The sequence below is a fragment of the Hyperolius riggenbachi genome, chromosome 1, assembly GCF_040937935.1.
Source record: "Hyperolius riggenbachi isolate aHypRig1 chromosome 1, aHypRig1.pri, whole genome shotgun sequence".
Taxonomy (NCBI): Eukaryota; Metazoa; Chordata; class Amphibia; order Anura; family Hyperoliidae; genus Hyperolius; species Hyperolius riggenbachi.
This window is the reverse complement of record NC_090646.1, coordinates 282,628,918-282,917,275: the sequence shown is the minus strand read 5'-3', so window position 1 is coordinate 282,917,275 and position 288,358 is coordinate 282,628,918. Positions and strand designations below refer to the sequence as shown.

Here is a 288,358-nt window from a genome sequence, read left to right as displayed (position 1 = left end):
CACCTCTATTGCGTACATTGCCAGTTTGTGCCAGGTGTCTAGCTTCGATACCCAATAGTTGAAGGGTGCAGATGGATTGTTCAACACAGCTATGCCATCTGACATGTAGTCCTTGACCATCTTCTCCAGGCGATCGGTGTTGGAGGTGGATCTGCACGCTTGCTGTTCTGTGTGCTGCTGCATGGGTGTCAGAAAATTTTCCCACTCCAAGGACACTGCCGATACCATTCCCTTTTGGGCACTAGCTGCGGCTTGTGTTGTTTGCTGCCCTCCTGGTCGTCCTGAGTTTGCGGAAGTCAGTCTGTCGGCGTACAACTGGCTAGAGGAGGGGGAGGATGTCAATCTCCTCTCTAAAGTCTCCACAAGGGCCTGCTGGTATTCTTCCATTTTGACCTGTCTGACTCTTTCAATGCAGTCCTAGGCCGAAGAGGTCATAGCCTAGGGTCACAAAAACCTGTTTATTTGGGCAATTTCAATGGTAGTGATGCTGACGTACATAAATCTCAGCCATGGCCGTTGGCAACGTCTGAATTTCACGAAATGTCTCATGCAGGTAGAAGACATATTGTTGGACTTGGATTCCAAAGATGGGGTCCCTACATCTCTGCAAACCAGAGTTACAGGGGTCCAAAATTGGTAAAATCCCCCATAGGCTTTCATTGCCTCCCTATTTCACTTTCCAAAATCTCACATCTTTTCAAAGGGCAATTGCTCAGCAGTGGCAAATTTTCTAGCATTGTAGGGACCCTTAGGGGGAACATGACTGGTGAGTTTCGGGCCCCTTGGCCGAAGAGGTCATAGCCTAGGGTCACAAAAACCTGTTTATTTGGGCTATTTCAATGGTAGTGATGCTGACGTACATAAATCTCAGCCATGGCCGTTAGCAACGTCTGAATTTCACGAAATGTCTCATGCAGGTAGAAGACATATTGTTAGACTTGGATTCCAAAGATGGGGTCCCTACATCTCTGCAAACCAGAGTTACAGGGGTCCAAAATTGGTAAAATCCCCCATAGGCTTTCATTGCCTCCCTATTTCACTTTCCAAAATCTCACATCTTTTCAAAGGGCAATGGCTCAGCAGTACCAAATTTTCTAGCATTGTAGGGAATCTTAGGGGGATCATGAATGGTGAGTTTTGCCACTGCTGAGCCATTGCCCTTTGAAATGGTGTGAGATTTTGGAACGGTAAATAGTAGGCCCAATGAAAGCCTATGGGGGATTTTACCAATTTTGGAGCCCTGTAACTCTGGCTTGCAGAGATGTAGAGACCCCATCTTTGGAATCCAAGTCTAACAATATGTCTTCTACCTGCATGAGCCATTTCGTGAAATTCAGACGTTGCTAACGGCCATTGCTGCGATTTATGTACGTCAGACTCGCCACCATTGAAATTGCCCAAATAAACAGGTTTTTGTGACCCTAGGCTATGACCTCTTCGGCCTAGGGGCCCGAAACTCACCAGTCATGTTCCCCCTAAGGGTCCCTACAATGCTAGAAAATTTGCCACTGCTGAGCAATTGCCCTTTGAAAAGATTTGAGATTTTGGAAAGTGAAATAGGGAGGCAATGAAAGCCTATGGGGGATTTTACAAATTTTGGACCCCTGTAACTCTGGTTTGCAGAGATGTAGGGACCCCATCTTTGGAATCCAAGTCTAACAATATGTCTTCTACCTGCATGAGACATTTCGTGAAATTCAGACGTTGCTAACGGCCATGGCTGAGATTTATGTACGTCAGCATCACTACCATTGAAATAGCCCAAATAAACAGGTTTTTGTGACCCTAGGCTATGACCTCTTCGGCCTAGGGGCCCGAAACTCACCAGTCATGTTCCCCCTAAGGGTCCCTACAATGCTAGAAAATTTGCCACTGCTGAGCAATTGCCCTTTGAAAAGATGTGAGATTTTGGAAAGTGAAATAGGGAGGCAATGAAAGCCTATGGGGGATTTTACCAATTTTGGACCCCTGTAACTCTGGTTTGCAGAGATGTAGGGACCCCATTTTTGGAATCCAAGTCTAACAATATGTCTTCTACCTGCATGAGACATTTCGTGAAATTCAGACGTTGCTAACGGCCATGGCTGAGGTTTATGTACGTCAGCATCACTACCATTGAAATTGCCCAAATAAACAGGTTTTTGTGACCCTAGGCTATGACCTCTTCGGCCTAGGACTGCATTGAACGCGACCCACGCATTGTGCGCATTCTGGACAACACCAATTACTGGGTTTATACCCTTCTGGATCCACGGTACAAACACAATGTTCCAAAACTGCTTGAAGAAAGAGTCAGACAGGTCAAAATGGAAGAATACCAGCAGGCCCTTGTGGAGACTTTAGAGAGGAGATTGACATCCTCCCCCTCCTCTAGCCAGTTGTACGCCGACAGACTGACTTCCGCAAACCCAGGACGACCAGGAGGGCAGCAAACAACACAAGCCGCAGCTAGTGCCCAAAAGGGAATGGTATCGGCAGTGTCCTTGGAGTGGGAAAATTTTCTGACACCCATGCAGCAGCACACAGAACAGCAAGCGTGCAGATCCACCTCCAACACCGATCGCCTGGAGAAGATGGTCAAGGACTACATGTCAGATGGCATAGCTGTGTTGAACAATCCATCTGCACCCTTCAACTATTGGGTATCGAAGCTAGACACCTGGCACAAACTGGCAATGTACGCAATAGAGGTGCTGGCTTGCCCGGCAGCCAGCGTTATGTCGGAACGCTGTTTCAGTGCTGCCGGAGGCATTGTCACAGATCGGCGTATCCGCCTCTCCACAGAAAATGCAGACCGTCTGACTCAAATTAAAATGAATCAATCCTGGATTGGAAACGACTACGCAACACTCCCGGACCCCAACCAAGTAACATGAACAATGAACATCTGTGATGGGTTAGCGTTTCCGGTCCCTGTTTATTGAACCTCTCATCTGTATTACATTTATGACTGCATGGCGACAAAATGCAAATTGCTATCCGCACGCTTCTTGTCCTCATGCAAGGCCTGGGTTGTTGTGTCTCAAAGCGTGGCCTTCTCCTCCTGCGTCGCCCTCCTCCTGTTCCATCACGTGTGCTGCTGCTGGGTTAGCGTTACCGGTCCCTTTTCCTGGAACCTCTCATCTGTATTACATTTATGACTGCATGCCGACAAAATGCAAATTGCTATCCGCACGCTTCTTGTCCTCATGCAAGGCCTGGGTTGTTGTGTCTCAAAGCGTGGCCTTCTCCTCCTGCGCCGCCCTCCTCCTGTTCCATCACGTGTGCTGCTGCTGGGTTAGCGTTACCGGTCCCTTTTCCTGGAACCTCTCATCTGTATTACATTTATGACTGCATGCCGACAAAATGCAAATTGCTATCCGCACGCTTCTTGTCCTCATGCAAGGCCTGGGTTGTTGTGTCTCAAAGCGTGGCCTTCTCCTCCTGCGTCGCCCTCCTCCTGTTCCATCACGTGTGCTGCTGCTGGGTTAGCGTTACCAGTCCCTTTTCCTGGAACCTCTCATCTGTATTACATTTATGACTGCATGCCGACAAAATGCAAATTGCTATCCGCACGCTTCTTGTCCTCATGCAAGGCCTGGGTTGTTGTGTCTCAAAGCGTGGCCTTCTCCTCCTGCGCCGCCCTCCTCCTGTTCCATCACGTGTGCTGCTGCTGGGTTAGCGTTACCGGTCCCTTTTCCTGGAACCTCTCATCTATATTACATTTATGACTGCATGCCGACAAAATGCAAATTGCTATCCGCACGCTTCTTGTCCTCATGCAAGGCCTGGGTTGTTGTGTCTCAAAGCGTGGCCTTCTCCTCCTGCGCCGCCCTCCTCCTGTTCCATCACGTGTGCTGCTGCTGGGTTAGCGTTACCGGTCCCTTTTCCTGGAACCTCTCATCTGTATTACATTTATGACTGCATGCCGACAAAATGCAAATTGCTATCTGCACGCTTCTTGTCCTCATGCAAGGCCTGGGTTGTTGTGTCTCAAAGCGTGGCCTTCTCCTCCTGCGCCGCCCTCCTCCTGTTCCATCACGTGTGCTGCTGCTGGGTTAGTGTTACCGGTCCCTTTTCCTGGAACCTCTTATCTGTATTACATTTATGACTGCATGCCGACAAAAAGCATGTTACCTGTGCAAAGAAAACAGATATTTCCCGCATTTAAAAGACAGTTTTCCCTTTGAAACTTTAAAATCGATTTTCTCAAAAACTATAAGCTCTTTTTGCTACATTTTTTTCCTCTTGTACCCACTCCCAAGGTGCACATACCCTGTAAATTTAGGGTATGTAGCATGTAAGGAGGCTTTACAAAGCACGAAAGTTCGGGTCCCCATTAACTTCCATTATGTTCGGAGTTCGGCTCGAACACCCGAACATCGCGGCCATGTTCGGCCCGAACCCGAACATCTAGATGTTCGCCCAACACTACACGTGACCCGTTCGGCCAATCACAGCACTAGCCGAACGTTCGGGTAACGTTCGGCTATGCGCTCTTATTACGGCCATATGGCCGAACAGTTTGGCCGAACACCATAAGGTGTTCGGCCGAATTCGAACATCACCCGAACAGGGTGATGTTCTGCAGAACCCGAACACTAATTACATTACATTAAATACATTTGTTTCATTGAAAATTGCATGTCAAAACAATAGAGAAATACAAAGAATAGTGAAGCTACAGTGAGGAGGGCTACATCATTTCCATTTAAGTACCTGAAGCCATAGAACATAATAAAGACACCTGAAATGAGAGGGATATGGAGGCTGTCCTATTTATTTCCATTTAAACCATGCAGATTGCCTGGCATCCTGCTGACCCTCTGCCTCTAATACTTTTAGCCATAGACACTGAACAAGCATGAAAATTAGGTGTTTGACTGAAGTTTGACTGTATTTGTCACATGCTTGTTTAAGGCAGATGATCCAGACACTACTGATGCATTAAAGATACACAAGGTGCCAGGCAACTGGGGTTGTTTAAATTAAATATGGCAGCCTTTTCACTTTATGTGTCCTTTGAAGAGACTAAATAGAGTCTTCTTATTGGGCACTGGGTTTGATTTACTAAGTTAAGTTTAGAAAACCCTGGGAAACAAAATTGAGTCAACAAACCTGCACAGAATTTACAAACATGTCTGCTACTACATCACAAAACTTTCCAATCCTCATCTACCTGGGTCATATCAGAATATAGTATTGAATGCTTTAAAGTTAGTGATACTGGGTTTGTGCAGTTGCAGTCACAAGCATGTACTTGCAGCAAATACTTATTTTTAATAAATCCAATACAGTCTGCATTTGTATATGACTGCACACTACTTATTTATTGACCTTCTTCAACATTTTCTGTGAACTGATCCAAGTCATGGTTGCAAACTTGTGCCACTCTAATTATTATTATTATTATTATTATTTATTGTATTTATAAAGTGCCAACATATTACGCAGCGCTGGACAATAAATATATACAACGATACAAGGATGACATACATAGGGTTATACACATAGAACAAAGTTATACATACAAATTGTACAAAATACATGATCATGCAATATGGGCTGGTTAGGTATGCCCAGTAATACAAGTACAGGCTGTCATAGGACAGGAGCACATGATCCTGTAGATTACACTAGGGAGTGGAGGACCCTGCCAGAGGCTTACAATCTAAAGGGAGGGGTGGAAACACTAGGGGGGGGGGGCTGTTAAATATTCCTTAGAGAGTTACTGTGTGGTAGGAGGTGGGTAGGCCATCATAAAGAGGTGGGTTTTGAGGGCTTACTTGAATGTGTTGAAAGAGGGAGCAAGTCTGATGGGTGGTGGAAGGGCATTCCAGAGGGTGGGGGCAGCTCTTGAGAAATCCTGCAGGCGGGCATGGGAGTGTGAAATGCGTGGGGTGGTGAGGCGAAGTTCGTTGGAAGATCGGAGGGGGCGACCTGGTGTATACTTATGAACAAGCTCAGACATGTAGGTAGGGCAGTGTAGGTAGGGCAGGTTTTGTGCACAGATTTATACGCCAGGCATAGAATCTTGAAACTTATCCTGAAACGGATAGGGAGCCAGTGCAGGGATTCACAAAGGGGAGATGTGGATGCAGAGCGGTGCGAAGAATGGATGAGTCTTGCAGCCGCGTTCATCACTGATTGAAGGGGGGCAGTGCATTTCAGGGGGAGGCCAGAAAGGAGGGAGTTACAGTAATCAAGGCGGGAGATGATGAGGGCATGGATGAGCAGTTTGGTCGTGTCCGGGGATAAGAAGGGGCGGATCTTGGAGATATTCCGGAGGTGGAAATTGCAGGCTCTGGTGATGTTTTGGATGTGTGGGATGAAGGAGAGGTCAGAGTCCAAGGTGACGCCCAGGCAGTGGGCCTGGGAGGTAGGGAGAATGGTTGTGTTGTCGATTGTGAGGTGGAAATCTGGGATGGGTGCAGCAGCATGGGGTGGGAAGATCAGGAGCTCAGTTTTGTCTAGGTTAAGCTTTAGGAACCTAGCTGACATCCAGGAGGAAATTGCTGAGAGACACAAGGAGACCTTGTGTATGGTGGTGGATGAGAGATCGGGGGTATGGAGGTAAATCTGAGTGTCATCTGCATAAAGGTGGTAATTGAAGCCCAGGGAGGAGATAAGCTTGCCAATTGAGGAAGTGTATATGGAGAAAAGAAGGGGGCCTAGAACAGAGCCCTGGGGGACCCCAACTGAGAGGGGGGCAGGGGTTGAGGAGGAGCTATTGAAGGAAGCGGTGAAGGAGCGATTGGATAGGTAGGAGGAGATCCAGGCCAAGGCAAGACCATGGTGATTGGAGGAGGAGGGAGTGGTCAACAGTGTCAAATGCTGCAGAGAGGTCAAGGAGGAGCAGGATGGAATAACTGCCTTTGGCCCTGGCAAGGGTAAGGTCGTTGACCACCTTGGCGAGGGCTGTTTCTGTTGAGTGTGCAGGTCGTAATCCAGACTGTAGGGGGTCAAGTAGGGTATTAGTGTTGATGTACATAGCAAGGAAATGAACAGCGCTACTTAAAAACAGGCAAGTGCCTACCTGCAAAAGAGTGCAAGCCCCACTTGTGGAGTCGAATACACACCGAGCATACACATGACCTGTCTACCACTGGAGGAGGATGTTAGTTTCCTGTAACAGCTTGCATGCATGATGCAACCTATTAAGTACTCGTCCCTCCCACTGTGAAGAAGTCGATCCTCCATGGGAGGGGCCTAACACTAACTAAATCCTAACCTATGTATATGCATAGCCTGGGTGCGGCTAATCAAATAAAATCGAAAATTGAAAATTGCGCAAAAGGTGGATCAGCGCAACACCAGGCCGCCTCCGAATGGGAGGGACGAGTACTTAATAGGTTGCATCATGCATGCAAGCTGTTACAGGAAACTAACATCCTCCTCCAGTGGTAGACAGGTCATGTGTATGCTCGGTGTGTATTCGACTCCACAAGTGGGGCTTGCACTCTTTTGCAGGTAGGCACTTGCCTGTTTTTAAGTAGCGCTGTTCATTTCCTTGCTATGTACTAATTTATTTCGTTTTTGGTCAGCTGCTCCCACTTAACAGCCATGCTTTTGGTGTATATGCAGAGCTTCTGTTTGGGTTCAAGGTGCGTTTGTAGTTTCTGGGGGGGCTCAGCGCACCTCTGATTGGAGGCCATTCGGAGGCGGCCTGGTGTTGCGCTGATCCACCTTTTGCGCAATTAGTGTTGATGTATTGGGTAATGCGCTGGTGGACTAGGCGTTCGAGGAGTTTAGAAGCATAGGGAAGGAGGGAGATTGGGCGGTAGTTTGAGGGTAGGGATGGGTCGAGTGAGGGTTTTTTCAGCAGGGGAAGTACAGTGGCCTGTTTGAATGCTTTGGGGAAGATGCCTGTGGAAAGGGAGATATTGAACAAGGAGGTGAGGACTGGGGCCAGGTCAGGGAAGTGGGGACGAAGAGTAATCGCGGGTACCGGATCACAGGGAGAGGATGTTGGGGGGGGGGGGGGGGGAGAGCCACTAGCAGCAGGCTGACTTCATCAATGGTGGCAGGAGCAAAAGAGGCGAGGGGTGGATGAGACAGGGGAGCAGCTGGGAGGGAAGGCAAGGGGACAACCTGAGAGGCATTGGGAAGGGAGGGATGGAGGAGGGAAATTTCATTGCGTATTGTTGCAATTTTAGTGGTGAAGTGGTTGGCAAAGTCATTGGCTGAGAGGGAGGAGTTGGGAGGGGGAGGAGTGGGGTTGAGGAGGGAATTGAAGGTAGCAAAAAGCTGTCGAGGGTTGGAAGCTTGGGTTCCAATCAGTGCAGCAAAGTACCTTTGTTTAGCCTCAGAGAGGGCAGTGTGGAAGAGTAACAGTTTGGCCTTGTAATCTAGGAAGTCAGAATTGAGATATGATTTCCTCCATTTCCGTTCGGCTGCTCGAGTTTCTTTCCTGAGGTTACGTGTGTGGGTGTTGTGCCAGGGTTGGGAGTTGGGGGGCTTGATAGGATGGAAGATTGAGGGGGCAGCTTGATCTAAAGCAGCTGAGAGGGCAAGGTTATAATGTCCAGCCGCTTCATTGGGGCATGTTAGGGTAAGTAGGTGGGAGGAGAGGGAGAGAAGGGGACTTGCTAGGACATTTGGGCTGAGATTACGTAGGTCTCTCTGCCATCGACCAGGCTGAGGGGTGGGGAGAGAAGTTGTTGGTGGGGAGATGGTGAAGGTGAGGAGGTGATGGTCAGAGATAGGGAAAGGTGCGATGTCCAGGTTGCTGAGGGAGGTGGACTTTGAGAATATGAGGTCAAGAGTATGACCAGCGCGGTGGGTGGTGGAATTTGTGTGCTGAGAGAGACCAAGGGATTTGGTGAGGGAGAGTAGCTGCTTAGCAGCAGTGGAGATAGGCTCATCGATAGGTAAGTTGAAATCCCTGAGTATGATGGTGGGGAGGTCAGATGACAGGATGTGGGGGAGCCAGGAGGCCAGGTTGTCCAGGAAGAGTGAAGTTGGAGCAGATGGGGGGTGATATAGGACCGCAATGATGGCTGGGAGAGGTTGGTACAGGCGGATTACATGGGCCTCAAAGGATGAGAAGTGCAGGGAAGGGGGCGGTGATAGGACCCGGAAGGTGCGGAGAGAAGCAGACCCTATCCTCCTCTAGACCTGTTGTCAGGTCTGGGGGTGTGACTGAGATGCAGTCCCCCATAGGAGAGAGCAGCGGCTGCGGTACAGTCAGAGGGGGTGAGCCATGTCTCTGTGAGGGCGAGGAAGGTGAGGGATTTGGAGACCAAGAGCTCATGGATGGATGTGAGCTTGTTGCGGACAGATCTGGCATTCCATAGACCACAAAACAGAGGGAGAGAGTGCCTGGGGGTTGTATGGATGGGAATGAGATTATTATGGTGTGATCTGCGGATGCAAGAGGAGTGTGGAGGGGCTGGAAGGGGGGTGGCTGGGAGTTTGGGGACCAGTGGGGGTCTAGGGATGGGTGGGTTGAGGATGGAGGGAGAAAGTACTGGGACCAGCTGGAGAAGCAGGTGGAGGAATAGCATGTGGTAGTGGTGGAGGGGTGGCAGAGGGTTGGTAGCAATATGGTGGGTGAAGTGTGGGTGAGCCAGAGAAAAGACAGGGGGGAAAGGGTACATTACGTTGTGTGGTGAGGAGGCTGGCAGTGGTTTGGACAGAGGTAGATGTGTAGAGAAAGGTGGAAGATGCATGGAGTAGGAGAGAGGAAGCAAGGTGTGTAAGGTTTGGATAGTGATCAGGAATACAGGTGAGGCTAAAAGATTGAGGAAGTTACATTGGTGTAAAGCTGATTTCTGCTGAATTGCTGTTGAATTCTGGTAAATTCTGGTTAATTTCCACCCTTTGAAAACGACCCTTAGAAGACGACCCGAAGTCGGCCGCCCCGACTACCAGACCTCCTGATATACACACAGCATCAGAGCAAATGAGTAATCAGGATGGTCTGGCAGACGATTTGCAATTAAGCAGGGGGGAGGGTCACTAGAGTCTCCTGCAAATCAAACAAGCTTGTAGGTGTTACAACTTTGTTTGAAATTACAGACAGGCCAGCAGTGTGAAACAAAAGCCAGAATTTCAATAGCAAGTAGTAAATTACAATGTAAATATGTTACTTAGGCGCTACTAATATGAAAAACAGAGCAGGACAGCAGAAATGAGCCACATGTAATATATTAGAGATGAAACATACACAGCAGATGGATGCAGTAGGAATCGGTTTCAAATTGAGTGCAGGTCAGATTAGAGATGAAACATACACAGCAGATGGATGCAGTAGGAATCGGTTTCAAATTGAGTGCAGGTCAGATTAGAGATGAAACATACACAGCAGATGGATGCAGTAGGGGGACAGTAAAGTTTGCTAGGTTCTCCTGAGTTCTGCACATTTCTCAGGCTTGGTTAATCAGACCTTCTGTACTTCGACCATTCATAAATAGGAGTTTAATGAATAAAGATACTATTTGCATTTTGATTCTATTAAACCATACATGAGTGCAACAGAGTACTGAGTTGGGAGCTGGACAATGTTCAGCCAATAAGCATAGGGCCATTTATAACCATAGGCAAACTAGACAGTTGCCTTGGCCACCACCTGCTGGAAGGTGCACCAGTGAACCGTGCCAAGCTCTGTATTTTTTATAGAATTCTATTATGTAACTGCTGCTTACATAATAAAAGGATGGAGTGAAAGTGTAATCTACATACTGGACTTTAAGTTAGAATTATGCAGTGTCCTAGAAGCAAGTGGGATTGACTATTGGGCGCCGTCATTAGGTCACTAACCTGACCAGAAACTGAACTGTATTGGCCATTTGTGAATGATGCCAACAGGATGCTGTATGTTTTTATGGGATTAGTAATGTTTACACTTGTACGTATGCTGACATTGTTACCATCTACTGTAAGCTGAACAGCAATCCAGGACCGGAATCACCTCACTTGCTAGGCTGAAATGTTGTGGATTGTGGGTTAGCCTCAGATAGCTTTGAAACATGTTCTGATAATAATTTTGTACATAGCTATAGATCTTAGATGTAGCAGCAATACAGTATACAGACACAACAAAACTCACAAAGAGAGATTTGATGGATTGTGAAGGTGAGAAATTATAGAAATCAATGGAACCAAAGATTCCCTGAATTTATAAAGCTATCACGTGTAAATATTAGCACTCATTATTGTGTCCAGATAGCTGCAATTACACTAATAGGTCTGGAGGCACATTGCCAGTGACAGTAGGATAGTGAGTAAAATGAACGGACTTCCAGGTGTATTTACTACAGTGAATAAGTGGATATGGCAGAAAGCCAATAGACGAACATGGCCCTCAACTCTGATCAATGAACTACTGTTATTTTTCTTTACAGCTATAGCAAAGGTTTAATGAAAAATCAATAGCACTCTGTATTTCAAAGCTGCAGTCAGACAGTTGTCCCAGCAGTTTCTTTCCTCATTAGCAATTAACTGAGGTGCAGTTCAGCTGCAAAGGAAACACTAAAGAAAAGTGGTGGTAAAGATTTGTGGCCATTCAATTTACAGTTACAGGAGCTTTTATAACATAGCAGACATTTCCCAGATATCCACTGTAATTAAACTGGAAATATTAAAATGACCTTTTCAATAAAGCCTCATTCTGTGCCCTTTAAGGCACATTATTTTACCATAAGAGACCTAGTCAGCTTTCATTTGCAGTCAAGCCAGGAGTGCTGATCTTCAAGTCTTCTCTGGCATATCTACTGTACCTTCCAGATTATTAAAGTTGTTTGAATTTCCCTCAGTCCGGCTAGAAAACAAGTTGCATGAATTAGTTCCAATGTTGTGGTTTATCTGGAAGCCCAATTCCTTTGATGTCAATAGGAATACAATGTAGGTTTGTGTTCTGGTATCTAGAAAGCTTGCAGCAACCAGATTCAACAAAAAGCTACAGAAAGACCAGACGTGTACAGAACATTGTTCAATAAAAAGGAAGATGGGAAGGGGAGGGGTAGTTTATGCAGCTTCAAGGCCAACATAGGAGAGACAACGACCCCTCAATTTTCAACTTAGTGGTATACTGATATCCTGCTTCCATAATTAAGGAGTCAGTGTGGCTCTTTTTGTATGTTGGCAGCACATACTTTGCTTTATTCTCCAACACCAGAAACCAGAAAGTGTACCTGAGGCGGTGCAAGGGGGGCAGATGGGACAAAGAGACATGTTCCCTGGTCTATGACATGCCTCTGTGTCCCCTATGTGCCAGGCTGCCACCCACCAAAATTGACGACATGCAGCTTGTCGGCAATTTCGAAGGGGAAGGGGTGTCCCTTGCAGGAGAGGCATTACTGCAAAACACCCACTCTGGGCATTAGGAACGGTCCCTTCCCTCCTCTCACTGGCCGTTCGCCGCCTATCCCCTGCCCGTCCCCTGCCTTTCTGAGCTATGTGCTTCTTGGATAAGAGCACAGAGCTCTGAATGCCGCATTGTAACCCCTGTAAGCGAAAGTAAGCTATTACTGGCTTCAGGGGCTTGGGGAGTGGTGGGGATGGACGCTACCTGCTCTGGCTTGCCTCCCGGGTCAGGTAGTATGAAAAAAGCCAGCTCAGGTTCTCTTTAAAGACCTATTCGTCAAATGAAAAGGCTTTTCTGTTATAGGACGAGGCTTACCTGATATTACGTGAGTAAAAAAGTACAATCTTTGAGTAGAGGCAAAAGCGCATTGGAAGTGTGCTTTGACTAAAAACTAGCCTATGTTATTTGTAAAAAAAAAAAAAAAATTGGATATATTTTAAAACACACAATTTTTATAGTGTAAGAATAAATGTTTGCTCACAGAGACTCACCAATCCTGTGTCTGCATAAGTCAGAATATTCACACAATATCTACAGTATTTAAAAACTTTTTTTTGGTGTTAGTATAAATATTTCACATCTAGAAAGAAAACTTCTCACCATGAATGAACTGAGTTTCTCTCAGGCTGTTAACCACCCCACCCACAAGAAAGGACACACTCTGTATCTTATATTCCATTCAGGACTTTTAATATCACACATGGAAATCAACCCAGTGGTATAGTCCAACCACAACACTGTTCACTTCTCTCTGGCAGCAGCAATAAAACACAGAGGGAAAAAAACATAAAATACCGTTCTTTGAAAGATGTTTCATCAAAGCATATTCGGAATGGCCTCAATTTCGACTGACTCCTGAAGTATAGCCATGATGTGTCATCTACCTGGCTGTAACATTGCTCCGGTACGCATGAAACGGTCTACACCAGGGCTTTTCAACCTTTCCACTAATTGTACCACTTTTATTGCTTGAAAACTTTCAAGTACCACCAGGGTGCCTGCACAGTAGATTGGATGCAATCGGGCTTTGAGCCTGAATGGAGGGCAGATACTGTGCATGCGCACACCGATGAGGAGAACTTTGGGGCTCCCAGCACTGGATCCCGTCTACTGAAGAGGAAGGGGGAAACCGCTTTAGGATACAAAGGCTTCCCCTTCCCTGAGGTAAGTACCCCCCGGGGCACTTTAAGAAAAAAGGCATTTGGGAGGGGAAAAGTAGGAGGCATTGGTGGGGAAAAAAACTACAATTAGATTGCTAGCCTACATATTGTCAGTATTGGCAATCTAAAGCTTAGAGAATCACGCGCTTAATTATAGGTAGCCTGGCCCCACCACCTGAAAGCTAGGCAGTGACTCACCACAAAGTTCGGCTCCCCCCTTGCTCACTCCTTGCTGTGCTGCCCTGCGGAATAGTTCACACCTCAGAACATAAATAAGCCAGCCGCAGTGAAGAGACAGCCAGGCAAGCGGTGCACAGTGACGGTGTGTATACTTCAAATGAGCAGTGATGTCACTTTCTATATCTGCGCCATCACTGTGCACCGTTGGCCTGGCTGTCTCCTCCACACTAATCTGAGGTCTGAAGTATGCTGCAGAGAAGCACAGCAAGGAGCGAAGGAGGGAGAGCCAAACTTTATGGAGGCAGGACCAGGATAAGTGGCAGGTGGACATAAAAGTGGCAGGCAAATCTGGTGTGCACCACCTAGCCAACAGCAAAGTACCACCGGTGGCAAGCGTACCACAGGTGCAAAGCCCTGGTCTAGAGAAATTAGCCTGTCTAATTAGGCCTTATCAACAAGTAAACAGCAAGTGTAAATTAGGGCTGTCAGGTGTGCCACTCTATGCCATAGTTTGGGCTAATATGTAAACACAGGAGGTTAACTCTTTTGTGTTCCTAGGACACCAGAAAGTAAACACTGCAGGGTTTTTGTAAGATTTCTGGAAGTTGTAACAAAGAAATGTTTTTCTTTAAAGTTATGATGCTGTTGCTTATCTCCTTAGAGCAGAGAGGAAGCTCTCAGTTTAGGTCCGCTTCAAAAGCTGACAGAACCAACAGGTTTTGGACTAGTCCATCTCCTCACAATGGAGTCTCAGGGTTTCCCTTTGTTTTCAAAAGCATTTGCTGAACGGCCATTGTTAAGTCTGACTGCCAAAAGAGTGTGTGAGTAGGGACGCTGGCTGGTCCTATTTTGGCAGTTAGACTTAGCAACTGCCATTTAGGAAATTATTTTAAAAAACCAAGAAAACCCTTTGTATCCCCAATGAGGAACTGGACTAGTCCAATACATGTTGGTCCAGAAAGATTTTAACTGCTTACTTATTCACTATAGTGGTCCTTTAAAATGGTAATTTGATAACAACCATGAAGGTCAGGATGTACTGCTGCATTGCTGAGCTTATTTCAGTAATGTGTCTCAGACTCTCATGTGCTGTGCTGTGTTCTGACAAACTGCTGTATGCATTTCTGTGCCAACACACTGCTGTCTCATTTCAATTAATACTGCAACGCAGAGCAAAACACGTGCCATACATTTCTGTAAAGAGAAGTAAATGGTTGGCACTCCAAAAATTGGTACAGACAGATCTGTAATTCATCCTGTTATGAAGATAATCCAAAATTCCAAAGCAACAAAGTACCTCTTTATCAAGAAAAAAACAGTGCAAGTTCATCTGAAAAACAACTCCGCCCGCAACAATAAATCACCACAATAATAAATAAATACATTTGAAGTAGCCCAAGAAAAAGAGGGTCACCATCGTGGAGGAACACCAGTACCAAGCACTAAGGTAGAGAATGTGTGGACAAGTTTCAAAGGTGGCTAAAAGTGCTAGCCTGGAAAGAGAACCACTATGAAAGTTGAAGCCAATAAATGGGAGCAAGATAAGACAAAAAGCCAACATAGGCTTTTTCCTCCACTCCCTCTCTACAGTTATCCATATAATAATTCCTTTTTTTTGTATAGCGCTTCTCTCCTGTTGGACTCAAAGCGCTTGCGAGGCAGCCACTACAGCACACTCAGTAGGCAGTAGCAGTGTTAGAGTGTCTTGCCCAAAGAACTCCATACGGAATAAGTTCTGGCTTATTGAATAGCAAGAGCCAAGATTTGAGCCCAGGTCTCCTACATCAGAGGCAGAGCCCTTAACCATTGCACTATCCAGCCACCATATCTGACACCTGTCACTGTTAGAGATAGCCAGTTTTAAATTGTGCAAATCGTGATGCAAATCTAGCCCCCAAAACACAAAATGAGGTGTTCAACATTGAGGATCTCAAGGCTTGTGTTTGCGAAATAAATAAAATCGGAAAGGAAGAAGGAAACAATTGGAAAAGGATAGTCGAAAAATGGAAGTTGAAAAATGACAATTGGAAAATAATGGCAGTCGAAAAACAGTTGAAATTTGGCTGTTGGAAAATGACAGTTGAGAAATGGCAGTTTAAAAATGACAGTTGAAAAACAACAGTTAGAATTTGGCAGTTGTAAAATGACAGTTAGAAAATGGCAGTTGGAAAATGACAGTTGAAAAATGACAGGTGGAAAATGGCAGTTGGAAAATGAAAGTTGGTAAATGGCAGTTAAAATTTGACAGTTGGAAAATGGCTGTTAAAAAAACAACAGTTGAAAAATGACAGTTGGAAAATGGCAGTTACAATTTGACAGTTGGAAAATGGCAGTTGAAAAAAGCAGTTGAAAAATGACAGTTGGAAAGTGGCAGTTGAAAAATGACAGTTGAAAAATGGCAGTTAATAATTTGACAGTTGGAAAATTGCAGTTAAAATTTGACAGTTGAAAAATGGCAGTTAGAAAATGGCAGTTGGAAAATGACAGTTAAATTTGACAGTTGAAAAATGACAGTTGGAAAATGGCAGTTGAAAAATGACAGTTGGAAAATGGCAGTTAATAATTTGACAGTTGAAAATGGCAGTTAAAATTTGACAGTTAAAAAATGGCAGTTAGAAAATGGCAGTTGAAAAATGACAGTTGGAAACTAGCAGTTGAAAAATGGCAGTTGAAAAATGACAGTTGGAAAATGGCAGTTAATAATTTGACAGTTGAAAAATGGCAGTTAAAATTTGACAGTTAAAAAATGGCAGTTAGACAATGGCAGTTGAAAAATGACAGTTGGAAACTGGCAGTTGAAAAATGGCAGTTGAAAAATGACAGTTGGAAAATGGCAGTTAAAATTTGACAGTTGAAAAATGACAGTTAGAAAATGGCAGTTGGAAAATGACAGTTGGAAAATGGCAGTTGAAAAATGACAGTTGGAAAATGGCAGTTGAAAAACGACAGTTGGAAAATGGCAGTTAAAATTTGACAGTTGGAAAATGACAGTTGGAAAATGACGTTCAACTTTTAACTGCCATTTTCCAACTGTCATTTTTCAACTACCATTTTCCAACTGCCATTTTCCAAATGTCAAATTTTATCTGCCATTTTCCAACTGTCATTTTCCAACTGCCATTTTCCAACTGCCATTTTCTAACTGTCAAATTTTAACTGCCATTTTCCAACGATCATTTTCCAACTGCCATTTTTCAACTGTCTTATTTAAACTGTCATTTTCCAACTGTTAAACCACTTGAGGACCGCGGGCTTTACCCCCCTTAAGGACCAGACCCTTTTTTTCTATTCAGACCACTGCAGCTTTCACGGTTTATTGCTCGCTCATACAACCTACCACCTAAATGAATTTTGGCTCCTTTTCTTGTCACTAATAAAGCTTTCTTTTGGTGCTATTTGATTGCTGCTGCGATTTTTACTTTTTATTATATTCATCAAAAAAGACATGAATTTTGTCAAAAAAATTATTTTTTAACTTTCTGTGCTGACATTTTTCAAATAAAGTAAAATTTCTGTATACATGCAGCACGAAAAATGTGGACAAACATGTTTTTAATTAAAAAAAAACATTCAGCCTATATTGATTGGTTTGGGTAAAAGTTATAGCGTTTACAAACTATGGTGCAAAAAGTGAATTTTCCTATTTTGAAGCATCTATGACTTTTCTGACCACCTGTCATGTTTCATGAGGGGCTAGAATTCCAGGATAGTATAAAATGCCCCCCAAATGACCCCATTTTGGAAAGAAGACATCCCAAAGTATTCACTGAGAGGCATGGTGAGTTTATAGAAGATTTTATTTTTTGTCACAAGTTAGCGGAAAATGACACTTTGTGACAAAAAAGAAAAAAAAAAGTTTCCATTTCTGCTAACTTGCGATAAAAAAAAATGAAATCTGCCACGGACTCACTATGCTCCTCTCTGAATACCTTGAAGTGTCTACTTTCCAAAATGGGGTAATTTGTGGGGTGTTTACTGTCCTGGCATTTTGGGGGGTGCCTAATTGTAAGCACCCCTGTAAAGCCTAAAGGTGCTCATTGGACTTTGGGCCCCTTAGCAAAAAAGTGCCACACATGTGGTACCGCCGTACTCAGGAGAAGTAGTATAATGTGTTTTGGGGTGTATTTGTACACATACCCATGCTGGGTGGGAGAAATATCTCTGTAAATGACAATTGTTTAATTTTTTTTTACACACAATTGTCCATTTACAGAGATATTTCTCCCACTCAGCATGGGTATGTGTAAAAATACACCCCAAAACACATTATACTACTTCTCCTGAGTACGGCGATACCACATGTGTGACACTTTTTTGCACCCTTACTGCGCTAAGGGGCCCAAAGTCCAATGAGTACCTTTAGGATTTCACAGGTCATTTTTGTTTCAAGACTACTCCTCACGGTTTAGGGCCCCTAAAATGCCAGGGCAGTATAGGAACCCCACTAATGACCTCATTTTAGAAAGAAGACACCCCAAGGTATTCCGTAAGGAGTATGGTGAGTTCATAGAAGATTTTATTTTTTGTCACAAGTTAGCGGAAATTGATTTTAATTGTTTTTTTTCACAAAGTGTAATTTTCTGCTAACTTGTGACAAAAAATAAAATCTTCTATGAACTCACCATACTGCTAACGGAATACCTTTGGGTGTCTTCTTTCTAAATTGGGTCATTTGTGGGGTTCCTATACTGCCCTGGCATTTTAGGGGCCCTAAACCGTGAGGAGAAGTGTTGAAACCAAATGTCGCAAAATGACCTGTGAAATCCTAAAGGTACTCATTGGACTTTGGGCCCCTTAGCGCACTTAGGGTGTAAAAAAGTGCCACACATGTGGTACCGTTGTACTCAGGAGAAGTAGTATAATGTGTTTTGTGGTGTATTTTTACACATACCCATGCTGGGTGGGAGAAATATCTCTGTAAATGACAATTGTTTGATTTTTTTTTTACACACAATTGTCCATTTACAGAGAGATTTCTCCCACCCAGCATGGGTATGTGTAAAAATACACCCAAAAAAACACATTACACTACTTCTCCTGAGTACGGCGATACCACATGTGTGACACTTTTTTGCAGCCTAGGTGCGCTAAGGGGCCAAACGTCCTATTCACAGGTCATTTTGAGGCATTTGTTTTCTAGACTACTCCTCACGGTTTAGGGCCCCTAAAATGCCAGGGCAGTATAGGAACCCCACAAGTGACCCTATTTTAGAAAGAAGACACCCCAAGGTATTCCGTTAGGTGTATGGCAAGTTCATAGAAGATTTTATTTTTTTGTCACAAGTTAGTGAAAAATGACACTTTGTGAAAAAAAAACAATAAAAATCAATTTCCACTAACTTTTGACAAAAAATAAAATCTTCTATGAACTCGTCATACACCTAACAGAATACCTTGGAGTGTCTTTTTTCTAAAATGGGGTCACTTGTGGGGTTCCTATACCGCCCTGACATTTTACGGGCCCAAAACCGAGAGTAGTCTGGAAACCAAATGTCTCAAAATGACTGTTCAGGGGTATAAGCATCTGCAAATTTTGATGACAGGTGGTCTATGAGGGGGCGAAATTTGTGGAACCGGTCATAAGCAGGGTGGCCTTTTAGATGACAGGTTGTATTGTGCCTGATCTGATGGATAGGAGTGCTAGGGGGGTGACAGGAGGTGAATGATGGGTGTCTCAGGGGGTGGTTAGAGGGGAAAATAGATGCAATCAATGCACTGGGGAGGTGATCGGAAGGGGGTCTAAGGGGGATCTGAGGGTTTGGCCGAGTGATCAGGAGCCCACACGGGGCAAATTAAGGCCTGATCTGATGGGTAGGTGTGCTAGGGGGTGACAGGAGGTGATTGATGGGTGTCTCAAGGTGTGATTAAAGGGGGGAATAGATGCAAGCATAGCACTCGCGAGGTGATCAAGGCTGGGGTCTGAGGGCGTTCTGAGGGTGTGGGCGGGTGATTGAGTGCCCTAGGGGCAGATAGGGGGTCTAATTTGATGGGTAGCAGTGACAGGGGGTGATTGATGGGTAATTAGTGGGTGTTTAGGGTAGAGAACAGATGTAAGCAATGCACTTGGGAGGTGATCTGACGTCGGATCTGCGGGCGATCTATTGGTGTGTGTGTGTGGGGGGGGGGGGGGTGATCAGATTGCCCGCAAGGGGCAGGTTAGGGGCTGATTGATGGGTGGCAGTGACAGGGGGTGATTGATGGGTGGCAGTGACAGGGGGTGATTGATGGGTGATCAGTGGGTTATTACAGGGAAGAACAGATGTAAATAATGCACTGGTGAATTGATAAAGGGGGGTCTGAGGGCAATCTGAGCATGTAGGCGGGTGATTGGGTGCCCGCAAGGGGCAGATTAGGGTCTGATCTGATGGGTAAGAGTGACAGGTAGTGATAGGGGGTGATTGATGGGTGATTGATGGGTAATTAGTGGGTGTTTAGGGTAGAGAACAGATGTAAACAATGCACTTGGGAGGTGATCTGACGTCGGATCTGCGGGCGATCTATTGGTGGGGGGGGGGGGTGATCAGATTGCCCGCAAGGGGCAGGTTAGGGGCTGATTGATGGGTGGCAGTAACAGGGGGTGATTGATGGGTGATTGACAGGTGATCAGTGGGTTATTACAGGGGGGATAGAGGCAAACAGTACACAGGGGGGGGGGGGGGGTCTGGGGAGAATCTAAGGGGTGGGGGGTGATCAGGAGGGAGCAGGGGGCAGTATAGGGAATAAAAAAAATTGTGTCGACAGATAGTGACAGGGAGTGATTGATGGGTGATTAGGGGGGTGATTGGGTGCAAACAGGGGTCTGGGGAGTGGGCAGAGGGGGGGTCTAGGGGGGTGCTGTGGGCGATCAGGGGGCAGGGGGGGGAAATCAGTGTGCTTGGGTGCAGACTAGGGTGGCTGCAGCCTGCCCTGGTGGTCCCTCAGACACTGGGACCACCAGGGCAGGAGGCAGCCTGTATAATAGGCTTTGTATACAGTACAAAGCCTATTATACGATTGATCGGCGGAATTCTGTATTCCTACGCCCGCCGGCGCTGCTAAGTGGCCGGCGAGCTGGAGGCTAAATCCCCGGCCATCGATCCCCGGCGGAGGATCACGTCACGGATGACGCGATCGCTCCGCCCATGCCCGTACAAGGACCGCTGCCTCTGTACATGCGGCGGTCCTTGCGGGATCCACTTTCCGGCCGCCCCTGTGCAGTGGGAGCGGTCGGTAAGTGGTTAAAGGACCACTACAGTGAAAAAAGTGAGCAGTTGAAGGAGAAATTAAGTTAGAGGCATATTGAGACTGCCATATTTATTTCCTTTTAAGCAATTCCAGTTACCTGGCTATCATGCAGATCCTCTGCCTCTAATACTTTTAGCCAAAGCTCCTGAACAAGCACATGCAGATCAGGTGTTTCTGACATTATTGTCAGATCTGACAAGGTTAGCTGCATGCTTGTTTCTGGTGTGATTCAGACACTTCTGCAGAGACATGGATCATCAGGGCTGCCAGTCAACTCATATAGTTTAAAAGAAATTAATATAGCAGCCACCGTATTCTTCTCACTTAAAAGGAGTTCTTTTGCATCCTAAGAATCAAACAAGCTGACACTTACCTGGGGCTTCTATCGGCACCCTGCAGCAGTAATGTCCCACGCCGTCCTCTTCCGATGCTCCGTTCCCCGCCGCCACTCCCAGTGTAATCACACGAGTTATTACACTGCGGCTGTGCAGTAAGTTCCCGATGACGCGAGCAGGAGCTAACACGATTCGTCTGTTTAGACGTATATTAAACCGGGACCGGCGGCGGGAAACGGAGCATCGTAGGAGGACGGCACGGGACATTACAGCGGCAGGGGGCCAATAGAAGCCCCAGATAAGTGTCAGCTTGATTGATTGATTTTTAGAATCCTACAGAACCTCTTTAAAGAAGACCTAAACTCAAGCACTGCAGTCAAGGAAAACAAATACTACTGCGCATGCGCAAACACCGACAAGGAGAACTTTGGGGCTCCCAGAGCTGGATCCCTTATATTGTGGAGGAAGGGGTAAACCTCTTTAGGATACAAAGGCCTCCCCTTCCCTGAGGAAAGTACCTCCCGGGACACTTTTTTCTTACAGGTACACTTTAAGAAAAGAAGAGGGCATATGGGAGAGGAAAAGTAGGAGGCATTGGTGGGGAAAACGACTACAATTAGATTGCAAGCCTACATATTGTCAGTATTGGCAATCTGTAGGTAGATTGCCAATATAGGTAGCCTTGCAAGTTCCTCTCTTTCCTCTCCCCCGCATACATATGAACTGCCCGCCGGGAGACTTGGGCGCAGGATACAGCTGGTATACGGCTATTGCTGGAAGCCGAATTGCAGTGTTTGAAAAGCAACTTCAACACTGTCTTCTGATGGCGCCGAAGTTACTGACTGTGCGCCACTACAGCCATAATTCCTACCTGCACTGTTATTACAGTGCTCGCTCCCCCCCCCCCCCGCATAATTATAGGTAGCCTAGTCCCACCATCAGAGAGCTGAGAGCTAGGCAGTGACTCACCACAAAGTTTGGCTCCCCCCTTGCTCACTCCTTGCTGTGCTGCCCTGTGGAATAGTTCACACCTCAGATCATTGGTAAGCCAGCTGCAGAGAAGTGACAGGCAAATGGTGCATGGTGACGGCGCGTATACTTCAAATACAGGAAGTGAGCAGTGATGTCCCTTTCCGTATCTGCGCCATCACTGTGCACTATTTGCCTGGCTGTCTCTTCCCCGCTAATCTGAGGTCTGAAGTATGCAGCAGAGCAGCACAGCAAGGAGCGAGGGAGGAGGAGCCAAACTTTGTGGAGGCGGGACAGGACCAGGACAAGTGGCATGCGGGCAATAAAGTGGCAGGCAAACCTGGTGTGTACCACCTGGCCAACAGCAAAGTACCACTGGTGGTACGTGTACCACAGGTTGAAAAGCCTTGGTCTACACCACTTCACCATACATGGTGGTTTAATAGCTCATCAAAGGAACTAAAGAAAGAAGAGTGCAGAGCCGCAGACTAGAAAGACAATGACCCAAATCTCAGACCTTAAGATAAACACACCCTAGACTGTTGTAACCCATCCTGTCAAAATACTAGTATAAACCCCTCAAAGGACCTATGTGAGAAATGTGCCTGCTACTTTTCTGACAAAGTGTCCTCTATACCAGCGCTTTTCAACCTGTGGTACGCGTACCACCAGTCGTACTTTGCTGTTGGCCAGGTGGTACATTCCAAGTTTGTCTGCTACTTAATTGCCCACCTGCCACTTGTCCTGGTCCCTTCCTGCCTCCACAAAGTTTGGCTACCCCTCACTCGCTCCTCTGCCTCCCCAACAATGCCTCCTGCTATTCCCCTACCATATGCCCCCCCCCCCTTTCTTAAAGTGTACCTGTAAGAAAAAAGTGCCCCGGGAGAGGGAAGCCTCTTGATCCTAAAGAGGCTTCCCCCTTCCTCCTCAGTAGAGGGGATCCAGCGCTGGAACCCCTCGAAGATCTCCTTGTTGGTGTGAGTGTATGTGCGGTAGCGGCTCTCCGCTCGGGCTCCTCAGGAAACAGCCGAGCCTGATCTGGTCAGATCTATTGTGCTGACACACTGATGGTACTTCAAATTTTTCAGGTGATAAAAGTGGTACAATGAGTGAAAACATTGAAAAGCCCTGCTCTATACAGTCCCTCATTCCGTCTGCAGCACCTGAAACTTAAAACAAAGGTATTAGGGAAGAAGAGAACTCCAACATCCTCCGTCACCTAAACTCATGCTGAAATGCCCTGACCTGTCTGGACCAGCATTTCACAAAATAGTTAGTTGTACTCTGCAAGCAGGGAGGTTTCCTACCTCTCTAAAAGAAGGAATGATCAAGCCCCTTCTCAAAAAACCGTACATGGATCCAGATGCAACGAGTCGGTACAGACCTGTCTGCAACTTCCCCTTTTAGGGAGAGTTATTGAAAAAGCTGCCCATCTACAACTTGAAGTCAGGCTCTCAATAATCAACATCTTGGATATGCTATAATCTGGCTTCAAGAAACACCATAGCTGTGAAGTTCTGCAAAGATCTGCTCATGGCAAGGGACAGAGACAAGAAAAATACGAACCTTATTTCTTTCTAAAATCTCAATGGGTTTCAGATGTTTATTACCATAGCTGGATTAAAGTCAGGTATTTTCCAATCGGATGCTTACTGCCACCAGTTTGGAGGGAAAATGTCTTTGCTCTTCCCTGGCTCTCACTGGGTGACTATGGTTCCAAAGAGGACAGGGCATTTTGGGGAATGCAGCCCTACATGCCAAACATACACCATAACATCAACACTGCTTTGGCTTGATCACATTGGCCCAAAAGGCCCTTGTATAGTTGTATGGTTAAAATTTTAAAAAGCCAAAAACCAAGCCAACATACTGGATGTATATACTGTACAGTACAGACCAAAAGTTTGGACACACCTTCTCATTTAAAGAGTTTTCTTTATTTTCATGACTATGAACATTGTGGATTCACACTGAAGGCATCCACACTATGAATTGACGCATGTGGAAGTATAGTACATAACCAAAAAGTGTGAAACAGCTGAAAATATGTCATATTCTAGGTTCTTCAAAGTACCCACCTTTTGCTTTGATTACTGCTTTGCACACTCTTGGCATTCTCTCGATGAGCTTCAAGAGGTAGTCACCTGAAATGGTCTTCCAACAGTCTTGAAGGAGTTCCCAGAGATGCTTAGCACTTGTTGGCCCTTTTGCCTTCACTCTGCGGTCCTGCTCACTGCAAACCATCTCGATTGGGTTCAGGTCTGGTGACTGTGGAGACCAGGTCATCTGGCGCAGCACCCCATCACTCTCCTTCCAGGTCAAATAACCCTTACACAGCCTGGAGGTGTGTTTGGGGTCATTGTCCTGTTGAAAAATAAATGATGGTCCAACTAAACGCAAACCGGATTGAATAGCATGCCGCTGCAAGATGCGGTGGTAGCCATGCTGGTTCAGTATGCCTTCAATTTTGAATAAATTCCAAACAGTGTCACCAGCAAAGCACCCCCACACCATCACACCTCCTCCTCCATGCTTCACGGTGGGAACCAGGCATGTAGAGACCATCGGTTCACCTTTTCTGCGTCGCACAAAGACACTGTGGTTGGAACCAAAAATCTCACATTTGGCTGATCAGACCAAAGCACAGATTTCCACTGGTCTAATGTCCATTCCTTGTGTTCTTTAGCCCAAACAAGTCTCTTCTGCTTGTTGCCTGTCCTTAGCAGTGGTTTCCTAGCAGGTATTCTACCATGGAGACCTGATTCACACAGTCTCCTCTTAACAGTTCTTCTAGAGATGTGTCTGCTGCTAGAACTCTGTGTGGCATTCACCTTGTCAAGCTGCTATTAACCTGAGATTTCTGAGGCTGGTGACTCGGATGAACTTATCCTCTGCAGCAGAGGTGACTCTTGGTCTTCCTTTCCTGGGGGGTCCGCATGTAAGCCAGTTTCATTGTAGCGTTTGATGGTTTTTGAGACTGCACTTGGGGACACTTTCAAAGTTTTCCCAATTTTTCAGACTGACTGACCTTCATTTCTTAAAGTAATGATGGCCACTCGTTTTTCTCTACTTAGCTTATTTTTTCTTGCCATAATACAAATTCTAACACTCAATTAGAACACTAATTCTACTCAGTAGGACTATCAGCTGTGTATCCACCTGACATCTCCACAACGCAACTGATGGTCCCAACCCCATTTATAAGGCAAGCAATCCCACTTATTAAAGCTGACAGGGCACACCTGTGAAGTGAAAACCATTTCAGGTGACTACCTCTTGAAGCTCATCAAGAGAATGCCAAGAGTGTGCAAAGCAGTAATCAAAGCAAAAGGTGGCTACTTTGAAGAACCTAGAATATGACATATTTTCAGTTGTTTCACACTTTTTGGTTATGTACTATACTTCCACATGTGTTAATTCATAGTTTAGATGCCTTCAGTGTGAATCTACAATGGTCATAGTCATGAAAATAAATAAAACTCTTTGAATGAGAAGGTGTGTCCAAACTTTTGGTCTGTACTGTATACTGTATATATATAACCATACATAGCCATACAATAGTTTTCCAACATGAGTTTTAAAAATGCACTTCAGATCAGGCAATGATCCTTAACATAAATAAGAGGTAAAAACTGATTTTTAAAGAGGCTTCAGACTTACTTACCTAGGTTTTCCTCCTATTCCTTGTAGGCCATGGGCTTTCTCCCAGGCCGATCCATTGTCCCACAGTAAGCTCCAGTAAATTCTTCAGTCAACCTCAGTTATGCTCCACTGCACATGCGCGATCTTTGCCACTTGTGCCCCCCAATTGTGCTCCTGTGGTTTGGAGCATTCTGCACATGGGCATTTACTCAGACTGTATCTTCGGGGGGGGGTGAGCAAATAGGTCTGTGCATGTGCAGTAGAGCACAACTAAGAGGAACAGAATATTTTACCGGAGCTGACTGCAGAACAATGATGCGGCCCAGGAGGATGGCGATGGGAGCCCACACACTAAAGAGGGTTGGAGGAAGCTCCAGGTAAGTATAAATGCATCTCTTTATTTTATCTAAGGTACACTTTAAAGACACAAGCATTTTCTTAATCTTCTTGTGTTCCTCACTATTGAGTACACCATTAATCCTGACCTAATCCCCAACTCCATTTGCAAAAATGCAGCCCCAGCTTGCAGTGATTCCCCCACCATTGTTTCCTGTTGCCTTTAGACACTCACAATTGTACCTTAAAATTCCTTCTGTTACAGCCAAATATTTTCCTATTTCAAAGGGAAGTAACCATGATGTGTCTTGCGCTATCAAGTTTATTTGGCCAACCATTACTTCTGCAGTCTTCATCGCTGCATGTGTCTTTTTGCTCCATATAAAAAGCTTGAACAGCACATCCTGAAACCCTAGTCTGCCTTGATGACTTTGCATGGGACAGACCATGCTAATGTAGTATTATTATTTATATAGCCCTGACATCTTCTGCAGCACTGCACAGAGTATATTGTCTTGTCACTTAACTGTTCCTCAGAAGGGCTCACAATCTAATCCCTACCAGATATGTATGTATAATGTAGTGCATGTATCATAGTCTAGGGCCATTTTTTTTTATCGGGAAGCCAATTAACTTCTCTGTATGTTTTTGGGAGGTTGGAGGAAACCTGAGTGCCCGGAGAAAACATGCAGACACAGTGGAGAACATACAAACTCCTTGCAGTTAGTGCCCTGGCTGGGATTTGAACTGGGGACCCAGCACTGCAAGGCAAGAGCACTTACCACTACACCACTGTGATGTTTATAACTACCTTGTGTCGTGCCATGGTGCATGACCTGGGATGTGAAACTGTCTTCCACAGCTTCACCTTGGGCTCAAAGTCTGGGTGTTACTCACTCCTACAAAGCTGATTTTGTTTCATTAAATGATTGTGTTTCAATCATTTATCATGGATTACTCACCTAGCGCAGCCATAGACACTCATTTCAGTGTGGCACACATTTTACCTGTTTGTAAAGTAACATTCCACTCTTGCTAAAAAATTACTATACACATGCATCAGTGTTGCACAAATGTTTTCCACTGACATATTTATAATTATTCATTTTATTTTTCAGCTGGCTACGAATTTCCAAAACAAACAGCAAGCCAAAGTTGTATTACTTTTCTAATTGGAATCTGTACAATTAGCCTAGGTAGTCCCCCCCCCCCCCCCTTCATGTCCTGATAGTTGCACAAATCAGAAACTATTTTGCTTGTTTTCTACTCCTGTCCAAACTGAGTAACTGGTAGGAAGCTCTAACACGCCCACACTGATTGTAACAAGTGCTGTTACAATCAATGTGGAGTAGATCATCATTTGAATTAATTTCTGCAAGGTAAGCAGTTTGAAATAATTTACCTGCACTGATCTATGTAGAAGCAGTTTGAAATAATGTGTGGCAATTTGTTTTGTACAGCTGTGCTGAAGAAATTGCTTTTCTCTCAACAAACATGAAATGATGTCACTTTAAATATACTCTTGACCAAATTTTCCTACGCTAAAGGTAATCTAAGGTCTGATGTGATTATCCACTACAAAGCTAAAAGGGTTTCATGGCAATTAAATATTAAGGCCCTGTAAGGCCTGACAGGTTATGTCCCCAATCAGTCTCTATGCCCCAATCTATTGCCACGGCTCTGAGCCCGGCCCCACGTTATTTGTTTTTGTCTCCTGACTACGGTTACCCCCAGGTCTTCACATGCAAGGCATACAGACTGAAGTAGAGAGGGCAATAACCCTCCAGAACCCCACTGAGGCAAGTAACACAGTTCAATAGTTCACAAGTATCACACAGGACTAATGCCTTGATTCAGGAGGATGAGGCCCTCAGTGTTGATTGCCAGTAATGACAGATGTATCCAGAACAGGCAGGGAATGATCCAGGCAATACGTGAGAGAGTTCATGCAAGGTCCACATGCAAGGTTATTCAAGCAACAAGCATGGGTTAGTCCAGGTTTAATTACAGTTTCAAGCAATGGTTGGTCCAGGTAGCATGCAAGAGTATCCAGTTAACAAGCGGAGGTCGGTCCTGGCGGCAGGCAAGAGTATCTAGTTAACAAGCAGAGGTCGGTCCAGGCAGCAGGCAAGAGTATCCAGTAACAGGCAGAGGTCAGTCCAGGCAGCAAGCAAGAGTTTCCAGTAACAGGCAGAGGTCAGTCCAGACAGCAAGCAAGAGTATCCAGGAATCAAAGAAAGAGTTAATAACAGCAGACAAGAACGGTCAAATACAAGCCAAGGTCGAGATCCAGTAATTCAACAATGTGAGTGCGCACCCAGCAACTAGCCACAGCTATGCTTATCACGGGCAATGACTGGGAGCACTCTGCAGGCTTAAATTCAACTTTCATCCTATCAGTGGCCAGCCACAATCAGCACATCCAATCACACACCGATAACCTACCTCCAACTATCAGGATGTGCGGCCTGCGTTCCAGCAGCAGCGTCATCAGTGGGGAACAAGCGCCGAGACCCGGAAGCGACAGATTCCACCTGGGTCTCGGCGGAAACATTCTCAATGACAGGCAGGTTTCTTATAGGCCCCTTTCACACTTGCGCGTTTCATTGCGTTGCTTCACCCTATTTTGCCGCAGGGTAACGCTAAAGCTAAAGTCTATAGGACATGTTATACCTGCCGCAATGGGCCTGGAATCATCGCATCTGAACAAAAGCAACAGCTTGTTGCCAGGAAACATTCGCGCTGATGTATGTGAATGGGGAGGCAGATATTTTAAAAAATGTTGTGTTGTGTCGTGCATGTGCGGAAGCGTATTTTTGCAATAAACTTCTGTGCAATTCTTATTTTGGCCGCAGAAAGTGAGCGCTAGAGAGCCTCAATCATAATATGGCTTGCAGCCGGAAGTGGGAGAATCGTGCATTGCTGCTCTAATAAAGCCTATTTTTAACGTTGCGGTGTGATGCAATCATTCAATCGCACCTATAATTGCTGGTGTGAAACTGGCCTAAAGCATTATTGTAGTTTTGCATAACATGAAAATGGATTACAAATCCTTTTATCTTTTATATTCTAACTACTTACCCACAGGGGAGATTTTCTCCCACTACCTGTATTTGGGATTTCATGGACCTCAGTTGTTATAGTAGTTGGGCCATCATCTGACCATAATCGTTTCAAGGACCACTATTGTGAAAAATTGTAAAAAAAAATCTGTATACATACATAGATGTACATTTGTCACAGAGTAAAATGCACTATAAAATAAAATGGTTCCTATGTCACTGCCACTTACAGTAGGTAGCGAAAATCTGTCTGCTCTGACAGTTTTTGGACTAGTCAGTCTCCTCATGGGGATTCTGATTGTTTTCTTTATTTTCATAATCACTTGCTGAGTTGAACAGTCTGTATGCCAAAATAACATGCAAACAAGTAGACAGTCTTCCTAACTTCTTTGTATAGGATTTGTACCAGTAGGGTGCTTTTGTAAAGAATAAAATACTGACAATCCCTCATAAGGAAATGTACTAGTTATAAAACCCATCCAATCTGCTGTCAGATTTGTACAACCTACTGTAAGTGACAGTGACATAGGAAAAAGTAAATCATCGTGCATATAACTTTAGGACAAATGTGCATTGTATATCTTTGTGTACTGCACATGTATTGAACATTTTACAGTTTTGTTGCTAAAGGGATCTTGTAACTTTGGAGCTTTACACCTTCTTTGTCCACTAGGAAAATATCATAACAGAAGTAGGATAATTGTGGAGTTGAAAAGAAAGCTTAGTCCCTTTCCATGCTGTGGTAAAATCTCCAGACATCCAATAGTTCTTCACTGACCAGTGGTGAGCAATGGGGGACCACAAGTTTTATGGAGAGAAATGGAGTCCAGTTCTGGATCTATAACAGCTTTAGCGGAAGGTGTCTACAGCCACCACAGAAAAAGAAGAATTTCATTTGTAGATAACACCTGGTGAAGTAGTTGTGAAGTAATTTGCCCATTATCATCCATTCTGGTGCAGGACATAAAATTGTGTCTTTGGAAGCTTCCGGTCCATAAGTGGTATGAGGGGTTATCTCTAATCTCTGAAGTCAATAGACCTTCCTGTAGTAAATTTGAATGATTATTTCTATGAATTAATTTCTTTAATGGATTTGGCTCTGTTTGTAAGAATTGATGTGGTTTCTTAATGATCTTGTGACAGTCAGCAAGTTTTTCCTCTGCTGTGTGTTGTGATAGATTTGCACAAAGTGACACTTTCAAGAATAAGTGAAGAAAAATTGGCTAAATTCATTTTTCTTTTCTATGGTAAACATGTTACTGGGACCGTGTCTGGCCTGCAGATGGTTTGAGACACTTTGTATCCTGTCCATTGTGACTTCTGAAAGCAAAGTTTTAAACAGCCTGTGGAAGTATGCTTTAATTTCCTGCTGAGATACAGATTTTGGGAATCCCTCAAATTAACATTGTTTTTCCTTTGCCCTATCTTTCTGGTCACCAGTTTACTTCTGAGCCACTGTTTTTGAGCATCATGTGCTGCTTTCAAACATCCTTGTAAATCAGAGTTTACTATAATGAGACTCTACTGTATAAGTGCATATACTGGGCGGAGGAAGGTGCCCCAAAAGTAATAAATAGTTACAAACAGTATAAAAAAGGTAAGGATTGCTTACCTCAATAACGTACTATGACCAGTTTGATACTAAAAAATGTTTTTTTCCCACTCTGATTATAACGTGCTTGTGGCATACCTACCCATGCATGACAGCTTAAAATAATATGATAACTGTTGTTTTGTGATCCGATTACCACAGTGTGGGATGGTTTATATAGGACTGACACAAGCCCCACCCTTTTCCCCTCATTAGACAGCCTAGCATACTGAGCACCCGCCTTCTATCCCTTACTTATTCGTAAAACATAATATGTATGTCACTACTATTAAAGCATATCAGACTTGAAATATGTTATTTTTGTGTTAAGTTTTTCTCCTTCATAACTTATGACTTATGTTTAACTTAACAGTTGGGCAATGTTATCATGTATTTTTAGCAAATCAATTTTACACATGCATTTGTCTAATTATTTTTCTGTGTATGCAGATGACACGTTGTCATACTGTTGGAATATATTCTTCTGCAGTGTGAAAGCTGCAATGTTACGCATGATTAAACCCTTGTTTACTTCAGTACATGTAACCTGTGCAAGTCGGAAGAATGCTTTTTGTCAATTGATTATGAATCAAGCAACATGATTTTCAGCTACTTGTGATTTGTGTCTTTTTTGTTTTGTTTTATTTTTCTTCCTTCCTTAAAAAACGAAACTGACACAGATCAATACCTTTGATGGAAGGTAATAATCAGGCCTATTAAGTGACAAAGGTTTACTCTGTAACAGCTGTGCTGGCGGGAGAGAAGAGCTTGTCTGACTAATGAATCGTGAAACAATCAGGCAGTAGCCATTTGTGTTTAGATCTGTAAATATGGTGTGGTTCAAGTGCCAGACCATCGCCGGCACTCCAGCTGGGGGCACAGATGGTCCACATTCAAAGCAGCACAAGTGTAAGAAGGTTTTTTTATTATGATTTTATTTCTATTTCCCACATTGCACCTCTTCGAGAAACTAGCCTGCAGTGAAAACTTTCTCTGGGAGCCCAGAAAAAATGATGAAAACACCCACTCACATGCATATTACTACATGATAACCACACATTTTTATTTGTTTGTTTTACATTTAGAAATCTGATAATGGCTCATCGAGTAGTCAGAGTCTTCAAGCTAAGCTTACATTAAAGATGACTGTAGGATATTCGGCTGACGTTAGACTGCTGATCTTTCATTTATAGACTTGAAGTATGCCTGTCATTACAGAAATCTGAAAACTGCTATTGCAGAGCATGCTATAATAAAATGCTAGTTTCCTAGGTGTAACTCGGAACTCCCAGCTGCAGTTCCTTTCTAAATCATTCAATAGGAAAGAGGTCAGAACTGAATTTCTGAGCCTTAGGGTAATGAAAAATGCAAATTCTCCATACAGGAGAACTTGGGCACAGGTGGGGTGGCGGGATACTCTACTGGAGAAAAAAGACACAAGCAAACACAAGAGCCCAAATAGCGTAGTAAGTTTTTGACAAGGGTGAGTTGATGACAAGAAGTAAGTGGCTACTCAAAAATATGGTTGCAGAGGAGCAACCCACCTGGAAGCAGTTGGAGACCATAAACCTGACTCCACTTGGGGTGTCCAGATAGACCTGGATACAGTTGCTATCCTTGTGAAAAATTACTGTCTCTTGGAATGGTGTTGGCCAATCAAGACCGGGGGATAAACCCCCTCCAAACCTCAATGGGTATATGCAATATAAAGGGGTAAAGAGGCACCCATATGTATATAAAATTGGGTTAAAACACACTAAAATCATAAAGATGAGGCGTCTTACCTCAATAACGACAAACTCATAAGAGAAGAAATTATTTTCCTGTGATAAGCCACCTGATCTTTCTGATTTCAGTGGTTTTTAACCCAATTTTAAATACATCTGGGCGCCTTTTTACCCCTTTATATTCCAGACAGGAGACCAGTGGACAAATGGACATGTGGACGGATTCAGTGTTATGAATAGGACCCACTCACACATGTAAGTTTGAAATGTATCCATTGTCTCCGTTCTGAAAAGCGAATCACTAAGTCCCAACTTACACCATTTTTTTACAGGCACTGGGCAGAAGATGGGCATGTCATAATAGCATTTCTATTTTGACTTGTCCGATGCAATTGAGAAGTCTGAAGGGGTGTCCCATTCCATGGATGGAGACTGTGTATGCTCTGTCACTGTCCATGGTACTGCACAAGTTTATGTGTGAACCTACACTTTACCAGCGTATCTGTTTTGTGTGAGCCACGCAGAACATAGTGTAGGTAGGGAATCATTTCAGACAAGTGACTGGCATTCTTCAGGGGGAAGTCAGCTTTGATCATTTCCATATTTGTCATGACATGTACAAACATTTTTAAATAATGTCTCTAAATTAAATATATGCAATATTGGTGGACAGTGCAGTATTTTCATAGCAACTATAGTTCTATTGTTTGAATATTTCTATTCTTCTTGAATATTAAACATAAACACCATTTGTAATTACTGCATACTTTGTTGTAATATGGGTGGAAGAATGGTGATTTGTGTGCTTAGAGTTAATCAATGTATATAAAAAAAAAACTTGTTCACTTAAACAAACAACAACATTACCCAAAAAAACAACTCAACAACTGTGTGGAATATTTTCCTGGGATTTGAAGTAAGAGCAGATTGTATTCACAGATGATGACCATCTTTTCATACAGCGCGGATGAGTAGGGAAATCATTCTAATACACTAGAGTCTGAATATTAATAAGGTAGATGTCTGAATTTAATTCACTGTGTTGCACTCCATGTCCTCTCTGTCACCTTTTGCACTCTCCTATGTACTGTTCCTTACCTGAATAGCTAAACAAAAATCTTTCACCACAACGAATGATCTAATCTTTCATGTGAAATCACATTTGAAGCACAACTGCAACTGAAATTAAAGTGAAACAATATGTGGCTGTCAGGATCTCTACTGTAGCATGTTCTGTCGCTTGCAGTGGAGCTGCAACTGGGCAGTTCTGACTTGTCTGCTTGCATTAGGTTGCGCATTCGCAGTAAATCTTATTGTCATTTGCAATCACTCTGCAGTTCAGAGCAGTTCAGGATGCTGTCAGGATTCATCCTATGGTTTGCTGCAGTGGAACTGCAGCCAGATAGCCCTGGATTTCCTGCATGCATGTTATTGCATAGTACTGCATGCATTTGTTATGATAGTCTTTCAGCTAGCAAATGGTAATCAAGCCAGCTCAGGATTGAATGATTACCATTTAGCTGTGTGGGAATTTGCATACCTGCATCCATTGGCTGATGCCAGCATAAAAGTCTGCCTCCCATTTCAGACCCCGCCCAACATAGCGTTCAGCTCTCTGAGTTGTTGGGTCTATGCTGTGAAAGTTATTATTGTAAATGTATAATACCTTGCTCAGTATTGTCATGTCTGCTGGACGTTTGCTGACCTGCGGGGGTCAGTAAAGTCCGGATCCTGATAGTTAGATTCTGCCATTACCACGTTGGTGACTGGTAGTATTCCTTCTAGCCTTGTTCTTGAGGATGAACTATAGCAGCGGTTGCCATTAGTTCGCTAGTACCTGTTAGTCTTGTCTATCTTAGTGTGAATGTTGCCGTTGCTGAAACAGCGATTAGATTGGCTGAGCATTCCATCTCTCTGACTGTTGTCTGTCTTATTAATTGTAATTACTTGTGCTTTAGCTAGTGAGTTATTTGAGAGCTACATTTCATATATTGTGCATCAGCATGATGTATATGTACATATATATGTACTCTAGTCAGTCAGTTTTGTAATATTGTATATTGTATTGTGTACTGACCTTTGCCTGCCTCTCGACTACGAATCTGCCTAATCCTTCCAATACGACTGACATCTGAATTAACGCGTATGACCCAAGCCTGTTACTGGCTACGTCTGTTGTGTATTGTATCACATAGCATCTAGTGCTATCTGCCTAATCCTTCCAATACGACTGACATCTGAATTAACGTGTATGACCCAAGTCTGTTACTGGCTACGTCTGTTGTGTATTGTATCACATAGCATCTAGTGCTATCTGCCTAATCCTTCCAATACGACTGACATCTGAATTAACGTGTATGACCCAAGCCTGTTACTGGCTACGTCTGTTGTGTATTGTATCGCATAGCAGCGGCCCAGAGCTGCAGTTGCTCTGGACAATCTTGCTCCCTTGTTCATTACTCCTGTGTCCATCTGTGGAGCCTCTTCCATTATCCAGCTACTTAGTCTTGTTGCCCTGGGTGGTCAAAGTATGGCCCCCCAGCATTACAGTGGCCTATTTGATCAGCAAACATTCCTAAAACTTACACCTACTAAAACAGTTATGACAGTTACAAGGAAGGCTCATCCAAAGATTCCAATAAGAATGCCTGAGAACTATTTTGCGAGAAATAAAACTGTGCCCATGTGTGTGCAAGGAAGGGGCCCTGGCAGAGATGTTACACTTTCCTGTATCAATGTCACTCAAAAATTTACATTATGTTAGACCTAGTTTCTGCAACACTTCAGGAAAACTTGGTGATTCGCAATTTCTCTCCAGTTGGGACCTAGTCAGACTACAGTGTAATCCTCACTGATAAGGAATTACAGCCACAAAACTGTTTCCTGAAAGAGAACACCTTCTGAGTGCGGGGTAGAGATACAAAAGGTCAATAATTCATATATTTGGGCATAGAACTAAATTAGACTGTATGAAAGATGGTGTTATTCATATGAGATAATGCAAATATATTTTTTAGCTTTTAAAAAGAAAATAAAACTGTGGATTCTATAAAAGTAATTTTCAGGAGTAGGAGGATAGATAAAATTGTTTATCAAATCAGTCATTTTTCACCTGAGGTTTCAATGAATGAATTACCAGCTCCCAAATGTGTATTCTATAAAGTTCTGATTCACTCCTTCCGAATTCTGCTTGGAAATTTTCCTGGCTAACTCCAGTCTCATTAGGGCAGCATTCTAATAAATGGCTATAAATGGCTACTGATATGTAAAGCACGCATACACTTTATCATTGTCATCAACAAATAGGAGGGCACCACAATGAAGAAGGAGACAGAACTGGAGAGGGGCAATATTGGGTGATGGAGCAGTATGGAGGAAAAGGAAATATTAGAGAGAAATATACAGTACTGGTAAAGGAACTCATTACTGGATAAGGGGCAGTACTGGGCAGGAAAGCAGTATAGGGGGGCAGGAATGGTGGGGAAGACAATGCTGGGGTTGGGACAAATTATGCTGAAAGGGAGGCAGTACTGTGTGAGGGAGGCAGTACTGGGAAGGAATGTTTTTTTATCATATATGTACACACATCCATATACATGCATGCATTAATCAACTGTGAACACACCTACACAGAGCACCAGCACATACATAGTGAACAGCTAGGCTCCAGTCTAGTCTAGTCCAGTCTCCAGACTGAAAATCAGCTCTCCTCTCACAGGTTGCTGGTTTCAAGCAGATTCCTCCTCTTCTCACATGTGCCAGGAGCTGTCCAAGTCTCAGTGATATTAGCAGCTGTGTTTCTTGTAATGTGACAAGTTGCATTAGGAAGGCAAAGTTTCTTCTAGAAGTCCTCTCCTCTGCTGGCCTACTCTTGCAGGTCTTCACAGTGTAGGCATTGAGGGAATGGATATGCAGCCTTTCAACCAAATTCAGATGGACATGCCTTTTTTTTAACCTATGCGATTGATTCACAAAACTTTTCATGAGTTATTATGCCTCATGTTTTTACATAGCTTATATACATTAAGCCTTTTAAGCACCCAACAAGTAAAAAAGTACTAATAATACAAATTGAACTACTGCTTGACATGCTAAGTGTTTGGTGTTGTTAATCTGAGAAAAACTCTTTACTTCTGATCTGAGTATATCTGACATGCTTATGTCTATATGACATTAATAAATGTCAATTAAAAAATACTGATGAAAACAAGTACTAAAAATAAGGTGAGATAATCAATATCGCTGTTATGCACAATTTCTTTTAAATTATTATTTTGGGTTGGGAAGTGTTGAAAAGTTATAAGGAGAGAATTCATATGTTTGGTGAAATATTCTTTTTTTTATATAGCATCGTTGTCTTCTGTGTTTTTTTGCAGTGTAAAATATAGACAATAGATGGTGCGATAAATACACACACACACACACTCTGCATACACGGTATCAGTCAGGGCCCGTTTCCACTGGAGCGGTTTTCGCTCCGTATCAGCAGAGTTTCCCTGCAGGCAAATCGCGCAGGGGAAACTCTGCCCACAGTTTTCATGCGGGAGGCAGCGCTTCTGGGATTCGCCTGCGTTCCCGCAGACCCGGAAGTGCCGCCGCGCATCTCGCAGCTGTGCGCGATGACTAGTGAAAACCGGCCCTAACAGAAGTGCAAAACTGCATGCATAGTTAATAACAATAACATTTCTATAGCGCTTTTCCCCCATAGGACTCAAAGCACTAAGGGTGTTATAAATCACCTTTTTGCTTCGACACCAGCAACTTCTTAGAGTTGCACCTCACAGACTGTGAGATAACTTGACTCTCAACACAGCAAGCATTATTAGAGATAGACCGTTCTCAGTCGTCTTCAAGTACAAGTTGTTTATTCAGGAAACAGATATACAGATACAGTTCGTCACATCTTAGCCAAGCAGATTCTCATATTGCGTTGCAGCTTCTTGATTACCTTCCTAGTGAGGGTAATCAGGTGATCTCCTGTCTATACTATGTTACATCCTCTAGACTACCTATGTACAGCATACATCATATCAGAACAGAAATGGATTATATAAAGGTTTAAGCCAGCAGGGACAGGTAGCAAGACAGAAAGTGCTACTCCATACTCCGGCTGTGGGTTTTATATGAACCAGAAAGAGTTAAATGTGACCTCATCTGAGCCATCTATGATTGGTTCAGATCCCTTGTGATGTCAGGACACACACCTACTCGATTAATATTCCATGACCACTTTCACTTACATACAGGAATGTTCTGTTTTATAAATATGGCCTATGTTGATTGTTCCCATAGTCCATTTGTCTGGGGCAGTGTAGGCCTAAGACCTTGGACTAGGAACATCTTCTCAGTATCTGCTTGTATCATCTGCTTCAAGCAAACACTGAGATGCTTCTGCCTGCATCTTTGAAAACTCTATTTAAAGGTATACTCTGCGAACAAGCCTTTTACCTAAAACTCAGTCCAGATAACTGAGGCCTACTTAAATTATAACATTAGGCTCTCTCAGATTCAGAAACTTTAAGTAGGATAAAGTATTAACACAACAAAAATGATATTTCTGCAAATGCCAAACTGAACAGGTGAGTTTAAAACACGTCCAGAGATGGAGTTGTCCTGATCTGCTGAGGTAAGGAGTTCCATAATGTAGGAGCGGCATGACAGAAGGCTCTGGGACCAAAAGTTTCCAGGTGGACTCTGGGTATGACTAAATTAATAGAACCTTTGGATCTGAGATTGCAGGGATTGCTACACAGCTGCACCATTTATTTCATGTATCCAGAGCCCAGTTAATGCATGTATAAAAAGATTCAGCAATACAGGGGTGTGATGATTAAAAATAACAGATTTTTTTAGACATGAGAAACAGTAGGGGGATGGCCCATTCCTTGAAAGCTTATAGTCTACAGTAGAGATGTGTGGAAACTCTAGATAAGGTCACAAGATAGCTAGTGGATGAAGTAGCATGCTTTTAGTCATCTGGTGCACATGCTGATATGTGTCTGAAGGGAGATTATGGCATACCCTATGCTTATCTGAAGAGGTACGTTTTAAGGGTGCTCGTGAAGTTTTAAAGGCTTTGAGTATAGTAGACAAAAGGTTGAGAAGGTTCTCAAAAATTGAGAGGTCCTGTATGTGGGAATGGGGCATATTCACTAAATTTCTGTGCGCAAGGTGCGTACAACAATTTTTACTGGTACTTACGCCAGGTAGGTTGCATGCATTTCACAATGAATGCAGCCTCCTTTGTAAAGTGGGCATTGCTAGGGTACTGAGCGTTATGCTACATGCACAACATGTGTTACACTAGCAACGTGCACATTACCTAGGTAACGCAGGTTGTTCTAACTGTGTAACTGGAATAAGTACCAATAAAATAATCACGTGCTACCTCTGCATGGGAATTTTAAAGCAATTTAGTGAATATCCCCCAAAAAGAGGAGTTGACCAATGTAGAGTATAGGTTTGTTTAATGTGTAGAGTAAAGGATGGGGCTGGGATAGTATCTGGAAATGAGTGGCGAAAGTAGGAGTTGAGATTATTGGGATGTTATCTATATTTATTATGACTGCAGGCAGGGGGGGGGGGGGGGGGGGATAGAGTAGGTGTAAAAGATAACTTCCATTTTATTCACACCAGTGACTCAAGAAAAAAATAATTCAGAGATTTAGAGCAGAGAGATTTTAAATTTGAGTGTCATCATCATACAAGTGATAAAAGTGATAATGAAAACAGAATGAGAATACTAAATGTCCCAAACCATGAGTGTAGCTATAGAAAACATGGGGCCATATCCTACTCTTAGTGACAATTAGCTTACAGCGTGCAATCTTTGTATCATCTCATCATCGCATAAGGAGTCAAATACAGTACGTCCAAAAAAAAGGGACAGAACTGAGTGAGTATATGTTGTTCAATACAAGAATGCGTCCGTCTGGTACTCAAGACACTAACAGTAATATATTCAAATACGGTATGTCTAAAAAATATTACAAGACAGAACTGAGTGTATGTTCAACAATATCAATACACAAACTATCTCTATAATCACAAAGCAGAGGGCATTATGGGACCAATGAATTTGTGTCATGGAATCATGGTTTTCAGCTTACCTCCCAACGTTTTGGGATGAAAAAAGGGACACTTTATTACATGTGGCTACCACACCCCTAATCACACCCCCATCACACTGCTAGTCATGCATACTGCAAACACTTCATCAGCAAAAGACCCCGTTTTATCATTCAGACTACACTAGTCCTTTCTATTACCATTTGTTTTCCTTCATTTTAACAATTGAAAATAAGAACTGTATCAGTTTAAATGTAGAAAAATACATATATTTACACAGATCTGTACATCAGTCAAGAAAGAGGGACGAATGAGGAAGAAAGAGGGACAGAGGGATTTTGTTCTCAAAGAGGGACTGTCCCTCCGAAAAGGGACAGTTGGCAGCTATGTTGTCAGCTTGCTATGTTCCGAGTCCGAACGGCCACATTTGAGACGAAGGATAAGGGCTACCCAAATTTGAAATCCAACACTAGTAGTCATTCCCCAGGGGGAACTTATGCTGGGCTCAGGGGTACTTGAACTAGACTAATTCAATTTATTATAATACATTTTGGGGTGAAAATATATTTCTAAACACCGAAATACACATTTTTAGTTAATGCAGATACTAAGAAAATGTCTAGAAAATGATCATTAACACTTATGGAATATTGCAAACAAATATACAGTAGGTACGGTATATGTCAAGGAGTGCTTGAGAGCATGTTATTCACAACAGGGGGTATTTAGCACACACCATCTTTCATAAAGAAGGAACACTGTAATAATGATGGGAAACAAAGCTGTTATGTACACAAAGTCTGTAAAAAGTGCTAATGGCACATTTGTATCTACTTCTGACAGTTTGAAAAAGAAAAAGAGAATCCTCTATGCACACACAAACTTGATAATCACCACAGAGGTTGCATTGTTTTAGCATACCAGCAGTGTGCTAAGATTGCATTAGACGGTTCCTGCTAACAGCCACAGATCACATTGAACGTTGTTGGAAAGTATAGCAATCAATTATCATCATCTTTAAGGTGTACATTTCTTGCTAGGAGGGAGGTTAACCTCTTTCATGAACTGAAAATGCTCTGAGAAGGAGCAGGAATCAACAAGACTTTTCACACTGAATTAGGCTCTCTAGAGCTTTCAGTGTCCATGACGTTTTTACCTTTTCTCATGAAGTAATAAAAATTTTATTTTTTGCATCTTTTGAAGAAGCGTTCATCTTGAAAACAGTCGAGGGAACACAGCTGGTCTTTGAAAGTAGATATGTCTGGTGAAATGTCCCGCTATCATCCTGACAACGTACTTTTTTATCAAAGCATTCTAATACAGCATCTGACAATCAGCGTACTTAGCAGGGGACATCATAGCCGGCCAACAGTGAGAGAAGGACCCTAGCAGGCTGTCACTGCCCTCTTGTTGGAAGATCACAGTGATTTAATATTCTCACACTGGGATTTCCAAGGCTTCGTGAGGTTTCATGTTCATACAGTTTGTGCATTATACATAGACGTTGGGACCCCTTTCCTGTGGATAAGTTGGTGTGATGCATTCTTTTGACCAAACCACAAGAGCGACGCTGGGAGACATTCTGCATGACAATAATTGAAGGGGCATGCTGATAATGGCTACAGGGTGATTTTTACATTGGACTTGTGCCTAGAAGCAAATTGTTAACTGTCTGAACAACAAAAATTAACATAAAATCTTGGGGAAAAAACACATTGCAGATAGTTATTTATTTTAATATTAAATGGATGCAAATGGTTTTAAATATATTGTCCTATGTGCCTCCTTAGCTCATTCCATTACTTTACAGCAACAGAAACTTTGAATACATGGATATATTTCATCCGTTTTCTGATCTCAGAAAGAACTAACATAATTTTGCTTGTAAATTGTTTGCTTGCTGTAAGGCAAAATGTTTACTCAAGTGATGAATTAGTAAAGCGCTCTTCTGGGCTTTGCAGCAAACATTAATAAATAAAGTGGATTACTTAAGGGTTATTGTTTTTGGTATGCTTTCTTTTCATATGTGGTTTTGATGTGGCAGCCTGGCAGGCAGATTTCTGTAGTGCAGTATGGAGCTTCCTTCATATGGAGGCACTTTCATCTTGTTTGTTTCTCTACTGAAGAATGTGCTCAATGATTTTTAACATAACAAACTGTTTTGTTAATGTGAATATTTTATAAACAGTAAATACCATGCATTCCAACTATTTCTTTTTCAAATTTCTCCTTTGTGAAAGGAGAATTCAGCTCAGTGAGATGACCAGTAAAAAGCCATTGCAATTCACTGATTGAGACAGCATGTAGCACTTCATCTGGTAGTGAGGAGAGTGCTTACCCCCAGATGATTCGCTGTATATTAGATCTGGTGCATAATCACTAATCTGATAAGAGAATATTGCTCTTGACCTTTAAAGGACACCTGAACTTAGAGGGATATGAAGGCTGCCAAATGTACTTCCTCTTAAACAATGCACATTGCCTGGCTTTCCTGCTGATCCTCTGCCTCAAATACTTTTAGCCATAGACCCTACACAAGCATGCAGATCAGGTGCTTTGACTGAAGTCTGAGTGGATTAACTGCTTGCTTGTTTCAGGTGTGTGATTCAGACACTACTACAGCCAAATAGATCAACAGGGCTGACAGGCAACTGGCATTGTTTAAAGGAAAATAAATATGGAAATCTCCATATCCCGATAACGACCCCAAGTCTAGTAAGTGAACAGCGGCACCCAATGCCTCGGCCTTCGATCACCCTGGCAGATCACTTTGGGTAAGCAATGGACAAGAGCATTGATCTCTGCACTTTCCTTGCCTGCTGCATGATGTCACAACCACCCACCGCATAGCAACAGAACACATTCCTAGCCTGCAGGCCTCCTTTAGAGAGGCCTTGTACTTTTTCTGGGAACCTGTGAACATCAGTTCATCAGTACGTCACAAAAGGAATGAAGGCATTACAATGGATAAGGCAGGTCATGAGTGGATGGCTGAATTCTAGGAACATTGTAAGAATAATGGATTGGTAAGTTCCTGCTATTGCTGGACTAAATGGTTACAAAAAATGCCATTAGCAATGTAACTGGATGATAATCTTGTAGAACAGGTAATTTGGACATGATAGGCACCAGATAACTTGGGCACCACCCTAGGCACCAACACCGTTATATTTGAATTGCTGGTATGGACAGTAACTTAGGCACAGGTTTTCAGCTATACAGTACACTCTAGTGGAAGTGGATAGCAGTGAGGGTAGCTTCAGCTTCACAGTTAGCAGCGCTGTGACTCTAGTAAATGGCTGGGGAGTTTGGCTACTGTATGGCTGAACACTGGGCAGCGGCGGTTCCACGGTTGCGTAATTATTCAGCCCCCTTTGGTCTGAGTGCAATCAGTTGCCCATAGACATTGCCTGATGAGTGCTAATGACTAAATAGAGTGCACCTGTGTGTAATCTAATCTCAGTACAAGTACAGCTGCTCTGTGATGGCCTCAGAGGTTGTCTAAGAGAATATTGGGAGCAACAACACCATGAAGTCCAAAGAACACAACAGACAGGTCAGGGATAAGGTTATTGAGAAATTTAAAGCAGGCTTAGGCTACAAAAAGATTTCCAAAGCCTTGAACGTCCCATGGAGCACTGTCCAAGCGATCATTCAGAAATGGAAGGAGTATGGCACAACTGTAAACCTACTAAGACAAGGCCGTCCACCTAAACTTACAGGCCGAACAAGGAGAGTGCTGATCAGAAATGCAGTCGAGAGGCCCATGGTGACTCTGGACAAGCTGCAGAGATCTACAGCTCAGATGGGGGAATCTGTCCAGAGGACAACTATTAGTTGTGCACTGCACAATGTTGGCCTTTATGGAAGAGTGGCAAGAAGAAAGCCATTGTTAACAGAAAAGCAGAAGAAGTCCCGTTTGCAGTTTGCCAAAAGCCATGTGGGGGACACAGCAAACATGTGGAAGAAGGTGATCTGGTGAGATGAGACCAAAATTGAACTTTTTGGCCAAAATGCAAAACGCTATGTGTGGTGGAAAACTAACACTGCTCATCACTCAGAACACACCATCCCCACTATCAAATATGGTGGTGGCAGCATCATGCTCTGGGTGTGCTTTTCTTCACCAGGGACAAGGAAGCTGGTCAGAGTTGATGGGAAGATGGATGGAGCCAAATACAGGGCAATCTTGGAAGAAAACCTCTTGGAGTCTGCAAAAGACTTGAGACTGGGGTGGAGATTCACCTTCCAGCAGGACAACGACCCTCAGCATAAAGCTAGGGAAAAAATAGAATGGTTTAAAACAAAATATATGCATGTGTTAGAATGGCACAGTCAAAGTCCAGAGAATAAATCCAATCGAGAATCTGTGGTAAGATCTGAAAACTGATGCTCGCAAACGCTGTCCATCTAATCGTACTGAGCTGGAGCTGTTTTGCAAAGAAGAATGGGCAAGGATTTCATCCTCTAGATGTGCAGAGCTGGTAGAGACATACCCTAAAAGACTGGCAGCTGTAATTGCAGCAAAAGGTGGTTCTACAAAGTATTGACTCAGGGGGCTGAATAATTATGCACACCCCACTTTGCAGTTATTGATTTGTAAAAAATGTTTGGAATCATGTATGAGTTTCGTTACACTTCTCATGTGTACACCACTTTGTACTGGACTTTCACGTGGAATTCCAATAAAATGTATTCATGTTTGTGACAGTAATGTGACAAAATGTGGAAAACTTCAAGGGGGCCGAATACAATTGCAAACCACTGTATGCAGACATACAAACTTTAACTTTGCACCCCTTTTCCTGCACATAAAAGACCACAAATAAAACTATATTATTACTTTTATAGTATAAGCAACAACACCAGAATCACGAGGAAGGTAACTCCCTATATAAATAGCAACTCCACCATGTGGGTGATGAATAAATTCATCCCCAATTATATAATTCCAAGGTACAAAATTTAAACATGAGTATGTGCCATTTATTTTTTAAATTTCCTAGTATGCTCTGTTCAACACATTTATCTTCCTGTAAATAAGCCCATTCTTACCTATCCCTTAGAGCAGGGGTGTCCAAACTTTATAATCCAAGGGCCATATCACTGTTCTTGAGAGTTTTAGGGGGCCGGACTAGTGAAGTTAAACACAATTTTTGCTGATTGCCATTAGGTACGCTATGCCTGTAACATTTTGTCAAATAAAACATTTCCATGGGAAATAACCCACATACCGTGTGCAGTTAGCACAGTGGCAGCTGCTAATCAGTAGCTGTTACTGCTGTTAGCCCCTGCATGCAGTACCTCAGCTACAGCCTGCGGGCCATATGGAATTAACAACTGTAGGGAGTTTTGGGGGCCACCAGAAATGGGTCGGTGGGCTGCATTTGGCCCCCGGGCCAGACTTTGGACATGCCTGCCTTAAAATAATGCTCCTTTTAAAAGACATGAGAGATAATAGGGCCAGTGATCCCTTTTAGTCTCTTACTTAGAGTAAAAAGGTTTTTAGGGTGGCACACCTTACCTGAAGGGTAGGTGCATAACCTTGGGTGCTAAGCCACGTCACCCAAAGTGGTCAATAGGAAAGCTCAGAAGTAGGTTAGCACACCTTACTTTAAATGCAATGTCCACTTTACAAGTTTTATTTGTGTAGACAAATGCATTAAATGATCATTGCATTTTAACTAAGGTGTGCTAACCTACTTCTAGGCTTTCTTAATTAGTGCTGTTTCACAACAAAATGTTTTTTCAGTGTTTTACTATGTGATTCAAAAAGTGTTTCGCCTATGTTATCCTACGACAATTATCAGACTAGAATGTTTTGTTTTTGCTTTGCATTTTGGCAGCAACTGTGATTGTGTTAAAAGTGAAGAAATGCTGCCATATTCATTTTTTTTAAGCAATACCAGTTGTCTTGCTAGCCTGCTGATCCTCTGCCTCTAATACCTTTAGCCATAGACTCTTAACAAGTATGCAGCAGATCAGGTGTTTCTGACATGTTTATCAAATCTGACAAGATTAGCTACATGCTTCTTTTTGGTGAGATTTAGACACTACTGCAGCCAAGGTGACTTGCCGACACCTTTGCAACATGTCACAGTGGTGATGTAAGTTCCTTCAGGTTCCAGGGGGTGGAGCATGTTCGTCAACCTGTCAGGGGAGGGGGGGATGGGCAACAGTTAAGGCATCTAATTACATTTATGTCTGCTAAAGAAGGTTTCTCCTCTGTATGTCAGTGTATATAAGCTGTGTTTTTCATTTTTTGTCAGGAACCAGCTCACTGTTTTCAGTAGCTCTGCACCTGCGCAGTGTACTGCGGACAACGTGGTCGACCTCGAGGTCTTCCTTTGCACCGTGCAGGGAGCCAGGGATGGCAGCGGAGAGTGGAGCAGTCAGCGTGGGACAGTCGGCTGCAAGGGGCTGGAGAAAGCCCCAGGTGAGTAACGCTGATTTTTTTTAATTTTTTTCCCTGATGATTCCTTTAAACAATAAAATCCTATGGGATGTTTCACACCAAATAGAGTTGTTTTTTAAAATTGCAAGAGTACTGAAACTTTTCAGCTATTGCTATTGTGTTGTCTAAAAATAGAAAAGCAAAATCGCTGTGAAAATAAATGTTAAAATACTTATTGATTGCAATTTTTGGTGTCTAACAGCACTTACTCTGAGGCTGGATTCACACTTAGATGCGTTGCGTTGACCAGCGTTGCAGCATTTTTTTGGGGGGGATGGGATGCAACTTAACTCAATGTAATGCAATGCATCTAATGCTGCATACACACTTGAGATAAAAGTCTCTGGAAAAGGCAAGATCACAGACCAATTTTACCCCATTCCATGTAGTATGAGAGCCATACTCTACATAGTCTATTCTATGGAGCTGCACTCCCCATCAGATAAAATCTTTGCAAGATGCTGCACACAAAGATGCCCGTACACATTCAAAAAATCATTATCTGCAAAAGATCTCTTCCTGCAATAGATCCATTCCTGCAAAATGCATTCATAGTCTATGAGATCTGCAGATCCTCATACACACCTTGTTTAACAGACTTCATCTGCATATCTGGCAATCATCTGCAGATCTGAAAATCCATCCTGGTGGATCTGATCTGCAGATGATCTGCAGATGATTGCCTGCTAAACAAGGTGTGTATGAGGATCTGCAGATCTCATAGACTATGAATGCATTTTGAAGGAATGGATCTATTGCAGGAAGAGATCTTTTGCAGATAATGATCTTTTGAATGTGTACGGGCATCTTTGTGTGCAGCATCTTGCAAAGATTTTATCTGATGGGGAGTGCAGCTCCATAGAATAGACTGTGTAGAGTATGGCTCTCATACTACATGGAATGGGGTATAATTGGTCTGTGATCTTGCCTTTTCCAGAGACTTTTATCTCAAGTGTGTATGCAGCATTAGTGTGAATCCAGCGTTAAATTAACATAGACCTTATTTGTGTCAATCATGCACATTGGAAGTTCTTGTGGGCCATATAAAATGATGAGATAGGCTGCATTCAGCTCATGGGACTTCAGTTTGACACCAGTGCTGTAAACTTTAACCACTTAAGCCTATCTGGACGAGTATTCTCATCCAGATAGTCACCGCTAAAGGCAAACTGGATGAGTATTCTCATCCAGTTTTCAAGCGGCAGTGCACGCGCATGCACGGGGCTACGGCCTAGCGCATTCTGACAGTTTTCCGTTTCACAGATTATGGAAGGGAAGCAAGGCATCTCTGAAACAATCACAGTACCTGTAATGAATGAACATGACCCTGATCAGGGGCCATGTCCATTCATAAGAATGAACGTGAATGGAAGTGAAGAAAAAAACAAAACATTTCCTAGTAAATCAGGGAGTGTTTCTATCGCCACTGATTTTTTAATAAAAAAATAAATATAATTAAATCACTTAGAAAAGTCTCCCCCACTCCAATTACCAAGAAAACAAATTGAAAAAAAAAAGTAGAAAAAAGTCATAAATAGTTGCCTTAGGGACTTAGCTTTTTTCTTTTTAATATGTGTGTCATGAGAGTATATTACTGTTATTTTAGTACATAAGTGCTTACAATTGATGGGACACAACTCCCCCTACAATAAAAAAAAATCAATAAATAAATGAAAAATTACACCTTTATTTCCACATAATATATTGACACCATACATTGTACTAGGTACATAATTTAAATGTTGTGATAGCTGGGACTATTGGGCAAATAAAATGGGTTGGTTTTATTTATAGTAGCATTGCTTATTTTAAAACTGTAGGGGATGGAATTGGAGAAATAGTGGCTTTTTTTGTGTATTTGCCTATAAAATGCATAGAAAATAAAGTAATTACTTAAAACAAGTATCGCTCACAAAAAGCTTAATTTGTGTCGGAAAAAAGATCATTTAAGTGTAATGAGTAGTGATAAAGTTATTTGCGAATGAATGGGAGGAGCGCTGACAGGGGAACATTGCTTCCTTGGAAGCAAAAAGTGGATTTGGGGAGCACTGGAGCAATGTAATTCAAGTGGCTTTATTAAAGACTCGGTATCAAAAAGGAGAGAACATACATATATAACATACGCAGGGCCGGATTTGTACCTTTTACCGCCCAAGGCCTACTGTCACCAGCCGCCCCCCCCCCCCCCTCCCTCCTTTACAACATCTCCACAGCCCCAAACTTACACTTTCTGCCAAGCAAAAAGTCTTAGTCTTAACCTGGCACAAAATACAAAAAATACTTAACAGATTCTCTCGGTGCCCACTGTTCCTGCCCTGGGACCCTCTGAACATATTCAGACCCCTCACTGCTGCCTGCTGCCTGGGACCCTCATCTACAACACTCCCATCTGTGTGCAATCATACTGGATCTGCACAATAATGGTCTGCACATGCCCAGTAGCTCAAAGCCTTTAGTGCATGTCTGTTTCCTCTGTGTACAAGTGACTTTGTGCTAATTAGAATATGAGTGCCATACTCGTGCGTGCCCAGTATAGTTGCACTTGTACATGGGAGTGCAGCCATGAAAAAAAAATAGGGTCCTGTGCAGCAAATTGGGGCTGAATATGTTCATGACCCCCAGTATAGGTAGCCAGATTCTGTCCACCCCCCTAGTATAGGTAAACAGATGTCCCCACCCCTCTTTTAGTATAGGTGGTCACATGTTGAACCCCCCCCCCCCCTCGCCCTCCATTACTATAGGCAGACAGATGCTGTGTGTCTCCCCCCCTGCCCTTTAGTAAAGGTGGTCCGATGTTGTCCCCCTTTGCCCCCTCACTGTAGGTATCCAGATGTGGTCCCCCCTTTTGTATAGGTAGTCAGAACCTGCCCCCCCCTTTACAGTAATATAGGTAGTCTGAGGCTTCCCCCCCTCAGAATAGGTAGCCAGATGCCATGCCCCCCCCTCCCTTTAGTATAGGTAGGCAGATTCTGCCCCCCTTGCATCCCAGTATAGGTAGGTGAAGGAGATCCATGTAGGTTCGAAACATGTCAGTTGGAGTACCTCTTTTTTATGTGCATGGGATACGTCCTGAATAAATTTATGGATTGTTGAGACATTGTGCGGATCTCCTTCACCTATCATTGAGTCCGGGCTGGGCAGCCCTAGTTCCAGCACTGTCTCTGTTCTGTGAGTCGAGCGGTATACTTTTTCTTGGTTCTCCAGTATAGGTAGCCAGTAGCCATGTCCCCCCTTTAGTATAGGTAGTCAGATTCTGTCCCCCTTTGCCCCCCAGTATAGGTAGCCAGTAGCCATGTCCCCCCCTTTAGTATAGGTAGTCAGATTCTGTCCCCCCTTGCCCCCCAGTATAGATAGCCAGGTCCCCCCCTTTAATATAGGTAGTCAGATTCTGTCCCCCCTTGCCCCCCAGCATAGGTAGCCAGTAGCCATGTGTCCCCCCCCTTTAGTATAGGTAGTCAGATTCTGTCCCCCCTTGCCCCCCCCCCAGTATAGTTAGTCAGACGATGCTGCAACTCCCCCCCCCCCCCCAGTATAGTTAGTCAGACGATGCTGCAACTCTCCCCCCCCCCCCCCAGTATAGTTAGTCAGACGATGCTGCAACTCTCCCCCCCCAGTATAGTTAGTCAGACTATGCTGCAACTCTCCTCCCCCCCACCCCCCTCCCCAGTATAGTTAGTCAGAGGATGCTGCAACTCTTCCCTTCCCTCCCCCCCCCCTCCCGAGATTGGCCACCAGATGCGCTATGCCCTGCCAACTCTCATGTCATGTGTCTCACCGGTAACTTGCCAGCGAGTCACATGTGAGAGACGCCAGCAGGAGAGGGAGAGATGCAAGGAGGCGGCTGACAGAGGAAACTTCGGTGGCAGCGCTGGAAGTCTGGAGAGGTATGTTTATGTTACACTGCTGCTTCCGCTCTCTCTCGGGGTTTGGGGAGGGAGAAAACATCCGCATAGGCTCCTGCGGGGGAGTTGGCAGGGGATAGCAGCTGAGCTGAGTGACCCTGCTGCCACTTCAAGCCGCGATTTTAAAGGGGCGGGCGGCTGCTGACTTGCGGAGCGGTTCTAACTGCTGGTGACAAGTGCAGTCAGCCTGTCACCACCTGCCGCCCTTTGGAATCTCGTGGATTCTGGCGCCCTAGGCACGGGCTTTGGGTGCCTTTCCCCAAATCCGGCCCTGAACATACACCATAAAAACCCCCCATATAAAAACTGACAGAAGCACCTGTTTAAATGGCCATATTAGTCCTAATTGGAGTGCACTCCTTTTGTTAAGAACCAATTTGTGTACACATTTATCTTCAGGCCCATATATAAGGTAAGCTTCAGTTGTAACAACCAAGATTCCAGAATGCAGTAATCACCCTTGTCGCCCCGTTTGCAAAGTATAGCAGGCCTCTATGCCATATGCATATACGCATCCATTACAGACCCACTTGGGTCTAACCTCAATCTTAATGCTGGCTTAATCTAGTATAACTCACGTAACCTCAGGTGAACCTTCTGCTGGAGTACTGGCGCTGGCGATTGTATGATGTCCGCTCGGATTATCTGTTGTGGGATAAGGTTTGTCAAGTTCCGTATCTGTATATGGCCGGCTTAGAGGAGAGGAAGGATGCGGAGGCACGGGGGACGCTGCAAGGTAGCTTCCTGGATCGGCGTCACACAGCACGTGACGCGTTTCGTCACTCTGGACTTCCTCAGACGTACTGCGCATGTGCGGAGATTTCTTTTATAGCCACGCTGGGATGCATAAAAGTACGCTTATACGCATGTCTCTACTGGAGCGACATCTTGTGGGCAAACTTGGAACTGCAGTTCAGGGAACAATAAAAGTTCAATACAAACTATAAGAATGATTTTATATTCAAATCCTTATTCAGGCCGTTTGGATATAGGCTTCCACATTGGTAGATCCACATGGATTCTTTCCTAAGCAATTGTTTGTCGAAATCACCTCTTCTAGGACTTATATTTAATTTATAGATACCTTTTACTTTAAAACCTGAAACATCAGAATTGTGTACCGTTCTAAAGTGCATTGCCAAGGGATTCAGTTTTTTCTTATCAATTGTGGTGCTTCTAATATTAGACAGGTGTTCACCAATTCTTGCATTCAGTGGTCTGTATGTCTTTCCGATATAGCTTAAGTTGCAAGGGCAGCTTATTTTATAGATTACTTTTGAGGTTGTGCAGGAAATAAAATCATTTATATAGAAAGACTTCGTGCCATCATAGTTAGAAAAGGTATTTCCTGTTTCAACGTGTCTACATATAGTACAGTCACCACATTTGTGCATACCATTTCTTGCCACTTTTTTCTTTACCGCTACACTCCAGCCATATTCGCTTTTCACCAACAGATCGTTAAGGTTTACACCTCTTTTTGCCGCAATATGCGGGTAATCTCCCACAATTTTAGATATAATTGGGTCACGTTGAAGTAAGTGCCAATGACTTTGGAGAATCCCCCTTATTTAATTATAGTGAGCCCCATAGGTAGTCACCACACGACAAATTGGGTCCTGTTGATTGGCTGGAGTGCTGGTTTTCTTAGTGGCTTCCCTCTTAGAGATTAGTTCTTTCCTATCCTTGGTCAGTGCCTTTTGATATGTGGTGTCGATAATTTTATTGGGGTACCCTCTTGCCCTCAGTCTGCTCTTTAAATCACCTGCCTCTTTTTTGAAGTCCTCTAATCTGTTGCAGTTCCTTCTTAATCGAAGGAACTGTCCTGTGGGCACCGCCCATTTCTGTGAGGGGAGGTGAAAGCTACTGGCGAATAAAAGGGTATTCCCTGCTGATGGTTTTCTAAATGAGCGTGTAATCAAGGTGTTGTTATTCTTACTGATCATTAAGTCCAGAAAGGAGATTGACGTGGGACTGCTTGTATAGGTAAGATATATATTTTTGTCATTTCTATTTAAGTCGTCTACAAACAATCTAAGTTCTAGATCTGATCCCTTCCATATCATGAACACATCGTCCACATATCTAATCCAGAGGGCGACGTGCTCGCCGTACCCACGCATGCCCCTCACCACCTCCTGCTCCCAGTATCCTAGGTGGAGGCAGGCGTAGGCCGGCGAGCACACCGCCCCCATGGTTACTCCTCTTTTTTGTCTATAGGTTGATCCGTTAAATTCAAGTAATTGTTATTCAGTATCAATCTCATTGAGTCCAGAACAAAGTCGGCATGTCCTTCATAGTCTTCATAATGTTTGAATAGATAATGTCTAAGGGCTTCTAGGCCCTTGTCGTTGGGGATGGACGTGAACAATGATTCAACGTCTAGTCTAACTAGGGTCCATGTTTCTTCCACATGCATACCCTCAATGCCACTCAGCACGTCCCCGGTGTCCATAACAAAGGAAGGTAAATTTTGCACTATTTCCTTAATTTTAAGGTCCACATATTTTGAAAGTTTTTCTAGAGGGCCATTGTTCCCTGATATAATTGGCCTCCCGGGAGGGGAGGTCAAATTTTTATGTGTTTTGGGCAGAAAGTAGAAAGTAGGGACTGTATATTCAGAAACGGTGAGATATTTAAGTTCCCTCTCTGTAAGGACTCCCTCCAGATATCCCGATTGCAGTTTAAGATTTATTTTATCCACTAACTCTTGAAATGGGTTTGATCTTGTCCTTTCATACGTTGTATTATCATTTAATAATCTTCTAGCCTCTTTTTCATAGTTTAATCTAGTCATCACGACTACATTGCCTCCCTTGTCACTTCTTTTTATAACGATCTCTTTATTTGTCTGTAGTTCTTTTAGGGCAGAGCGTTCATCTCTGGACATATTGTCCCTGTTTTTATGTTTCCAATCGATCATTTTTAGGTCTTCTCCGACCAGATCCATGAACATAGATGTATATCTGTTGGAGCTAAAGGGGGGCATGTAGCTTGATTTTGGGCATAGATTAGTATGTATCATTTTTGGCTGAGACTGATCAATTTGTTCAAACAAAGTCTCCAAATCATAATCGTCTACATCCACTGGGGATTTAGGGGTATTGGTTAACGGGGACATGCCGGGGGCATCCGGGGCATACATGCATCTCAGTAATACTCTGCGAAGGAATAATTGTATATCTTTGAAGGTTTCGAACTCACTGCCCCCCCTGCTCCGGGCAGAATCCTAGGCCCTTTTTGAGGACTTGTATCTGTGTTTCGGACAGTGGACTGTCTGTTAGATTAATTACGTCAAGTGAAGTTGTCTGGGTATCAGTAGTTGTCGTTAGCTCTTCTGGGCACGTCTCTGTCTCGTCTCTACTCCTGTACCTATTCCCTCTTCCTCGCTTTCCTCTACGTCTGTGTCTTTGCCTAAAAAACGGGGATCATTCTTTTTGTCGTTATTTTTTCTATTCCTGTTACGTCTATTTCTTTGTTTTCTAAGTATTCCTTTCCTTTTGTTAGTATTTCTATCTGTGCCTGAAGTATCACCTCCTGATTCCTCTGAGTTGCTGCCCCAACCGACACGTCTACCAGTCCCTCTTTTAGAGCCATATTTTTGTCTTCCCAGATTAAATATGTCTCCTCTTTTGTAATCTTCCAAATCTCTTGTGAATTTTTTATCTTTAATTTCCTTTATTTTTTTTTTATTTTTTTTCCTGTTCTTTACTTACATCTACCTTTAATTTCTCGTTTAGTTCATCGAAAGCATCTTGCTCTTCATATTCATTTAATTTTTGCGTACTAATTTCTAGTTCCTTTTCAACATCTTTAAATTGAATTTTCTCTTCTTTAACGAAGATTTTCATTATTTTTAAACCATGGGCTTTACATTCCTTCTCCCATTCCGGGAGCATTCTGAGTGTCTGGAGATGTTCGGCTGGGGCTACCCTTTCTCTAATCCCTCTAGGGATTATATTTTTCTCTATATATCTATCCATGCTTAGTATTTCATACTTCTTCTTTATATATTTAATTGAAATCCGCTGATGTTGCCTAAAAAGTCTGACCAGGAATAGTTTGTCCTCTGAAGCTACATCCTCCTCCACCCCTTCGAAGTCATCCTGCAAATCTTGCTCTGAGTCAAAAATAGGGACATATGCCATATTGAAAATTCAAAAAAGTGGGATATCACCGTAGAGAATGTTACAATTTTACAAAGGAGAAAACGGGATATCTGAAAACATGTATAAGGTGCCCGTCTCACCCATAGACAATCTTAGAAGCAAAAAGTGGATTTGAGGAGCACTGGAGCAATGTAATTCAAGTGGCTTGCTTCCTTCCTGAGGTGAAAACACCTGCGGGTTGAAGTGGTAATGCTTGATAACACTCCTCCTATGCCTGATACTGAATTGGTTAGTTTCGGCAAGGTCAGTAAAACATATTCTAAAGTACCAGAAGTTATTATTTTTTAATTCACTTTCCTTTTTCATTTGTATAATTTTTTAATGGAAGATCTGATGACATCTGCGACATTATAAGAATTATCTATATAAGTACAAGAGATAGTTTTAAATACTGTGCAATATTCTCCTTTAACAGATGTCACATAGTCAGCTGCCAGCTGATACAACATTAATTCTTTTTTTTTTTTAACTAACTTCTAAAGAATTAAAGTGTTGCATCACATACAGAAGGAATATTATCAGTTATATGATTTAGTCAGTGAGATACCGCTTAAGGGCAGCTAACCAAACTACTTAGAATGACAATTTAAAAAAGTTAGTAAACCTTTCACATTTTTGTAAATATTTTATCATACCTTTTCATCAGACAACACTGAAGATATTACACTTTGATACCATGTACTGTAAAGTAGACAGTGTGCAGCTTGTACGAGGGCTGGTTCACACTACCAATGCATTTTAAGCTCTAGTAATTTGAAAAGCTTATTGATGATTTTTCTAAAATAACATTGCTTTATTTATTTATTTAAGTATTTGTTTAGCTCCGACATATTACGCAGTGCTGCACAGAGTATATTGTCTTACTATTGTCACTAATTGTCCCTCAGAAGGGCTCACAATCTAGTCCCTAGCATAGTCATATGTCTATATGTGTATTGTGTAGTGCATGTATCATAGTCTAGGGCCAGTTTTAGGGGGGAGCTAATTAACAGCCGCCTGCACAATCCTCTGACATTGATGCCCTGGGCCTGAACCCGCCCCCACCATCAGTGAGGGAGGCGGATGTACTGAAACACCTGCTAAGGCTAAATGCTAGGAAAGCCTCCGGTCCGGATGGTGTGTCACCAGCCTGCCTGAAAACTTGCGATCATCAGCTTGCTCCCACCCTCTCTTCCATCTTCACGAGGTCTCTCCAAGGAGGCAAAGTACCCGCATGCTTCAAGAGGTCCACCATTATCCCCGTCCCCAAAAAGCAGGGCATCCTCAACCTCAACAACTTCAGGCCCGTGGCACTTACATCCGTGATCATGAAAGCTTTTGAAAGCATGGTGCTCCCCCTCCTTAAAGTGAACCTAAAGGCTAAAAAAAAAATGAGATGAACTCACCTGGGGCTTCCCTCAGCCCCCAGCAGACGATCGGTGCCCTCGCAGCTCCGCTCCGATGCCTCTGCACCCGCCGGCGACGACTTCCGGTTTCGCCGTCGCCGGCCGACAGGCATGGGAACGCGAGTGAATGTTCGCGTTCCCAGCCTGTATATCGCCCCCTATGCTGCTATTGCGGCCTCCTGGTAAAAGTAATAAAATTCACTGACGACACGACCATTGTCGGTCTCATCACCAATAATGATGAGAAAGAGTACCGCCACCAGGTTGAAGGTGTCTGTCACTGGTGCAGAGAGAATGGATTGGTCCTAAACACAGCGAAAACTGTGGAGATGATTGTTGATTTCAGGAGATGCGCCTCCACCCCGCCCCTAATCCGCATCGATGGCAAGGAGGTGGAAAGAGTCCCCAGCGTCCGCCTTCTGGGCACAACCATCTCAAATGACCTGAAGTGGAAGGCCAACACTGCCTCCACACAGAGGAAAGCCCAATAGAGACTTTTCTTTCTCCGCCAACTAAAAAAGTTTGGTATGGCCCAAAAACTTCTGACAAACTTCTACTCCGCTACAATTGAATCTGTCCTATGCTCTTCCATCCTGGTTTGGTACGCCAGCTCCTCTGCCAGCGACAGACTCAAACTGCAGAGGGTCATCAGTTCAGCGGAGAGGATCATCGGGAGATCCCTTCCCTCTCTGGACCTCCTTTACCATTCCAGGCTGTACTCCAGAGCATTAAAGATCACCAGCGACCCCTCACACCCAGGCCATTGCTTTTTTAGTCAGCTCCCCTCGAGCTAGAGACTCCGGTTCCGGTCCATCTTCACCAAGACCTCAAGGCATAAAAACAGTTTCTTTCCCTCGGCTGTCAACCTTCTGAACTCTCTCCACGTAACTGCCCATCCCCACACCAAACACCATGCCGGCACTGCGGCACTCTACACATAGATTGAAGGCGCTCTAGCTCAAGCCGACTTTCTTTTGACTTTCTTTTGGGGTTTTTTTGGGTGTTTTTTGTGTTGTAACTTATGCTACATTGTCTCTCTCTGCAAATGTGTTTCTGACTGCTCGTTTTGTCCTGTATCTGTATCTATATCCTGTATCAGTACCCTGTACATGCCAAGCCCAATTCCGGGCATGACTCAGTCGTGCTTGGCGATAATAAAGATTCTGATTCTGTATGTTTTTGGGATGTGGGAGGGAACCGGAGTGTCTGGAGGAAACCCACACAGACATGGGGAGAACATACAAACTCCTTGCAGATGTTGACCTGGCTGGGATTCGATCCGGGGACCCAGCGCTGCAGGGCTAGAGTGCTAACCACTACACCACCGTGCTGCTTACGTAAAAACACACATATAGCATTACATTAGCAAGAGCTTTTAAAATCTAAAAAGTACTTAAAAGGACTTGCAATGTAAACCAGCCCTAACGGTGTAAATTTGCTGTCCCATCAAAATAACTCAACACACAGCCATTATCTTGAAATCACTGGCAACAAAAGTGAGTACACCCCTAAGTGAAGACTGTCAAAATTCTGCCCAGTCAGACATTTTTCCCATCCCGGGGTCATGTTACTCATTAGTGTTACAAGTATTGGCATTCAAATTGTATGTACGATTCATCCAACACCAATCCACTCCTAGCTATATAAACATACATTTGAAAAGTCTATATGACTCAGAGTGACTTGGGTTGAAATTGGCAAGAAAAGGAAGCAGAACCCATCTGCACCCAAGTCAAAACTCAATGAGCCAAAAAGTATTACAGAAAATGATATAAAAATAATTCATTTATTAATATGCATTAAAACATGTATATAAAACATACAAGTGAAGGTCTGAGTGTCTGGACAACTGAGGGAGAAAAGGAGTGTTATAACGTATTAACAGTATAACTTCTTTGCACATGCTCTCAGCATGTGAGTCACCAATAGTTCAACAAACATGATCCATAGAGGCTATAGAGGAGGAAAAAGAGTCTTAATGACCGTACAAAAGTGCAATATAATGTGCAGCTGTCTTATAGTTCCTGTCCATAAGCAGGCAACTACTAGTACACGAGGATGTTATATAAACATATAAGGATGCAAAAGATGATATTTGACTGGGTTAAAGTTCCTGTCTTCAAGCAGGCAACTATGGGTGCCCAAGATACATGTAGAAAAAATCATCAAAGGTGCAGCTTGATGCAATGCTGGCTTTGCAAAGAAGTTATACTGTTAATACGTTATAACACTCCTTTTCTCCCTCAGTTGTCCAGACACTCAGACCTTCACTTGTATGTTTTATATACATGTTTTAATGCATATTAATAAATGAATTATTTTTATATCATTTTCTGTAATACTTTTTGGCTCATTGAGTTTTGACTTGGGTGCAGATGGGTTCTGCTTCCTTTTCTTGCCTATTGGCATTCAAATTCAGGATCAGGTGGTCGAGCACCTAAACACACACATTGAGCACAATTTCAGCACCGAACAGCAGGGTGGGGAAAGTTTTATAACTCCGATATTTCCTCCTTCCAGCTTGGAGGCAAAGTGATGGAACAGGTCAGCAATGAATATGTTTCTTGAGTTGTTAAGACAGAACCAGTACACTCAAAACTGGATTTTCATTGTAGACACAAGGTTTAACTATTGTAAAATAGTAATAATTTACCACCTAATTTATATTAGAATAGGCAGGTACCTCAATAGTAATGTATCTAACTTGATTGTAAATATATTCTAGCATAAACTAGTAAGACATTGTAAAATGGCGTATAATATTTCCCACATAATGAAGTAAATTCAAATGAGTGAAACAAAACATATTTTATTTGGTTACCTGGTCTTTTGAAAACAAACTACTCTTTTTTTTTTTCAATGACTTAAACTTTGAACTGATTAGACGTTAAAGTTTTATGACCTGGAAATAAATATTTTTGCTGCTTTTTCTTATTGAATGTCATAGCAGAAAACAAATAAGAGTGACCAGAAACAACTGCAGTGCATCCAGAAAGTATTCCCAGAACATCACCTTTTCCACATTTTGTTATGTTACATCCTTATTCCAAAATGGATTAAATTCATTTTTTCCTTAGAATTCTACACACCCATAATGAAAATGTAAAAAAGTTTACTTGAGGTTTTGGCAAATGTATTTAAAATAAAAAAAAACTGAGAAGTCACATGTGCATAAGTATTTACAGCCTTTGCTCAATACTTTGTTGATGCACCTTTGGCAGCATTTACAGTCCCAAGTATTTTTGAATATGATGCCACAAGCTTGCCACTCCTATCCTTGGTCAGTTTCGCCCATTCCTCTTTGCAGTACCTCTCAAGCTCCGTCAGGTTGGATGGGAAGCGTTGGTGCACAGCCATTTTGAGATCTCTCCAGAGATGTTCAATTGGATTCAAGTCTGGGCTCTGGCTTTGCCACTCAAGTACATTCACAGAGTTTTCCTAAATCCACTACTTTGATACATTACATTTAAAGGGATCAATTTCAAGGCATTTTATCATATTTATTTTATCAGTTTATTTTTTAGTATAACATGAAAAGTAAATGGATACTCTAAAGCGTGGATAAAAAAATGTTGAATAAAACATGATTGCTAGTCACATTTAATTTTCTAGAATCAGATAATGTATAACTGGTTACTAAGGATCAATTCACTTTGAATATCAACCTTTTCATATTAAATTATGCCATTGATTAGAGCCTTCCCGTCTTTGCCCTGCATTGCCTCATGTCATAAAATCACTGCAGTCATGTTGCCTCGCTTTTCCTCTGACAGGTCATTGCACTATGTCATGGATTTAGGCCAAAATGACAATAAGCTGTTAGTGTAGATAAAACAATAGAAAAGATAGATTCACGGACTTGGCTGTAAAATGGTTGTAGCTTTGTTCATTGCAAGTCACACCAATAAATAAATGCACATTGAGTGTGTTGAATTCTATTCTTATAAGGGCATCTGTTTATTATTGATTATGAAAGTTCACCGTCATGTTTGAAGTTCACAGTCAAGACTCTAGCTGGCCTACTGACCTTAGTTTTGGAGGGCCACTGGTTTAGAAATCCTGGTGGTCTGATATTCTTCTACAGAGGGCAAAGTCATAATTCTGCATTGTATGGTGCAGATGAATTGCCTGTCTTCTCTCTGTAATAAAAATACATGTGCCTATGTCACATTCTGATGCAAGCTGAACTTTTAAAGACCCAGTAAACAGGGAGGAATATATTTGTAATGGACAATAGTTCCTACTTTCATGTAAATGCTTTGGCATAGGCCACACGGAATTTACAGATAAGTTACTTTTGAGGTCAAGAGTTATTTCTCCAAGGTTGAATAAGAGTGAGAGAGTTAAGTCTGCTTCATTTGTAAAATAAATCCCTGCTTCCTGTAACCCCCGGTGGTGAACCAGGAATATAACAAAATTGCTGAGTTCTAATATTACAAACTTTTTCTTTATACATTATTACCTAGTATATTCAGATAAGTCCTAGTGGGAAAATGTAATAAGCCCCATTGAAACTTATTTGACTTTCTCACAGGCAGTTATCTGAATTTTCTGCTGTGGTTTCAAAACGAGTGGACCAATATAAGCCCTGGCAGGAAATTCAGATATATCAATGCCAGGGCTCACAGTATTTGGTGGGCAAGTGGCAGGAATGGACACTGGGGGCAGCACTCTGTAAACAAGATAAAGCAATCACAGAAGATAAAAAAGAAGAAGAAAGGCAATTGTGCACATTACATTTGGATAAATACTTTTAAAAGCTATTCAGTTCACTTTTTCTCCTAAGTTTTCTCCTAGGAGATAATTTTTCATCTTCTGTTGAAAATAACTTTTCAGCTCTCTGCAATTGAATAAGTACCAAAAAGAAAAGGTGCTGTGAAAATTATTCAGAGTATTTTCTGCTTTCTGTGGCTTAGAAGGCATTTTATTATCTTGTGCCGCTAGACCAGAAAGGTCACATCAAAAGATCTGGCCTTCAGTAGTCAGGTATAATTCTAAGGTTTCATGTGACAATACAAGAAAGTGTCTCATGAAATCCATTTTATAACTCGGCACTGCTTATTGTTGTATTCTTTTCATTTATGGTACTGTATACAAATGGCAGATGATACACACTGAAAATTGCCTTTAATTTGAAATTCCATTACCTTCTCCAGTTCTATTTGTTTTCTTCCCAATAATATGCTATACATGCAAACTTTACAAAGTGACTGTTTTTAAAGTGTGATTTAAAATTTTTAAATTATTTCACCTTTGATCAAGCTTTTACTATTACCATATTCAGACAACTGCCAAAACCTATTTATTGCATTTGTATGTCCCTGAAATCAGAAGTTCTTTCCACTGTATTTAAATGATGAAAATGAATGCAAGTATCTGTTGCCACTCATGAAGAAGAGAAGACAATTATTATAACCAGATCACGCTCTTAGATCACAGTTTTATCTATCCTGGGGTTGCACTGTAAACCTTGTATCAGCTTAGCTGAGAGGTTAATTCTTGCCATTGCTTACCTGCACAAAATAGTGCGAGTATGCGATACAGTGATCAAAAACAGTGATGAGATTTTTTTAAGCGGCATTAACCATCATGACCTAGCAAAATGAAGGGAAATGGTTTAACAGAACTGTCAGATTCAATATAGCTAATAAAAGCATGGATAAATGTTTATTACGTAGAGGAGACAGATCATTTCTGTACAGAAATTGAGGATGACCTTTACTGATAGCTCTTATCTGCCCAATATCCCAGAAAAGAAAGAGATGCAAAATAAAACCATATCTTCTAATATTTATTCAAGAATAGCAATCTGAAGAAGAAGATGCCAAATTTGATGTGCAAGACTTGTCAACCTTTGTATCAATGGTTTGTTAATCATTATTATTATGGTGGATTAGGAATACTTTCAGCAATTTTGATTGTGTTAGGGATTATTAATGCATTATGGAAGCTGAGCGATTCTCTTGTAATTTTTTGTCTAAAAAAAACTCCGAACTATTATCATATTTATGATAAACAGAACATGAGCCAATGCTTTTCCAATACATTGGAAGTTCACTGCCTCATCCACTATTACACTAACCCCGTGTTTCCTTCCCTATTGCTTCCATCCCACTACCCTCTAGATTGTAAGCTTGCAAGGCTAGGGACCTTCTCCTATTGTTTCTTATTTTGCTGTAATTAACCACATGAACGTGTACCAATTTTAGTGATATCTCAAACCACACACTAACTATGTATGTATTTGTACTTGTATTACTGGATGTTATGACTGTACAGTGTCTTGAACTGCTCATATATATGTGTTCCCCAATATGTATTTTGTACTATGTACAGCACTATGGAAGATGTTGGCGCTATACAAATTAAAAATACTACTAATAATGAGCCAGTCTACATTTTACACACTTTTACAAGATGGTGTGAGGTTACTGTTAAAAGAATTAACCACATGGATTTAATTAGACCAACGTCTAGTGTATGAAATTACAATTTTTATTGTTTTCCAGATCCTATGCCCTTCCAGTTTTCTTTGGTCATGTGCTATGGGAAGAGACTCTAGAGATCTACAGCAAGTTCTCACTATCACCACTAGTGTTCCATGAAAGCAGTTAGAATTAGAAGTGTTTAGAAAAATCAGGGGAAATGGTTACTGATTACTATTCACTACCCACAAAATCCTTAAAGTAATAATAAAAAATGTATATACTTATGCAATAAATGTGTACTTTAATGCAAAAATGGTGCTAGTATATGTATAATCATGCTACATGTAGCAAGGCCATATCAAAAAGCAGGGTCCTCAATAAACCTGCACTAACTTCTCACCCACTGACCAAAGTGTGGATTTTAGAAAGTTGTTGCTTTTTAATGTCCATCATGAAACTGTTCACCAGAAAAGATGTGCAGTGATACCTATAATCTGAAGATAAAAGTCATCCTGAAATCTGAAGTAGTTAGATCTTGGCATAATTCCAGTAATAACAACACACATTCTACTGATTTATGGTGGGGAATGTTAGTGTGAAGACTCACAATATCAAAACTCTGCAAAGATGAATACATTCTACTTACTATCCTCAATTAAAATGAATGTTTACTCTCTTTGGGAATCAGTTCTAAGAACAGGCTGGAAAAACTATCTAAACAAAAGCCTCCAGGCTCCAGGACTAAATCGATCATTAAAAACATCCATTACCACAAAACGTACCTCAAACTCTTTTGCATGTTTGAAACAGCATACAACACCAATGTCTTTGTAAATGTCTTAATCTGTGCAAGGAATACCTCCTTAGAAGTCACATCAGCATTAAATGCGTAGTTCAAAACTTTTCTCCTATAATCCGGAACCTTGCTTAGTGGATTACCAGGCCAAAGTCTATTGGTGCTTGTGTCCCAATTCATTTCTGATATACTGCACATTTCCTGAATGGCCATTGCCACTCCCTTATCCACCTCATTTATAGTGATCAATGTCTCTGCTAAAGCTTATTTTCTGCCTGACACAAATTATGATTATGTTTCAGTGTTTAGACTAATCATTAATTGAAATTGGCTTTGCTTTATTAGCTCTTTGGAATATGTATTTTCTTCATTTACATCTCAATATGTATGGAAAGTCAGTAGGCTTTGTACTGTGTGATTACATTTTATTTAAGCTACAACCCCCATTTTTTAAATGTTGTAGCACTGTATAAAATACAAATAAAACCAAATTGTGATGCTTTATAAATTCTTTTAGCCCTCTATTTAAAGAGGATCTGTACTCTAAAATTCTTACAATAAAAAGAATACCATTCTATTCATTATGTTCTACTGGGCCCCTCTTTGCTGTTTCTGCCACTCCCTGCTGCAATCCTGGCTTGTAATTGCCAGTTTTAGGCAGTGTTTACAAACGAAAAACATGGCTGCTAACCAGCATGTGATAGGCTGAGAGAAGCTCAATCTCTGACTCATACAGAGCCTGGAGTGGGCGTGGAGAGGGTGTATATAACTTCTACCTATCACAGTAGAGCAGCACATTCCTGCCTGAGCTGACAAAGCTGACAAAGGAAAGAAGATTAGATTATATAACAGAGATAATACAGCCACTGTGCAACTAGGAAAGGCTGCAGTAAGACAGACCACATTAAAACAGGTATAGAAACTTATAGGATAGAAGAAATAAGGCTGCAAATTTTTTTTACAGAGTCTCTTTAATTAAAAATTAAGACATTTCATTTTTTGTGGACAAGAATGATGAGGATGTCAAATTTAATGACAGGAACTTGTTCTAAAAATACAGTGAGACGGGCAACAAATGACATGATTCTAAAAAAAATAACAGAATCAGCAAAAATCTTATGTTATGGCCAAAACCAGAAATCGTCCAAAATGGGAATTGGCCGGCCATTTCTAGAACTGGACGATTTGACGTCGACCAAAGTACAAAATCCTGGGGATCTCTGACATTGGCTGGCCAGTTTGCAAAATGGCCAAAGTCAGTTGGCAAAGGTCCAAAATGCACAAATCCCAGAACATCCCGGGTCCTGTCCAGCACCATGAATGGCACTCGGAACTTTCTCTCTGCTCTGAAAGATACACAACAGCATAATCACCTTTACAGAAAAACAATTCTTTGTTACAGCTTATACAAATCCTGCAACAAATCAGCAGTGTGTCTACTTCCTGATTTCATAAAAGCAGATATATTGTTAACATCCTGTGCTTTCAAATCAGCTGCTCTGCCGTCAGGTGACACAGGGGAGAGATCAAATTACAGTGATGATTAGTCACAGATGAGGGGGGATGCATGGCTGGGGGTGCTTTGCTGGGCGCTTTGCATGGCTGTGGGAGGGGGCTTTGCATTGCGGGGGGGTGCTTTGCTGGGTGCTTTGCATGGCTGGGGGGCTTTTCTGGGTGCTTTGCATGGCTGGGGGGCTTTGCTGGGCATTTTGCATGGCTGGGGGGGGGCTTTGCTGGGCGGTTTGCATGGCTGTGTGCTGCCTGCACTACTTACAGACCTCTGATCAGGGTAACCAGAGAGGCAGAGAGAGGCAGAGCAGTGCGCACGCTACCTGCCTGGACCCGTGCACTTCACATGCAGATGTGATTAGGGTTGAGCTGAAATTTTCGAAATTTCGCGTTACTATAATTACACATGCGAAATTTGCTATTACGGTGCGAAATTATGGTAGCGTAATTGCCATTAAAATCGTAATTGATAATACCGTAAGCGTAATTTTCAACGCGTAATTTCACGTTTCGTTCATTACGTAATTTCACGTACAACTATACCATAATTTCATGTTAAACCATAACGTAATTTCGCATTTCTTCGTAATTTCGTGAATTTCGTAATTACTTATTAGCTATAAAAAGAAATACATTTTAATTTTGAAAATGAGTAATTTCGTTTATAATAGTAATTACTAGACACAGGAAAGTGTCTGGGTATTGGAGATTGTCCAATCATATTACAGGCTTCTTTTGAGATACATCCTAAACAACCAATTGTAGTTTGACCCACCCTCCTAGTATATAATCTTGCAGCCATGTTAGTTTCACTTTGTGGGTTGTTGTTTCTGTAGGAGAAGGAGTGAGGGAGAGCACATTGCAGAACTCAAATACACCATTTCTTTGCCTTTTCTAGCATTTTGCTTTATTTCAGTCATTGTTATAGACTGTGAGGAAGTTTATTTGTTTATTTAACTATTTTAGGGCATTATTCAGACTGGGATTTCTTTGTTTCAGTGTTTATCAGCTATTTTAGACAGATAGAGACCCAGTGGTAGGCTCTGTCTGTGTTCATCAAGGGTGTATTGACAAGAATGTTTCTACGCATAGAGCAAGCTTTTTCGCAATAATTACACTGTGATCAATGAGAGTAATATGAACTATTGCGAAATTACGTTACGTAACTACGCTTACAAACGTTTGCATGCAAGGCAAACGTAATTTCGCGATACTCACCGTAACGCAAAAACTACGCGAAAATTAACGCTTACAGTAATATGAACTATCGCGAAATTACGTTATGTAACTACGCTTACAAACGGTTGCATGCAAGGCAAACGTAATTTCGCGATACCCACTGTAATGCGAAAGCTACGCGAAAATTACGCTTACGCGGAATTTCGCGAAATCCTTCTTCATTACGATTATGTACTTACGGCCATAATCGTACTTACACTAATAACGCGAAATTTCGCGAAATCGTAATTAAGTCATTATGCTCACCTCTAGAAGTGATCAATGATGTCACTTCCGCATTGAAGTGTTCGCATCCTGCGGGTTGTGTGTGAGCTGCTATGCATCTCTCCACCTCTCCAGTCCAGTCGCCCTGATCAAAGGTCTGAGTAATGGCTGCGGGGAAGAGGTGAGCGGGACTTCAGGACTTGGCCAGCCACATTTGGCTACATTTAGCCACAGCGCGTTCAGGCCAGCCAAAGTCTGCAATAAAAGTTCATTTTGCACATTGGCCGCATCAGCCGGCCACTTCTAGTTTTAACTGGCCAGAACCCAAAGTGGCCAGACTTCGCGTTCTGGCGGTAACATACATAAGGGACAATGCCAAAAGCCAATTTTGGATGGCTGTGATCTCCGAGTCCTAAGGTGGCACAGCATAAATGACAGGATTCTGTAGCAGATATAAGTCCATGTGCTCAGAATAGCTTCTAAAAACTGGTATCTGAGAACACAGTTCATGCCTGAATGCATTTATACAAGTTAAAAATCTTCCATGTAAAGAATAACCCATGCATTGACATGATCCCGAAACATCACTTCCTTTTGTGGGCCCAAGCTCATTTAAGATGGACTGAGGTAAAGTGAAAAGCTATCCTGTGTGTTAACAATTAAAAATAATTAATGGACACCATATCCTCAAATTTAAAGAGAAGAAAGACAACCTGGCTTGCTTTCAGCACATGGTAGTTTAAAAACCTACATTTGTGTTCATACGGGGTAAATATCCGGGAATGCACCATTAATGCTGAGAGACAATGGCAAACTGCATTTTGCGCATATTAGACTAGTGTGACTTTGTAGTAAAAGAGTCTCAGTGTTAAAGTGGAGTGCTTGCATTCCAGACCTATAACCCATTAAAAACATTTGGCACATTATGACATAAATTTTTAAGACCCTAATTTTTACTCATATTGTATATCAGGCAAGAATGATACAACATTTCAAAGTACATGTCAATAAGGCCCAGGAAGGTGTCTGAATTACAAAGAAAACGATTATGAACACTCACAAGGTTTCAGCATTTTGAGTAAGCATTTCACAGAACTCTATTTGTGGTAGTAAAAAACGGTGGTGGTGCCACCAGACAATGTTGAATGCCAGGAAAGGCTCTGGTCCTGAGGGCCTGTCATCAGCCTGCCAAGTCCCTTCAGGAGGGCAAAGTTCTGTGTGCTTCAATAGATCCACCATGATCCCTGTCCCCAGAAAGCAGGCTATTGCTGACCTCAACAACTACAGATCGGCGTCTCTAACATCCGTCATCATGAAGACCTTTGAAAGAGTGGTCCTGTTCCTACTTAATCTCTCTACTTTCCCCCTACTGGACCTGTTCTAGTTTGCATATAGAATCCACAGGTCCACCGACTACGTCATATATCTACCTGGACCTTAACAGCAACCGTCTGGACAAATCAGACTCATATACCAGGATCCTCTTACTGGAGCAATCTAGCAGCACCCGAGGGCCATCCCACACTCCGCCTATTGACCGTATCACCTCACAACCAAGGGTTACCAACACGGGTACCCAAATAGGCTTCATCCTGTCACCAATCCTGTTCTCACTCTACACAAACAACTGCAGATCCATGGCAAACGCTGTCAAGATCATCACATTTGTGGACGACACCATCCTTGTTGGCTTTGTCACTACAAATGACATGCAGACCTACTGTCAGCAGGTTGACAGGATATGTCACTGGTGTAAGGAGAACAGGCTGTTCCTTCAGCAGTTACTGGAGCCTCTCCACATATGTAACCTGCTATGTCCAGCATCAGTGAGAATGTATAGAAAAGACACTAGTTGACTTGGGCACTGAGTGTTGCAGATAGTTAGACTTTTGGGAATCTTCTATACAGTATTCTACTATCAGTTTGCCTAACAATGACCCCTTCTCAAACCGATTCCCTATCTATACAAGTAACATTAACCCCCTTCCCCTAGCATACCCCTATGTTCCTGACTCTAACTTCACTCTCCTAGCATACCGCTATCTATACTAACTCTAACCTCCCTCTCCTAGCACTCTTATCTATTGATCTAATATTAACCTGGTGATCCAAAGCAAAGTCCTTCCTAAACTAACTATTTACTCCCCTCCTTAGAGCTTGGATATAGACTAGCTGAGCCCCAGTTCCATTTCCTAACAGTAATCCACTGTTAGAGCCCTGAAGCTAAAATCTGGTGCATGTTATATAGTAGCTGAGCCCCTACACCACATAGCCAAGGCCAAGCACCAGCTATCGAGTAGTTGTGCACCAGCATTCAGAGGCAACCCCCACCCCATTATGTTCAGTCACTCACTACATCGTTCAGCATTGGAAAAGTGCAAGCAGAGCAACAAATCCCCTCATCCTCCTGGAAAGCACTTTAACCAATCCTAATGAACATGAGAATTATTCAGGCATTTCCCTACAATGGTGACAGTGTCTGCATATAAGGAGTGGGGGTATACATTTGACCTAATTGAATAATCATATGGTGATTCCAAAGGGTGTAGATGTATTTCCTCTTACCTATTAGTCAGTATTGTAAAACACCTAATGATTAACCACTTGAGGACCCACCCTTTACCCCCCCTTAAGGACCAGCGTTATTTTTTGTGATCTGTGCTGGGTGGGCTCTGCAGCCCCCAGCACAGATCAGGTTTCATGCAGAGCGATCAGATCGCCCCCCTTTTCCCCCCCCTATGGGGATGGTGTGCAGGGGGGGGTCTGATCGCTCTGGTGGGCATGCTAGTTGCGGGGGGGGGCACCTCAAAGCCCCCCTCCGCGGCGACATTCACCCCCCTCCCTCTTCTACCTGTCCCCCCGGTGATCGGGGCTGCACAGGACGCTATCCGTCCTGTGCAGCCAGTGACAGGACGTCCCCTGTCACATGGCGGCGATCCCCGGCCGCTGATTGGCCGGGGATCGCCGATCTGCCTTACGGCGCTGCTGCGCCGTACAATGTAAACAAAGCGGATTATTTCCGCTTGTGTTTACATTTAGCCTGCGAGCCGCCATCGGCGGCCCGCAGGCTATTCACGGAGCCCCCCGCCGTGAATTGACAGGAAGCAGCCGCTCGCGCGAGCGGCTGCTTCCTGATTAATCAGCCTGCAGCTGGCGACGCAGTACTGCGTCGCTGGTCCTGCAGCTGCCACTTTGCCGACGCACGGTATAAGCGTGCGGTCAGCAAGTGGTTAAAGTGATATTCTACTTTTTTTTATAAGAAAGGCCATCCCCTCAGTTGAGCTATAGATTGCATAGATTATGACAAATGTTATTTTAGATTTCTTATGTTGTTTATTTAATTTCTTTTAAACAATGCAAAATGCCTGGCGATCCTGCTGAACCTCTGCCTGTAATTCTTTTAGCCATAGACCCTGAAGAAGCATACAGTTCAGATGTTCTGAGTCGGAAGTCTGGATTAGCCACATGCTTGTTTCAGGTGTGTGTTTCAGACACTCCTGAAGCCAAAAAGATGATCAGGACTGCCAGGCAACTGGTATTCTTTAAGTGGAAATAAATATGGCAACTTCCATATGACTCTCACTTCTGGTTCCCTTTAACAATATGAGCCAGTGATGCATTTTGAGACTGATTCAGTTCAGACAATTAAAGTGTATGAAAAACATTTTCTTTTTGTATGCATGATACTGAATATCTGCTCAGGGGACATTTGTTTATCTTTAATCTACTTCATAAAGTAAAATGAATAAATATTGTTTTTACATACTCCATAACAGAAATGATGTATACACACTTTTGACCATAACAGCCTCATATTGCTAAAAAATCATTTTGCAATATTTAAACTGAGAAACTAAATTCAGATTTTATATTGCTGCTGCCAAACTGTGTAAATGGAATGTCAGTGGGAGGAGACACTGGGCACAATTTAACTAAGCTTTTCTCCTTCACTTTTCAACCACGCTAGGTCAGTATCTTCTGCACCTGTGCGTGGCCGCACTGCTCATGGTCGCGCTCCAGTGGCCGGGAGTATTCTGCATAGAATCCTTTAGGCCACGTGAGCGCGATTGCAATTGACACAGCCGCGTTCTCGCATAGGTGCAGAAGATACCAACCTGGCGAGGTCGGCATCTCCAACGGAGGGGATTCCGGGACACTGGAGCTGCGGCAAGGGACATATCAGCTGCCAGGAGCTAGATGAAGCCCCGTGTAGGTAGATTTTTTTTTTATTTCCTTGGACCTGTCCTTTAAAAAAGGCAGGTTCTTTAGTGAATTGACAGTTACAATGCCCATTGAAGTTTTGTGATACGTTTTTACTTGCCTTATTATCACCAGCATAGAGTTAGTGAATTGTGCCCACTGCAGGTAAGCTATAGTTGTGGTTGCTCTCCTTTTCTCAGCATAAGACTAAGCTGTACATGCTTTATTTTATTGCCTTATCATCCCTTCCACTTTAATTTGCTTGATTAGAATTTAAAATTATGAAGATGTGTATGATTTTAAAGAAACAACACTTGTATTATGTTTACATTTTATATTTAAATAAAGAAAAGTATGTTAACTAGTTAAAAATATAACATTGAAAGATGAACTCTTACTGTCCCCACTACATAGGTCAAAAGCAAATCTGTGTGTCTAGAAGCGAGTTATTAAAATCTGTACATGTTTCTCCTCACATCAAGGACTGCGAATCTAATCTTCTCGAAATGAGCTGCTTTACAAACAAATCTTTTTAAGCAAAAATCATATCTGTTTCAGTGAGGAAGAATAATGCTAATGGCAGTAAAGACATTCAAAGATTAAATGAGGTATGAATATTTGGAAGATGAGACAATTACCACCTCAGAAACAATATATTTGTAAAGCTAATTTCTCCGGAACAAGAACAATTTTCTTACACTTGACCCCTTCTTCACTGGCTTGTCCATGCTTGAACTCTCTTTGAACTTGGAAGCTCTGTCTTCACAGTGTGCAATGGTCATCTTTTTTGCATCTAGTTATTTTAGCTCTCATTTTCAGCCCTAAAACAGACATTAACGTGATTTGTAGCCTGAGCCATATGAAATGGTTTCATTTCTAGAAAAACCTTTTGACATCTTGATGTACAACAGTTCCATGAGTTTAAATGGTTTGATTCCCACTAAATGTTTGTTTCACAATTCATGACGCTTGGCAGATGTTGGACTTTCAACATTTTAATGCTTTTTAGGAGGCTATGGGATTGTTAAATACTTCATATGCACCACTGAATGCAAAATGGCATTGATGTTAACTGGAGACCCGAGGAAAATGGAAAGCCTGTATTTGATAAGAGCCTTTCCTGTTGTAACATGAAGAAGGATCCTTACTTCCCACAAGCCATCATAGGTTAAAAGTCCATACACTGCACTTCAGTACAGTATATATGAAAGATCTATTATGGCTAATCATTAAGTTACAAAACCAGATTTTGCATTTGTTGTAAAACGTGATGTTCTAGTTCCTAAAAGAAATATGTATAATTATCAACTAATGTCAATTTGATTTTTTATTCTATTTAATGTTAACATCTTTTTCTATTTATGGATCTTTATACGGTTTTATGTATCTGGTCATTGATGTACAAATAAAAATCTGACTTTTGTTCCAATGTTTATCCTGGCCAAGAGAATATCTTGGAATGTGTCCAGTTGGAATGAGAACCAATAACCTCCAAAACCGTGAACTACAGTTTCTCAAGTAATCAAAAAAAATGTACCTACAGACTTTTTTAGTCCTTCTCTAAACTGATAACTAGCCACAAAAAGTGTAAACCAGTGCTTATTGTAGCACATGCTTCTCTCCTTATGATAGACTCCAGATCCAATAATCTGTGACTGGCCACAGGAGAGGAACCTACACAAGAGAAATTGGACAGACATCAGTGAATGCACTCACAAAATGTACCATTGCCCATTGAAACACGAATATTCTTTAACTACTTCACAACTGAGGGGTTTTACCCCTTGAGCACCAGAGCAATTTTCACCTTTCAGCGCTCCTTCCATTCATTCATCTATAACTTTATTATTACTTATCGCAATGAAATAAACTATATCTTGTTTTTTTCGCCACCAATTAGGCTTTCTTTAGGTGGGACATTATGCCAAGAATTATTTTATTCTAAATGTGTTTTAATGGGAAAATAGGAAAAAATGTGGGAAAAAAATCATTATTTTTCATTTTTTGGCCATTATAGTTTTTAAATAATGCATGCTACTGTAATTAAAATCCATGAAATGTATTTACCCATTTGTCCCGGTTATTACACTGTTTAAATTATGTCCCTATCACAATGTTTGGCGCCAACATTTTATTTGGAAATAAAGGGGCATTTTTTTCAGTTTTGCGTCCATCCCTAATTACAAGCCCATAGTTTATAAAGTAACAGTGTTGTACCCTCTTGACATAAATATTTAAAAAGTTCAGTCCCTAAGGTAACTATTTATGTATTTTTTTAATTGTAATTTTTTTCTTTTTATTACAAAAAAATAAATTGGGGAGTGTGGGAGGTAATGAGTTAATTTATAGTTTAACCACTTGAGGACCCACCCTTTACCCCCCCTTAAGGACCAGCGTTGAATTATGTGATCTGTGCTGGGTGGGCTCTACAGCCCCCAGCACAGATCAAACACCAGGCAGAGAGATCAGATCACCCCCCTTTTTTCCCCACTAGGGGGATGATGTGCTGGGGGGGTCCGATCTCTGCTGCCTGCGTGTGGCTGGCGGGGGGGGGGCACCTCAAAGCCCCCCTCCGCGGCGAAATTCCGCTTCCCCCTCTCCTACCTGGCAGCCCTGGTGATCGGGGCTGCACAGGACGCTATCCGTCCTGTGCAGCCTGTGACAGGACGTCCCCTGTCACATGGCGGCGATCCCCGGCCGCTGATTGGCCGGGGATCGCCGATCTGCCTTACGGCGCTGCTGCGCAGCAGCGCCGTACAATGTAAACAAAGCAGATTATTTCCGCTTGTGTTTACATTTAGCCTGCGAGCCGCGATCGGCGGCCCGCAGGCTATTCACGGAGCCCCCCGCCGTGAATTGATAGGAAGCAGCCGCTCGCGCGAGCGGCTGCTTCCTGATTAATCAGCCTGCAGCTGGCGACGCAATACTACGTCGCTGGTCCTGCAGCTGCCACTTTGCCGACGCGCGTTATGAGTGCGTGGTCGGCAAGTGGTTAAAAGTATGTATTTGTATATGAAAAATGTTTTGGATGTAGTTTTACTATTTGGCCACAAGATGGCCACAGTAATTTTTTGTGCATGCGTCCTGTAAGCGTCGGAAGTACGCTTACAGGATGTTCAATGAGGCTGGGAAACTTTTCTTTTTTCACAATGATCGCGCTGCTTCTCATAGAAGCAGCCGATCATTGCTGGGGACTGAGATCAACGAATAGGAACGGTCTTTCCCATTCATTGATCCCCGGGCGAGCGGCTGGTGGCATGCACGAACACGGGAGCACGCGCACGAGTGAGCAGGAGCGCAGACAGCGGCGGGAGGTGCGTATATTTACGCTCCTGGTGGGGAAAGGGTGTTAAAAGGAGCATAGATATACGCTCCCGTGGTGGTAAAGTGGTTAAATGGAACATTTCAGTTTTCGGCCATTATCGTTTTTAAATAATGCATGCTACTGTAATTAAAATCCATGAAATGTATTTGCCCATTTGTCCCGGTTATTACACCATTTAAATTATGTCCCTATCACAATGTTTAGAAAAGATGTTGGAGGCTGTTGGTTAAAACAGCTTGAAAAAGGGCTGATACCTGAAACAGCGGGCTGTCGCTGTATTACCACTGTTTTTAATGGTTCAATAAAGAGCTTTTTCTACGTTTGGAAGTGCCAGCCTCCAACATCTTTTCTACACGTTTTGGATCTATAGGTGTGAGGATCCTTTGAGGCTTGGGCACCCACATCCCTATTGATGAGTGCTACTCTTTTTATCAATATTCCTATCACAATGTTTGGCGCCAATATTTTATTTGGAAATAAAGGTGCATTTTTTCAGTTTTGCGTCCATCCCTAATTACAAGCCCATGGTTTATAAAGTAACAGTGTTGTACCCTCTTGACATAAATATTTAAAGAGTTCAGTCCCTAAGGTAACTATTTATGTTTTTTTTTATTGTAATTTTTTTCTTTTTGTTACAAAAAAAATAAATTGGGAAGTGTGGGAGGTAATGAATTAATTTATAGTGTAAAAGTATGTATTTGTATATGAAAAATGTTTTGGATGTAGTTTTACTATTTGGCCACAAGTTGGCCACAGTAATTTTTTGTGCATGCGTCCTGTAAGCGTCGAAGTACGCTTACAGGACGTTCAATGAGGCTGGAAACTTTTCACAATGATTGTGCTGCTTCTCATAGAAGCAGCCGATCATTGCTGGGGGGCTGAGATCAACGAATGGGAACGGTCTTTCCCGTTCATTGATCCCCGGGCGAGCGGACGGCAGCGTGCATGAGCGCGGGAGCACGCACACGAGTGAGCGGGAGCGTGGACAGCGACGGTAGCGGTGGGAGGTGCGTATATCTACGCTCCTGGTGGGAAAAGGGTGTTAAAAGGAGCGTAGATATATGCACCCGTGGTGGTTATGTGGTTAAGTGGCACATTTCTTTAGCGATGTCCACAACATTATAGATCCCAGAGTCTAAGTTCAAACTCATGGCATAATGAGTACTAGTAGTACTAGTCTAAGATGTTGTTTAAGAAAAGGTTTAATGTCCAGATTTTTACAACATCAGGTAGACACAATCTGAACTACAATGCAGCCATCTTACTTCAAAGGACACTAAAAGACCATATCCCAAATAACTTTTATGCTGAATTTGCTCCAAGATGATATTTTAACCTTATTAATAAAATACCTAGGTCCTGAAAAGTTATTTTTAAGATAAGTTAATTGGATAAGTGTCTTTGGTCTGAAGTCAATTCACGATTTCTCCTAGGAAAGTATTTTCTTGCTTGCTGGTGGGTTTAAAGGCATTTTATTGATAAAGTGTGAAAATATCACCTAGGAGAAAACTTAGGAGAACAAGTGGATTGAATAAGGACCCAATTGTATCTTAAAGAGAAACTCCGACCAAGAATTGAACTTTATCCCAATCAGTAGCTGATACCCACTTTTACATGAAAAATATAATGATTTTCACAAACAGACCATCAGGGGGCGCTGTATGACTGATTTTGTGCTGAAACCCCTCCCACAAGAGGCTCTGGTACCGTACGGTACTCTGGGCAAACTGCCACAATGTAACAATGACACACACAGGAAATGGCTGTTTATAGCTGTCTGTTAAAGCCAGAACAGCTACATAATCTGCCCACAGTAACAATGTCACCATGTAATACATGTCAGAATGTGAATCTGGGAGAGGAAAGATTTTACAATGAGCAAACTCTGACTAAATCATGTATACATAATTATTGTAAAAATTAAGCACCTTTTTATATTAAACTATTTTCACTGGAGTTCCTCTTTAAATCAATAAAAAGAAAATTATGGTTATATTATTATTATTATTTATTGTATTTATAAAGTGCCAAGCGTCATAGGACAGGAGCACACGATCCTGTAGATTACACTAGGGAAAGGAGGACCCTGCCAGAGGCTTACAATAGAAAGGGATGCGGTGGAAACACTAGGTAGGGCTGTGAAATAAATATTCAGTAGAGAGTTACTGTGTGGTAGGGGGTGGGTAGGCCATCTTAAAGAGGTGGGTTTAGAGTGCTTGCTTGAATGTGTTGAAGGAGGGAGAAAGGCTGATGGGTGGTGTAAGGGCATTCCAGAGGGTGGGGCAGTTCTTGAGAAATCCTGCAGGCGGGCATGGGAGTGGGGAATGCTTGGGGCGGCGAGAAGAAGGTCATTGGAGGATCAGAGGGGGCGACCTGGTGTATCCCTGTGAACAAGCTCAGAGATGTAGGTAGGGCAGGTTTTGTGCACAGATATATACGCCAGGCATAGAATCTTGAAACTTATCCTGAAACGGATAGGGAGCCAGTGCAGGGATTTACAGAGGGGAGATTTGGATGCAGAGCAGTGCGAAGAATGGATGAGTCTTACAGCCGCGTTCATCACTAATTGAAGGGGGGGGGGCAGTGCGTTTCAAGTGCAAGCCAGAAAGGACTGAGTTACAATAATCAAGGCAGGAGATGATGAGGGCATGGATGAGCAGTTTGGTCATGTCCGGGGTTAACAAGGGGCGAATCTTGGAGATACTACGGAGGTGGAAATTTCAGGCTCTGGTGATGTTTTGGATGTGGGGGATGAAGGAGAGGTCAAAGTCCAAGGTGACACCCAGACAGCGGGCCTGTGAGGTAGGGCGAATGGTTGTGTTGTCGATTGTGAGGTGGAAATCTGGGAGGGGTGCAGCAGCATGAGGTGGAAAGATCAGGAGCTCAGTGTTGTCTAGGTTAAGCTTCAGGAACCTAGCTGACATCTAGGAGGTAATTGTTGAGAGACATGAGGAGACCTTGTTTATGGTGGTGGATGAGAGATCTGGGGTATTGAGGTAAATCTCCATACCCCTCACCCACCATGTCCTCACCCACCTGTTCAACCTCTCCTTCTCCACCGTCATCTTCCCCTCCATATTCAAACAGGCCACTGTGCTTCCCCTGCTAAAGAAACCATCACTTGATCCTGCTCTGCCATCCAACTACCGCCCAATCTCTCTCCTCCCTTTTGCCTCGAAAATTCTTGAACGCCTGGCCCACCAACGCCTGACCAACTTCTTTAATTCCAACTCCCTTCTCGATCCTCTGCAATCTGGTTTTCGTACAGCCCATTCTACAGAAACAGCCCTCACCAAAGTGGTCAATGACCTTGCCTTTGCCAAAGCCGAAGGTAAATACTCCATTCTGCTCCTCTTGGATCTCTCCTCGGCATTTGACACTGTTGACCACTCCCTCCTCCTCCACTCTCTGCAGTTAATGGGCATTCAGGACCTAGCCTTAGCCTGGATCTCCTCCTACCTCTCCAACCACTCCTTCACAACATCTTTAAATGGCTCCTCATCCACTCCTACACCCCTCTCACTTGGTGTTCCTCAAGGTTCCGTCCTAGGACCACTACTGTTCTCACTCTATACTGCCTCAATTGGCGAAATCATCTCCTCCATGGGTTTCAATTATTACCTGTATGCCGATGACACCCAGATATACCTCCACACCCCAGATCTTTCCTCCTCTACCATGGACAAAGTCTCCACCTGCCTCACATCCATTTCCTCCTGGATGACCGCCAGGTACCTGAAGCTTAATTTGGACAAGCCTGAGCTTTTAATATTCCCACCCCGCACAGCTGCACCACTCCCAGATCTGCACATCACTATCGAATATACTACCATCCGCCCTACCTCCCAAGCCCGCTGTCTAGGCATTACCCTGGACTCTGAACTTTCCTTTACACCTCACATCCAAGGTATTGCCAGATCCTGCAACTTCCACCTCTGCAACATCTCCAAGATTCGCTCCTACCTGTCCCCTGACACCACTAAACTCCTTATCCACGCCCTTGTCATCTCCCACCTAGACTACAGCAATTCTCTTTTGTTTGGCCTCCCCTCTAACCGTACTGCCCCACTTCAATTGGTAATGAATGCGGCAGCCAGACTGATACATTCTTCTTATCGCAGCGCCTCTACAACTCCGCTCTGTAAAGTCCTACACTGGCTCCCCATAACCTTTAGGATCAATTTCAAAATCCTGTGCTTGGCCTACAAATCAGTGCACAAGACCTGCCCGACCTACATCTCTGATCTGGTCCACAGGCACATACCAGCCCGCCCCCTCCGATCCTCCAATGACCTGCGCATAGTCGCACCACATATCTCAGTCGCATGCACGATTGCAGGACTTCACCAGGGCTGCCCCTACTATTTGGAACTCGCTCCCACCAGCTATCAGACTTGCCCCCACCTATAATACCTTCTAACAAGCTCTCAAGACTCATCTTTTCATGCTCGCATACCCCCCTACACCAGCACCATAATATGTTCTGTTAGACACCCTCTCAAAAGATGCACCTATTGTCTCTACCCCCACCCTTTAGATTGTAAGCCTCTGGCAGGGCCCTCCTCCCTAGTGTTTCCAGCTTGATTATGCAATCTGACAATCACCCCTCTTGTGGACTAGAACAGTCTCTATTTTGACCTATGACACTGTATTGTTATCAAACCATTTGCATGATCTTGTTTTGTTGTGAATTTCCTGTATGTCCTACCTTGTATGTTAACCCATTTATCTATTGTGCAGCGCTGCGTAATATGTTGGAGCTTTATAAATACAATAAATAATAATAATAATAATACATCTGAGTGTCTTCGGGCATAAAGGTGGTATTTGAAGCCCAGGGAGGAGATAAGCTTGCCAATTAAGGAAGTGTATATGGAGAACAGAAGGGGGCCTAGAACGGAGCCCTGGGGGGACCCCGGCTGAGAGGGGGGCAGGGGTTTAGGAGGAGCCATTGAAGGAGCGATTGGATAGATAGGAGGAGATCCAAGCCAAGGCAAGAGCATGGATGCCCATGGACTGTAGTGATTGGTGGAGGAGGGGGTTGTCTACTGTATCAAATGCTGCGGAAAGGTCAAGGAGGAGCAGGATGGAATAACTGCCTTTGGCCCTGGCAAGGGTATGGTCGTTGACCACATTGATGAGGGCTGTTTCAGTTGAGTGTGCAGTTTGGAGTCCAGACTGTAGGGGGTCAAGTAGGGTTTTGGTGTTGATGTATTGGGTAATGCGTTGGTGGACTAGGCGTTCAAGGAGTTTAGAGGCATAGGGAAGGAGGGAGATTTCGCAGTAGTTTGAAGGTAGGGATGGGTCGAGTGAGGGTTTTTTTCAGCAGGGGAAGTACAGTGGCCTGTTTGAAGGCTTTGGGGAAGGTGCCTGTGGAAAGGGAGAGGTCGAACAAGGAGGTTGAAGACTGGGGCCAGGTCAGGGAAGTGGGGGCGAAGGGTGTTTGCGGGTACATTATAGACTCTGTCACCTTACAGCAAATTTTTAACAGCATTTACAGTACTTTCTCTCAACATTATTGGTAAACGGCTCATATTGGGAAACCAGATTAATATCTGTAAAAAAAAAAATAGTTTTACATATGAAGGCCAAGTTGGTAAAACAATTGTTTAACTTTTCCAGGGCTGGTTCCCACTATATCCACTGCCCTTTTAACAGCAGCGGACAAATAGATATGTTGAAAGTACCCATGCTTTCCTATGATACCTCTTACAAGTGACCAATGAGATGTAGTCAGTTGCGGTCTACTGTAGAAAAATCCAAACTTAATGCATTTTTCCAGACCCTGCAATGAAGTCTGGAGCTATATAGGACACAGTACTGCTCCAGTATAATGTGAACACCATCTAAGTGTATATAAAGCATTAGAATTGTACACTATTACAGCAAGGCTGATGAAGAGACCTGCGCTAAGATTGCAGTCATAATTTACTCAGCCAATAATAGCTACCAACTTATTTGTACATTTTATTTCTTCTATTAGTGATTAGCATGGTAAAATATAATGTTGTACTGTTCAAATAAAGTTTAGTTACTTAGGAATTTCAGAACAAAGTAATGGGTCAACTCATCACCTGAGAAGCATAATCCATTTCCACCCCCCCCCCCCCAATAAAAAACAACTATCAAGGGTGGTTTGCGCTGTAATCTTTTATCGCCAAAACACCTTTGCAGACTATTAAGCAGGGACTACAGATGAAAGTTAGCACTGTTCTGTGTAGAGAAACTCAACGAGATTGTTATAATTTCAACTTTATAAAAAGTGTATGTTAATTTGAAGTAAACCTGTGGACGATTTGAACTCATAATTATTAGCATCTGGTTTACCATCTCTAATGTATGTGGCTAGATGCTTCAGCGCTCTAAACAGACTTAGTGGAGGCATGTTGTTTTACCTAAAAGGGAACCTGAACTCAGAGGTGTCTGGAGGCTGCCATTTTCATTTCCTTTTAAACAATACTAGTATAGTTGCCTGGCACTGGCAGTACTGCTGATCATTCTGGCAGTAGTGGTGTCTAAATTACAAACCTGCAACAAGTATACAACTAATCTAGTCAGATTTTTGACAGAAACATCTGATCTGCATGCTTGATCAGGGTCTATGGCTAAACATATTAGAAGCAGAGGATTAGCAGGACAACCAGGCAACTGGTATTGTTTAATATTAAATAAATATGACAACATTTATAGCCCTCTGACTAGGTTCCCTTTAAACATTGAATAGCTTATCTGAATCCTATATAATTTTACATACTGTAATCATTTTTATGTAGTTGAAAGGTTGTCTTGTGGCAAAGCAAAGCATTCCCAGCTTGCTAGGAAAGGTTTTCTATAGTATAAATGTTTTCTATAGTATAATTCAAATGTGTTCTGTAGTATAAATATATTCACTCACTTAAAGGACACCTGAACTGAGAGGGATTTGGAGGCTGCCATATTTATAGCGTTTTAAACAATGCACATTGCTTGGCTGTCCTGCTGATCCATTGCCTCTTATATATTTAGCCACTACTGTGATTCAGACACTACTGCGACCAAAGAGATCAGCGGGAATACCAGGCAACTGATATTGGTTAAAATGCTATAAATATGGCAACCTCCAAATCCCTCTCAGTTCAGGTGCTCTTTAAGCTCAGTACACGTGCTTGTTGAAATCTGGCTGATGCGGCCGATAGCAGCTGCCCCTGCAGGGAATTCAGCTTGTGTATGGCAACCACTGATCACTCTCAACCGCTCGACCAGAGATCCACCTGGCTGATCGCTTGCAGAGTGATGACCAAGAACATTGTTTTCCCCACTCACTCCACTGTTTGCAGTCACTCCCACGCCACTATTCCCCCTGCATGGGAACAGAACACGTAGCTAGGCTGCAGGCTAGCAATGTATCTGAACAGTCTTGGCCCCACAATGTCACCTAAGGGATACGTGTGTATGAGTCTTTATGATTTAGAAATTGTTTATATTCATTTCATGTCGAGAGATGTGGAAATAAGTGGCAAGATGCCACAGCAACTGCTGGAACAAATGGTAAATGCCTGCTCAAGTTTAGCTCAAGAAAATGTGGCCATTCAGCAAACAATCTTGATTGTATAATCTTGTACAATATTACCACATCTTTGTAGTATAGTGACTTAACTTAAACCACTTGTTGAATGTATAACCACTTTGCTTACCCTTACACAAGATATATGTGGTAAGTTTTTACATTGTTGCACATCAAGATTGCATGATATATGGCCAGATGTACATTGATAAAGGCAGACTAAATACACCTTTTAGGGCCGGTTCACACGGACGCTTGGCGGCGTCTACCGTCAAGCGTTCGGGACCCATCGGCTAAACTCTCCCATTCAAGTGAATAGGAGCGTTTAGCATTGCGCGGTTACCGTCGATTACCATCGATTGCATAAACGCGGCGTTCTGATCCCGATTTAACGCATCGTTTCGGCCGTCCCTAGAAGCCGCATGCAACGTCTAGGGACGGCTAGCCGGCGCGTCTTCATGTCCCCCTGCGGGGACGAGAAACGCCGATCGCGACGATCTCTGTACCGCCGCCACCGAACGGGACGTCACAGGACGACGCGACTTCCTGGCCGCCCCAACGCCGCCTGCCGTCCGTGTGAACCGGCCCTTAAAATCAGTTTGTTTCCTGCACTGTATTAAGCATTCACTGACTAGTTCTGCTGGCTTACCAGAGTTGCTTTCTAGTTACTTCTAAATTTGAATGAAATTTCCACAACTGCAACAAGAAAATTAGGAAGGTCCCCCTACTTACAAACAGATTCCATTGCGGGAGGTTGTAAGTTGGATTTGTTTGTAAGTTGAGTCCTGTGTTATACATGGTGAAATGTGGTGAAATTTTTTACTTTCAGACAACTCTGGATTTGCACATAAAGTTTAAATGATGGTTATTGTTGTTTTGTTGTGCTTTTAATTTATTTTAAATGACATACAACAGTTTAAACAATGCTGTAACGTAATATCAAAAATAAGTAATAAAAAAAGTAATGTATATTTTGTACATGAAGACAATTTTGTTTGTATGTACGAAAAGTTGTAACTTGAGTCGTTTGTAAATAGGGGACTGCCTCTACTGTAATAATATTGTTGAGATTAATAATAGCAGATAATAGGCACATAGGTGAGACATTAACCACGAACATCATACTTCTTTATGTCATTATGTTCTGCGGTCCCTGGTAAAGTATAAGTGATTTGCAAAAACACATTGGAGGAACGGAGAAAAGTTGCTTATGTCATAATCATTCATCCTTTGTCATTTCATATGAAAGAAAAATTCTATTAACTTTAGCGTATAGAAGAGCATTTGTATGAGGACTGCTAAGATGTTTAACATACAGTCCATGGAGATGGTGATTGCATGTATATAAGATGATGAGCAACCAAACGGAATATAATCTACATTGTATTGCTTCCCTTAACAAGCACAAGGGAAAAGGAATTGAAGCATTTTCATGATTATGTTCATTGCCGTTTCCAGAAATGAGCAAGCACGTTCCTCCTCTCCTACCCAGACAATTTCTCTCTCTTTCTCATTCCGCTTCCTAACCAAGTGTCACAAGATGGTAAAAGTGACAAGCTTAAGAAAATGAAGATCTCATTCTGTTTGAATATTATGTTAACCCCCGAGCCTCACTGCTTCATTTGTCAGCTTTTCTATATCTCCCTACCCCCGCCATGCCTGACCCTTTCAGTCTGATTATGTATGATCAATGTGCACATTTACAGTGGGGATCTTCCCATATATCTAGACCCTCGGCCTCTAGTCACTCATGCAGATAATAACAGCAGTTCTACTCACTTGCTCATAACTGCAAGCTTCATTAAATGAAAAGGATGGCACCAAATTCTCTCTTTAGTCCTATTTTTTTCCCCTACCAAAAGGTTTGCAAAATAATGAGTGTATTGTAAATTAAGACCATTTTATGGAATCATTTTAATAGATTCCTTTAAAAATATAACTCTCAGCTAATTACACAAAAGGTCCTGAACCAGCATTGTTGGTTAAGCAACACTTAATGATTTATTCTCGCTAAGTGCAAATGTTGCATTTCATCTAATCATCCCCAGAAACATTTTGCAATAAAATAAAGAATGACTGAAAGATTTTAAGTTTGATTAAAATCAGCTTTAAGAGCAAAACAATGGTGGTTAAACTTTCACTGTAACTTTTCAAGGACTATTCCCAAGTCAATATCTGAAGATGAATTCCAGGAAACTAAAATGGAACTTGTAGCAACTCTCACACAATCAACAAAACTACAATAATATCAGTGTTGGGAATCAAAAATAAACATACAGATCTAAATTTCAGAGGATGTGCTGCGGCAAAGGGACTGATGTTCTCCTCTTCTGTCTGCCCCCTCCCAGTACCATTGTAGCCCCGCTGCCCACCTTCCCAGTTACTAAACTACTGAAGAAGTGCTCTAGAGCCTAGGTTCTCAATGTGTGGTACGCTTACCCCAGGGGGTACTTCTGATGATTCCAGGGGGTACTCGGGCTTGATATACTTAACCAAGAATAACAAATTTAGAGTTTTAGAGAACAACACCAAATGAGTATTTTAGCAAATTAAAAGCAATAGTAAATGCTTGGAAATCGTTTAGAACCAATTATCACGTACTACGATTACAAATATACAGTATTTGTCAAGGGGTACTTGTGATAATGTTTGCTATGCTACGGGGTACTTGGTGTGTACAGGGTTTTAAAAGGGGTACATACCAATAACATGTTGCGGAACACTGCTCTAGAGTAGCGGAGTGGTGTTAGAGGACTTCCTGTCCTGTAAAACAAAAGCTCTGTAGTGAATTCTCCTTGCAGCCCTCATATTCTGTCTGTACCGCTCTGCTTAAAGCAGATCCGAGATGAAAAAGTAACTATAACAAATAACTTGTCTATATATCTTATCTAAAGTTTAGATCGTTTGCACAGCAAATCTAGCTGCAAACAGCTTTAACCACTTTACCCCCGCCCGTACGGATTTCTCCGTCCCTTTTTCCATCCTTTAACCCCCAGGGACGGAGAAATCCGTACTTTCCGCGCTCCCGCCGCTGTCCGTGCTCCCGCTCGTAAACATGCAGCCCGCCGCTAGTAAACACGCTGCCGCCCGCTCGCCCGGAGATCAATGAACGGGAAAATCCATTCCCGTTCGTTGATCTAAGCCCTGCAATGATCCGCTGCTCTCCAATGGGCAGCGCGATCATTGTGAAAAAAAAACCCTAAGCATTTTTTACATAGAAATAAATTAGTGTTACACAAAAAATTAACTCATTACCTTTCACACTCCCCAATTTTTTTTTTTTTGTAATTAAAAAAAAATTAAAAAATGTACAATTAAAAAAAATACATAAATAGTTACCTTAGGGACTGAACTTCTTAAATATTTATGTCAAGAGGGTATAACACTGTTACTTTATAAACTATGGGCTTGTAATTAGGGATGGAAGCAAAACTGAAAAAAATGCACCTTTATTTCCAAATAAAATATTGGCGCCAAACATTGTGATAGGGACATAATTTAAACGGTTTTATAACCGGGACAAATAGGCAAACAAATTTCATGGGTTTTAATTACAGTAGCATGCATTATTTAAAAACTATAATGGCCGAACCTGAAAAATAATTAATTTTTTTCCCACATTTTTCCTATTTTCCCATTAAAACACATTTAGAATAAAATAATTCTTGGCATAATGTCCCACCTAAATAAAGCCTAATTGGTGGCGGAAAAAACAAGATATAGTTCATTTCATTGTGATAAGTAATGATAAAGTTATAGACGAATGAATGGAAGGAGCACTGAAAGGTGAAAATTGCTCTGGTGCTCAGGGGGTAAAACCCCTCAGTGGTGAAGTGGTTAAAAATATATGATTATTTATTGCTGTGATACAATGATGGCAGCCATGTTCTGTTTGTCACGTTGTCACAGGCCTGAGGGCTGGAGATGCTATCAGCTTGCCTGTGTGTAAATTCAGTCCCCTCTCCTCCTCCCTCCTCCCCTCTGCCTTTGAATTCAATGGCTGGTACCCTTCTCCTCCTCCTGCCCAGACTGAGCTCCCATAAGCCCCTGCTGCCTTGGACTGAGTGCCAAGGCTCTCTGAAAAGCTGTGGGCGAGGCTTGTTTAGTTTATAGGGAATTGGAGTATTGAAACAAAATGAAAAAAGTATTTGGCTTGAGGAATGCCCTTGTGACAAACCTTGCCGGCAGCTCCGCCGGCGTATCTGGGCAGCGGTGGAAGCCGCCCGAGTCGTCCTCCTCTTCTGGCATCCCCGGCTCCACTGCAAGCGTGAATCGGCGCAGCAATCCCAGCCGTGTTCCCATGCGGGCGCGCATTATTCACAGCAGCCTTTATAGGCTGAATAGACGAATGTGAGGTGTGTCAGCTGACATAGAGTCAGCCTACTCTGGCTCCCGCAGAAGCACTGCTGATTGGCTAAAAGTTCTAGGGAGCAGGGATTGGTAACTCTACTTAGTATATATAGTCCTGTCTTGTCACTTGTCCGGTGTCCGTGATAGCTATCAGTTCGCTGAGTGCTGGAACTTGTCTTGCATTTATGCCTAGTCAGCTAGTTCTCAGAGCTACGTATATATGCAGACACTGCCGATATATATGTACTCTCGTTAGACTAGATATATATATATATATATATATATATATATATATATATATATATTGTACTTTGTATATTATCCTGATTGTTATTCTGTGTATGTCCCGTCATGCCCTCCACTTTGATTAGTCCCATCCTTTTGTACTACAGTCATCTGCTACTCGGTATTGACCTCGGCCTTCTTAAAGACTCTGTCTCTGTTTGATCCGTTCCTGTACTGCAGTCATCTGATACTTGGTTCTGACCTCGGCCTAATAACGACTCTGATTTTGTCTGACCCCTAGTACCTCTAATTCTGATACGTGTATGACCATTGCCTATTCCTGACTTCTCGAGGTCTGTATTACTAGTGTCTAGTGCGCAAGCATCACAGCCCTATAAACTATATGAAAGGAACACAATTATGCAATAAGTAAAAGTTTATCTCGGATCCACTTTAACTGTATTGTAACTGCCCTCACTCCACTCTCACTGAACAATCTCTCTCCTCTAATTTCCAGATCCCATCTTACTACTGTACCTGTACTTTGGATCCTATTACCTTCCACCTCATCCTACCTCTATTCTGCGCTTTGAGTCCTATGGGAGAAAAGCACTTTACTAATGTTATTGTATTGTTGTATTGTATTCTCCCCCTTCATCCCTATCTTTCTAACATATCTCTTTCTAATGGCAATTTCCATTCTCACTCAAAAAGGCTGTCATTACACTAATACTTAAAAAAACATTCTGGTTCCCAAAGCCCTCCCTTGCTCCCCTTTGACTCCAAATTTTTAGAATGCTATATCCATGTTTACTTAAGTAATAACTTACTTTCAAACTCCGTGCCTAATCAACTCCAGACTTCCTTCTGCTCCCGCTACTACAGAAATGTCCCGAATCAATGTAGAGAACAGCCTCCTAATGGCTAAATCCAAAGGCCTTTACTTAATTCACATCCATCTTGATCTGTCCTCTGCTTTTGATTCTGTGGACAATATCCTGTTCCTCCAGACACTCTCATTTTGAGTATTTCTTGTGTTTCTTCCTATCTCTCTGGAAGGTCTTTCACTGTATCAAATCATATATTCTCTCCATGTCCGCTGGCTTTAGTGGTATGTCACAGCTTTGTCTTGGTTTTCATCGGGTTTTAAGTATCACTTATATGCTGATAATACCCAATTGTTGCTCTTTGCACCAGACCTTAAACGATACCAGAGCTGAAGTGAGTAGGAAGAACAGAGGGAGCAGACCTGTACTGAAAGCTGTCCTGATGCCCACCGCTCTCCCCATTCTCCTCTGCTGCTAAATACCCCCTGGCAGCTTCTTCCGGGTCGGGCATTAGAGCGCAGGCGCTGGCTCGGCTGTACACATTCTACATAGCTAGGCCAGCGCCTGCGCACTAATGCCTGACCCGAAGAGGCTGCCGGGGGCATTTATCTAGCAAAGGAGGGAGACAGAGGAGAATGGGGGGAGCGGTGGGCATCAGGACAGCTTCCCGTACATGCCTGCTCCCCCCGTTTTTCCTATTCACTTCAGCTCTGGTATCCTTTAAACTGAAGTGAGAAGGATATGGAAGCTGCAATATTTATTTTCTTTTAAAGAATACCAGTTGTCCGGCAGCCCTGCTGATCTATTTGGCTGCAGTAGTGTCTGACTAACACTAGAAACAGGCATGCAGCTAATCTTGTCAGGTCTAAAAATAATGTCTTTATATGCTTGTTCAGGGTTTATGGCTAAAAGTATAAGAAGCAGAGTATCTGCAGAATAGCCAGGCAACTGTTATTGCTAAAAAGATTATTGCTAAAAAAAATTAAATATGGCACCCTCCATGTCCCTCTCACTTCAGTTGTTCTTTAAAGAGTAACTGTCAGGCTACAAAAGCTAATTTAAACCTCTATTCTCCTGTGTTAAACAGTTTAGAAGGAAGCCAAAAAGGCATTACTGAAGATAAAAATCTCTCTTAAGGTGGCCATACATGGTACAATTTTTCATTTAGATAATTTAGTTCGATTATTCCGTTAGATCGAATATAAAGATTTTTCCAGCATGTCCGATCATTTTACCCGAAAAAACGGGATAATCGTTCGAATTTCTTGATCGAAAAAAAAAATTTCAACTTTCATTCAATTCGATCATTTAGATCGAATAAACGGGAAAATCGAACATTTTTATTGTACCGTGTATGGCCACCATTACATTTGATGTGTGCTTATCAGCAAAGCTGTTATTCCCAAGCTCTTAAGAAGACGCAAGCCGCATACCATACTGCAAAGCATTCTGGGGCTCTCCCCTCGGCTGCTAATGAGAAGTTACAGGGTCAAGTAACAATAGCATGTAACTCAGTCCAGCGTGTAGCACTGATAAATCTCCGGGCAGAGTACACTGCAGGAGTCCGCTATTGTTCCTAGCCACATGGCTAATAAATATTCACTGCACACTAGTGTTATTCAGTAGGAGCTTTTCTGTGATCAGGAAGCAGGGAGGACATGACGACACATTTGGCTTCATAGGAGACAGACAAACATGGAACCTGCCATGAGCTGTCAGGAGCATCATTCTCTGCATATACTATATAAAAATTCTGTGAAATCCAAACGTGGACAGTGAAATGCATATGTAATGTAAGTACAGCCTATATTTAGCTACTGATATATGTGTTTATTTTCTCTGAGACCTTATACCTAACAGCTCCTCTTTAAGGATCCAGCACCGACTCACTCCCATACATGTGTGCACATTTTTCTAAAAATAATATGAAGTTTTATTAATTACCATATATACTTGAGTATAAGCCAAATTGTTGGTCCCTAAAAAGTGGCCCAAAAGTGGGAGTGTCAGCTTATACTTGAGTATAACTCTCCCCCAAGTGTCAACTCAGCATACGCAGAGTTGTGTGGGCAGCGCAATTGACCTCCAGCATATGTAGACAGTGCACAGGAAGCCAGGATTTTTTACTCACATGTCAGCACCGCCTGCCTGGATTGCTCATCTTTACCATGCCTCTTGTGGCCACTGCTTCCACTTGCCAGCCACAGAACAACACAGCACAAAGACTGGAGCCAATCAGGAATGCACACTCTGCTGCTGTGTAGTCACTGAGAGGTGTTATCAGCCGTGCGCACAGTTCAGGCAATTGCTTACCCATTTGTAAGCGGGATGCATCTCCTATGTTTCAAATTTCATCACGAAGTAGGTTCCTGATCCAGATTGGCTGGCTGTATTGTCAGCAACACAGCCGGCCAATCAGGTTGCTGAAGGGCGGGAACATACCTCGTGAGGAAATTGAAACCTAGGAGACGCGTTCCGCTCACAAATGGGGAAGCAATTGCATGAACTGAGCGCATGGCTGATAACACCTCTCATTATGTAACTACACAGCGACAGAGTGTGATTTCCCGATTGGCTCCAGTATTTGTGCTGTGTTGTTACGTGAATGGCAAGTGGAAGCAGATGACGGCAACAGGCATGGTGATGACGAGCAAACCAGGCGCGCTGTGCTGACATGTGAGTAAAGAAGCCCGGCTCCCTGTGCACTGTCTACATATTCTGGGGGGTCAATTGCATTGCCCACACCACTCTGCATATGCCGCGGTGGCACCTGGGGGAGTCATGATGATGATTATCATACAGATAAGATACAGATAAGGAGGAATCCAGGTGCACGGTGCTAACCTGTGAGTTACATTCTGCCTGCCACCACTCTGCATACGTCGGGGCCACTCCACATTAGAAGATGTAAAGGCCCTGTGGACCTTATTCATCAAAACTGCATTCTGAATATGTTGCCTACAGCAACCAATCTGATCAGCCATCACTGCTACATTCTGCCAGCACCACCGAAAAGTTGCAATTTACTTACTTGGGCCTCTTTCAGCCACCAGGTCTATCAGGTCTGTGCTGCAATTCATCGGCTTATACTTGAGTTAATCACTTTTTCCTGGAATTTTATGGGAAAGTTGGGGGGTCGGCTTATACTCGGTCGGCTTATACTCGAGTATATACAGTATATTATTTTGACTATAATGCTTGGGGGTCCAGATCATGTTTTGCTGTAGCTATGCCACTACTTCACTCACTCTTGGGACCTCCATGTCCTTCATATGAATGCTGGTGGTCAATGAAACAGGTCATGAGTAATAACAAAAATCTGCATAGGTTCTAACTTTCATATAATCTAGATTTACTTGCTTCCTGTCAAGACAGGAAGCATGACTTTAGTTATTTAACAAAATGCAATAACAAAATACAACATTTTCAGCAGAGCTCTAGTCAGTCTTTAGGTAGTCTAGTGCTTTAAACACTGAGAGCACTAAAAAAAAAATATCTGTGATAAACATCTTTTTTTTGTTTTTTTTTTTGTTTGGTAAGTTGGTGATTGCTTTTTGTTGTTGCTTTATATTGAGTATGCTCTTGCACATAAGTATATAGTTGTTGCCTTTGCTGATGTGTAGAGTTTATGGCACAAAGCTTTATGTTGAAAATTAAAAATGCAAAAGATCAGTCTTGTGCTTGTAAACTTGTCAGTAAATCACTAATAGGAAGGATACAAAGACCTAACTGCATGTGTTATTGCTCATATGTGGCTGTTCTATTTTTTTTACAAGACACAGTGTTATTAAAGTGTCTTCTCAGACAGAGCCACAAAAATAACAAAGCGCTCTCCATAAACAGAGTTGCTTGCATTAAACCTGTCTAGTCACTTTCCATTCTCTAGATTTCCATTTTTCCCAATACAGTTCTTTAAGGTAACACTATTTTTTTGCTTTTTGTCTGATTTTCCAAATGTTCCTTAGAGCATCATTTGTGGGGGGCCGTAAATAATTCTGCTGTGCAGCACAACACACAATATACTGCACGCTGACCTGCTCTGAGGCATTTTCAAAAACACCTAAATTCTTACGATCAGTAATTAACGCAAACCACTGTTTTCCTGATAGTATTGCAGTAAACACCATTATTTATAATGGCATTGTTTTCTGATGCCTCTTTTATGGCTGTTTATTATTTTCTTGCATGGGGCCAAGATGAACAGTACGATTCATAATGTCATTGTTTTAAAAATGCATTTTCTTGATGACATATGGATGAATTCCGTTGGTGAAGCTGTTTGCCAGTTGGCTTGGCGAGTAGTAGTAATGCAAATGTGGTTTGTGTAGTGCTGTGAGATAGAGCATTTGCTAATAGATGCTTTGTGCAAAGCCCGAAAGATGCTTTCCTTCTTGATTTGGATTCTGCCAGAAGCGCTGCTGAGAGATTCAGAATATCATTCTGCTACATTTAAAGTGTTTCTTTTTATATACATTTGAGACACAGGCTACCTTACACATTTTCCTTGTATATTTCAACCATTATGAAAATGGGAGTATATTAAAATGGGTTTATTTTACTCCACAATCTCAAAAAATGTCAGTCCATGTTAAACTGGAAATTGTACATGAAACAGATGGTCACCTTACAGAATATTGTTATAGTGAATAGACTGATTTTTAATTCTAGATGTTAACATTAATGAATAACTGTCCCTTTATATCTTTCCTTCCTGGGGGGGGGGGGGGAACCTCTGGCTACCAAACATAAAGGCCACCTAAAACTACTTTCTGACATGTGTGTGGTGTGGGTGGGCGGGGAGAGGAGGAGGGGGCATACATTTTCCCTTACCCGGTCCCGAATAACCATCCGAAATATTGCTGTGAGGCCCGTTGATTCCTGCTTCAGTGGCATAGGGATCACCATAGCAGCCGTAGCGGCTGCTATGGGGCCTGTGGCCAAAGGGAGTCCAGTGGCAATGGCTGGCAGCGATATTGGGGTCTTCAGTGGTCCCCCTAAGGTGCAGAGTAATGCAAGCAGAGCAAAGAATAGAAGTAATTTCAACTGGGGCTACCTAATACTGGAGGCCCCTCAGACTATGCATATTGGGGGGCTACCTAATACTGGGGGTGTCTCTGGCTACCAATACTGGGGCGTTTAGTAATTCCGGGGGACACCTCTGGCTACCTAAAACGTATGTGTGTTGGAGGGCACAAAGATGCCTTATCATTTTTTGCTATGGGGCCCCGTGCTTTCTAGCTACGCTTTTGCCCTGATTATTTGATTATGAGTAGCTCCCTGACAATATAACAAATACATTGATTAATGCATTAATCTCCTGTGAAGGAAAAACGAAAAACACCCCAGTTGTTAATCGTTTACATTCAGAGACAAAATGGAACCATGTCTGAGCTATAGACCCTTGTCCTACAAACAGTAACATGAAGTGTAGGTAAAATTCATATGGATGTTTTTCCTAAACACTTGTTTAAATCCAGTTTTATTTTCTGTGCAATTGGTTTGTGTACAGTTTATTATTTGCACAGTGATAACACTTTGAAGCTGCTTACCAATGTAACACCTTTTTTTCAATGCTGAATGGAGTATCTGGGATTCCAGCACAAATCCTCTTTGCAATAACCAATCAAACATGACTCTGACATTTTACTGACATTTGAGGAGCATTCTGTTTCAACTTGATGGATATATATGTGTGATAGCTAAATACGTAAATAAAGCAATAAAAAGGGATAGTCAAGCATGAGGCATGGCTTCAAACTGACCTGATCTATAAGAGCTATGAATTGCTATGGCAGCTAGTTTACTTTTTTTATTTTGAAAAAACAAACCTGCATTTTTTTTAATTTGAATTTATAAAAGCCCTGACCTGGCTTTTAGATAGTGAGAAAACATCAGTGTTTTACCTGTTCATAGCTGGATATGGTGACCATGTTTTTCTGTGCATTGCCACTGCCCTCCTGTTGTTCTGTGTCCTTGAAATGTACCTGTAGATGCTAGATATGTCCAAACGCATACACTGATATAATAAATCCACTTTCACATGGCTTGGCGCGAATTTTTTACATCAAGCACTAACTCTATTGCAGCTTTAATTAATTTTTGAGTAGAAATCCTGAATAGTTCTCCTATATCCTTATATGCAATGGGTGACATTTCCATTCATCATTACAAGGTGATTATAAAGCTGTAGCTCTCTCATAACTACAATGTTCACTTCTTTGCTGATGCTATATCATGAAAATCCACAGTTGAAGTAAACACCATCATGTGGCTTTGTAATGGCCATGGCAATTAGGTGGAGCTGGAATATCTGTTGCAAATATCTGCATGCTGCAGTGCTCTAGAAATGAACTGCAAGCCATAATCTGAGTCATTTCAGCAGATACAATAGATGACTACGGAGATACTCTGACTGATTAATTAGGTTGCAGACAATTAAGAGCTTCATGATTACTATAGGAAAATCATATTATCATTCATTATTAATTAAAATTTATATTTCTTCTTCATCAGACTAGCAGGGTAATTTCTTACAAGGGAGGTGACATAAGAATGGCCAAGTCTGTCACTGACTCCAACACGCCATGACACCTATTTAATGAGCTAAGGATGCCAAAGACCACATACTCCATTTACTAAGGCAATTATTATTATTAATTTATAAAGCGCCAACCTATTCTGTAGTGCTGTGGAATGAATATTCTTGCCCTGTAACTGTGTGCACAAATATTCTGATTGTTTATAGAGCTGGAATGGATGGTAGTGCTGTATTATTCCTCAAAATATGTTTTATTTTCTTACATTGCTAATGGTACCTATTATAGTACTACCCATGAAGTCCCTTTCTAATACTTCCCTTTGTTATTGCTACTTGTGTCCTTTGATATTGCTCTATGTTATTATAAATAATAATTACTATCTCCTATAAGTTCCTGGGCCTCCTTCTCCAGGATCCCCATCTGCCAGAGCATTCCTTGCTCTTGGTAGTGTGATCCCATGATTCCATATGATCACCCTGTCAGCAAAGAACACAGTGATATAGATTGAGAGAGCCAGGATTCAGGGGTGTAGCAATAGGGGTTGCAAAGGTTGCAACCGCATCAAGGCCCTTGGGCCAGAGGGGTCCCATAGGGCCCTTCCTCAACTGTAGTATTAGATCTCTATCGGTCCTGTGCTCATAATAATCACGTCTATAGATACTTTGAATAGTGGTAATCATTGACAGACTGTTCCCCATCCCCTTCTAGCACCTCTGCTACTGTAGTTGCCATTGACAGGTTTTGCTGCGCCATATCAATTGTTATGTACTGTATATAGTGCTTGGGGGGGGAGGGGGGGCAATGTAAAATTTGCATGCGGGGCCCATAGCTCCTTAGCTCTGTCCTTGCCACGATTTCTAAAAACTCAGCAAGCTCTACTTGCATTAATCTGCACTGGGGACCAGTATCCATGAGTAAATACATAGATAATCCAGTTTTGTAATGGACATCACAGATAAGGTAAAAAAGGGCTCATTTTCAATGACTGTATTTATGTGGTAGGTTTGCAACCCTGTTGTGTAGTACAAATATCCACATCCAATTTCCTCTTTTCATCAATCCATTTGACCTAAACCCAGTTCTGTTTTTGAAAAACTGACCGTTTGCCATTTCTCAACTATCTCACAGTTGTCAGTGAATTTACCTCTTGAAATATATATCACCCTGGTGCTATATCACGTGGCCTCTCACCTTACTCTCTGCCATCCAAATTATAAGACAGCAGAAGCGCTTAGTGTATCCAGGTATAATGTTTCCAGCCAATCCTCAGCAGATAAATCACCATAGGAGCAGAACCTTCACATCAGCCTATCAACTGAAGGACTCCACATAGCGTAAAACCATACAAATGTATTAAAATATATAAAAATCTAGTGCACTCACATGTTCAAAGTAAAAACAAGTATTTATCAGCATGAGCTCCACCACGCCAGCTTCCTTTGCTTGTAGCTCCGCCCTACGCGTTTCGTGCATGCGTACTCATCAGGGGCCCTTGATGAGTGCGCATCCAAGAAACGCGTAGGGCGGAGCTACAGGCGAAGGAAGCTGGCGTGGTGGAGCTCATGCTGATACATGAAAGTTTCCATTTCTGCTAACTTGTGACAAAAAACAAATGAAATCTGCCATGGACTCACCATGCCCCTCTTTGAAAACTTTGGGGTGTCTTCTTTCCAAAATGGGTTCATTTGTGGGTTGTGTTTACTGTCCTGGCATTTTGGGGGGTGCTAAATTGTAAGCCCCCCCTGTAAAGCCTAAAGGTGCTCATAGGACTTTGGGCCCCTTAGCGCACCTAGGCTGCAAAAAAAGTCACACATGTGGTATCGCCATACTCAGGAGAAGTAGTATAATGTGTTTTGGGGTGTATTTTTACACATACCCATGCTGGATGGGAGAAATATCTCTGTAAATGAGAATTTTTTGATTTTTTTTTTACACACAATTGTCCATTTACAGATATATTTCTCCTACCCAACATGGGTATGTGTAAAAACACCCCAAAACACATTATACTACTTCTCCTGAGTACGGCGATACCACATGTGTGACACTTTTTTGCAGCCTAGGTGCGCTAAGGGGCCCAAAGTCCTATGAGTACCTTTAGGCTTTACAGGGGGGGCTTACAATTTAGCACCCCCCAAAATGCCAGGACAGTAAACACACCCCACAAATGAACCCATTTTGGAAAGAAGACACCCCAAAGTTTTCAAAGAGGGGCATGGTGAGTCAATGGCAGATTTCATTTGTTTTTTGTCACAAGTTAGCTGAAATGGAAATGTTCATGTATCAGCATGAGCTCCACCATGCCAGCTTCCTTCGCCTGTAGCTCCACCCTACGCGTTTCTTGGATGCGCACCCATACCTTTAGGATTTCACAGGTCATTTTGAGGCATTTGATTTCCAGACTACTCCTCACGGTTTAGGGCCCCTAAAATGCCAGGGCAGTATAGGAAGGTGACAAAAAATTAAATCTTCTATGAACTCATCATACACCTAATGGAATACCTTACGGTGTCTTCTTTCTAAAATGGGGTCACTTGTGGGGTTCCTATGCTGCCCTTGCATTTTAGGGGCCCACAACCGTGATGAGTAGTCTGGAAACCAAATGCCTCAAAATGACTGTTCAGGGGTAAAAGCGTCTGCAAATTTTGATGACAGGTGGTCTATGAGGGGCCAAATTTTGTGGAACCGGTCATAAGCAGGGTGGCTTCTTAGATGACAGGTTGCATTGGGACTGAAGTGCAGGAAGCGCGGGATGTTCTCAAATCGTGACCTGGACATGGCAGCAGAGAACATGGCCATGTGATGTATTGAGTGCGTAGACCAATAAGACTGCAATACATTCTTTTTGACTAGACCCATGTTAAGGAGCAGGCCCCAAAAAATGTTACGTTTGGAAACTTGGAGCGGTTTCCACTGAAAAGGCTGGGCATGGTAGCTTCTTGGATTGGCGGTTGAGTATTGTGTGGCATAACGGTTGGTCTCAGCCACAATTAAGTCGTAGAGACCAGCAGTGATCAGAAAAAAAAATTCTGTCACTGCGGTGGGGCGGGTGAGGGTTTGGCCGGGTAAACAGAAGTCCGCAGGGGGTAGATTAGGGCCTGATCTGATGGATAGGAGTGCTAAAGGGTGACAGGTGGTGACAGGAGGTGATTGATGGGTGTCTCAGGGGATGATTAGAGGTGAGAATAGATGCAATCAATGCACTGGGGAGGTGATCGGAAGGGGGTCTGAGGAGGATCTGAGGGTTGGGTTTGCCCGAGTGATCAGGAGCCCACATGGGGCAAATTAGGGCCTGATCTGATGGGTAGGTGTGCTATGGGGTGACAGGTGGTGACAGGAGGTGATTGATGGGTGCCTCAGGGTGTGATTAGAGGGGGAATAGATGCAGGCAATGCACTGGGGAGTTTAGGACCTAATCTAAAATATAGCGTTGACAGATAGTGATAGGGAGTGATTGATGGGTGTTCAGGGGGTGATTGGGTGCAAACAGTGGTCTGAGAGGGTGATCAGGAGGGGGTCTGAGGGGTGCTGTGGGTGATCAGGGGGCAGGGGGGGCAGGATCAGTGTTTTTGTGTGTTTACTACAATCGCTACCTGCTCCCCTGGTGGTCGCTCGATCACTGGGACCACCAGGGGAGGAGGCAGCCAGTATAAACTTTGTTAGCTTAACAAAGTGTATTATACACTTTGTATGTGGTAGGTCGGGGGTTAACAACCCGCCGACGCTGCTAATTGGCCAGCGGGTTGATGTTGCTGGTGGACGGAGCCTTATGCCGGCGGATGCGCGCGCATCTATGCACGCAATCCCCGGCTAATCAGTCCCCCAGGTGCCATCGCCGATCGCGTTACGCGGTCCTGGGGGTGCCACTTTGCCGCCGCCTATTGGTAGTGGGCGGTCGGCACGTGGTTAATACTCATGAACTAAACTTAACTATTAACATTTCAATAAGATCTAGAAATAAAATAAAGAAAATCATTATTTGAAATAAATGAATGTTCTGTTTACTCAATTTAGCCAGTAAACTTCAAGTTTTACGCTGTGGTCCTCCTCTTCTGTTGGATCTCAAAAAAGAAACCTCCTCTTATCTGTATTTCAGCACTATCAATACTAGAAAAAAAATAAAGAAAAAATGTTGTGATGTCAGAATGTGCTGCTGATCGTTATAATTCATGAAAAAAGAGGGCTTTATAAAAAGGTATTTTAGTACTTGGACAGAGAGTCAGAATGCAATTTTCAGACTTAGGAAATATAAAATATGTAGAAAATTCATTGAACAATGTCCTTCAGATTAGCTTGTGTGTTGCAGATCAGTCTGCAGTTGCGCTCAGTATGTATGATTCCCATCTCACCTCTTTGAACTCATAGATGCTTGACAGGAGAGAAAGGTTTGCTTCAGTCAGCTGTATAGCTGTGATCTGTAAACTTAGTTCTCAAAGGCAGTAAACTTGCCAGATTTTCAGGGTAGCACTTGCTCAAGCAATGTTCCAGGTGGCGTCTACAGGTAAGCTAATTAAGACTCAATTAAAGCAATCTGGAAAGACAAGGTTGTTTGCTGCCTTAGAGGATAGCAAAATGAATTAGTGGATTAAACACTGGGCTGCATTCTTTATAGTCATTTCGTTGCTGGATAGAGATGGCCCGAACGGTTCACCTGCGAACGGTTCCAGGCGAACTTTCGGTGGTTCGTGTTCACCAGCGAAGGCGAACTTTTGCGGAAGTTTGGTCGCCCCCATAGTGCGCCATTAGGGTCAACTTTGACCCTCTACATCACAGTCAGCAGGCACATTGTAGCCAATTAGGGCTGGAGCCACTTTCCCCTTATAAAAGGCAGGCACGCTGGCTTTTACACTTGTGTGCCTGCATTAATTTGTGAAGGGACAGCTGCTGGCAGACTCTCATAGGGAAAGATTAATTAGGCTCTTGTAGGCTTGTTAGCTTGCTCCTGGCTGATTGTTATTGCTAAAATAGCACCCCTCAACAGCTCTTTTGAGAGCTAATGTTCTCCTGATGTGTTTTTTTTTTGTGTTGCCCACTGACACTGCATTATACAGCCCTATCTGTTGCAGCTGGACCTTGGTAATTGCTATTACTGTGCCAGCCAGGCCCTGCATAACTATCTATACTGGGACACCTACCTATGCCTACCTAACTACTGGGGCACCTACTTACCTGTACGGGGACACCTACCTATGCCTACCTACCTACTTATACTAGGGCACCTACCTATGCCTACCTACCTATACTGGGACTCCTACCTATGCCTAGCTAACTACTGGGGCACCTACCTATGCCTATCTACCTATACTGGGACACCTATCTATGCCTACCTACCTATACTGGGACTTCTACCTATGCCTACCTACCTATACTGGGACTCCTACCTATGCCTAGCTAACTACTGGGGCACCTACCTATGCCTATCTACCTATACTGGTACACCTACCTATGCCTAGCTAACTACTGGGGCACCTACCTATGCCTACCTACCTATACTGGGACTCCTACCTATGCCTAGCTAACTACTGGGGCACCTACCTATGCCTACCTACCTATACTGGGACTCCTACCTATGCCTAGCTAACTACTGGGGCACCTACATATGCCTACCTACCTATACTGGGACTGCTACCTATGCCTAGCTAACTACTGGGACACCTATCTATGCCTACCTACCTATACTGGGACTTCTACCTATGCCTACCTACCTATACTGGGACTCCTACCTATGCCTAGCTAACTACTGGGGCACCTACCTATGCCTATCTACCTATACTGGTACACCTACCTATGCCTAGCTAACTACTGGGGCACCTACCTATGCCTACCTACCTATACTGGGACTCCTACCTATGCCTACCTACCTATACTGGGACTCCTACCTATGCCTAGCTAACTACTGGGGCACCTACCTATGCCTACCTACCTATACTGGGACTCCTACCTATGCCTAGCTAACTACTGGGGCACCTACATATGCCTACCTACCTATACTGGGACTCCTACCTATGCCTAGCTAACTACTGAAACACCTACCTATGCCTATCTACCTATACTGGGACACCTACCTATGCCTACCTACCTATACTGGGACTCCTACCTATGCCTAGCTAACTACTGGGGCACCTACCTATGCCTATCTACCTATACTGCAAAAATAGGGTTAGGAGCGGCACACCTTTCCGTACAGAGTCGGGTGCTGAGTCCTGGATGCTAAGCCAACATCCGGAAAATATCATGAAGTTGAAGAGTGGACTCGCACACCAGCTTCTCAATAGAGCCAAAAAGTGTTGTTTATTAATCCATAGTATGTCAAACACAGAGCATGACAATTGTTTCGGGCCGCTATGGGTCCCCTTCATCAGATAAGTGCAGACAAACTTATCTGCACTTATCTGATGAAGGGGACCCATAGCGGCCCCGAAACAATTGTCATGCTCTGTGTTTGACATACTATGGATTAATAAACAACACTTTTTGGCTCTATTGAGAAGCTGGTGTGCGAGTCCACTCTTCAACTTCATGATATCTACCTATACTGGGACACCTACCTATGCTTACCTAAATACACGAAGATAATAAGGTTGTGGACAGAAAAATTTGATCAGCTGGACAGTCACTGTTGTTCTATCATTAAGCTAGCACAGCCCGGCGACCATATGGGCTTGAAAACCGCCATGGCCCTGCACTCTCGCCATGGTGCACACCAGTCCAACTTGGCCGTCACTACGCAAACAGCTGTTTGCGGTGCATTACACAGTGAGTTTGGTGTGTCAGTGTGAAGCAGGACTTTTGGCGTCTATCCCACTCATCCATGCCCCCCTCCAGGTGTTAGACCCCTTGAAACATCTTTTCCATAACTTTTGTGGCCAGCATAAATGTTTCTAGTTTTCAAAGTTCGCATCTTCATTGACGTCTATTGCGGTTCGCGAAAGTTTGCGCAAACCGAACCTTTTGCAGTAGTTTGCGAATCCGGTTCGCGAACCTAAAATCGGAGGTTCAGGCCATCTCTATTGCTGGATTGGCTATAACACGATTATTCTAACTACAATTTTGCCTTCCTAAAATGGAAAGCATTTGCAAGTATTCAGCTTCACATGAACAAGAAAAGTTATAATGCATCACTGCAGGTCAATCAGTGAATATGCAAATCAACCCTGTATTATTTTCTATTCTGTATTTATATACTGTAGCACTGATTGCACAGAACTTTAGAGTCCATAGTTGTGTCACTAACAATCTTACAGTGAGCTCAAAACCTAATGAACCTACCATAGCTTATATCTATCATAGTCTAAGGCTAATTTCGGGAGAACTAGTGAACTCACCAGTATGCTATGGGGGGGGGTAGTGGAGTACCTGAAGGAAACCCAAACAAACATCAGGAAACACAGAAGCCCCATGGAGGGTTGCTAGCCTGTGATTAAATCCTAACAACCTAGTGCTGCCAGGCAAAAATCCATCCACTATGACACTATGCTGTTGTTTATGTCTGTGAAAATTCAGCTGGTGGTTTATAACACACCTATGATCTATTAGGTTTGCATAGCCAAAAATGTAACATAGTGACAGCTGCTTCAGGCAGTTTTTTTCCATCATCAGTGAAAGGTGACTAATATGCAGGGCCGGCCCGCTCATGAGGCGGGGTGAAACTTTTGCCTCAGGCGGCAAATTTCCAGGGGCGGCACCCGCCCATCCGTGGGTGCGGGGAGCCGGCCCGCCGAGCTGGAGGGGTAGCTGGCAGGACGGAGGTATTGGGCCAGCGGCGGGGAGGGGGGTCGGACCCCCCCCCCCTCCCTCGCCTGGGTCCCCCGTCCTCCGCTCCCCTCCAGCCTAAATAGAAGCAGCCGTATGTGTAAGAGGCACGGGCGGGGAGACACTCACCTCCTCCTCGCTCCAGCGTGCGCTCCACTGACATCACTTCCTGCAGGACGCTGCAGGAAGTGACGTCAGTGGAGCGCACGCTGGGAAGAGGTGAGTGTCCTCCCCGCCCGTGCCTCTTACACATACGGCTGCTTCTATTTAGGCTGGAGGGGAGTGGAGGACGGGGGACCCAGGCGAGGGAGGGGCGGTCCGACCCCCCTCCCCGCCGCTGGCCCAATACCCCCGTCCTGCCAGCTACCCCTCCAGCTCGGCGGCCCCCCAGAGCGCCCCCCCCCCCCCCCCCCCGAGGGGGGGGGGGGGAGGGGCGGCGGTGACAATTTTTTTAAAATTTGCCTCAGGCGGCAAAAAGTCTAGGGCCGGCCCTGCTAATATGGCTCTATGGCACAACTTGCAAGATGAAGGTGTAACAGAGTATGCAGTAATTAAGAGCCAGAACTACTAGAATATTTATAGAGGGTCATCAACAAGCATTCTATTTTCTATCAGCTGAAGTATTGCACCCTGTACCCATGGCCAATGATGTGGTTTCAGTTTTCCATATTCGCATATTGGAGTGTCAGGAACTGTATTATGTCTGTAAATACAGTTACTTGCACTTGAAAGTTATATTTCCAACAAGGGGAAAAATATGAAAAGCAGAGTCAAATATTGCATGTCAACAATCACAATAATTTTATAGCGACATTGGCCTTGATACACAAAATTGGTCTCATTGTTTTCTCTCTGGTTCACATCTTATCTGTAAATGAACCTTCCAGCATTTTCAAAGGAAAAAAAACACAAACACAAAATAAGTTTTTCTTTATTATGCTAGGGACACACCATACAATTTCTGTTAGATTTACCTGCCAGATAGATACTTTCCAACATGTTGGAAATTATCTATCTAACCATCTATCTGCCTAGCAATTAGGCATTGTTCTACTCAGCAGGAGATAACCAGAAGACAATGCACCAGAGATAATGACCAGTCTCTACCAGTACTTTACAGAAAATAATCTAACAGAAAATCTAACAAAAAATCTTACAGAAAAATGTAACAGAAAATTGTATGGTGTATACTAGACATTTAGTAGAATGTAATAAATTATTCTATGATGGGCTATGATGTCACACAGCCTTCTGAACCCAGAGCACTCCAGTAAATCAGGTAATGTGTCTGCTTACTTTACTTCTGTATCACTGATACATTTAAAAATGCAAAGCTACACACACACAACACTTTACCCTCAGCCATGGAAACAAATAAAGACCATCACAGGTGAGAATCTAGCCTGTATTCGAGAGCCCCCCAAACATTACTTAAAGACACAGCATGACAGATCTTTAGCAGTGTCCGAGCAACCCATGAATGCATTGCTCTCTCCACTCACCCCTACTAGGGGAAGCCACTGTGTCATACGCCAAGACATGTCCTACAGCCACCTTCCATAGCAACAGATGTATCATTAGCCTAGAGGCTAGTGACACATCTGTGCAGCACTGGGCCTCGAGCTTTAGGGATTGATCCTGAAATCAGGTAAGGTAAGATTTTACAATGTGTAAGCATTTACTAAATAATGTATAACTTAATTTTGTAAAAAAAAAAAAGTATTCATTACCCTACTGTATGTGCTTTAAAGTCCTCTGATGTATCATGTCTAATCAAATATTAGTACCATCTTACATGTTGTGAGCTTACTTATAAGGGTTGCTTTAAACAAAAAAAGTTAAGGTGTGATAATTCATTAGAGAGGTTTTGTGTATCAGGCCCATTTACTGGAAGCCAGCAGAGGGAATGGCACATCCTACCAGTGGAAATGTAAAATCATTGTTTGTTTTGACTTTAGCTTTAAGGGTTATTTTATCTGTTTTGCTTTTCCCTTCTGTTACACTTTTTATCTTTATTTCAGTTTAATTTCATGTTTGTCTGTTTTTCTTAAATCTTACTTTAGCTTCAATCTGCTTCTTTTGCACAGCTTTCCATGGAAGGAACTGCTGACCTATGCAAGGAAGCACATCATTAAAAAAATCCAGAGTTTCACTGATGATGACCTGTCTTCAATAAAGCTAACTGTAAGGTCAATTGACCCTGAACTCTAGGGCTTTAAAACATTGACTGGAAATCATTACTGAGTGAAACAGGCAGGTTTTTTTTTTCTTTTTAACAATCTTTATGTTATCAAATACAACTTAAAAACTAAAGTTTAGGCACAAATTTATGTTCATTTAATAGCATTATTGAACATCAATTAGGCATACAAATTGTAAACAAATATTATAATTAGCTGCTGCACCATTTCTGCGGTTATTATTTTTACCTCAGTAGCCTCCATCTCTCTGCTTTATTTCCCCCTCCCATTAAAAAGACTAAACATCCTAAAATAAACATTGCATGTATAGTGTTCTAAAAAAAAACTATAATGACTTTAACATCATTTTTTTTCTAACTCATTCTCCAAGCCCTGTGCATGCAGACTTCCAGCGCATAGCCACACCCTCTTACAGAGATGTGCTGCGGTGCTTCTGTGGAATTCTCTATCTTGAGTAGTGAGAAGGCCGTGATGTTTGGCTGTAACCGGATGGGGCTAGATGACAGAAGTAGTAAAGTCATTATAACTTTTTAGTAGAGCACTATGCATGCAATGCTTATGTTAGACTTTATAGTCTTTTTAAAGGTGGCCACACACTATACAATTTTTAAAATATCTGATCAATTTAAGAATTGCAATACATTTTTCTGACTAATTGTAACATTTCAGAAATATGACCAATGTACCACACATACCTATGTTTAATTTTTCTACAATTATAAATAAATGGACTAACATACAACACACAATCTTTAGATACCCCCCCCCTCCCCCCCCCCAAAAAAAAGACGTGAAGTCCGATCGGATTTTTCAGTCGAATGGAAAAAAGCTTTTGATTTTTTTTTTTTCGGGAGATCCAATAATATTTATTGAATTGCCGTAAAATCGGATCATTTTATTGTATTGTGTGTGGCATCTTTAGTCTGAAGCCATCCTTCCTTATTGACCAGAGAGACAGGGTTTCAGCTGACAGAGCTGTCATCTGCCCTCATGTATACCCATGTTACTAAAGGGGGAGTTTTTTAAGACTAACTGGTATGGGGCAAACGGATGTAGGTCTCTAAGAAGGAGATTCATTTCTGCAACAGGTACCATATTTTTTGGACTTTAAGACGCTCCTGACCATAAGACACACCTAGGTTTAGAGGACAAAAGAGGAAAAAAATATATGCTAAACCTGGTGCATCCATGGTGAAGGGGCGTCATTTGGATTATACCCCCTTTGTACCTCATGCTCCCTTGTACCTCTTGTGTCTCCCTGTTTCCTCCTCTTGTGTCTTCCTGTGTCCCCATGTGTCCTCCCCTGTCCTCCTTGTGTTCTTCTCTATGCCCCTTTGTGTCCTCCTTGTGTCCTCCTCTATGCCCCTTTGTGTCCCCCTGTGTCCTCTATTTGTCCCCCTGTACCCTCCTCTGCATGGGCACAGTACATGGAGTCCCCAATATTGTGGCGGGTTGGAGGTTCGTATTGGCAGGTGTTTACAAGTCAGGAACTCCATACATTTGGACTATAAGATGCAGTTACTTTTTTCCCCACTTTTGGGGGAGAAAAAGTGAGTCTTATAGTCCAAAAAAAACAGTATTTCCTTTTTATGTTGCAAAAACAACAATTCTCTTTTGCATTTGTTTTTTCAGCTCCTGCTGTATTTGTGCTGGAGAAGTAATTATTATATTGACCAACATACAACTCACAATGTTTAGATACCCCTCCCCCAACCCCCCCCCCCCCCCCCAAAAAAGACGTGAAGTCCGATCGGATTTCCTTTCTATGTTGCAAAAACAGCAATTCTCTTTTGCATTTGTTTTTTAGCTCCTGCTGTATTTGAGCTGGAGAAGTAATTATATATTATGTGTCTTTAAATTTTGGTGAGAAGTCTTTCCTGCAGCCATGTATAAGTTGGTGTTGCTTGGTCTGATCACTTACCCTTTCTCTTCTCATGCAGTCTTTCCTTTTACTTTGCAAAAACTATTTTTTTGTATCATGCTTAATAATTTAGGTAACTTTCCTATCAGTTGGAAAGTTCCTATCAGTTGTATCATGTCTATCAGAAGCCTTAAAGTGTACCTGAGCCGGAAAAAAGGTATCCATACATATCTGGGGCTTCCTCCAGTCCCTTGGCACCCTTGCTGTCCTCCCGGGCTGCCTTGATCTTTCACTGTCCTCGGTAAATATATCAGTCGCTGCCAGTCACTGTGTAGAGCACATGCACAGCCTGGCCGACCATGATCCCCTAATGCGCTCCTAGGGGAATGCTCTAGGCGACAGGGGAGTGCGCAGCCAGGTCATGCATGTGCAGTACGCGGCGACTGTTTGCAGCTGATAGATATACCTGGAAAGCCAGATGATGATTGAGGCGGCCTGGGATGTCAGCGAGAGAGCCAGTGGCCTGAAGGGGGCTAGAGGTAGCCCCAGGTATGTATGAATACTTTTTTTTTCCGTCTCAGGTTTACTTTAAGGCTGGTTTCACAGTGGGACGTTAAAATCCCACGTTACAGCAGCCAGTAACGCAGCCTAACTCACAGCACTGTAAAATCAATGTGCTGTTCACAGTGCACACGTTGCGTTCCATAGTAACGCAGCACGTTTAAACAAAGTGCTGCATGCTGTACGTTATACTCTGCTAAGCCGTGTTAGACTGTTTGCACATGCTCAGTAATGTTGGAGTGTTGGAGGAGGAGGTCTCCCCGCCTCCTCCGTGGCCAGCCACATGGCTAATTAATATTCACTGCACTGTGGTGACTCGTGGTGGGACTGTAGTGTTGTCCGGATCATGAACGAATCGTTCATTTGATCTGGATCTTTTTTGTGAGTCGAATCCTCCGGATCATCACAATGAAAGATTCGGTTCACAGTGGATGTCTGTCTGGAAGAAACAGGAACATACAGAATGTACAGTGCAGGGAAAGTCCTGTCCTGCTAGTCATTTCACCCCCAGTCTGCTTCCCTAGTAAAATGATTCAAATGATTCGGTTCAAAGATCCGGATCTTTTCAGTGATCCGATTCGAATGATCCGAATCCTTAAAAAGATCTGGACTTCCCATCACTATCCTGGAGCGGCTGCTTTGAGAGCCACATAACGCGGCTCAATCTGACGTCCAACTTCAACACCACCACACGTTGCATTAGGGGCACATTATGCGACCTTAACGTCCCCTAAAACGCAACGTCTTTGTGGGAAAGAGGCCTAAAGCTCGTAATTAAAACTAATCAAACAGGGTAATTGGCTTTCATTTTATGAATGTTATCTAGTAAAAATGTTTCTGTACCGTGTTAGCCAAACAATATATGTAGGTAGAAAAAAACAAAGTCTTGTAAAAGTAATACCTTTCAATGGCTAACTGATAAAGTTAAATAATGCAACACTTCTGTGAACCAGGACACAGCATGCAAGATCTAAAAGTACTTATTCTTAAGGGTAACTTTAAAAATGAACAAGCAAGAAAGATTTCTGAGTACAAATTTATGAAAATGTTCAAGACATTAACAGAAGGTTTAAATTGTGGAATGGGATTCATGACTCCTTATGTAACATGATTGACTTGGCTTCACTATCTTCAGAAACCTGCTAAATTTCATGTTTGCTTGCATAAGCTCACTGGCTCCAGCCTGCTGATCACCTGACATCTAACTGCTAAACAGCAACCAGTACAACTGCCATCTTCATGCAGCTTCCCTGCATCAGTGTTTTACTACAGCTAACATCTAGAAATATGCCTGAAGAAGGGGACTAGATCCCAGAAAGCTTGCATTATTTAACTTTATCAGTTAGCCATTGAAAGGTATTACTTTTACAAGACTTTGTTTTTTTCTACCTACATGAATGTTATCTGAATGAAAGATTTAAAAGTATGAAAAAAAGAACATATCATTTTAGTTACAGTCACCTTTTCATGAGAGGGATATAGAGGCTTAGGCTGCCATATTTACTTCCTTTTTAAAGGATACTCGAAGTAACATATGACATGATTAGCTAGGCATGTGCATGTATAGTGCCTAGCACACAAATAAATATGCTGTGTTCCCTTTTTTTCTCTGCCTGAAAGAGTTAAATATCAGGTATGTAAGTGGTTGACTTAGTCCTGACTCAGACAGGAAGTGACTACAGTGTGACCCTCACTGATAAGAAATTCCAACTATAAAACATTTTTCTAGCAGAAAATGGCTTCTAAGAGGATGAAAGAGATAAAAAGGCGAATTTCTTATCAGTGAGGGTCACAATGTAGTCACTTCCTGTCTGAGTCAGGACTGAGTCAGCCACTTACATACCTGATATTTAACTCTTTCAGGCAGAGAAAGAAAAAAGGGAACACAGCATATTTATTTGTGTGCTAGGCACTGTACATACCCATGTCTATCTCATCATGTCACATGTCACTTCGGGTATCCTTTAAGAATGCCATTTGCCTAGCTCTCCTGCAGAACAGAACCTCATCTGAACAGTATGAACAGTAAAGTTTGACAACTATAACCACATTAGGTGTAGGTGTATGATTCAGATTCCACTGAAACCAAAAATATCATCAGGAAAGATAGACAGTTAGCATTGTTTAAAAGGAAAATAAATATGGCATCCTCACTTTAACCATTTGAGGACCGCAGTTTTAAACCCCCCTAAAGACCAGGCCATTTCTTGATAAATTGGCCACTGCAGCTTTAAGGCCTCGCTGCAGGGCCGCACAACTCAGCATACAAGCGCTCTGTTGGTGGGATCTGATCCCTTCCCCAGTGTTTATTTTTTTTTTATAAATATTTATGTTAACCACCTGCATACCAGCCGCTGTTTATAAATGGTGCCCGGTTGTCAACTGTCTGCGGCAGCACTGTTTCTAAATGGCAGCTGGTATCTGGGTCCGCCATTCCGTATCGCTGTTATGGGACCCGGCAGTCTTTCATCCTGCTATAAAAAAGTACTGTCAAAATTATTCTGGCTGTAAAGTCATTTTATTGACATGGTGTGAAAATATTACCTAGGGGAAGACTCAGGAGAAAAAGGGAATTGTATAAGGGCCAAGGGCCCATATGCAATTCACTTTTTCACCTGAGTTTTCTCCTAGGTGATATTTTCACAACTTGTAGAATAAATGGCCTCAATTCACTAAGCTTATCTCCTGTCTTTAATAACTCTTCTAGAGTTGTTACCATGGTGATAAGGCATGTAGTATTCAGGAAACATTTTACCTCAGGCAAACCTAAAGTTAACTCTTCTGTCTTTAAGTTAAATCTTCAATCCTTAAAATAACTCCAGAGTTAAAGACAGGCTGTTTATTAACTGCATGTGAAAATAACTACAGAGGAGGTAAATTAACTACAGAGGAGGTAAAATAACTACAGAGGAGGTAACTTAACTACAGAGGAGGTAACTTAAGGAATGAAGAGATAAGATAACTCTCTCTTATGTGGAGGTAAGTTTTCTCTTGCCTTATTATCTCCAGCATGATCTTAGTGAATTGAGGCCAATGAAATGTATTTTAAATCACCAGTTTGCAAGAAAATACTCCAAATATTTTTTTAGTTTGTCAACTACTTTCTGATACTTTTTCAATTGCAATAGGAGATAACTCAGGTGAAAAGTGTAATTGCATATGGGCCTAAGTCTCTTATGTGCTTGTTTTTCCAGATCATCCGTAAACAATACCTGATGCCTTTCATTAATCCAGTTGCCGTAATGACAACACCATGCCACATGTGCAGTCCTACTTCGAGGGCTTCAGGTACCCATAGTGGCTGGCTGCCGTGTGCGCTGCTGTACTTCATGCAGCCTATTATGATTGGTTTGGTTGCACACAGGTGCTACCATTGATGGTGGCAGGCTATTTCTGATTTTACTTCCCATTGCAAAGGGGTCGCTGAACCATTTGGTGAATCTGTGCAGTCTGTCATGCACTGCAATTCAATTCACTCCTTCTTTGGCCTGTTCTCTGATGTTCTTGTGTTCTATCATGTCACACATCGCCGGATGGTACTCATGTTGTGCCCAACACGTGTGGCAATTGCACCCAGCTGATTTTATTATGTGGTGCATCAATCTTTCTGATCAGTATTTTGATTGAGGAGTATAGATCATTATTTGGCTTGCTTAATTCATTCCCTTTATATGACTATATTATACAGAGAATGTGACAATGTCAATCTAGTTAATAAACTAGTTGCTGCTATAACCTGAGATGTCCTCGCCACTGCGGTGCTGCTAGCTCTGCATTTTTTAAACTGATCTAATCGCTGCTTTAAAGTCCACCTACTGCGTATCTGTTATTTAATACTTGTCCAGGTTCAAAGCTAGGCAGGTCTTACAAGTGGAAAGAGATCAGCATCCAAAGTGCAGGGCCATCAACAGGGCTGGCATGAATGCATCTTGGGCTGTATGATATCTGAGGTAACAGAGTACACATAAGCAGCCTAAATTGTCTGCCCTACCACACTACTTTCAGTTTAGAATGTAGTGTTCCTGTTAGCATTTGAACTTCAGTAAAAATGTTTCACAAATGGAAAGCTAAAGATCGACGGATGAGTAAAAACAAATACATGTGTGGCTGCAGGTTAAAAAAAAAGAGTGGAGAGACATGTACCTTGTGGATGAGTGATGGTGATGATGGAACTGCAGCAAGGGTTAAATGGGAAATTTCACTTTTGTTGAGAAAAATACGATGCATTGAGTTAAGCTATACATTTCGCAAAGTTTAATAGCAAACATTTATTGCTGATTGCTAAAGGGTGCAATCCAGCATTAACAGAGTTCAAGTACCAAAGCAATTATAAGCACCCATAGTGACAGACCTCAATGTGTCCGGTCTAAAGTCTAAGTGCAGGAAACATTGCATGTTTATGCATATGCGCTTGTGCGTTTGTATTACGTTTACCATGCGTTTTCAATGCGTTTTTTGCTTCTGCACATGCTTTTTTTTGCATTTTGCATGCGTTTTAACGCGTTTGCGGTTCACATATACAAAACGCATGTGCGTTTTGTATGCGTTTTCATATAGCGTTTTATGCACAAGGAGGCGGAAATACATCAGAAAACACTGTTGTTGTTTTTTGTTTTTTTTAAGCATATAAAAACGCATGAAAAATGCATACAAATGCATTAAATTGTGTCACCATTGACTTTTATTATGTGCGTTTTTATGCGTTTTTGAAAAATATGCAACAAAACCAGTGTTTTTAAAAACACATATTATAAAACGCATACAAAACGCATATGCATTTTTTAATGCGGACCATTGAATAACATTGCATGCAAAACCGCTGCGTTTTCGGCAACAGTAACGTTTCTGTGTTCCCAGCCTGCGTCTTTCACTATTGATGCTTAGAAGCTGTGTTGCACTTTACATGGAACATGAATTACTCTTGAAAACCTGGAGATTACTATCGCTGTGTTGTTAAGAATATCTTCTGAATATTTATCGATATGTCGTTTTGAGGAAGATTTATTTACATGTTATAAAATTAGATTTTCAATTTGATAAGCTTGATATTAGTTACAGAATTGTACTTTCTTATTTTCATATAGCAGCCTATCTGGATTTGATTTAGAACAATTAGCATACAATATAGAAAATCATATTGTTTCATAGTGCACACAAATATGTTTTAATGAATGACAACTACAAACCTAAAAGTTCTTTGGAAAAAAGAAGTATGTACAATAATTTATCTACATTACTCTTGCACTACCACTGTGTTATCACTAGATGGCCAGTTATGCCTTTACTAAAGCAATTGATTTCAGCACAAACATGTTTTTATGTTCTTAGCAGACTCAAGCACAGTTAATACAGGTGGAACATTAAAAACATTTAGATAAAGAGAGAGAGAGACCGTTAAAATGCTTCAGACTTAAAAGGAGAAATCTAATTTATGCAAATATACAAAAATCTGATTAGGCTTATCAATAAAGCTGTTAGAGCTGTAAGTTTACAGTGTCGGTATAATGTGAAAATAGTAGAGAGGTCTCTAACAGGGTTGTTCGGATACTCCTAATCACGATTCTAGTGAATTCTAATCCAGTTATGCTCAAATCCGGGTTCGGTCGTGATCATCATCATGAACAGAAACAGATATCCAACTCAAGTTTGGTTTTGAGTCAAATAACTGCATGTAATCATGAAACACGAGTTGTCGAATTTAACGGTTAATAGCGAAGCCCCCTTAAATGCTATAAACACCAAATTTGCCTGATATGTTAAGAAGAACAGTGGGAACAAGAGGTAAAAAATGTTTTCAAAACAACCTTATAGTTGCCGCCGGCTCCTGCTGCCCTCGCTGCCTCACACCTGCTGTCACCCTTACCCACGCTGGCACCCTATGCACCATCTCTAGCCCCTAGGCCAAAGAGGTCATAGCCTGGGGTCACAAAAGCTTGTTTTTGGCAATGGTACCAGTGATGAACGTAAATTGCTGCCATTTCTGTTAGAAAAGTCTGAGGCTCACAACATTTGGCGTGCAGGTAGAAGGAATATTGATGTACTTGTACTCTAAATTTGGGTTTCCTACAACTCTGAAAACCAGAGCTATGGGGGTGCAAATTTGCTGAATTTTGCCATTGGCTTTCATTGGGCTTCCTATTTCACTGTCAAAAATCTCAAATTTCTTCAAAGGACAATGGCTCAGCAGTGGCAAATTTTCTGGCATTGTAGGGACTCTTAGGGGGCTCAGGACTGGTGAGTGCGGGGCCCCTAGAACAAAGAGTTCATAGCCTAGGCTCACAAAAGCTTGTCTTTTTGGTAATGGTGCTGTTGACGAACATAAATCGCCGCCATGGCCGTTTGCAAAGCCTGAGGCTCACAACATTTGGCATGCAGGTAGAAGGCATTTTGATGTACTCGCACTCCAAATTTGGGTTCCTTACAACTCTGAAAACCAGAGTTATGGGGTGCAAAATGCTGAATTTTGCTATTGGCTTTCATTGGGCTTCCTATTTCACAGTCAAAAATCTCAAATTCCTTCAAAGGACAATGGCTCAGCAGTCGCAAATTTTCTGGCATTGTAGGTTCTCTTAGGGGGCTCAGGACTGGTGAGTGCAAGGGCCCCTAGGCCAAAGAGTTCATAGCCTAGGCTCACAAAAGCATGTTTTGTTGGCAATGGTACTGGTGATGAACATAAATGACCGCCATGGCCGTTAGCAAAGTCTGAGGCTCACAACATTTGGCATGCAGGTAGAAGGCACATTGATGTACTTGCACTCCAAATTTGGGTTTCCTACATCTATGCAAACCAGAGTTATGGGGGTGCAAAAATGCTGAATTTTGCCATTGGCTTTCATTGGGCTTCCTATTTCACTGTCAAAAATCTCAAATTTCTTCAAAGGACAATGGCTCAGCAGTGGCAAATTTTCTGGCATTGTAGGGACTCTTAGGGGGCTCAGGACTGGTGAGTGCGGGGCCCCTAGACCAAAGAGTTCATAGCCTAGGCTCACAAAAGCTTGTCTTTTTGGTAATGGTGCTGTTGACGAACATAAATCGCCGCCATGGCCGTTTGCAAAGCCTGAGGCTCACAACATTTGGCATGCAGGTAGAAGGCATTTTGATGTACTTGCACTCCAAATTTGGGTTCCTTACAACTCTGAAAACCAGAGTTATGGGGTGCAAAATGCTGAATTTTGCTATTGGCTTTCATTGGGCTTCCTATTTCACAGTCAAAAATCTCAAATTCCTTCAAAGGACGATGGCTCAGCAGTCGCAAATTTTCTGGCATTGTAGGTTCTCTTAGGGGGCTCAGGAATGGTGAGTGCAAGGGCCCCTAGGACAAAGAGATCATAGCCTAGGGTCACAAAAGCTTGTTTTTTTGGCAATGGTGCTGGTGACGAACGTAAATCGACGCCATGGACATTTGCAAAGTCTGAGGCTCACAACATTTGGAATGAAGGTAGAAGGCATCTTGACCTATGTGTACTGCAAATGTGGGGTTCCTACCTCCCTGAAAACCAGAGTTATGGGGGTGCAAAGTGCTAAAATCCCCCATAGGCTTTCATTGGGCCTAGGATTTGAGAGTATAAAAGCGCAGGTTTCTGCCAAACGGTAAGGTAAGGGCCTGAAACTCATCAGCCCTGAGCCCCCTTAAACTCCCTACACAACCTGAAAATTTGGGGCCACTCAGCCTTACCGTTCGGCAGAAATCTGCGCTTTTGTACCCTTAAAACCTAGGCCCCCAATGAAAGCCTATGGGGGATTTTAGCACTTTTGCACCCCCATAACTATGTTTTGCAGGGTGGTAGGGACCTCAAATTTGGAGTGCATATAGGACAATATGCTTTCTACCTACATGCCAAAAATTGTGAGCCATGGTCGCGATTTATGTTCATCACCAGTACCATTGCAAAAATAAACAGGTTTTTGCAAACCTAGGATATGATCTCTTTGGGTTAGAGGCCCAAAACTCACCAGCCCTGAGCCACCTTAAACTCCCTACAAAGCCTGAAAATTTGGGGCCGCTCAACCTTACTATTCAGCAGAAACCTGCACTTTTGTACCCTCAAAACCTAGGCCCTAATGAAAGTATATGGTGGATCTTAGCACTTTTTCACACCCATAACTCTGGTTTGCAAGTTTGTAGGGACCCCAACCTTGGAGTACAAGTAGGTCAATATGCCTTCTACCTTCATGCCAAATGTTGTGAGCCTCAGACTTTGCTAACGGCTATGGCGGCGATTTACATTCGTTACCAGTACCATTGCCAAAAAACAAGCTTTTGTGACCCTAGGCTATGACCTCTTTGGCCTAGGGGCCCCAAACTCACCAGTCCTGAGCCCCGTAAGAGTACCTACAATGCCCGAAAATTTGCCACTGCTGAGCCATCGTCGTTTGGAGAAATTTGAGATTTTTGACAGTTAAATAGGAAGCCCAATGAAAGCCAAAGGCAAAATTCAGCATTTTTTGCACTACCATAACTCTGGTTTGCAATTTGGAGTGCAATTTGGAGTGCAAGTACATTAATTTACCTTCTACCTGCATGCCAAATGTTGTGAGCATCAGACTTTGCTAACGGCCATGGCGGCGATTTACATTCGTCAACAGCACCATTGCCAAAAAAACTTGCTTTTGTGACCCTAGGCTACGGCCTCTTTGGCCTAGGGGCCCCACACTCACCGGTCCTGAGCCCCCTAAGAGAACATGCAATGCCAGGAAATTTGCGACTGCTGAGCCATCGTCCTTTGAAGAAATTTGAGATTTGTTTACAATTAAATAGGAAGCCCAATGAAAACCAATGGCAAAATTCAGCATTTTTGCACCCCAGTAACTCTAGTTGATTATCACCCACTGACTTTAGCAGTTAATAGCAAAGGCCCCTTCCATCCCTGCAACACCAAATTTGCAGGATATGTTAAAAAGATAGAGGGAAACAATATTTAAAAAAAATGTAATTTTTTTGTTTATTTGTTGTTTTTTTAAATGACATGGAGTCCCCCCTCCCGAGCCTCTGTAACCCCTTGTCCCCCATGCAGGCTGGGGTAGCCAGAATGTGGAGCCCCGGCTGAGTGGGGCTTTGCACCCTGAGCTATACCAACCCGCATGGTCCATGGTATGGGGGGACTCCGGGGGAGAGGGCCGGCCAATCCTTCCCCTTTCCCCCAGAGCCCTTGTCCAATCCATGGACAAGGGGCTCTTCCCCCCCTCCGGTGCCCCAGGAGGAGGTGGGGGCGACCACTCCCTGGGGGGGTTTCATGGTGGCATCTGGGAGTCCCCTTTAAGAAGGGGACCTCCAGATGCCTGCCCCCTTTCACAACACAACCACAAAAAAAGTATTTTATTATTCTAAATTAACCATAAATACTTACCTGTACCTGTAAGTTTCCACGCCAATATCCTCGGAAATGTCCCACGCCAATATCCTCTAATCTTGCGGTCTTCAAGACGCCCCCCACGCAACTATACTAATTAGTATAGCTGAGAATGCGTCCTTTAGGATGCATAGCCGCTGCCTACTGCTGTCCTCCCTGCCTCCTCACTTGTCACCCTCGCCTATCCTGGCACCTGGTGCACCCATGGGGGACAAGGGGTTACAGAGGCTCAGGAGGGGGGACCCCACGTCATGTTTTAAAAATGTTTTCCCACGCTCTGAACATAAAAAAATAAAAAAAAAAATATTTTTTTAAATATTGTTTCCCACTATCTTTTTAACATATCATGCAAATTTGATGTTGCTAGGTTGTAAGAAACCTTTGCTATTAACTGCTAAAGTCATCAGGAATTGTTTCCCTAAGAACTGTCATTTGCCGCACTTAAATGTATACTTTTACTTTTTTCCTTTGAAATCCTAAAATCTCTTCTTATGGCATTTAAGGGGGCTTTGCTATTAACTGTTAAAGTCGGTGGGTTTTGGCGGTTTAAGAATGGCCGTGATCGCGATCGTGATATCCGGCCCGGATTTGGACCACGATCATGAGTGCATTTGGATCTGAATTCGTGTTTGAGAGGCAATCACGAATTCCAATCGTGATGTCAGATAATGAAAAAATGCTTGTGAATCACGGCTATGCCGTAATCACGAGGTCGTGATGAGCAACCCATAGAGATGGCCCAAACTGTTCTGCTGGTGAATTTGTCATGGGCGAGAGGTTTATTTAATCTCTAAATTTTTTTCAGATTGATCATGTTTTTAGTGATAAGGTGCACACTAATGATACAATCTTTATGGTACAGTTTTACCACTTCGATTCAATATGGCGGACTAGCTAAAGTATTCATTCAAAATGTATATATCCACTCAGTTTATTCTTCTATTATCAATTTGGTCAGATTGTACAGTCAATATTGTATCATTGATGGGCATTGTACAATCAAGATTGTATCATTGATCAGCATCTACAGTGCTGCCCATAATTATTCATACCCTTGGCAAATTTCGACTTAAAGGGATACTGTAAGGGGTCGGGGGAAAATGAGTTGAAGTTACCCAGGGCTTCTAATGGTCCTCCGCAGACATCCTGTGCCCGTGCAGCCACTCACTGATGCTCTGGCCCCGCCTCCGGTTCACTTCTGGAATTTCAGACTTTAAAGTCTGAAAACCACTGCGCCTGCGTTGCCGTGTCCTCACTTCCGCTGATGGCACCAGGAGCGTACTGCGCAGACACAGACCATACTGGGGCTGCGCAGTACGCTCCTGGTGCCATCAGCGGAAGTGAGAACACGGCAACGCAGGCACAGTGGTTTTCAGACTTTAAAGTCTGAAATTCCAGAAGTGACCTGGAGGCGGGGCCGGAGCATCGGGGAGTGGCTGCGCGGGCACAGGATGTCTGTGGGGGACCATTAGAAGCCCCGGGTAAGTTCAACTCATTTTCCCCCGACCCCCTACAGTATTCCTTTAAAGTAACTTTTATTCAACCAGTAAGTAATTTTTTTTGACAGGAAATGACATAGGTGTCTCTAAAGATAATAAGACAATGTGAATTCAGAATGTAACACTCCTTCTATTAAAGAAAGCAAATCTCTTTCAGGCCAGATAGCAATGGTTAACTGCTTGTGTTGGGGAACAGAGTGAGACAGGTGATTGTAGTGTGTTCCTGCCAGATTTTTGTAAGTTTGTGGGGTTGTTTGCTAATCACACAATCCATTGTGGTATTTTTCTTAGGCTTCCAACAATAAACCTTACAATATTGCTGTGATTGCTAAGAGTTCACTTCCTTCATTGGGTAGACTAGAAAAGTGGTGATTTTATCACAGTGATCTTAGCTTTGGATAGGTCTGTGCACCAAATGGGGTACTGCTGCCATGGTTAACAAAAACAACACAATTGAAATTATTACAAAAATGTAAACTTGCTACCGAATGTTCAGTTTCAAACTGGGTTATGAAACTGTCTAAATCAGGGGTGCCCAATATGTCGATCGCGATCTACCGGTAGATCGTGACCGCCTATTTGGTAGATCGCGGCCGTTCGGGTGCGTCATGTAAAATATTGCGGCCGGCAGCTGTCAGAATCTGCTGCCAGCCGCTGGCCAATCGGAGGAGGCGGAGAGGAGAGGGGCAATACAGCGGGAGAGGAGGACGCTGCCGCGACGTCATAGCTGGGGGTGGTGCTGGGCACAATGCGTCAATGCACGCTGCCCGCCGCCCCCTTCGCTCGCCGGACTCCGGAGGCATTAGCAGTGCGGCTGATGGAGGGGAGACCAGGAGGAGCCCCAGACACTGCCGCTGGAACTGAAGGGAGGTGAGTGGCCCCTACGCCTACCTACTCCATACCTGGCTAACTATACTGAAGGTCCGTGCACCTAACTACTCCATACCTGGCTAACTATACTGAAGGTCCCTGCACCTAACTACTCCATACCTGGCTAACTATACTGAAGGTCCCTGCGCCTAACTACTCCATACCTGACTAACTATACTGAAGGTCCCTGCACCTAACTACACTATACCTGGCTAACTATACTGAAGGTCCCTTGCACCTAACTACACTATACCTGGCTAACTATACTGAAGGTCCCTGCACCTAACTACACTATACCTGGCTAGCTATACTGAAGGCACCCACACCTAACTACACTATACCTGGCTAACTATACTGAAGGCACCACACCTAACTACTCCATACCTGGCTAACTATACTGAAGGCACCCACACCTAACTACACTATACTTGGCTAACTATAATGAAGGAACCCACACCTAACTACACTATACCTGGCTAACTATACTGAAGGCACCACACCTAACTACTCCATACCTGGCTAACTACTGAAGGCACCCACACCTAACTACACTATACTTGGCTAACTATAATGAAGGAACCCACACCTAACTACACTATACCTGGCTAACTATACTGAAGGCCCCTGCACCTAACTACACTATACCTGGCTAACTATACTGAAGGCCCCTACACCTAACTACACTGTACCTGGCTACCTATACTGAAGGCCCCTATACCTATCTACCTATACTGAAGACACGTATACCTGCTACCTAAATGTTGGTAGATCTCCAGGACTCTGCAAATTTTAAAGTAGCTCGCGAGCCGAAAAAGTGTGGGCACCCCTGGTTTAAATGTTTATTTATGGATTCTCAATTCCAGATTTTTTTTATTTTCCTGGCTTACCTAAATGCAAAATACCTAACCCCCTAACCTCCCCACCCCCTTTTTTTTAAAGAATCATTCTACTCCTCCTCTCTTTTACAGGGGGCAGAGGTTTACAGTACTTGATCTTTATTTTTTGAAGACTGGTTTTAAGCGAAAATAGAATTGATCTTCTGAAGATATGAAGAATTCACTGTTTGTGCATGCCTGGACTGAAAAACTGCCATAGAGAACAACATTTTTGATTATTATCATGTGTATCAGATAGTGTGTTCACTAAGCAGATTTGTGCTAATTTGCAAAGAAGTTAAAATGGTTTCTGCATCACTTTATGCTTGAATGGCTTAAGTAAAGTAAAAGTGAGTAGACTGTCCAAAGGGGCTACTACACTATTTATAACACATATTCTTTGACCTTCCTTTTTCTTATACAGATCCCTATGTGTCCAAGCAACATCTGGATTACTCCATTAGCTTATCTCACTGGGCTGCACTTGTTCTTTGCTAGTTTATGATGAGGTGATACAACATGACAGCAATAATTTTAAGCTGAAAGGCGTTCATATTAAATAAAGAGAAAGAATGTGGAAGCACCATCTTTTCAAAAAAGCACCTGGCTAGGCTTATAGTCGAAGTGTAGGCAGATTTATTATTACTATATTTGTCAGGACTAATAGGAGTTTTACAGGGACATTTTGGCAATTGCAAATTTACTATGATCTTGGCACTGCAGAAAGGAGTCTTTGTCTCACTTAGCTGTCCTCCACAGAACAGTATTCCCTGATTGTCTAATGCCCCGCTCCCCAACCACAATAGCTTTCCCTGGTAGTCTAGTGCAATGCTTTTCAACCTGTGGTACACGTACCACCGATAGTACTTTGCTGTTGGCCAGGTGGTACACATTTATTTATTGCCCCCATGCCACTTGTCCTGGTCCTGTCCCGCCTTCACAAAGTTTGGCTCCTCCTCCCTCACTCCTTGCTGTGCTGCTCTGCAGCATACTTCAGACCTCAGATCAGTGGGGAAGAGACAGCCAGGCAAATAGTGCACCGTGATGGCGCAGATACAGAAAGGACATCACTGCTCACTTCCTGTATTTGAAGTATACGCGCCACCACCATGCACCGCTTGCCTGACTGTCACTTCTCTGCGGCTGGCTTACCGATGATCTGAGGTGTGAACTATTCCGCAGGGCAGCACAGCAAGGAGTGAGCAAGGGGGGAGCCGAACTTTGTGGTGAGTCACTGCCCAGCTCTAAGCTCTCTGATGGTGGGACTAGGCTACCTAGAATTAGCTGGGGGGGGGGGGGGAGCACTGTAATAACAGTGCAGGAGATTTGGCCGAAATAGGAATTACGGCTATAGCGGCGCACAGTCAGTAACTTCGGCGCCTTCAGAAGACAGTGCTGAAGTTGCTTTTCAAACACTGCAATTCGACTTCCAGAAATAGCCGTATACCAGCTGTATCCTGCGCCCAAGTCTCCTGGCGGGCAGTTCATATGTATGCGGGGGAGGGGAAAGAGAGGAACTTGCAAGGCTACCTATATTAGCAATCTACCTTCAGATTGCCAATACTGACAATATGTAGGCTTGCAATCTAATTGTAGTTGTTTTCCCCACCAATGCCTCCTACTTTTCCCCTCCCATATTCCCTCTTCTTTTCTTAAAGTGTACCTGTAAGAAAAAAGTGCCCCGGGAGGTACTTACCTCAGGGAAGGGGAGGCATTTGTATCCTAAAGAGGTTTCCCCCTTCCTCCAAAGTAGAAGGGATCCAGTTCTGGGAGCCCCAAAGTTCTCCTTGTCGTTGTTTGCGCATGCGCAGTAGTATTTGTTTTCCTTGACTGCAGTGCTTGAGTTTAGGTCTTCTTTAAAGAGGTTCTGTGGGATTCTAAAAATCAATCAAACAAGCTGACACTTATCTGGGGCTTCTATCGGCCCCCTGCAGCTGTAATGTCCCGTGCCGTCCTCCTACGATGCTCCGTTTCCCGCCGCCGGTCCCGGTTTAATATTCGTCTAAACAGACGAATAATGTTAGCTCCTGCTCGAGTCATCGGGAACTTACTGCACAACCGCAGTGTAATAACTCGTGTGGTTACACAAGGACCGGCGTCGGGGGAACGGAGCATCGGAGGAGGACGGCATGGGACATTACCGCTGCAGGGGGCCGATAGAAGCCCCAGGTAAGTGTCAGCTTGTTTGATTCTTAGGATGCAAAAGAACTCCTTTTAAGTGAGAAGAATACGGTGGCTGCTATAATAATTTCCTTTTAAACTATATGAGTTGACCGGCTGCCCTGCTGATCTATGTCTCTGCAGAAGTGTCTGAATCACACCAGAAACAAACATGCAGCTAACCTTGTCAGATCTGACAATAATGTCAGAAACACCTGATCTGCATGTGCTTGTTCAGGAGCTGTGGCTAAAAGTATTAGAGGCAGAGGATCAGCATGATAGCCAGGTAACTGGCATTGCTTAAAAGGAAATAAATATGGAAGTCTCAATATGCCTCTAACTTTCTCCTTCAACTGCTCACTTTTTTCACTGTAGTGGTCCTTTAAACAGTTGGAAAATGACAGTTTAAATAAGACAGTTGAAAAATGGCAGTTGGAAAATGGCAGTTAAAATTTGACAGTTAGAAAATGGCAGTTGGAAAATGGCAGTTGGAAAATGACAGTTGGAAAATGGCAGATAAAATTTGACATTTGGAAAATGGCAGTTGGAAAATGGTAGTTGAAAAATGACAGTTGGAAAATGGCAGTTAAAAGTTGAACGTCATTTTCCAACTGTCATTTTCCAACTGCCATTTTCCAACTGTCAAATTTTAACTGCCATTTTCCAACTGTCATTTTTCAACGGCCATTTTTCAACTGCCATTTTTCAACTGCCATTTTCCAACTGTCATTTTCCAACTGCCATTTTCTAACTGTCATTTTTCAACTGTCAAATTTTAACTGCCATTTTCCAACTGTCATTTTTCAACTGCCATTTTCCAACTGTCATTTTTCAACTGCCATTTTCCAACTGTCATTTTCCAACTGCCATTTTCTAACTGTCATTTTTCAACTGTCAAATTTTAACTGCCACTTTCCAACTGTCATTTTTCAACTGCCATTTTCCAACTGCCATTTTCCAACTGTCATTTTTCAACTGTCAAATTTAAACTGTCATTTTCCAACTGCCATTTTTCAACTGTCAAATTTTAACTGCCATTTTCCAACTGTCACATTATTAACTGCCATTTTCCAACTGTCATTTTTCAACTGCTATTTTCCAACTGTCATTTTTAAACTGCTTTTTTCCAACTGTTATTTTCCAACTGCCATTTTCCAACTGTCATCTTTCAACTGTTGTTTTTTTAACAGCCATTTTCCAACTGTCAAATTTTAACTGCCATTTACCAACTGACATTTTCCAACTGTCATTTTCCAACTGCCATTTTCCACCTGTCATTTTTCAACTGTCATTTTCCAACTACCGTTTTCTAACTGTCATTTTACAACTGCCAAATTGTAACTGTTGTTTTTCAACTGTCATTTTTAAACTGCCATTTCTCAACTGTCATTTTCCAACAGCCAAATTTCAACTGTTTTTCAACTGCCATTATTTTCCAATTGTCATTTTTCAACTTCCATTTTTCGACTATCCTTTTCCAATTGTTTCCTTCTTCCTTTCCTATTTTATTTATTTCGCAAACACAAGCCTTGAGATTCTCAATGTTGAACACCTCATTTTGTGTTTTGGGGGCTAGATTGGCATCACGATTTGCACAATTTAAAACTGGCTATCTCTAACAGTGACAGGTGTCAGATATGGTGGCTGGATAGTGCAATGGTTAAGGGCTCTGCCTCTGATGTAGGAGACCTGGGTTCAAATCTTGGCTCTTGCTATTCAATAAGCCAGAACCTATTCCGTAAGGAGTTCTTTGGGCAAGACACTCTAACACTGCTACTGCCTACTGAGTGCACTCTAGTGGCTGCCTCGCAAGCGCTTTGAGTCCGACAGGAGAAAAGCGCTATACAAAAAAAAGGAATTATTATATGGATAACTGTAGAGAGGGAGTGGAGGAAAAAGCCTATGTTGGCTTTTTATCTTCTTATCTTGCTCCCATTTATTGGCTTCAACTTTCATAGTAGTTCTCTTTCCAGGCTAGCACTTTTAGCCACCTTTGAAACTTGTCCACACATTCTCTACCTCAGTGTTTGGTACTTGTGTTCCTCTACGATGGTCACCCTCTTTTTCTTGGGCTACTTCAAATGTATTTATTTATTATTGTGGTGATTTATTGTTGCGGGCGGAGTTGTTTTTCAGATGAACTTGCACTGTTTTTTTCTTGATAAAGAGGTACTTTGTTGCTTTGGAATTTTGGATTATCTTAATTACAGGATGAATTACAGATCTGTCTGTACCAATTTTTGGGGTGCCAACCATTTACTTCTCTTTACAGAAATGTATGACACATGTTTTGCTCTGCGTTGCAGTATTAATTGAAATGAGACAGCAGTGTGTTGGCACAGAAATGCATACAGCAGTTTGTCAGAACACAGCATAGCACATGAGAGTCTGTAACACATTACTGAAATAAGCTCAGCAATGCAGCAGTACATCCTGACCTTCATGGTTGTTATCAAATTACCATTTTAAAGGACCACTATAGTGAAAAAGTAAGCAGTTAAAATCTTTCAGAACCAACATGTTTTGGACTAGTCGAGTTCCTCATTGGGGATACAAAGGGTTTTCTTTGTTTTTTAAAGTAATTTCCTAAATGGCAGTTGCTAAGTCTAACTGCCAAAATAGAAGCAGCCAGCGTCCCTACTCACACACTCTTTTGGCAGTCAGACTTAACAATGGCCGTTCAGCAAATGCTTTTGAAAACAAAGGGAAACCCTGAGACTCCATCGTGAAGAGATGGACTAGTCCAAAACCTGTTGGTTCTGTCAGCTTTTGAAGCGGACCTAAACTGAGAGCTTCCTCTCTGCTCTAAGGAGATAAGCAACAGCATCATAACTTTAAAGAAAAACATTTCTTTGTTACAACTTACAGAAATCTTACAAAAACACTGCAGTGTTTACTTTCTGGTGTTCTAGGAACACAAAGGGGTTAACCTCCTGTGTTTACATATTAGCCCAAACTATGGCATAGAGTGGCACACCTGACAGCCCTAATTTACACTTGCTGTTTACTTGTTGATAAGGCCTAATTAGACAGGCTAATCTCTCTAGACCAGGGCTTTGCACCTGTGGTACGCTTGCCACCGGTGGTACTTTGCTGTTGGCCAGGTGGTACACACCAGGTTTGCCTGCCACTTTTTTGCCACTTGTCCTGGTCGTGTCCTGCCTCCACAAAGTTTGTCTCCTCCTCCCTCGCTCCTTGCTGTGCTGCCCTGTGGCATACTTCAGACCTCAGATTAGTGTGGAGGAGACAGCCAGGCCAATGGTGCACAGTGATGGCGCAGATACAGAAAGTGACATCACTGCTCATTTGAAGTATACACGCCGTCACCATGCACCGCTTGCCTGGCTGTCTCTTCACTGCGGCTGGCTTACCAATGTTCTGAGGTGTGAACTATTCCGCAGGGCAGAACAGCAAGGAGGGAGCAAGGGGGGAGCCGAACTTTGTGGTGAGTCACTGCCTAGCTCTCAGGTGGTGGGGCCAGGCTACCTATAATTAAGCGCGTGGGGGGGGGAGGTGGAACTTGTATGGCTACCTATATTGGCAATCTACATCTAGATTGCCAATACTGACAATATGTAGGCTAGCAATCTAATTGTAGTTTTTTTCCCCACCAATGCCTCCTACTTTTTCCCTCCCAAATGCCTTTTTTCTTAAAGTGTACTTTGTAAGAAAAAAGTGCCCCGGGGGGTACTTACCTCAGGGAAGGGGAGGCCTTTGTATCCTAAAGCGGTTTCCCCCTTCCTCCTCAGTAGATGGGATCCAGTGCTGGGAGCCCGAAAGTTCTCCTCATCGGTGTGCGCATGCACAGTAGCTGCTCTCCGTTCAGGCTCCGGCAGAAACAGCCAAGCCCGATCGCGTCCAATCTACTGTGCAGGCACACTGGTGGTACTTGAAAGTTTTCAAGCAATAAAAGTGGTACAATTAGTGGAAAGGTTGAAAAGCCCTGGTCTAGTGGTCCCAAACCCCACCCCCTTTCACATAACCCTGCTTGCTACTCCAAGTGCTATGATCTTCCCCAGCACACAGCCTGCAAGTCCCCGTACAGCTTTAGCAGTTACAACACAGCCTGAGTCAGCAGAAGGGGAGTACACGTCGTATAGCTTGAAAAGGTGACGGGCCGGATCTCTGCATGTGTTGTCTATAATCTTTCAAGCAGAAGTAAAAAAAAACCAAAACTGCTTATTATCTGATGCTCCTAAGATTAGGTGCATGCTACCAGGGTTATCCTAGCAACCCAATTTTTGCCTTAGTGCCCCTTTAATATTGGCACTGTAATTGTATGAGGACCACACATTGGTACTGTATGAGAAATGTATCTGAACCTCACATTTTGACCACCATGGAGATATCAATATGGCAATTAATGTCTTAACATTTATGAACATGAATTGGGCCGGAAAATGTTTAGCAATGAAATTATTTACATTTTTAGGATGTTTCCTTAGTAGCCTCAGAGTTCATTAGTTTGCACTTGAACTTCCTTTTTTTCTTTTTATCATTGACAATTTCCTTGTTGAGGTAGGGATTTAGTCCAGATTAATGAGCTCCTGAATGCTGAGAAATACATGCAGATGTGTATTTATCATTCATTATCAATGCTGTTATAAACTATTTTCAGAGTAAGGAAGAATGAGGAGTTCTGGAAGTGGTGACCTTAGTATCATGAAGTGTGTCTAATGCAGGTACACACGTTGCGATTTTCCGCTCGATTTTGCCACTCTATGTTTTTTTTCGGCTCGATTCTGCACTCGATTCTTCGCTCATTTTTCTTTTCTTTCTCCATTCTATGAGAAATCGAGCGCCGAATCAATCAGGAGTAATATCAGACATGAAGGAATTTATGAATTGGATGCATCTATCATATGGAAAACCGTAACGTGTGTACCCAGCATAAAGTTAGAAACAGAAACAGAAGGATTTGAGGCAGTCTACATCCACCATAGAACTTACTTGCCAAGTTTCTTCAAAAACAGTTCAAGTGTCCTAAAATTGATGCCATCTTAAAGGCAAAGGGAGATCACGCTAAATAATAATAATTTAATTTATATTTACCGTAACTTCTATTCATTCACTTTGCATTGTTAATTAAAAAAAGGTTAGGTGTTATAAACTGTTCTTATCACCTTGCTTCGACACCATCGTCTCACAGACTGTGAGATCACTTGACTCTCCACACAGCAAACAGGAAATAGACTTTCTCAGGCTTCTCCAATGTTTCCGTTATTTATTCAAGTCACAGAAAGACAGATAGATACAGTCATCATATCCTAGCCATGCCAATCTTCATGTTGCGTTACAAGCTCATGATTAGACTCCCTACTGAAGTCACTCAGGTACCTTCTTCCTACCTACGTTACACTAAACTACCTATGTACATAGCATACATTATATCAGATTACATAAAGGAAGAACATGCTTAGAGAAATAATTGGGTTCCAGTCAGTATTGCGAGCTAGTGCGGAAGGAAGAAGCAGAAGTGCCTTCTCCATTGCTCGCTCCAGATTTAATACCGACTAGGAAAGAGTTAAATATGACATCATCTTCGCCACCCCCTATATCAGTCTATTGGTGGACCCACTCATGGTGTCATCATACCCGCCTACTCGATTAATAATCAATGAGGCACTTGACCCAGATGCAGGACCGTGGATGTTTAGTAAACATGGCCAATGTTTTCTGTTCCTGTGGTTGAGGTCAGAGTAGTCCGATGGCCTTCTCTTAGGAACATGTTCTCAGTATCTGCGTGTATCCTCTGCTACACGCAGACCCTGAGATGCCTCTGCCTGCATCACAAAACCTCTATTTATTTTAAAGGCATACACTGCGGACAAGCCTTTTACATAAAACTCAGGCCAAGTAACTGAGGCCTACTTAAATTATAACAATCCCCCCTAAAACGGCTTGACCCGCAGATCCCAGCGTCTGAACCTCCCAGTACCTGGTTTCTTTTCTTTTATGTTTCACTTCTCGATGTTCGTGCTCACACAACTTCTCTGCTCTAGGCGATTACCCCTGGAAGAGAGAGAGCAAGACCTCTTGGTCTTCCTGTAACCAGGCTCTCTGGGGAAGCCCTACTTCTAAGTCCCTCAATACCACATGCTCAGCATTTGCGTCACTTGCGTATCACTCACAAACTTGCATGACCACAGAAAAGTGAAACTCGTTTGGTTGTTACAAAACGGAGCAGTGCCAGGTGCCTTCTAAAAGAGCGCCTTTATACAATCAGCTCCATCACAGGTACTACTAAACCTATACCCGTAACCCTGTATATCCCTTAATTTAAACTATTGGTTCGGGAGATTGTTTATGAGGCACCAATCTCTGAACCGGGTTAATTTGTTTTACGTAATTTTAACACGCAACCTCACCTGGATAATGATGCCTAAAGTTGTCATCCCCATCCAGACGACCAGTGGGTGTAGAAAGAACTTTGGAACTGCAGATGCCCCGTCCGAGTGTCCCTGGAACATCACCGGAACCTTTGTCCACCAGGGCAGACTGGAACTCACCTGCTCATTTTTGTGTTCTACCTCGTTAAGATCACCTGTATTATGGTGAAATCTTACCTCTAACTTAGTGTACTGTTTGTTTAACCTTTGTAACAAAATGTGGTCGTCTTGGATCAAAACCTGTTCCCCTTTGTCCCATGTCGTGTTCTCTTTCAGGACGGGAACTACCCGTGAAGCTTTGACCTTCAGAGTTCTCTTAACAATTTGAGAAACAACGTCATCAAACCTGGATGACAGGATCCATATGGGATCTCCACTCACACAATATGTTCCCCTTGGAAACTCCCCCTTATCGGAACAATTATGAGAATATACCTTGAATGTATCACTAGACCTTATGTTAAAAAACCAAACCTTTCCTTCAGCCACCGGAACTATTGGTTTGGCTTCAGGGTGGATCTTTTGAATGGTAGCCTCGCATTCTGCGTTATTGAGCCTGCAGGCTTCTTCACTAAATTTGGCTTGCCCCGGCCAACGCAGATACTTCTGCAAGAATTGCCCGCATGAGGACAACTCTACTTGCTTCACCTCCCCGTCTAGCACCAAAAAAGGTTGACCTCTCAGGTCCTGGTGTGAGACACGGGTTGAGGTGGGAACCAAGGAAGTGGCGGTGCCTAAAGGAACCTTGCACCGTTTCCCTTTGTTCACCCAAACATCTCGAAGCTGCCATGCAAAAGATCCTTCTCCAGAAAAATTAATATACCTCCCCTTGTCCAATCTCTCGCTGACAAAATATGTCCCCAGCTGTCCTGATTGGACCTCTTCCCCCCTTATCTCCTGAGGCACACTATGTACCTGAGGTCGGGAAGATTGTACTCTCTGCAATCGTTCGATTAAGAGTACCTCTTCACTTACCCAACTATCATGAGGATAAGCTGTTGCATATGGACTGTGTAATATCGTCCCCTGTTGTGACCCGTGTGGTGTGAATGGGGTTCCCTGTGTGGGCTTTCCCTCCCCCGGGACCGCTCTCCCCACCCTCTTTGTCACCTGGAAAGGTGGCTTGATCTCGATTTTTACTTCTTGTTTCGAGAACCACCCACCCTTGGCTTTCCAGCCTTTACGTGTGTATAGTTGTTTCAGAGGCACACTCTGTTGGTAGCTCCAGAGTGTGATGTGGTCCCCTGCGTCTCTCTGGTAAGAGAATTGACACCTCCTGCTCGTTCCTCTCCAATCTGGACCCATCTCACTCTGCATAACCAAGACAAGGTACCCCTGAATCACACACTCCACCTTTTGCATGTACCCATTGTACTGCAATGTACCTTTTAACAAACCTTTGGATCGGTGCATCGATTCTGGGAGTGTGGCATTCAATAGCAGATTTACACTGCCATTAAATTCCCACTGCCCGCACACTTGACCCTTCAGACCTTTCACCCACCTTGTGCCATGAAATTTGCTTTCTCCTGGCACAAGTGCTCTTTTCCTCCGTCCCTGCATGGTCCATCTGTGCCAAGCGGAGGGAGGTGTGAAAGGATCAGTACCTTTGTCACCCAACATTAACATGCTTGGGCCTTGCATTCTCATTAACCCCTTATTATACATGAGAATGTCCTCTCTTCGTTCTCCTAGGACGGAATGGCAACCTAGGATCACCATCAGCATGGTACTCTTCATTATAAAAGCACCACCTTGGGAAAGAAAAACATTAGCACTTTGCATTATGCTTTGCTCCGACAGTTTTGTTAGTCTCTTTCCGATCTCCGAAATCTCGTGTTTTAGTCTCTTTCCGATTTCAGGAATCTCGTGTTTTAGTCTCTTTCCAATTTCAGGAATCTCGTGTTTTAGTCTCTTTCCGATTTCAGGAATCTCGTGTTCCTCCAAGCTTAGATCGGCATCTGGAACCTTTCGCTTATCCGACTGACATCTCCATCTTTGCTGCCAGCACTGCAGCTGTCTCAATTCCATATTGCCAAACACCTGAAATCGAAATACAAACAAATCAATTCCTATTAATGATTTGGGATTCGCCCTGCGGCTTGTACTCTTTACACTTTAAATTGATCAATATATATCGTAATTGATCTCGTTGCTTTATGGTTCTCCTGAACTCTGTTTACTCTTATTGGTAGATTGGAGTTAAACTTCACCCCCCTACCTCAGTACTATCCTCAGTACTTACCTGTTTAAAATATGCTCCCGCGGACTTCACTTGTGGAAGCTCTCACCTCATTGCAGCTCACTCCACATCCCCCCCTATCTGTCCATGCGCGGCCGTCGCATGCACAGATTACGGATGCCACACCTGTTGCTGCTTTGCAGGTGAGCCTGCAATGCTCTTACTCATTATCGCATTTACTTATCTAGAACTTCATTTCGATACCAGCTCTGCTAGAAGTTCTGTGTGTTGTACCCTCTGATCAATGTTTGCCGTGCCACCACCTAAACTACCAAAAAAAACTGGCTGCCTCCCTGTAGGAAGGAGCACTTTGCACTTAAACTACACAGGGTGCAGGGCTAAGCATACCAGCGTCACATGCCTGTATGCAGATCCCTGAATGCCCACTTGGTAGGTAGCCACATGGCAAACACCGTACTGATACACTGTCACTCTGTAAACGGCAATTCTATCATCTGTATAATTGCCCCATGAACTGCTGTCAGTCCTTGTTCTTTGTGCTACAATTGACAGGAGCTGGAAAAAAACACCTTTGACCAATCAGTGGACGAAAAAACCGCACCAAAAAACAGCCCCAGCCCAGCATAGACCTCTCAGTCAAGCTCTGGCCCTGTCCACGACAAAAACCGGAAAAAACGTTACCGCTCTGCAGAAGCGGCGATGGAAACCCGAATTGGTCAACTCCCTTTTTTCCAACTCCGGCACCCCCCTGATGCACTGTCCCCCCCTATACTCTATTGGGAACTCATGCTGCACCACCCATTAAGGTGCCCCACTTACAGGAATAATCCCATAAGGAACCCAGTACAGACCCTTTCCTGATCTGCACTGCTACGTGTGTCCCTGCACCTAGCTGGGAAACACTTCCTATTCTGGCATTCCTGTCCATGGACCCAGGGAAAATCTCTGGGGAAATACTTTGAGAACCGAGACACACGAGAATGTCTCTGTATTTCTACCCCCCTTCCTTTCAGCTGCTCTGCCCGGAGCCGCGAGCACAGCCTGACGTGACGTGGATCCCCCAGCCCCTCCTCCCCCCCTGCCATGACGTGTGGGGGCCATGACTCTCGGGGGCGGGCTCTCTCCACTGCCGCCATTTTGAGTCCTGGACTGCCAGCTAAGATGGCTGCTCCCATAACAGCCTCTCGTTCCTATACCTTAGGAAAGAAAGCAAACTCAAATAGAACATACATTTTTTTATGCATAGTTACACACAGCATCTATCCACAGTGCACAAAAATCAGCCTCAGCATTCCTTCACGTCTCAGCTGTAATCCGAACTGCAATCAGACATACGGATCCCCAGAGACGTAGGAATCTTTCTCCCCTCACAAATCATCTGCAGCATAACACAGAACTATTCACGCGTGCAGCGTAACTCTAAACCATATTAACAGCTAGTACTTCTGAGACGCACATTTATCAGTCTGACATGACTACAACATTAAACCTATATAACTTTTAGCGGCGCTGACTGGAACTAGATAAGCTTGCACCTCTCACTACACTCCTCTCTATCACCTCTCCCTCCCATCCAGTACTAACAGAAGCACCGCTGGCTTATCTCCTGCTGCGGGGGACCCCCCCCCCTTTTTCCCAGCCTCTGTAGAGACGGGGAGAGAAGAGAAGAGAAAAAAAAAAACCCAATCGACTTCTTTCCAGCAAAAACATGCCTGAGACAAATGCAGAGATAACCACTACGTAAATATACAACACAGGAAGCTTGAATCCGAAGAAAAAAAAATACCCAGCACCTAAACTCTGAAAGCAGCCTCCCCCCTCCCACCACGCGCGAGAGAGAAGAAAAGCCCGCAGCCACCATGCTGCAATTAACACAGAATATACACATTAACACATTATCCTCCTCTCATACAATAAAGATAATGCAACACAACAACGTAAAACATACTTGCCTGAGCAGAAGACTTTGTAAGCCTGCGAATTCGACCAGCTTTTGGCAACTTTCCACGACACTGAGTGGATCTCTGGAACTACTGAGCGTCAGCTCTGTGTACCCACACTGGCTCAGCGGATCAATCTCCAGCGGCAGCTGCCAGCCGGCCTCGGAGCCTTCCAGTCACCTGTGATCCGGTTTAGGCTGTGACTGATGTGCACTGTCAGTCAAAGTTTAACATCCACGAGTGTCGCCGCTGGTTTCCCCGAATTGCAGCCCGTGCCCGTGTGTGCTCGGCTCCCACACACTACTCACACCAGCTTATCAGTCTCAGCTTGATAAGCTTTACAGTCCGTGTCCGTCTATTCCGCTTGTTTTGCTGTGGAATATCTTGAAACCATTTTCCTTCGGCCCCGGCCCCGTCTGCCTGTTTTGCTAGGCAGGGAAGGATTTCAGGCACCACTGTTATAAACTGTTCTTATCACCTTGCTTCGACACCATCGTCTCACAGACTGTGAGATCACTTGACTCTCCACACAGCAAACAGGAAATAGACTTTCTCAGGCTTCTCCAATGTTTCCGTTATTTATTCAAATCACAGAAAGACAGATAGATACAGTCATCATATCCTAGCTATGCAAATCTTCATGTTGCATTATCAGCTCGTGATTAGACTCCCTGCTGAAGTCTATCAGGTACCTTCTTCCTACCTACGTTACACTAAACTACCTATGTACATAGCATACATTATATCAGATTACATAAAGGAAGAACATGCTTAGAGAAATAATTGGGTTCCAGTCAGTATTGCGAGCTAGTGCGGAAGGAAGAAGCAGAAGTGCCTTCTCCATTGCTCGCTCCAGATTTAATACCGACTAGGAAAGAGTTAAATATGACATCATCTTCGCCACCCCCTATATCAGTCTATTGGTGGACCCACTCATGGTGTCATCATACCCGCCTACTCGATTAATAATCAATGAGGCACTTGACCCAGATGCAGGACCGTGGATGTTTAGTAAACATGGCCAATGTTTTCTGTTCCTGTGGTTGAGGTCAGAGTAGTCCGATGGCCTTCTCTTAGGAACATGTTCTCAGTATCTGCGTGTATCCTCTGCTACACGCAGACCCTGAGATGCCTCTGCCTGCATCACAAAACCTCTATTTATTTTAAAGGCATACACTGCGGACAAGCCTTTTACATAAAACTCAGGCCAAGTAACTGAGGCCTACTTAAATTATAACATTAGGTAGTTGAAAAACCAACGAAAAAAACTATAAACATACTCAAATTACAGCATTTCTTTTACACCTGCCTAAAATGTTTGCTCAGTATTGGAAAAAAAATTACAATGTAGATAGATAGATAGATAGATAGATTCTTTTTTTTATTTAATAGATGCAGATTTGTATTGTAGCTTCTATAGATGATAAATAGATTGTTGTTTTATGTATATGGAGATCACATGTTGGAGGGTCTGGTTATTGTTTTCAAGGGTTTTTTTTTTTCAAACGCCACAGCTCTCATTTCACTTTCCTTCCTCCCTTTTAACCTCTCCTCCTGCTTCTCCTACTCCACTTATGTCTTTATAATTTTACAACATGAAACCTGGAAGTGCTTTGTGCCTGCCAGAAGGACAAGATGGTCTTGCAGCCCTGCAGCCAATCGGACAGCTTGGTTTGCAAAAGAGAGCCTGGCCAAGTAAGTCACATTCTGACCTGCATCATCTGCTCGTTTGAAATCCTCTGGATTCCTACTAACTTCTGATAGCATTCTGCTCCAGTACTCTAAAGCATAAATACCCTGAGGAAACACAGGAAATAGGAAAATAACTTTATTTCACACCACTGTTTATCAAAACTTATAACAAAATATTCTCTTATTTAGTTCTATGTTTCAAGTAAGTCATTATTTTAACACAAATCTGTAAATTTACCATGAGCATACTTTGAATAAAATAATAATAAATGAACTGATGATATTCTTAGTTTTATTACTCAAGATCTATTTTTGACTTAAAAGGTAGGACATGACTCGTAATCTTGTGTAAATGGCATTTTGAAAATATTTGCTTATATTTCGCCAAAACATGTTCCTACCCTTTTGCTGTTTAATATATACTATATAAAGTGGATTTCTGTGTAGACTTCACAGGTCAAGGTAGATACAATAGGTCTGCAAAAGGCTGTGCTCAGTTGTATTTTGATTTTTGTTTTTCATAAATTCATGGCTGACCTTACTATAGGACCTGATTTATTCAATGGTGATATAAAAATCAAGCCAAAAAAATAAAATAAAAAAAATCCTTAAAACCTGGAAAAGTATCATTAACTCTTTTCCTGCCAGCCAATCGCGAACATCTACTGCCAGCAGTTTTTAGACATTTTGCACTCATTAGGTTTACTTTGGATTTTTTTTTACAAGAAAACCTACATGAAATAGGACATATTTTATATTGTTTTTTCCATAATAAGTTGGGTGTGGAACACTGAAACAATTTTTTTTCTGCATATATAACAACGTTTTTGAGTGTTCGTGAATTCTGGTTGCCTGAGTACCATGTACCTGTTCCGGTACTTACTCCACACCTGTACGTGTTGCTGATGTGCTTCTCAAATATTCCAGTAGGGCTCATTCACACAATGTGATTTGCAGTGAGTTTTGACGTATTGCACATAGTGTGCAATAAACCTGGACCATAGACTTTCATTTTAGCGTTGGCATGGGAGATGCTTACATGATCAGCAAGGTGGTTCTCCCAGGAGGAGGCCCATCCATTGCACTCTGGGTGGGTTGACCCCTGTGATTTCCCCAAATGCGGGAAAATCGGCTGCATAATTTGTGGTAGTGGGGAGCTGCGTTCGCGCTCTCCCATGTAAAAAATAAATACATTTTGGACTTCCGGATCCGGCGCCTGAATTAAAGAGCAGGTGGTTAGCAGAGCTCCTTTGCTGAATGCCCTCTGACATCAATTATAACTGCACATTGCACAAGCACCCCCACTTGTGACACTGGGCCAGGGTGAGGTGCTCCGGGACCTGTCGCCACTGCTCCCACTCTGCCTGGAACATTATCTTCTGCAGTCTGAACGCAAGCGCAATCCACTGGAGGCCAGTGAAGAATCCAATATGGCCACCAGCCCAACTTCACCACGCGGCTCCCAGCCTCAATCCCCTGAGTGGGAACAGGAGACACTGCACGATTCTGAGGGTCGGGAATGACGTAACACCTGGCACTAGCCAGGAGAGAGAGGGTGCCACAGGGGATTACAAAAAACTAGCTGCAGAAGTGGTTAGGATACTCACTCCAGAACTGCAGGCTTCCATACAGACTGCCATAGAACAGACCCTGCGTGATATACAGGGAAAGCTGCAGGAACAGTCAGAGGCTTGATTACGCAGTATTTTGTATCCAGTCAGTAGAGGATGACAGGGCCAAGGAGGGGGGGGGGGGAGGATTTAGAGAGATGGTGGAGGAGAACAAATACATGCAGGAAAAATTACAGGACCTTAAGAAACAGTCCCACTGCAATAATCTAAGAGTGGTGGGGCCTCCTGAGTCTATGGCCCCATTAGCTTTATGTGACTTCTGTGCTGGTACTTTGCCAAAGAAACTTACCTTTTAATGGGGTTGTAAGGTGGAGAGGTCCCACAGAGTTAACCCCCTCTCGTTAAGTCTGACCAACGCCCTCCTTGGTTGGCTCTGACACATTACTTAGATTTTTCTGAAAAGACTGAAATACTAGGTGCATATAGAGATCTTGGCCATCCTATTCAACACCAGGGAGCTCAAGTACGCTTATTCAACCACTACTCAGTAGAAGTTTCAAAGAAAAGACATGCTTTCAATTCGGCCTGCCAAATGTGCATTGGAAAGAAGTGGAAGTTTGTACTCCTTTATCCAGTGGTTATGAGAATCTGGATGATCCTCCCTAAATTTTACTTGCAGACGTACTTTTGCACCATAAGTGGGGGCGCTGCCGCCCAGCATTATAAGTTATGAGAAGTTGTTTAGTTAATTTTTTATTGGTTTTCAGATCTGCTGGTGAGGGGGGACATTTCATCTATTTGGATGTCTGGCAGGGGGCCCATCTTTGGGGTCTCTAGTTGTGAAGTGACGTCCAGGAAAAAGTCACGTGACTATGTTTTTTATGTTTATTTTTGTGTTGCTCTTTTGTTTCTTTTATCTTCATACTACTGGTTTTGTTTGGTTGCTTTTTCTCAGAGCAACTTGATCCTGGCAGGAAGGTGGTGTTTTGTTATTTGCTGGGTTTTCAAGAGGGGTTGTGAGGGAGAGGGTTTATAGGGGCTTGTCATCTCTGGTCATTCTGGGTCTGTTCATGATCACTGTTCGATATGTATGTTTTGACGGCTGCAATTTGATCCTGGTTTCTGAAATTTTATAGCCCTTCAGATAACTTCTTGGAATGTTAAGGGACTACAGACCCCGGGTAAGAGCTCAATAGTGCTTTGTCATTTGAAAAAAAGTTAAAACAGACATTGCACTCCTTCAAGAGTGCCATCTGACATGTGATCGGTTTAATTATATGCGTAAGTCATGGGTGGGCCAGGTTTATGGTTCTCCGTTCCATGGTAGGAAGGTGGATGTCCTTATGCTTATTCACAAACAGCTGCAGGGGGAGGTGGTTGAAGTACAATATGATAATGAGGGGAGATGGGTAAGGATCAAATTGTGGTTCTCTGGAGAAGAATTGTTGATCTGAAATATTTATGGTCCAACTGAGGAGGATAGGCTATTCCTTACCAAACTTCTCACTGATTTATTGTCTTTAGGTAACTGTAAGGTGTCATTCAGGAAGGTGATTTTAACCTGAGCGTTACGCCGCTCAGGAGGGTTTGTCAATTTTTGCCCGATTACTAAAAAAATGTTCCTAACAGCTGTAAATCATCTAGCTAGCACTAGGCTAGCTAGAAGACGTCTTTGGCACCCTTTGATTGCCGCCGCTCCCCCGTGTATACATTACCCAGCCTGGACCCAGCGATCGGCACAGCCTCTAGGGACAGCTCCGGTCTTCTTTATGGGGAGGATCGCACATGACGTCATGACGACGCTAACGACATGACGTCATGCACAAACCTGATCCTCCCCATAGAGAGACCGGAGTTGTGTCGGGAGGCTGCGCGATCGCTGGATCCGTGCGGCGGTAATGTATAAACCGGGTGATCGCGGGGGATCAGCGTGGATCCAGGGGTGACGGAGGCTCTTACTAGCTAGCCTAGTGCTAGCTAAAGGATTTACAGCTATTAGGAACATTTATTTATGGGGGACTCCTGGGGCCACAGCGCTGTATGCCCGACACAAAGGAGGTTAATGCTATGGTCAGCCTTGGGGAGGATACGTCTAAGAGAACTCCTGCTAGTAGCTTAACTGCTGCGAAGCCTTTGCTCTTTCAGGACTACCTGCACTCCTCTCAGCTATGTGATAGTTGGAGATCCATACACCCAGATGGGGAGGAATTTACGTTCTGTTCTGCCCCTCACGATATATGGTCACGCCTAGATTATTTGTTAGTGTCACAACAAGCTGTGCCACAAATTATATTATCGGACATTTTAAATTTGGTCATATGGGATCATACTCCTACACAACTTATGTTTTCTCCCACTATCCCTAGAGGGTCTGATAGCCTTTGGCAGTTTCCATCTTTTTTATATGAGGAATGGGATGAGGGCTTTGTGACTTTATTACAGCAATGGTGGTGGGAAAATAAATACAAAAACAACTCGCACATTGATAATATCTTTTTGTTTTGGAAAGCAGCCAAACCCACGTTACGGGGAAAATTATTAGTTGTGTTCCTTTATTTGCCTGATGGATTAAACATGTGAAATGCATTGTGGAGTACCTAATAAATATTAATTTTTGACATAAAACAACAGAATTGTGTTTGTCTACTGGGGAGGTAAGTCCACCACCACCTCCTTTTTTTTTTAAACAGATTTTAAAATGGTTTTATGGGAAATGTAAAATATCCCATGATGCCTGAGGTACCTAAGTTTATACATTGGTAATGCGTCATTGACAGCGTCTATCCACATAAAAATTATTGGAGCAATTTGCAAATTCTATTTCTTAAGTTTCTCTTTCCTAGCTGAGAATCCCAACAGTTTCAGCAAGAGTTTTTTTCTTCTTTTATTGCTAGAAAGAACCCCTCTCCTATATTTCTTAGTAACCAAATTTCAGGCGTAACCTCAATATAAATCAATAACAAGTCATTGACCACACCCACAAACCCCTTGCCAGAAGGGAATATTATCGTGACATGACGCGTTAGCGATCTTAATGCAATATTGGTGTGATTGGGATTTTAATATGACTTTGGTGTGATTGCGATTTTGGAGCTGAAGATGGATGCTTACCCAGTGAATATAAAGACAAGAAAACTAGTATTTACCATGGTGCCAGTCTTCAGACAGAGGAAAAGGTGTTACAACCACTACATTTATAGTGAGTATGCCAAATCATGTATTTTCTTAAGTAGTAGCAGTAGGGTATTGTACCGTGTTAGCCATCAGTAAAAGCAAGAAGTTTTAAATCAGGATGATACCATGTATTGGCTAACTACAAATGAATAAAAACAAACAAGCTTTTATTGAAAAAGAAAAAAAGATGGACCCCCAAAGAAGGAAAAAACCCGGCCCTGGATAAATACATCAACAAATTCAGACGCAGAATCTCTGACAGGATCCTGAGTAAAAGAAAGACACTGGCCCAGAACGTAACACCACAGGAGCGACAGGCCATCAGATCCCTTAAGGACAATAAGGACATTATTATTAAACCAGCGGATAAAGGTGGTGCCATAGTCATAATGAACACCAGTGACTACATCCAGGAGGCACAAAGACAATTATCCAACACCGCTCACTATGCCAAATTACAGGGGGACCCCACAAAAGACTACAGGATGGCACTTAATAGGATGGTTAACAGATTGCCTGCAAACATCAGACAACATGTAAGGACCCTTGTCCCTGAAGAGCCTAGAACAGCCTGCTTTTACATGCTTCCCAAGATCCACAAAGAGGGAAACCCAGGCAGGCCCTTAATCTCAGGGAGCGGAACTCTTACAGAGAACATCTCAGGGTGGCTGGAAAACATCTTGAAACCTCTTGTCTGTAAAAGACCCAGCTACTTACAGGATACCACCCACCTCCTGAACAAACTGACAGCCATCGGCCCAGTACCTGAGGGAACCATACTGGCCACGATGGACGTGGAGTCCCTGTACACGAACATTCCCCATGATGATGGTATTGTGGCCTGCCGTAAATATCTTCAGAGTCAGGGCATACCTGTAAAGCCTATTACTGGACTGATCAAATTCATTCTCACTCATAATTATTTCACTTTTGGACAGGACCTCTATTTACAGCAGATGGGCGTGGCAATGGGTTCGTGATTCGCTCCACAGTATGCAAATCTATTCATGGCCAAAATCGAAGAGGAATACCTCAATGCATTGGGCATAAAACCCTTGGCTTACTTCCGCTTCATTGATGATATTTTAATCATCTGGTCCGCAAGTGAGGATGATCTTCTCCAGTTCCACAGGAACTTCAATGCCTTCCATCCTACAATCAAATTGAAACTTACCTACTCTCACACAGAGATTAACTTTCTGGACACCACCATATACATCAGGGGTAACAACATACAAACCTCCGTGTATCGCAAACCTACAGACCGTCCCACATACCTAAGATATGACAGTTTTCATCCCAAGCACATTAAGAACTCTATCATTTACAGCCAAGCTATAAGATACAACCGGATTTGTTCTGACAGGATGGACAGAGACAAGCACCTGGATCACCTTAAGAACACTTTCATTAAACAAGGTTACAGTCCTCCCATGGCTGAGGCCCAAATCAGGAAAGCCAGCAACATCCCTAGGACTGAACTCCTGAAATATAAGCAAAACCAGAAAGAGGAACGTGTCCCTTTGGTTGTCACCTACAACCCACACCTGGAAATCTTAAGGAGGATTGCTAAGGAACTTCATCCCATTTTACACAAGGATCACAGACTGAGAATGATATTCCCTAAACCTCCACTCTTGTCATATCAGCAACCACACAATCTAAAACAGATGATTGTCAGGAGCTCTTTGAATAGGCCTCAACAAAAGGGAACATCACCCTGCCGACAAAAAATATGTGGGACCTGCAGACACATTTACTCCACTGACAGGGTAACGATACCAGGTTCACAACAGGAGTACAGAGTACAAGGTAAATTTTCCTGTGGGTCCACCAATCTGGTATATCTGATCATGTGTGCTAAATGCCCCAATGTTGTGTACGTGGGAGAAACTGGACAAACTCTGCGCAAACGTATGAATGGACACAGGCACACTATTAATGATACCAAATCTAGACTCCCAGTTGCTACACACTTTCGGTCCAATGGACACAGCATGGATGATCTTCTTGTCACTGCCCTGAAGGGCGGCTTCAAAACGTCAAATGACCGATTAATAGCAGAAACAAAATTTATAAATTGGTTCAAAGCTGTGGAGAAGGGTTTGAATAAGGACAACAACGTTCTATATTGGTATGAGACTGATGATATTTGAACGGTCTCAGCCACTCTAGCTGAACTTGTGAACTAAGAATTTACGATACCGCTGGGTCAATCCTAATACCTGATCTGTGAGCAATGGAGTAAACAAGGATCCTTATCTTACCCCATTTAGATGGTCTGTTTGAATTAAGGCAACTTAATGACGTATTTATGCTTGAAAAAAATATCTGTTTTCCCTTTTGATGTTGCATGTATATAAGCTGTCTGTACCACCAGCTTGCAAACTAACAGGATGTAAACCTGACGAAGGCTGCAAGGCCGAAAGCTTGTTTATTCTTATTCATTTGTAGTTAGCCAATAAATGGTATCATCCTGATTTAAAACTTCTTGTATTTTCTTAATTCATCATATATTGAATTTAATTCCACTTTAAAGATAATCTAAAATATTAGCTTTGAAACACTGCTTTCAGCAAGTGAACTGGCACTTGCTCCCATTAAGTTATTTATTCATAAACCATGGTCTATAATGCTTGGGTAATCCAACCACCTCACTTGTATAGGCCTTGTATACCCTGATGAAGAACATATGCCCCTCCCCCCCCCCCCCACATTCCATTGCAGACCAATATCAGATTAATATATCAATATATGAGACCAGAGTTATTTTAAGTCTGCTTATCCAGTGTAACTCCTTTCAACTTTATGCAGATGTGCGCAATATTCAATATATTCCATGTGTAAGGAGGACCTCCTAGTTAACATCAATCCCATCAATTTTCTGGTTATGATCGTAGAGCAGACAAACCACATAAAAACAGTTTATAGACTTCCAGCTTAGATGATCAGGAACAATTGTTTTGGCAAAGGGATTTTTTAAGTATTTTCATAGTTTCAGTCTTGCTGTTTTTGGCCACATAGCTGCTTTGTAGTTCCCATTGTATTTATTCATCGACAATTCAGGCGGTTATGAAGTATCTATATAACTGTGAAAGGCCAATGCAGCCTTTGTAAATGTATCTGTTTCCCTTGGGTTGCAAAGAAAACATCTGCTGCTTCTGTTCTTGTGAAGAACATACCAGTTGAAAGAGAAATCAATGTAAGTATGGTTTCCAGTTGCATAGCAGTTGTGTCACAGCTGCACATTCCCCTGAGTGCACTGTTTACTTGTAACAGCACAAGCTGATAAAAATGTTCACTTTTCAGTGCAGGCATGACTAGCAAGCATCAGCTGTTGGAAACTTGCTTTACATACTGTAGGCTATAATACAAGTAAACAACATTTCAAGCTGTGCTTGGAACAAAGTTTGGTAAAAGACCTATTAGATACAGCTCAAGATTCTGGCAGCTGGAAAGAGAAAATGAAGTAAATTGATCCGTCTCAACATTTCACTGATGTTTAGCCGCTAACCTTACTTACAGTGGGGTTAGTGCATTATTCTTCAGCAAGGCTGTGATAAGTATAAATACTGTAAGTAATCACACCTTGCCCAGTGCTTTATTCATCACTAGTGTCAGACTCACCCCATGTGTTTGCTGGTGTTATTACACTCAGAACTGCTCTGTATCTGATATAGCTGCATAAGCATATTAGTTCATAAACCACTCAATAGAAGCTTCTCAAAGTGCTGAATAGTGTCAGCCAGTGGTGTAACAATAGCTCCTGCAACCTCTGCAATCAGGAGTGACTCAGAGGTTGTGGGGGACTGCTCCTCCTCCCTCTCCCCACCAGCATGTAGAGTAGCACAGGGAGCGGTGGGATATTTACCTGCTCTCGCTCTGTGGCCCTCCTCCATGCATCACACAGCCGCTGTGCTGCACACTCCCTGCTGCCATTTGCCGGCTCCCAATAACATGACCGATGTAAATCACATGATTGGGAGCCAGAAGATGGCAGCAGAGAGTGTGCGGCTGTGATGCATGGAGTTTGAACAACTGCGTGCTGATATATTGGATTACTGATTTGTCTGGGGCATTGCCTATGCCACAATATCAAGCACCCAAACTTTGATGAATGGTGTGCTCACTCACTACTCTTTAGACTGTGATACATGGAGGAGACCTTCACTGCTGGAGCAGGTTAATATTACCTGGGTTCCTGTACTACCCTGTATAGCGGAAGGAGATGGCAGGGGATAGTTTGTGTGAGTGTTTGGGGATATATATATACATATATATATATATATATATATATATATATATATATACATACATATATATATATATATATATATATATATATATATATATATATATATATATATATATATATATTAGCTGGGTGCACTTGCAGGGAAAGAGAGGTTGCCTAGGGGGCCCCATGCTGTTTTATTATTTTTTTACAGGGGAATCATTATGTTTTAGTTTAGCCCAGGCATGGGCGAACTTGGCCCTCCAGTTGTTACGGAACTACAAGTCCCGCAATGCATTTGCCTTTATGAGTCATGACTGTGGCTGTCAGACTCCTGCAATGCATTGTGGGACTTGTAGCTACGTAACAGCTGGAGGGCCAAATTTGCCCATGCCTGGTTTAGCCCCTAGTGTCAACTCTTAGGAAAGTAAAAAAAAACAGTCAGAGCTAGCTCCATTTAACAGCTTTGGGGGCTGTTAATGAGCAGAGAAATACTTGTACCCCATACTCCACCCCCCATACTCCACCATAACCCTATACTGGGAGGTTGCAGGGCCTTGTACGGGGAGGACAATGGATAATGGTACCAAGTTCTTATGGGCAGGGGAACTCTTCAGTATCAGCTGGCTCAATGGGTTGTCCGGTGATTAAAAGTCGCTATCTAATTGCTTCAATAAGCATCCCCACTCTGGCTAATAAATACAGGTGTCTTCTAGCAGAACCCTTATCCATTTGTCAGTAGAGTAAAAAGTAATAAATATGGTAAATCATACAGGTCAGGTTATTGTAATATTTTATTTCATCTGCAAGTTGATGGATGTCTTCAGGGTTCTTCTGAAAGGGCTTATTTGAAATCTCTCTCTGAGCCTATAAATGTGGATGGAGTAGTGGCAGCGATAGTACATCACTTTAATATATGGAGCTGGATGAAGAAAAGCTATGTAAGTTGATACTGGTTGGAGGCGGAGTCCTGTGCTCATGGACGCTGACTTCCTGGCCGTTGCCACCCATTTCTGTCAGTTAGGATCCTTTTCTACTATCAGCGTTTTGCAATCCAATCACTTGTGGATAACAAAGCACTAGGTACAGTCAAAATAATGGGATCTGCACCAAACGTTTCCATTAGTGCAATGCATATGCAATTTTTTTCTGATTGCAATTGCCGTCCTGTTGATTTTTTGTGTGCAAGTGAGTAGGAAAACAGCGTAGCAATTGCAATTCGAAATATTTTCCTGCTCGCTATTTTCTGCTGCTGCAAATCATAAATCACAGCAATCATGCTGTACACCAGATAGATTGCAGCATAATCCCCTCCATCAGGGGCGTAGCAATAGGGGTTGCAGAGGTAGCCACCGCATCGGGGCCCTTGGGCCAGAGGGACCCCAAAGGGCCCGCCCTCAACTACAGTATTAGCTCTCTATTGGTCCTGTGCTCATAATAATCATGTCTATAGATGCATTGAATAGTAGTAATCCTTAACACACTGTCACCCATCCCCTTCTTGCACCTCTGACATTGTGATTGTCCTTGGCAGGTCTTGGTGCGCTGTATCAATTGTTATGTATAGAGTGCTTGGGGGCCCCATTGTAAAACTTGCATCAGGGCCCACAACTCCTTAGCTACGCTACTGCGCTCCATATAGGAAGCCACTAGCCAGAGAGACCCACTCCCCTTTGTATAGGCAGCCAGAAAACCTCCTCCCCTCCTTCAGTATAGGAAACCAGTGAGCCTCTCTCCCCTCTGCATAGGTAGCCAGTGAGCCACCCCTCCCTCCCCTTTGTACAGTATATGTAGCTAGTGAGAACCCCCTCTTATTATATGAAGCCAATGAGCTCCCTCTTCTCTGTATAGGTAGCCAGTGAGCCTCCCCCCTGTATAGGTAGCCAGTGGCCATACCCTTCCACAATATAGGTAGCCATTGAGCCCCCCTCCCCTCTCTATAGGTAGCCAGTGAGCCACCCTTCTCTCTTCCCCTCCCTGTCTTCCCTATAGGTAGCCAGTGAGCCCCCCCCCCCCCCAGTCACACAGTATACATAGCCAGAGAACCCCCCTGCCCTCTGTATAGGTAGCCAGTGAGCCTCCCTTCCTTCCCTCCCTCTTTTCTGTATAGGCAACTGGTGTATTAGGCTATAATCTTTCTGGCATTTTCATAACCACCTCTCATAATGTTATACTGCGGGGTAGTTAGGAGTTCATGATGAACCTCTACCTGTGACTTTTAGTGATTATTTTATTGCGTACTGGCTTTGCTGTAGGGTGAATGAAAGAACTAGTGCAGACTCTTAATTGTATCTTTTTACCAAATAAATCTGCAGGAGAATAAAGAGCTGGTTAATACCAAAACAAAAATAGAGAGCAGTGTGTGCTGGAAGTACTCTTTCAGAGCTTCCAGTTAGAAATGCCACTACTATGTAATAGGAAGTGGAGTATGTGCTGGCATGTGGCAAGTGACAGCCTCCCCAGCTTGCTAATTATGACTGTAAAATTACAGGTGAATGACAGTCGCTTAAACAGTAATTCTGTTCCTTGCAGCTGCAGCTGTTTGCTGGCTTAATGCTGTAATTGATAGATGCTGCCAGTCGCTTAGGCGGATGGAAATTAATACTTAAATTACCATTGTTAGAGGGCATGATCACGTCATCTCGTTTACATTTTTCATCTTAAAACTGGTTTCAGTATATGTTTATACTCAAGTAGAAAATCAACCAAATTTCGCTGCGGCACGACTCCGCAATCAAGAAAGCATTTATACGGGAAAAATGGACTAAAGACAAAGAGAGGGTAGACCATTTAAATTACATCTCATCAAAGACTGTGAAATGTGACAAGAAGCAACTGCTAATTTAGGAATATTGATGGATATGTGTGATGTGTACGTCTCAAACACTTTGCTTCAGATGGGAATCATCCATCTCTCAGTCAGATGCACAAAATATAATGCCTGGGATACTGTGAAAAGGTTAAAACACTGTACATTATATGGCTATAGTAAGGACAGTCCTTTTGATGAACGAATAGCTTTAATGTATATACAGGAGGTTCACCTTTATGGTGACACAAAACTTTTGAAGTGTGAAAATATTACAAGTTAAGATGCACTTGCAAAAAGAGAACCAGTTATAGATTTGATTTATGTAGGATATAGGATGGTTATTGTTAAATAATATAATTATTTGATATTGAATTATCAAAAAATAACCCTTAATACTATGCATAACACACAGTGGCATAGCTTAGGAGCTTTGGGCCCCAGTGTGAGTTTTATATTGGGCCCCCTCAAGCGTTTTGTACATAACAATTGATATGGAGCACCAAAACCTGCCAAGGACAGCTGCAGTGTAAAAAAGGTATATCAGGGGAGGGGAACAGTCTATTAATGGTTACAACTAATCAGATCACCCATAGAAGTGATCATTACCAGCATAGTACCAAAAAGAACTAATTAAGAAGTCAAAGGAGAGCCCCTTTGAGGGCCCACCAATGTATCCTCTATTGCTACGCCACTGATAACACAGCTATTTAGCATATTATTTAATGAACAAACATGACTCAAATTGCACTTAACATTTCAGGAGAATTTAAAGGATTTAAATCCTCCTGAAGAAGGCTGATGGTTATCGGCAGAAACGCGTAGAGGTGTTAATTTAAGTGTTTGAAGAGCCTGCAATAATCTGCGTAGGTCCTGGAAGCGGCGTACTGTGAGCGTGCAACAGCCGCCAGCAGAGTTCCAGTAACCTAGAGTGGTGACGTCACCTGAGAACAGTGCATGCGGAAGACTGTCGGATGTGTAGTACAGCGAGCGGACTCTTGCCACTTACAAACGGAAGTGACGTATGCTGTACGGAGGACGCCAGTCTGGAGAGCGGCACGCAGATTAAAACTCCCAGCAGACAGTCATACGCAGCTGTTTGGGAGTTGAAGTGGAGCGGAGTTAGTATTCTATCAAGATCCATAGTGGACTTGGTGAGGAGGTGGTGTATCCATCAAGGGGGAACCGTGAGTTTTTGATCATAGTATTATTTCAAAATTACTTGGCACGGACTGATCAAATACGTGCAGAGAGCAGTATATGCGATACTCTGCTACACATGTTAGGAGCTACACTTCTTTGCTAATGAAGATTGGATGATTAATATTGAAGGTTCAACATTAATTTTTATTAGGTTTTTTTTAGGAAGTATATCTTACGTGGAACCATCCATTTTTTAGAGAATAGAGAGGCCTCTCTAGGGTATGAATGTATGAAGAGTATGTATGGTTATTAATTTGAATTTATGTGTTTTAATATTTTAAGAATATCTTCTGGAGATATCAATAAACCATAGAGCTTTACAGCGCGTGTCAGTATTACCGTATATAAATAGATAAACTACGCAATTTGGGGGTTAAGGGATCCCTCTACGTGTCTCGCAGCTTGTTTGAGTAGAGTGTTCCAGCGCCGGAGATGGTGTTTTGTACAACATTTTTTCATTTAAAAGACTTTTCGCTTGTGAGTCTCAAGTGGTACCAGTTTAGCAAGTAGAATACGTTGTGCATTGGTTTGTCCATAAAACCCACCCTATTTCCCATATAAGCAGTGGGCAAAACATTGCTTTCTTAGTAATTGTAAGCAGTGAACTGGAATCATAAATGGCTGTCACTGTAGGCTTCTATCATGGCTACAAAAAATTGAGCTTAAGGTTTTCTGGGTTCAAAGTACCAATCTTTCGGTATTTCTGGTTGTAATTTTTCAGTTAGCTTATGGTAACATTTTGGAGGCCAGCACCAACATGTCTGAAAGGTCAGGTCAAAGGCCTTATAGGCTTAGTATGAGTTCAATGGACCAATGTAAGAACAGGTCTTGCAGGACGCACGCCAGCACTTGAAGTGATCCAGATGGCTTAACAGTGAAATGCACGGCTAGGGATTCACAGTGGCGGCGCCAGGGGGGTGCTTGGGGGTGCTCAAGCACCCCCTAAATTTGTCCAAGCACCCCCAAAGCACCCCTGGCGTGAACTGACTTCAGGCGTCTAAGAGACGCCGAGTCAGTTCACAGCGGCAGCCTGAAGCAGCAGAGCAGGGCTATAGTAAGATGGCCGCCCGAAGCCCTGCTCTGCAGACTTGGAGTCTGCAGTGCAGGGCTTCGGGCGGCCATTTTCCCGTAGCCCTGCTTGCCGGGTAATGCAGGCTGCAGGCAGGAAGTCACGTGAAGGAAGAGGATCGTGGGAGCTGCGCGCCACAAGGAGGTCGGGAGAGGAGTAGGTCGGAACAGAAGGTCTTCTGACTAGGTGAGTAAATGGGTTTTTCTTTTTCAGGTGGTGCTGCTGATTGTTGTCAGAACTGCTGAGCATTGTGCATATTGGGGTCAGATCTGCTGAGCATTGTGCATATTGGGGTCAGAACTGCTGAGCATTGTGCATATTGGGGTCAGATCTGCTGAACATTGTGCATATTGGGGTCAGATCTGCTGAGCATTGTGCATATTGGGGTCAGAACTGCTGAGCATTGTGCATATTGGGGTCAGAACTGCTGAGCATTGTGCATATTGGGGTCAGAACTGCTGAGCATTGTGCATATTGGGGTCAGAACTGCTGAGCATTGTGCATATTGGGGTCAGAACTGCTGAGCATTGTGCATATTGGGGTCAGAACTGCTGAGCATTGCGCATATTGGGGTCAGAACTGCTGAGCATTGTGCATATTGGGGTCAGATCTGCTGTGCATTGTGCATATTGGGGTCAGATCTGCTGAGGATTGTACATATTGGGGTCATATCTGATAAGGATCGTGCATATTGGGGTCATATCTGATAACTATTGTGCATATTGGGGTCATATCTGATATCGATTGTGCATATTGGGGTCATATCTGATAACGATTGTGCATATTGGGGTCATATCTGATAACGATTGTGCATATTGGGGTCATATCTGATAACAATTGTGCATATTGGGGTCATATCTGATAACGATTGTGCATGTTGGGGTCATATCTGATAACGATTGTGCACATTGGGGTCATATCTGATAACGATTGCGCATATTGGGGTAATATCTGATAACGATTGTGCATATTGGGGTTATTGAAAGTGTTTTTTGTTCAAATCTGCTCACATTACGTGTATTTTCTTGAGAAAACCTGCACAATTATGTGAATTGTCGGGGGAAAGGGTCACCAAAACTTGGGCCCTCTGTCTTTGCGTTGCACTTTTAAAGGGAACCCTGGGTGAGAATAATATTGAGGCTGCCATATTTATCTCCTTTTAAGCAATACCAGCTGCCTGGCTGCCGTGTTGGTCCTCTGCCTTTAATTCTTTCAACCATAGACCCTGAAAAAGCATGCAGCAGGTCAGGGGTTTCTGACAATATTGTCAGAACTGACAAGATTAGCTGCATGCTTGTTTCTGGTGTAATTCAGTTCACTACTGCAGCCAAATAGATCAGCAGGGCTGCCAGGCAACTAGAATTGTTTAAAAGGAAATAAATATGGCACATTGGCAGCCACCATATCACTCTCACCCTGGGTTCACTTTAAATTACAGTTAGCCCCGCCCTCATACGGTCATGAACACACCCATTTCTTGCCGGTCGTCAGCTCCCCCAGAAATTGGTCCAGCACCTGCATAGCACCCCCTAAAAAAAATTCCTGGAGCCGCCACTGGGGATTCAGTTGTGCACTGCAGAAATCTGCAGCATGCTCTCAAGATTAACAACGGCTTACGATCTGGACAGCAAGTCATTGGTCACATAGGCAACGCTTCCCTGTGCAACTCGCCTGAGAGGAAATGCTGCAGAATGGTTTCCTAACGAAATCATCTCCCAAACAGACTAAAGGGGCCCATACATTTCCCGACCAAGCAACCAATCGACCATCCAATTCGATTATTATAATCGAATTGGATGAAAAATGGTGCTGCCAAGTGCATGGTCGACCAACAAATCAACCAATTTCGAGGCAGAAATTGGCTGCACGGTCGATCGCGCATGGTGGAAAATTGCGGGCCGAAGTTGATTGGTCGGGTGCGCTGCGTTATTCGAATTGCGAATTAGCGATGAGACAAGGAAACCCCTACCACTCCCGCCACAATGTATAAATGTATGCAGTGTGTGTGCATTTATACATTACATGTCCGGTGTCGGCCTCCACTCGTTTTCCGTCCATCTCGCCGGGTTCCGCATACACGCCAGCGGCGCATAGCGTCTGATGTCAGATGCTATGCGCCGCTAGCATGTATGCGGCTTACTCGGCGAGATGGACGGTCACCGTGTATACTTATACATTGCGGCGGCGGGGCGGATGCGGCGGCTCAGCCGATTCCCTCATGCTGAATTCAAACGGGAATCGGCCTGTAGTGTATGGGCAGATTCAATTAGAGACAAATTTTATCTCTAATCAGATTTGATTAGAGATAAATTTGTTTCTTGGTCGTATCTGCCCATAATCTTCTAATGTATGGGCACCTTAACACTGCTCCTTCCTTTAGGCCTTGTTGCCAAACCCCAATGTAAACAGAATTACTTTGTACATTCAGCCTTGTTTGTCGGTTAGCAAATGGCATAGCTCTAATCAGGTTACAGATTATGTTTGTTCAGGACATGGATATTATTATTATTTATTCATATAGTGCTGCCATCTATCCCAGTGCTTAACAGAGTCAATAGTTATGCATGTCACTAACGGTCAACATATATATATATATATATATATATATATATATATATATATATATTTATGTGGGAGGAAACTGTGATGCCCAAAGGAAACCCACGTAAACAGTAGTTAAAGGTAGCGCTGTTAATGTTAGATCTGAAGGACAGAACATCTGTACATTTATTTGGCTTAAAGGGAACCTAAATTGAGAAGGATATTGATTTTTTTCTTTTAAAATACCAGTTGTCTGACTCTCCTGCTGATCCTGTGTCTCAAATACTTTTAGCCACCGCCCCTCAACAACATGCAGACCAGGTGATCTGACTGAAGTCAGACTGGATTAGCTGCATGCTTGTTTCAGGTGTGTGATTCAGCCACTACTGCAGCCAAGCAACTGGTATTGTTTAAAAGGAAACATCCATATCCCTCTCAGTTTAGATTCCATTCAATCACTCATAAGTCTGCATTTTTGGATATTCTGTTCTCACAGCATACCATATTGAATTAAAACAAATATTATATATACAGTACAATCTTATCATTAAAAGTTTTGCAGGTCTTCAAAGCCAAAATAAAGGATTCATTGATGAACAAATGTGCATTATGAGTCATGGCCGCTATGTGGTCTGGAACCCACAAAAACAGGAAGTTATTTCAGAGAGCCTTAATTTCCTTATAGTGTGGAAATGATTATGGAACATATGTTCCCTTTTCCTAACAGACAGTACCTTCAAAAAAGTGCCTCCAAAAACAAAAATCAAATGCAAATAAATATCCGTTTTTTTTTTGTTTGATTTTGTTTTTGGAGGCACTTCTTTTTTAAAGGTACTGTTTGTTTGGAGAAAAGAACACACAGTATGTTCCATAATAATTTCCACCATATAAGGAAATTATATATGGTATGTAATATGTATGTATTTAAACATTTTTCATACTGTAGATGCCTGCGATTCAAATTGGTATTAATAGAAAGATATCTCTCTAGTTGCTTTAGGCTTATAATAAATATATAGTGCTGAGCTAGAGAATGCCGAAATAACATTCACTGATCATCACTTATTATTTATGTAATGAATCTGCCACAGTGATCTGTATCAAAACGCTGTCATAGTTAGTAATGGAATAAAGTCCTTAGGCAATAGCATACTCTTTACTTTTACTCACAGTGAAATTGTTGCTAAAGAACTATGCATCTGGCACTTAATGCTTCATAGTCACATTTATTAGTCAGGTGTCTGGCATAAATGCTCATCCCCCAGTAATGTCACATTTTGAAAAGATATGCTCACTGCAATGCCAGTTACATGATATTAATGGCAGGATGGCATGCATATGCCTGATCTGGGAAGCAGAAGGTTAATAGACAAACAGCTCCAGAAGATCCCATTTATCAGTTTCTATTTATCTCTCCTTGGGAGGTGGCAGGTTTACAGTAAATACCTTCTGTCCTCCTAATTTTCTAATGATGGGGATAATGATGGAGAATGGGGAAGTCATTAACAGGGACAGCCTCTGTGCATCACTCTGTCAGGCACATCTCTCCCAGACCTGCAATGAGAAGTGATGGGGCCCAGCTGTTCAGCAGATTCCAATCTCCTCTTTCCACTGCCAGACTCAAAAATATTCATAAACAAAAGTAAAAGGCAGCTCCACTGCACATCTATCCTTGTAGCATCCAAAATAATAATGATGCATTTCTCCACAGAATTTTCAAAGCTTACGAGCTCATATAGACAGACGCAGTAAAGATATAGTGACCTACACACTGCGATGGTGTCCTATGTGTGCACAATGAAAATAAATGCATTCCATGCTACAAACTGAGTTTGGTTGTATACTGAACATAACGATTAAAGGGATTTATGCATAACAGAAAATAAAAGCCTAAGAGCGCTCACTGTTCCTATATGGAGGAGCTAACCTGTCTGATTTATAGCTAACGGGTGGCTAATCCTGCAGGCATCACAATGCACATGGGCAGCATACTGGCAGAGAGGTTAGCATCCTTGTTTTGCATTATAACAGTCCTGTATTTAGTGCCTGGCCTGGATGCTATCTGTATGGAAATTGTATTAGGAGTTGTATGAGAGCCTACAGGTGAGTATGGGGCATATCCATTTTTTGCCATACATGTCCTGCTTTTAAGGCACTAAATTAAGTACCCAACAGGAGGCTTCTCATGCCAATGTGAAATATGCAGAGCTAATTTTATTTACTAATGACAGTTAAAGACTTGCTAGGGGGAACCTAAAGTTTTATACTTGGGTTTGTCTCTTAATTGACTATCTATCTAAACTCAGTTTAGGCGTGATAAGAAGAAACTCGCGCGAAATTCCCGCGTGCAAAGTTTTGCACGCGCAGTCGCGCAGCGCACAGCGAGATACGCGCGCATTAAACCCTATGGGTGCTGCGCGCGGAATTGAACGATTGCGCGCGCAAAACTTTGCACGCGATAACCAGCACAAATCGGTGCTAACTCAGCGGTGCAAAGGTTATCACGCCTAAAGTCTTTTAGGCGTGATAACTGAGTTATCACCGCTTTGTGAATCAGGCCCAAAGTGTTTGTGGAGTTTTTAGTGCTTCCTACGTTTGCATACAACAAATAAAACATTTTGAAAAAATAATTGATTCACCTCACCACCAAATAGTAGGAATATTAGTCTATGACTATGTTCTAGATCTCCTCTGAGCGACAGTTAGTGACATGTATTCTGTAAAGTGCAGTGTACGTTGGCAGCACTATATAAATACATAATAATTAATTGAAAAATATCAACCCTATACTGATCATATATCAATGCGCTTTGGTTCACTACATGTGGTTAAGTCACATATCAATATAACCTCACTTTATGCACTAACTAGATACCCTTCCATCTCTTATGGATGAATGATATTGGAATTTGAACTTTGGGTGTAAGTTTTCCTTCTTATCATCACTTATTTGCAATTTTGCTAAGCCTTCACTTAAAGAAACCCTGAACAGACAAGCAAAATGGAAATTTGAACTTATCTGGGCCTTCCTCCAGCCCCCCGTAGCTCGTGAGGTCCCTTGGCATCCTCTGGGTACCTTCTTTGGCCCTACCAGTGGCTTTGTTAGGTGCGTGACTTCAGCCAAAGTCGTGTGCAACTGTGCATGTGTGGCCCGTATAGGCAACCTGCTTGCACAGGCGCATGCGCAGTTCAGTCTTTTAAGGACTATGATTGCCCAGAATGCCTACGGCAATGGGAACGTGATCAAGCAGGGCATGTAGAAGGCCGCGCATGCGCAGTTGTGCACAACTTTGGCAAAAGTTGTGCACCTAATGGAGCCACCAGCAGGACCATGTTGCTTGTCAATTCAGGGTCGCTTTAACAGGTCTTTAAAAGGTCTCTTTGTCTACATTTTATGCCTACTTCCTGAATTCCTTTTTTTACCAATCTAACCTTCCCTTAATCTCATCTCCACCATAGCATTCCACCATTTAGAGCAATATGTTTGCCCAAACTATTGGCAACAAAAAGATTAGTGGTATAAAGTCACTGCCCTTCCATTATCATTATATCAATGTGGTAGTAAAACTAGCAAGTGAAAAGTATACTGCATAAACATATGTCATTAGGGGGGTCTCTGTGGCTCTCTAATGTTTAAACATGAACTTCTTGTTACAAATTAACCCTCTTAGCCTTAGCCTCATCCTGTACATGGACTTTCCAGTGTTCAAATCATCAATCTAATTACCAGCCACGGGAGAGGTACAACACAGGAGATGTTAAAGGAAATTTTAAGTAAAAAAAGCCTTCCTATACTTGAGCCTGTAGAAGTAAATGAAGAGTAAATGTTCTCTTGTCCCAGATTATAAAGCACAAATGAGGAACACTTTGAAAACATGCATAGAACAACAGGGGCTTGATTCACTATGCGGTGCTAACCTACTTAGCACGTCTAAAGTCTTTAGGCGCGCTAACCAGGGTGCTAAGTAGGTTAGCACCGTTTTCTCAATCAGATCGCGCGCTAAGTACCGCGCGCAAAGTCCTATGCGCGCGCTAAGTCCCATCGGCTTTAATGGGCACTTCGCGTGGAGCACCCTGCGCTCTGTGCAGTGCGCGCATAAAGTTTTACGTGCATAAAGTTTTGCGCGCCTAAAGAAAAGCTCGTTTAGACGTGCTAAGGGGGTTTTCACAGGCATGCTAACAGTTAGCACCGCTTTGTGAATCATAATATGTTTAATTTTAGATGAACACTGATGTATGGAGCCCAAAAGAAGAAGCTGCTTCCCATTTTAGCACTAGCTGCTTCCCATTTTTTGTCTGAACATAATGGATCTGTACAGAATTTAATGGTATATGGCCTAGAATATATTCAGCTCAAAATTACAGGTGGCAAAATGACTAGTAGGTCTTACAAGAAGAAGCACGGAAGATATTTTTTCTGTAGTCTTCATCCCTCTTGAGGAAAGTATCACAAATAACTTTTTTGACACATTAACTTATGTTTAAGTACCCCTGTTGGATTTTCATGAAACATCATGATTTGATCACTGTAGCAACTTTATATGAATGTTTCCTCTTTACATGAGTCTACAGAAATGTGTTACTTGCAGGGAAAATAATGCATTAAAACAATGACTTCAGTCATTTATGCCTCTTTGGAACTCTTTGACTGTCTGCACCTGGACTCTGGAGCACTGTCCATTTAGGATTATACATCTTGCTGTAGTGTGGGGCTATTCAAAGTTTGTTTGGATGTTATTTCAGGCCTTTTTGAGTCCCTCTTTTTATAAATGTATTGTTACAGGCCAGTTTTACACTTGTGGTCTGCATTTGTGGCGCAATGCCCTACCCACTCTGCAACGTACCGCACAAATCACAAACCTATGACCCTGAGGCAGAGGGCACCCACAAGGTCATATGCATAGCACCACTCTCCCCCCCCCCCCCCCCCCCGGTACGACCTTCGCAGCATGGCATACTCCCTGCTGGACAGGAAGTACCATATTTAAAAAAAAAAATATATATATATATATATATATATATATATATATATATATATACACTACTAGACCTGGTGAATCCATGATGAAGGGGCATCTTGTAGAATGTGCCCCATTGTACCTCATGCCCCCTTGTACCTCTTGTGTGTCCCTATGTCCTATTCTGTCCCCCTTGTGTCCTCCTGTGTCCCCCATGTGTCTGGGACACAGAGGGCAGACAAACACTTTAAAAAAGATTGGGTTTGTTATAGTTATGGTTATAAAATACTTTTTTTTTGCATTTGAAGCATTATACATTTGAGAAATGCTGTCAAATTTTAACCTGGTAAAGAATGGTATTTTTTAACTCTTTAAGAAAATAAAAAAAAAGAAAGAAAAAGAAAAAACTTAAGACTAAACTATAGAAAAAAAAAAAACTAAACAAAGAGAGATCTGTAGGAAGCAAAATGTCTTGTTAAGCGATGACTACAGCCACAAGAGGTCACTGCTAGAAGATGGGCCACAGATTGAGAATACAATGAGCCTGTCTCCCACCTCCCAACAGGGAGTTCTAGAAGCCAGAGGGAGCAGCATCTGACATCTGTTAAAACAAGGCTATTGGCTGCTGCAGATCTCGCATACTGAAACTCCAAGATTTCTGCAAATTTAAAAGTGCCAAGTCCTATTGCTAGTTTTCAAGCTGCCATTCTTCATTTTCAATGTCTTTATTGTACAGCTATTATATAAAATGGTTATAAGATGTTGCATGAGCCACTGGTGTGTATGATACTGGCTCTTCAGAAAGAAAGGGAAGAGGATTGCATTAGAAAACTGTGTGCACATAAAATTAATATAAATAAGGAAAATGAAAAAAGAACACAAATGTTGCCAGCAGCTGCACTCATATGCTCAAGCAGACGCAGCTTCAGAGATCTGCACAGATAGAACACATAGATATGTTATATATGCTTTATTTATGGAATATATTACCATGGTGACCTGAGATAAATAGTTATGTGATGTCTTGGATTAATTTTTTTTGCATATATTAAGGTAACTATGAAATCTTGAGCTTTTCCTTGTGTATGCATTTATTTTAGTTTGTTTGGCAACCTGCAGAGCTATTATCTTGGTTAGATAGCTTAGTTAATGAATCACCCTTTCTACATTTTACATATACCCCATGTTTAGCATACCTTTACCTTTGTGTTTTGTGTCATGCCCAGATACAATATATCTTCCTCTGACTCGCAGTGATTTTAAAGTATTCTTAAAGTGTAACTGTCCGGCATAAAATCAAAAATCAATTCTTTATTTTTATCTGGTAAATAAGTAATACGGATGCTAACCAGGCAATCCAAAAGTTAAAATCTCTGTTACTTTTCTTTTTGGAGCTTTATGGAGATGAAGATTTCATTTTTCAGCACGACCTGGCACCTGCTCACAGTGCCAAAACCACTGGTAAATGGTTTACTGACCATGGCATTACTGTGCTCAATTGGCCTGCCAACTCTCCTGACCTGAACCTCATAGAGAATCTGTGGGATATTGCGAAGAGAAAGTTGAGAGACGCAAGACCCAACACTCTGGATGAGCTTAAGGCCGCTATCGAAGCATCCTGGGCCTCCATAACACCTGAGCAGTGCCACAGGCTGATTGCCTCCATGCCACGCCGCATTGAAGCAGTCATTTCTGCAAAAGGATTCCCGACCAAGTATTGAGTGCATAACTGAACATAATTATTTGAAGGTTGACCTTTTTTTGTTTTAAAAACACTTTTCTTTTATTGGTCGGATGAAATATGCTAATTTTTTGAGATAGGAATTTTGGGTTTTCATGAGCTGTATGCCAAAATTATCAATATTAATACAATAAAAGGCTTGAACTACTTCAGTTGTGTGTATTGGAATCTAAAATATATGAAAGTCTAATGTTTATCAGTACATTACAGAAAATAATGAACTTTATCGCAATATGCTAATTTTTTGAGAAGATCCTGTACAGAAGCAAAAAAGGACAACCCAGCATGCCCTGCAACTTCCTTTGTGCGGCAACGTACCAAATAAGAGTCAGGTAAACTGGGGAATGATCATTTATAAACAAGAAAAGTAATAGAGATTTTAACTTTTGGATTGCCTGATTAACATCATTATTACTTGTTTACCAAATAAAAATAAATAATTGATTTTTGATTTTATGCCCGACAAATACACTTTAAAATAACCATCTGCACATGCTTAGTATACTTAGTATGGGACCTTATCAATAATGCAATATATTTGCATTACTGAATTTATCTCTGTTTCTAAATAGAAGCTCGCCATGACCATTGTTTACATTAAAAATAAGTAATGACCAGCCCATCTTCAGTATTTGCATATGCTATCAGAACTTCAGTAAAGGGATAGTAACGAGCGTGGAGAATCAGTTTACAGCACTCCAAGCAGTGGCAACAGTTTAAAGTGGAATCCGAGATAAACTTTTACTCATTGCATAATTGTGTTCCTTTCATATAGTTTATAGGGCATTCCTCAAGCCAAATAGTTTTTTGTTTTGTTTTAATACTCTAATTCCCTATAAACTAGACAAGCCTCGCCCACAGCTCCTGTTGTGCCTTGGCACTGTAGCAAGGGCTTATGGGAGCTCAGTCTGGTCAGGAGGAGGAGGAGGAGGTTACTAGCCATTTATTTCAGAGGCAGAGGGGATGAGGGAGGAGGAGAGAGGACTGAATTTACTCTAAACTTTAGATAAGATATATAGACAAGTTACTTGTTATAGTTAGTTTTTCATCTCGGATCTGCTTTTAATAGTGATGAGCTAAAATTTCACGTTTTCATCATAACAACACAAAATTTGCAATTACGACACAAAATCATAATGTTTAATTATCAGAAATGTTGTAATTTTGCATTGTAATTTTACATTAAATCGTAATTTTGTGTTTCATTTGTAATTCTGCTGATTTTTTTGCGGAATTATGAAAATTACAGGTAACATGAAATTGTACACAAAATTTGTTCCCAAAAAATACTTATAATTAGATTGTATGTTCATCACAAAAACAATTGCAATTACGAAAACAGGAATACAATTTATACATTATGATTGGTATCAGAATTACAAAAATTACACATTACAATTATCACTAGTTTGAAAGCCCCTTATTCAAACAGGGATTGGGGCACAATGTAGCACAGCACAGCCACTTATGCTGTACATTTTGAGCATAACATGCGTGCAACCTAAAAAAGGGCTTTATCAAGCCTTGGTGTCTACAGACAGGAATGCAGGTATGGACTTGGCATTTGCATGCACCTACCTACAGTGAGAAAGAAATCCCAATATATGCACACGGCTGTAATAGTATGACTGCCATGGCAGCTACGTTTTGGCAACCCTCCCAGTAATTCTGTCATAACCCAGGCAGAGCTTACAACTTTGGCCAGCTGATAATAATGAAATAAATCCATATTGGGCTAAAAGGGTGAAGGAAACAGGCAATCTCACTTGTCTCTCACTCTCAGGCTGGCAGCTTATGCATTGAACTCTTGGATATTTTTACCCACTGGTGTTCTCAGGGAAACAAAGGTCAAAGCAGTCTTAGGTGTAGAGAGAGGTGAAGAATCTCCCTCCACTACTTGTGTAGTTGATCATCATTCCTTTACTGAACATCAAATTTGTGCATGGGTAAAAGTGTACAGAACAGCAGTGGTTTGGCTGGGTGCCTGCAATGTTGTTGACTGTAGGTGACATTTGTTTCATGAATCCATGCTCGGGCCTGCACTTCTTATTGTGCTCTATGTCCATAAAAAGAGCATGGGAGTGCCAAATGAAAGTTGTATTTTTAGTTGAAATGATCATCCAACAACTGCTTGCACATTCATGCGTTCCAGTGAAGCACAGTGATTGTACAATGATTGCGTGAAGCCCCATGTGTAGATGACTGGTTTCTCTGTTCTAATAATTCAGCATGTGACTGTTGAAATGCTTTTCCCTTCATATCTAATGCAGATTTGTAGAAAAAGCAAAAATGAAAGAAAAGCTGGCACTGCTGTAGTGGCTTCATTTATTATAGCAAAACGTCAATATCAAAGGGTTAAACATTTCTTTGTACAAAATTGTGTGAAAAAATGATTAGCACATACCAGAGTGAGTGAGGAGGTGCTGCAGATGCTGGTGGGTGTCGGGTATAGGATGCCTTCATATCTGATGTCCCAATCTCCACCAAGCTCTTTACCTGACGTCAAGCCTTCGCTTGAACGGTAGACTGAATGCATCTACCTGACTACCGTTGCCACCAAGACTTGTGTGTGCAGGATATAGGATCTGAAACCAGTGGAGAACCTGAAAGCCAAACAGAGATGGAGTTTAGGAGCCAGGCCAACATGAGGTCAAATGACTGAGAAAAATGCATGAGAAAAGAGTGTAGTCGTAACAGCAGAGGTCAAGGCATGCGGAAATCCAATATGTAGTCAAGGGTAGCAGAAGTCTAAAAATAATCAATCTGAATCACACCTAGCCGCTTAGCTCTAACAACTAGCAACTATCAGGGGTGTGGAGCTCAAACAGGAAGAGACCTTAATGTGAGCAGCAACCAATCAGAGATCAAGCTCACCAGGAAAAAAAACATAATTTGCCTAGTGAGAACCAGGATACTTTTTGCAATACCTAGAGCTGTCACTGGGTGACAGCAAAACTCCTGCCAGTTGTCCATCTAACTGATCAATTAAGAGCATATCGGGAATGTAGAAAAACAGACCATCTCAGATTCTTAACACTATCATAGCACTTTATGCAATTAGTATTCTCAACATTTCTTTCTGCTATGGATATTCATGTATATCTGTAAGGGCTAATTCATACTACAAGAGCTTTTCTAAGCACTTTGTGATTTGAAAAGCTTTTGCTAATGTTATCCTATGTGAGTGTTCTCACTGGAGTGATGTTATTTTGTAAAAATCCGCCATAGCATTGCATTAGCAAGAGCTTTTCAAAATCACTAGCGCTTAAAAAGCTTTTGTAGTGTGAATCAAGGCACAATTGCGGATGAATACCATAGTTTCTCCTTTTATGAGAAAATGTTTTTTCTTGTTTTCACTTAATGTTTATTGATATTATTGATACATGATGTGACTGAACACTAGTTTATAGATTGTATTGTTAGTGCTAAAGAGTATTTTGTTAATCTCATGTTTTGCATAGTGTTGAGGTCTATTTAGGTGGTTCTCTTTGCATTGCTGCACCTTACTCATAAGAAAATAAGATTTTTTTTTAAGCTCATTCTATCATAGACAAGCCATCTGCGAGTTGGAATCTTTAGTGTTACATTTTGGCCACAGTGTTTAGTAGACCTTGTACTCAATGTATCTCTTTGTTTTATAGAGGAAATCACTCTACCATTTTCAAATAGCACTTTAGGGGTATAGCAGATTTCTATTTTTATTATTTTAGCTACAATATGCTCAAACGTGTGTTCATAAGCTTAATATGCTAATGTAATTTTACTTGTTAATAGACTGCATTTACCTAATCTCTGAGAACAGGTGTCTTCTTGTGCTTTTTTTCCTCTCTCGAGTTATTAAAAGAGAAAGTTATCAATTACATATCTTTTTCCTCAATGTATTCTTCTCAAAATAGCCTGAGAAATACACAAAGGCCCGTGTCACATAAGTGAGAATGTAGCAGCTCTTTGTTACTCCCATGTTACAGCCACTAATTGCTGCACTATTAACCATTTATTTTAATGCAGTGATATACAGTAGCTTGTAAGTGCTTGATTGCTGAAATGCGAACAATTGATACTACAAGTTATCTGTGTCTGTGACATTGTTGTTCGCAACAGATGCCTTCTTTTTACATTATTAGGTACAAATAGCTGTTTGACCAGTAGTGTATGGATTATTATTATTTAGTATTTTGGGGAAGCCACACAGACACAGGGAAAACATACAAACTCCTTTGCAGATGTTGACCTGGCTGGGATTCGAACCGGGGACCCAGTGCTTGCAAGGCAAGAGCGCTAACCACTACGCCACCATGCTGCCTGTATGTTATGGATCACCATAACAATCAAAGTTGCTGCTGTGGGGCCTGTAGCCAAAGAGGGCTGGGTCTCAGTGGCCAGAGCCAGACTGGACTGGCACCATTTGGGACACCAGATCACTTGGGGGTTGTGCAGGCTACAGTCAGCAACATCAGAGTATGGAGCGTCAGAGAAAGCTAAAGTGCAACTCTCCTTCCGGGATACTCCTTGTTTCTCTGAGCATCCCAGTCTCCATAGCAAACCACACTGAAGCCACTTCATGTGATCAGCTGCGCATGTGAATTAGTCACACGTCGGCGGGACAAACTGGGTAGAACTGGTAGTGAGAGTAGACTTGGTTGCCAATCAGGGACAGGTGAGATACTCACACTCTCCACTCCTGCTTACTCCACATGGCTACTTAATAATACTATGGGGGAAGATGGGGTGAGAGGGCACAAAGGCTTCCTAATACTATCAGGGCATTGATGAGGGGGCCCAAAAACAAACTAATACTTCTATCTGGAGGGAATGATTAATAGGGGTGCCAAAAGCAAGCTAATACTACTATATGGAGGAGTGAGGAGGCACAAAGGCAACCTTATACTACTATCTGGGGGTAGGATGAGGGGCTACCAAATACCCTGGATAGGAAGAAGTAAATGATTGTGCTCATTATCCCTCTGACCCTGAAATGTTATGTTAAGCTATATTAATTGTAGCATTGCTTTGACAATGTATGATAATGAAGATGAGGACTTAATAATTGAGGCTACCCATTCTGGTAAAAGCAGCAGATTTCTGGCAGCACTACAGGACAATTACTTGACCCAAATGGTAACGGAACCAACTAGGGGGAATGCGTTACTGGATCTGATCATTTCTAATAGACCAGATAATGTATCAAATGTGCAGGTTCAAGAACATTTGGGAAATAGTGATCACAACATGATAACGTTTGATCTGGTGACTGATAGGCCACGGGGCAGCGGGACCACTAAAACTATGAATTTTAGAAAAGCAAAGTTCAATCAAATTAGGCAGGCACTAAGTATGGTGAACTGGGATAATGTACTACAAGGGGACAACACTGAAGGGAAATGGCAAGCTTTTAAACGTATTCTCAATCAATATTGTAGTATGTATATCCCATATGGAAACAAAATGTCTAGGAATAAAAAAAGGCCTCTATGGATGAATAGAAAGGTTAGGGATAAAATGAAGAGGAAAAAGAATGCCTATAAGGTCCTAAAACAGGAGGGGACTGAGGCTGCACTAAGCAATTATAAGGAGTGCAATAAAAATTGTAAAAAAGAAATTAGGCTGGCAAAGATCGAAGCTGAAAATCAAATCGCTAGGGATATCAAATCTAACCCAAAAAGGTTTTACAAGTACATCAACTCTAAAAAAAGAAAGGTTGACTGTATAGGAATCCTAAAGGATGAGGGTGGGAACTCAATGGTGGACGACCAAGGTAAGGCAGAGTTATTAAATGCTTTCTTTGCTTCTGTCTTCACAAAGGAAACAGCACTGTTGCAAATTACAGAGGCAGAAGAGTCTCAATCTTCTAACTGTAATATTAAATACTTAACGCAGGAAGAAGTAAAGGCAAGACTAAATAAATTAAAAATAGACAAGGCACCTGGCCCGGATGGCATGCATCCTCGGGTCCTAAGAGAATTAAGTTCAGTTATAGCTAAGCCCCTTTATCTTATCTTTTGTGACTCTCTTGCAACTAGCAGAGTCCCAGTGGATTGGCGTACAGCCCACGTTTTCCCATTATTTAAGAAGGGCAAAAAATCTGATCCAGGAAATTATAGACCTGTAAGCTTAACATCAGTTGTATGCAAACTATTTGAGGGGTTACTAAGAGATACTATACATGACTTCATAGTAGAAAATAATCTTATTTCTCAGCATCAACATGGGTTTACTAAAGACAGGTCCTGTTTGACTAACATGCTCAGCTTTTATGAGGTAGTGAATGCTAATATGGATATTGGGAATGCTGTAGATGTGATATACTTGGACTTTGCAAAGGCCTTCGACACTGTTCCCCACAGAAGTCTGGTGCAAAAGTTGAGGATGCAAGGACTGGGGAAGAGTTTGTGTGCATGGATAGGGAACTGGCTAATGGACAGAAAACAAAGAGTTGTGGTCAATGGATCGTACTCAAAATGGGAGACTGTTAGCAGTGGGGTCCCACAGGGGTCTGTACTGGGTCCAGTGCTCTTCAATTTATTTATTAATGACCTAGTAGATGCAGTAGTGAGCAATGTTGCTATTTTTGCAGATGATACAAAATTGTGCAGAATCATCAACTCTCAGGAAGATAGTGTCATATTGCAACAGGATCTGGATAGGATGGCTATATGGGCACATACATGGCAGATGAAATTCAATGTTGACAAATGTAAAGTCATGCATTTTGGTCGTACCTATGGTCTAGCACTATACAAAATAAATGGGATACAGTTGGGAACATCAAACTTGGAGAAGGACTTAGGAGTACTCATCGACAACAAGTTAAATAATCGTACTCAATGCCAAGCCGCTGCAGCTAAAGCGAACAAAATTTTGGGATGCATTAAAAGGGAAATAAAAACTCGAGATGCTAGCATAATATTGCCCCTGTTTAACTCTCTAGTAAGGCCACATCTGGAATATGGAATTCAGTTCTGGGCACCACATTACAAAAAAGATATTGCAGTTTTAGAGCAGGTGCAGAGACGAGCTACAAAATTGATACGTGGGATGGAAGGTCTCGCTTACCAAGAAAGGTTAGATAAACTGGGTTTATTTAGTCTAGAGAAAAGACGCCTTAGAGGAGATCTAATTAACATGTATAAATACATTAGAGGGCAATATAATAGCTTGGCGGATGAGCTTTTTGTCCCTAGGCCTTCTCAAAGGACTAGAGGACATGAGCTGCGCATGGAGGAAAAACGTTTTAGCCATTTATTTAGGAAAGGGTTCTTTACAGTAAGAGTGGTTAAGATGTGGAATGCATTGCCACAGGAAGTCGTTATGGCAAACTCTTTACCTGCATTTAAAAGGGGCTTAGATGCTTTCCTTGCGTTGAAAGACATCCATGGCTACAATTACTAGGTTATGCCTAATGATGTTGATCCAGGGATTTTATCTGATTGCCATCTGGAGTCAGGAAGGAATTTTTCCCATTTGGGGCTAATTGGACCATGCCTGGTGGTTTTTTTTTCGCCTTCCTCTGGATCAACAGGGGTATGTGGGGGACGGGCTGGAGTTGTACTTTGTACTGGTTGAACTCGATGGACGTATGTCTTTTTTCAGCCAAAATAACTATGTAACTATGTAACTATGTAATGGTTTTATAACAGTTCTGATTGTTTGAAAACACACATTGCCTGATACTGATGCAGGCCACACACTGCACATTTTTACATCAATGAGATGTTTAATTTGATAATAACACATCCATATTGAACACAAATAAAATACAAAGTAGGGCTTTGGTTTTTATTAATCAAATTATCAACAAAATTGTATCAGAAAAAGCTGTAGTTTTAAACAATCATGTGTGGGGAGGGTTGGCAAGAGATTGATGGCCTCACAGCTTTGTACTTTATTAACCTCCCTAGCAGTATTGACAATTATAGATGTCAATACAAAACATGCTGTGAACAGTATAAACGTGCATACACGTCAATACTCTAATGCACTGTATACTAGACCTTTGCTTGACACATTTTGGCAAGTTACAGGAAAAAAAAGGTTATGAAAATTAATAACTTTTTGCACAAAAATCCTGGGGAAATTGAATGCCAAGGAGGTTAAGGGCTGGTTCACATGGATGCTTGGCGGCGTTGGGCGGCCGTAAGCCACGTCATCCTGTGACATCTCGTTCGGGGGCGGCGGTACGGCGATCGTCTGCTTCCATTCGGGATCAGCGTTTTTCGTCGACGCAAGGGGACTTGAAGCTGTGGCGGCTAGGCAACCCTGGACGCTGCATGCGGCTTCTAGGGCCGGTTGAAACGTTACGATAAATTGGGATCGGAACGCCGCGTTTGCGCAATCGACAGTAATCATCAGTAACCGCGAGATGCTAAACACTTCCATTCACTTGAATGGGGGCGTTAAGCCGATGAGTCCCAAATGCTTGCCGGTAAATGCCGACAAGTGTCCGTGTGAACCAGCCCTAAAGGATACAAAGCTAGCAGTGTTGGCGGTCCTATCAGTTTTTAAATTAATTTCTGCTTTTATCTTATTGAAATTGAGTGATGCAAAGTGATAAAATATTTGCTTCTCCATTGTTTATTTCTGATTGATTGTTTTCTGTATCAGTGTTCCATTGTATAGTGCATGACCCTTAGCAAGTATAATCATAGAGTACAGAAGAATATTGTGTTTAACCAACTTAGTACAGTACTGCCTCTAACTTCATTATCATAGTCACAGCTCTGTGTGTTATCCCCTTTCCTCAAGTGATAAAATGGATCAGGGCACTGTCAGTATTAGGGTTTGACACATTAATGCTGGGCTAGGCAGCAAGGTCTCTCAGAAAAAAATAATCCTGCCTATGAATTTAAGAAAGAAAAAATGTCACAAGTGGGTACACATGACCTTATCTGATATCCACAGTGGAAGATTTACAAAATGTTTTCCATCCATCGCCATGGAACTTTATGCTGTAGTAGGCAATAGCTGCAGTGATTGCCAGTAAATAGCTTTGATTTTACACAGGGTTTCTGAAAAGCAGAATTTGTATGAAACCTTTCTGCACTCTCAGATAAATATTATTTGTATTTTAAAAATGTTCAATTAAAAAACAGCTTAGCCCTCCTCACTCTTTATTTATCCCATAATCCGCTAATGGAGACTGAGTGGCAAGTAAACATGAGCCAGGGGAGTGAGGCTCGCCGCTCACCTTCTAGTAAATACCAACCAACGTCAGTGGGGCTTTTAATATTGGCTTGGTTGCAGAACACCGACACACTGGCCCATATGCAATTTACTTTTTACACCTGAGTTTTCTCCTAGGAGATATATTTTCATCGTCTGTTTAAAATAACTTTTCAGCACTTTGCAACTGGAAAAGTACCAAAAATAGATGAAGAAGTACTGTCAAATTCATTTTGATTATTTTCTTGCTTGCTGCTGGTTTAAAGGGCATTTTATTGATAATTTTGAAAATATCACCCAGGAGAAAACTCAGGTGAAAAAGTGAATTGCATATGGGCCACTGTCTTAATTTGATGCAGATGATCAGCATATATGAAAATCCCAGCAAGGGTTGGCAGTTGTCCACTCGTGGGAGACTTTAGAATCAAATTAAAAAAACTCTAGTGAAAAATAAAAAATTTGATTTACCACCTGAATTCATGAAGAAATTATCAACATATTACATCAACATATATAATTGCATATTATATGTAAAAACACATAGTTACACAGAGTAACACAGATTTTAAAATAGTAATGCACATTTCTTTGTACGTTTATGTTAACCTTATTCCCAGGCATAATTTGGGCTAAGTGGCTTGCACTCTTACTTTTCAGGTCTGGTGTCCTAGTTTCAAACCTCAGGCTAGACACTATTTGCACAGAGTTTGTGTGTTCTACCCATGTTTGTGTGGACCTTATTTTTAGGTACACATTTTTTTCAACAGCCCCCAACCCCCCCCCCCCCCCCCCCATTAGACTTTTTGTTTTGTTCCACTGCAGGCCGATTAGAGACACAAATTGTTTAATGTACCTTGCTAAAATGTAAAATATCATTTTGCTTTGATGCTTCTACAGTTTTCTATCTGTTCCTTTCCAAGTTGTTTTGACGACTTTTCTGGAAATAATGTCTTCATTTCCTGGTACAATTAGCTTGCTTATAATGGGTCAAAGGTTAGAGCGTAAGTTTAAATGATTGTGTTTGTATTAGTGTTAGCAGCTACTTAACGAGAGAAACAAGAAAAAAAATATAAAACAATGGCTAAGCATGTTGCACATGGGTTGCGGAATTAAGCATGGCCAGCGAGCTAATGTGGCTAACAATTTGCAGTGACATTTACTGTCAGCCTGTTGCTATGTTTGATAACATTGCAAAAAATCAGGTTCCCAATTAACCAAAACATCAAAACATGAAGTTCATGGTGAGAACTTTCAGAGGTAGTACATAAGGAAAGGTCAGGCTTCACTGAGCCAGCCTCCACAATATTTTAGTATTCATAAGGACTAATGAGCGCTTATGCCTCCATCTGCATGGTAATGTTCTATAGCACTGTTTTGTTTTATACAGCATTTAAGAAAACTAGTTTGGCCATTTACATTACTAAATGTACACAATATAATTTTTATATGGACCATTTAAAACACAGAACTTTCATGCCCATTTTGCTTAATTTAATTGGCTATGCAGTGTATTATCAATGTACTAAATGGATCTTAACTTAGTATTTATTACACTTATTCCCATGAAGATTAAAAAGCCTTGCTGCTGAGAAGAGCTGCTAAGTTTTGCTGGCATGCCCTTAAAAGACTATTTTTGTGAAAAACTGTAAAATGTAAAATCCATGTGTACAAACATATAAGATGCACATTTCTCCCAGAGAAAATACACTTTAAACTTATTTTAAGTAGGTAGTAAAAATCTAACTGATCTAACAGGCTTTGGGCTAATCCATATCCTCATGGTGGATTTTCAGCATTCCCTTAATTCTTTCCAAAAGCACTCCCCGGAAAAGATCTATACAAAGATACTGGCCAGCCTCCTACTCATTTGTACTCTATTTGGGCAGTTGAACTGATCAACCACGAGACAGCAAGTGCTTTTGAAGATAAAGAAAACCCAGGGAATCCCTATGAGGCTATGGATGACAAAAGCACACATAGGAAGACACAAAGCTGGCACAGGGGGACACAAAGCTGGCACGGGGAACACAAAACTGGCATGGGGAACACAAATCTGGCACAAGGGAGCACAAGGCTGGCACAAAGGGACACAAAGCTGGCATAGGGGGAGACAAAGCTGGCACAAGGGGACACAAGGAGGCTCACAGGAAGGAGGATGGGGGGCAGAGGGGACACAGTGGGGGGACAGAGGGAGACACTGAAGCAGGCCTGGATTTACCACACAGGAGCCTATGGGCACAGGTGTTCTGGCACCTTAGACTTCGCCCTCCATGATCCTATAGACCACCACTGAACCACACTGCAAGTGTGCTGGCTGTCCCAGCTGTCACTTATCCCTTACTTCGCTTCATGTCATAGGTAGCTGTGCCCCATAGTATTAGATAGCCAGAAGTGTCCTCAGTATTAAGTAGCTAGAGTTGCTCTCAAGTATTAGGTAGCTAGAGGAGCCTCAGTATTAAGTAGCTAGTGGTGCCCCTGACTGAAGGGAGATCTTGTCAGTGGAATGCCGAAAGCAGGGTGAGTAACCTCTCATTTACGCTCTCATCAGGACTTTGCATAGGGAAGGAGGGAGAGAGGCACTCAGGGAAGAGAGTGAGCCGCCTTTCCATCATCCGGCACCTGTAGGCACATGCCTACAGTGCCTTATGGTAAATCCTGCCCTGCATTGAAGGCACGAAGGAACAGAGGTGATACCAAGGGGGATACTGGAGGCATAGAGGAGGCACAGAGACAGAGATGGCACAGCATTTTGACTTAAGAACTGATTCAGGTTAAGAAAGAATCTATAGCCCCTATTTAAATTTTTAACAGGGAACTGCCTGTATTTAAAAAGATGGCAATAAACAACATATCTAGTTTACACCTACAGGTAAAATGGTATTTTAACCTACATGTATTCCTAACAAGAGCTGCCACCACCCCAAGCTATTCCAAAAGGATAATTTTTAAAAAAATTTTTTTAGAGATTGCACGGACCTAAATGTTTATTTTAGACAATCATATGTGCTTGTGGAACGGGGATATTGGGTTCATCACTAGTAAGGGAATATAATGAGTTTCATGCTGGAAAGTTTTAATTGCCAATAGAGAGAAAGACTGATCAAAAATAATAATAATTGGAAGGTATTGAAATTGTACTGAAGTTCCTAGAGAGGCAAAGAATTGTGTTTAGGAGGGCCTAAACTTGAAAGACAGACTGATTGCAAGCTTTCTGGGTGGACTGATAAAAAAGAATCCAACTTCTGAAAGAGTTGTGGGGTTTTAAACAGTATATGTAAAATGTGTTATGCATATAAAACATGCCCACTCACACCAAAAAAATATGGTTCAGTGGAAGTGTGGGGAAAAGAGTCATGATTTTAAGCGTTTCATTATATGTGATACAAAAAGGGGTGGTTTATTAGCTGTGTTGTATGTGTGGTAAATCATACAAGAGAACTAAGAGGACATTAAAAGGACAGATGTATTAAAACCTATACAATATAATATATATATATATATATATATATATATATATATATATATATATATATATATATACAGTGGTGTGAAAAACTATTTGCCCCCTTCCTGATTTCTTATTCTTTTGCATGTTTGTCACACTTAAAGGGACTCCGAGCTCTGAAAAAAAAGGAAAGTTGTACTCACCAGGGGCTTTTTCCAGCCCAGTGCTGGTCGGGAGGTCCCACGCCGGCGTCCTGGCTCCTCTCCTTCTCCCCGCTCCGGAATGGCTGGCAGGCCGCAGCCCGGGCGACACTCTCCCGAGTGTCAGGCTGCTTCTTCCGCATATGACGCGGATTACGTCACACGCCGGCCGCCTCGCGTCATCACGGCGGCCGGCGTGAAAGTACTGCGCATGCGCGCTTTGTTCGCGCATGCGCAGTACTTTCACGCCGGCCGCCGTGATGACGCGAGGCGGCCGGCGTGTGACGTAATCCGCGTCATATGCGGAAGAAGCAGCCCGACACTCGGGAGAGTGTCGCCCGGGCTGCGGCCTGCCAGCCATTCCGGAGCGGGGAGAAGGAGAGGAGCCAGGACGCCGGCGTGGGACCTCCCGACCAGCACTGGGCTGGAAAAAGCCCCTGGTGAGTACAACTTTCCTTTTTTTTCAGAGCTCGGAGTCCCTTTAAATGTTTCTGCTCATCAAAAACCGTTAACTATTAGTTAAAGATAACATAATTGAACACAAAATGCAGTTTTAAATGATGGTTTTTATTATTTAGTGAGAAAGAAAACTCAAAACCTACATGGCCCTGTGTGAAAAAGAAATTGCCCCCTGAACCTAATAATTGGTTGGGCCACCCTTAGCAGCAATAACTGCAATCAAGCGTTTGCGATAACTTGCAACAAGTCTTTTACAGCGCTCTGGAGGAATTTTGGCCCACTCATCTTTGCAGAATTGTTGTAATTCAGCTTTATTTGAGGGTTTTCTAGCATGAACTGCCTTTTTTAAGGTCATGCCACAACATCTCAATAGGATTCAGGTCAGAGCTTTGATTAGGCCACTCCAAAGTCTTCATTTTGTTTTTCTTTAGCCATTCAGAGGTGGATTTGCTGGTGTGTTTTGGGTCATTGTCCTGCTGCAGCACCCAAGATCGCTTCAGCTTGAGTTGACGAACAGATAGCCGGACATTCTCCTTTAGGATTTTTTGGTAGACAGTAGAATTCATGGTTCCATCTATCACAGCAAGCCTTCCAGGTCCTGAAGCAGCAAAACAACCCCAGACCATCATACTACCACCACCATGTTTTACTGTTGGTATGATGTTCTTTTGCTGAAATGTTGTGTTTCTTCTACGCCAGATGTAACGGGACACGCACCTTCCAAAAAGTTCAACTTTTGTCTCTACGGTCCACAAGGTATTTTCCCACAAGTCTTGGCAATCATTGAGATTTTTTTTGGCAAAATTGAGACGAGCCTTAATGTTCTTTTTGCTTAAAAGTGGTTTGCGCCTTGGATATCTGCCATGCAAGCCGTTTTTGCCCAGTCTCTTTCTTATGGTGGAGTTGTGAACACTGACCTTAATTGAGGCAAGTGAGGCCTGCAGTTCTTTAGATGTTGTCCTGGGGTCTTTTGTGGCCTCTCGGATGAGTTTTCTCTGCGCTCTTGGGGTAATTTTGGTCGGCCGGCCACTCCTGGGAAGGTTCATCACTGTTCCATGTGTTTGCCATTTGTGGATAATGGCTCTCACTGTGGTTCGCTGGAGTCACAAAGCTTTAGAAATGGCTTTATAACCTTTACCAGACTGATAGATTTCAGTTACAGTACTTTTGTTCTCATTTGTTCCTGAATTTCTTTGGATCTTGGCATGATGTCTAGCTTTTGAGGTGCTTTTGGTCTACTTCTCTGTGTCAGATAGCTCCTATTTAAGTGATTTCTTGATTGAAACAGGTGTGGCAGTAATCAGGCCTGGGGGTGACTACAGAAATTGACTTCAGGTGTGATAGACCACAGTTATTTTTTAACAAGGGGGGGCAATCACTTTTTCACACAGGGCCATGTAGGTTTTGAGTTTTTTTTCCTCACTAAATAATAAAAACCATCATTTAAAACTGCATTTTGTGTTCAATTATGTTATCTTTGACTAATAGTTAACGGTTTTTGATGAGCAGAAACATTTAAGTGTGACAAACATGTAAAAGAATAAGAAATCAGGAAGGGGGCAAATAGTTTTTCACACCACTGTATATATATATATATATATTTTTTTTTTTTTTTTTTTTTAAAAGCATAGCAAATACATTTTATGTAAGTGTTTATTAACCTTTTATATGCTTTCTTATGAATGTTTTTAAAGTAAATGTGTTATGTATGTATTGTAGTAACCAGCATTTCTTAATTAGCCTTATATCTGCGATGGTCCCAGGTCTCTGGTAATTTTAGAATTTATCTAGGAGAATGTAATGCTCTGATGTTCAACATGGCCAACACAATTGTTATACTAGTGTTTACCACAGTGGCTGCTATATAAATATTATCCAAATATGCCCCTCATTGTGCCCCTTACTGTATTAAAATGGTTGGATTGGTACTTCTGCTTCTGGGAGTAGATGGGGGATGGTGCATATGAGTGTAGCTGCCTCGAATTTTCATTCCAGTACTCGCATAAGAACATGCTCCTGTGTGCCCATTGAGATGGCGTAACTACCATTTCCACTTTTGGTACACCATGGGGGGGGGGGGGGGGGGGGGGGGAGTGAGAAAAAGTGTGCATTATATGGATTACTTTATATAAGAGCAATACGTCCCACTCACTCCCCTGATGAAGCATTGCACGAAACCCACAGAGATCCATTTACAGTGTAATGGGTCCATGATTATCATCTTTTATGAGGTGTTTTATGGAGGTGCCTTTGGATTTTCATAAATGTTTTTATGAAATAGTCTCCACTTATAGCACTTTATGTATTACTATTATTATATGGAGAGAGATCTCCCTGCACTGGATGCAAACTGGATGAACCTTTTATGCATTTTCACCTTATAGCTTGGGTCACTTGTGGAGTAGTAAGCGCCTAGTAATCCAGGTGGTGAACACTTATTGTGCTGAACACAGTGTTGCCTCTCACTTTTTGGGGGCTTAAAGAACCTGGCGCTGAACTATGTTTTTGGAACTACTACATTACCAAGATTTAAACTTTTAGCTACACCAGGCACCTAGTCAAACAGACACCTGTAATATATGCATTCTAATCGTTACCCACTTACAATTGTGTAGTCTGGAAGCAGCAGGATGCAAGGACACCAGAGGATAGGAACCACAGACTTCAGTGCAATGTTGGGTAGGGAATCTGGAATCTGAGAACGAAAAACCAGGGACCAGCCTTCCTGGGAAATGTTTTATTTTGAGCTGGAAAAAGGCTTTTAATTTTCTAATGCTAACTTGGCAAATCCAATAATGTATCTTTCTCTCTTACAGGTCTAGCATGGGGTGCCCAATTCATGTCCATCCCTGTGGAAGAATAAAGAATGAGAGCAAGTTTCAAAATGTAATCCTATAAAGGTAACTACAAAATGCAATAAAGGTAGCTATAATACAAAGTACAATAATTCCATTCAGCTGAAAAAGAAAACATGCAAGAATTAGATTTGAGATGTTCCATCTGTGGGCTTTTAATTTTGTCATAAAAACACAGAAGCCTGGCATGAACCTCTTTCCAACTAGCTAAATGCATCATCTTGTATGAAGGCTGATGAAGTATGTATGGCATTTCAAATGGAAGAGAGAGCGAAAAAAAATCATTTATGGAACTGGTTCACTAGTAATATTTGCCCACTTCTTTGACCATCTGTTTATATTGACAACCACCAACCTATGTTGTGCCAAAGTGCCCTTGGAAACTAAAAACAATTCAAATGTGGGCTAGGGTAGAGTATATGCAGAAAGACTGTGTTGTTTTCTTTTAATCGCGTTGTCAATGTGAAAAATGACAAGATGTGAAAAGTTACAAAGATGTTATCTGCCTAGATAGGCCCATAGCACATGTTCTACCACATATTAATTAATATGCACACAAAAATCTTTCTTCAAGAAAAAGCATGGCTTTACTTTCAATACAATATTCTCATTTACTTACAGCATAATGCAATTATTTAATTTGCAATCTGATCTATATTAATCATGTATGTCTACCACTGACTTCAGATGGCACAAGATGTGGCTGTCAGGCTGCTATCCAATCAATCATATTACTGTAATGTTAGACCAGCATTGTTCCTTACATTCCTCGCCTGTTAAATAAATGATTTGTTTTATCAAACTCAGTTGGATAAAGGGGTTAGAATGTATAGCTTCAGTCATATTTCATCTTCTGCCTGTTTCCTGTTGGTCAGATTTCCCTAGTTTATGATCCCTGGAACCTCCATATACACCTGTGGCTTTAATGTAAACTGGTGGTCCTTTCCCAATTCCTGTCATTGGCACCCACAATAGTAAAAGAGAAATAAAATTCCAAAAGGGTTCTACTCTTTTTTTTTTTCTTTTAACACAATCTGATATTCAACATTCTTGTTTGGGTGTAGGATTTAAGGCCTTTGACTTCCCTAGCTCTCAACAGCCATGCTATGGATTTTTGCTGATTCCTTTGAACGTTATATGACCTGTTGAATTCTTTGATGCATGAGAATAACAAGCTGCCTTTTATTTTGTGCACCAGAGACTCTCTATTAACTCTCATCCACAGAAAGTCTCCTGCAAATATTGTTGAGGAAACTCTGAAGGAGAAGATATTGTTAAGCGCTCAAATGTCTTTTTATAGCCTGGGGGTGTCAGCTGTGCTAACGCCTCTTCTTAATTAGAGGGCCTTGAACTACACTGGGTCAATTCAATACACAATACCTGTCCAGTATTTTCTATGGGGAACATATTACTGAATAAACATAGGTGAAATCACTGCAGTGTTTGGGAGGACGTAATAATAGTCTTAGAATAAGCAATTTAAAGTAAAAACACTCCTTTGTGGCATTCCAACACTGTCTTTAAGTCAGCCCTACAAATTGCTAAAATTATTATCACATAATATTTTTGATAAGCTGTGTATCTTGATTTTGAGTGAAAAATTACCTAATGCCTCCATATGGTCGATTCACAAAACTCATCTTAAGAATTATTCATCTTACTTATTTACCCTCCTGATTGTTTGAGTGAATGGGTGAATGCAGCTAAGCCTACATTCCAGCATGGCTTTGTTTCCATTATGCGCACTTCTGTGCACTCCACAGTGGCTAAACCTCCGATGGGAGATTTTCTACACTAATCTACCTTTTCCTCGTAGATGGAGTAGAGTGTCCAAAAAGAACAGGATCTTTACTACACGAGTTCTTTAAAGAGACTCTGTAACAAAAATGTCATCCTTTTTTCTACTATTCTACAAGTTCCTAAACCTATTCTAATGTGCTCTGGCTTACTGCAGCACTTTCTACTATCACCGTCTCTGTAATAAATCAACTTATCTTTCCCCTGTTCATTTGTCGCCCTGTGTCTGGAAGGCTGCCAACTCTGCAGTGTTGTTGATCTGTTATGCACGCCCCCCTCCTCCACGCCCCCTTTATGTACACTCCCATGTATGTGTGTGTTATATACATTAGGCAGCGTCTCTGCTCTCTTGTCAGTGAGAGAAGAGAGCTGCCTTTACAAGCTGGATAAATCGTCCTCTGTTAGGCTGCGAAAGGAGCTGGGCTGTCACATACTGAGGAAAACAGACACTTGCAGTGCTGTCTGCAGGAAGAAACAATCAGCCTGTCACTCTTCAGTGGATGAGAGCTGCAGGGGGGAAGAAGGTAAACACACAAATGATCTCTTGAGATTCAAAAGGAAGGCTGTATACAGCCTGCTTGTGTATTTTCTGTGTGTGGACATACTGTACATCAACCTACTTCCGGTTTTGGTGACCATTTTGTTTGTTTATAAACAAACTTTTTAAAACTGTTTTTGACTACTTTTAATGCGGCGGGGAGCGACAAAATTGTGACAGAGGGGAATAGGAGATGTCCCCTAACGCACTGGTATGTTTACTTTTGTGTGATTTTAACAATACAGTTTCCCTTTAAAAATGTGCCTTCAAATTAATGCATTGGCCAAATTTGTGATCCTATCCAAGAAACTGAATACCATGTTCCTGTATATCCATACCAACCATAGTCACCCTGCAGCTTTGCATACTTCTTGAACCTTTCCACTGGTCTCTTCATTCCTTAGAAGAAGCTTTTTGGCTACTACTAGATTCAGGTCTGTACTGTTTCCATAACCTCGTTATCAGAGGTGGAGTGAAAATGTGATATTGGACGTGGGGAACATTAAAAATGCAGCTTCAGCATTGTCTTCCATGTAGCAGGTCCTTCCTTTTGTATTGCTGAGAATTGCAAGCTGCAGTTTCTCCCAAAGCATTGGGGGCTGAAGGCACCGCCCAAAAATAGGTAATGCGACAAAACAAAAATAATTAAGGGGGGGGTCTTTACCACTCCAGATGTAAGAGCCCAAACCACAGGGTAAATGTAAAAAAATTAAATTATTTATTCAGCACCAGGGGCATTGCTAGGATTGAGTACTACAGCCAAAAAATGGGTGAGGCCATGCACCGGAATGTGGGTGTGGTCATGGGTGGAGCCACATTTACATGAACTTAACAGTGGTCTAAGTAGGCCCACCCAGGAACATGTTGGATGAAGCCCCCTCTCCATTAATACAAAAAAATAAACAAATGCAGCATATCACATAAATACAGTGTCACTTAAACATAACTAGGCAGAGTATCTGGCTTCTGTGTTGGCTGGTCTGGCTTTCTGCTGGGCGGGCTGGCCTGCTGCCAGGTTATCGGGCTGGCCTGCTGCCAGGCTATCTGGCTGTCCCCCCATAGCATTCCCTGATCTTCTAGTCGACCCCCTCCCATGCTCCCACAGGCCTCCCATTGAGGCACCATAACTCCCAGCATACCCCCATAGAAGAACCACAGCTCCCTGCATACCCCCCATTGATGCATCACAGCTCCCATCATGCTCACCATTGAGGCACCACAGCACCCGCCATGCCCCTCCATAGAAGATCCACAGCTCTGACTCTGGGGGACATGCCTAGGGGATATCCGGAGCACCCTAGAATAGATCCGTGGCACCCTAGAATACATCCATGGCACATGCCACTGATGTTTGGGGCTAGCAACGCCCCTGTTCAGCACAAATAAAAGGACAATGTGTTTCACGGGTCTCATCCCGCTTCTTCCAAGTGCCTTAAAAATATGGTCACAAGCATGGATGCCAGAAATCATTGAATGACCACATTGACCACCTCTTCTTCTCCCAAAGCATATCACAGTTCATGCTGCACTATTTACTTTTCTCACTGTGATGTTTAAAAGAGGCCAGAGCAGAACACTTTTGCCCCAAAACAAAGTGAACATGGTTGTTTTAGTGGAATGCCGTGATCTGAATTTGTTGTTTGCTGTCTACCATGCAGCAGAGTGCCTATGTGTTTTTACTTTAACTTCAACTAAACAAATTGTGGAGCTCTGTGCTGTTCATATTTAAAGGGCCCCCTGAGGTGAGAGTCATATGGAGGGTGCCATATTTATCACCGGCGTACCTACCGGGGATGCGACCCCCTCAGCCGCAGGGGGGCCCGGGGCTGCTCTGGGGCCCGCTCACTGTGCGTGGGGGGAACGCTGCTCTGGACCCCCCAGCAAGGTGCTCAACTGGCCGCAGCGTCGAATAGACGCTGCGCCAGTTCATTCCCCGCAGCCCCGCTCCGGCAACCTGCATAGTCTCCGGCAGGCAGAGCAGGGCTACGGCAAGATGGCCGCCGAAGAAGCCCTACACTGGAGACTTTGTGTCTCTAGTACAGGGCTTCGGCAGCCATCTTGCCGTAGCCCTGCACTCTCCCTGTGGAGGACTCGGGGAGCTGCGCGCCTGATGCCAGGAGAGGAGAAGACTTCTGTCAGGTAAGTGAATTGTTTTTTTTTCACAGGTGCATTTTTTTTTCTAGTGTCTGCTGCCTACATTGTTATTTTCAGGTGTCTGCTGCCCACATTGTGATTTTCTGGTGTCTGCTGACTGCTGCCCACATTACGATTTTCTGGTGTCTGCTGCCCACATTGCGATTTTCAGGTGTCTGCTGCCCACATTACGATTTTCTGGTCACTGCTGCCCACATTGCGATTTTCTGGTGTCTGCTGCCCACATTACGATTTCAGGTGTCTGCTGCCCACATTACGATTTTCTGGTGACTGCTGCCCACATTGCGATTTTCTGATCACTGCTGCCCACATTGCGATTTTCTGGTGTCTGCTGCCCACATTGCGATTTTCTGGTGTCTGCTGCCTACATTACGATTTTCAGGTGTCTGCTGCCCACATTACGATTTTCAGGTGTCTGCTGCCCATATTATGATTTTCTGGTGTCTGCTGCCCACATTACGATTTTCAGGTGCCTGCTGCCCACATTACGATTTTAAGGTGCCTGCTGCCCACATTATGATTTTCTGGTGTCTGCTGCCCACATTGCGATTTTCTGGTGTCTGCTGCCCACATTACGATTTTCTGGTGTCTGCTGCCCACATTGCGATTTTCTGGTGCCTGCTGCCCACATTACGATTTTCTGGTGTCTGCTGCCCACATTGCGATTTTCTGGTGTCTGCTGCCCACATTACGATTTTCTGGTCTCTGCTGCCCACATTGCGATTTTCTGGTGTATGCTGCCCACATTACGATTTTCAGGTGTCTGCTGCCCACATTACGATTTTCAGGTGTCTGCTGCCCACATTGCATTTTCTGGTGCCTGCTGCCCACATTACGATTTTCTGGTATCTGCTGCCCACATTGCGATTTTCAGGTGTCTGCTGCCCACATTACGATTTTCTGGTCACTGCTGCCCACATTGCGATTTTCTGGTGTCTGCTGCCCACATTACGATTTTCAGGTGTCTGCTGCCCACATTACGATTTTCTGGTCACTGCTGCCCACATTGCGATTTTCTGATCACTGCTGCCCACATTGCGATTTTCTGGTGTCTGCTGCCCACATTGCGATTTTCTGGTGTCTGCTGCCTACATTACGATTTTCAGGTGTCTGCTGCCCACATTACGATTTTCAGGTGTCTGCTGCCCATATTATGATTTTCTGGTGTCTGCTGCCCACATTACGATTTTCAGGTGCCTGCTGCCCACATTACGATTTTAAGGTGCCTGCTGCCCACATTATGATTTTCTGGTGTCTGCTGCCCACATTGCGATTTTCTGGTGTCTGCTGCCCACATTACGATTTTCTGGTGTCTGCTGCCCACATTACGATTTTCTGGTGTCTGCTGCCCACATTGCGATTTTCAGGTGTCTGCTGCCCACATTACGATTTTCTGGTCACTGCTGCCCACATTGCGATTTTCTGGTGTCTGCTGCCCACATTGCGATTTTCTGGTGTCTGCTGCCCACATTACGATTTTCAGGTGTCTGCTGCCCACATTACGATTTTCTGGTCACTGCTGCCCACATTGCGATTTTCTGATCACTGCTGCCCACATTGCGATTTTCTGGTGTCTGCTGCCCACATTGCGATTTTCTGGTGTCTGCTGCCCACATTACGATTTTCAGGTGTCTGCTGCCCACATTACGATTTTCAGGTGTCTGCTGCCCATATTATGATTTTCTGGTGTCTGCTGCCCACATTACGATTTTCAGGTGCCTGCTGCCCACATTACGATTTTCAGGTGTCTGCTGCCCACATTATGATTTTCTGGTGTCTGCTGCCCACATTGCGATTTTCTGGTGTCTGCTGCCCACATTACGATTTTCTGGTGTCTGCTGCCCACATTGCGATTTTCAGGTGTCTGCTGCCCACATTACGATTTTCTGGTCACTGCTGCCCACATTGCGATTTTCTGGTCACTGCTGCCCACATTGCGATTTTCAGGTGTCTGCTGCCCACATTACGATTTTCAGGTGTCTTCTGCCCACATTACGATTTTCAGGCGTCTGCTGCCCACATTACGATTTTCAGGTGTCTGCTGCCCACATTGCGATTTTCAGGTGTCTGCTGCCCACATTACGATTTTCAGGTGCCTGCTGCCCACATTACGATTTTAAGGTGCCTGCTGCCCACATTATGATTTTCTGGTGTCTGCTGCCCACATTGCGATTTTCTGGTGTCTGCTGCCCACATTACGATTTTCTGGTGTCTGCTGCCCACATTGCGATTTTCAGGTGTCTGCTGCCCACATTACGATTTTCTGGTCTCTGCTGCCCACATTGCGATTTTCTGGTGTCTGCTGCCCACATTACGATTTTCAGGTGTCTGCTGCCCACATTGCATTTTCTGGTGCCTGCTGCCCACATTACGATTTTCTGGTGTCTGCTGCCCACATTGCGATTTTCAGGTGTCTGCTGCCCACATTATGATTTTCTGGTCACTGCTGCCCACATTGCGATTTTCTGGTGTCTGCTGCCCACATTGCGATTTTCTGGTGTCTGCTGCCCACATTACGATTTTCAGGTGTCTGCTGCCCACATTACGATTTTCTGGTCACTGCTGCCCACATTGCGATTTTCTGATCACTGCTGCCCACATTGCGATTTTCTGGTGTCTGCTGCCCACATTGCGATTTTCTGGTGTCTGCTGCCCACATTACGATTTTCAGGTGTCTGCTGCCCACATTACGATTTTCAGGTGTCTGCTGCCCATATTATGATTTTCTGGTGTCTGCTGCCCACATTACGATTTTCAGGTGCCTGCTGCCCACATTACGATTTTCAGGTGTCTGCTGCCCACATTATGATTTTCTGGTGTCTGCTGCCCACATTACGATTTTCTGGTCACTGCTGCCCACATTGCGATTTTCTGGTCACTGCTGCCCACATTGCGATTTTCAGGTGTCTGCTGCCCACATTACGATTTTCAGGTGTCTGCTGCCCACATTACGATTTTCAGGCGTCTGCTGCCCACATTACGATTTTCAGGTGTCTGCTGCCCACATTGTGATTTTCAGGTGTCTGCTGCCCACATTACGATTTTCAGGTGTCTGCTGCCCACATTGCGAGTTTCAGGTGTCTGCTGCCCACATTGCGATGTTCAGGTGTCTGCTGCCCACATTGCAATTTTCTGGTGTCTGCTGCCCACATTACGATTTTCTGGTGTATGCTGCCCACATTAGGATTTTCTGGTGACTGCTGCCCACATTGCGATTTTCTGGTGACTGCTGCCAACATTGCGATTTTCTGGTGACTGCTGCCCACATAAGGATTTTCTGGTGACTGCTGCCCACATTAGGATTTTCTGGTGTCTGCTGCCCACATTACGATATTCTGGTGACTGCTGCCCACATTACGATATTCTGGTGACTGCTGCCCACATTAGGATTTTCTGGTGACTGATGCCCACATTGCGATTTTCTGGTGACTGCTGCCCACATTAGGATTTTCTGGTGTCGGCTGCCCACATTACGATATTCTGGTGACTGACTGCTGCCCACATTAGGATTTTCTGGTGACTGCTGCCCACATTACTATATTCTGGTGACTGCTGCCCACATTACGATATTCTGGTGACTGCTGCCCACATTAGGATTTTCTGGTGACTGATGCCCACATTGCAATTTTCTGGTGACTGCTGCCCACATGGCGATTTTCTGTTGACTGCTGCCCACATTGCGATTTTCTGGTGAACTCTGCCCACATTACGATTTTCTGGCCCACATTACGATTTTCTGGTGAACACTACCCACGTTACGATTGTCTGGTGAATGCTGTCCACGTTACGATTTTCTAGTGAACGCTGCCCACATTACGATTTTCTGGCCCACATTAAGATTTTCTGGTGAACACTTCCCACGTTACGATTGTCTGGTGAATGCTGTCCGTGTTACAATTTTCTGGTGAACGCTGCCCACATTACAATTTTCTGGTGAACTCTGCCCACATTACGATTTTCTGTCCCACATTACGATATTCTGGTGAACGCTGCCCACATTACAATTGTCTGGTGAAAGCTGTCCACGTTACAATTTTCTGGTGACTGCTGCTCACGTTACGATTTTCTGGTGACTGGTGTCCACATTACGATTTTCTGGTGAACTCTGCCCACATTACGATTTTCTGGTGAACTCTGCCCACATTATGATTTTCTAAAGGCCCACATTACGATTTTCTGGTGAACTCTGCCCACATTACGATTTTCTGGCCCACATTACGATTGTCTGGTAAAATGCTGCCCACTTTACAATTAATTTACAGTAAAATGCTGCCCCATTACGATTATTTGGCACCTATGGGGGGGAGGGGGGCCCATCCAAATATTCGCAGGGGGGCCCAGTGATTTCTAGTTACGCCCCTGATATTTATTATTTCATTTGAAGCAATACCAGACCTCCTGATCCTGTGTCTCTAATACTTTTAGCCATAGACCCTGAACAAGCATATACAGATCAGGTACTCTGACTCGGGTTTTACTGGAATAGCCATATGCTTGCTCCAGCGTTTTGACTCAGACACTACATATGCTAATTGGCCAACAGGCAACTGACATTGTTTACAAGGAAATAAAATTGCAGCCTCCATATCACTCTCACCTTGGGTTCCCTTTAAACTTTTATTAAGCCACTGCACTGAGTTAACGTCTATCAATTTCAGTTTTCCAGTTACTGTATCATTTTGAATTGTCTGTATTTTATTTCCAGTGCAACAAAGTAATCTGTCTGTAGGAGCGCTCCTACAGATGGATTACTTCATTTACAGAGACACTGTACTAACCTGATGAAGCGGGCAGCGACCCGTGAAAAGGGAAAAGTGTTGTTTCCAGATCTAATAAAGAATATTGAATTGCTAATTTTTACTGCCTTCAGGTAAGCCTTTTTTGGTTACAAATATCACTCATTTAAGTCATCTTTGGGGCGCCTTTTACCTCCCAGTTACAAAAAGTAAAAAAAAAAAAGGATGCCTGAATCAAAACGGGATTTATGATAAACTATGAGCCTAACATCTGCCTGAAAATATCTATTTCCCACCACCAGGTCATCCTGTACATGTGTGAGAGTCTATGAGGACAAGATCACTAATTCCAGAAGTATGTAGATTTGACAGTCACAACTAATGGCGGATTGCAGACATAAACATTCAAACTGTCACACATCCTTATTTAGGTGTGTACACACCTGGGATGTATGTTGCTCAGCGGGGTTTGGAACCCTGATCAGGATAGCCTGTACAGACACGCCTGTACAGACACAGGCCAACTGTGTAGCTGACAATGCATTCTGTTGCTATGCGGGGGGGGGGGGGGGGAGCATGCGGTGGGCAGGGGAGTGGTATCTACATTGGAGGTGGCTGTCCGTCGGGTGACTTGATCCACGGGGCAGATCGCTTGTGGGTCGGGGTCAGGGGCTGCCATACACACTCTTGATAAATGGCTGGGGCAGTCGTTGACAGCCGCCTCAGCCGATTTTAGTCAAGCGTGTGTACGAGCCTTAAATCTCTTGCTGTCTGTCCCCTGGCCTACCAATACATTTGTGAATTGATAGTGTTTACTCTCACGATTTGATGCAGTCATTAGATCCAGGCCTCCAATTTACATTTTCGAAGTGGAATTGCATTGAACTGAATATATAAGTATATACAGTATAACTATATATAAGTTTCAAGTTGCAGTGAACACCAAGAAAAATCATATATAAGTCTATGCATGTAAGTGCATGTGCTTTATATGTTCTGAACCAGTTTTGTATCATTCCTGAAGAAGAAACTTACAGTTTTCGAAAGCTTGCAAGGAAATCGTGTACAGTAAGTCATTAAAGGTTTTTTTGTCTTTGGATTATCTCCAAGACTGATCACAAACAAATGGAGCAAATGTAAGAGACTAGAACCCTAGAAAGCATGCAATGACTACTTCTTCCACTGCATCTAAATATTCTATTTTCTGGGTTTACCAAACAGTAGCGTTATGCATAATTTATACCCACATGTAAAATACTACCACACAAACACTCCCACTTGCATGCACACACACAGAGTCATAAATAATAACTGAAGACTACATGTCAGACACAGTTTTCCAGAATGATTTAACAATGTGTATATTGTGCATAAATATGATAAAATGTGTTGTCCTGGCACCAGGAATAGCATTGACAGTGTGGTCTGAGAGGAAAGCTTAAGCGAATGAGACCCTTCCCCCTACATTTGATCACACATACAGACAAGAGCAGGAGGGCCAGAAGGTGGGGTGGTGCCTCAGGATAATGGCAGCAGAAGGCAAAGGAATCAGACAGCTGGCACACTCTGCCCCAATATGCTTCAATGAAAGAGGCGAGGAAATTTCAGTAGATGTGATGCTCGAATGGCCAGCTCTCCAGCACAGAGAATGATTACAAATAAAACAGTTAACATCTTGTATATCACGCACCTAGCTTTCTTCTTGTATGGCAGTGGCTGGAGAAAAGGCAATAAAGTGGCTTTTGCCAGGAATCTTAAAGCCTACTTTGCTGTACAATGTGTATCTGTCATTGAATGGCAAAACTCACATTGCATGTACATGCCTGGCTGTCAAAATGTTGGAGTTTTCCCATGTATTTTCAATTTCATAAAATATGTCTGCGACATGAATTATGCTTGCATTTCTCATTTCTCCAAGTGTACCCGTGTGTTTCTCTCATGACCACAAAACATATGGATGACTGAAATTCGGACTGACTACTGATTGCCTCACGCTTGCCATCGTACCACTAATGAAAAATGTACATTAATAGGGGAAAGTTATTTAGTGCAGCCCAGAGTTAATTGCTTCAAATCACTGCTTACATCCATCTGGTTTTATGGTAGACAACAAACCTCTTCATCACATTTGCTCATTAGACATATTGTAAATCACAGAACTGCTCTGGCATCTCACATATTGTGCTTTCATTAATTTAACCACACTTCTGCAGAACTAACAGCAATCAGTAGTACAGTAGTAAGTAGTAGTGCCACCTAGTTCGTCTTATGCATGGCCATTCATGTACACTCAGTACTGGGCAGAAATGGCAACTCCTTGAACCAGCTCTCCAATACTGATATGAAAAATAATTCATTTGCATTTATTAAAGAGGCACTGTAATGGCATATAGTAGAATGCAGTAAATCATTCAGGATACCCAATTTTAATTTTATGGTAATTTTCTTGGTTTCAACATTAGAAACACTTTCTATACCTAGATATTACTGTGTATTGGTATGTAACCCCACCCTCCAAGCAATGCTTAGCCTAGGTTGCTTAGCTATGCAGAATTCTCCTCCAAGAGCATTTTGGGAGACCAGGCATTATTTTTTACTAGTTTCGGAATTCTCAGAAACAAACATGCTGCAAAGCTGCACCTGACAGGACTAAATATGTTGCCACCTGTGATAAATTCCAGAATGTAAATTGGGGTTAGGAAAGATTTTACAATGGTCAAAAACTGACTAAATAATTTATAAATGAATATTGGAAAAATAATAATCAAATTTAATGATTACGATATTTTAGTACAGCTCCTCCTGAAAGCTTTTTCTCCCGACAACAGCAACAGGCCTCCTTATAAATGTTGGGTCTAATTTAACCACTTAAGCCTAAGTGGATGAATATATTTGTCCAGTTGGAGCCGCTTAGCGGCCATCTGGATGAATATATTAGTCCGGTGGTATTGCGGCAAGTGCATGCTTGTTTCCGTCAGGTTCATGCTCATTCCCTGCCGCTATCACAGGGGATCAATTGAAAAAGTGGACAGAGTATTCCACCGAGGCAACATATCCCCTGTGAATGAATCAACATACCTTCAATCACGAGGCATGCTGATTCATAAAACGGAACATCACAAAATGTAAAAAAAAATATTGAGCACTTCCTGGTTACTTCCAGGAGAGTGCTTAGCGCCACCTAGTGTCCAAAAAGGAAAGTTAAAGTGAAAAAAAAATACATTATACATTTAATAAAGCCTCATTAACCCTCCACCCTCCCTATAGCTAAAAGAAAAAAAACATGTTTAAAAAAACAAAAAACAAATAGTTACCTTAGGGACTAAACTTTTTTTTTAATATGTATGTTGTGAGGGTATATTGCTGTTACCTTTTGCCTATATGGGCCTGTAATTAGTGATGGACGCAAAACTGAAAAAAATGCGCCTTTATTTCTAAATAAAATATTCCCGTCATACACTATACTGGGGAAATATTTTAAACATAGCAATAACTGGGACAAATGGGCTAATAAAAGGTGTTTTATGCACAGTGGAAAGTTTTATTTTAAAACTATAATGGCCGGAAACTTGAGAAATAACAATTTTTTTCCATTTTTTTCGTATTATTTTCTTATTATTTCCAATAAAATGCATTTAGAATAAAATAACTCTTAGCAAAATGTACTACCCAAAGAAACCCTAATTGATGGCGATGAAAACAAAATTTAGATTGTTCTGTTGTGATAAGTAGTAATAACGTTATTGGCGAATGAATAGAAGGAGTGCTGACAGGGAAAAATGTATTCTGTCCTAGAGGTGAAAACACCTGCGGGTTGAAGTGGTTAACAACAGGAGTACTGGTGGCAGTCAAGGAGATAAGTGAATTAAAAACACAACAGAGTGGTGTGGTGGAAATAACTAGCTACTGGTGACAGCACATTAGTATGGCAAAAATAACAGTTTTTTTTCCTCCAAGGCTCAGTACAATGCATTTCCAGGAATTAGTTAATTTCTTCAGGTAAAAGTGTTTGTCAATAATTAATATCGAAGAAGTTCTTCACTTATTTTATAACAAAATAAATACTGCTGTATGTGGAAAAAAATGTGGATAGAAAAACAACACAATTTACACTTTTGTTAAGAAATTATTTAAAAAAGAATTCCATAACATAGATGAATACTGGACAAGTCTTTTTGCAATGTAATGCTATTAAAAACGATCTTTCCCTTTCAATCAATTCTCTGTTAGTAGTACAATTGGCAAAATAGGTGTAAACGTTCAGCAAATGTCCTGCTGTGTGTGATGTATCCACTTTAGTGTTGGAGGGAATCATACTACTGAAAAGCTGTGCCAAGTATTTTGTCTGCAAAAACAGAAGATATTTTTGAAGTATATAACTTCCCATGAATCCAAAGTATCCCCCATAATGCTTCGGGGAAGGAGGTGGGCAGCACTATGTACATACTTTAGATTTTTTTCAGCTTAAGTGATCATTCCTATTCTGAAAAGTGTCTATATAGTTGCCCTCAACTTTGTTGGCTTTCTTTTCATAGATGTCTTAGGAGATATCCCTCTTGCCCTATTATTCTGCAAGAACTTCAAAGGAAGTTCATGGTGCTGCCCTTGTGTCATCCCCTTCCCCCTCTCCATAGAACCAAAAGATGAGCAGTGTGTCTGTACATGGCTCAATCAAATACTGCCATCCAGAATTATCTGTAAAGATAAACTATGTAACAAATCTTTACAGTGTGTACATATTTTAACCTCTTCATGCCGTAGGTTGAAGGATTTAAATAGAGGTGGCAACTGTAGTCCAGAAAACTAGTAAGAGGACCTACAACTTGTGGCTGAGACACACACCTCTTAGAACTGACAAACTGGATAAGTGGATGACACAGTAATAATGTTTTTAGCACTCTCACCTTGTTCCAGGTTTGTATATCAGCTAGGGCACTGTCTGCATGGAGTTTGTTGGCTGTCCTCACATCTGCATGTTTTCCTTCAGGTGTGGTAGTTTCCAATTACAGTTGAAAAACATACAGGTAGCTTCATTGGCTTCCTTCTAAGCGAATCCTAGACTATGGTACAGAGGTAAAATGGTGAACCTGTTGGAAGGACAGTTAGCGATATAAACTGTTTATAGATTTAGTACTATAGAAAATGTACAGAAGCACTTAACCATACTTAAAGTGGAATATAACCCAGTATTTCTTCTTTGGTCTAAAATATTTTTTACAGCATATACTGTAATATACTAACACAATTTTTTTTAGTAAAATTGCATTTAAAGGGTTACATCACAGGACTGACTTTTTCGACTGCAGGGACTGCCTCTTCCGAACTGGTGATTAGCGTATCTTCTGTATACATTCTTTACTTGATACAATTAAGTAAACATTCTCTGGCTGTGCAGAATCTTATACTAATGAGTCCTGGAGTCAAACACAGGTCAGAAATCACTGAAAGCTGCATTTTAAACAGAATTACAACAGTTATGAATAAAATGCACCAGCAGCTTTAAAAGTAAATAAACTGAACGTTGGGAAGTTATAATTTATAAATGAATTATAATACTTGTGCACAAAAGCAAATATGATAATTGTATGGGTTATAAAAAGTAAGAAAACACATTTTTGTTGAATATTTTGTCAGAGTTTTAAACTGCTTTAATATTCAAAACTGTGCACATCCTGCCTTTCCTGAAATTACTTTTGAAACTTTCAATAAGCCAATTAAGCACACAAAATACTCTAAATAACTGATAACTTTTGCAAGCTTTGTAAAGTTCAAAATATTATTGTTTTCAGATTTCTGTAGTTATAAAATTATTTAAATTTTCCTTCATAAAACTTGGCCTCTAACCCTTAGTAGACAAGTAAAAAAATACATATATCCAGGCACATCGCCTCTAGTTAGGACATTAAATAAATTATTAACCACTTTGTACTCCTTGACGTATAAAAACGTCAAGGAGGACAGGCGCGCTCCTGCACGCTCCAGCGGCCGAACGCGCGCGTGCACGCGCTCTCCCGGCTGCGGATTCGGTAGCCCAGGAATCAATGTATCAGGCTATGGTGCCCGATCACTGATTCCTCTCCCCCGCTGAAAAAGCGACAGCTTCTCTCGGAAGCTACGCTTTTTCTGAGACTATGTCCCTCTAAGCGTACATTGTACGCTTAGAGTGACGTCATGTAAACAAACTCGAGGTTGCCATCTTGTGGCCAAAGAGTAAAACTACATCTAAAAGTAAAAAAAAATTACATTACACACACTTTTCCCTAAATAAAACACTATTTACTTCCCCCCCTCCCAAAAATACCCACATAAAATGTTTAATAAACAAAAACCCAAAACAATTTAAAAAACAAACAAACACATAAATATTTACCTAAGGGTTTAAACTATTTAAATATCTATGTAAAGATGAAATATTTCTATATATATATATTTTTTATAAGCTTGTAAATAGTGATGGATGCAAAACGGGAAAAATGCTCTTCTATTTCCAAATAAAATATTGTCGCCATACATTGTGATAGGGACATAATTTAAACAGTGAAATAACCGTGACAAATGGGCAATTACAATACGTGGGTTTTAATTATGGAGGCATGTATTATTTTAAAACTATAATGGCTGAAAACTGAGAAATAATGAATTGTTTCAGTTTTTTTCTTATTTTTACTGTCAAAATGCATTTACAGTAAGGTAGCTCTTAGCAAAATGTACCCCCCAAAGAAAGCCTAATTGGTGGCGGAAAAAACAAGATATAGATCAGTTAATTGTGATAAGTAGTGATAAAGTTATAGGCGAATGAATGGGATGGCGCCCCCCAGAGGGCTGCCTCGGCACATGGCTCCTGCAATTTTCCTCTTTTTTTGTTGTTTTTAGTTTAGTTTTAGTTTAGTTTTAGCTTAGTTTAGTCTAGTTTCAGTTCCAGTTTTTTAGTCAGCCCAGCATTATCAGCGGGATAGGTTACCTCTGAGCACCAGAAGGAGAAATCCTGGGTTCCGCTCTGCCGCAGGGGAACTACCGTTCGGAGAGGACGGGGGCCTGCCCGCACCCATCCTATCAACGCCATCCTGCAGCCCCAAGGCCAGCCTGTATCGTCGCCTGCCGGGCAGGGAACTCCGCAGAACGGACCCTCCGCCCGCCGCTTCCTCCTTTCTGCTGCAGGATCCACGGGTGGCCTCCTCTGACTGATTCAGCCCTGCCGACGGTGCGCGAGCTGCAGCACAGACCCTCTGGCCTCTGCCTGCCAGTGTGAGCTGCCGATCGTCACCAGGGCATACTGCCAGCCCGGTGCCAACTAAGCAGTCTCCCAGCACCTTCCACCGCCAGGGACACCAGAAGGAACTGGTCGTCAGCCTCCACGTGCACAACACGTGTTGAGGCTTCTACACAGCCCCGGAACACATGCGCTGTGTGGCTGCCCCGACCTTCAGCCGGCTGCCCGGAATCCCGCATCCACCACAGCGAGACGACAGCACGCAACCAGCCTCCCACTGTGGCACCCTCTCCGGTCCCTGCAGCCGCATCGGCTTGTCCCCCATCGCTGCCAGACAGAAGGGGCACGGATCACCATCCGCCGCTCCTCTCCCAGAACGCCCTGCCCGCGGACTCAGCCACTTAAAGGGGCCCTCGGTCACCAGCCCCTGCTGTCTCCACCTGATGCGACTTTTGGGGGGGCCGGAAAGCCTGCTATGCTGCTGCCACCTACAACCGGACGGAGTCTTCCATGCTGAAAGCCCCCAGGATCTGCCACCACCGCCTCCAAGACAAGCTTCCCGGCCTGCCACATGCTTCAAGGCAACTGCTGACCCTCTACCAGCCTGACCACACTCGGTGAGATACATTGCCTCTGCTTGCCTGCTGCCTATGCCCCACTGCTGCTGCCTACGCTCCATTGCTTGGGACTGGGTATTGGGCTCTACTGTAGACAAACTGTGTTCTGCCTGTCTTTGCTCTGCTGCTGCCTATGCTCCATAGTAGTTTGTGCCACCCACTGTACTGTACTGTCCTGCTTGCTGTGCCAGCCTGGCCTAGAACAGTGTGCAACCCACTGCTCTGTGTTCTGCTACCTGCCAGACCAGGTGGCTTTGTTTTTCAGTGCTCTGCCTGCCCTGCGTTGCTGAGCCGAGGGCTGTCCTGGCCCTAAAGGACACTGCTAGCGGGCACTGCCCCTGTCCGGGGGTAGGCGCTCCGACCACTGCCTGCATGCTCCTTGCACCACCACTATCTGACAGTACTCCGTTCCACCTCCTCCTACCCACGGTACTCTGGCTATGGGTGCGGTACGGGAAATGCAGCCAATCGCCTCCCTGTCTCGAGAAGACCTCCTTAAGTGGGAACCCCCAGTTGACCTCCAGTCACATGGGGGAACCCCCCTGTGGGATTCAGTCGCTGCTCACATCAAGCTCCTGACCACAGATCAAGCCCCGAGGAAACGTCACCACAGAGGGAGAAGGGCGGGGGTTCAGGTGCGGCTCAAGAGGAAAGGCCTGCGCTCTCCTGTCCCTGCCATCCTGCTAGCAAATGTTTGCTCCCTTCCAAATAAGGTGGATGAACTGCTCCTACTACTCAGCAGGAAACCCCTGATTGGCAAGAACACCCCAATTCTCTGCTTTACTGAGACCTGGCTGAACGACAACATCCCCGACAACTCTTTACAAGTGCCAGGCTACGACTTCCTGCGTGCAGACCGCGACTCAGCTCTCTCTGGGAAAAAGAGAGGTGGGGGCATTTGCTTCTACATAAACACGGCCTGGTGCACAAATACCATCACTCTCAGCAAAATCTGCACCCCAGATGTGGAGTTCTTTGCCATCAACTGCAGGCCGAGGTATTCCCCCAGGGAGTTCTCTTCCCTAGTTCTTGTCGGAGTCTACATCCCCCCCGACGCATGCCCCAAGACTGCCCTGCGAGCACTAAGTGACAGCATCTCGCAGTGGGAAACTGCCCTCCCAGAGGCCCTCTTCATCATCCTGGGCGACTTCAACAATGCGAACTTACGACAGGAGATGCCTCGCTACAAGCAACATATCACCTGCCCCACCAGGAATAGCAAAATCCTGGACCACTGCTACACGGTCCACACGAACGCTTACAAGGCCACTCAAGGAGCCGCCCTGGGGAGCTCCAACCACAACACAATCCATCTGATCCCCACGTACAGGAGACTCCTGGAAACTGCTAAGCCCATCATCAGAACTGTCAAGAAATGGACTGCAGAGGCCAAACTGGAGCTTCAAGCTTGCTTTGACTCTACCGACTGGTCAACCCTGGAGGCCCCCACTCTAGATGAATGGGCAGAGAATGTCACCTCTTACATCAGCTTCTGCGAAGAAGCATGCATCCCATCCAAGACCTTCAAAGTGTTCCCCAACAATAAGCCTTGGTACAACGACAAGCTGCGCCGGCTCCGAAAACTCAAGGAGGAAGCCCACAAGTCCGGCTCCCCAGAGAAGTTTAGAGATGCCAAAAATGCCCTGAAACGTGAACTGCGTGCCGCAAAGAGGGCCTACTCTGACAAGCTGGGACTCTGCCTCCAGTCCAAAAACACACGGGAGGTATGGAAAGGTCTTAGAGCAGCCACAAACTTCAAACCTGCCCCACAACCCGTGACCCCCAGCCTCCAACTGGCCGAGGAGCTCAACGAGTTCTACTGCAGATTCGAACATCAGTCCAAGCAGCCCGAGGCCCCGGTAACCATGGGAAAGGAGCCCTCCTCCTTAGGGGGACATGACGCCATGCCTCCAGTTCTAGTACAGGAAGCAGAAGTCCTCCGGCACCTCCGCAAGCTGAACCCCAGGAAGGCCTCAGGCCCTGACGGCGTGTCATCGATCTGCCTAAGAACCTGTGCGGACCAGCTATTCCCTGTGCTCACCTCCTTATTCAGGAGGTCACTATCAGAAGGCGTAGTCCCCTCCTGCTTCAAGAGGTCTACAATTATACCGGTTCCCAAAAAATCAGGCAGCACGGATCTCAACAACTTCAGGCCGGTGGCCCTAACCTCAAACATCATTAAGATCCTGGAGAGACTGGTCCTTGCCAACCTTAAGAGCTCCACAAACGCCCTCCTTGACCCACACCAATTCGCATATAGGGCAAACAGGTCTGTTGAGGATGCTATAAATGGTAGCCTAGCATACATCACAGAGCACCTGGACAGTCCCGGCTCCTACGCTAGGATCCTGTTCTTGGACTTTAGCTCAGCATTCAACACGATCTGCCCCAACATTCTGCTTGACAACCTGGCGCAGCTCGGAGTCGAACCCACTCTCAGTGGATGGGTCAAGGACTTCCTGTCGGAAAGAACGCAACAGGTCAAGCTGGGCAACTGCTCCTCCAGCGTGAGAACCACCAACACTGGAGCCCCGCAAGGATGTGTACTGTCCCCACTCCTCTTCTCCTTATACACCAACAACTGCACCTCAACTGCGGACTCTGTGAAGGTCATCAAATTTGCAGATGACACCACCATCATTGGTCTAATCGGCAGCAATGGAGAGCAAGAGTACCGCAGCGAAGTGGAGAGAATCTGCAACTGGTGCAAGGATAACAACTTAGTACTTAACGCTGCAAAGACAGTTGAACTGATTGTGGACTTCAGGAGGCACCCCCCTCCTCTCCCACCAGTCCTTATAGGTGATTCCGAGGTCTCTAGCGTACCATCTGTTCGGTTCCTTGGTACGACCCTCACAAATGACCTGAAATGGGGGCAGAACACTACCAAAATTCAGAAGAAATCGCAGCAGAGACTGTTCTTCCTGCGCCAACTCAAAAAATGTGGCATGCCGCAGGAGCTGCTGACCAGCTTCTACACCGCAACCATTGAATCAATCCTCTGCTCCTCAGTCATTGTCTGGTATGCTGGTGCGACGGCCTGCGACAGGTATAAACTGCAGAGGGTCATAAATGATGCAGAGAAGATCATCGGATCTCCACTGCCACCTCTTGATCTCCTTCACTCTGCTAGGATGAAGTCGAGGGCCACTAGGATCTCTCGCGACCCCTCCCACCCTGGCAGCAGGTACTTTGAGCTTCTCCCGTCTGGTCGCCGCTATAGAACGATCCCATCCAAAACCACCAGGCGCAGAAACTCCTTCTTCCCACAAGCAGTTCTTCATCTAAACTAGTGGGGGACTCCCTTTTAGCTGAGCATAATCTCCCAGCCGCTACCACCTTGGGCGGAATCTGAACGGTCCTTAAATTTCTGTTTTTTGTAGGCCACAATGACCTCCTGGAAATGTAATTGTTATATGTACCACAGCACACCTGTAAATGTCTGTCTTGCGCTTCTGTTTCGCCTGTCTTATGTAGTTTGCCTATGCCATGTGTACCACAAATAATTCTGAGTATGACTCCTGTTGTACTTGGCGAATAAAAATGATTCTGATTCTGATTCTGATTCTGAGGTGAACATTGCTCGGATGCATAAAGTGAAAACGACTGAGAGCTTAAAGAGGATCTGTAAAAAGATCCCCTGGGGGGTACTCACCTCAGGTGGGGGAAGCCTTCGGATCCTAATGAGGCTTCCCACGCCGTCCTCCGTCCCTCAGGGGTCTCGCTGCAGCCCTCCAAGAATAATGACGTCAATATTTACCTTCCTGGCTCCTGCGCAGGCGCTCTGACGGCTGTCGGCTCCGAACTACACGGAAATACCCAATCGCCGTCGGGTCTGCTCTACTGCGCAGGCGCAAGTTTCCAGCGCCTGCGCAGTAGAGCGGACCCGACTGAGATCGGGTGTTTTCGTGTAGTTCGGAGCCGAGAGCAGCCACAGCGCCCCTGCTGGAGCCTGCAAAGGTAAATATTGAACTGACAGTCGGCTCTGTCGCCGGCTGTTCGGAGGGCTGCAGCAAGACTCCCGTGGGACAGAGGACGGCGTGGGAAGCCTCATTAGGATCCGGAGGCTTCCCCCACCCGAGGTGAGTACCCCCCAGGGGATCTTTTTGACGTTACAGAGTCTCTTTAAGTGGTTAAGGAAAGGGAGGTGCTGAAGGGGGTGTGGCTAGAAAACAGCAAAAATCTATTGACCCTTCGCACTCTCGCATGCAAATGTTCAAACAAATGCATTCACAGATTCACTCATCCAGGCACAACTGTTATCCCTACAGCTAAGTTAAAAGCCAGGGTTTTAGTTCACAGAAGAATGCGTTCTTATGCTTAGTCACCTATACTGCGCAGAAGTACCCAGGTAAACACAGGTGTCCTAACTCTGGCCCTGTAACATGCATAGTGCAGACATGCAAACACATTCATGGCATCAAACCTATCAATGGATCAGGAGCACACATCCTGACGTCCTCTCCTGGGACAGACAGTGCATCTTACCAATCGCACAAGGGAGCTAACGTTATGTGTCCATGTACACCATGGAGGGAGTGCACTGAATTAAACCCTTTTTTTCTTGTTACTGACCCCTGTGGCTAGGGTGTAATCCAGTGCACTCCCTCCTTCCCCTGTATGTGTTTGTCAGCATGCACACAGCTTGTGCTGGTGTATGCGCATGGTGCACATGGACACATAACGTTAGCTCTCTTGTGCGATTGGTAAGATGCACTGTCTGTCCCAGGAGAGGACGTCAGGATGTGTGCTCCTGATCCATTGATAGGTTTGATGCAATGAATGTGTTTGCATGTCTGCACTATGCATGTTACAGGGCCAGAGTTAGGACACCTATGTTTACCTGGCTACTTCTGCGCAGTATAGGTGACTAAGCATAAGAATGCATTCTTCTGTGAACTAAAACCCCGGCTTTTAACTTAGCTGTAGGGATAACAGTTGTGCCTGGATGAGTGAATCTGTGAATGCATTTGTTTGAACATTTGCATGCGAGAGTGCAAAGGGTTAATAGATTCTTAGTAGACAAGTGACGGTGGCTTAAAAAAAGGAACAAGTAGGAGTAAATTTATTCAGAGTGAACACTGGCAACAATCCAGGATTCTCTAACAGAAAATATGAAATGTTATCGTGAACATATGCTGTCTAATTGTTAAGTACTTGTTCCAAGGGATCTCATATTTAATAGCGGAAACAAACACATGACAAGCATTGTCATAAGTGGATCATTTGTTCACTGGCACACAAGGGTGATTTGTCTGATATTCACATGATTTGACAAGGATTAGGCGCATGCTGAATTATGATTTCACAGATCGATATAAAAGTGTTTATTTTTGGTACACAGAGATTGAGACAAATATGTTGCATGCAGCTGTCACATTGGTGAATCTATATATCCTGTGCATAGTGTATTCAATAATAAAACTGGAATCTCTGAATTATGCGACTGCAGCAGTCATGAGTCTCATATTCAGTCTGTTATACTACTTAATAATTACTGGAGTAGTAAAAAGGGCACTGAGTAGGAATTACAAAGAACAATTCAAAGGAAGAGATCAAAGTATAATAGAAAGTGCAGAAAACTTTCCATGGGAATGCTGTTTTTTTCCTTAAAGTGAACCTCCAGTCTAAAAATCTACTCAGCAGAACTGAAAAGCGTTGGTGTTTCTTTAACAGTTTCACAGCATCAGAACTTCGTTTTTCTTGTAGAAGTCTCATTTTTAGCTGCATTTTTAGCTAAGCCCTGCCCATCAAAGAAAACTGCCCAGGCTTTTTTCCCCTGATGTTGTGCAAAGCATGGTGGGATTTCCTATGTTGTTATTCACGTTGCCTAGCAACTGGGAGGGGTAATCAGGGCACAGGACAGTTGGAACTGTGTCTCAGGCTCCCCGTCACCTTCTTTCAACCAAAAATACCGTACTTTTCGCCGTATAAAACGCACTTTTTCTCCCCAAAAAACGGGAAGAAAAAGTCCCTGCATCTTATACGGCAAAGGCAGGGAATCCCCGACTTACGAACACCCGCCGATACGATCCGCAACCCGCCGTCGGGGATTCCCTGCCTGTGCGTCCTGCTGTGGCCGTCTCCTCCTTCCCGCCTGCTTGCCCCCCTCCTCGTGTCCCCCGTGTGTGTGCCCGGGCCCCCCTGTGATTGAGAAGCGGCAGCTCTTACCTCCTCCATCTTGCCCGCGGCGATTGAAGACATCCGGCTTCTGTGGGCGGCTTCCTCTAGTGCCGGCTTGTAATGACGCGTCATCGATGACACGTCATTACAAGCCGGCACTAGAGGAAGCCGCCCACAGAAGCCGGATGTTTTCAATCGCCGCGGGCAAGATGGAGGAGGTAAGCAGCTGCCGCTTCTCAATTAGAGGGGGGCCCGGCGAGCACACACACGGGGGGACACGAGGAGGGGGGCAAGCAGGCGGGACCCGGCGAGCACACACAGGGGGACCCGGCGAGCACACACAGGGGGGACCCGGCGAGCAAACACAGGGGGGACCCGGCAGACAGCAGGACACATGGGGGCAGACAGCAATGTGCAGACAGCAGGCACATGGGGGCAGACAGCAGCACACTGGGGGCAGACAGCAGGACACATGGGGGCAGACAGCAGGACACATGGGGGCAGACAGCAGCACACTGGGGGCAGACAGCAGCACACTGGGGGCAGACAGCAGCACACTGGGGGCAGACAGCAGCACACTGGGGGCAGACAGCAGGACACATGGGGGCAGACAGCAGCACACTGGGGGCAGACAGCAGGACACATGGGGGCAGACAGCAGCACACTGGGGGCAGACAGCAGGACACATGGGGGCAGACAGCAGCACACTGGGGGCAGACAGCAGCACACTGGGGGCAGACAGCAGGACACTGGGGGCAGACAGCAGCACACTGGGGGCAGACAGCAGGACACAGGAGGACACCATTTGGGGGAGGTCATGTACAAGACGCTCCTGAAATATGGACGCACCAGGTTTAGTTTATTTATTTTTTTCCCTGGATTTTGCCCTCTAAACCTGGGTGCGTCTTATATTCCGGAGCATCTTATATGGCGCGAAATACAGTAGCTGCCCTCATGAAATCACAAACATTTGCCTGTTCTTTTAAAACAGGGTGGGTAAGAGATTACATTACCTATCTATTTTAATTAACATAACTAATGTAACTTAATGACAGTATGTTTGTTTAGGCTGAAGTTCCTCTTTAATGTTAACGGGGATCTTCCTAGAAACAAAGTCTTTGAGCTGACTCCAATATTTTTGGCTCTGAATCAATGAAATGAAATGCAGGTTACAGATTCACTTATCACTAAAATGTGAAAATCCTGTGTACATGTAAAATGGCCACCACAAGAATTTGGGTGTCGGGAATCTACTAGGGACCAGTGAGTTTTCTGATAGTAAAATATTATTTTTTATTGATATTTTACTATAGCCTAACCTAACTTCATGCTCACACAGAGCCCTCCCTCTACTAATGCCCTAACCTAACCACCCCTCTCCAATACTTAAACCTTACCACACCCTCTGATGCCTAACCCTAACTCCAATGCCTAAACCTAACTACCCCCCTCCAATTCCTACCTCTACCTCTCCCATGATGCCTAAACCTAAGATCCCCCACCCACAATGCCTAACGCTTAAATCTGCCCTCCGCTGATACCTGCTGAATAAAAGGCAATGAAATGTGCATATACAAACACAAATGTTTATATTTACCTATATTTACTTTTATTTTTTGTTTTAAATTATATCCTGGTGAGAGTGATGGATTTGTCATTTGCATAAAAGTTAGCCTTCAAAGACTTGCTCTAGAGTTCCCCTTATGTTTGAGTTTTTGTGTTTCTGTTCATGAGTCAGGAATGACATTTTATAGTTTTCTACAGGAATTGTCTAACATTGCTTGCTAGTTACCGCACACCCCAGTCCAGCGGCAACTTCTCAATTGCACAGGTACGCCGACACGGTGGACTACCAGGTTCGACATCCCCCGCTCTCTAGTGCGCATGTGCTTGCTCCGTGCTCCCAGTGACCCGGTGGTGGGGGGCATGGCTACAGTGCTGGCACGAGAGTCAGGGTATTTAAACCCTGTACTCTCACTAGTCCAGCGCTGTCTCCCACCTGATCTTCCGATCTTTGTCTCTTACCTAGCCTGTGTTGGTAGCCTTAGTTGCCTGCCTGCCTGTTGCCAGTCCAAACCCTTGCCTGCCAGTCCCTTATATATTGCTTACCTGCCTTTCTGTTATCCCTGCCAGTCCTGTCTATGCCTAGTCTATCTGTCTGTCCTGGGTTAATTTTCCTGGCTCCTCTCTGCCTGCCCTTCCCACTCCCTGTCAGTCCTGTTGGTCACCTGTCTGTCCCGGTCACTACCCATCTGCCCTGTCTGCCAGTCTGGGCCTTGTCTGTACAGCCCCGTTCGTGCAGCCCTGTCAATGCAGCCATGTCAGTTATGGCCCAGTCAGTACAAGCTGTCAGGATAGTAAAGAGATTTGAAAAGAAAACTTCTGTTTTGTTAATGTTCAAGTGAAGGCCAGAAACCCTTCCAAACTGGTGGACTAAACTTAGGGGGCTATGGATTGATGCATGCAGGGATGGGAGCATCAGAAGAATATCATCCGTAAAAAAGTTTGCCTTATATTCTTTTTCCCCAACACAGAGACCTGCAATGTCAATGGTAATGTGGATCCTACCAGCAAGAGGTTCTATTGGTAAGGAAAAAATGGATAGAGGGAAGCACTGTCTAGTACCCCTACCTAGTAGTTGTGTAGGTGTAGGAACTTTTATGGTGGCTGGCTGGCTGCAAGGGCTGAATAAAGGCACTGGGTTGCTTAGAGACAACCCCCTCCAATTCCAGCTTTCTTCAATGCAGCTAACATGTATGGCCAATTGATGGTATCGAAGGCCTTTTCCATGTCTAATGATACTAGGATCATAGGGACCTTATTTTTATTGACTATGTGCAGGAGATTTATTACTTTCTGGACATTGTCAGGTGCCTGGCGGTAGGGAATGAAACCAACTTGATCTCTGTATAAAAGTAGGCCAAGAACCTTATTCAGTCTGGAAACCAAGATGGATGTAAAGATCTTGTAATCTATATTCAATAGTGATATTGGCCTGATGTTTTTCACATCAAGGTGATCTCTGTTAGGTTTCAGGATTACTGCTATGACAGATTGGACGAAATCAGGAGCGAGGGTCTTACCGTTAAGGATGGAGTTATAAAGTCTAATTAGATAGGGAGAAAGGGTTTTGCAGAAGTTTTTAAAATATAAAGCTGGGAGACCATCCGGTCCTGGGGTTTTACCATTTTTGAGGTTTTTTAATGGATGTATTTATTTCCAATTGAGTAAGCAGGAGATTAAGAACAGATGCTTTATCTGGGCGAAGGTAGGGGGTAGCGAGGGGTTGGAGGAAGGAATCGATTTGGGGCCGATTGGAGGAATCTTGGGTGCTTCTGTAGAGTGATTAGTAGTAGTCAGAGAATTCTCTGTACATTTGGATGGGATCAGATGTGACTACTCCATTATGGCTTCTTATTTGGAATATTTTATTCAGGGATTGAGAGGAGTGCTGAGAGAGCCAATGGACGTCCATGCAATGGCTCAGGATAGCATCTATTCTAGAGTATGCTTTTTGGGCTTGAGAGTAAAAGGAATATCTTCTAACTTGAGGGGATAAAATCTCTCTACGACTTGACCATCACAGCTATTTTAAGCCACTATCTTGGTTCATATGAGGTGAAGAAATACCCAGAATGTATATGAATAGATAATTTAGTCACTTTTTTGAACGATCAAAACATTCAGCCTTGATTAAGGCAGATGCAATATCCATGTTTATAAGACTAAGGGCTTGATTCAGTAGCGCTAGTGCATAATGTTTTTTGCGTGCAATTGTGAATTTTTGCACAAAATGGCCACATTTTGCGTGCAGTCGGAAATTACGGAGATTCGCATTTGCGTGCGAAAATTTGTGATTGCGCGTGAAAACGTTGCGCACATTATAATATTGCTCAAAACGCTAGCGCGACCGTGATATCAGTTATTACGGTTTAGTGAATCAAGCTCTAAGTGTGAAAAGTTGTCACTTACTTTACTCAATAGGTGTAACTGCATCACTGTGTTCCTTGAGACTCATTTTGGATAGCCTAAACCTTTTGAAGCTTCTCTGATCATGTGTTTGCATTCCCTGCTTGTCTCCTCTTTGCTGGATTTTTCTATGTCAATTAGTCTAAAGGTGTTGAGTTCTAATACATTTCAGATTGTGTGGGATGTTGAATGTTAAAGGGAACCAGAGAGGAACGGGCTGAAAAAAAAAGAACAAGCTTTTATACATACCGGGGGCTTCTTCCAGCCCCATAAGCCTGGATCGCTCCCACGCCGCCATCCTCCGCTTCCTGGAACCGCCGTTACCGGGCCCGTCACTTCCGGCGGACGCGGCCAATTGTCCGCATCACAGGGGCTCCCTCCATACATGTACGCATGCGGCTGCACAGCAGGCAGCCACATGCGTACTTGTATAGAAGGAGCTCCGTGTGATGCGGCGAATCGGCCGCGTCCGCCGGCCGACTGGCCGACTAGCGGCAATGACGGGACCCGGTACCGGCGGATCCAGGCAGCAGAGGACGGCGGCGTGGGAGCGATCCGTGCCTATGGGGCTGGAGGAAGCCCCAGGTATGTATTAAAGCTTCCCCCCAACCTCTCTGGTTCCCTTTAAGATGGAAATACTGACAGTATAAACAAATTTTCTGTAAGAAGTCTATGGGCTTGATTCACTAAGACAAATAGCATGCTTTATCAGAGATAATACCCCTTATGAGAGTTAACGCACCTTATCAGAGTTAACACACCTGTGGGGATAATGTCCTTTAAAGGGAAGGTCCAAGCAAAAAAAAAAAATGAGTTTAACTTACCTGGGGCTTCTACCAGCCCCATGTAGCCATCCTGTGCCCTCATAGTCACTCACTGCTGCTCCAGTCCCCCGCTGGCAGCTTTCTGACCTCGGAGGTCAGGGCCGCATTGCGTACATTTTTACGCATTCCCGCTAGTGCAGGAACATTAACATATACATTTTTACGCGTTAGTGGTGCAACGCATACATTTTTGTTCCTGCACTAGCTGGAATGCGTAAAAATGTATGCAATGCGGCCCTGACCTCCGAGGTCAGAAAGCTGCCAGCGGGGGACTGGAGCAGCAGTGAGTGACTATGAGGGCACAGGATGGCTACATGGGGCTGGTAGAAGCCCCAGGTAAGTGAAACTCATTTTTTTTTTTTGCTTGGACCTTCCCTTTAAAGTGATTGGACCCGCAGGGGCTCACGGCAGGACAAGTGGAGCTCTTGTCATTTAAATTAGCAGGCATAGGTGTGTAGCGTTCACTGTGCTACTCTGATAAGGTGTGTTAACTTAGATAAGGTGTGTTAACTCTCATAAGGTGTGTTAACTCTGATAATGCATGTTAACTCTGATAAGGCATGCAATTTGTCTGAGTGAATCAAGCCCTATGAGTCTAAACTTTTGGCTCAAAACTTTGTAATGTAGAAAAGTGGTTGATGCCAAAATGGGCAAAATGTTTTTGTTTTGTGTGGTTTTTTTTTGTGAAGACTCTGGATGATTATGACTGATGCTAAAAGTTATTCTAATCTGCCACCACTAGCATATACTGCCTAAAAGGCGTGGGGATATTTCTTGGGCCTCTCAGTTTTCCCAGGGGTAGGCAAAGGAGAGAAGCAGTTGCTTACCAATAATTATACCCTTGGTGCTAAAATGTAAATAGTTTGACATTAATAGGACATCAGTGTCTGAGCAACAAGCTTTCCTGAACCTTATTTGCCTGGCGGGGAAGAGCCACAATAGCCTGTGCCTTCAATACACATCCTTCCATCAAAATATAAAAGGACCTCTTTTTTTGAAAATTCACTTTGTTAAAATACTAAAGAGGTATTAGTACATACAATACAAACAATATCATTATTATTAGGAGCCCTTTCTTATGTTACCTAGTTGACTCTGTCAGGGGCGTAACTAGACATCACTGGGCCCCCTTGCGAAACTTTAAATGGGCCCCCCCCACGAAACTTTGGATGAGGCCCCCCCACCCCTACCTCCCTCGCTTTCTGCACAGGAAAACTGAGGACCAATGTGTTTTCCCCATGCAGATAAAAACAATTAGACTTAAAGGAGATGTCAGGCAATCTATGCTCCCCCCAGATCTACTTTCCCGGGGCTTCCTCCCAGCCCCTTGCAGCTGACAAGTCCCTTGTCGCAGCTCTATTCCCAGTACATACATACATACATACATACACAGCCGTATGTTTTTACTACATGCAGTGGCGTATCTGGGCAAAATAGTGCCTATGGCAAACACTGAAGTTTTATCCCTGCCCCCCCCCCATTCCCAGAGACAGTGGCGTAGCTACAAACCTCTCTGCCCCGATGCGGAATCTGGATGTGGGCCCCCCCCCCCCGGCAACAACAGCCCCCCCTCCCCCGACAACACCCGACGGATGCACACACATATCAAAATCCCTATAGCCAGCTATAGGTACCCCCAGTATAGGTAGTCAGGCATAGGTAAGCCAGTATAGTTGCCCCCGGTATAGGTGAGATAGGCAGGCGCCGCCGGTATAAGTTAGATAGATAGGTGCCCCCAGTACAGGTTAGCTAGGTGGGTGCCTCTAATATAGGTAGCCAGAATAGTTGCCCCCAGCATAGGTTAGATAGGTAGGTGCCCCCAGTATAGGTTAGTTAGGTAGGTGCCTCCAATATAGGTAGCCAGTTTAGTTGCCACCTGTATAGGCTAGCTAGGTGCCCCCAATACAGGTTAGATAAGTAAGTGCCCCCAGTATAGGTTAGATAGGTAGGTGCCCCCAGTATAAATTAGATTAGGTCGGTGCCCCCTAGTATAGGTTAGATTAGGTAGCTGCCCCCCAGTATAGGTTAGATTAGGTAGCTGCCCCCCAGGATAGATTAGGTAGCTGCCCCCAGGATAGATTAGGTAGGTGCCCCCCAGTATAGGTTAGATGAGGTAGCTGCCCCCCAGGATAGGTTAGGTAGCTTCCCCCCAGGATAGATTAGGTAGCTGCCCCCCAGGATAGATTAGGTAGCTGCCCCCCAGGATAGATTAGATAGCTGCCCCCCAGGATTAGGTTAGAATAGGTAGGTGCCCCCCAGGATAGATTAGGTAGCTGCCCCCCAGGATTAGGTTAGATTAGGTAGCTGCCCCCCAGGATAGATTAGGTAGCTGCCCCCCAGGATTAGGTTAGATTAGGTAGCTGCCCCCCAGGATAGATTAGGTAGCTGCCCCCAGGATAGATTAGGTAGGTGCCTCCCAGTATAGGTTAGATTAGGTAGCTGCCCCCAGAATAGATTAGGTAGCTGCCCCCCAGGATAGATTAGGTAGGTGCCCCCCAGTATAGGTTAGATTAGGTAGCTGCCCCCCAGGATTAGGTTAGATTAGGTAGGTGCCCCCCAGGATAGATTAGGTAGCTGCCCCCAGGATAGATTAGGTAGGTGCCTCCCAGTATAGGTTAGATTAGGTAGCTGCCCCCCAGAATAGATTAGGTAGCTGCCCCCCAGGATAGATTAGGTAGGTGCCCCCCAGTATAGGTTAGATTAGGTAGCTGCCCCCCAGGATTAGGTTAGATTAGGTAGGTGCCCCCCAGGATAGATTAGGTAGCTGCCCCCAGGATAGATTAGGTAGCTGCCCCCCAGTATAGGTTAGATTAGGTAGCTGCCCGTCCCCATAATGGAGGGGGGGGCCGCAGCCGCGGGGAGGGCAGCCCGACCTCTCCCTCCCTTCCTCTCCCCGGGGCCCCCCCTCAGATGCAGAGTAAGCGGCTAACGGAAGCGCTATAGGCAGAACTCACCTCCGTCCCTGGTTCCAATCGCCGCTGATCTCCTCTCTGGCTGGCTCTGCATAGATGCTTACACACGCAGCTTCCTGTTTAGCCGGAAGCTGCGTGTGTAACAACATCTATGCAGAGCCAGCCAGAGAGGAGATCAGCGGCGAGTGGAACACAGGGAGGTGAGTTCTGCCTATAGCGCTTCCGTTAGCTGCTTACTCTGCATCTGAGGGGGGGCCCCGGGGAGAGGAAGGGAGGGAGAGGTCGGGCTGCCCTCCCCGCGGCTGCGGCTCCCTCCTACCAGCGCGAACGGGCGCATGGCCCTCCAAACGGAGATGGGCCCCCCGGGCCCCTCCCCCGCCTCCTCAGGAGCCGGGCCCGGTTGCCAAGGCGACCGCTGCGACCACGGACCCTACGCCCTTGCCCAGAGAATAGGATCTTTAAGACGCTCGACAACTGAATGCAAAGTACGGCAAACGCTCAACTTCTATTTTGCACCCATCGTGTAAAAATGTGTGACGTCGCTCACCGGAAGATGGATCGGAGAACGCTCATCGTTGCTGGATCCATCTTCTTACATGTTGTGCCAGCAATGAGTACCGTATTTAGTTTTGAGACAGTGAGCTGACTAAATGTTCACTTTCCTCCCTCCCCCTACCCAGCATCTACTCATTGCTGGTCAGTGCTCTGCTCTTATCAGGATGATCTCCTACAGCAGGTCTGATAAAAGTCAAGGACCTGTGAGGGCCAATTTCCACTATCGCGAATTCGCATGCATTTTTGCATGCAAATTCGCATAGCAATACAAGTGAATGGGACTGTTTCTACTTGTCAGGATTCCTTTGCGTTTTTCTGTGCAGAAAAAATTTGCATGGCAGAGCCATCAGAATTCGCATATCGCATACCGCTATGCGAATCGCAAGCAATGTATTTAATAGGAAATTCGCATGAGGTTTGGGTATGCAAATTTTCATGCGAATTCGCATGAAAATTCGCATAGACCCGCATGCGAAATTCGCATCCGCATGCGATTTTTTACCGCGGTGATTCGCACCGCACAAGTGGAAATGCAGCCTGAATCTTCTCACTAGCAGCTATGTACTGGGAGCCTGCTGAGAGCAATATATGGGCAGCTTAGGCAGCTATGTACTGTGAGCCTGCTGAAAGCAATGTATGGGCAGCCTAGGCAGGTATGTACTGTCTGTGAGCCTGCTGAGAGCAATGTATGGGCAGCTTAGGCTGTACACACCTTACAATGCCTATATAGCAGCTCTCAGAAAGTTTATAGCACACAGCTGCAGGTCAGAAGAATCACATGTCCTTTGCTTTTATCACCGCAGGAGATCATCCTGATAAGGACACACAGACCAGTGTGATGATCCCTGTCTCTTCCTGCCGCCCTCAGCATAGAGACCCCACTCACGTCTGCTCCATGTGTGTCCTGTGCAGCAGCTCCAGCTACACACATACACTGCTCTCCTCTCGTACCCAGGGCCGGATTTCTGGCAAGGCCACATAGGCAATGGCCTAGGGCACCAGAAATTTAGGGGCGGCTGAGTGAGGGGCAGTGAAACTGTTCTATGCAGCCATCCCTATCTACTAAGACAGCTTTAGCCTTTGAACTCTCTGTCCTGTACTTGTGTCAACCCTGCAAGACCTGTAAGCTCTATCTTGCAGGTACACATCAGCCTAACTCATGGTGACACAATGGGTGCATCATTAATGAGATGGCAAACATAACATGAAAGTTCTTAAGGAAAACATAATTTATAATTTATATGCGTATTACTAAAATAGTTATTGTCTGTGGCATCCAATGAATGGAAAGTAAGTAGAATTCTCATTGGGGCACACAGAGATAACAACCATACAGACGGTATAGTTGGCCTTGGGCGGTAAAAAGTACAAATCCGGCTCTGCTCGTACCCCCATCAGCCCCAGCGGCACGCACTCAGGGCTCCATGGCCAATCAATAGGGTTATGTGAGTGATGTTGCCAGAGCGACACAGAAGCTGTCAGCAGAGAGGTGGACACCTGGACTGGACACAGACACAGTCCTCTGCCTCTTCCTACTTGTACAGACAGCTGGGCTGGCTGGGAGGGAGAGGTAGTTTGATAATTGATCATCCCCCCTGGGAGGTGAAAGACAATGGAGCCTATTGCAGGAGCTCTATGTGCAAGGCTCCAGATACACCTCTGACTACATGAGAGCACATGCTATATGGAGGAACAACAATGACATGCTGAACATAAGATATATTCACTGTAACTTTATCAATCAGTGACGTTCTGAATGTTTTGCCACTGTTATTACAGGATCTTGGACTCAGTATAAAGCCTCATCTACACGTGTAGATGAGGCGGCGATCCGGCGGCTCGATTAGCCGCCGGATCGCCTCTTCAGCGACCCCGCCGCATCCCCGCCGCGTCCCCGCCGGAATCAATACCCGCTCGATTCCCGCTCGTCGCCGCGCCGCTTATCTTATGCTCAATTCCCTGCCGCATCAGCGGCTCGATTGATAAGGAACATCGCAGCCGCATCTACGCGTGTAGATGCGGCTTAAGACAAGCTCTCAATGAGGCAGGGACAGTCAAGACATCAATCTTACCCACTCTGCTGTGTTGTAAAAGTAATCAGAGGCCATAAGGTCATGTGTGATAAGAATCTAGGAATCTCTTTGGAATGATTGCTGATAAGGGACAGTGTAGAACTTTTTTTTCACCCTGTGACTCTTTTGTTTGTAACTTGTACATTAAGTCTTCAGAACTTTGCTGCAATGTGAGACAGATGTTTTTTTGCAAACCCCAGGGAGCAGGGACAGTGTACAAATTCCAAAGTGTGTGTGAGTCCTTATCTGTGTGGTGGACACATGCAGTCAATATAACAATGATGCGAGAGCAGAATACGTTTTTTTTCTCCATGCCCTTAGCTGCCAGTCTCTCAAACTTTCCCCCCACGGGCCCCCTGTGGCTGAGGCATCCCCTGCAGGGTCTATTGTTACGCCTCTGGACTCTGTGCTTCAGAATAATTACATCATTTCTGAGCTCTGCAGCTGCAAAAACTGATGGAACTGTTCTTTTTGTATGTCTCCTCCTCTACTGTTTGTTTCAGAAGCAACAGTGTCAGCAGTGAAAGTAGCACTTCAAGAAGCAGTATTCTCAAAGAGTTCTTAAAAATCCCTTAGGAGCCCCAGCAGCAACACAGTGTCACGACAGTCACCAGATTAAATGGCATGGTGACTATCAAAACACTGATAGTAGAGTACAGTATGTATGAAATTACAATCCCATGGACTGATGGGTTGCCCAACTTTACCAGTGACTTGATTTGACAAAGTATGCCATGGAGCACTCTGACGTGAAAATGTAAGCTGATGCAATGCACCATAGACCTTATTTAAATGTAAGTAAGTTAACTCCCGCATATCCCACTCTAGCGTCCTGCACTCTCAGGATGCTCTCACTTTTTGAAAGGGTGTACTCGCTCATCCCCAGTTCTTCTTCAGGTAGGATACAGATCTAGATCAGAACCTTATCAATTCTGTATCATGCCTGAAGAAGATTTTCTATATGACGAACATTGAAACACATGCAACTGGTTTTCTTTATGTTTTAAGGTTTCTTATCTATCCTCTTTAATGATAGGAATTCATTTTGCTTTGACATCCCTGACACTTGGATTGTTCAGATAAATCTATTTTATTATACTATGTCTATAAACATAGTATATGGAAAACCTACATCATGGTTTGATTGGCACATGTGGTAAAATATATGATCCATAACATTTGGCCCATATCACAAATAGAATCTTCCCCACCCCCCTTGCAGTGAACCCTTATCCAATGTTATAGGCAGGGGGCTTATACCCACCTCATGCTTAGCTATATAAGTAAATATGTCCATGTCCTTGTACAGAAACTTGGCTGGGGGCCATCGGGCAGGTGTGATGCCCAGGAATGTAAATGGAAACATGCATCCACATGCTCTATTTCCTTATTCACTCACTACAATGAAACCATGTGCAGTTGCAGCAACACAGCATGGAATTATTGTGTGTCAACATGTTTTGTTGTGTAGCATCCTGCATTCAGAGATCCATGTATTTGGTACTGTGTCATAAGCCTTCAAGTACTCAACCTGGTTGTACTCAGGTTGTTCTTTCTAGAACCTGATTCTGAAGCGACTTCTCTGTCTATTAGCAAACTGGTGTTTTGGGCTTCTGTTGTTTTTTCCAATGCCCCTCTGAGCTGTTACAAGGTGAGTTTTTGTACACTTATAATAAACAGTAAACATTATATAATCGCACATTTAACTTATTCCATTTTCTTTAATAGCAGTCATCCCCACAAACTCGTTCAACAATTCTAAAATCACTGGACTAATTGATGGCAGACTCTGGAGTGAATAGAGGGCCTTTTGTGGTCCTTCTGAGCTGTGCTCATGTACTGGCCTGCATGGTCTTCAGCTTCATGGCGGTGATGAAGAAGGTAAATAGCATACCTGTTAATATGGACACCACTATTCACCTAATCCAAATTAGCAGCTACTGGCTTTTTTCTTTGGGTGCTGGATATTTGATTTGAGCACCAGTGCTTGGCTGCAATACATCAACTGGGATAGCATTTCACAGAACATGCTGTCTCACCAGCGTGGGGCGCTGCTAGTGTTGAGCGAACAGTGTTCGCCACTGTTCGGGTTCTGCAGAACATCACCCTGTTCGGGTGATGTTCGAGTTCGGCCGAACACCTGACGGTGCTCGGCCAAACCGTTCGACCACATGGCCGAACTAAGAGCGCATGGCCGAACGTTCCCCGAACGTTCGGCTAGCGCTGTGATTGGCCGAACGGGTCACGTGGTTCGGGCCCGAACGCGCTCTGATTGGCCGAACGGTCACGTGGTTCGGGTAAATAAATACCCGAACCACGTCATATCTCCGCCATTTGTCTGTGGGTTTAGCTTTGGGTAGGCAGGCAGGGTAGTTCGCTCTCCAGCCACGCTAGCCAGGGTCCCCCCCAGTCATTGTGTGTCGCTGCTGGGAACAGTAGTACACCGCTCGCTCAGCCACACTATATATAGCATTGTTTACTGCCACTGTGTACCTCGCTCAGCCACGCTATATATATAGCATTGTGTTTTCTGACACTCTGTGTACACGGCTTAGGCTAGCCTGACTAATATAGCATTGTGTGTACTGCCACGGTGCACCTCGCTCAGCCACGCTATATATAGCATTGTGTGTACTGCCACTGTGCACCTCGCTCAGCCACGCTATATATAGCATTGTGTGTACTGCCACTGTGCACCTCGCTCAGCCACGCTATATATAGCATTGTGTGTACTGCCACTGTGCACCTCGCTCAGCCACGCTATATATAGCATTGTGTGTACTGCCACTGTGCACCTCGCTCAGCCACGCTATATATAGCATTGTGTGTACTGCCACTGTGCACCTCGCTCAGCCACGCTATATATAGCATTGTGTGTACTGCCACTGTGCACCTCGCTCAGCCACGCTATATATAGCATTGTGTGTACTGCCACTGTGCACCTCGCTCAGCCACGCTATATATAGCATTGTGTGTACTGCCACTGTGCACCTCGCTCAGCCACGCTATATATATAGCATTGTGTTTTCTGACACTCTGTGTACACGGCTTAGCCTGACTAATATAGCATTGTGTGTACTGCCACTGTGCACCTCGCTCAGCCACGCTATATATAGCATTGTGTGTACTGCCACTGTGCACCTCGCTCAGCCACGCTATATATAGCATTGTGTGTACTGCCACTGTGCACCTCGCTCAGCCACGCTATATATAGCATTGTGTGTACTGCCACTGTGCACCTCGCTCAGCCACGCTATATATAGCATTGTGTGTACTGCCACTGTGCACCTCGCTCAGCCACGCTATATATAGCATTGTGTTTTCTGACACTCTGTGTACACGGCTTAGCCTGACTAATATAGCATTGTGTGTACTGCCACTGTGCACCTCGCTCAGCCACGCTATATATAGCATTGTGTGTACTGCCACTGTGCACCTCGCTCAGCCACGCTATATATAGCATTGTGTGTACTGCCACTGTTCACCTCGCTCAGCCACGCTATATATATAGCATTGTGTTTTCTGACACTCTGTGTACACGGCTTAGCCTGACTAATATAGCATTGTGTGTACTGCCACTGTGCACCTCGCTCAGCCACGCTATATATAGCATTGTGTGTACTGCCACTGTGCACCTCGCTCAGCCACGCTATATATAGCATTGTGTGTACTGCCACTGTGCACCTCGCTCAGCCACGCTATATATAGCATTGTGTGTACTGCCACTGTGCACCTCGCTCAGCCACGCTATATATAGCATTGTGTGTACTGCCACTGTGCACCTCGCTCAGCCACGCTATATATAGCATTGTGTGTACTGCCACTGTGCACCTCGCTCAGCCACGCTATATATAGCATTGTGTGTACTGCCACTGTGCACCTCGCTCAGCCACGCTATATATAGCATTGTGTGTACTGCCACTGTGCACCTCGCTCAGCCACGCTATATATAGCATTGTGTGTACTGCCACTGTGCACCTCGCTCAGCCACGCTATATATAGCATTGTGTTTACTGCCACTCTGTGTACACCGCTCAGCCAGACTATATACCGTTGTTTACTGACACTCTGTGTACACCGCTCAGCCAGACTATATACCGTTGTTTACTGACACTCTGTGTACACCGCTCAGCCAGACTATATACCGTTGTTTACTGACACTCTGTGTACACCGCTCAGCCAGACTATATACCATTGTTTACTGACACTCTGTGTACACGGCTCAGCCTGTTTATAAAGCATTGTGTGTACTGCCACTGTGCACCTCGCTCAGCCACGCTATATATAGCATTGTGTTTTCTGACACTCTGTGTACACGGCTTAGCCAGACTATATAGCATTGTGTGTACTGCCACTCTGTGTACACCGCTCAGCCAGACTATATAGCATTGTGTTTACTTCCACTCTGTGTCTGCTGGGCCTGGGAACAGTAGTACACCGCTCACCCGCCACTGTATAGCATTGTGCTCTGTGTCGCTGCTGGGAATAGTGGTACTGTATAGCATTTCTGTACTGCCACTGTACTGCTGCCAGTCAGCGTGTACTGTAAGGATAAGTGAAATGAGGAAGAAATCCGGTGAAAGAGGAAGGGGCAAGGGAAGAGGTGTTTCCCCTGACGGTTCACGTACAGGCCACAGGGGAGCACCCAAGAAAACCCACTCAATACCGCCCATGTTGTCCAGGACAACAACCCTCACAAATCCAAAAGAACAGGACCAGATAATTACTTGGATGACCTCTCAAGCGTCCAGCAGTGGGTTAAGCAGCACCAGCACATCACGCACGAGGTCCGAGTCCTCAGCCAGTTACAAGGAGCCAGTGGGCACAAAGCTGACACAACCGGCAGCGACACCACGCACACAACTGCCAGATAACCAGTCCTATGAATTACCTCAGGACACAATGGGGTATTCGCAGGAGCTATTCCCAGCCCAACAAACTTCCACCTATGAAAGGTCAATGGAGGAACAGCCAGAAATGTTGTGCCCGGATTCACAACCATTAACTGTGGGAAATGCACCGCGCACTGAAATACAAGGCGAGTCCGAGGAGGACTCGGAAACCCAAATCCCAGAGCAAGTTGGGCAGGAGGGGTTGCAATTGCAGGAGGTCGGCCGACAAGATCTGGAAGACGACGTTGGAGTGAGCTGCGCAGAGGTTGTTCTGGGGAGCTCTACTCCACGGCGGCGGCCCCCCACAATGACATATGACGAGTTTGAGGATATGGAAGAGGAGGGTATGGACAATGTGGACAGAGACCCAGATTTTATTTGTGAACGAGAACATCGCCGTCGTAGCAGCAGCACAGATGAGTCTGTTGAAGAACCCACTGCTGCACGAGTTCGCCTTGTGCCACAAGGTAGGCGGCGCGCAATTTCAGGCACCACAAGCGTGGAAGTTAGAGTGAGAGGCAAAAGAGGAGGAAACAGAAATCGCCAGCAAGGAGGCAGGTGCTCCAAAGTCTGGGCTTTCTTTGAAGACTGCACTGAGGATGTTACCATGGCGATTTGCAAGGTGTGCAAGACTCGCCTGAGCAGGGGGAAAAGTATTAACAACCTCTCCACCACCAGCATGAGCCGCCACATGCTATCCAAACATCCCACTCTGTGGGCAAACGCGGCAGGACAGGGTACCAGCAACACTGCCTCCCTTGGGTTCACCAGACTCACCACCAGACCCGCCTCAGCAGCAGCAGTAGCCCAGCCATTGCGTGGTTCACAACATTCACAAACATCAGACGACGCTGACACTGTCACTTTCCGGAATAGTGCTCTTGAGGTCTCCCAGTGTTCATCAAACACAACAACCAACAGCCCTTCCGTGTGCAGCGCTACGGTTCAGTTGTCTGTGTCGGAGATGTTTGAGCGCAAGAGGAAATTGCCAGCAAATGACCCCCGGGCCGTGGCAGTAACAGCCAGCATAGCCAAGCTTCTGGCCTGCGAAATGCTGCCAAATCGAGTGGTGGAGACAAACAGCTTCAAGGGCATGATGTCAGTGGCCATCCCACGTTACGTGGTTCCCAGCCGCTACCACTTTGCGCGCTCTGCAGTGCCTGAGTTGCATGAGCACGTGGTCAGCAAAATAACCCGAAGCTTGAAGAATGCCGTTGCCTGCAAGGTTCACCTCACCACTGACACTTGGACGAGTGCGTTCGGCCAGGGTCGATACATCTCCCTTACCGCGCACTGGGTGAACCTTGTGGAGCCTGGCAGCGATTCCTCACCTGCTACGGCGCGGGTGTTGCCCACGCCGCAAACAGCTGCACCGCCGTCCCTCCCACTGGATAACAACAGCAGCACCTACCTCTCTGACTCCTTCTCCTCCAACGCATCTCAAAGCTGTACCTCATCCGGAAACGCTAACCCAGCAGCAGTAGGATCGTGGAAGCAGTGCAGCACAGCTGTTGGCATGCGTCAGCAAGCGTTGCTGAAGCTGATCTGCCTTGGGGATAAGCAGCACACAGGGGAGGAAATTTGGAAGGGAATAAAGGAACAGACGGATTTGTGGCTGGCACCGCTGGACTTGAAACCGGGCATGGTTGTGTGTGATAATGGGAGTAATCTCATTCGCGCTTTAAGGTTGGCTAAGCTGACACACATCCCTTGCCTGGCGCACGTGATGAACCTAGTAGTTCAGCGGTTCCTGAGGACATACCCAGGCATGGCCGATCTTCTGTTGAAGGTGCGTCGAGTGGCCAAACATTGTAGAAATTCCAGTACTGCTTCGGGGGCACTCGCCAAGATGCAGGAGCGCTTCAATCTCCCCCACCATCGCTTGCTGTGTGATGTCCCTACGCGCTGGAATTCTACGCTGCACATGCTAGCACGCTTTTGTGAGCAGAAGAGTGCAGTGGTCCAGTACATGACGGCGCAGTACCGAGGCGCATCCGGCCAGCTGCCAAGCTTCTGTGGATCCGATTGGGCCAACATGTTGGACCTCTGCCAAGTCCTCCAAAATTTTGAGCAATCCACGTTGCTTGTGAGCAGTGACAACTCTTCAGTCAGCATTACCATACCACTGCTGTGTTTACTGAAGAGGTCAATGTTGAAAATCAAGGAAACAGCTGTCATGATGCAGCTGGGGGAATCTGAAGGAGAAAACGATCAGCGTGATGGTACCAACATCAGGCCATCCGCCTCAGGGAACGCTGGCCCCAGCAGCTATGACGAAGAAGAGGAGGAGGAACAGCTGGAGTTGGAGCAGGAATTTCATGCCACCACTGACGAGGGCCAGAGCGGTGCACGTTGGACTTCCACAATTCAGCATGAATGGTCAGCAGAAGCAGACCAGGAGGAAGGTGACGACTATGATGCATCACAACAACTATCACAACGCTCACAAGAGGATGATGAGGATTCTGGTAGGACTCTTGCACACATGGCTCAATTCATGCTAGACTGCATTGAACGCGACCCACGCATTGTGCGCATTCTGGACAACACCAATTACTGGGTTTATACCCTTCTGGATCCACGGTACAAACACAATGTTCCAAAACTGCTTGAAGAAAGAGTCAGACAGGTCAAAATGGAAGAATACCAGCAGGCCCTTGTGGAGACTTTAGAGAGGAGATTGACATCCTCCCCCTCCTCTAGCCAGTTGTACGCCGACAGACTGACTTCCGCAAACCCAGGACGACCAGGAGGGCAGCAAACAACGCAAGCCGCAGCTAGTGCCCAAAAGGGAACGGTATCGGCAGTGTCCTTGGAGTGGGAAAATTTTCTGACACCCATGCAGCAGCAGCCCACTGAACAGGAAGCGTGCAGATCCACCTCCAACACCGATCTCCTGGAGAAGATGGTCAAGGACTACATGTCAGATGACGTAGCTGTGTCGAACAATCCATCTGCACCCTTCAACTATTGGGTATCGAAGCTAGACACCTGGCACGAACTGGCAATGTACGCAATAGAGGTGCTGGCTTGCCCGGCAGCCAGCGTTATGTCGGAACGCTGTTTCAGTGCTGCCGGAGGCATCGTCACAGATCGGCGTATCCGCCTCTCCACAGAAAATGCAGACCATCTGACTCAAATTAAAATGAATCAATCCTGGATTGGAAACGACTACGCAACACTCCAGGACCCCAACCAAGTAACATGACCAATGAACATCTGGGATGGTGTAGCGTTACCGGTCCCTGTTTATTGAACCTCTCATCTGTATTACATTTATGACTGCATGGCGGCAAAAAGCATTGCTGCTATATCCGCACGCTTTTTGTCCTCATGCAAGGCCTGGGTTGTTGTGTCTCACAAAGCGTGGCCTTCTCCTCCTGCGCCTGCTCCTGTTCCATCACGTGTGCTGCTGCTGCTGCTGGGTTAGCGTTGCCGGTCCCTGTTTATTGAACCACTTATCTTTATTACATTTATGACTGCATGGCGGTACCTCATGCAAGGCCTGGGTTGTTGTGTCTCACAAAGCGTGGCCTTCTCCTCCTGCGCCTCCTCCTGTTCCATCACGTCTGCTGCTGCTGGGTTAGCGTTGCCGCGTGGTCCCTGTTTATTGAACCACTTATCTTTATTAAATTTATGACTGCATGGCGGTACAAAGCATGCTATCCGCACGCTTCTTGTCCTCATGCAAGGCCTGGGTTGTTGTGTCTCACAAAGCGTGGCCTTCTCCTCCTGCGCCTCCTCCTGTTCCATCACGTCTGCTGCTGCTGGGTTAGCGTTGCCGCGTGGTCCCTGTTTATTGAACCACTTATCTTTATTAAATTTATGACTGCATGGCGGTACAAAGCATGCTATCCGCACGCTTCTTGTCCTCATGCAAGGCCTGGGTTGTTGTGTCTCACAAAGCGTGGCCTTCTCCTCCTGCGCCTCCTCCTGTTCCATCACGTCTGCTGCTGCTGGGTTAGCGTTGCCGCGTGGTCCCTGTTTATTGAACCACTTATCTTTATTACATTTATGACTGCATGGCGGTACCTCATGCAAGGCCTGGGTTGTTGTGTCTCACAAAGCGTGGCCTTCTCCTCCTGCGCCTCCTCCTGTTCCATCACGTCTGCTGCTGCTGGGTTAGCGTTGCCGCGTGGTCCCTGTTTATTGAACCACTTATCTTTATTACATTTATGACTGCATGGCGGTACAAAGCATGCTATCCGCACCCTTCTTGTCCTCATGCAAGGCCTGGGTTGTTGTGTCTCACAAAGCGTGGCCTTCTCCTCCTGCGCCTCCTCCTGTTCCATCACGTCTGCTGCTGCTGGGTTAGCGTTGCCGCGTGGTCCCTGTTTATTGAACCACTTATCTTTATTACATTTATGACTGCATGGCGGTACCTCATGCAAGGCCTGGGTTGTTGTGTCTCACAAAGCGTGGCCTTCTCCTCCTGCGCCTCCTCCTGTTCCATCACGTCTGCTGCTGCTGGGTTAGCGTTGCCGCGTGGTCCCTGTTTATTGAACCACTTATCTTTATTACATTTATGACTGCATGGCGGTACAAAGCATGCTATCCGCACGCTTCTTGTCCTCATGCAAGGCCTGGGTTGTTGTGTCTCACAAAGCGTGGCCTTCTCCTCCTGCGCCTCCTCCTGTTCCATCACGTCTGCTGCTGCTGGGTTAGCGTTGCCGCGTGGTCCTTGTTTATTGAACCACTTATCTTTATTACATTTATGACTGCATGGCGGTACCTCATGCAAGGCCTGGGTTGTTGTGTCTCACAAAGCGTGGCCTTCTCCTCCTGCGCCTGCTCCTGTTCCATCACGTGTGCTGCTGCTGCTGCTGGGTTAGCGTTGCCGGTCCCTGTTTATGGAACCTCTTATCTTTATTACATTTATGACTGCATGGCGGTACAAAGCATTCTATCCGCACGCTTCTTGTCCTCATACAAGGCCTGGGTTGTTGTGTCTCACAAAGCGTGGCCTTCTCCTCCTGCGCCTCCTCCTGTTCCATCACGTCTGCTGCTGCTGGGTTAGCGTTGCCGCGTGGTCCCTGTTTATTGAACCACTTATCTTTATTAAATTTATGACTGCATGGCGGTACAAAGCATGCTATCCGCACGCTTCTTGTCCTCATGCAAGGCCTGGGTTGTTGTGTCTCACAAAGCGTGGCCTTCTCCTCCTGCGCCACCCTCCTCCTGTTCCATCACGTGTGCTGCTGCTGGGTTAGCGTTACCGGTCCTTTTTCCTGGAACCTCTTATATGTATTACATTTATGACTGCATGCCGACAAAAAGCATGTTACCTGTGCAAAGAAAACAGACATTTCCCGCATTTAAAAGACAGTTTTCCCTTTGAAACTTTAAAATCGATTTTCTCAAAAACTATAAGCTCTTTTTGCTAATTTTTTTTTTCCTCTTGTACCCACTCCCAAGTTGCACATACCCTGTAAATTTGGGGTATGTAGCATGTAAGGAGGCTTTACAAAGCACAAAAGTTCGGGTCCCCATTGACTTCCATTATGTTCGGAGTTCGGGTCGAACACCCGAACATCGCGGCCATGTTCGGCCTGTTCGGCCCGAACCCGAACATCTAGATGTTCGCCCAACACTAGGCGCTGCCCATTTTGTTATTCCCATAATAATATTATTTATTCTGAATATCAGCTCTGAAACACTTATATACTGTATTTCATACTTCTGTTTGGGGGATATATCAGTTTCATCTTCTATCCATCTGTTCTCTATACTTTTAGCACTTGTGTGCATGGTGGCTAGCTAGCTTCTTCAACTTAAAGAACATCTGTAATGAGAGGGATGTGGAAGCTGCCATATGTATTTCCTTTGAAACAATACTAGCTTCCTGTCTGTCTTTCTGATCCTCTGCCTCTAATACTTTTAGCCATACACCCTGAACAAGCATATGTAGATCAGATGCATCTATCAGGCAACTGGTATAGTTTAAAATGCAATAAATATGGCAGCCTACATATTCTTCTCCCTTCAATTGCCCTTTAAAGCTCTGGGGTCACAGATTTGAATGTTGACCAGGAAAATATTTGTATGGAGTTTGTATGTTCTTCTTGTCATAGTGTTAAGCATTTTATCAACATTACAGTCAAGTGAGGATAAGTCTAGAGTTATCGATTAGGATTGGTTGATACTATTGGGCCATGTTTGAGGTAAGAATAGATTGGGATGTAGACTGGTGTTATGCCCCCTTTAAAGGGTTATGTGGCTTAGGGGAAGGTCTTGGCTAGCATTAGACATTCAGGAGGGAAAAAGTTAAAGATTAACTACGGCTGCTGGAAAGTCTCCCGTGCACCTTCTTGATTCTCCCCCGAATTAAAAACTTAAAAAAAATAAAGCCTGCAGCTACCTTTAAATGGATTTGAATATCGTTATGACATTATTATAGTCCCACTGCAATATACCAGCAGAAGGACTGCTTATTGGCACACAATTCACTTCCAATGCTTCCTAGCATTGACTGGTAGTTGCTAAATAGCTGGTTAGTTCTGTTGAGTAAAATGTGGCAATAGAAGTACTGGTATTTCATGTTAGCAAATTTCCTTTTGCCAAACCAATACAAGAAGTGTGGCCATATTCATTTTTGAAATGTCTGCATTTATATTGTTCTTTGATCCTAGATATAAGGTTACGTAGGTATTTGATGTGCTTAACCACTTGAGGACCTAGGGCTTTCTACCCCTTAAGGACCGGCCACTTTTTTTCCATTCAGACCACTGCAGCTTTCACGGTTTATTGCTCGCTCATACAACCTACCACCTAAATGAATTTTGGCTCCTTTTCTTGTCACTAATAAAGCTTTCTTTTGATGCTATTTGATTGCTCCTGCGATTTTTACTTTTTATTATATTCATCAAAAAAGACATGAATTTTGGCAAAAAAATGATTTTTTTAACTTTCTGTGCTGACATTTTTCAAATAAAGTAAAATTTCTGTATACATGCAGCGCGAAAAATGTGGACAAACATGTTTTTGATAAAAAAAACCCATTCAGTGTATATTTATTGGTTTGGGTAAAAGTTATAGCGTTTACAAACTATGGTGCCAAAAGTGAATTTTCCCATTTTCAAGCATCTCTGACTTTTCTGACCCCCTGTCATGTTTCATGAGGGGCTAGAATTTCAGGATAGTATAAATACCCCCCAAATGACCCCATTTTGGAAAGAAGACATCCCAAAGTATTCACTGAGAGGCATAGTGAGTTCATAGAAGATATTATTTTTTGTCACAAGTAAGCGGAAAATGACACTTTGTGAGGAAAAAAAAAAAAAAAAAAAGTTTCCATTTCTTCTAACTTGCGACAAAAAAAAATGAAATCTGCCACGGACTCACCATGCCCCTCTCTGAATACCTTGAAGGGTCTACTTTCCAAAATGGGATCATTTGTGGGGTGTGTTTACTGTCCTGACATTTTGGGGGGTGCTAAATTGTAAGCACCCCTGTAAAGCCTAAAGGTGCTCATTGGACTTTGGACCCCTTAGCGCAGTTAGGCTGCAAAAAAGTGCCACACATGTGGTATTGCCGTACTCAGGAGAAGTAGTATAATGTGTTTTGGGGTGTATTTTTACACATACCCATGCTGGGTGGGAGAAATATCTCTGTAAATGACAATTTGTTAATTTTTTTTACACACAATTGTCCATTTACAGAGATATTTCTCCCACTCAGCATGGGTATGTGTAAAAATACACCACAAAACACATTATACTACTTCTCCTGAGTACGGCGATACCACATGTGTGGCACTTTTTTGCACCCTAACTGCGCTAAAGGGCCCAAAGTCCAATGAGTACCTTTAGGATTTCACAGGTCATTTTGAGAAATTTCGTTTCAAGACTACTCCTCACGGTTTAGGGCCCCTAAAATGCCAGGGCAGTATAGGAACCCCACAAATGACCCCATTTTAGAAAGAAGACACCCCAAGGTATTCCGTTAGTAGTATGGCGAGTTCATAGAAGATTTTATTTTTTGTCACAAGTTAGCGGAAAATGACACTTTGTGAAAAAACACAATTAAAATCAATTTCCGCTAACTTTTGACAAAAAATAAAATCTTCTATGAACTCACCATACTCCTAACGGAATACCTTGGGGTGTCTTCTTTCTAAAATGGGGTCATTTGTGGGGTTCCTATACTGCCCTGGCATTTTAGGGGCCCTAAACCGTGAGGAGTAGTCTTGAAACGAAATTTCTCAAAATGACCTGTGAAATCCTAAAGGTACTCATTGGACTTTGGGCCCTTTAGCGCAGTTAGGGTGCAAAAAAGTGCCACACATGTGGTATCGCCATACTCGGGAGAAGTAGTACAATGTGTTTTGGGGTGTATTTTTACACATACCCATGCTGGGTGGGAGAAATACCTCTGTAAATGGACAATTGTGTGTAAAAAAATCAAAAGATTGTCATTTACAGAGGTATTTCTCCCACCCAGCATGGGTATGTGTAAAAATACACCCCAAAACACATTGTACTACTTCTCCCGAGTACGGCGATACCACATGTGTGGCACTTTTTTGCACCCTAACTGCACTAAGGGGCCCAAAGTCCAATGAGTACCTTTAGGATTTCACAGGTCATTTTTGTTTCAAGACTACTCCTCACGGTTTAGGGCCCCTAAAATGCCAGGGCAGTATAGGAACCCCACTAATGACCCCATTTTAGAAAGAAGACACCCCAAGGTATTCCGTTAGGAGTATGGTGAGTTCATAGAAGTTTTTATTTTTTTGTCACAAGTTAGCGGAAATTGATTTTAATAGTTTTTTTTCACAAAGTGTCATTTTCCGCTAACTTGTGACAAAAAATAAAATCTTCTATGAACTCACCATACTCCGTACGGAATACCTTTGGGTGTCTTCTTTCTAGAATGGGGTCATTTGTGGGGTTCCTATACTGCCCTGGCATTTTAGGGGCCCTAAACCGTGAGGAGTAGTCTTGAAACCAAATGTCGCAAAATGACCTGTGAAATCCTAAAGGTACTCATTGGACTTTGGGCCCCTTAGCGTACTTAGGGTGTAAAAAAGTGCCACACATGTGGTACCGCTGTACTCAGGAGAAGTAGTATAATGCGTTTTGGGGTGTATTTTTACACATACCCATGCTAAGTGGGAGAAATATCTCTGTAAATGACAATTGTTTGATTTTTTTACACACAATTGTCCATTTACATAGAAATTTCTCCCACCCAGCATGGGTATGTGTAAAAATACACCCCAAAACACATTATACTACTTTTCCTGAGTACGGCGGTACCACATGTGTGACACTTTTTTGCAGCCTAGGTGCGCTAAGGGGCCCAACGTCCTATTCACAGGTCATTTTGAAGCATTTGTTTTCTAGACTACTCCTCGCGGTTTAGGGCCCCTAAAATGCCAGGGCAGTATAGGAACCCCACAAGTGACCCCATTTTAGAAAGAAGACACCCCAAGGTATTCCGTTAGGTGTATGGCGAGTTCATAGAAGATTTTATTTTTTGTCACAAGTTAGTGAAAAATGACACTTTGTGAAAAAAAACCAATAAAAATTAATTTCCGCTAACTTTTGACAAAAAATTAAATCTTCTATGAACTCGTCATACACCTAACATAATACCTTGGGGTGTCTTTTTTTTCTAAAATGGGGTCACTTGTGGGGTTCCTATACCGCCCTGGCATTTTACAGGCCCAAAACCGTGAGTAGTCTGGAAACCAAATGTCTCAAAATGACTGTTCAGGGGTATAAGCATCTGCAAATTTTGATGACAGGTGGTCTATGAGGGGGCGAATTTTGTGGAACCGGTCATAAGCAGGGTGGCCTTTTAGATGACAGGTTGTATTGGGCCTGATCTGATGGATAGGAGTGCTAGGGGGGTGACAGGAGGTGATTGATGGGTGTCTCAGGGGGTGGTTAGAGGGGAAAATAGATGCAATCCATGCACTGGGGAGGTGATCGGAAGGGGGTCTGAGGGTTTGGCCGAGTGATCAGGAGCCCACACGGGGCAAATTGGGGCCTGATCTGATGGGTAGGTGTGCTAGGGGGTGACAGGAGGTGATTGATGGGTGTCTCAAGGTGTGATTAGAGGGGGGAATGGATGCAAGCAATGCACTGGCGAGGTGATCAGGGCTGGGGTCTGAGGGCATTCTGAGGGTGTGGGCGGGTGATTGAGTGCCCTAGGGGCAGATAGGGGTCTAATCTGATAGGTAGCAGTGACAGGGGGTGATTGATGGGTAATTAGTGGGTGTTTAGGGTAGAGAATAGATGGAAACACTGCGCTTGGGTGGTGATCTGATGTCGGATCTGCGGGCGATCTATTGGTGTGGGTGGGTGATCAGTTTGCCCGCAAGGGGCAGGTTAGGGGCTGATTGATGGGTGGCAGTGACAGCGGGTGATTGATGGGTGGCAGTGACAGGGGGTAATTGATGGGTGGCAGTGACAGGGGGTGATTGATGGGTGATAGGTGATTGGCAGGTGATTGACAGGTGATCAGTGGGTTATTACAGGGAAGAACAGATGTAATTAATGCACTGGTGAATTGATAAGGGGGGGTCAGAGGGCAATCTGAGCGTGTGGGCGGGTGATTGGGTGCCCGCAAGGGGCAGATTAGGGTCTGATCTGATAGGTAAAAGTGACAAGTGGTGATAGGGGGTGATTGATGGGTGATTGATGGGTAATTAGTGGGTGTTTAGAGGAGAGAATAGATGTAAACAATGGATTTGGGAGGTGATCTGATGTCGGATCTGTGGGCGATCTATTGGTGTGGGGGGGTGATCAGATTGCCCGCAAGGGGCAGGTTAGGGGCTGATTGATGGGTGGCAGTGACAGGGGGTGATTGATGGGTGATTGATGGGTGATTGACGGGTGATTGACAGGTGATTGACAGGTGATTGACAGGTGATCAGGGGGATAGATGCATACAGTAAACAGGGGGGGGTGGTCTGGGGGGGGGGGTCTGGGGAGAATCTGAGGGGTGGGGGGTGATCAGGAGGGGGCAGGGAGCAGGGGGGGGGATACAAAAAAAAATAGCGTTGACAGATAGTGACAGGGAGTGATTGATGGGTGATTAGGGGGGTGATTGGGTGCAAACAGGGGTCTGGGGGGTGGGCAGGGGGGGGGTCTGATGGGTGCTGTGGGCGATCTGGGGCAGGGGGGGGAGAAATCAGTGTGCTTGGGTGCAGACTAGGGTGGCTGCAGCCTGCCCTGGTGGTCCCTCGGACACTGGGACCACCAGGGCAGGAGGCAGCCTGTATAATACACTTTGTAAACATTACAAAGTGTATTATACACTTTGTATGCGGCGATCGCGGGGTTAACATCCCGCCGGCGCTTCCGTATAGCCGGCGGGATGTTGCGGCGAGCGAGCGGTGACAGGCGCCGGCGGAGGATCGCGTCACGGATGACGCGATCGCTCCGCCCATGCCCTTAAATGGACCGCCGCCTCTGTGGGTGAGGCCGTCCTGCAGGGCTCCACTTCCCCGCCGCCCCTGTGTAGTGGGCGGTCGGGAAGTGGTTAATGTTATTTTAAATTTAGGAAAGCAAAGCATGTATTTTGCAGCCAGATAAATGGCCGTAGAAGGTTGAGGCTACCAATATAAGTATAATGCTGATTAACTCTTTTTTAAAAAAAAATTATCGAAAGGTTATGCTTGTATAGATGTCCATAAAGTGACAGGAATACTTTAATAATAGTTCAAACTATAAATACTGCAATCACTTCACTTTATCATTTGGAATATACTTTTGTGAGAAACATTTTTTATTATACTCTTTAGTATTAAAACTCACAAAGCCATAAAAAATTTACTGCAAAGCCTTGAAAATTCCATATGTTTACTTGATATGACAGGCCACCAAGAAGCCAGGGCTTGTAGGGTAGCATAAGGATATCTGAAGGTGACACATGCTGTTATTTGATGAACAAAAATGCAGAAGGGTATTCTGGCAGTCAGTGTTTTGGCCTAGACAACTTGTGATGGTGACCAGGTGGGGTGTGTTATCTTAACAGTCTGGAGCTCTTGTGAATTATTTGCTGATAGATGTAAACAGCTGTTATTCTTGGTAATGGAAAGCAATTAGAAACATCTGTAGACTTGGCTATGAGTAATGTTTCCTATCCTCACAGCTCCCAAGTGCCAATTGGATATAACTAGATCATCAGGATGGTGCTGGCAATGGTACACCACATTATGGACCAATGATTAGAACTGAGCTGTGAAGAACAAGAGCAGCTTAAACTTCCTCTTGAGTTTCCAGGCAAAAACCTGCTAGGCAGAACAGTAGTTTCGCTATTTTAATCAATAAACGTGAATTTTTGTTTTCTTATTTAGTTTTGTTTGGATCAGTTATACATAATTTACTTTTATATGGCAGAAAACAGAACAACAATATGATAGAATTTATTATTGCATACTGGATTCCAGCAGTGCAAATTGCTTCAATGTTAGTGGCAGCTTGGAAGTCTTAAGTAGTCAGGATCACCATAAAAATCCTGTTTATATACATTAAATATATCGCTAAAACATAAAACCTTAACAGTTGATATAAGCGTACCATTGTACATCCATTTTAGTGACTGTGTCCATTTGGACTCTGTTGGCTCGATATAAACTGTAATTGACAGAAACTTTCTTGGAGAAAAGGGAGGAACATCTCCTGGGAGGACAGGAGGGAACCGACGCAAACGAAACGGAGGAGGAATTGAGAGGGTTGGGACTACAGGACGAACATTATGAGCAGTTGCAGGTTTTGAACCTATCGGAGTATCAGCTCCCTGAAGGCACTGTCACTTTGTTACAGAAGGGACTTAATTTTAGCATTACTACTGAATTTGACTATGCCCAATATAGAATAGACCTGTACAAAAACATAAGAAGATTGAACATACAATTACAATTTAAAAAGAAGGAATTCATCATGAATAAGCAGGCGAATGAGGGCCGTGGTGCCACGATAAGCTCGCTAGGGTTTAGTCCAGGGATTAGTTGGGACCAACAGGACTTCCTTAATCTTGAAATTTTGAAGGAGCTGGAAGATGAGCAATCAAAAGCTCGGATGCTCAATAGCCTACGTACTGACTTCAAAGCCTGTAGATCCCTTATACCGTTCCCGGTGCAGCCTGGGTCATGTTTGGATATTTTTCAGAAAATAATGGAGAAAGAAATAAGAGCAGAAATTTATCCCCATGGCCTAAGGAATTTATCATCGCAGGAGGAAAGAGCCCTACACTGGCTAAGGAAGAGGCCGGACCTTCAAATAAAACATGCAGACAAGGGCGGAACAATTGTCATCATGACTGAGGACCAGTATAGAACAGAAGCTTTGAGGCAGTTACAGGACCCTAATACTTATAGGCCACTAAGCCGAGACCCCACTGTAACATACCAGGACCGCTTGAGATCCCTATTAAGACGGGGCGCTGAGAAAGGAGTATTGGACCCTAAGCTAGCGAAGGACCTGTTGCCTGATTTCCCTATTAAGCCAGTGTGGTACCACATACCCAAGGTGCACAAGTCCCGGACCAACCCCCCGGGCCGGCCCATTGTCTCAGGCATTGGGTCGGTTACCGAGAGGTTGTCCAGGTATCTGGACCACGTCCTGAGGCCTTTATTGGATGACATTCCTTCCCATCTCCAGGACACATTGGATGTCCTTGTGGGCCTTGATGGCCTCAAGTGGGTCCATGGAGACCTGCTGGCAACCGTTGATGTCGAGAGCCTCTACAGCCGCATCCCCCATCATTTGGGGGTGCAGGCTGTGAGGGTGTTCCTCGACAGGACAAATGATGATAGAGACTTCAACGATTTTATATGTGAATGCCTTATGTTCGTCCTATCCCATAATGCCTTTCTATTTGATGGCAATTGGTATTGGCAGGTGTCGGGGACCGCCATGGGGACTGCGGTCTCCTGCACATATGCCAATATATTTCTCGCTTGGTTTGAGGAGCAATATGTACATGCCCCTGAAAACCCGTTTCGGTGTCACCTCAGGATGTGGTCCAGGTACGTGGACGACGTCCTTATCTTTTGGTCCGGGACTTGTGCAGCCTTCGATGATTTTTTAGCGTATTTGAATAATAACACCATGAATATGGCCTTTACTGCTACAATCAGCGATGATGGGGTTGCCTTCCTGGATCTGGAACTGGAGGTGCAGGGGGATACTCTAACCCCCAAGGGCTATCGGAAACCGACTGCTTCTAATTCCCTTTTGCATAGATCAAGCTTCCACCCCAACCATGTCACTCAATCGATACCCTATAGCCAGTTCCTCAGACTGCGAAGGAATAATGCAGATGATGCCAGCTTTAGGTCCCAGTCAGAGGCCCTGGGGAAGAGACTTCTGGGTAGGGGTTACGAGCAGGAAATGATTCAGAAGGCATTTAAAAAAGCGAGCAAGGTAGATAGGAAACAACTCCTGGGGAGACAAAATCGAAGAAAGAAAAATACCTTGACTAGAGGACAGGTCCCATTCACCTTTGACTACACTCCCATGGCGGATAAAATTCAGAAGACGTTAAAGAAAAATTGGGATATCCTTTTGAGGGATCCCATTCTAAAACCATTAGTGGAAGAGGGACCTCTTCTTTCCTACAGGAGGGCCCCCACCATTGGCTCAAAGATCAGCAGGAGCGAGTTTCTGTCAAGGGGTGGGGGTGGGAATTGGCTGAGAGACCATCTGCCGCAGGGGAACCACAGATGCGGTCGGTGCGTGTCGTGTGTAAGCATGGCCACTGGTTCTTGTTACCAGGTGGGCCCAATACGCCGTTGTGTACGAGATTTTTTCACATGTCAGACAGTTTTTTCCGTTTACGCGCTGTGGTGCCCTTGCGGCAGGTTCTACATAGGAGAAACGACCAGGTCTCTGAATAGGAGGTTTCGTGAACATTTCCACTCAGTTGAGTCGGGTAAGGGCTCCACTAGGATGATTATGCATATGAGGGAGGCCCATCAAGGGGACCCCACCAAGTTAACCTTTGCGGGTTTGCTGCAGGTTCCTCCCCCAAGACGTGGAGGCAACAGAGAAAGGAACTTAAAAAGAGAGGAAGCCCGCATGATATTGAGAACTGATGCCATGGGACCACTTGGAATGAACGACCATACTGACCTCTCTTGCTTCTTGGACCCATGATGAGGATATAGTGTTTCCTTGTGTATTTATAACGAACTGGAACGATACATCCCAAGAGTCCTTTAGGAGTTAGCAAGCACAGACTCTTCCTTGTGTTTCCCCAAAAAACCCCCCCCCCCCCCCCCTTTTTTTCCCTTTCCCCATCTGTCCTGTGGTCCTTTCCTTCCTGACCTTCCCACCATCCCTTCCCCGTTCCCTGATCCTCACCCTTCCCCTCACTCCCAATTTCTCCCTCCCTTCCCCACCCTTCCCTTCCTACCAGGCCTGTGTATGCCATGTTGAGTTGCCTTACGGCTTTATCCATTACTATTTTCCTAATTACGTCCAACCACCTATGGATGGCTTTCCCATTTAGGTTATCCCCGTCCTGTATGTATATATTTAGACTCTAGTCATACAATGTGCCACTTCAACTGAGTTATGTAACAATTTATTATTAACGTGCCAATGCTTTTCACCTAATGATTTCATTATACCTTTCCAGAAAGGGGTGAGTCATTAACACCTATACTCCCCCTTATGTTTTGTTTTTAAGTTTCCAACATATATCCCATCACTCCCATCAGCACAAATGGTATGGAGCATCTTTATAGTAATTATGGTTCCGTAATCACTAACCGAGCCTAATCACAATTGAATTAACACATTTTTTACACGGAATTTTATTATACCAATGTTTGGTGGATTTCATGTTTAATGGTTTTGCACATAGTGTCAATTTTATCGAAACACATATTACTATTTTGCACAAAAATGTTTTTGCCACTTTTGCCCTTGGCCGGTCTAGTAAGTTTAGGGACAACCAAGCACTGCATTCTAATATATAATAGCACTAAAGTAATTAATTAATTTTTTATATGCATTTCATGCTCCTAATATATGTAGAAAGTATTGATTCAGCACTATATATGCACTTTTCGGCTTTTGAGCCGCAATTTCCATTTTGGCCACAAGATGGCAGTAACACTTCCAGACTTACGGCGTGGACTCATTCTGCATTGGTTGCCAGGGGAACCTAATATAGTGTTCCCCACTTGAGCCACCGTAGTCAGGAGGTGTTAGACGTCACTTATCTCCGGCCGTCCCGTTTGGTGAGCGGCCAATAGGGAGACGTGACGTGATGGCCTAGGGGAGGTGCCACAATAGCGGCAGATCGCCGCACGCAGGCACAGTAAAGATATATAAAGCAGCCAGCTACGTGACCACCCCTTATAGCCTCCGTAGAAGCGCATGTAGCGCGAAACGGCCGTCAGGCTCTGCACCCACCGCACCCACCGCACCTTCTACACCCATCCACGGTATGTGTCTTTCCAATATGTCCGGCTGTATGTCTCTGTATTGATTTTATAAACGCTCAAATAAAGTGTGTAACAGCAGTGCCGGCGCTTTCTTCTCCTCCTTCTAACCATGAAGTCTTAAGTAGTCAGGATCACCATAAAAATCCTGTTTATATACATTAAATATATCGCTAAAACATAAAACCTTAACAGTTGATATAAGCGTACCATTGTACATCCATTTTAGTGACTGTGTCCATTTGGACTCTGTTGGCTCGATATAAACTGTAATTGACAGAAACTTTCTTGTTCTTCTGCCTTGTTTAAAAAAAGCTGCTTTTCTCATTAAATTTTGCCAATTTAAGTATTAATACAAAATGCCTACAAAACCTTCCTGAAACAAATCATATGAAAAATAACTTATACAACTTTGAGGACTGAATAGAAAATCATAATTTAAAAGGCGAATAAAGGAAAAAAGGCGAAGATGTGTATGAACATCAAATACAGGATTTCCGTGACACAGCAAGGATGTGAAAACATGACCACAATAATGATATGCGCTTGTTAAAGTAAAGTGATGATTACCTATGTAGGGTGAAGGCATTGGATCCCACAGAGCCTTCCCAGTCCTCTCTCCATACCCTAAGTCCTCTACTGTTGCCCATTGAAATTCCACAGTAACGATTCACTCATCTTCTAAAGTACATGAGGATGTGAATACTTCCTAAGGCTGCCCAAGGAGGGCCAAAGATGTATTGAGGCAAACTGGTGGAAACATTTTTTTTACCAGGGCCCTGTAGTGGAGAGAGGGGATGGAAAGAGGGCTGGGAAGGGTGAATGGTATCCAGAGCAAACATACTGAATAGGTATCAAAAACATTTTTAGGTCAGTTTTACTGACACAAGAACCTGGAGTGAGAAGTAAACAATACTAGTTGCCTGGCAGTGCTACTGATCTTTCTGGCTGCACTGGTGCATGAATCACACATCTGAAACAAGCATGCAGCTAATCTAGTCAGACTTCAGTCAGGGCACCTGATCTGCATGCTTGCTCAGGGCCTATGGCTAAAAGTATCAGAGGCAGATCATCAGAAGGGCAGCCAGGCAATTTGCAATGTTGAAAAGTAGATAAATAGGTCAGCCTCCATATTACTTCCACTTTAAACATGCTTTAAATATTTAATTTCCAAACCAGTGTCATTAATATATAACCAGTCCCCTCTTTACTGTTTTAACAGCCTCCACCATTCTGGTAATGTTTGCCTGTGCCACTAGATTATGGCTTATGTGACTTCCTTCCAATTCGAAAAAGCAGTGTGAGGCAAGTAATTAACTGATGCTGGGTGTCTGAGATCTGGTTCATAGCTATATCTTATTCAGATTAACACTTGTGCCATATGGTCACTATGTGGTTCAGCTGCCCAGTTGAGAATGACTGCCACTTGGTTGCCATTCATACACCCAAATTAGCCATCCACATACATGGTTTGGACAGACGTAGCAAGGTAGTAGCTGGACAGCAGTGATTGACAGTCACTGGATCTACTGCCTGTGACTTGCTAAATTTAACTAAACCTGAGATATGAAATTCATCCCGCAAGTGTTTGAGTGACTTTGTGCAGGCCCGTCAATTAAGGCCTCCAGAATCTTAAAAAGGCCACCCTAAGTGCAGAGCTGTGTGAGCGGAGTGTTCTGGCTAACCTGTCCGGCCTGTGTGCTCCTCCCTCCTGGTGTCTGGCATCTCTGCTCTACATGGTTCTTCTATGGTATGTGTCACTAATCCTGTGACCTACTGGCAGGTGACATCAATTTACACATACTAGTGCCAGCAGGGAGATGACAGGAAGCAGGGTACAGTAACCAGAGTGGAGGAGGAAGCATGGCACCAGGAGAGGTAAGACAAATGAATATCTACTCCATTATACTGCTGCTGCTGCAGCTATGGATTTGCAAAGGGGCAAGGGAGGCATAGCTGCATAATGGAGTAGATATTCATTTGTCTTACCTCTCCTGGTGCCATGCTTCCTCCTCCACTCTGGTTACTGTACCCAGCTTCCTGTCATCTCCCTGCTGGCACTAGTATGTGCAAATTGATGTCACCTGCCAGTAGGTCACAGGATCAGTGACACGTACCATAGCAGAACCATGTAGAGCAGAGATGCCAGACACCAGGAGGGAGGAGCACACAGGCCAGACAGGTTAGCCAGAACATTTTGGAATGTTCTAGTGAAGAGCAGTAACTGCTTTGACTCAATGTCTAAGAAAAGCCCACTCCAACCACTGGTGCTGGGATCATCTAGGAAGCCCCTGTCATTCTGTAACGGCAATGTTCCCTGATATAGCATAAAAAGATTACTCTTAAAATGTGAATGTTTTGTTTTTTAAGACAGTATTATTTTGAGCCTTTTAAATTGACGTCTAGTAAAATTCATACAGAGAAAAAAGTCTCCATTAACACTTCTACATACCTGTGTTGTTTGAAATCATCAGTAGGACTCTGGCTTGTTTTGTTAGGATCCACCTTGGATTTTTCTTTAAAGGATACCTTAGCCCTCAGTTAAATATGTAATTGATGACACGTGTGCGGAGAGCAGGGATGGCCGAACGGTTCGCCGGCAAGTGGTTCCCGGCGAACTTCCGTGGTCTGCGATCGCGGAGAACCACCAACTTTTCTGGAAGTTCGGTTCGCCCCCATAGTGCATCATGAGGGTCAACTTTGACCCTCTGCATCACAGTCAGCACATTGTAGCCAATTAGGCTACACTCCCTCCTGGAGCCCCACCCCCTTATAAAAGGCAGGCAGCATCAGGCATTGGACTCACACGTGTGCCTGCATTAATTAGAGAAAGGGAAAGCTGCTGCAGACTCTCATAGGGAAAGCTTAGTTAGGCTCTTCTAGGCTTCTTAGCTTGCTCCTTGCTGATTCTTATTGCTAAAAAAGCACCCCTCAACAGCTCTTTTGAGAGCTAATCTTGTTCTTGTGATCTATGTTTTTTTTTTTGTGTGTGTGTCCCGCTGACAGCCTTGGTAATTCCTACTGTGTGTGTCACTGCCAGGCCCAGCACATTCAGTTACTACCTGTGTGTGTGATAGGTGCACATTGCAATACCCATCACTGCATATATTTACCTGTTCACTTCAGTCAGTGCACCCACCTACCTACGTGAGCGCACGCAGTGTCACTGTACCTGTCCGGTACCTGTCTGTGTGTGACAGGTGCACATTGTAATACCCATCACTGCATATACCTACTACCTGTTGTTCACTTCAGTGCACCCACCTACCTACGTGAGCGCATGCAGTGTCACTGTACCTGCTCGGTACCTGTGTGTGTGTGTGTGATGTGAACATTTGTAATACCAGTCATTGCATAATTGTTCACAGTACCTGTGTGACCGCACGCTGTGTAATATACCACTCCGAGCATACCTGTTAACTGCACCTGTGTGACAGCTGCACATTGTATTGTAATACCAGTCACTGCATACCTTTCACTGCATCTGTGACTGCACATTGTATTATACCTGGCAGTCAGTGCATACCTTTCACTTGAATGGATGGCAGACTTGCCCTCCATAACAGATTCTCGGCAAAGGTAGTAAAGTCGAACAGTGTCATATACAGCAGGGCCTAGAAAGTCCTGCTGTATTGTTATTTTTTGTCACTACCTCGGGACTTGCATGCCATGCCTGCTGCCTTCCTTGGATGTGTGGTGGTAGACGTTTCTCAGGCTCCAACTCCGGACCGGAATCGAACCCTGACTCCCTGGCCGTACGCTTTCTTTAACAATGGTAGAGAAAGAACCATCGACAGTATGAGCAGTGATGGACTACTGGGTGCGCAGGCTTGACCTGTGGCCAGAGCTGTCCCAATTTGCCATCCAACTTCTGTCTTGCCCTGCCTCAAGCGTCCTGTCAGAAAGGACCTTCAGCGCAGCTGGAGGCATTGTAACTGAGAATAGTGATGGGCCGCACCGTTCGCCTGGCGAACCTCTCTGGGCCTCTTACTACTTCCGGGTCGCAATGACCCGGAGTAGTGCGCCTGCACTGCCCGGCAGAGCGCGTCCAAGATCGTGCTCCTGTTGCTGGGCACTCTCTGCGGTTGAGCGTGACGTCACTCATGACGTCACGCACATGCGCAGAGAGTGCCCGGCAACAGGAGCGCGATCTAGGACGCGCTCCTCCAGGCAGGTGAGGTACTGAACACTTTTTTGACTTAGGCGACTTCTCTTCTCAGTAACAATGCCTCCAGCTGCGCTTAAGGTCCTTTCTGACAGGACGCTTGAGGCAGGGCAAGACAGAAGTTGGATGGCAAATTGTGACAGCTCTGGCCACAGGTCAAGCCTGCACACCCAGTAGTCCAAGGGTTCATCGCTGCTCACAGTGTCTACATCCACACTTAAGGCCAGATAGTCGGCTACCTGGCGGTCGAGGCGTTGGTGGAGGTTGGATTCGGAAGCGCTAAGGCGAGGCATTGGATTAAAGAATGTTCGCATGTCCGACATCACCATGAGATTGCTGGAGCATCCTGTCCTTGCATGGACATAGGAGAAGGATTACTGGCAGTGGTACCTTTATTGCGTTGTGCTGTGACATCACCCTTAAACGCATTGTAAAGCATAGTTGCCAGCTTGTTCTGCAAGTGCTGCATCCTTTCTGCCTTCTGGGGATTTGGAAACATCTCCTCCACTTTGTGCCTAAACTGAGGGTCTGGTAGCGTGGCCACCCAGTACAGCTTATTCCCCTTGAGTTTTTTTATACGGGGTCCCTCAACAGGATGGACAGCATGAAAGACGCCATCTGCACAAAGTTGGATGCAGACGTACTATCCATCTCCTCTTGCTCTTCCTCAGTGATGTCAGCTAAGTTCTCCTCCTCCCCCCAGCCATTAACAATACCATGGGAAAGTTGAGCAGCACAAGCCCCCTGCGACAACTGCTGCGGTTGTTCTTTCACCTCATCCTCCTCCTCCAAAACAACACCTTCCTCATCATCTGACTCCTCTTCCCCAAATGACTCTTCCTCCTCCTCCCCCCTCTGTGCTGCCGCAGGTGTTGAAGAATCATCTGCTTCTGCTGAGAATTGATCCCACAATGCTTCCTCCTGTTCCTTTTCACGCTCCTCCACAGCTTGATCCACCACTCTACACACGGCACGCTCCAGGAAGAAGGCATATGGGATGAAGTCACTGATGGCGCCTTCACTGCGACTCACCAGGTTTGTCACTTCCTCAAACGGCCGCATGAGCCTGTAGGCATTTCGCATCAGTGTCCAGTACTTCGGCCAGAACATCCCCATCTCCCCAGACTGTGTCCTTTGACTGTAGTTGTAGAGATACTGTTTGACGGCTTTCTCCTGTTGTAGCAGGTGGTCAAACATCAGGAGGGTCGTATTCCAGCGAGTCAGGCTATCGCAAATCAAGTGTCTCACCGGCAAGTTGTTTCTCTGCTGAATATCGGCAAAGTGTGCCATGGGCGTGTAAGACCGCCTGAAATGCCCACACACCTTCCTGGACTGCTTTAGGATGTCCTGTAAGCCTGGGTACTTAGACACAAATCTCTGAATTACGAGATTGAGCACATGTGCCATGCAGGGTATATGTGTCAACTTTCCCAAATTCAAAGCCGAAATGAGATTGCTGCCATTGTCACACACCACATTGCCGATCTCCAGTTGGTGCGGGGTCAGCCACTGGTCCACCTGTTTGTTAAGAGCAGCCAGGATAGCTGCACCAGTGTGACTCTCCACTTTGAGGCAAGACATGTCTAATATGGCGGGACACCGTCGTACCTGGCATGCAGCATAGGCCCTGGGGAGCTGGGGCTGTGTAGCTGGAGAGGAGATCGCAGCACCAGTAGAGTTGAACTGCCACTCAGCCAAGGAGGAGGACGACAGCGAAGAGGATGTAGCAGGAGGAGAGGAGGTGTCACAAGTTCCACTGCACAGCCACATACTCCCTGCTTGCCATCTGTCACCAGGTTGACCCAATGGGCTGTGTAAGTAATGTACCTGCCCTGACTGTGCTTGGCAGACCAGGCATCCGTGGGCAGATGGACCCTTGACCCAACACTGTGTGCCAGAGATGACACCACTTGCCTCTCAACTTCGCGGTACAGTTTGGGTATCGCCATTTTTGAGAAATAATTGCGGCCTGGTACCTTCCACTGCAGTGTCCCAATGGCCATAAATTTTTGGAAGGCCTCAGAGTCCACCAGCTGGTATGGTAACAGCTGGCGAGCTAACAGTTCTGCCAAGCCAGCTGTCAAACGCCGGGCAAGGGGGTGACTGACAGACATTGGCTTCTTCTGCTCAAAGATTTCCCTCACGGACACCTGGCTGCTGCTGTGGGCAGAGGAGCGGGAACCGCTCAAGGTGAGAGGCTGAGTGGAGGAGGGTGGCTGTGATTGTGAAGGTGCAAGGGAGAAAGCGGCTGAAGATGATGCATCTGAAGGAGGAAGAGGAGAAGGAGGGTAGCTTTTCTTTTGTGTGCTGCTTTTCCTCAGGTGGTTTTCCCATTGCAGTTTGTGCCTTTTCAGCATGTGCCTTCGTAAGGCAGTTGTCCCTATGTGGGTGTTGGCCTTTCCACTGCTCAATTTTTGAAGGCAGAGAGAACAGATGGTGTTGCTCTGATCTACGGCAGACACACTAAAAAATTTCCAAACCGCTGAGCCCCCCTGAGGTGTGGGCACTATGGTGGCCTCAGCAGCTGACATTGAAGGGCATGTTGGCTGGCTGTCCATAGGCGGTGATACATGGCGCCGGACACTGCCACCAGCTGTTTCTGATGACGAGCTCCCCCTGCTTCTTTCAGCAACTCATCTCCTCCTACTCCTCTCTGACTCCCCCTCTGAACTGTCCCCCTGTTCATCCTCTCTATTGGGAACCCACGTGGCATCCGTATCATCATAATCATCCTCCCCAGCTTCGCTTGCCTCAGACACCTCTTAAACTGGACCAACAGCAGGTACTTCATCATCCTCCTCCTCACACATTACGTCCTAACTCAGACATATGAGGTGGTGTAACTTGCTTAGCGCCTTCATCTTGTTGTAACAAGAATGGCTGTGCATCAGTGATTTCCCCACCAAATAACTCCTGCGAACTGTCAAATGCAGCAGATGTGGTGCTAGTAGTAGCGCTGGTGGCTGTGGAAGATGAGGTGTTCTGTGTTAAATAGTCAACCAGGTCTTGACAATCTTGGGAGTTGATGGGACATGCTTTCTTCTGAGCACTGTACTTTGGTCCAGGGCCGCACGAAATCATGTCAGCACAACCTCGAACAGACCTGCCGGGTGGCCTGCCTCTGGGTCTGCCCCTGTCTCTGCCTCTTCCTGTTTTGTCCATATCAGGGAGGATGAAGTGAAAGGTATGCACTGACTTGACTAATACAATGTGCAGTCACACAGGTGCAGTGAAAGGTATGCAGTGACTGGTATTACAATACAATATGCAGCTGTCACACAGGTGCAGTTAATAGGTATGCTCTGAGTGGTATATTACACAGCGTGCGGTCACACAGGTACTCTGAACAATTATGCAATGACTGGTATTACAAATGTGCACCTGTCACACACACACTGGTATGGGACAGGCACAGTGACACTGCATGCGCTCACGTAGGTAGGTGGCTGCACTGAAGTGAACAACAGGTAGTAGGTATATGCAGTGATGGGTATTACAATGTGCACCTGTCACACACACACAGGTACCGGACAGGCACAGTGACACTGCGTGCGCTCATGTAGGTAGGTGGGTGCACTGTGAACACAGGTAGGTATATGCAGTGATGGGTATTACAATGTGCACCTGTCACACACACACAGGTACCGGACAGGCACAGTGACACTGCGTGTGCTTACGTAGGTAGGTGGGTGCACTGAAGTGAACAACAGATAGGTATATGCAGTGATGGGTATTCCAAGGTACTGGACAGGCACAGTGACACTGGGTGCGCTCACGTAGGTAGGTGGGTGCACTGTGAACAACAGGTAGTTATATTCAGTGATGGGTATTACAAATCTGCACCTGGCACAGTAGTAATTATACCACCAAGGGGCCAAAGGCCAGCTGCGACTGACCGACAGGGCTGTATATATTGCAAGTGGGCCACACACACACACAAAAAAATAGATCACAAGAACAAGATTAGCTCTCAAAAGAGCTGTTGAGGGTTGCTTTTTTGCAATAAGAATCAGCAAGGAGCAAGCTAACAAGCCTAAAAGAGCCTAACTAAGCTTTCCCTATAGCCCTCTCTGCAGCAGCAGCTCTCCCTTCTCTACCGCAGTGGGTCCAATGCCTGACGCTGCCAGCCTCAGGCATTGGAGGTGGGGCTCCAGGAGGGAGTGTAGCCTAAGTGGCTACAATGTCCCTGCTGACTGTGATGTAGAGGGTCAAAGTTGACCCTAATGATGCACTATGGGGGTGAATCGAACTCCCAGAAAAGTTTGCGGTTCTCCGCGATCGCGAACCCCAGAAGTTCGCCGGCGAACCCTTCAGGCCATCTCTACGTGAAAGGTGCAGTAAACCTATGTGCTCCTCCCCACACACACACATATTGCATCAAGGTATCCTTTGAGGATGAAATTAATGTTTTGGGGGGGTTTTGGCCACAAAATTGTTGAATGCTGTGTTTCCACATATTCAATTTTCTGGTGAAATGACAGTAATAAAGGTACTATAGTTTTCAGCAGTCATAAATCAGATACATCAGGTGTCAAATGCTACCAGACTGCTATAAGCAGACGAGGCAGCGATCAGCTATTAGGCAGAAATCCTTTAAACTACCTTAGTTGGCTAATAATTTGCCTTTTATGGAGAACTAAAGTGGTGTGAAGCATATGAGCTGGAACCTCAAGCAAGATCCCAATTAATTTTTGAAAATCCCATATTATTTCATATATCAATCAATCTGTTGTGATTTCCTGGCCACCACTTTTTTTTTTAATCTCAGGAGCTTGCCAAACTATATCTCAGAAGCCAGAAAAGAATTACACTGCCACTTAGAGCCCTAGCATAAAAGATATGAATGCTTGTGCTTTGAGTACTACTCATGTGTTGGCTATAAATATTCACAATTTGAATCCTTCATGAAAAAGTTTGTTTACCACTGCCTATAAACTATTGCAGTGTGTATTTAAATGTAGAAAAATGTTTTCAATTAACCCATCTGCCCAGCAATCAGTTTTGTTGAAATCTTAGTAATTTTGACTGTAATTATTTCATCATCATTTACATTTGTTTTTTCTTTGGAAGTATAGTGATCATACATGTAAACCAAATGTAAATGCTGAATTTAGTGAGACAAACCACCTGTTATTTTAGATGCTGTACATGTACAAGATTTACAATGAGTATTCAAGTTATATAATCAGAATGATTGCTATTACTATTATTCATAATAGTAGCTATCAGTGAACAAAACAATTAATGTAAATTTTAGGTGATCATCTGCAGACTGTATCACTATTTTGTAGCTAATGAAATGCAGTTCAATTCTCAATAAAGAGAAACAGAAATGACACTTATGCATGCTGATCGCAGACTAAAGCCTCATACAGATGTATGAGGCATGTCGCCTGTCTGGAATTGGCACCTGATTCCTAATGCTGGGAATACACGGTTCGTTTTTGCCTTCGTTTAAACCTTCGTTTCGATTGTGCCTTTTGTCCTTTTCGATCCCGAAATAATCGGTCATACGGTTAATATCACCACCCACGGTTTCGTTTTTTTTTTCGATTCTGATGGTTTCGTTTTTCCAATGATCGAAGGCTGCAAAGAAACGAAACGAAAATCCCTTTTTACAGGGACGGACTAGCATAAACGAATATATAATCGATCTGAACAGCCATCAAGCCTACCAATGGCTCGATTAGATGGATAAAGAGAGATAATATCAAACATGTTCGATCACTAGTCGTTCGTTTTTGGGGTCTATTAATCGAAACTATAATGAGATTATGACTATTTTCACATACGTTTTCAACACTCGATTCGTTTACCGAACGAATCGAAGGTTTAAACGAAGGCAAAAACGAACCGTGTATTCCCAGCATTAGTGACATGTTAAGGCTCACAAATGCATCAGCCTGTGTTCTATTCCTATGCAGCGGGCGTAGCAGCTTGGGCATGATGTCACAATGCTTTTGTCTGACAGTTGGACAAAGCAATCCTCCAGGCAGATCCTTGGCTGAGCAACCAAGAGAGGTTGCTGTACACAGGCAGGAGTTTCAGCAGAGTTGGTCATTACAGGTGACAGCCTTTTCACGGTTAACCGCTTCTTCAGAGGCTAAGACGTACCTTAGTGCATTTTGCGGTTACCTGCTTCTTCAAAGGATAAGACGTGTGTCTTAGCCTCTGAAGAAGCGGGTTACCACGAAACAGCTGTCAGGCTCTGCCCACCCCCACTACTAACCACGGTATCTGTGCTGGATTGTATGCAATAAAGGTGTAAGTTTTCTTGAGCTACTGTGCCTCTATTTTTTCTAATTTTTATGACATTGCCTTGGCTGTAGTGTGCACGCATCTCTTACACCGTAAAAATCTTTGGTCTCACCACTTTACAGCATCTAGTGGCAGTCTTATCCTTCTAATAAGCAGCGCAACTCCGCGCTTGCACATGCGCGGAGGCCACTGGCCTGGTTGGGTCGGCAGCTGCCCCGGGAGACCGGATTGTAGGGGAGCTGCTGTAAGGGACCACAGGTAAGTAAACCTTATTTTTTAATATTCCCTGATGTATCTTTTAAGTCCAGGGGATTACAGAAGGGTTTTGTGCTCAGTGATGAGTGTGAGCCTATTCTACTCTGGTGTATGATCTTTGGTTCCCCTTCAGCCTACGGGTAGAATACCATTTTGTTGTAATATTGCAGGCAGAGCTATCACCTTTTCTTAAAGAAGTTATCAGGCTGTTTTAAATACCCTTGTATTGAATACCCTTGTATTGAATACCCTTGTATTGCAATGCTGCAGGTAGAGCATGACTACAGTTCTAATTGGCACTTAAAGGAGTTATCAGGCTGTTTTAAGTAAAATAAGTGCTACTTACCCGGGGCTTCCTCCATCCCCAAGCTCTCAGCCATGTCCCTTGCCGCAGCTCTGCAGTCAGCCGTTCGCCGCAGCTCCCTCCCGGTCCCAGGCGATGACGTCAGGCCAACCTCCAGGTCGACCTGTACTGTGCCTTGAGCGAGCGACGCTGTCAATCACCGCCATGTGGAACGGAGCGGTCTGCGCAGGCGCATAACTACTGTGCCTGCGCAGTCCACTCTGGTCCACGTGACGGTGATTGACAGCGCCGATTGCGCAGGCACAGTACTGGCCGACCTGACGTCATCGCCGGGGATCAGGAGGGAGCTGCGGCAAACGGCTGACTGCAGAGCTGCGGCAAGGGACATGCTGGGGGCTTGGGGATGGAAAAAGACCTAGGTAAGTAGCACTTATTTTTCTTAAAACAGCCTGATAATTCCTTTAAGTGCCAATTAGAACTGTAGTCGTGCTCTACCTGCAGCATTGCAATACAAGGGTATTCAATCCGACGAAAGGTTGAGGCGTGGTATTTGGTAAGTAGGAAATGTTATGTTCTCAGGTAGTTGTTAGACAGAAATATTACAGAAATATGTTCATTTCAATCAGATTCTGAGCAACTACACTTTATTTTTTTTTTTTTATGGATTTAACATGGATTTTTCAATGAAAACACGGCTGATTAGAGCATACAGCATGCAGCAAGTGCAAATAAAATAGAGCAGTTGTAAGAAACATTCTACTATTTCTGAGATCCCCAGGCAACAGTCTAATAGAAATCTGATTTTTCTTACTCAAAAAAAATGTAATAAGGAAGATTTGTTTCTTTAATGTGTTACTCATACGGTATTAGACTAATTGAACATAACTAGTGCTGCTGTTAATATAAGATTTCTTCCCTCTAGATTATATAATTCTCTAATTTCTATGCAACTTCTTTGCTATCTTCCACCTTGTTTGCAATTGTTTTTGCTTTGCCAACCTTAATTAATTCAAGCTGTTTTTCTTAATTTTCTGGATAGTGCTACATATCCAGAAGGAAATTGTCTGAAAGACCTATGCCAGATAAAAAAGTTACTCTAGCTGCCAAATCCATTACATGCAGAGATGGGGCAGGAGTACTGATTGACAAGTCTGTCATTTTGCAAGCTGCCTAAAATTAGTCTCTGGTGTTGGTTTATGGCTTTCACCTATTAAATAGCAAGAATATCCTCCCGGGGAGATGATTAACATGCCTGGATTACAATGTCTTGGTTAAGGTCCTATTTCACATCATATGGACTTGATCCATCTGCCACCGGACAGGTGGATTCAGCATATAGCTACAGTTGCTAACACAAGCTATAGAATGTTCTTGCAATGACAGCCAGCTTTCGCTTAAGAAACATTTAGAGCTCAAATTATATACGTGTGTGTGTGTGTGTGTGTGTGTGTGTGTGTGTGTGTGTGTGTGTGTGTGTGTGTGTGTGTGTGTGTGTGTGTGTAACATCTCATAGTCACTTTCATTGAAAAATATTATTACATAATTACAGTATAATCTTCAAAGATCAAAAATATACTTGTACCTTATTTTATTGTCATGATTGTAAACAGCTGGATACAATGTTGTGCTGTTAGTTGCTATAAAGACTTTTTTAGGCACTTTTGTGGATAAGTACTGTTTTTTTTTTAGCTGCATTTCAAACTGAAGAAATACTCATGTAGTGCATTCCTGATCTTTAAAGAGGAACTGTCACGATAATTTTAAAATTTAAAATACATACAAATAAGAAGTACATTTCTCCCAGAGTACGAGTCATACATTACTTTTCTCCTATGTTGCTGTCACTTACAGTAGGTAGTAGAAATCTGACTTACCGACAGATTTTGGGCTAGTCCATCTCTCCATTGGGGATTCTCAGCATGGCCTTTATTCTTTATAAAGACATACCCTGAAAAATCTTTATACAAAGATGCTGGCCAGCCTCCCTGCTCACTGTACACTATTTTGGCAGTTGGACGGAGCAACTGCTATTCACTAAGTGCTTTTAAAATAAAGAAAACCCTGGGAACCCCACTATGAGAAGATGGGCTAGTCCAAAATCTGTCAGTAATGTCAGATTTCTACTACCTACTGTAAGTGACAGCAACATAGAAGAAAAGTAATTTATGGCTCATTTTACTCAGAAAGAAATGTACTTTTTATTTGTATATGTTTTAAATTTTAAGATTTTCACAACATTCTTTAAAATAGAATTGTAGCTACTGTGTTCAAAGTTCACTAAACATGAAACACTGAAAGCGTACAGCAATCTTACTATTACTTACTCCAACTACATAGTGCGTGTTGCATAATATGCGAAACCCTAGCAACATGAGTATTACCCAGGCAACACGGCTTGTGCTAATTACACAACGCATGCTACCTAGTCAGCATAAGTAACTGCAGGCAGCACATGGCAATCTTACCAATGTTTTGTGAATTTGGTCCTATATGGCTACTGGTTTTTAAAAGTAGAATTCTAGTCATAGTAAGAGAAAAAAAACTGTAAGACAAAACATACCGAATGCCCTGTTTTTTTGTTTTGTTTAATTTACTGCTGAACTAAATCATTGGATCAAGAAGGGGTTTTATCCTGGCTGCAATGGTGGTCGGATGTACTCTTGTGATTTAAAATATGTCAGCCCTCCATATCCTTCTTGCTACAATTTTGAGCAACACAACCCTCTTGAGGGACAGGTATTTATATCACTTGTTCAATTCCCTTTTTGAGGTGCTGCAGAATGTATTGTTGTTACATAGATATATAATCATCATCATTCTGAAATTAGGATTGTCTGCGCATGCGCAACACAAATACATGCAGCGATCAGTTTTAAATATGTGCGGCACCATACACTTACATGACTTCCAGTTACCCAATGTCGCTGCGCAAATTAAACACCAGTGTGCTGTTGCGATAGTGTCGGCCATGTGGCGACACCGTCACTTCGGCCACATCACATTGCACAGGTATGAAATGCCCCATAAACTTTCATTGTGTAGTGTTACCCTGTGGTCAAAGCAGGGTAACATAATGCACCAGTGTGAAAGGGGCCTAAAGGGGCACATACACTGAGTGATTTCAGCGATCGATCAATTCTATAGAATCGATCGATTGCAAATTTATTCTATGGAATTGCCCAATTGAACAATTTGCAGCCGATTTAGATTGATTTTGATCAATTTGATCTATCTGACAGGATGGAAAATATAGGTCGATCTGCTGCTGGCAGCAGATCGATGGCCCATAGAGATGCATTGTATCTAATGGTCCAGTAATGCATTTAGATTTATTTTCCTAGGGTGCGGCATACATCAGATAGATTCCTGTCCGATTTGACCTGACAGGGCTCTGACAGAAATCTATCTGATGGTCGAAACTGCTGCAAATCTATCAGTGTATGGCCACCTTAAGGGAAATTCATCTATTCTTTTCCAATCAAAGGTGATTGAATTGTTGAAATGGAGAACCTTGGAATCACATTGCGGGAAATCAAATCTGCAGGAATTTTTTTTTTTTTTTTTAAGTATTATAATGCTAGGCACAGACAGCTTTTAATGCAATTGTCTTAAGCAGTAAATAAAAAAGAAATGCTTGCTGTTTGGCACTCATAGAATTATTTTTAGAAGGATCCTAAAAAAAATGCTTATTGATGTTTGTCTTCTTAAAACAGAAGGACTTTGCAAAAATTCAGCTTTAACCGCCTTAGTGGTAATTCCGAGTCAGGCTCAGAGTGGTAATTCCGTACCTGAGGGAGTTATATGCAGGAACTGCTGCAGATCTCTCTGTGGTATGCTTTTTTTTCTTGTTTTTAGGGTCATAAAACCTGTGAAAAAATTGCACGGCTTTTAGACCTTAAATCTGGAAATAATCATAAAGCCAGTGAGGTTAAATGAACATCTGTGGTTACCCACAATGCACCGCTACTGAATATTCAAATTATCTCTTTATGCCCCTGAACTTCCTTGTGGTTTTGGGTCGCCCGAGCTGCTTGGTTACTGTGTAAAAAAAACCCTGATTTATTTTTTTCATTTCTTCATGACTAGTTGTCCTGCTATATCATACCATGGGCTTGATTCACTAAGACAAATAGCATGCCTTATCCGAGTTACCATGCCTTATCAGAGATAACATGGAACATCAGTTGAGAGATGTTCACATGTCTATATGTGGTCAAAGGATCATACTCAAAATGGGTGACTGTTAGCAGTGGGGTCCCACAGGGGTCTGTACTGGGTCCAGTGCTCTTCAATTTATTTATTAATGACCTAGTAGATGCAGTAGAAAGCAATGTTGCTATTTTTTGCAGATGATACAAAATTGTGCAGAATCATCAACTCTCAGGAAGATAGTGACATATTGCAGCAGGATCTGGATAGGATGGCTATATGGGCACATAAATGGCAGATGAAATTCAATGTTGAAAAATGTAAAGTCATGCATTTTGGTCATACCAATGGTCTAGCACCATACAAAATAAATGGGATACAGTTGGGGACATCAAACTTGGAGAAGCACGAAGGACTTAGGAGTACTCATCAACAACAAGTTAAATAATCGTATTCAATGCCAAGCCGCTGCAGCTAAAGCTAAAAAAATGTTGGGATGCATTAAAAGGGAAATAAAAACTCAAGATGCTAGCATAATATTGCCCCTGTTTAACACTCTAGTAAGGCCACATCTGGAATATGGAATTCAGTTCTGGGCACCACATTACAGGAAAGATATTGCAGTTTTAAAGCAGGTGCAGAGACGAGCAACAAAATTGATACGAGGGATGGAAGGTCTCACTTACCAAGAAAGGTTAGATAAACTGGGTTTATTTAGTCTAGAGGAAAGACGCCTTAGAGGGGATCTAATTAACATGTATGAATACATCAGAGGGCAATTTAAAAGCTTGGCTGATGTGCTTTTTGTCCCTAGGCCTTCTCAAAGGACTTGAGAACATGATCTGCGCAAGGAGGAAAAACGTTTTAGCCATTTATTTAGGAAAGGGTTCTTTATAGTAAGAGTGATTAAGATGTGGAATGCATTGCCACAGAAAGTAGTTATGTCAAATTCTATACCTGCATTTAAAGGGGGCTTTCCTTGTGTTGAAAGACATCCATGGCTACAATTACTAGGAATGCCCAATGATGTTGATCCAGGGACTTTATCTGATTGCCATCTGGAGTCGGGAAGAATTTTTTTCCCTTTTGGGGCTAATTGGACCATGCCTTGTAAGGGTTTTTCGCCTTCCCTTGGATCAACAGGGATATGTGAGGGAGCAGGCTGGTGTTGTACTTTGTTCTCTGGTTGAACCCGATGGATGTATGTCTTTGTTCAACCCAAATAACTATGTAACTATGTGGTACTAGGACAAACTGACATTCTAAAAACAGATACAGTACTCTGAGATAAGACTGGAACTGTAGTAGTTGGATTAAAAAGTTGATTTATAAAACATTTTTTATGAACAAATCATAGATTTTGTAGATTTGGTGGCAAAAAAGTGGTATTGGTGAGTGTGGCTGCCTGCCCCTTCACCAATACCAGTACTAACTAAAATGGAGGTGGGAGTAATAAAATAAATTGACTGATTGTGGAATCTGAAAGCGTTCTCAATAAGTAAAGCTATTATCCCCTCCTAAGGGAATAAACACAGGGGCACACTTACTTTTTCTCTCTGAGGGCCATATCCTATTCAAGGTGATAAGTAGCTTGCAGATGCGAGCTACTTATTACCTTGCCATTGCGCGAGGATTAACGGCAAATCCTATTGCCCATATCCTTTGCGCGATGGCTGATTGTTAGGGAGCATTACTCAGGCAAAAGCCTGATAGATGCTCCCTTTTACCGGGTGATGGGGAGTGAGGTTTACGCTGTGGTGCTGTCCTTCGGCACCATGGCCTCACTCCCCACACATGCGCACTCACCCTCCAAACATTCCTGCCATCTTCTGCCGCAGCATCTGGGGGTCTCCTTTAATAAGGAGACCCCCAGAGCTCCCTGTTGGGTCGCCAGCCACACACATTGGAGGCCCCCCACATAGCTCTGCTGGTCATCCCTGTAAACATACATACCGCCGCTGACCACCCAACGCCTCTCGCCACAAATTCCGTTACATAATTACAGTGTATCTAACACTGTAATTACTGTCTGCATAGGAGCCCAGGCAAAGCATCTTTGAATCTGCAGCCGGGGCTCCACATTGGTCCTCTGTCTGAGCCATTTTATTGGTTCAGACAGCGGACCAATGGGGAGCCCCAGCGTCGGGTGATTAGCAGCGGTATGTATGTTAACAGGGGTGCCCGGCAGAGCTATGTGTGTGTGGGGGGGGGCTTCTATAATGACAAAGACAACAAAACAAACTTAACAGACATCTCCAAGCTGTCCAAAACTAAATAAGAATAACTTTACTTGAGATGTTTTTTCATCTTTTCCTTTTTTGTACTTTGCCTTTATCAGCTTCACAGATCTGAGCTAAATACATCCAATTTGTTTGGTTATCTCAATGTATTTACTGTATGTTTACAGTGTGAAATACATGACATAGAGAGTAGCTTTACTACTGTATTATTCCGCATCTCCTTTCATCAGAGACTCACAAGGGTTAAGGAAATACACTGAAAATTTAGCTAGGCTTCATTTCTTGATTTCAGTAAAAGCAGGAACAGATTTTGGGGCACAAGGGACACATGCGGAGGATGCGATCTCTGTGGGCAGAAATTCCATCTGATGGTTTGGATGGACAAACATATAGTGTAGGAAGAATGCTTTGATGAATACAAATCTGCAGCTACCAACGTCCAAAATCAATAATAAAAAAAAAATTAACCCTTTCTTTCTTTCTTTTTTAAAAAAAGACTCAAACTACAATTTCTGCATTTTTTTAGACAAACATAGTTCCTGCACATTAATAAAATTTCCAACTGTACGGTTTACAATATGACAATTTGCCATATTGGCACTTATCAATTTAACTATCTCAGACTGAGCCTAAATATTATTTTTCATACTAAATATTAGCACATTATGCAGCTTTACTGAACAATTTAGTAAAGGATAGTTGCCTGAATTCTAAAATTACAAATTTCAGATTAAATTGGTATTAATAAAATCCAGATGCTTTTTTGATCAGTAATTTTGATCAGAACATAAAAAGCATTAATTAAAAAGTTAATATAAAAAATGATTTACATGATGTCATGTCTAATGTTCAGAATTAAGGAGATTAAGCTTCCTAAAAAACATGAAGTTGGTAAAAAATAAAATAAAATAATAAAATCTGTAATATTGGAGAGAAGTGAGGCTGTGCTGAGGTCAACTCAGGCCATGAAATGACAATTTTGTCCACTAAAAAGAGTATTTACATCCTTCACAAATTAACGCTAATAATCTGTATGTAGGAGGAGGAAGGCAAACAAACCTATAGAACCTGTCCATACATTTTAAGAGTGATGTGTTTGGAGGAAGCATCACTATTGAGGATACCTAATGTAGGACAGAGCCAAATTATCCCCCCAAACCATAACTCTTGGTACTAATTCCACATAGCAAATTATCCATTTGAGGTGTGAGAGCCCAGTGATTTTAAGTAATAAAGTCCTACATTTTCCTAGATTAATGTGATCCATTGAAGGGATAGTTTTTTTTCACAAATCAAGTATCAAACATGGCATGAACACTGTCAACTGTTGGTCCCGGTGCAGACAACAAATCTGGGGACGTCTACATGGGTCTTAAAGGGAACCTAAACTGAGAAGAATACCAGTTGCCTGACTCTCCTGCTGATCCTGTGTCTCATTGCTATGGTGGAAATAAATACTTAAGCTATTTGCACAAATCCAAGTGGAGACCCGGCTATTTTTTCTTTATCCTCTAATACTTTCAGCCACAGCCTCTGAACAAGCATGCAGATCAGGATCTCTGACTGAAGTCAGACTGGATTAGCTGCATGCTTGTTTCAGGTGTGTGATTCAGCCACTACTGCAGCCAAAGAGATCAGCAGGACTGCCAAGCAAATGGTATTGTTTAAAAGGTAACATCCATATCCCTCTCAGTTAAAGTTTCCTTTAAGTACCCAGTAAAGATACAAACTTCAAAGAGCATTGCCTTTCTCAGTATGTTCCATTCCTAAAAAGTGATGCATAAAACAAAATTTCATTAATTCACTCATGTGTTGTCTGCAATGGCCTCAATTCACTAAGCAGTTTAGACTAGTCTACATATGGTTTTTAGTCTACTGATGGTTTGGTGTAAGGTTTTAGACCTGTTCTAACATCCAGTAATTCACAAAGGCAAACAAGGAGTAACCACGCCCACTTTTTCTGACAGAGATTAGACCAGCTCATTTCTGTAACATAACATAACTTCAGAGAGCACAGTGAACACTGCATAGCATGCATAATAAATATAATAAAATTATAGTAAATAGCAATATTATTAACCACTTGAGGACCGCCTACAGCCGATGGGCGGCGGCAAAGGCTGGGCCTTAACGACCGCAATACGCCCATCGGCGGCGAGTCCTCAAGTGGATGCTGGCGGGGGATCGCGCGCTGTTATGTGTGCGCATCCTCCGGCAATAGGCTCCTCCCTCCCGCGGGCACCAGGGCAGGCTGCAGCCACCCTAGTCTGCACCCAAACACACTGATATGCCCCCCCTGCCCCCTGATCACCCACAGCACCCCTCAGACCCCCCCCCCCTGCCCACCCCCCCAGACCACTGTCTGCACCCAATCACCCCCCTAATCAACCATTAATCACTCCCTGTCACTATCTGTCAACACTATTTTTTTTATTCCCTAAACTGCCCCCTGGAGACTCCTGATCACCCCCCACCCCTCAGATTCTCCCCAGACCCCCCCTAGACCCCCCCCTGTACTGTATGCATCTATCTCCCCTGATCACCTGTCAATCACCCATCAATCACCCCCTGTCACTGCCACCCATCAATCAGCCCCTAACCTGCCCCTTGCGGGCAATCTGATCACCCCCCTACACCATCAGATCACCTGCAGACCCGCCGTCAGATCACCTCCCAAGTGCATTGTTTACATCTGTTCTCTCCTCTAAACACCCACTAATTACCCATCAATCACCCCCTGTTACCACCTGTCACTGTTACCCATCAGATTAGACCCTAATCTGCCCCTTACGGGCACCCAATCACCTGCCCACATGCTCAGATTGCCCTCAGACCCCCCCTTATCAATTCGCCAGTGCATTATTTACATTTGTTCTTCCCTGTAATAACCCACTGATCACCTGTCAATCACCTGTCAATCACCTATCAATCACCCATCAATCACACCCTGTCACTGCCACCCATCAATCACCCCTGTCACTGCCACCCATCAATCAGCCCCTAACCTGCCCCTTGTGGGCAATCTGATCACCCACACCATCAGATCGCCTGCAGATCCGCCATCAGATCACCTCCCAAGTGCATTGTTTACATCTGTTCTCTCCTCTAAACACCCACTAATTACCCATCAATCACCCCCTGTCACTGCTACCCATCAGATTAGACCCCTATCTGCCCCTAGGGCACCCAATCACCCGCCCACACCCTCAGAACGCCCTCAGACCCCAGCCCTTATCACCTCGCCAGTGCATTGCTTTCATCTATTCCCCCCTCTAATTACACCTTGAGACACCCATCAATCACCTCCTGTCACCACCTGTCACCCCCTAGCACACCTACCCATCAGATCAGGCCCTAATTTGCCCCGTGTGGGCTCCTGATCACTTGGCCAAACCCTCAGATCCCCCTCAGACCCCCTTCCGATCACCTCCCCAGTGCATTGATTGCATCTATTTTCCCCTCTAAACACCCCCTGAGACACCAATCAATCACCTCCTGTCACCCCCTAGCACTCCTATCCATCAGATCAGGCCCAATACAACCTGTCATCTAAAAGGCCACCCTGCTTATGACCGGTTCCACAAAATTCACCCCCTCATAGACCACCTGTCATCAAAATTTGCAGATGCTTATATCCCTGAACAGTCATTTTGAGACAATTGGTTTCCAGACTACTCACGGTTTTGGGCCCGTAAAATGCCAGGGCAGTATAGGAACCCCACAAGTGACCCCTTTTTAGAAAAAAGACACCCCAAGGTATTCTGTTAGGTGTATGATGAGTTCACAGAAGATTTTATTTTTTGTCAAAAGTTAGCGGAAATTGATTTTTATTGTTTTTTCACAAAGTGTCATTTTTCACTAACTTGTGACTAAAAATAAAATCTTCTATGAACTCACCATACACCTAACAGAATACCTTGGGGTGTCTTCTTTCTAAAATGGGGTCACTTGTGGGGTTCCTATACTGCCTCAAAATGACCTGTGAATAGGATGTTAGGCCCCTTAGCGCACCTAGGTTGCAAAAAAGTGTCACACATGTGGTATCGTCGTACTCAGAAGAAGTAGTATAATGTGTTTTGGGGTGTATTTTTACACACACCCATGCTGGGTGGGAGAAATCTCTCTGTAAATTGATAATTGTGTGTAAAAAAAAAAAATTGTCATTTACAGAGATATTTCTCCCACCCAGCATGGGTATGTGTAAAAATACACCACAAAACACATTATACTACTTCTCCTGGGTATAGTGGTACCACATGTGTGGCACTTTTTTGCACCCTAAGTGCGCTAAGGGGCCCAAAATCCAATGAGTACCTTTAGGATTTCACAGGTCATTTTGCGACATTTGGTTTCAAGACTACTCCTCACGGTTTAGGGCCCCTAAAATGCCAGGGCAGTATAGGAACCCCACAAATGACCCCATTTTAGAAAGAAGACACCCAAAGGTATTCCGTTAGGTGTATGGTGAGTTCATAGAAGATTTATTTTTTTTCACAAGTTAGCGGAAAATGACACTTTGTGAAAAAAAAAACAATTAAAATCAATTTCCGCTTACATGTGACAAAAAATAAAATCTTCTATGAACTCACCATACTCCTAACAGAATACCTTGGGGTGTCTTCTTTCTAAAATGGGGTCATTTGTGGGGTTCCTATACTGCCCTGGCATTTTAGGGGCCCTAAACCGTGAGAAGTCGTCTTGAAACCAAATGTCGCAAAATGACCTGTGAAATCCTAAAGGTACTCATTGGACTTTGGGCCCCTTAGCGCAGTTAGGGTGCAAAAAAGTGCCACACATGGGGTATCGCCGTACTCAGGAGAAGTAGTATAATGTGTTTTGTGGTGTATTTTTACACATACCCATGCTGAGTGGGAGAAATATCTCTGTAAATGGACAATTGTGTGTAAAAGAAATAAAAAAAAACTGTCATTTACAGAGATATTTCTCCCACCCAGCATGGGTATGTGTAAAAATACACCCCAAAACACATTATACCGCTTCTCCTGAGTACGTCAATACCACATGTGTGGCACTTTTTTGCAGCCTAAGTGCGCTAAGGGGCCCAAAGTCCAATGAGCACCTTTAGGCTTTACAGGGGTGCTTACAATTAGGCACCCCTAAAATGCCAGGACAGTAAACACACTCCACAAATGACCCCATTTTGGAAAGTAGATACTTCAAGGTATTCAGAGAGGGGCATAGTGAGTCCGTGGCAGATTTCATTTTTTTTTTTGTCGCAAGTTAGAAGAAATGGAAACTTTTTTTTTTTTGTCACAAAGTGTCATTTTCCGCTAACTTGTGACAAAAAATAAAATCTTCTATGAACTCACCATGCCTCTCAGTGAATACTTTGGGATGTCTTCTTTCCAAAATGGGGTCATTTGGGGGGTACCGTATTTTTCGGACTATAAGACGCTCCGGACTATAAGACGCACCTAGGTTTAGAGGGTAAAAACCAGGGAAAAAAACAAAAAACTAAACCAGTTGTGTCTATGGTCCAGGGGCGTCTTTTAGATGTTTTTCCCCTAAATGTGTCCTCCTCCTGTCCCCTTGGTGTCCTCCTGATGCCCCTTTATGTCTCTTTGTATCATCCTGATGTCCCTCTTTGTGTAGTCCTGATGTCCCCCTTTGTGTCCTTCTGATGTCCAACTTTCTGTCCTCCAAATGTCTCCCTTGTCATCCACATGTCCCCTTTATGTCCTCCTGTTGTCCCCTTCATGTCCTCCTGATGTCCCCTTCATGTCCTCCTGATGTCCCCTTCATGTCCTCCTGATGTCCCATTCATGTCCTCCTGATGTCCCCTTCATGTCCTCCTGATGTCCCCTTTGTCCTCCTGATGTCCCCTTTGTCCTCATGTCCCCTTTATGTCCTCATGTCCCCTTTGTCGTCCTCATGTCCCCTTTGTCCTCCTGATGTCCCCTTTGTCCTCCTGATGTCCCCTTTGTCCATGTCCCCTTTATGTCCTCCTCATGTCCCCCTCATGTCCTTTTTATGTCCTCCTCATGTCCCCTTTATCCTCCTGCATAAACATAATTAACGGCTGCGGCAGCCGCGGGCATCACTCACCTCATCGCTGGAGCCCGCGTAGTCAGCCAATTCCCTCTAACACTCCTTCACTCTAGTGCCGGTCGCGTCTGTAATGACGCATACAGACGCGACCAGGAAGTGCCGGCACTAGAGTAAAGCAGTGTTAGAGGGAATTGGCTGACCGCACGGGCTCCAGCGATGATGTGAGTGATGCCCGCGGCTGCCGCAGCTTCTTCTATACACAGAGGGGAAATGCATCAGGACACCGGACACACGTGGAGGACAACACCGCCGACAGGAAGAGGCAAGAAGCTCATCACCGCGGGCTCCAGCGATGAGGTGAGTGATGCCCGTGGCTGCCGCAGCTTCTTCTATTAACAGAGGGGGGAATCCAACCGGACACACGTGGAGGACAACACCGAGGACAGGAGGGGGCCCGAAGCACGTCACCGCGGGCTCCAGAGATGAGGTGAGTGACAGCGGCTGCCACTGCCGTTAATTAAATTTATGCAGGGAAAGTTCAGGAGGACACTGAGAAGTGCAGGGAGTCCCCGACATTGCGGTTCATCGGCGGGTGATCATTAAGTCGGGGACTCCCTGCCTTTGGACTATAAGACGCAGGGACTTTTTCTCCCTACTTTTGGGGGAGAAAAAGTGCGTCTTATAGTCCGAAAAATACGGTATTTATACTATCCTGGAATTTTAGCACCTCATGAAACATGACAGGTGGTCAGAAAAGTCAGAGATGCTTCAAAATGGGAAACTTCACTTTTGGTGCCATAGTTTGTAAACGCTATAACTTTTACCTAAACCAATAAATATACACTGAATGGATTTTTTTAATCAAAGACATGTAGCACAATAAATTTGGACAAAAATGTATACAGAAATTTTACTTTATTTGAAAAATGTCAGCACAGAAAATAAAAAAAAATATTTTTTGGACAAAATTCATGTCTTTTTTGATGAATATAATAAAAACTAAAACTCGCAGCAGCAATCAAATAGCACCAAAAGAAAGCTGTATTAGTGACAAGAAAAAGAGGTAAAATTCATTTAGGTGGTAGGTTGTATGACCGAGCAATAAACCGTGAAAGCTGCAGTGGTCTGAATGGAGAAAAAGGCTCTGGTCCTTAAGGGGCGAAAAGACTGTGGTCCTCAAGTGGTTAAAGAGGAACTATCAGCAATAACATGCCCCCTAAAGGAAACACATATGTAAGTAGATAAATACTTCCTCTACTTACATAACAGATGTATTGCAGTGTACTCGTTTTCCTTTCATTTAATTTTAAATTGTTTTGTATAGTGCATTCTCTTGATGGCAGGGGCCATCTTGCTACCTCCGGGTAGATTTGCCCCCCCCCCGCATCCCCCTCCTCCCCGCACTTATTCTCAGCACAGCGGGGAGGAAAAATGCAGCTGGCACAGACTCACCTAATAATGGATCCTAGCACTGCCGTTCCCATCTATTCTCTGCCCTACCACCGGCGGCAGCGCAGAGAGTATAAGGGGGAAACTGCAGTGCCTGGAACCATTATTCCTGGTGTTGTTCCTGGAGTCTGTGTGCGCCGTCTCTATCCTTCCCCAAAGTTCTGTGCGGGGAAGAAGGAGAATGCGGCGGCGGCGGGCGGCAGAAGGGCAGAGGGGGGCACGGGCATGCCACTGGAGGAGGGGGGGCAGAGGACAGTGACAGGAGATAGCCTCTGGCCCCCCTCTGTGCACTCTTACTAGTGTTGGGCGAACACCTAGATGTTCGGGTTCACGAACGTTCGCCGAACATCGCCGCGATGTTCGGGTGTTCGCGCCGAACTCCGAACATAATGGAAGTCAATGGGGACCCGAACTTTCGTGCTTTGTAAAGCTTCCTTACATGCTACATACCCCAAATTTGCAGGGTATGTGCACCTTGGGAGTGGGTACAAGAGGAAAAAAAATATTTGAAAAAGAGTTTATAGTTTTTGAGAAAATTGATTGTAAATTTTCAAAGGAAAAACTGTCTTTTAAATGTGGAAAATGTCATGTTTCTTTGCACAGGTAACATGCTTTTTGTCGCCATGCACTCATAAATGTAATACAGAGAAGAGGTTCCAGGAAAAGGGACCGGTAACGCTAACCCAGCACCAGCAGCAGCACACGTGATGGAACAGGAGGAGGCGCAGGAGGAGAAGGCCACGCTTTTTGAGACGCAACCCAGGCCTTGCATGAGGACAAAAAGCGTGCGGATATGGCAATGCTTTTTGCCGCCATGCAGTCATAAATGTAATACAGATGAGAGGTTCCATAAACAGGGACCAGAAACGCTAACCCAGCAGCAGCACACGTGATGTAACAGGAGGCGGCGCAGGAGGAGAAGGCCACGCTTTGAGACACAACAACCCAGGCCTTGCATGAGGACAAGAAGCGTGCGGATAGCATGCTTTTTACCGCCATGCAGTCATAAATGTAATAAAGATGAGAGGTTCCATAAACAGGGACCGGCAACGCTAACCCATCACAGATGGTCATTGTTCATGTTACTTGGTTGGGGTCCGGGAGTGTTGCATAGTCGTTTCCAATCCAGGATTGATTCATTTTAATTTGAGTCAGACGGTCTGCATTTTCTGTGGAGAGGCGGATACGCCGATCTGTGACGATGCCTCCGGCAGCACTGAAACAGCGTTCCGACATAACGCTGGCTGCCGGGCAAGCCAGCACCTCTATTGCGTACATTGCCAGTTTGTGCCAGGTGTCTAGCTTCGATACCCAATAGTTGAAGGGTGCAGATGGATTGTTCAACACAACTACGCCATCTGACATGTAGTCCTTGACCATCTTCTCCAGGCGATCGGTGTTGGAGGTGGATCTGCACGCTTGCTGTTCTGTGGGCTGCTGCTGCATGGGTGTCAGAAAATGTTTCCACTCCAAGGACACTGCCGATACCATTCCCTTTTGGGCACTAGCTGCGGCTTGTGTTGTTTGCTGCCCTACTGCTGTACTACTATTCCCAGCAGACACAGAGTGGCAGTAAACAGAATGCTATATAGTGTGGCTGAGCGAGGTACACAGAGTGGCAGTAAACACAATGCTATATAGTGTGGCTGAGCGAGCGGTGTACTACTATTCCCAGCAGACACAGAGTGGCAGTAAACAGAATGCTATATAGTGTGGCTGAGCGAGGTACACAGAGTGGCAGTAAACACAATGCTATATAGTGTGGCTGAGCGAGCGGTGTACTACTATTCCCAGCAGACACAGAGTGGCAGTAAACAGAATGCTATATAGTGTGGCTGAGCGAGGTACACAGAGTGGCAGTAAACACAATGCTATATAGTGTGGCTGAGCGAACGGTGTACTACTATTCCCAGCAGTGACACAATGACTGGGGGGACCCTGGCTAGCGTGGCTGGAGCGCGAACTACCCTGCCTGCCTACCCAAAGCTAAACCCACAGACAAATGGCGGAGATATGACGTGGTTCGAGTATTTATTTACCCGAACCACGTGACAGTTCGGCCAATCAGAGCGCGTTCGGGTCCGAACCACGTGACCCGTTCGGCCAATCACAGCGCTAGCCGAACGTTCGGGGAACGTTCGGCCATGCGCTCTTAGTTCGGCCATGTGGCCGAACGGTTTGGCCGAACACCATCAGGTGTTCGGCCGAACTCGAACATCACCCGAACAGGGTGATGTTCTGCAGAACCCGAACAGTGGCGAACACTGTTCGCCCAACACTAGCTCTTACAGCCACTACAACCACCACAGACAAGGGGAGAGCAGACGGCCAATCACAGCGCAGAGAGGTGAGTGACAAAGGCTTCAGCCAATTAGGCTGATTCAGCCTGCCTGTCATTTCTGTTCTGCGGCCGTGCGGCCTGGGGGCATGGGGAGACAAATATTTCTTAGGAAAAAAAGTAAGAATGTTTTTAACTATTGGCATTGCCTTATTAGCATCTTTTTTTATCTATGTAACAGCCTAAAATAGAAAATTGATTTAAGTCCACACAGGCTAGTAAGGAGGTGGGTGCCAAGGTGAACAAAAGATAAAACTCTTTTGGACAGTGGCGACTCTAAAAAGGTATAAAGAAGACGGCATAGTGGCCAGAGGCTTTAGGTCATACAAGGAACCGTCTGAATATAGGGAAGACCCGGTTTTTGTAAATGACTGGACAACAGCACATCTAGACTATGTCAAAAGATTGCAAGACATAGTCTTGGTGCGTACCATTAAGGAATATAATAAGGTGTCCTGCGAACTACAAGATACTAAATATAACTTTAAAGCCTCAGTAACAGAAGACAGGTATAATTTGATCACCACTAAAATCGAAACTAGGATTTTGAAGATTCAAGACGAAATTAAAGCAAGAAAACTTAGAAAGTTTTATCGAGATAAAGAGGATTTCGATAGAAATAAGATCTTTAATTGGGGCCCACCAGTTCCATTAAGAAAATACCCTAAAGGGAAAGGTTATTGGACCACAGACTCTGGTTCAGATAATGACAACGATAAGCCTAAAAGTAATAAATCAGCGATTAAGTAAAAGAACAGGAAGAGAAACCCAAAGACCCCTGACAATAAAAAGAAGGGAAGTGGTGAGATTAAATCAACTGAGGAAGAATGTGCAGGTGCAGCAGCCCCTTTAGGAGACGAATTAGACGAGGAGGAAGAAGAAGAACTAGTGAAAAGATTAAAAGCTGTCAGTTGGGAGGGATCCAACTTAACGAAACCATTGAACAAAAAGCGCAAGGGCATGAGCCAGTAATCGAGAATGTTGATCTACAAGTCATGAATATTTCTGGTCTTAAAATTCCTCCGAAATGTTTTTCTCTTCTCAGGAGAGGCCTTAATTTTTGCCCGACTAAAGAATTCGATTTTGTCTCATTCACCATAGATCTTTTTAAATCTGTACGAAAATTAGTAATTAAACAGAGATTCGCTAACAAAGAAGATCCTAGAATTAAAGCGGTTTAACACCCAGCATTACAACTTTGCTTTAAAAGATTGCTTACAGCTTAGAAATTATTATGCCAGATTTTTTTTTTAAGCAGAAATTCACTGAATGGGTTAAACATGACATTTTAGTGTTGGATTTAACTTGGAATCTGCATCCATTCTTATCTTTAGTTACAAATGTATCTTTGTTTGGAATGCAATTAGACCTCTGAAAAGCCTGCCGGGGAAGCCCTCTTTGTTCTCTCAGAGCAGTGTTTATTTATTACTTTGTAAATAGATACATTTGTAACTAAACCTAAGCACGGAGGAGGATTTCTAGCTAAATGCAGCACTAAAATGTCATGTTTAATCCATTCAGTGAATTTCTGCTAAAAAAAAATCTGGCATAATCGTTTCTAAGCTGTAAGCAATCTTTTAAAGCAAAGTTGAAATGCTGGGTGTTAGACCACTTTAACCACAATCCCACCCCGGTGATTGTAGGTGACGGGGCAAGTTCAGAAGGTCTCGACCTTTTGTCCCAACCCAATGAGGGGCTTCTAATTAATCTTAATTTTCCTTCCACTCCTCAAATGACAGGGGATAATGATACTGCCATTTTGGGATTCTTCCCACAAGTGGCGTTGTACCCCACGGATGAGGAGATCCTACAGGTTTTACAGGATCTGGAGAAGGGTGCATTAAGGGACAATCCAAATAACCCTGAGGATATGAGACTCTCTTTGGGCAACATTGGTGCTTTCAGGGCCTGCAGATCAATCCATCCTTTACGACACCGGGTTCATCCCTGGAAAAATTCTTTGAACACACACTAAGAGATATCAAAGCCGAGATTTACGAGACCACGGAGTCAAATTTGACGGGGGAGGAGTGGAGGGTTTTGAAGTGGCTGAAAAATAATCAAGAAATTGTATTAAGAAAAGCCGACAAAGGCGGTAATCTTGTAATTATGTCAGTTACCCAATATTGAGGTGAAGCTCTGAGACAGTTGGGAGATGGGGAGACCTATCACCCACTGTCATCAGACCCAACCTTATGATATCAGAAAAATCTTCATAGCCTTCTTCATAGAGTCCCGGTGGTGCGGCCAGGGATTTATGTAACTTTGGAATGTGATACCAGACCAGACGATGCGGTAAGAGTGGAAGCAAATCCTATAGTCTCCGGATGTGGATCCCTCACCGAGAGACTGTCCAGGTATCTCGACCATCTCCTGCGCCCCCTGCTTAAAGGGGTTCCTTCATACCTAAGGGACACCTTGGAGGTTTTGCAAATGGTGGAGCGCACCACTTGGGTCCCGGGTGACAGGCTGGCCACTATTGATGTGGTCAGTCTGTATAGCCGTATCCCGCACGTGTTTGGTATAGCTGCAGTCAGGCAGTTTCTACAACGTACCAATCGTGATGATAAATATATCGAATTTATTTTAGAATGTCTGGAATTCGTGTTGAACAACAACGCTTTTTTGTTTGACCGCAGATGGTACCAGCAGGTGTCCGGGACGGCTATGGCAACCCCAGTGGCGTGCTCCTATGCTAACCTTTTTTGGGGGGTGTGGGAGGAGTCTGCCGTGCTCTCGGACACCAACGCATTCCGGGGGCACGTCAGACAGTGGTCGAGATATGTGGATGACGTCCTGGTGGTGTGGTCAGGTACGAACAATTTGACTTATTTATGAAGTATCTCAACACAAATGTGGTTAACATGCAGTTTGTGTCTGAACTAAGTGACACAGAAGTGACGGTCTTGGATTTGAGGCTTACCGTGGAGAATAATAAACTAATAAGTAGGGGTTTTAGGAAGGCAACCGCCACCAACTCAGTTCTCCACGCTAAAAGCTTCCATCCAAGACACGTGATTGAGGCAATTCCCTATGGGCAATATCTAAGATTAAAAATAAATAATACTAATGAGTGTGATTTTGAAATACAAGCTAATGAGCTAACCTCAAGGTTTAAAAAGAGAGGTTATAACGAGACCCTATTGAAAAGGTCTAGGCAAAAAGCAGAGACACAAGAGAGGAAGTCTTTACTGTTCTCAAAGAAAGGAAAAAAGTGAGCCAATCACGTTTGCCTTTCACTATTCCCCAATAACTGAATGTATAAGAAAAACGATTTATTCGAATTGGTCAATCATTTCTCAAGATCCTGATTTAAAAATGATTGATAAAACATTGCCACGAATTGCATTTAGGAGGGCACCAAGTTTGCTGACTAGTAGTGACTTTGTTACCCCTAGACCAAGGAACTGGCTGAATGCGGCCTTGCCAGTAGGAAGTTTCAAATGTGGCCATTGTAATCTATGTGGAAATGTTCTTTCTTCTAAATGTATAAGATTAGGAAAGGAAATGATACAGGTAAAGGAATTTTTTACATGCCAGACTGACTACGTGGTGTACATAATTCTCTGTCCTTGTGAACATTTTTATATAGGTGTAACGATTGGGGAATTATCTCCGTGGTCAGCGCACAAGATGTGCACCGACACTGCGGAAATCCTCCAGGCTCCACAAGCGTTTAAATAACAGAACCCAACATTGGTGCAATGCACCTGTAGAGAGGAATTCCCACCGGCAGATGGAGCTGTGGCGTGCAAAGGAATAAACCATCTGCACTGCCACAGATGTCAGATGGAAATTGTACGAGGTGAAACAATCCAGGACAAGATAGCCCCTAGAGAGAAAGTGAGCACAGAGACAGAATGTATGTATGTCCACCAATCCGGAACAAGACAGAGCGTGACTGAGTAGGGAAGACACAGAAAAGAACCACAATCTGAATGTCAAAAAAAATAACAAACGAACTACCTAAACGCGATCCCCGCACGATATGCGCAACAGAGACAAGCGCGTTAACAGTACGGTCACCGCACGAAAAGCGCAACAGTGACAAAATGTACCAACCCTAACTAACACATGAACCTAACAATGACGACAGACAAATAACGTGAACGCTTGCTAATCGGTTGCCTCCCACCAGACAACAGCAAGCGTTCGTGCTGGACAAGACAGACTAAAGGAGTAACCAATAGCAACCACAGCTAAGGTTATACTCCAAGACAGACAAAGGAGATCCACCGCATCTACCACCAGGGAGAATGCGATCTAGGAACGAGACCAAACGATTTACTGCCAGCCGCCGCAGGCGACAGTACAATCGCAGGGACCAGACAAAACAGCACAGGAATAAACCGTACAAATAATACAAAGCCTGACTGCACTATAGAGAATATAAGATGCACTCCCCAATAATTAACTACACAAGAATATTCACAAACAATCAGCAGAGGGGCTGAAACTCAAGGTAAGTCCAGCAGAACCAAACCTTTATGACCAACAGGGAATTCTGGGAGGAAATGGAATTTATACTGCATGCCTTCAAAGGAAGCAGATAAGCAATTTGCATGACAAGTGGATGCAAATCCCTCAGCAGAACAGCAGCTCTGAAACTTACAGAATGAAGACAGGTCTCCTTTCCAGGGACCTGCAGCATACAGACCTAAAAAATTGTCAAAAAGCTGCCTGCCTGTGCAGACAGCAGAGCAGATCATTACAATAGGACAGACAAGGCCAATGAAAGTGAGAGTGGGAGAACATGTAAATTCTATTAAATCAGGTAAAGGGTGCACCCGCTTCATTTCACATATGAGAGAGGTGCACAATGGAAATGGTGGATGTATAAGGTTTGCAGGCCTGCAAAAACAAGAACTTCCCCGAAGAGGGGGTGATAGGGAGAGACTACTTTTGAAAAAAGAAACATTGTTGATCCTAAAAACAGAGGCCATGGGCCCTTTGGGACTGAATGATAAAATCGAGTTGTCGTGTATGTTGGACCCTTACAAATTTCTTAATATGTTTTCTGGACATACTGATGTGCCCTTTTAGTCCTAGAATGTTATTCCAACACATACTGTATTAGTATTAAGTATGCTGTGATCTATTTGTCTGTTTTTGTCCTCTGATGCTCGACTGCATCGGTCCGGGTTCTTTCAGCGCCAGGCGACCCCAGCTAATAACTGTAAATTTGAATCAATTGTATCATAGATTGGTGTTGGGTGCTGCCGGTACTGTTCGTGCCCGGACTGATGTAGGAATGTCATTACTATCTTTTCAAAAATTTGGTTACTGTATGATGCTTTTACCTCTTGAGGCTAGATGCCATATACCTTTAAGATGAGAAGTCCACTCACTATGTGCCTTTGTAGCATGATTTTATGATTACTATTGCACACTGTCGCTGTATTCACTTTGCTGGCAGTCTGAGTAGGTCAACGCTTTTTGTGGGTTTTGAGGTCGTTTTTTATAAACATGTCGCCGAAATATGCTACTGTGTGCCATTTATTTTATTGGCCCAGTGCAGGCGCCCTGATTTGATACGCGTTATGCGGATTTGTATCCGCATACACTCCTATAAGATGGGAGATATCGCTTCCTTTTGGAGACGCGTGATGCGGACTTCTTTCCGCATATACACCTGCTGGTTGGAACGCACACTTCCGCCTCCCGGAACGCATGACGCAAGCTCCCGCCTCCATGACTGTTAGCCTCTGCCCAAAGGAGGACATCATGGCCGGAAGGGGCGGGATTTTATCCTGCTCTTCTACGAGGTATGGCGTCTCCGCACTATAGTGGTACGCAGCATGACCAAGCTTCACTTAGACGTGAAACGGCCATCGCTCCTCCACCCAGTGCCTGACACCCACCTCCACACCGCTCATCCTGCACAACGCTGGGGACACGTAAGCTAAGCCTAGCGCTTCCTCCACGCTATGTTTGATTGACCTATGTCACATCAAGATGTTTGTATTGGAAATGTGAATTGCCACCATTGCAAATATACACTGTTTATCAAGACGGAAGGTGCACTGACTTTTTTGCTGTTTCTTTTGTAAAAGATTTTGCCTGTTTTCTGTAGGTGTTTGTGCGGAGCACACGTCTGAGTGGCCATTCTTGTTACAAACTGTGGATCTTGCAGTAGAGCAGAAGGCAATTTACCTGTGTGAACATACTAGCTCACGGAGCAATACAGTGGGAAATGCCACGCTACACCTTTTAAACTTGTTACACATTTAATATATAATGCCTAACAGTTACTCTTTAAAGAGAATCTGTATTGTTAAAATCGCACAAAAGTAATCATACCAGTGCGTTAGGGGACATCTCCTATTACCCTCTGTCACAATTTCGCCGCTCCTCGCCGCATTAAAAGTGGTTAAAAACAGATTTAAAAAGTTTGTTTATAAACAAACAAAATGGCCACCAAAACAGGAAGTAGGTTGATGTACAGTATGTCCACACATAGAAAATACATCCATACACAAGCAGGCTGTATACACCCTTCCTTTTGAATCTCAAGAGATCATTTGTGTGTTTCTTTCCCCCTGCAGCTATCTTCCACTGAAGTGTCAGGCTGTTTCTTCCTGCAGAGTGCAGACAGCTCTGCCTGTATGTAATTCTTCAGTATGTGAAAGCCCAGCCGCCAGCTCAGAGGAGGATTTATCCAGCTTGTAAAAGATAAGAGAGCAGAGAGAAGCTGCCCTAATCTAAATAACACACAGGCAGTGTGCAGAGAGGGGCCTGGAGGGGGGAGATGCATCACAGAACCACAACACTGAAGAACTTGGCAGCCTTCCAGACACAGGCTGACAAGTCTGACAAGAGAGAGATAAGTTGATTTATTGGAGATGGTGATAGTAGAACGTGCTGCAGTAAGCCAGAACACATTAGAATAGCTTTTTGAACTTGTAGGATGATAAAAAACAGGATGCAATTTTTGTTACGGAGTCTCTTTAAGTTTATGGTTTCACAGTCCTGATTTAGAATTCGTTTACTATATATTTATTTTTTTCAGCCATATTTTTTTTTACTCAATGAAATATTTTTTTAGTTTCAAACAATTTTTGTTGCATGCCAATTGAAATATTTTCAAGGTGAACATACATTCCAAGCTACACATCCTTGGACATCATATCATGTATATCGCAGGACACTTTATTAAACAATTATGCCCAAATAAACAATCGTGTTCACATTAAAGATAGTCAGCTCTACAAGTCAACTTTTCCTGAGTATCCTATGAACATATGACTTCATCTGGTTATTGGCTAAAGCATTTGATGCAATAAAAGGATATTTCAACGACAGGTGGTCTTGGGGCAGTAATATACGTGATGAAAAACCGACAGTCTCTAATAGTCCTGGGATTTAGATCAAACCATGTGTTCAAAAGCCTCGTAGACTTAGAGGGAAGAAAGTCCTGGCTATCTTTAAAAGTTAAAAATAAGGATGAGTGTACATTTTGATTATTTAAATTTAAGACTATGCCATAATTCCCTGGTTGAAAACAAAAGTGGATTATCTCTAACCTCTGCCAAGAGACATTCCTTATGAGAGTGTAACATGGTAATTGAGGTGTGTACCTGGATATAAATATTGATCTAACAACTGGAATGTATAGCTATTTGTAACATGTATCCAATCTTTTAAGATTCTTAAAAGCGCAGCTTTGTTATAATTTTCTATAATGGGAAAGTTTACACCCCGTTGCTTCTGTGTTACTGTAGAGTAGACCATCTTATTTGCATGCACTTATTGCCCCAAATGAAACCTGAAAATGTTTCACACATATCCAACAGCTATTTTTGGGAATTAGAATAGGGAGTGTCTGAATATAATATAATTTTGGATAAGCTATCACTGTAATTAAATGTATTCTCCCCAAATAAGAAAGTAGTAGCTTTTTCCATGAGCGTAGTGGTTAGCATTCTTACCTTGCGGCGCTGGGTGTCCAGAATAAATCCCAGCCAGGGCACTACACACACTTTGTATGTTTTCCCTGTGTCTGGGTGGGTTTCCTCCTGGCACTCTGATTTCCCCCTGCATCCCAAAAACATGCAGATAAGTTAATTGGCTTTCTCCTAAATTGGCCCCAGACTATGACACATACAACCACACAATATATGCGTAGGCATATGACAATGGTAAGGATTACATTGTGAGCCTCTCTGAGGGGCACTTAAATGACAAGACAATATACTCTGTACAGCACTGGGGAAGGTGTTGGCGCTTTATAAATACTAAATAATAATAAAAACAACAATGACTAATATATTTAGGCAAGTTGGTTCCCAAGTAAGTGCAGTTTTCTCCAAAGTAAATGGCAAGGCTGTTCCCCAATTTGGTGCTACCTTCTTATCTAAATATAGGGCCCTTGATATTTTCTCCGCCCTTTAACGTAAAATAAATTGTTATGGATTTGTTTTTATATTGTGTAGTTTTTTTATGGTGATACACCACCAACAGGTGTAAACAACAGGTCAATTATAATTCACAGTGGTCTTCACAACCTGGACAATTTATAAGACAAGCTGACCTCTAAGATCAATGTAATTTTATTTTCTTATTGACCTCAATGCATTTTTGAACAACTACAAGATTGTGAATTTGATTTTGAGTTTTTATCTTTTCAAGTAGGGCTATACGACACATGTTCTGATAGAATTCTTGGCTATCTAGTAATAACAAGACAAAACTATGGTAAGTTATGAAACTGTCAAAATACTCTTTCCAAAAAGATTGTTTTTAAAAATACTTTTTGAGAAGACAGTCTATGCAGCTGTTACACACTGTGGAGATTTTTTATATGATTACAGGCTTACTTTAGTGATTTTAGATATAAAAATAAGAAGGTATAGTCCTATCAATTAAAAATACATCACCACTGAACTTAAGGGTAGATCTAGATTTTACCCGACTGCTTCTAAAGGCAACTTCATTAAAACTTTCTATACACTAGTACTAAACGATCTACAAAAACTCAACCTGACTACTGATACTACCACTTCCAATCTCACTAAATCAGAACAATATGCCCTTCAGACCCTGAGACGTAATCATGACATTATTTTAAAACCTGCTGATAAGGGAGGCGGCATAGTCATTCTGAATAAACTGGACTATATAGCTGAAGCTAACCGATTACTAGACAACCCTCTACATTACGCCAAACTAACCACAGACCCTACCCTCGATTTTAATAACACTCTAAAACGGTTTATCAATGAAGCATTCTCAAACGGCATTATTACCAAGAATGAACGCAACTTTATCATCAATCATCATCCAAAAACACCATTTTTTTATTACCTTCCCAAAATACACAAATCACTACAAAACCCCCCTGGCAGACCTATTATTTCAGGCATGGAGTACATTACCAGCAATCTGTCTAAATTCGTCGATAAACATTTACAACCACTGGTGCAAACATTGCCGTCTTACTTGAAAGATTCTCAACATCTTATAGAGCTATTGAAACCCATACACTGGCAGGCGGACTACTGCTGGCTCACCTGTGATGTATCCTCTTTGTACACCAACATCCCTCACCCCTTCGGCCTTCATTCACTCCAGTTTTTTCTTTCCACTAATCCAGATATGCCCACCACACAACAGCAATTCATCAACACATGTGCAGAATTTATTCTACAGCATAATGTCTTTTCTTTCATGGATAGTTTCTACCACCAAATCACAGGCACAGCTATGGGTAGCTCCTTCGCCCCTTCATACGCCAACCTCGCAATGGGCTACCTGGAACTACTAAAACTTCATAATTCACACCCTTTTTCCATGAACATAATCTTTTACAAAAGATATATCGATGATCTCATTTTTATTTGGAAAGGTAATCACACAGACATTCCCATATTCCTCGCATATTTAAACGATAACCCGGCAGGCCTCTCATTCACTTGTCAACATCATTCTAATTCAATTGAATTCCTAGATCTGGTTCTATACTCCACGAATAACACTATAAAGAACAAAACCCACTTCAAGAAGGTAGATGCAAATAATTTCATACATTTCGACAGCTTCCATCATAGACCCTGGACCACCAATACCCCCTACTGCCAATACAAAAGAATATACCGTAATTGCACAGAATTATCCGATTTTCACACACAATCACAGACTCTAACCAAAAAATTCATAGAACGAGGTTACCCAAAAAAACTTATAAAAGATGCCAAATACAAAGCCACTAAGACCCCCACCACCGCCCCCGTCACGGACCATCTCACTTCAACATTATCTTTCCCAAGATTCATCACCGGTTACAGCAGCCGACATAGAGAAATTCGCACTATCCTAAAAAACAGATGGGAACTACTGGCCCAAGACCCCTACCTTAAAACATCACTGCCAAAACTACCATCTCTCACCTTCAAAAGGGCCCCAAATCTGTGTGGACTAATAGCTCCCAGTAAATTTAAACATGTACAAACCAATACAGCACACACAACCACCTCAGCTTATCCGGGCTCTCATCCATGCCTTCACTCTCGTTGTACAGCCTGTCATTTTGTCACAACCACTCAGAAGTTCAAATCCAATACTACTGATAAGGAATTCAATATCAAACAACACATTGACTGCGCTTCTAGGAACGTTATTTATGTCATTTCATGCCCCTGTAATCTACAATACGTCGGCCGCACCACCCAATCAGCCCGTAACCGGATAGGACAGCACAAGAGGAATATACTAAAGCATTACCCCTTACATAGCGTCTCCAAACACTTCAGCACACATCACAATGGTGATCCCCGGTCACTCACCATCACCCTAATAGATTCCATTTATTCACCCAACAATACTTTTGAGGTCCTGAAGAACAAAGAGATGTATTGGATACAGACCCTCAGAACCCTGGCCCCCGAGGGCCTTAATGAGGTGTTAGAAAAACTCTTTTAATTGACCACTTTTAAATCGATCAACTTTTCGCTGATCATTAGTCCTCTCTTTTATCGTTCCCCCTAGATTTATTTTTATTTTCAAAATTGTCTATAGCGTGTTAACGACGATTTCACTTTACTATATTTAACAACTATGTCCATGAGGAATTCCTGGCAATCACTCCTAATTATAGTATGTTATCTTATTTATGTCATATGTAATGTTTTTTTGTTTTTTTGTTGTTTCTGGTCTCTTTCTAAATTTTCTGTCTGTCTTTTTTAGACCCCTCTTCTTTTGATTCTCCCTCCCTCCCCCCTCCCCAAACCTTCCCCTCCCCCCCCATGTCCCCTTCCCAATTCTCCATATTCCCAGGCCTATTTAATTAGACCTGACACAGCAACATTGCATTGTATACAGCCTTCCAGGGAAGGGCTGCCTTAATATAATCAGCCACAAGGTGGTAGCATCTCGCCACCAATCACTTCCCACGTGTATGTATCTGCCACGCAGCTCACATGTTCATGTTCATTCAATGTGAGCGCTGCGTAGACTAACCACACCCTATGACAATTTCCTTGTCATTCCCTAACATTTGCTACTAAAATCACCATACATTAGGATCAACTAATACTGGCGTGTAAACGCCTGTTCCAATATGGTGGCGCCATCCCTCAATACAGAGTGCGCATGTGCGTGCCCATAGCTGCATATGACGCGTCCATTAATCCGCGTCCACCCTTCATATGCGTACATAGCGGCATGACGTCATCCTCTGTCCGCGCTGCCCCCTCGTCAGCCCATACTACCGGAAACAGCTATGCGCTGTTTACTTCCGGATTAGATACCTGTCCACGCTGGCATCCAGCGCTGTTATAACTCCAGGTGGCGGCAGCATCCCCCCACAGTTGGCGCTTTACCTTGGAACCGACACAGTCGTGGTAAGTACCCATTCAAAAATCTTTTATGTCCCTTTCCCACAGCCTGAACACTGTAAAGTTAATGACCCACTTTTTTATTCTACAGCACTTTACTCTATGCACTATGCGCTTTAGATAATCTCCTATGGGGTAGTTATAAAGGTTGTAACTAGCCCTATGATAAATGTACTCGGTGTATATATTTACTTTTATGTAACCTGATGATTTATTGTCACTGAGCTATGTATGTTGTGAACCCAATTTTGGCTTTGTTCTATCTATCCATCTATACAGTATATCTTATAGGCAGTCATAATTATGGTCCGTATTTTCCACTCAGGGCGATTTGCCTCGCACAGTATAACATACTTTCATATGACTTAATGAATTGGCCATGCCTGTGACATTTATCTGAGTTGAGCTTATATTTGATTATGAATTGTTTTGAATTGGATAATTTTTACTGTCTAAAAATCTTGCGTCCACTGTTATATTGTATTTCGTTCATTAGTATATTCGTTTGTTTTTTCTCTCTCTGTTTCTTCAGTGTATCTCCAAAATTGATTGCCTGATGAAGCGGGCTTTGGACCCGTGAAACGCGTTGCTTGCCTGGAAATTTTAAATAAATTATATTGTCTATTTATATACGACTCATTGGCTGGTCACTACATACTTGAGGGCGGTAACCACCAACCCCCCTCCTTTTAAACGGTTTTTAATTATTTTACTCTAATTTGGCACCTCTGTTACTCCTCATTTTCTGTCAGTCCTATCAATTAATTCATAATATGGGCAGAGGTCAACTTGACAATCTGTAAAATGGTTATGTAACAGGAAAGACTAAGAAAACTGTAACAGGAAAAGGAAACAAAGGTAGCATTGCAATAACATTGACGGTTGTAAGGTTGTGCTCCTGTTCTAAAAGTGCTTAACTTGACATACATACTTAGCCAATCAAAGACTTTCTTACTAGATGGAGTAGTAAATTCAGCAATTTATAGTGACATGTGTTAGAACAAGATATGCATTGTGTTCCTATTTGGTTGTAGACTATAAACACACAGAGTTATTTAATGGAGGGATTCAGATGAGCCACACAAAATTCTGTGAACATTCTGTCATCTCCTAACAGTCTACAAATGATGTGAGTGCATATTTTATTTTCCTACTTCTACTGTTACATTGTAACAAAGGTCATCTCCGATGTTACAGGCATGTTCTGGTACGGAATCAGATTTTTGTTAGCATTATTTGTAAAGAAGCATACAGCTAATGGAGAAAAATGCAGTTCCAGAAATCCTAACAAATCAATTTGTGTTTTTTTTCAGCCAGCAGAGCAACCTTGTGAATAACAGTATCCGCATTAAAACGTGTGACTAATTGACAATGATAAATGCCAAGACAAAAAATGTTTATGTGTTTTGTTCATTGCATCCCACAATGTGTAAAATACATAGGAGCAATGATGCTTCAAACATTCCAAATAAATGGTAATTAGTCCTAAATTTTGCCCATACCTTGATTCTCATAAGTGCTGGGAGCCTGGGACAATTCAACTTAAAGCCAAAATAATGTTTCTTGCTTAGAAAGATTATTTATGTCATATTTAAAGGTTACTGAAAGTGACATATATCGCATTATCAGATAAACAGGTGAACATTATACTACCAACCCTACTGAAAAGCATGTAAGGATAAAAAAAACAGTGCTATAGCTGCACAGTTGGAGCAATACAATTTCACAGGTACTTCTACTGAAAACTAGAGGGCATAAAATTAATATGTATACGGAACCTGCCTTTGTCTGTTGAAAATTCCGCCGAGACCCGGGCGGAATCCGCTGCTTCCAGGTCTCGGCGCTTGTTCCCCGCTGATGACGCTGCCGCTGGCGGCACATTCTGATAGGCGGAGGGAGCGTTGCCAGTACGCCCTCCACAAAGGTAAACAATAGTCAGCTGACTCCGGTCAGCTGAAAGGGCAGTGTCAGGTGGCCTTAAAGCTGACACCTAGGCAGGGCCTTGCTGTGTGATTGGATCTGCGGAGAGTGGCCGGCCACTGATTGGATGATGAATTGTATTTAAATCTGCAGAGTGCTTCCAGTCATCCACTGTGATAAGCATAGCTTTGGCTAGTTGCTGGGTGCGCACTCACTTGTTAATGATACGCTGGATATTGACCTTGGCTTGTATTTGACTATCCCTGTCTGTTGTGATTAACCTCTGCTTGATTCCTGGAAATCAGTGTCTGCTGCCTGGACCGACCTTGCTAGTTACTGGATACCCTTGCTTGCCACCTGGACCGGCAATTGCCTGTTACTGGATACTTCTTGCATGCTACCTGAACTGGATAAGTATACTACAACTATCTCTGTCATTCAGTTGAACAAACATGCATGCAGTCTCATATAAACTATATCATTTACTGACTGGGACATCCATTACCTGTTAAATAACTTTACATGAAGACTTGCCTGCACTTTCTCATACCTGGTTTACCCATTACCTGAACCTTGCCTGTGGATTGCCTGATCTGCACGTGCTATCTCTGCCATTACTGACAACGACGCTGATTGTCTCATCCCTCTGAACCAAGGTAATAACCCTGTGTGATACTGCTGAACTGTTGATCTGTGTTACTTGCCTCATTTGGGATCTAACAGGTTATTCCTCTCTCCTTCAGTCTGTATGCCTTGCACCTTAAGACCTGGGGGTAACCATAGTCAGGAGACAAGTAGCGCGTCCTGTACACGTGGGGGCTTGTCTATAGGTGAAGACGTGGGCAAGGTTCAGAGCCACGGTAATAGATTGGGGCAGAGAGACTAAATGAGGATATAACCTGTCGAGCCTTACAATATGGGGATGTGCAAACATTTATTGTAGAAGGACAGTGATTAAATGCTTGATAGGCCATCATTTCGCGTATGAGAGAAATTGCCATTGGGAGACTTGGGCGCAGGATACAGCCGATATATGGTTCATCCTGCTGCTGCACAAGTTCCAGCGGCGCTAACTACTATTCCCTTCCAGGTCCATGTGGATGGTGGGGAATTATGTAATTCGGCTTCCAGCTATTACAGTGTTTTAACCACTTGAGGACCACAGTGGTAAACCCCCCTAAAGACCAGGCACATTTTCTCTAAAATGGCCACCGCAGCTTTAAGGCCAAGCTACAGGGCCGCACAACACAGCACACGAGTGATCCCCCCCCCTTTTCCCCCCATCAACAGAGCTCTCTGTTGGTGGGGTCTGATCGCCCCCAAGTTGTTTATTTTTTTTTAAATAAATATTTATATCTTTATTTTATTTTTATTTTTTACTATTTATTTATTATTTGTTTTAATCAAAGCCCTCCCTCCCCCCAGCCAGCCAATCCTGGTCGATCGGCTGTCATAGGCTTCTGCCTATGAGAGCCGATCGCTCTCTTGTCCCCCAGGGGGACAGCTGTGATCGCAGCGCTGTACTAACAGTAAAGGCGGTGAATTTGCTGTCTAACAGTCTCCCGAGTAGCAATAACTACTCGGAGACTGAAGAGGGGGCGGAGCTCCACCCCCCGAGCATGACATGCGCGCAGCCTGCGTGCAATCTCCTGCAAAATGCAGCCCCGGGACTTGACGCCAATCAGCTTTAGGCGGTCCTGGGGCTGCCGCTGCGGCCACGCCCATGGGCGTGGACCGGTCTTCAGGTAGTTAAAAATAACTTCAGCTCTGTCTTCTGATGGCTCCGAAGTTACTCATTGTGCGCCGCTATAGTCGTAATTCCTATTATGGTCTATGGTAGCGCCAGCTGTGCTCAAATCTTCTGCGCTGGATTCCTTGTGTTTGCATCATTTATGTGTGTATGAGCTGAATTTACCTGGTTTTAAATTGATTGTTCATTTTCAAACTGCATATATTTGCAAACAAATGTACATAAATTCAGAAGTATTTGCATATCATTGATCATTCCTAATAAGGACTAATGTATAGCAGTGTTGTAAAGCACTCTTAGAGCTAATTCACACTACAAGGGCTTTTCTAAGCATTTTGTGACTTTAAAAGCTATTGCTAATGTTACCCTAAGTGTGTGTTCTCACTGGAGATGTGATTTTGTAAACATCCTCCATAGCATTGCATTAGCAAGAGCTTTCAAAATCATTAGCTCTTAAAAAGCTTTTGTAGTTGTAGTGTGAATCAGCCCTTATTGTTAATTGCTCTATGCTGTGGGGCTTATTTTACTACATTCTACAACATACTAGATCAAGGATTAAGCTCTATTTATTTATTTATTGTATTTATAAAGCAACAACATATTACACAGCGCTGTAATATGCCTGCACACTATAGCTATAAATTACTATGACTATTCAAATCATGCTTGGTGGCTCATTCTTTTGCATGTAAACGGTACTAGCCTAGGCAGGGAAGGACTGATTGATATAGATTCATATACAATTATTCAATGTTCAATTTCAACATGTCATTGCAATGTTGAGCTTCATCTATTGATTGTACACTATAGCCTAGCAAACAGGAAGGAACTGACTGCTACATATTTATACAGATTTTTTTTTTTGTGTCCATTTTAACCATGTCATTGCTTTATAAAGATTATTTTTCTGCATGTATACAATATCAGACTAAGCGAGGAGAAACTGCTCCCATTTTCAATACAACTTTTTTCTATGTTTGCTATCAAAGTGCCATTGCTGTTAAAGTGAACCCTAAGTCAGAAAAAAATGAGTTTTACTCACCTGGGGCTTCTACCAGCTATTATATTAGTGTTATTGCGGGCCTCAACTCATATCTATGCGTTCGTAATGCGGCAACGTATATTTTTGTACGCGATGCGGCCCACAATAGCGCTAATTACAGTCGGGAATGCGGAAAAAGCTACGTGTGGCCAGTCCTGACATGCCTGTCGGCAAAAACGAAACTAGTTGGCAGCGGGGGACCAGAGGATTAGTGAATGGCTGCGAGGGCACAGGACTGCTGCAGGGGGATGGTTGAAGCCCCAGGTGAGTAAAACTCATTTTTTTTCTGGCTTAAGTGTCTCTTTAAGAAAAAAAATGTTAAGGGGCTAAATTACTGAATTAACTTTTTTTTATTACTAATATTCTACTGTATTAACTGAGGCAGAATGGAACAGTTAGAGTTCACAGAGTTTTAAATATGCTATTATTGTCATCACTGTTTGTGACTTTAACCTATTTTGATTCCTGGACGTAGTTTCTACGTCCAGGAACCATGCGTGCTACCGCGCGCCCCCGCGGCCGATCGTGCGCGTGCACGCGCACTCCCGGCCGCGGATTCGGTAGCCAAGGAATCAATGTATCGGGCTACGAAGCCCGATCATTGATTCCTCTCCCCCGCTGAAAAAGCGACAGCTTCTCTCGGAAGCTGCGCCTTTTCTGGCCGTTCCCTTCCCGATGTGTCACTCTAAGCGCGTGCTACGCTTAGAGTGACGTCATGTAAACAAACTCATGGCCGCCATCTTGTGGCCAAAAAGTAATACTACATCTGAAAAAAAAAAAACAGAATTAACACACATTTACATTATAAATCTATTGTTTACCTCCCACCCTCCCAAAAGTACCCTAATAAAAATTTTTGTATAAAAAAAAAAAACCATTTTAATAAAAAAACAAAAAAACATGTAAATATTTACCTAAGGGTCTAAACTTTTTAAATATCAATGTAAAGATGAAATATTTCTATATTTTTTTTATTTTAAACTTGTAAATAGTGATAGATGCAAAATGGAAAAAATGCACCTTTATTTCCAAATAAAATATTGTCGCCATACATTGTGATAGGGACATAATTTTAACGGTGTAATAACCGGGACATATGGGCATATACAATACGTGAGTTTTAATTATGGAGGCATGTATTATTTTAAAACTATAATGGCTGAAAACTGAGAAATAATGAATTTTTCCATTTTTTTCTTATTCTTCCTGTTAAAATGCATTTACAGTAAAGTGGCTCTTAGCAAAATGTACCCCCCAAAGAAAGCCTAATTGGTGGAGGAAAAAAACAAGATATAGATCAGTGCATTGTGATAAGTAGTGATAAAGTTATAGGCTAATGAATGGGAAGTGAACATTTCTCACGTGAAAACGACGGAACCTGAATGGGTTAACCACTTCAACCTACAGTATCGTTTCACCTTATGCATCCGAGCAACGTTCACCTCCCATTCATTCGCTAATAATTTTATCACTACTTATCATAATTAATTGATCTATATCTTGTTTTTTCCGCCACCAATTAGGCTTTCTTTAGATGGTACATTTTGCTAAGAATTATTTTTTCTGAATGCATTTTAACGGTAAAACAAAATGGAAAAAATTCATTATTTCTCAGTTTTCAGCCATTATGGCTTTACAATAATACATGCTACCATAATTAAAACCCACATATTTTATTTGTCCATTTGTCCCAGTTATTACACCATTTCAATTACAGTATGTCCCTATCACAATGTATGGCGCCAATATTTTATTTGGAAATAAAGGTGCATTTTTTCAATTTGCGTCCATCACTATTTACAAGCTTATAATTTTAAAAAGTATTTTAATATACTCGCTTGACTTGCATATTAAAAAAGTTCAGACCCTTAGGTAACTATTTATGTTGTTTTTTTTATTGTAATTCTTTTTATTTATTTTTTATTCAAAAAAAATAAAAAGATATATCCGTCCAGATAGACCAAAGTGGTTAATTGTGGTGCACACTATAGTACCTTCACATGAATATATGTCTGTGGATTTTAGTGAGCACAGGATGCAAGCTAGCTCACCTAGGGAAGAGAGGGTGTGGGGGACTGAGGACAGAGACTCATAGCAGAGCATACTTAGTAAATGTGAGGGGGAGGTGGGAGCCCCAGAGACACATGCATTGTAAAAGTGGAGGGTCTGGAGTCTGGGAGGTACACTGCATCATCACTATTTTTAATAAAATACCCAGTGATGAAGAGCGTGCTGTGGCAAATATGTAAATAGTGTCTGGTTCAGGGTCCCCTGGCCTTTATCTACCTTACAAGTAGTGATGGCCTGAACTGATCGTTAGCGAACAGTTCTCCATCTACCTACTTGCAGGCAGAGGGCTCTTGGCCGTGAGCGTGCGATCAAGGACTTGCGCCACTAGGCCAGCGCACTACTGCCGCAGCTCACCCACCCGGAAGTTAGTAGATGGTGAACTGTTCACTAGCGATCAGTTCAGGCCATCACTACTTACTACTTCTTACTACTTACAAAATCCCAGAAGCGCCCACAGTTGTGAAGGAGCAAATATTCACTGTGGTGAATAAATCGGTGATAATTTGCATACCCAGCTGGTGCCCGGATCCTCCCTGTTCCTTTTTAAGTATTCACTGTGGGCCTATGGGAGTTCTTGGGACGGTGTAAGTCAAAGAGAACCTGAGACATAAACAAAATAAAAAATGAAATATTTACCTTAGAACAGAGCTCCCCAACCCTATCCTCAAGGCCCTCCAACAGTACATGTTTTGCAGAAAACCACAAACATGCACAGGTGAGTTAATTAGTGTCCCAACAGAGCTGATTAACTACCCCTGTGGATTTCCACAAAACCTGCACTGTTGGTGGGCCTTGAGGACAGGGTTGGTGAACACAGCCTTAGAAGAGGGATCCTTGACACTCCCTACAGCTTCCCATGTCCTCCTCCAGACCACCATCGCCGCCCAGGAACCTCTGAAAGATTGCTGCTATGCTCTTCATTCACGAGTACGGCCGTACTGCACCTGCATGGAAGAGCGGGTTCTGCTTACTGCATAGAAGCGACTTTACTCACATGGTACAAGCGTGCTTGTACACAGCAGGGAGTGTAGCCACAATAGCATACTTCACAAGCTCTTGCTGAATATGTTCTGAGGGTACTGGAGTGATTATTTAAAATTGCAATATAGGCAAGAATGGCAGTGCTGAATCAGTTCAAGAATAATGGATATGATAACCGAAAAAGATATAAATAGAAGAGTGTCCAGCCAAGAGAAATAGCAATACCAAGTGAAGCACAAATACAACTGAAAGCTGTGTAGGAAAAATTGCCATACAGTGAAATGCCAAATTACCATGTAAGTGTGAAGGTAGGAAGACAGGGGTCCATTAAGTGACAGCCAAGCCAAGTAAGACGGAAGAAAATCAGTGAGGGAGCTATACCCAGAGAAGACAAGATGAGCTGCTTGGACCACCACCTCACCTATGATGATACGTGGCTTCCTCAAAGGTTAATAGCTAGTACATCCGTGTTGATCCCATTTATAAAGGAAGTAGAGGGATGGTAGTGTGAACAATGCATGCTGAGCAGTTGTCCTAGGTATGGAAGCTTGTTGAAGGTTTTTGCTAATGTCTGGAAAAACAGGCTGCCCATGGCTGGACATACACAAACTCTATACTAAATAGTGTCACATAGTCAGTATATAAATTCAGCAATATTGCAAGGAAATGGAAGGAGGGTCACACTAGGTGCTTCAGGCTGGGGGGGGGGGGGGGGGATTACACAAGGTTGCTGCAGGGTGGGGGAGAGAGTGTGATATTGGCTACTGCAGGGTGGAGGAAGGAGGGTTTCACTGGGTGCTGACATCAGTTACGGACGCACGTAGCACCCAGCGATACTCAGTGGTAGCAGGGACTAGGGAGGAGGGCGAAGATGTCCATGAGTGCAGTGGGCCAGCTGCAATGATGCAGCCCCGGCATGTGGCATTAAAGAATTTAGCCACCCGTCTTTCCATATTTGCACTGCACATGAGTGCGGCAGTGTGGAGTGCAAAGTTGCTCAGTCGGGGATCACGGTAATAAAACTTTTTTGGAGAGCTGATTGCAAAATCGGCCCCAGCCTTCCCTTTTCATGCCAGCAGTTTAGACGCTGATGATTGAGTTATTTTGATCAGTGCTGGGCCGAAATTACGCATTAGCGTAATTACGCATCGTAATTCACTACAAATGCACCGTAAGTATTACGTGTAAGGTTACTGTATTACGCGTAATTAATTACGCGTAGACCATAGGTTACGTTATTACGCATAACAAATTACGCGTAAGACAGTAAACTCCCATTGAAATTACACAGTCTGCCGTAATCGCGTAATATTACGCTCCCGTATAATATAAAAAAGCCGCCGACTTTAAGGGTTAATAGCAAAGCCCCCTTAATTGCTAAGAGCCTCAAATTTGGAGAATATATTAAGGAGATCAGAAGGAATAAGAGGAAATTTTTTTTTTCTCAAAAAGACCTTATAGTTTTTGAGAAAATCGATGTTAAAGTTTCAAAGGAAAAATATATACATTTAAAAACCCGCCGACTTTAACAGTTAATAGCAAAGCCTGCTTAAAATTTAGGAACACCAAATTCACAGGGTATATTAAGGGGATCAGTGGGAATAAGAGGAAAAATTTTTTTTTCAAAAAGACCTTATAGTTTTTGAGAAAATCGATTTTTAAGTTTCAAGGGCAAAAATGTCTTTTAAATGCGGAAAATGTCAGTTTTTTTTGCACAGGTAACAATAGTGTTTTATTTTCATAGATTCCCCCAAGTGGGAAGAGTTTTACTTACTTCGTTCTGAGTGTGGGAAATATTAAAAAAAAACGACGTAGGGTCCCCCCTCCCAGACCTCTTTAACCCCTTGTCCCCCATGCAGACTGGGATAGCCAGAATGCGGAGCACCGGCCGCGTGGGGCTCCGCACCCTGACTATACCAGCCCGCATGGTCCATGGATTGGGGGGTCTCGGAAGGGGAGGGGCAGCCAAGCTTTCCCCTCCCCCTCCGAGCCCTTGTCCAATCCAAGGACAAGGGGCTCTTCTCCACCTCCGATGGGCGGTGGAGGTGGAGGCCGTTATTTCCTGGGGGGGGTTCATGGTGGCATCTGGGAGTCCCCTTTAAAAAGGGGTCCCCCAGATGCCCACCCCCCCTCCCAGGAGAAATGAGTATAGAGGTACTTGTACCCCTTACCCATTTCCTTTAAGAGTTAAAAGTAAATAAACACACAAACACATAGAAAAAGTATTTTAATTGAACAAAAAACATAACCACAAAAAAAGTCCTTTAATATTCTTAATTAACCATTAATACTTACCTGTCCCTTTAAAAGCCAGTTCCCACGCAATATCCTCGGAAATATACTAATCAGTTACAATGTAACAAAGTTGTTACAATGTAACAACTTTGTTACTTTGTAACTCCACCGCACCCGACGTCACTCGCCGCTCACCCGCCGGCCGCCGCATACACGCTAAGTCCCCGCCGGCTCCCGCCGTCCACTCCGCCCACACCTGTCACCCATATACATGCTGGCACCCATGGGTGCCAGCATGTATATAGGTGACATGTGGGAGAGGCGGGGAGGGCAGCGAGAGCCGGCGGGACTTAGCGTCCTTCACCCGACAGAGCTCTGAGCTATATAGCTCAGAGCTCTCTAAAGCATCTTTGTATTTGGGCTCCAAGGAGCCCCATTGGTCCTTAGCAGACCAATGGGGTTCCTTCTGATTTAAAGGAACCCCATTGGTCTGCTAAGGACCAATGGGGCTCCTTGGAGCCAAAATACAAAGATGTTTTAGAGAGCTCTGAGCTATATAGCTCAGAGCTCTGTCAGGTCTGTGCAGCGCAGACGCGTATGCGGCGGCGGCGAGTGACGTCGGGTGCGCCGTAGTTACAATGTAACAAAGTTGTTACATTGTAATAACTTTGTTACATTGTAACTGATAGAACATTTCCGAGGCTATTTCGAGGGATCATTTATTTAAAGGTACAGGTAAGTATTAATGGTTAATTAAGAATATTAAAGGACTTTTTTCGTGGTTATGTTTTTTGTTCAATTAAAATACTTTTTCTATGTGTTTGTGTGTTTATTTACTTTTAACTCTTAAAGGAAATGGGTAAGGGGTACAAGTACCTCTATACTCATTTCTCCTGGGAGGGGGGGTGGGCATCTGGGGGACCCCTTTTTAAAGGGGACTCCCAGATGCCACCATGATCCCCCCCCCCCAGGAAATCGCGGCCTCCACCTCCACCGCCCATCGGAGGTGGAGAAGAGCCCCTTGTCCTTGGATTGGACAAGGGCTCGGAGGGGGAGGGGAAAGCTTGGCTGCCCCTCCCCTTCCGAGACCCCCCAATCCATGGACCATGCGGGCTGGTATAGTCAGGGTGCGGAGCCCCACGCGGCCGGTGCTCCGCATTCTGGCTATCCCAGTCTGCATGGGGGACAAGGGGTTAAAGAGGTCTGGGAGGGGGGACCCCACGTCGTTTTTTTTTTATATTTCCCACACTCAGAACGAAGTAAGTAAAACTCTTCCCACTTGGGGGAATCTATGAAAATAAAACACTATTGTTACCTGTGCAAAAAAAACTGACATTTTCTGCATTTAAAAGACATTTTTGCCCTTGAAACTTAAAAATCGATTTTCTCAAAAACTATAAGGTCTTTTTGAAAAAAAAAAATTCCCTCTTATTCCCACTGATCCCCTTAATATACCCTGTGAATTTGGTGTTCCTAAATTTTAAGCAGGCTTTGCTATTAACCGTTAAAGTCGGCGGGTTTTTTAAATGTATATATTTTTCCTTTGAAACTTTAACATCGATTTTCTCAAAAACTATAAGGTCTTTTTGAAAAAAAAAATTTTCCTCTTATTCCTTCTGATCTCCTTAATATATTCTCCAAATTTGAGGCTCTTAGCAATTAAGGGGGCTTTGCTATTAACCCTTAAAGTCGGCGTCTACCTAACATTGATCCATGCGTCAACTTTTCCGCTTGGCAGCATGACAGCATTAATTGCTAGTAGGATTTTACGCGTAAGCCAATAACGTAACAACCTTAATTACGGTATTCTTACGCGTAATTGCGTAAGGGCTATGCGTAATTACAGACATGTACCGTAAATGATTGTCTACGCCGTAAGCGTAATTCCGTAATGCGTAATAGCGTAAAATTACGCGTAATGATCCGTAAGCGTAGTTTTTTCCATTACGCCCAGCACTGATTTTGATGGGACAGCATATTTATACTACTTTACATTGTATCAAAGTGTCATATCTTCAATATTGTCCCATAAAAAGTTATAATAAATTATTTACAAAAATGTGGATACTGTAGAAGGTGAGGATGGGTTGCAGGAGTAAAAAGGTAGGATTTGTAGGTGTGTTTAACCACTTCGCATTCAGTCGTTTTCACTTTATGCATCCGAGCAATGTTCACCTCCCATTCATTAGCCTATAACTTTATCACTACTTATCACAATGAACTGATCTATATCTTGTTTTTTTCCACCACCAATTAGGCTTTCTTTGAGGGGTACATTTTGCTAAGAGCCACTTTACTGTAAATGCATTTTAACAGGAAGAATAAGAAAAAAAACTGAAAAAATTCATTATTTCTCAGTTTTCGCCATTATAGTTTTAAAATAATACATGCCTCCATAATTAAAACCCACGTATTGTATTTGCCCATTTGTCACGGTTATTTCACCGTTTAAATGATGTCCCTATCACAATGTATGGCGACAATATATTATTTGGAAATAAGTGCATTTTTTCCCATTTTGCATCCATCACTATTTACAAGCTTATAATTTAAAAAAAAAAATAGAAATATTTCATCTTTACATTGATATTTAAAAAGTTTAGACCCTTAGGTAAATATTTACGTTTTTTTTATTATTGTAATGTTTTTTGTGTTTTTTTTATTAAACATTTTATGTGAGTATTTTTTGGAGGGTAAATTGTAATTTTTAAAAATAAATATATGATTATTTTTATATTTTTTTACATTTAGGTGTAGTTTTACTTTTTGGCCACAAGAAGGCGGCCATGAGTTTGCTTACATGACGTCACTCTAAGCATAACATACGCTTAGAGAGACGCATGGGGGACGTTAGAGCCAGAAAAAGCGAAGCTTTCGAGAGAAGCTGTCACTTTTTCTGCAGGGGAGAGGAATCAGTGATCGGGCACCATAGCCCGATTCACTGATTACCTGGCTAACGAACCGAGGGCCGGGAGCGCGCGTGCACGCACGCGATCGGCCGCGGGAGCGCAGATGGCCTCCTGGACGTAACTTTTACGTCCAGGAAGGTTAATTGGTTAAACTTGCTAAAGGTGAGGATTACTAGGAAGTCGAGGAAGTGATGGAAGGATAGAAAGCACATTTTAGAGATGAAAGCTTAACTATACGAAAGTGAAAGAGGAGAGAGAAGAATGTTGCTCTCATCAGTAATATACCTCTAAGGCTGCATTCACAGTGGGACGCTGCGTTGTAATGCAACGTTAAAGTCACAACGGAGCATTACAACGCAACACAAAAAAAGGTGGTAACACACATTAACGCTGCATTACCGTCCAGGCAATAAAAAGTATGCTTTCCTGTACCTGGTAACATGTGCATTTAGAGATAACGCACGGCAAGCAGTGAGTCACCATAACGCTACATGTTACAATGCGACGCTAACATCACCCTGTGAACGATGCATAGGGTTAGCATTGCAGTGCGGTATGCTGCTTATAAGAGTTTATAACGCAGCTCCGCAACCTCCCACTGGGAATGCAGCCTAATACTTATTCTCATCAATAAGCTCAGGTGCTATGCATATCTATCTATCTATCTATCTATCTATCTATCTATCTATCTATCTTGGAACTATCTATGTATTTTTATCATCTATGTCTGCCTTCTATTTCTCTCCTTCTAAAATATATAAATAAATAATACATGATAGCATCATCTTTTCCCAGCTACTTTCTATCATGCCGTTTATGTCTGAGGACAGTATGTATCGGGGCTTAATAGGGGATTGTAGAAGCTAAATACAACACAAGATTATTCAACTTTTACATCCTCACTATGCGGTTTTCATCAGCAGAATTATGATTGTGTCTAAACCACCTGCTGTTCTAAGAGGGATTAAATACCCTCCAATTGTTTCCTTTTACTTTACAGATGTTCTAAAAAAGACATTCCTTTGAACCTGTTCTTGCAGTAGTAATCATTGTTCCAGATGGGAATTACATTGACCAAGATTTCTGCTAAAATCTGCTTTTATGTTACCCAAATCAAAGATTACAGCAGTTCAATTCTTCACATATCCAATCATTTCTGGATTGTTTCACCTGTCATATTTTAATCAGACATCACTGATTATATTCTTTTTAAGCCCTTAAATCAACTGCATACAAGAAAAGAAGCTTCGTCATTACATGGTGGTTCATTCGCTAACCCTTTTTTTTCTCCCTGTGCATACGGATGTAGTGAGCTCCAATCAGTTTTTATATTAATTCAAAATGTAAATCACTTATTTTACAAGTGACTTTAATACCTAAAGATTGTGTCTGTAAATACAGATTGTTGAGGATCACTTGTAACATGACGATTAAATCATTTTTTTCAGTGGATCAAAAAATAATGCTGTAAATGAATTATTGGGCATCATCGTACAGGAATTTTTTTTTCAGGCTTTTAAAGGGCAAAAGAAAAATGAAGCACAAGACAGAAAATTGCACACAAAATGAAGTCCCGTCAGAATTAATATGCATTAATTACAGCAAAATAAAAATATCCCATCTGAAAGGAAATGATAAGTTTCCTGAAAAAAAAGCCAGATGCTCACCGATAAAGTGGAAAAGCTCTGGAACACAGAAAGCCTTCCTGGTCCTCTCTCAGGGTCCTCATTCACCCCCCCACCCCCGCCTCAGGGAGCATCTTATATGGTGGGGAAAATGATGTGTATATATATATATATATATATATATATATATATATATATATATATATATATATATACATTGCTCAGCAAAGAATAAGTACACCCCCTTTAAAGAGACACTGAAGCGAAAAAAAATTATGATATTATGATTTGTATGTGTAGCACAGCTAAGAAATAAAACATTAAGATCAGATACATCAGTCTAATTGTTTCCAGTACAGGAAGAGTTGAGAAACTTCAGTTGTTATCTCTATGCAAACAAGCCATTAAGCTCTCAGACTAAGTTAGTCGTGGAGAGGGCTGTTATTTGACTTTTATTATCTCAACTGTAAGTGAACTGTTTACTTTTTCTCTGCTAGAGGAGAGGTCATTACTTCACAGACTGCTCTGAAAGAATCATTTTGAATACTGAGTGTTGTGTAATCTGCACATATTATAGAATAATGCAATGTTAGAAAAAACACCATATACCTGAAAATAAAAGTATGAGAATATTTTCTTTGCTGCTAATCTTCTAGTAATTATTCATAGTACACATCCAATTCATTATATCATTTTTTTTTTCGCTTCAGTGTCTCTTTAAAAAGTACAAATGTAATCAGTAGCTCAATGAACAAAATAACAATTTCCAAATTTTTCACAAGGCTGAGTTTTATTGATCACTTGTTTAACTCCAGAGTCCTATGGGAGAAAATAACTTTACAAATGTTATTGTATTGTGTTGTAACTCCATAACATGAAATTAAGGTTCATAATATAACTTAGATCACAAAATGTTCAGTTTTACTCAAATTGGTTGAAGCAAAAATGAATACACCCCACAACAAAAACTACTACATCTAGTATTTTGTATGACCACCGTGATTTTTAAGGACATCACCAAGTCTTCTAGGCATGGAATGAACAAGTTGGTGACATAATGCTTTTGAGCCTGGATGTTGGATGGCGAGTGATGCTCAACTTGTCGCTTCAGATTTCCCCACAGGTGTTCGATTGGTTTCAGATCAGGAGACATACTTAGCCATTCAAATACCTTCACCCTGTTCTTCTTCAGAAATGCAACAGTAGCTTTAGATGTGTGTTTTGGATCACTGTCGTGTTGAAAAAGTGCATAACGACCAAGTGCACGGAGTGATGGCAGCATCTTCTCCTTCAGTATAGAGCAGTACATTGTTGAGTTCATGATACCAGGGGCGTAGGAATAGGCCCTGCAGCCCCTGCGCCCGCGGGGGGGCCCGGCCCCCCCCTGGGGCCCGCTTGGGGCCGTTTTGTGGGTGCTGGAGGGGTGGCAGCATGAGGGGAAAGCCTTGCCCACAGTCGGCGGGGAGAGGGGTAGTTCCCCCCTCTCCCTCACCTCGGGGCTCTCCCCTCTGTGCTCCCCTCCAGCTCGTAAGTGTCTGTGGGGCTGTGGTGGGCAGCGAGCGGCGGGCAGATACATACCTGCTTCCGTGCGTTCCATCGGAGACTTCTCCCTCTAGCGGCTGACGTCACTTCCGGAAGTGACGTCAGCCGCTAGAGGGAGAAGTCTCCAATGGAACGCACGGAAGCAGGTATGTATCTGCCCGCCGCTCGCTGCCCACCACAGCCCCACATTACTGCTGCCCTCATTACGATTTTCAGGTGTCTGCTGCCCTCATTACGATTTTCAGGTGTCTGCTGCCCACATTACGATTTTCAGGTGTCTGCTGCCCTCATTACGATTTTCTGGTGTCTGCTGCCCTCATTACGATTTTCAGGTGTCTGCTGCCCTCATTACGATTTTCAGGTGTCTGCTGCCCACATTACGATTTTCAGGTGTCTGCTGCCCACATTACGATTTTCAGGTGTCTGCTGCCCTCATTACGATTTTCAGGTGTCTGCTGCCCTCATTACGATTTTCAGGTGTCTGCTGCCCTCATTACGATTTTCTGGTGTCTGCTGCCCTCATTACGATTTTCTGGTGTCTGCTGCCCTCATTACGATTTTCAGGTGTCTGCTGCCCACATTACGATTTTCAGGTGTCTGCTGCCCTCATTACGATTTTCAGGTGTCTGCTGCCCACATTACGATTTTCAGGTGTCTGCTGCCCACATTGCGATTTTCTGGTGTCTGCTGCCCTCATTACGATTTTCAGGTGTCTGCTGCCCTCATTACGATTTTCAGGTGTCTGCTGCCCACATTGTGATTTTCAGGTGTCTGCTGCCCACATTACGATTTTCTGGTGTCTGCTGCCCTCATTACGATTTTCTGGTGTCTGCTGCCCTCATTACGATTTTCTGGTGTCTGCTGCCCACATTACGATTTTCAGGTGTCTGCTGCCCACATTACGATTTTCAGGTGTCTGCTGCCCTCATTACGATTTTCAGGTGTCTGCTGCCCTCATTACGATTTTCAGGTGTCTGCTGCCCACATTGTGATTTTCAGGTGTCTGCTGCCCACATTACGATTTTCTGGTGTCTGCTGCCCTCATTACGATTTTCTGGTGTCTGCTGCCCTCATTATGATTTTCTGGTGTCTGCTGCCCACATTACGATTTTCAGGTGTCTGCTGCCCACATTACGATTTTCAGGTGTCTGCTGCCCTCATTACGATTTTCAGGTGTCTGCTGCCCTCATTACGATTTTCAGGTGTCTGCTGCCCACATTACGATTTTCAGGTGTCTGCTGCCCACATTGCGATTTTCAGGTGTCTGCTGCCCACATTGCGATTTTCTGGTGTCTGCTGCCCACATTACGATTTTCTGGTGTATGCTGCCCACATTAGGATTTTCTGGTGACTGCTGCCCACATTGCGATTTTCTGGTGACTGCTGCCCACATTGCGATTTTCTGGTGACTGCTGCCCACATTGCGATTTTCTGGTGACTGCTGCCCACATTAGGATTTTCTGGTGTCTGCTGCCCACATTACGACATTCTGGTGACTGACTGCTGCCCACATTAGGATTTTCTGGTGACTGCTGCCCACATCACGATATTCTGGTGACTGCTGCCCACATTAGGATTTTCTGGTGACTGATGCCCACATTGCAATTTTCTGGTGACTGCTGCCCAGATGGCGATTTTCTGGTGACTGCTGCCCACATTGCGATTTTCTGGCCCACATTACGATTTTCTGGTGAACACTGCCCACGTTACGATTGTCTGGTGAATGCTGTCCACGTTACGATTTTCTGGTGAACGCTGCCCACATTACGATTTTCTGGCCCACATTACGATTTTCTGGTGAACACTGCCCAAGTTACGATTGTCTGGTGAATGCTGTCCATGTTACAATTTTCTGGTGAACTCTGCCCACATTACGATTTTCTGTCCCACATTACGATATTCTGGTGAACGCTGCCCACATTACGATTGTCTGGTAAATGCTGCCCACGTTACAATTTTCTGGTGACTGCTGCTCACGTTACTATTTTCTGGTGACTGGTGCCCACATTACGATTTTCTGGTGAACTCTGCCCACATTATGATTTTCTAAAGGCCCACATTACGATTTTCTGGTGAACTCTGCCCACATTACGATTTTCTGGCCCACATTACGATTGTCTGGTAAAATGCTGCCCACTTTACAATTAATTTACAGTGAAACGCTGCCCCATTACGATTATTTGGCACCTATGGGGGGGGCCCCATCCAAATATTCGCAGGGGGGCCCAGTGATTTCTAGTTACGCCCCTGCATGATACCATCAATGAAATGCAGCTCCCCAACACCAGCAGCTTTCATGCAGCCCCACATAAGGACACTGCTACCATCATGTTTCACTGTAGGCACCATGCTTTTTTTTTTTTTAATTCTCACCCTTACGACACCATACAGTTTTGTAACCATTACTTCCAAAAAACAGTGATCAAAGTCTCATCACTTCAGAGTATAGAGTCCCAGTAGTCTTCATAGTTTTCAGCATGGGCCCTAGTAAATTCTAGACGTGCTCTTTTGTGCATGGGCTTTAGAAGAGGCTTCCTTCGTGGACGATATCCATGCATGCCATTCCTCTGCAGTGTGCACCATATGGTGTCACGGGAAACTGTCACTCCAGTTTGGCTTTCTACTGCTTTAGCCAACTGCAGTGAACTTGCATGGCGATTTTCTTCAGCCCTTCTTGTGGTGATATATTGGGGTGCTGATGATGTTAAGGATAATAAAGGAACATATTCTTTCATTTTTCTGCCTGTGTTCCGTGTAGGTCTGCTAGAAGGGAGCTGTTGCCTTGAGTTGCTTGGGGCAAGGAAATGGGTGATTGTCTTGACTATATGAAGTACTTTGAGTTTCTGTATGCGGTTCCTCTGAGAGTGGTTCCCTGCTAATGGGATTATCTGCCTGGCTTTTGAACTCAGGAGACGGCCCATTGTCTCAATACACAAAGCAAGACTACCAGAGTCTGGAGACTAACACAGGAATGTTTGAAATGTACATGACAGCCTACTGGAAATGGGTGAAGGGGTGAATGTAACGATTGTGGAACTTTCTCCGTGATCAGCGCACAACGCGTGCGCTGATACGGCGGAAATTCTCCACAAGCGTATATTTGCAGGCACCCAGCAAAAGGTGCTACGCACCCGTAGAGGGAAAATTCCTGTCGGCAGATGGCGCTGGGGAGTGCAGAGGAACCAATCCTCTGTACCTCCACAAATGCCAGACAGGAATTGTACGAAGCGCAGAACGCAATCGCAAGAGAGGCGATTGCGAATGAGAACGAGCAAACCCGCGCCAATCCAGTCGCCACCCCGCGACCGTGCACACACAACAGCAGATATGAAATAGGAACGCGATCGCGAGAGGTGCGATCGCCAGACGTGACACAAGGCAGATCAGGACAGAATACGAGGGTAGCAAAGGCACAGTAATAATACAATGAGAAGATGCGGAAAACAACAAACGCTAGCTAACCGCGAACACCGCACTCATTCACAACAGTGCACGCGGTTATGCGCGGCCTCCACGTGATAAGCACAATAGAGACAAGCATGCCTAACTAACCATCGACAGACAAACATGAAACAGAGGATGCGAACGCTTGCTTAACGGTTACCTCACCGAGCCTCCAGCAAGCGGTCGTAGCAGATAAGACAGACACACGAAAACAGGGACAAGCGAGAGATAGGATCCACAGCACTAGCGAAAAGTGGCTAGCGCGATCCAGGTACAGAGTAGCAGAACAGAAGGATCCCCAGCGCTAGCGAAAAGTAGCTAGCGCGATCCCAGGAGACAGAACAGAAGGATCCCCAGCGCTAGCGAAAAGTAGCTAGCGCGATCCCAGGAGTCAGAACAGAAGGATCTCCAGTGCTAGCAAAAAGTAGCTAGTGCGATCCCAGGAGACAGAACAGAAGAGATAGCTGGTAGCAACCGCTGCACCAGCTATACTCCAAGAACAGAGATCAGAACCATTTCCTGTCGACCACCGTAGGGACTGGACAATGGCAACAGGCAAGACAAGACAGAACAGGCAATACAGATAATACAATCCTAACTGCACTAGGGAAATCTGCCTAGCGCAGATTCAGGAATTACTCTAAGCTGATGTTCAAACAGAGAGCAAGGCTGACACCCCACCAGGAGTGTTACATAGGACGAAATCCTTATGAACAGCGAAGCATTGTGGGAAAGACATAGTACTTATAGTACACGCCTCCAATGAATGTGGCCAGGCAATTTGCATGACAACGTATGCAAATTCCTCTGCAAGCACAAGCTGCAAAACTGACAGAAGCTCTTCTTTCCAGAGTCCTGCAGCATGCTGTTATGATCATGTCTGCAGCGTTTACTGCTGGCTGCAGTGGTATTGCAACCCAAGCAGTTCTGATGTCATTACATGCATTTTCTTGCATAGTTTGGTTTGCACTTAAACTAGTTGCTGATTCCATCTGCAGTCGCTCTGAAGTTAATGACAGTTTAATATGCTTTTGTGTAAACAAACATTGTCTGCTGCAATGGAGGGGCAATCCCTTTCCTGCAGGCTGCATATCATTGTCTGCCTTTTCCTGCTGTCAGCCTGTGATTAATTACCATTCACTTGTGTGGGAATCTGCAGGTCTGCTCCCATTGGATGACCTCAGTATAAAGAACTGCTTCCTGCAATGCTTGATGGGCTACCATAGTCTCAGATTCTGTCTGTTACTCTGCTCGTGCCCCACCTCGTTCCTAGTCCGTGTGGACTGCGCTGACTCCTGCGAAGGGGTCAGCGAGTCCTCCTAGTTCTGCTCTTGTTCTAGAAGTTGTTACTCTGCTTGTCTTGTGTCATATATTGGTTCATCGCCAATATATACGCATACTTGCGCATTTTGTTATTTTCCTTGTATTCGTGTTACGTTGATACATCAGTGTCGCTGATATATACGTACACAAACTGTTTATTTCCTGTGTTCAGTTAGTCAGCCTTCCAGCACGTTTTGGTAGTTTGCGCGTATCGTGAGCATCCGTGCTGAGCTAGTATCCTGCTCCTGGTCCTGTTTGTGGATTGCGTTCATCTCTGCGAGGAGATAACGAATCCTTCTGAATCCTGTCCTGTTACCGTTTGTGGATTGCGTTCATCTCTGCGAAGAGATAGCGAATCCTTCTGAGCCCTGTTCCCTGTATTGCTCCAGTGCTAGTCAGTGTTCCTGCTTATGTCATATATCGGTTCATTGCCGATATATACATATGTTAGTCAGACGTTACAAATAGTTTCATTGATAGCTGTAATTGTAATATGCTAGGAAAACATACTTATTGTATATTTGTCTGTGTTACGTTCATCTATCTTGATCCTGCTATTTCCTGACTATCTTGTCCTGTCTTTGTGAGGCACGCCATCGCTGCAAACGCATTGGCTGCCTCATTCCAGTCTGTCTTATTGTGGACGCTTGCTGTCACTAAGTAGTGGCTAGTTAAGCAGGCGTTCATTCTGTCTACCTGTCCTGATCTCCTCAGTCCTGGTTTATGCGCTCAGCGCTACTTTGCGCTGAGACGTTATTACGAAAGTGTTGTTTGTGGCTGTTCAGATCTGCACCGGCTCTGTGCACCACAATCTCCTATTGGAGTCAGTCCTCTCCTCCACTACACTGGGGATATCCTGATCCCTTGTGCTGGTGTGTGTACCTCCTTCACGTCAGCTTATGTGTTGTATGCTGACTGTGGAGATTACACCTCTAAGCTTAACACATGCAAACCTACACAATGGTCAAAAGGCTGGCTGCCTGCACAGGCAGCTGAGCAAATCCTCACAATACCCCCCCCTCCAGGGTCGAATTCCAGACGACCCTCAAAACTGCTATTAGCAACAGACTCAAACTGAAGACTCATGAAGGTCGGGGCAGCCCGACAAGGTCCAATTCCAGAGTCAGTCCACCCGAAACCGACCTCATTGGAAACAGAAGCCACCAAAACATGCCCATCAGTACTACCAGTCTCAGTATAACACCAATCAGGACTGTGAACGCCAGAGAAGAAGCCATCGACACCCTCCAGACAATACCCACCACCTTCCAAGGAGCGTCCGAAAATACCAAACCTGCCACAATACCTGTTCGAAGTGTCCCTTACAACACAAAAGCCACCGTTGATCTTATCCAGGGGACCAAGCAAAATTTCTCCCGGAATCTCCCAGAACCTTTTGAAGCTCCACAGAGATCCCAAGAGGGCAGAACAATCACCAGGCTCACATGGAGAATTACCAAGAACCCCCATGGAACCAATAACAATTCTGGATTCAGAATTACGAGGACACCCATCAAGATCAAGACTTTCAGGGACCACTTCTGGGCATGCAAGCAGGCAGGCTAAATCAGAACATGTCTCCACCGAGGAAGCATCTGAGTATGCTGGTAACCGAGGCACACTTGGGCTTTCTGGGTCACAGAGCACACTGGGGTACACCAGCACAGGAGAAACCTCAGGACATGTCGGGGAACTGCCAACCTCAGAGTCCAGCACGAGGAAACCAAAACCAGGACTGGGCAGAGAATCATCACGAGCATTGGTCTCAAGCACTGGACTTTCAAAAGAAGACTCGGATTCAAATTCGGAAATTTCTGTGACTGCAATATCATCATTAACTACACATGACTGAAGCTCCACCAGAGCTGAAAAGGTAGCCAGCAAGGCAGCAATGCCTACGGAAGAGGGCAACACCTCAGAAGGACTTGGGGGACAGGAGACATCTCCTACAAGTTCTGTACCCTTTGGGAGGAACTCGGGGACCTCCAGAACATCAAACAAGACCTCAGGAACATCATTTTTCAAGTTTTCTAGGAAGGATTCTGAACTATCCATGTTACAGGGCAAAACTGGAACTTTATTTTGTGGACAGGGCAGATGTCCCAGGAATGGTTCCACCATAATCTGAGACTGGATCTCATCATCATGAGGGGAATGTACAGGTATATTTACTGGAACACACACTGACTCCCTAACTTCATTCTCACTGTACCCAGAATTCTGTGTGGCAGTCAAACTAGCTTGTAACTCCAAAACTGCAGAAAAACAG

At 43.5% G+C, this 288,358-nt stretch overlaps 2 long non-coding RNA genes and 1 other non-coding gene across 5 annotated transcripts; all 3 read left to right on the top strand.

The window, feature by feature from the left end:
• Nucleotides 1-106,161: 106,161 nt before the first annotated feature.
• LOC137507193 (uncharacterized) lies at nt 106,162-251,912 on the top strand. Of its 3 annotated transcripts, XR_011020472.1 has the most exons (8): nt 106,162-106,406; nt 108,245-108,338; nt 171,408-171,491; nt 180,641-180,805; nt 206,682-206,834; nt 227,473-227,555; nt 236,796-236,931; nt 251,683-251,912. It is a non-coding gene; the product is annotated as an uncharacterized lncRNA (long non-coding RNA). The 3 variants fall into 3 exon arrangements; XR_011020471.1 differs by lacking the exon at nt 180,641-180,805; XR_011020473.1 differs by lacking the exons at nt 180,641-180,805; nt 206,682-206,834.
• Nucleotides 133,039-133,205, top strand: LOC137533038 (U1 spliceosomal RNA). The gene has a single exon (XR_011024120.1). It is a non-coding gene; the product is annotated as a U1 spliceosomal RNA (small nuclear RNA).
• A 10,134-nt stretch (nt 251,913-262,046) lies between the features above and the next one.
• Nucleotides 262,047-265,876, top strand: LOC137507214 (uncharacterized). Its single transcript, XR_011020474.1, has 2 exons — nt 262,047-262,111; nt 265,781-265,876. It is a non-coding gene; the product is annotated as an uncharacterized lncRNA (long non-coding RNA).
• The last annotated feature ends 22,482 nt before the right edge of the window (nt 265,877-288,358 follow it).